The sequence below is a fragment of the Macrosteles quadrilineatus genome, unplaced genomic scaffold (genome assembly GCF_028750875.1).
Source record: "Macrosteles quadrilineatus isolate MER2022 unplaced genomic scaffold, UCM_ALF_1.0 Scaffold_1__1_contigs__length_201487025, whole genome shotgun sequence".
In the NCBI taxonomy this organism is placed as follows: Eukaryota; Metazoa; Arthropoda; class Insecta; order Hemiptera; family Cicadellidae; genus Macrosteles; species Macrosteles quadrilineatus.
In genome coordinates, this window is record NW_026542594.1 from 185,970,465 (window position 1) to 186,258,822 (window position 288,358).

The 288,358-nt window shown below is 36.3% G+C and overlaps 12 protein-coding genes and 1 non-coding gene across 16 annotated transcripts; 9 read left to right on the top strand and 4 right to left on the bottom strand.

The window, feature by feature from the left end:
* Nucleotides 1-1,296: 1,296 nt before the first annotated feature.
* Nucleotides 1,297-3,958, bottom strand: LOC128991745 (BRISC and BRCA1-A complex member 1-like). Its single transcript, XM_054414911.1, has one exon. It carries the CDS (start codon nucleotides 3,820-3,822, stop codon nucleotides 2,929-2,931), a length of 894 nt encoding a protein of 297 aa, XP_054270886.1. The 5' UTR covers nucleotides 3,823-3,958; the 3' UTR covers nucleotides 1,297-2,928.
* Nucleotides 3,959-4,226: 268 nt separating this feature from the next.
* Nucleotides 4,227-27,682, top strand: LOC128991731 (target of rapamycin complex subunit lst8). 3 transcript variants are annotated; one of them, XM_054414881.1, is made up of 10 exons: nucleotides 4,308-4,508; nucleotides 12,175-12,192; nucleotides 14,410-14,533; nucleotides 16,313-16,364; nucleotides 19,173-19,335; nucleotides 24,849-24,999; nucleotides 25,429-25,628; nucleotides 26,420-26,562; nucleotides 26,847-26,888; nucleotides 27,461-27,682. In XM_054414881.1, the coding sequence occupies exons 3-10, from the start codon at nucleotides 14,411-14,413 to the stop codon at nucleotides 27,556-27,558; spliced, it is 972 nt and encodes a 323-aa protein (XP_054270856.1). In that variant the 5' UTR covers nucleotides 4,308-4,508; nucleotides 12,175-12,192; nucleotide 14,410; the 3' UTR covers nucleotides 27,559-27,682. The 3 variants fall into 3 exon arrangements, with proteins under 3 accessions (XP_054270871.1, XP_054270856.1, XP_054270864.1); XM_054414896.1 differs by lacking the exons at nucleotides 4,308-4,508; nucleotides 12,175-12,192 and adding an exon at nucleotides 4,227-4,288; XM_054414889.1 differs by lacking the exon at nucleotides 12,175-12,192 and having other exon boundaries at nucleotides 4,312-4,335.
* A 2,553-nt stretch (nucleotides 27,683-30,235) lies between these two features.
* Nucleotides 30,236-39,013, bottom strand: LOC129003276 (ras-related protein Rab-34-like). Its single transcript, XM_054431568.1, has 7 exons — nucleotides 38,929-39,013; nucleotides 37,237-37,469; nucleotides 36,214-36,315; nucleotides 35,476-35,540; nucleotides 34,304-34,434; nucleotides 32,833-33,031; nucleotides 30,236-30,455 (listed from the first exon to the last, which is right to left on the bottom strand). The coding sequence occupies exons 2-7, from the start codon at nucleotides 37,452-37,454 to the stop codon at nucleotides 30,385-30,387; spliced, it is 786 nt and encodes a 261-aa protein (XP_054287543.1). The 5' UTR covers nucleotides 37,455-37,469; nucleotides 38,929-39,013; the 3' UTR covers nucleotides 30,236-30,384.
* Nucleotides 39,014-42,009: 2,996 nt separating this feature from the next.
* On the bottom strand, nucleotides 42,010-47,272 carry LOC128983331 (intraflagellar transport protein 20 homolog). 2 transcript variants are annotated; one of them, XM_054402581.1, is made up of 4 exons: nucleotides 47,187-47,272; nucleotides 46,108-46,295; nucleotides 45,118-45,272; nucleotides 42,010-42,171 (listed from the first exon to the last, which is right to left on the bottom strand). In XM_054402581.1, exons 2-4 carry the CDS (start codon nucleotides 46,229-46,231, stop codon nucleotides 42,058-42,060), a joined length of 393 nt encoding a protein of 130 aa, XP_054258556.1. In that variant the 5' UTR covers nucleotides 46,232-46,295; nucleotides 47,187-47,272; the 3' UTR covers nucleotides 42,010-42,057. The 2 variants fall into 2 exon arrangements, with proteins under 2 accessions (XP_054258556.1, XP_054258555.1); XM_054402580.1 differs by lacking the exon at nucleotides 47,187-47,272 and adding an exon at nucleotides 46,944-47,180.
* A 926-nt stretch (nucleotides 47,273-48,198) lies between these two features.
* On the top strand, nucleotides 48,199-61,081 carry LOC128991750 (uncharacterized). The gene is made up of 5 exons (XM_054414924.1): nucleotides 48,199-48,952; nucleotides 51,029-51,140; nucleotides 51,966-52,104; nucleotides 54,890-55,091; nucleotides 56,622-61,081. Exons 1-5 carry the CDS (start codon nucleotides 48,467-48,469, stop codon nucleotides 56,763-56,765), a joined length of 1,083 nt encoding a protein of 360 aa, XP_054270899.1. The 5' UTR covers nucleotides 48,199-48,466; the 3' UTR covers nucleotides 56,766-61,081.
* A 746-nt stretch (nucleotides 61,082-61,827) lies between these two features.
* LOC129003284 (uncharacterized) lies at nucleotides 61,828-63,926 on the top strand. The gene is made up of 4 exons (XM_054431575.1): nucleotides 61,828-61,977; nucleotides 62,398-62,577; nucleotides 63,281-63,341; nucleotides 63,825-63,926. Exons 1-4 carry the CDS (start codon nucleotides 61,838-61,840, stop codon nucleotides 63,924-63,926), a joined length of 483 nt encoding a protein of 160 aa, XP_054287550.1. The 5' UTR covers nucleotides 61,828-61,837.
* Nucleotides 63,927-67,537: 3,611 nt separating this feature from the next.
* LOC128991757 (adenosine receptor A2b) lies at nucleotides 67,538-151,769 on the top strand. Its single transcript, XM_054414934.1, has 7 exons — nucleotides 67,538-68,062; nucleotides 146,316-146,527; nucleotides 146,932-147,123; nucleotides 148,031-148,137; nucleotides 148,307-148,451; nucleotides 149,730-149,883; nucleotides 151,307-151,769. The coding sequence occupies exons 1-7, from the start codon at nucleotides 67,660-67,662 to the stop codon at nucleotides 151,525-151,527; spliced, it is 1,434 nt and encodes a 477-aa protein (XP_054270909.1). The 5' UTR covers nucleotides 67,538-67,659; the 3' UTR covers nucleotides 151,528-151,769.
* On the top strand, nucleotides 140,013-141,046 carry LOC128991766 (ubiquitin-conjugating enzyme E2 Z-like). Its single transcript, XM_054414947.1, has one exon. The coding sequence runs from the start codon at nucleotides 140,138-140,140 to the stop codon at nucleotides 140,954-140,956; it is 819 nt and encodes a 272-aa protein (XP_054270922.1). The 5' UTR covers nucleotides 140,013-140,137; the 3' UTR covers nucleotides 140,957-141,046.
* A 13,024-nt stretch (nucleotides 151,770-164,793) lies between the features above and the next one.
* Nucleotides 164,794-167,066, top strand: LOC129003298 (uncharacterized). Its single transcript, XM_054431592.1, has 3 exons — nucleotides 164,794-164,899; nucleotides 166,063-166,283; nucleotides 166,713-167,066. The coding sequence occupies exons 1-3, from the start codon at nucleotides 164,794-164,796 to the stop codon at nucleotides 167,001-167,003; spliced, it is 618 nt and encodes a 205-aa protein (XP_054287567.1). The 3' UTR covers nucleotides 167,004-167,066.
* Nucleotides 167,067-169,804: 2,738 nt separating this feature from the next.
* On the top strand, nucleotides 169,805-172,357 carry LOC129003304 (uncharacterized). Its single transcript, XM_054431599.1, has one exon. It carries the CDS (start codon nucleotides 169,805-169,807, stop codon nucleotides 172,355-172,357), a length of 2,553 nt encoding a protein of 850 aa, XP_054287574.1.
* Nucleotides 172,358-173,183: 826 nt separating this feature from the next.
* LOC129003313 (uncharacterized) lies at nucleotides 173,184-200,509 on the top strand. Its single transcript, XM_054431609.1, has 21 exons — nucleotides 173,184-173,256; nucleotides 174,048-174,107; nucleotides 174,560-174,640; nucleotides 176,352-176,474; nucleotides 177,881-178,182; nucleotides 179,918-180,128; nucleotides 180,690-180,874; nucleotides 181,595-181,730; nucleotides 182,144-182,236; nucleotides 182,858-182,974; nucleotides 183,356-183,496; nucleotides 183,857-183,988; nucleotides 184,969-185,093; nucleotides 186,291-186,486; nucleotides 197,313-197,380; nucleotides 197,990-198,203; nucleotides 198,641-198,759; nucleotides 199,811-199,924; nucleotides 199,980-200,093; nucleotides 200,149-200,262; nucleotides 200,318-200,509. Exons 1-21 carry the CDS (start codon nucleotides 173,184-173,186, stop codon nucleotides 200,507-200,509), a joined length of 2,910 nt encoding a protein of 969 aa, XP_054287584.1.
* Nucleotides 200,510-219,473: 18,964 nt separating this feature from the next.
* Nucleotides 219,474-230,177, bottom strand: LOC129003321 (cytochrome P450 4c3). The gene is made up of 12 exons (XM_054431616.1): nucleotides 229,982-230,177; nucleotides 229,245-229,360; nucleotides 228,631-228,721; nucleotides 227,197-227,382; nucleotides 226,957-227,026; nucleotides 226,649-226,775; nucleotides 225,110-225,188; nucleotides 224,536-224,645; nucleotides 224,336-224,404; nucleotides 222,932-223,100; nucleotides 222,039-222,218; nucleotides 219,474-219,814 (listed from the first exon to the last, which is right to left on the bottom strand). Exons 1-12 carry the CDS (start codon nucleotides 230,175-230,177, stop codon nucleotides 219,654-219,656), a joined length of 1,554 nt encoding a protein of 517 aa, XP_054287591.1. The 3' UTR covers nucleotides 219,474-219,653.
* A 17,136-nt stretch (nucleotides 230,178-247,313) lies between these two features.
* Nucleotides 247,314-247,385, top strand: Trnaa-ugc (transfer RNA alanine (anticodon UGC)). Its single transcript has one exon. It is a non-coding gene; the product is annotated as a tRNA-Ala (tRNA).
* The last annotated feature ends 40,973 nt before the right edge of the window (nucleotides 247,386-288,358 follow it).

Here is a 288,358-nt window from a genome sequence, read left to right on the forward strand (position 1 = left end):
CAGACTGAAATAACAGATCATAGACAGTACAACAGAGTTATTTAATCTTTTATTTGTAAAATATTTCTGTTTGATATATCTAAAATAAATCGCACCAAGGTTAGTTTTTCATTATTACGAGTACATTCTACATTTTTCAAGACAGTAGACTACCTCTTATCCGGACACCTTTTAACTGGACATCGGATTAACCGGACTACACTCGGCGGAAATGACATCTGTTTAACCAGACAATTTTTATCAGCACATTGGACATTGGTTTAACCGGACTAGATCGGCAGGAAGTGGGCAGTACTGAAACAACTGTTCTCGTGGGAAAGATTTGAGACCAGTGATCACGTGTCTAAATACAATGCTCTCCTAAATTTAAGTTGAATATCACAGGAAACAGTCCATTTTAATGAGTTTTTCTGGGGACGTCGGTTTAACCGGAAAACCCGTTATCCAGACTGGCCTCGGTCCCGAGGAGTCTGGATAAGAGGGAGTCTACTGTAATGGGTTAGCTTATATACAGATTCTAACTAGTCTGCTGGTTAGTGTTTGTTGGAACAAAAGAAGGGAATGAAAATTGTTAAGGCAGTACCGGTATTGTTCTTAATTGCAATATTTTATCTTATCTAACTCCTTATTCATCATGTTCTTCTTCATTTTTTTCTGGTGTCTCTTTTGAGGATTCTATTCAGATGCCCAATTCAAATTTAGCTGCTCTCAATTTGGAAAAGAGTCTAACAACTTGTGGACCCACACTTGGGAATTTATCTTATAAATTGTCTCATCGTTTTACCATGTTCATTTATCTAACAAAAAAGTTGCTGTGAAGTATGCTTGGTTCTTTTTAAAACAATTGGATCTGAGGTTTTCATTTGTCAAACACAAATATTAAACTTTGATACATTTGACAGTATTTGTTACACGTATCTAGGGATTTTACGTGTGTCTGTTGCATAATCTAGAACTACTAATCTGGCTGAACACAACTAAAACAATGGTATGAGATGAGGTATTCTCTTTGGTTTATGATGAGTAAACGTTGTGTTACAGGAAGAGTTTATTTTATAGGATCCAAATATTTGTTAGGAACATTGATATTAGGGTACCGTACCAATACAATAAGTAGGCCTAGGCCTATATGTAGTTGCCGAGGCACCTTTTGTAAACAATTAGCTAATTTACTGTGTATAGTGGGTAACAGTACTTTTTTTTCAAAAGTGACAGCCTAAATACAGTAATTATCAAATTTTATTTTTGATATAAAAAACAGATGAAGGTATTAGGTTGAAAAAGACTAGAATAGTCTATATGCAAATGTTTATTAATATACAAGAAATAAATTTTGCAAATACATATACATACAGTCTACTTACAAACCCAAATCGGATTTTAAAATTAATATTTGTGTAGGCGTTGTTGCAAATAAAACCAATAGCCTTTCAATAGGCACACATGTTGGTATATTTTAATAGTTACCATTACAAGGTTTTCTTAGAAAATACAATAATAGATATACCGTAACAAACATTTTCAAATCCCATAGCAGTTTCTATTTAGTTAGTGGGCCTATTTAGGTTATATTGAGGGCTTGCATAAACAGATCCAGAAGCTATTAATCAAACTCCAGTAGTAATAATAAGTTTATAGTTGCCAAGGATTTAAAATTTCAGAACTTTATCATAAAGACTCGTTTAGCGTAAGTGTCGAGTGTAGATTATTATAAAAATAAGACAAATACCTAACATATTGAACATACCATACAAAACAAATTGTAGCTACACTGGAGCATTACTTATACCCAATCAAATAAAGAGTTAGAGAAGTTCATGTAGGTCTAATGCAATCAAAATAAGCACTAACTTAGGCTACATGAAGCAAACACTTTGAATATGTCCTAGCGTTTTAAGAATGCATTGGTGGGCTGCACTTTACTTTAGGTCCTACACTCATTCGAGTTAAAATATCGATCGATATATCGATTAATCGATCGTTTTATTCAATATATCGTTTGGTTAGTTAACCAAACGATAGGATCGAATGAAACAATCCAATATTCAATATTTTATTCGAATGAGTGTAGGACCTAAAGGAAAGTGCAGCTATAATAAGTAGTAATAATAAGTTTATAGTTGCCAAGGATTTAAAATTTCAGAACTTTATCATAAAGACTCGTTTAGCGTAAGTGTCGAGTGTAGATTATTATAAAAATAAGACAAATACCTAACATATTGAACATACCATACAAAACAAATTGTAGCTACACTGGAGCATTACTTATACCCAATCAAATAAAGAGTTAGAGAAGTTCATGTAGGTCTAATGCAATCAAAATAAGCACTAACTTAGGCTACATGAAGCAAACACTTTGAATATGTCCTAGCGTTTTAAGAATGCATTGGTGGGCTGCACTTTACTTTAGGTCCTACACTCATTCGAGTTAAAATATCGATCGATATATCGATTAATCGATCGTTTTATTCAATATATCGTTTGGTTAGTTAACCAAACGATAGGATCGAATGAAACAATCCAATATTCAATATTTTATTCGAATGAGTGTAGGACCTAAAGGAAAGTGCAGCCCATTGGTGTATCAAACTGGGTCTCAGTCCCAAGATTTAAGGTTAGGGGCCTAAGTGACTACCTTCTAAAAAATAAATAAATTATGGACCTTGGTTTCCATGAGCTTGAACTGTTGTCTAAAATATTATTTAACTGCATCCAAAATATTAAACATTAAAGGACATGAACATCACACAAGTTAATTAACGTGATTATCCATGAACCTTGGTTTGTAAATTAACTACAGGCATCCCTGAGATAAGAAGGAAATATTACACCCTAAGTAGTATTACATCTTAATGTGTTTGGTTAGGGTACATATGGACTGATGAAAATTTATATTGCAGACGTAGCGAAGTTCCAATAGGTAAAGGATCAAAAGTTCCACGCAGTGTCAAGGACACGTTGATATGGATGAGCCAATAGTTTCATTGTGTTGTTAAAAACTTTAGTTACGTCTCTTGAACTCTCCAACAAATATGAAGTTGGAGACACAATTTTTCCAAGTTCTTTATATATTCTGTCGACCACATTAAAGTCTGACTGTTTTTCATGCAGATAAAACACATCAAGGAAGAAGAAAGGAGATAACAGCAACTTTGAATATGAAGGGTCATTGGTGTTTACTTGTGGTGCTCTATACGAATTACTGTAAACAAAGATTACTCTTACAATGTGGTTTGGGGGGATCAGAGTCACATTATTAGAACTTTCGGGAATGTCAAACAACTTTGGAAGATCACTGAAAATGGGCGAGATATCAAGAATATTGTTAGTTTCTTCATTGGAAATATATCTGTACTCTCTTAGTGATTTTGATAGAATACCTATGTTGGAAGTGAGAGGAGAGAGGCGATTGAGTTTTCCAGACTCCAGCGATACAATTGAAAATTCTGTATCTTTGGCTATTGCAAGTTTGTTTACCATAAACATCCTCAAAGCTTCGTTTCTGATTGAAAGAGGATGAGGTTCTTTTGTGTTCTTATCTAAGTCAGAGAATGTGTATCCCAAACCTTTGTCTTGTGAGTTTTCAATGCATAAAATGATATTTTCCTTTACTGCAACTTTGGGTAATCTGAAAATAGGGAAGTTTACTTTCCATGGACTATTTGTTTCTTCATCCTCACTCTTATTGCTGACAACAGGGGAATTTCCAACGGAACTTGACAATCCTTCTCTAACCTGGCCGTTGTTAGGAATAGTCTGCCTAGGCCTATTAAGAATAGTATCAAACATGTCTGGAGAATTCGCATCATCACTTGAATCCATCCTTTGATAGATTTGATTATTCACACCAGCAATAATCTATTTCTTTACCATCTGCTTGAACTAAAAATTTTGAGTGAACCTAACCTGTTAAACATCAAACAACTTAAACATTTGCACTTGCACAGACATACATAAACATAACTCCTGGATTGAAACTGAAAAGAAAACTGAAACGAAACTGACAATGACAATGACAATAGTGACAATCGAAGTTTGTTTTTGACTATATTTTGACAACTTAACTGGAACTGACTGACTGAGTGAGTACTCGTACTGAATGAATACAGTCTCAATGGTACTGAGTAGAACTAAAGATTGGAGTCAGTCCGTGGACTGGACACTCGCGCCTTGGGACACTCTAACCAACTCTATATAGTAAGAGTAAAGTTGCATGCTGTAAAATTGGCCTAGCAAAAGAGATAAGTCCGGATAAGTCATAATAAGAAAATAACAACTTTATTTTTAGGTAAAAAAAAGTAAAAGTTCGTTGTTTTGTTTGGGTGTGTTGGTTAAGTAAGTTGTTTGTTGTACTGTTTTTGTACTGGTACTCGACACTCACGTCACTGTAGCATAAAATATATAAACACCATATTATATAGTAATATAATACCATATATTTATATTACTTCATCTGTTTGGAGTTGAGTGGTTGAGTGAGGCTGAGGCTAGAAGGCTAGGCCTAGGCCTATTTTTTGATCAGCGTGAAACTGGCAATAGGACAGCAATAACCCATTCCACTTCTCCTACCGCCCCTCCGACGAATATACGTCACAGTAAAACGTCACAACAATGATGGCGTCACAGTAGGATTCGTCACAAAGCAGCTGACATAACCTCCAAAATATCAAGTGGCGGGAATTTTTTTTTTGCGAAACACGGCCAAGATGGCGTTTGGCGGTACACGCACAGCGTTGATTATGAAGGTTAAGTAATATATATGTATAAAACTGTACAATACGTTGAATGTTAAACTAGTATTTCATTATTTGGAGAATAAAGAACAATATTAAACACGTTTGAGGTTATTTTAAGTAGTAACCACCTTCAATTTTTTCCAAATGATAAAATTATTAGCTGACTACCATAAAAACCTATTGCTGGCATCTCCCCTTAAGTTTTTCTCTCGTTTTTCTTTTGATATATGTTAAACACATGGTTATGAACAAAAAATTACCTCTTCTAGGTTAGCCCACTCTTTAATAGTGCAGCTATGTATCCTGGAATGCACTTCGTGTGACCTCGGTTGGACGCCGATGCTATTACAAAAATGTATGTTCTAAATGTCTATTTACATTATTTATCTGGTATTGAACAATACTGGGCACTTTTAAGCTTATTAATGTAGAAATCACCTTGATATTAATACAAACTAATAAACTACCTAAAATTACTAACTAAATATAGTAAAAAACCTATTGCTGGCATCTCCTCTTAAATTTTTTTCTCGTTTTTCTTTTGATATGTGTTAAACACATTGTTATGAACATAAAATGACGTAGTATAGGTTAGCCCACTTTTTAGTAGTGTAGCTATGCAGCCTGGAATGGACCTCATAATAGAATAATAAATTACCATAAATTTCTATTGCTGGCCTATCCCTTTGGTACGATTTTCTTTATTCTTTCAAAATATGTTTATTACATCATTACGAACTAGAAAACACGTCGCCTAGGTTAGCCCACTCCTTTACAGTTGAGATAGGTAACTTTGAATTAAACTGGTGTGACCTCGGTTCCATAAGAACCTAATTTACTAAAACTCAACTTTTTTCGTTTATACATGTTAGTTACACCTTAATAAACAATACCTAACGCTATTTCGATAAAAAATATTACTATTTATCAATTTAATGCATTATTTAAAATCTGCCTCAATATAACAATAAATTACCATAAATTTCTATTGCTGGCCTATCCCTTTGGCACGATTTTCTTTATTCTTTCAAAATATGTTTATTACATCATTACGAACTAGAAAACACGTCGCTTATGTTAGCCCACTCCTTTATAGTTGAGATAGGCCATTTTGATTGTAGCTGGTGTGACCTCGGTTCCATAAGAACCTAATGTACTGAAAACCAACTTTTTCGTTTATACATGATAGTTACACCTAAATAAACAATCCCTAACACCATTTCAATAAAAAATATTATTATTTATCAATTTAATGCATTATTAAAAATCTGCCTCAATAGAACAATAAATTACCATAAATTTCTATTGCTGGCCTATCCCTTTGGCACGATTTTCTTTATTCTTTCAAAATATGTTTATTACATCATTACGAACTAGAAAACACGTCGCCTAGGTTCGTACACTCATTTATAGTTGAGATAGGTAACTTTGAATTAAACTGGTGTGACCTCGGTTCCATATGAGCCTAACTTACTAAAAATCAACTTTTTTCGTTTATACATGTTAGTTACACCTTAATAAACAATACCTAACACCATTTCGATAAAAAATATTATTATTTATCAATTTAATGCATTATTTAAAATCTGTCTCAATAGAACAATAAATTACCATAAATTTCTATTGCTGGCCTATCCCTTTGGCACGATTTTCTTTATTCTTTCAAAATATGTTTATTACATCATTACGAACTAGAAAACACGTCGCCTAGGTTAGCCCACTCCTTTATAGCTGAGATAGGCCATTTTGATTGTAGCTGGTGTGACCTCGGTTCCATAAGAACCTAATTTACTAAAACTCAACTTTTTCCGTTTATACATGTTAAATACACCTTAATAAACAATCCCTAACACCATTTCGATAAAAAATATTATTATTTATCAATTTAATGCATTATTTAAAATCTGCCTCAATAGAACAATAAATTACCATAAATTTCTATTGCTGGCCTATCCCTTTGGCACGATTTTCTTTATTCTTTCAAAATATGTTTATTACATCATTACGAACTAGAAAACATGTCGCTTATGTTAGCCCACTCCTTTATAGTTGAGATAGGCCATTTTGATTGTAGCTGGTGTGACCTCGGTTCCATAAGAACCTAATTTACTAAAACTCAACTTTTTCCGTTTATACATGTTAGTTACACCTTAATGAACAATACCTAACACCATTTCGATAAAAAATATTATTATTTATCAATTTAATGCATTATTTAAAATCTGCCTCAATAGAACAATAAATTACCATAAATTTCTATTGCTGGCCTATCCCTTTGGCACGATTTTCTTTATTCTTTCAAAATATGTTTATTACATCATTACGAACTAGAAAACACGTCGCTTATGTTAGCCCACTCCTTTATAGTTGAGATAGACCATTTTGATTGTAGCTGGTGTGACCTCGGTTCCATAAGAACCTAATTTACTAAAACTCAACTTTTTCCGTTTATACATGTTAGTTACACCATAATGAACAATACCTAACACCATTTCGATAAAAAATATTATTATTTATCAATTTAATGCATTATTTAAAATCTGCCTCAATAGAACAATAAATTACCATAAATTTCTATTGCTGGCCTATCCCTTTGGCACGATTTTCTTTATTCTTTCAAAATATGTTTATTACATCATTACGAACTAGAAAACACGTCGCCTAGGTTAGCCCACTCCTTTATAGTTGAGATAGGCCATTTTGATTGTAGCTGGTGTGACCTCGGTTCCATAAGAACCTAATTTACTAAAACTCAACCTTTTCCGTTTATGAACATAAACTCTATGAACATAAAATGACGTAGCCTAGGTTAGCCCACTCTTTAGTAGTGTTGCTATGTAGCCTGGAATTGACCTCATGTGACCTCGGTTGCACGACGACGCTATTACACAACTTAAATGTTTTATATGTCTTTTTACATTATTTAGCTGGTATTGAACAATAGTAGGCACCTTTTAGCTTATTGAAGAAGAAACTACCTCGATTTTAATCCAAAATTAAAAAATTACCTAAAACTACTAACTGGCTACCACAAAAACCTATTGCTGGCATCTCCTGTTAACTTTTTTTCTAATTTTTCTTTTGATATGTGTTAAACACATGGTTATGAAGAAAAAATGACGTAGTATAGGTTAGCTCACTCTTTAGTAGTGTAGCCAAACAGCCTGGAATGGACCTCATGTGACCTCGGTTGCACGACGATGCTATTACTCAAATTCTTGTTTTATATGTCTATTTACATTATTTAGAGGGTAATGAACAATACTAAGCAGTTTTTAGCTAATTAAAGTGGTAACCACCCTGATTTTAACCTAAATTGAAAACTAACTAAAATTACTAACTGATTACCATAAAAACCTATTGCTGGCATCTCCTCTTAAATTTTTTTCTTGTTTTTCTTTTGATATGTGTTAAACACATTGTTATGAACATAAAATGACGTGTTATAGGTTAGCCCACTTTTTAGTAGTGTTGCTATGCAGCCTGGAATGGACCTCATGTGACCTCGGTTGCACGACGACGCTATGACACAAATTAATGTTTTATATGTCTATTTTCATTATTTAGAGGGTAATGATTAATACTTAGCAGTTTTAGCTAATTAAAGTAGTAACAACCTTGATTTTTACCTTAATTGAAAAATTGCTTAAAATACTAACTGACTACCATAAAAACCTATTGCTGGCATCTCCTCTTAAATTTTTTTCTCGTTTTTCTTTTGATATGTGTTAAACACATTGTTATGAACAAAAAATGACGTAGTATAGGTTAGCCCACTTTTTAGTAGTGTTGCTATGCAGCCTGGAATGGACCTCATGAGACCTCGGATGCACGACGACGCTATTACACAAATTAATGTTTTATATATATATATTATTTACATTATTTAGATGGTATTGATCAATACAAGGCACTTTTAAGGTTATTAAAGTAGAAACCACCTTGATTGTAATCCAAATGAAAAAATACCTAAAATTAATAACTTGCTGGCATTTCCCCTTAATTTTTTCTTCAGTTATTTTTATATGCGTTAAACACATGGTTATGAACAAAAAAATGCCTATTCTAGGGTAGCCCACTCTTTAATAGTGTAGCTATGTATCCTGGAAGAACCTCATGTGACCTTGTTAGTAAAATTACCTAAAATTACTAACTGACTACTATAAAAACCTATTGGGTACCGGTACCTAAAATCTAGTTAAACCAAACCAACCAAAGTATGTAACTTAACAACTAGTTTCAAACCACACCAAAGTATCTTAATATCTATAGTTCAAACTAAACCAAATTAACTTAACAACTAGTTTCAAACCACACCAAAGTAACTTAAAATCTAGTTCAAACCAAACCAAATTAACTTAACAACTAGTCTCAAACCACACCAAAGTAACTTAAAATCTATGTAAAACCAAACCAAATTAACTTAACAACTAGTCTCAAACCACACCAAAGTAACTAACATGTATAAACGGAAAAAGTTGAGTTTTAGTAAATTAGGTTCTTATGGAACCGAGGTCACACCAGCTACAATCAAAATGGTCTATCTCAACTATAAAGGAGTGGGCTAACATAAGCGACGTGTTTTCTAGTTCGTAATGATGTAATAAACATATTTTGAAAGAATAAAGAAAATCGTGCCAAAGGGATAGGCCAGCAATAGAAATTTATGGTAATTTATTGTTCTATTGAGGCAGATTTTAAATAATGCATTAAATTGATAAATAATAATATTTTTTATCGAAATGGTGTTAGGTATTGTTCATTAAGGTGTAACTAACATGTATAAACGGAAAAAGTTGAGTTTTAGTAAATTAGGTTCTTATGGAACCGAGGTCACACCAGCTACAATCAAAATGGCCTATCTCAACTATAAAGGAGTGGGCTAACATAAGCGACATGTTTTCTAGTTCGTAATGATGTAATAAACATATTTTGAAAGAATAAAGAAAATCGTGCCAAAGGGATAGGCCAGCAATAGAAATTTATGGTAATTTATTGTTCTATTGAGGCAGATTTTAAATAATGCATTAAATTGATAAATAATAATATTTTTTATCGAAATGGTGTTAGGGATTGTTTATTAAGGTGTATTTAACATGTATAAACGGAAAAAGTTGAGTTTTAGTAAATTAGGTTCTTATGGAACCGAGGTCACACCAGCTACAATCAAAATGGCCTATCTCAGCTATAAAGGAGTGGGCTAACCTAGGCGACGTGTTTTCTAGTTCGTAATGATGTAATAAACATATTTTGAAAGAAAATCGTGCCAAAGGGATAGGCCAGCAATAGAAATTTATGGTAATTTATTGTTCTATTGAGACAGATTTTAAATAATGCATTAAATTGATAAATAATAATATTTTTTATCGAAATGGTGTTAGGTATTGTTTATTAAGGTGTAACTAACATGTATAAACGAAAAAAGTTGATTTTTAGTAAGTTAGGCTCATATGGAACCGAGGTCACACCAGTTTAATTCAAAGTTACCTATCTCAACTATAAATGAGTGTACGAACCTAGGCGACGTGTTTTCTAGTTCGTAATGATGTAATAAACATATTTTGAAAGAATAAAGAAAATCGTGCCAAAGGGATAGGCCAGCAATAGAAATTTATGGTAATTTATTGTTCTATTGAGGCAGATTTTTAATAATGCATTAAATTGATAAATAATAATATTTTTTATTGAAATGGTGTTAGGGATTGTTTATTTAGGTGTAACTATCATGTATAAACGAAAAAGTTGGTTTTCAGTACATTAGGTTCTTATGGAACCGAGGTCACACCAGCTACAATCAAAATGGCCTATCTCAACTATAAAGGAGTGGGCTAACATAAGCGACGTGTTTTCTAGTTCGTAATGATGTAATAAACATATTTTGAAAGAATAAAGAAAATCGTGCCAAAGGGATAGGCCAGCAATAGAAATTTATGGTAATTTATTGTTATATTGAGGCAGATTTTAAATAATGCATTAAATTGATAAATAGTAATATTTTTTATCGAAATAGCGTTAGGTATTGTTTATTAAGGTGTAACTAACATGTATAAACGAAAAAAGTTGAGTTTTAGTAAATTAGGTTCTTATGGAACCGAGGTCACACCAGTTTAATTCAAAGTTACCTATCTCAACTGTAAAGGAGTGGGCTAACCTAGGCGACGTGTTTTCTAGTTCGTAATGATGTAATAAACATATTTTGAAAGAATAAAGAAAATCGTACCAAAGGGATAGGCCAGCAATAGAAATTTATGGTAATTTATTATTCTATTATGAGGTCCATTCCAGGCTGCATAGCTACACTACTAAAAAGTGGGCTAACCTATACTACGTCATTTTATGTTCATAACAATGTGTTTAACACATATCAAAAGAAAAACGAGAAAAAAATTTAAGAGGAGATGCCAGCAATAGGTTTTTTACTATATTTAGTTAGTAATTTTAGGTAGTTTATTAGTTTGTATTAATATCAAGGTGATTTCTACATTAATAAGCTTAAAAGTGCCCAGTATTGTTCAATACCAGATAAATAATGTAAATAGACATTTAGAACATACATTTTTGTAATAGCATCGGCGTGCAACCGAGGTCACACGAAGTGCATTCCAGGATACATAGCTGCACTATTAAAGAGTGGGCTAACCTAGAAGAGGTAATTTTTTGTTCATAACCATGTGTTTAACGCGTATCAAAAGAAAAACTGAAGAAAAATTTAAGGGGAATTGCCAGCAATAGGTTTTTATGGTAGTCAAATAGTAATTTTAGATTTGGATTCAAATCGATGCGGTAACTACTTAATTAGCTAAAAAGTGCTTGGTGTTGTGCAATATGCTCTACATAATGTAAATAGACATATAAAACATGAATTTTAGTAATAGCGTCGTCGTGCAATCAAGGTCATATGAAGTGCATTCCAGGCTGAATAGCTACACTAGTAAAGAGTGGGCTAACCTTGAATACGTCATTTTTTGTTCATAACCATGTGTTTAACATATATCAAAAGAAAAACGAGAGAAAAACTTAAGGGGAGATGCCAGCAATAGGTTTTTATGGTAGTCAGCTAATAATTTTATCATTTGGAAAAAATTGGAGGTGGTTACTACTTAAAATAACCTCAAACGTGTTTAATATTGTTCTTTATTCTCTAAATAATGAAATAGTAGTTTAATTTCATTCAACGTATTGTACAGTTTTATACATATATATTACTTAACCTTCATAATCAACGCTGTGCGTGTACCGCCAAACGCCATCTTGGCCGTGTTTCGCAAAAAACAATTGCCACCACTTGATATTTTGGAGGTTATGTCAGCTGCTTTGTGACGAATCCTACTGTGACGCCATCATTGTTGTGACGTTTTACTGTGACGTATATTCGTCGGAGGGGCGGTAGGAGAAGTGGAATGGGTTATTGCTGTTCTATTGCCAGTTTCACGCTGATTATTTTTTGCCTATCTACGTAAGTTACATGATCAGATCAGTGTCATTCTCATTAAGTTTTATTGTATTATTGCCTCTACAATTATTGTTATTGTTTGAATAAGAACATTCCGGTTAGGCCTAAGTAAATCCGATTTAAAGTAATTATGGTATTTATTGCGACGAAGGTGACCATGGGAACTAGTGATGCGTGATTGCGAGATGTTTGAACAATCGAAACTTCCTTCTCGAGATGTTCCGCTTATCGATTGTTTCGATTGCTTAGCGAGAGGTTTGTACAATCGAGATGTTTCTCTCGATTGTTGCATTCGTTAAGCCTAAACGTCTGTTCGCACCTGTCTATATATTTCATGTGAGGGGTTACGAGGATATTTGTTCTTTTTCTAGATTCTTAGCTTCTTATAGAATAGCAGACTCATGGCAACAGAAATATAAAATTATTATAAAGTAATGGGTACCGTAATGGTAAATAATACCGTTAACAAACCATTTATGAGAACCTTCTGTCTCGTTGTAAACATTTAGATTTAAATACAAACATTTTGTTTGTAAAATACCTCGGCTTGTCAATCAATAGTTTTTATTGAGTGGTATTAAGTCACTATTCCGTAGATAAAGTAAGTAATATATCCATAAACCTTCCTTGGTTTTGAAGTAAGATATACCTCTTATTTATTGGGGGTAAATCCCCGGCAGATACAATAGAAATTAGATGATAATAAATTACGATGCCGCACACTTAACAAAACAATCGCCTAATCGAATCGCCATGAACATCTCATTAAAAAGACTCTCGGGAAGAACTTCTAGACTCTCGGTTCTCTAGACGAGACGAATGCGAGTACGAGAGAAGAGAAGCCGTGCTGAAACGAAACAATCGTCACGAACATCTCGTTAAAACCTCTCGTCTCTCGATTCTCTAGACGAGACGAATGCGACTGCGAGAAGCGAGAGCGAGATACGAGAGAAGAGAAGCCGTGCTGAAACGAAACAATTGTTCCGAACGTCTCGATAAAACCTCTCATTAAGAACCTCTCGCTAAGCAAAAATACAATCGAAACGTCTCGAGAGGTTCAAACAATCGAAACGTTTCGATTGTAACATCTCGCAATCGCGCATCACTAATGGGAACCTACCAAGATTTATATATCACTAGAAACTAGATTTTTAGCTGAAAATAATGGTGCAAAAATTTTCCGCGCTCTCAAATATTAACGGAGCTACGGCTGTTTTAAGTTTTATTTAGCGGTAGGCCTAGGCCTACTTTGTTTTTTTTTTTTTGACATTACCTATTTATAAGGCTATATGAAATGTTCTCTCCAGATACTTGATAAGTTATACGTTAATTGTAAGTTATTAAAGTAGAAGACTCACTTTTTACCAGGAAAAAACAGTGCAAAAATGTCTCCGAGGCCACGAATATTAACTAAGGTAACTTATAAGATAATTTGTCGTTTTGATTTCCTTTATCTACCTTCTATTTTAGTCTGCTACTGCTTGCCGCATTACGGAATTACGGAACGGACAAACTGTTAAGTTACTTGTACAACTATACCTACTGAACCTGAAATGAAAATGAAATTATGAAATTGAAGAGAAGAGAATAAAAATAAGTCAATCAAGTCATTTAAATTACATGTGCTTCAAACATCTAAGAAACAACACGGCACTAAATAACTTATTTCAGAATGATTTTATTTAGGCATTTGTGGAAGGCAAGTCGGGCTTATGCGGATTTGTGACTGTATTAAGTGTTTCTAAGTTAGGTTAGATTAGGAAGGTAAAGTGTAGGTGAACTGAGTTGATAATTTAAACTTTCAGCATTTTTGAAATCGTTATTTCATTGTGTTTAACACACTATTTTAATTGCACAACAACTGCCTGTGTGTAATATAAATTATCAACTCAGTTCACTACTGTATGAGGCTCACTATATTACCAAGGCTCTATATTGGGCCCTACCCTGTTTATACTGTATATAAATGACTTACCTTGTAATATTAATGACTTATCTGTAAAAAGCTTTCTTTTTGCTGATGACTTGGCCTTGAGTGTACGGGGTAACTCTTTGAATGACGTTACAGATACATTGGATACAAAATCTGCTGTTATTAATGACTGGTGTAATGCATAAATGTATTTCCAACTCTTTTCTTTGGTTACAAATATTTATATAGTTTGAAATAGGCTTCATTGTTTTTATGTTAGCTTGAACTTAAAAATTTATATGTTCCAGAATGTCGGAGAATTCAAGCAAAAATGGACAGATGATTTTGGCAACAGGAGGTTATGACCATACAATTAAACTGTGGCAGGCCCACTCTGGAATGTGCAGTAGAACTTTGCAGCATGCTGATTCTGTATCCTTGATAGTCGTATGAATCTGCAAAACCATATCTTAAGTCTACGATAAAAATATGCGTATCTTATATGTGTTAGTTAATATTAATATATTTCATCCTATTATGACACTACAACACACTAAGTTAGGGCCTGCTAATTTTCAACTGATAATCATGCAAAGCACTGTAATGTAATTTTTTTTAACCAAATACTGTGCGACTTGCAAAACACTAGTGAAAACCGTGACGTGAGACTGAAAATTCCTGAATCAATGAAGGTTTAATTTAATAAATATTGATTAGAACCCATTGACCTTGTTCAACTCTTGTTTTTTTTTCTTTCAAGTTTCTCTGTTGTAAGTAACGTTCTACAATATCTTCATGGAGGCACGTCAAATTACAATCCAAATAGCATTCCGGAACTTCAGAAAAAAGCCATCCGCATCATTTAAAAAACTAAAATCAAAAGAATCTGCTAAAAACTTTAGACTTTAAAGAAATAGTAATTATGACTGTTTTTAGCATAGCCGTTTATTAAATAAAATCATGAAATATTGCCAAAATTGAACTCTTTATAAGTTTTGACCAGAAAAGGTAGTGAATTGGCGGTTAAAAGACATTAGTAATCGGTTTAGGAGAAAATCCCATCTTAAGTGGTGTCAAATATTTCAATAGCTTACCCTGACAATAATATTAAATATAGGCCCTTTGAACTAATTTTTACTAATATAAATGAAATTATTTCTCACTAACAGATATTTTTATAATTTAGATTATTTTTTCAACTTAGGCTACTGAAATTAGGTCAAAATCAAATCGTTTATTTCCAAAATTTAAACAATACAATACAGATTTAAATTATAAAGAAATATATTTTTCCGCATAGGCATAAGCCCGTGTGCGGAAAAAGAGTTCTAAATCTGCTATCTGGTATATTGTGGATAAACAATAATTTTACTTGTCTAATTAAAACATTGACTACATTTCTTAAAAATAATTGTATATTAAATAAAAACATAATTTAAAAGTTAATACGTACAAAATTAGGACACAATAACACAAAATTAATTTAGAGTAGAATTTCCTAATGTAGGCCTAACCAAAGATTAAAATAAGCAACTGGAAGATGTACCTACAATGAAAGGGTCTCAGCAGATTACTAACATGTTTACGTTTTATTTTTCTTTCTAATGAGCCTAATTATATGGGGATTTTACCAGCGCCTCCGTAGCCGTCCGGCCAATGCTGGCAAGCCAAGTACTCACCTTTCTTTTGTACACCGGGACACTGCTCTCCTCGTACTGCAGGATTTGTAACGGAAGATTGCAATATAAGATATGGGCGATAAAAAATGGGTTACTTTTTAGCGAGGTTATATTTTAGCTAGGAAATTGGTAACCAAAGTTGATTCTATGTCTTGTAGAATAGTTATGCTGCAAATTGGTAAAAATTATGTTTTTGTTTGACCTAATAAAGACTAAAAAGAGTTTTTACAAATAACTGTCGTATATCATGAACACGAAAATCTGAGTACAGATCCTCTGTTGGATATCTCGATCGTTTGCTTAGGACGGTTTTGATTAATGACCTCTGCGCAAAAGCGGTGTTTGATGATAAAAATATTATCCTTAAAGTAGGTTTAGATTTAATATAGCATGGTTGTTTTAGTCTTAATCTAACATAACCAATAACTTACACCATTCTGTACATAATGTGCAATATGGATTAAGTTATTTTGATTGATTGAACATAAGTTAATACAACTGCTTACAGGATATATTCCTTAAATAGTTTTAGCAAGTGAATGCTTTGGAAATAACACCAGATAAACAGTTGTTGGCTGCAGCAGGTAGGCCTACATACATACATACATTCATGATACATGAACTCTCCGTCCGTAGTCCTTTGCCTTAAGGAATTGGACAGGTCAGAGTTAGTACAAAGAATAACCAGACTTAAATACTAGTTTTTGTCACCGTTAAGGTAACTGTCTATGTCATGAAAACTTAACTCCACTAGATATTTTTTCATTTCTAATTTGAATTTTGTTAAACTCTGAATTTCAAGTAATTTTTTCAACAGGGCCTGGTACAATTTCATTCCCATGTAATCTGGGTTTTGTTCAAATGTTGTGATTTTATGTTGGACTGCATGTGTGTCCTTTGTTCGGGTGTTGTAAGTGTGATTTGTAAAAGTTGGTTTAATGTTCTGTGATTTTATATAGCAAACTGATTCAAAGATGAAAAGTGAAGGGACTGGGTCAAAGCCAAGTTCTTTAAAAACATTTTTGCAGCTGGTCCGAGGCGGCATACCCAAGATTGCTCTAACTGCCTTGTTCTGCCAAACAATATTCTTATTCACAGCCCCCAAAGGATGATTGAATACAAAATGTGTTGTTCTATTAGGCTAAAATACACAAGTTTAGAGAGAGAGCCAGGTTTCCGAAGGTCCTTATTCTTTGAAGAACAAAGACCCCTCGAGCCAATGCCCCCTCCAGTTTTTTATTTGTGCATCCCAGCTCAATTTATCATCCAATCTCACTCCCAAAAAGTCGGCAGTTTTTAAAATTTGGATTTGATCCTCACTAATTAATAGGTTCGGAGTCCTATTATTTTTAAATTTTGTCTTTGCAGTTTGGATACACATTTATCCTGTTTTTTTTTTGTGAATTTAATTTGAGTTTGATTGAAGAAAAAAAGTCAGCCAGATCATTTGCTCTTTGATTAGATTCTGCCTCCAGGGCCGCGTCGTCAGTCCCCCTTATGAACTATGTCATATCATCCGCAAAGAGGTAGACACTGTCCTGCGGAACAGTATCTGTTATGTTATTGATGTAGACTAAGAAAAGGAGAGGTCCAAGGACAGATCCCTGGGGGCGCCATTGGAGATCAGTTTTTTGTTGAAAAAATTCTTTCAGTTTTTGAGTTTGTGTTTTTTTTAATCTCAGTGACTTGTAATCAGTTGCTCATATGCAAATTTTATATTTTCTGTTGGTAAAATATGATAGGTCTACTAATAGAATTTTTAGATACATACATCCCATCCTTAAGTACAAGTTCTCACCAATTTATAACTAGACCTATTTGGTATTCAAATAGGCCTATAGTGGGGTTGGGTAGCAGGAAAATATTTCAGTTCTGGCGGGGAGGCTGCAATTTTATTTGGTTATAGTATACAAGTTTCCGAACCTATAACCGCCCAGACCCCAATTTTTAAGGACCTCGGTCGTCCGTAATGACGTCCGGTGTAATTAAATTAGAGAGGAAAAAGTCGATAGGTTTGGAATAAAGAGGTTAATTTATTACGAGAAACATGAATGTGTGATGTTATGAGCGGTGATTCGAGACGAATGAATGGAAAATTGACATATGGTAATGTGATGGGAATTACAGATGGACTGTTAAAAACAAAGACATATAAAATTAATACAAAAAACAAAGGCAACTTGACTGAACAGCGGCCGTAAGAGGATGCTGGGTCGCCATGAATTGGCTAGAATGATCGAATGCTTGAACCGATTTTTATGAAATTTGACACACAAGTGCTTGAGTACATTATCTCATCCCAGGTTTTCAATGGTCGAGTTTGATCAAGTCGTTTCAAAATGGCGGCCGTTAAAAGCTAAAATTTTAAAAAAATCTTTCAGTGTTTTGTGTTCTCAACTCCCTCCAGAGATCTGCAGCAACCTATTCACTTTCCTTGCAATCAAAGGTTGCACTACCGTCTCTGCATTTCATGGAATTGGCAAAATACCCCCACCACAGCAAACCTGCAGATTAAGTGAGTTTCCCTGATTTGATTTTCAATAAAATCAATTTCAATGACATTAGGTTTCTTGAGTACCTAGGTTTGCTGCTATAGGGAGATTTATAAAGTGAGTTTTTATTAATATATTAATAGCTTAGTTTAAAATAAATAAATTTGCCAAGTTTCATTAAAATATAATCATAAATAAGCAAACTACATCAGATTGTCTACTCTCTAACATAACTAATAACATGGGCATTTTAAATTTACAATGTTTTGAATTTTCTCCGTAACCAATAACCTTATAAAAACACTTCAATTCACTAAATAAATAAATATATAGATAGAACATAATAACTTGACTAATTTTTGTCAGATTTTTTATCGGACCATGGGAACGGGGTTTAACGGGGGTTTTATGGGGTGAAAATTATTTTTTCTAATTTTTGACCCTCTAAACACAAAATTTCTCAATTGCTCTCCAGACCTTTTTAAAGATCTTAAATAAACAAATAAATATATATATCAAAGTGTTTCTGTACAATTATTGGCTATGGAGAAAATTAAAAACACTAGTTTATTTTAAAATTCCCATGTTATTCTTATGTAGAATATTGTAAAATGTTGTAGTTTGCTTGTTTATGGATATATTTTGATCAAACTTGGTAAATTTATTTATTTTATATTAAGTTACTAATATTTTACTAAAAACACACTTTTTACCCTCCCTGTAGCAGCAAGCCTAGGTACACTCATAAAACCTAATGTTAATTAAATACATTTAATTGAAAATCAATTCAGGAAAATGGAAATTTGCTTAGTCGGCAGGTTTGCTGCGGCGGGGGTATTTTATTTTACAATCAGCTTTGAAGGTAACGTAACTTTTAATCATGACCAACTTTGTTCACAGGCCATCAACACATTCGGATGTACGACCTGAGCTCTTCTAACCCCAACCCTGTTATCAATTATGACGGAGTCTCCAAGAACGTCACCGGGGTTGGTTTCCAAGAGGAGGGGAAGTGGATGTACACAGGAGGGGAGGACTGTAGTGCCAGAATCTGGGATTTAAGGTATAGTGTGATACGAAACAAAATTATATTTTTTCTTATTTATTTTTTGGAGAAATAAGTTGAATAAATGAGGTGCTTGCAAACCATTCAAAACCCAGTGTGGCAATGCTAATAGTTTAATGTTTGGATATTAATTATCTTACTACCGGATGTACATTTCACTAGCCTTCAATCAGTTATTTACGACATTAGTAAGTGAGAGTGCATTAGCCTTTTGAGTTGCAGCGGAGCTTTTTTTTGCAGTGTCTTTGTTATGAGGAAGGTTTGTAAACCATAAAGTCTTATCAGCCCTCTGATCAAGAACCGCTACATTACATTTACATTTATTGGTGTCATGAGAGCCGAAGCCCCCTGACTGCATACCCGGTACCTATCCTTTAGGACATACCCGGGCCCCATGATGTAGGCCGAAGCTTACGCATCAACCTTTAGCACATCATGGGCGGATGACTTAAGGTCATCAGGCTCGCCGGCTGCCGAAGCAGACCCTTCGGAAGGAGGGTTGCCCCTCAATCCTAACCAGGGATTCCGGCTGCTTGTTTAAGCGTCACTCCACCTTTCATTTCATTTCATTTCATTTCATATAACTTTATTCATTAAAGTACAATACATAGATACAGGAATGGCGTCAAGAGTAATTTAATAAAACTAACTAACTAAAATACTAATCATTATCATGCATGGCATAATAACATACCATCAATATTAATAGCTTTTCAGATCAAATAAATTAAAACAAGCAGTGCAATATGAAAGTTTATAGGCCTACATGAAAATATCAAAATTAAAAATATAGATAAAATTATTTTAAAACCAAAAGTTTCAATTGATATGAAACAGAGCAATTAATAACTTAAAGAACTAAAACTCTTCAAAGGAGTACATAGCCTTGTTGATAAGAAACTTTTTCAATTTTGATTTAAATTTATTTTTGGAAGTTTCTAATTTGATTTCTTTAGGAAGTTTATTATAAAATTTGGAACCGGCATATTTAGGTGTCTTCGTAAAAAGTTGCAGAGTATGTGAGCTTGTGGCCAGGTTTTCTCGATTTCTAGTGAAGTAATTGTGATAGTCTCCAATAAGTTGTAATTCATTAAATCTGTCCTTTACTGATAATACTGTTTCATAGACATACATTCCATAAACAGTCATAATATTCTCAGTTTTAAAATATTCTTTGACTGAAGTTCTGCGTTTTAAATTGCACAAAATTCTAATAGCTTTCTTTTGCTTTTTTAGAATTGATTTTAATTTTTTCTTTTTTGCTGCACCATAAAGTGAAACTCCAAATGATATGATTGAATGTATGTACGAAAAATATATAATTTTTAAAGTTTCCTTTTCACATAGGGGTTTTAATCTTGTTAGCGCATAAAGGCCAGATGAAATTTTAGAAAGTAACTGATCAATATGATGATTCCACTTCAAATTTTCATCAATTTCTAATCCCAAGAATTTAATGTGGTCTTTATTTTGAATTATGTTGTTATTAACTACAATTTTTGGCAGATTTTGCGGTTTAGTTTTTCCTGCTTGGAAACACATAAAATTAGTTTTATCTGTGTTCAAACGCAAATTATTCGAATTAAAAAAACTGTTAAGTAATAATATATCAGAATTGGCCTTGGCTTCAAGTTCAGCATAGGTTCCTGCGGCTATTTTTAAATTTGCATCATCAGCATATAGGCAAAGCTTGCTAAAATCACTGAGTTGAGGAAAATTTCTCAAATAACAGATGAATAAAAGAGGGCCTAGGATCGATCCTTGGGGCACCCCATATTTTACTTCCCGAGTACGAGAATTGTAAGAAATTTTATAATTTTTGTTATTACAGTGACTCAGTTCTACGTATTGTTTCCTATCAAAAAGATATGACTTGAACCAGTTCAAAGCAGTACTATTTAGTCCACTACTACTGAGCTTTGAAAGCAACAACTCATGAGAAATTGAATCAAAAGCTTTACTGAGGTCCATGAACAACCCTACCACTTTAGATTTACTCTCTAAGCTATCAACGATGGATTCAATGAAAGCTGTGGCAGCTGTTATGACAGATCTGCCACTTCGGAATCCATGTTGGCAGTCATCAAATGTACCATTATTTTCAAAGAAGCATACCAGTTGGTTATAAACAACCTTTTCATAGATTTTTGAAATTGAAGGCAGCAAAGCAATCGGTCTATAGTTTGATACTGTTTGTCTGTTTCCTTTTTTGAATAGCGGTTTTAATTTTGTTATTTTGAGTTTGTTAGGGAAAATTCCTGATATCAAAGATGAGTTAATGAGATGAGTTATTGGTTTAAGTAGGACTGATTTCGCTTTTTTAAAAAGAACCACAGGAATACCATCGTAGCCAGCACTATAGGAATTTTTTAGACTTTTAATAATTTTATCAATGTCGCTCTCATCAACAAAGCTAAATTTAAAGCTCCTTTTATCTAAAGGAAGTACAGTATGCTGTGTGTCATCAACATTTTTTTGGAATGTATTTATATTATTGAAAGTTTCAGTTTCTTTTACAATATCTGCAAAATAATTTATGAATTGGCCACAGACCAGGGAAGGGTCAGAACATACATCATTATTTACTACTAGGTTTATATTATGATTATTAATAGTTTTGGCTCCTACTTCAGAGTTCACAATCTTCCAAGTTGCCTTATTAACATTGTCAGAACTACCAATTTTTCTTTTATAATACTGTTTTTTTGAAGAAAACAATTTCTTTCCAAACTGCTTATTTGTTTCTCTAGCCTCATGTAACAACTTTTTGCAATTTAACTCTCTAGCCGCTTTGTTAAGATTAATAATATTTTGTCTTTCCAACTTCAGTTCATTAGGAATCCACTTACAGTTAGTATGTTGTCTTGAGAGAGTTGATGGAAAGAATGTATTAAAATAATGCATAAATATTTCATAAAAAACATCATACTTGCATTCCACAGGACATAAATAAAGATTAAGCCATGACTCATGTTGTAAAGCAGATATAAATTGTTCAACGTTTTTATCATTAAAATTTCTTTTATGTTCAAAATAAACAGAAGAATTATTCAGGCTATTTTTCGTATTAGTAAAAACTTCAATTATTTGGCCATCATGGTCCGAAAGTTGTGTATTAATACCCGTAATTTTATAACAGCTGCTATCTAAATTTGTAAAAACATTATCTATTGCAGTTTTAGTTGTATCGGTGATTCTTGTAGGAAAATCAACCAATGACTGGAAGCCATAAGCTGTTACAACATGCAGTAAGTTTTTCCTGCTGGTGTCATTTAAGTTCAGCATATCAATATTAATATCTCCCATAAAAATAACATATTTATATTTAACACTGATTATTTCAAGCATTGTATCGAGTCGTTTGATAAACTCAGATTCATTTTGCTTAATTGGATTCCTGTAGAAACCAATTATAATAAGTTTTTTCCTGGGGATAATTTTATCTACCTCTACTAAACAACACTCAAAAATTTGTTCAGTGACAAGATTTTGGATTTCAGGTATTATAATTTCTTTAAAAGTAAAAAATGGTTTTGCTAAAATAATTACGCCACCACCTCTAGATTTTTTCCGCCCAAAACTGGCAGCAACATTGTAACCATTAATATTTAATCTTTCCAGAGAAGAACTTATCATTTTATGTTCTGTCAAGACAACAATACTAGGTGTTAGTTCAGTTAGAGTTACTTCTAAAGGTTCAATTGATGATTGCAACCCTCTAATGTTTTGATGAAAAATACATAAATTGTTTATTCTAAGGTTATTTTTACAATGGGGGCTGCTTGATCTACTAAAAAATTAATGGTATCGTTTTGGATTGCAGAATCTACCTCTAAATTTAACAATTGTGGTACATAACTAGCTTTATTCACTTCCACACTTGGCCTATCACTTTTGCTCTGCTTTAGCAACTCACAGAAGGTGAAGTTGCCGGGCACTACTTTGATCACATTCTCATTCACAGCTGCCACTGAAGGTCGTGATGGTGGGGTAGGTGTCAGCGTCGAAGGTGTTGGTAGGGCTGCTGAAGGTGTTATTGAGGCAGGCGGTGCTGGACAGGTCGATGACGGGTCTGGGCTCCTACAATCTATTGTTGTATATGGTGTTGGCTGGACAGGTGATCTTATGCAGGCTGCTATCCTATCCTCTAATGATTCAGCACTGACATTCACTTCTTCCTTTTTATTAAAGTTGTTATCAATAAAAGACTGGATTCTGTTGTTAAATTCACTATGTGTTGTTGACCTGGGTTCCACTAGGTCGGGACCTAGAGGTCCATGGTAGAGCGCCCCGACGCATTTAGTGCAAGCAACACTCGGGACCTATCTAATCCCTGACAGGCAGAACCCGCCATCAATAGCCAGGAGGAAGGGGACCATCAGCACGCTGACGGGGGGAACCCCAACCTCCCATTTACACCGCTGCCCGATCGAGGCCTTACCCATTGCTGGGAAACCAGAGATAACCAGAGCGATAGATCCCCAGATACCCCTGGCGGGCTCGGACCCAGCACCCGATCTACTTCGTTTGCCCGTCAGACCCAACATCACTGCCAGGCCATCAGGGTTTCCCAAAAGGAGGCAGGTATAGAAGTGGGACCCACCCGGATGAACCTATCCACCAGAGGTGGCGACACCCTTGACTCAATTGAGGTTCCGGGAAGAACCCCCCACACTCAAGATAACCATACCGTCCGTGCTCAGAGACAGGGATTGGTTTGCATAAGTACCTACAAACCGTTGCCCTCACACTGCGGAAAGTTACGTTGCCCTTGAGTGTCCCCGTGAGCTGCGGGTACTTGCCCGTTTTCACCTCCAGGAAAGGTTACTTCCAAAGTCGAGGATTTGCCCACTGAATGCTGGTCGCACACAACAAGCAGGCCGAAGCCCAAAGAACCACAGACACAGGTAGGTTAGAGATTATGATGTACTTCCATCTCTCCTAGAGCTAAACACCCCTCCATCCTGGATAAAGGAATGTCACTGGGACCCAATGCCCAGTCGTCCATGTCTGCGGCCAACTTGAAAATGCCGATACCAACACGGAGCATTTACCTCCCCTCTGGGGGCTATGTATTTCACCTCCCAGGACGAGGCTACTTCCAAAGTCGAGGATATGCCTCACAAAATGTCAGTCGTACACGACAGGTAGGACTCAGTCACAACCACAAGCTACAGGCAGGTGAAAGATCTATGAACTTAATCAACACTAGCAGAGCTGAACACCCCCACCACCCTGAATGGAGGGAATGTCACTGGGTACTCTCACTTTGGGTAAACCCAAAGAGGCTGGCTTGTCCAGTCGTCCATAGCTTGTGGTCTACCTGAAGTGCCGGTTCCAACACCGGGCAATTACCTCCCCTCTGGGAGAGCTAGGGTCCGCGTGGTCGCCCAGGCCACGAACCCACGCAAGCGTGAGCCCCCTGCGGTTATCAAGAACCGCTGGGTCAAGTCTTGAACCAAAGCCACTGACTGTTTTCTCAGAAATTAACGAAATCTCTTGTGTTCCAGGTCTCGTAACCTGCAGTGCCAGAGGATATTCCAAGTGAGTGCTCCAGTCAACTGTGTCTGTCTACATCCCAACCAAGCGGAGCTGGTAGTGGGAGACCAGAGTGGCGTTATTCATCTCTGGGATCTCAAGACTGACCACAACGAACAGCTCGTAAGTCACTCAACGCCCTTCATCTCTTTACATATACTCGTTGTCAGTAAGGATGGCGTGTAGAGAATGAGGAACGGCCCCTAACACTGACAGTCTCATCACCAAACGCTGGTGGTATTGTTATTTTTAAAATGTATTGTTTCTCTTTTTAATATACATTTTTACAAGACAAGACAATACAAGGTCTACATGATTGACAAATTTGAATTATTTATAAACGTTATCGCATTGAGCATGAATATCGTATTATGTATTTGTATTTTCATTCATGATTTAAAGTAACTTCTCAATCTGTTGGTGGCTCATATCAATTATGACAAATTTGATTAATAAACTGACGACAAATTTTACATGGGGTGAAACTGTAGTTATAATTAAATACTATGCACCCTATTATGTTAAATAACGCCCACCTCTACTATTTGCCAGATCCCAGAAGCTGAGGCGTCCATACAGTCAGTAGCTATAGACCCGGAGGGCTCCTACATGGCTGCTGTCAACAACAAGGGACATTGCTACATCTGGAGTCTGTCTGGTGGAATGGAACAACAGACAAAACTCAACCCTAAACAGAAGATCGAGGCTCACTCCCGCTACGCGCTCAAGTGCAAATTCAGCCCCGACTCCACGTAAGCTATAGGGTGTATTTTTAGTGGCGCTATATTTTAAATGAAACACTGAAAAATAACTTTTATCACCATAGTAATGCATTTACTCATACAATAGTGTTATACCATTAGTTGTTGAACGTTAATTCTGGCATTTTGATACCATGGTGTGCTTGAAGGAAACACAGTCTTAAGTCCAATTTTCAAACTCTATCGAGCGATGATAACAAACTTTTTGTTCCTTAACTAAGCAAAATTAACATAAATTAAGAACTTTGGATTCAGCAAGATAGCCCAAAATATAACACACAGCATATACACCTATGGTTTTGATGATAAAATGTGGTAAATTGGGCACTATTCCTTTTATTTTTGATTTTGATTTTGAATGGTGGTAATTTCTGTCAAACCCATGAAACAGAAAAATCTGACTTTCACTAAATAAATTCCAATGATTTTAATTAAAATTTAGTAGGGCCTATGTTAGAACGTTAATCTAGAACACAATGGCACAACTACTAACTAACCATGTAAAAATTACGGTTCAAAAGTGATTGCAAGTTTTGTGATTCTTCCCAAGACAAAAAAATAATTCTTTATAGTTAGCCTACTCCCCTTCTGTTACCGGTTACAATATTAAACTATTTACTCATGAAAGTTTAAGGTACAGAATCAGAATACTTTATTCTTGACCATAGAGTACAGAATAGGCGTCAAACATTTTAATTTCAAGACGATGTGAGAATGTGTGTGTCAGTTTTCTGATACCATTTATTTAGTAGGAAACAGTTGTTTGTAGAGTGTTTGTCCAGATTGCTGGTGACCACGTCAGCTGACCAGACGGCCAGAGTGTGGAAGACTGCTGACTTCTCTCTGGTACAAGAGCTCAAGACTGAAGCCCAGAGGTGGGTTTGGGACTTGGCCTTCAGTGCTGACTCTCAATACATTCTGACAGGTAAATACACCAATACACCTCTCAACCATCACTAAATAGGTTCCAAAACCTTACCTTACGTTACGTACCTTACGTATTGTGCAACATAATAAGCGACAGTGATTCTACAATTTATGTTCTATTTACTTCTTTGTAGCAGGCATTTAAAAGGTGCAAAATATTTGTGTTTTGAATTTTTTTTAATGCGCATGTGTCTCTCTGGACCATTTAAAGTCCAGACCAAACAAATCTGAACAAAATTGTATTGTAAACTGATGGGTTTCTAACGTCTCGTGTTGTTACAGCATCCTCCGACAACTGTGCCCGACTGTGGAGTGTGGAGAAAGGTACGTTAAGAAGTTCTTGTAACTAAGAGCCAATTACGATAGCTCAATGGCTGAATTATGTAAATCAAAAATAGTTTTTATTTGTTGAACGTGCACTGACATTTTTCACAGTTCAAATAGAAATGGGGAAAATTGGTAATTGTGATTTATGAAAAAAAATTAAACACTGTGGATGAAAGAAATCACCTACAGTTGTTTCCAGTTCGCTTAATTTGGAATTTTAATGGAAAAGAATATGTTAATTTTGTTGTTTTCGCTTAATTTTGACTTGAGCTTTTCTTCAAACAATATTTTCTTGCATACAGGCCAAGTTTTTATATCTTCACATTCTTTATAGCTGTTCACACCATGTTTTTCAAGATGCTTTGCACAAATCATTCCAGTTAACTGTGATTGGTTTGATTGAATGTGTATATTCTGCTACTCATAAATTTTATATGATACAATTTTTGATGTAACAGCATGTGATTTTTTTCAATTTAATTTATATGTTAATAGAACGTAAACATTGGTGAGTAAAATGAATACAAAATTGATTCTTGGCTGACTTCAAACTAATATTTGCTTGGCAGGGACAGTACAGAGAGAGTACACGGGACATCAGAAAGCTGTGATGGCGCTGGCGTTCTGTGACCAACTCGGCTCACCAGAATCACCCTCAGGAGCTTGAATGATTTGTTTCTTATACCCACCTAGTACCACTTAGTCAATATTGTACATACCATGACATGTATATTTGTAAATAATATCAATGACAACAATGTAAATTTCATCACCCTCAATAAAAATACTTTATTCACAAATTATTGTGTACCTATGTATAAAAACGAATGTATTCCATGTGTTGTTCTATAGGCACCACAAACAGTTCGACAACATAAAAAATCTAGACCATCAATAATCTAGAATTTTGTTTACAAAAATTAAAATGTAGAATGCACTGATGCGTTGCCAGCTAAGGAATGTGGGCTTAGAGTAGGTTTACAGGCCTGTAAAGTTGGTAGGAAGGGGAAGTGGCAAGTCTCAAACGGCAAGTTGTTATTGTCTATTTGCGCTCTTGACTGTGGGAGGTAAAACCATAGATAAAACATACTCCCTTAGTAGATTTCTCATCCTTATGGAACAGCTGAAGACAATTTTATTGTTAGTTCTGTACGGTTTATGTAGAGGTCGTGTTTTGTTTACAATTTGTTTCCCGTTATTACAGCCATTTAAAACCTCGTTTAACCAAATAATACGATCTAATCATAAACAATAACTTGTCCCCTAGTTATATAACCAAACAGTAAAGCACAAATCAAGAAATTAACCCTAAAATAATAGAAACAAAGTTTCGTTGACACTAGCGCCCATGTGTCACGTACATGAACTAGACACGAAAAACGTGCTTCAAAATTTACAATGGGATGAGAAGTCTACTTGTGTTGGTTAGTCTATGGTAAAACACTGTGCTGTTCTCTGTGCATATAGAAGCAATGTACAATGCAAGTGAAGGCTAAGTACACATGGACGCATTGGTTGCGACGTGGTTGCAAAAAGTAAACAAGACTTTGTTAAAAGCCCGGGCCGAATATAGTGTGTAAAACTTGTGTACGGTTTTGTATAGTTTTTTAGTGTTCTATTTCTATAACTATGCTACACTTAACTTTTTGATATCTGTGTATTGTTTCAGATTCTTTAAATGCTCACTATACTAAGTAATACAAATCAGTGTTAACTTTAATAATTTTGAATACATGTAAGTGAATTCTCAAGGTTTCTGTTACATTCCTATACTGTTGTAATTTTGTAACCTATATACATGTAGTAGTAGTAGCCTATACAAAAAAAAATCCAAATGAGGTTCGGTACAATCCAAATTATTGATGCTTTGACTATATTGTTATACCTGGAAAGGTTTTTGTCAAGTTTCCAATCATAATGTCTACAAGGGCTCTGCCTCTTTGGCAGTCAAAGTTATTGATGATTTTACACCACTAGTGTCTATAGTTCGGCCGCTTAGAAAGCGACCTTCTCCAGCATTGGTTTAGCATTAGCGCGCAGGTCGCTTTCTAAGCGGCCGAACTATAGTGATGTGACTCTCAGTAATGTTGGAGGTTATCATTCATCCCCACCTTATACTAATTGACACAATCTTTACCATAATAAGCTTATGGGAACTATGTTATCCATAATTTCCATACAAAACTATGAAAATTAAAACATTTACATATTTTGTACCGACTGTCCATTTGCTTGCGTTGTGTTAACTTTTCTTTGGTGATTTCATAGGTCTGCCATTTTTCATCAGAGGTCATACCCCGTTGCAAGCCATAAGCGAAGCGGTCCTATATTTTCAACTCAGTTTTGGGCGTAAGCAGTGTCCTCAACCAATTGTAACAACTAAGTGAATAACTCTTAAATCGTAGCAAAAGAATTCTTGGATAGTGTTCGGTAAGCATATCAGATTTTACTTTGTAATTAAAGTTTTGTCTGTATAGAATCTTATGTTGACTGTGAAAGTGTGTTCATTTTTTTTTCTCAATTCTGTTCCGTAGTATCAGTTGATTTTATTGCTGTTTCTTGTGAATTATGTATAATTTTATTGTTTTGTAGTTTTTTTATGAAATTTTAAGTTGTACCTTAATTTTTGTTTATTTAACTGTACTAAAGTAAACTAACTAGTGTAAACCTTATTATTGTAAAAGTTGACCGCCACTCAAAACATACTTCAACTAGGCTCAATATACTCACATTTTCCTTGAATGGAATGAAAATGTTTATCACAGAAAAAGTTAACTCTTTCTGGTCTCTTGCTCCCATTCTAAGCAGCAATGCAAGTAGCTATCAAGCATAATGGTGTGTAACATTGAGATATATAAAATGAAGGGTGTTGATAAGAGACTTCTATTTTATTACTATATGTGCGTACAGGCCTGCGGTTTGCATGTGTTGCGCTATGGGCTCGAGAGATAATACACCAATCTCCACCTACCTTGTGGGGGATTTTTTTTCTTTTCCTTGCGTCCCTAACAAATCTAAAAACCTCTTGCATCCGGCCCATTTATAGAAGCAGTCCTGAGTTATATGTGAAAGGGAGATGTTTGAAGTAGCTGGGTGGTTATAGTGCATGCATTGCATTCAAAAGGTTGCCCGTTTGATCCTGAGCAAAGGCAGTAGGTTTTTGATTGTTTGAGGGCCTTGATCATTGGGCTAAGGAAACAGCTGGATCTTAGTCATTAACAAAGCTATAAAAACATCTCACTCCTTTCTCTCCACACTTACCTTGCATTCATATTTAGCTCAAAATAAGCAGCTGGGTTTACTGTCGAACAGTACAACACAATAAACCTTTTCAGTAACTTTTATTTATTTTTTCTCATTAAAAACACTATACGTAATATGTAATACATTTACTTTTAAAATTTGTTTATCTTAATTCTAGGCAGAACAGTTTGTACTGAAAGAACATTACACGACTAGACTAGGTGGGCATTGAGACATGAATGTAGCATCATCAGGTGTAGCAGTCAATGCAGGCACTCTTCTTCTTCTTCAGCACTTTATTGGTCAGTTTCCTCGGTCCATCTAAAAGAAATAATACATACTATATAATGCAATTTAATGAGCAGCCTTGTTATCACTAAGGGCTCTTTCACATGAGGCCACTGGTGGCTGCCACTAGTTACCAGCCAGCAACTGCAGTTGAAGGTACAGGCAACTGACAAGCCACCGTAGGACTAGTTGATAAAATCCTGACGAGCAATGAACATCTCACGTTACTGTTCAAATTTTCAGTACTTTTCAATTTCTCATTTTTTTCCAAACAGGGGAAGCCACTCTACTACTAGTACAAGTGCGTTTGTCTCCGTGACTGAAGGCCTTTTTAAAACAATGTTTAAACTGTGGCAGGCAACCATTGGCTGCCACCTGTGGCCTCGTGTAAAAAGGCTCTAAAATGTTTGCATAGAACGAGCTTTTTAATTTACACAGTCTGCATTAAAAAATACCTTGCAGCAGCAAACCTGCAGACTAAGACGATGATACAGATCTCAAAAAGAAAAGAAGATAAAGTTCAGAAAACAACTGTGAAATGTTTTAAGAAATAAATTTTGGAACAGCAGTTGTAGATTTGAAGATGACAGTAATCAAACTAAAGTAAAAGTACCCCGCCACAGCAAACCTTCAGACTAAGCAAATTTCTATTTGTCTGTTAATAACATTAGGTTTAACAAGTACCTAGGTTTGCTGCTCCAAGGAGGCCAATAAAGTGTGTAGTATAAAATAAATAAATTTACCATGATTGATAAAACATAAACAAAAAACTACAATAGTTTACTTATCCTACTAATCCTACTAATATTATAAATGAGAAAGTTTGGATGTATGGATATATGGATGTATGGATGTATGTTTGTGACAAGTGAACGCGAAAAATACTGGTCGGATTGGGCTGAAATTGGGCATGATGATAGCTGACATTCCCGATTAACATATAGGCATATTCTTATTTCAAAAATCCTTTCGGGCTCCGCCCCAGTGGCTCTGGAGTTTCCCATGTTAACCTAATGAGAAATGGAATTATTGAATCTTAACAGCTGTTTCAATTAAACAAGTTGGTCCTGTTCTATGATGTTCAATAGCATTAAAGTTACAAGGATTACCAACAGGGTGCAGCACTATTATTTCTTTTACATTTATGACAACAGCTAATTTGCAACCAAAAGGTAAGTGAGCGTAGCGAACGAACTTCAACCTGGAGGCGAGTTAGCGAAGCGAACAAGCTAAACTAAAGGCAAGTGAGCGCAGCGAACGAGCTAAACTGAAGGCAAGTGAGCGCAGCGAACGAGCTCCAACCTAAAGGTGAGTGAGCGTAGCGAACGAGCTCCAACCTAAAGGTGAGTGAGCGTAGCGAACAAACTTCAACAAGGACGTGATTGAGCCATTCGAACGAGATAATCTTGAAAATTAAGAAGTTAAACGGGGCAAAGCCCGTGGGTTACAGCTAGTTCTCCATAAAAATAATATGAGGATTTACAATTTTTTTTTTACTTTCTCCGTAACCAATAACTATACAAAAAAACTTCAATGTACTAACACTCTATATAAAATGGTCTAGACAGAAATTGGGCAACTAAGAGTCATACATGAAAAAAACCTATTTTCACCCATAAAACCCCGTTCCCAATGGTCCGATCATGATGGTACGCAAACTCATTTGAAGGAAGTTTTATCCTAATTTTTCATTCATGTACTGAAAGCATACGCATACTGAAAGCATATATATATATACTGAAAGCATATATTACAGATAGTACACAACAAAATCATGTACTTGACATGACATAATGAGATGATTGGTAGTGAGTGTGTAGCGGTGTTTTTGTCTAATATATATTTTTTTGTGCCATAGGCCCTCTCTTTCCTCAGTTATCAATACCAAAATAAATTATTAGTTATTCAACCATTGTAGTAATATCATCACTGTATAGTCTTATCAAAGGGTGTAATCTTTGGTCGTATAAATTGTTAGTCTTATATGTAAATTGTATCAGTTGTAAAATAATCCTTATCAAAATTAGCCCGTAAGGGGATAAATCACATGACCGCGCATGCGCAGAAAGTTCTGCCTGGCAGCGACTTGCCTCGGGGCATAATTTTGGAGACCTTCGCATTTTGCCCTGAGGGCGCCCGGGGGCGTCTTTTCGACGTGCCCTGCCTCGCCCGGTCCTGTGTGTGGAGCTCCATAAGCGCCCGTGCAATTCCCGTCGCACAAGACGCCCCGGGGTAAAATGCCCTATCGCGCCCCGCCTTGCCTGTTATATAGATATAAAACAAGATATAACACAAGCGGATATAAATCACAAAACGAGATTTTCCTAAATCAACAAAACTACATGTTCAGTCAAGGTAAGATAGACAATTAATAAACACTATCGAGAATGAAGTAAGGTTAAATACCCACCAATATTGCCAATAGTCATTATGTTGATCTTCCTCTCCTCCTCAATACACAGGATCCTGTGGTAGGCGAGGGCAGCCATTCTGCGGAAAACTTCCTCAATGTTCTCCCCTGTCCGCGCAGAGACTGGCCAAAACTCTGCGCCGAGCTGAGTGGCCGTCTTTATGGCTATCTTCTCCATCTCACACCGGCTTGCCTGCGACTGACAAAAACTTTGAGTAAAACACTATTTGAGAAAATACCTGCAAGAACAAATCTTTCAACAAAGGCAGTGGCGTGAGTACATCGAGAGACACCCCCCCCCCCTCCAAGTACATGTATTCGCCCCCCCCCCCCACCAAAACATCACCACTTGTGTTTTATTCGTTTATCTCAGCAAAAGCCGTGATTGCGGCAAAACTCAGAATCTCTCGCGGACATTTATTTATAATCATGGAAACGTTGTCATTGTTTCTGTGATCGCAGCCAAATCTTTAATATATCCTACGTTCGTGAAGATATGATCATCCTCTCCCGCGGTCATGGAAGTTCGTCATCGTTTTCCGTTATCGTGGCAACATCTTGTAGGCTATATCATCCGCCGTCTTAAAGACATCATCATCGTCTCCCGCGGTCACGGAAACAATGTAAACTTTTTCCACGACGATGCTTTTTCCACGAACTTCGGCGAGCGATGATAGTCGGACCTCGGCACTCCCCCGCACCGTTGTGGTTGCGGGAGTGTTATTTACACCACTGTACAAAGGGACAAAAATGTCGAGACAAATAACAGATTAATTGTAACAGAAGCATGTATGCAGCATGGTAAAGTAAAAAAATCTTATTGACAGTTTACAAAACAGTAAGACTTATTATCAAAGATTATAATAATTACTCTATGGTGCTGAATTATGGACTGAGACAAAGTTTGAGAAGAAACATATAACTTTTGAAAAATGAGTTCAATAATAAAAATACTATATTTGAATTAAAAGAGACACTTAGAGGATTATGTACAGCTGGGAAATCGGAAACTTTGACAAGTTTTAAAAAAAATATGGGGGCAGGAGTTTTAGATCAGGAATCTGAGATGTGCCAATCAAGTAATTTAGTCATCTATTTTACCTGTTAAAGAATATAAATCGTAATATTGAGTGATTAGTTACAAAAGTGTTCGTTACGCTTTTATTTTGTATTTGTTATAAAATGGGAATGGCCATTTGATTTCATGTAGCCTATATAATATTTGAGGTTTTAACTTACAATGGTTAATAGGCTTACACATCACAAAATTATACCCTCTTTGTTTTCACCAAGGTGTATTTTGATAACATAAATATTTATAGACAAATTCTCAATGTCCACACATCATAATATTTAAATAATGAGTAGTTCTACTGTGAGATATCAATGGTAGTGTTATGGAAAACCAAGAATTGATCTTGGCCAGAAACTAAATGTCATACAATTCTAAAGACTTTGACAAACAACTCACCACAAGATCCATCTTATTGCCCAGTAAGAAGACAAGGGGAGCTTGAGGGTTCACTCTCATAGCGTCTCTGAGCCAAGAGGCACAGCTGAACAAAGTCCGCACTGAGGTGAAGTCAAACACCAGCACCAATACTGACAAACACCAACAGACGTATTACAATAAACTGACACTTTTACTCCCTTTCTCACTTGGTAATTTTATTCTGTAAATCATCTTAATAATTTAAAATCCATGTTTTTAGTCCCTAAACCTGTATTGTTAGTAAAAAAATAGGCTTTAACAAAATGTTGCGGTTAATGATAAAGAATAGAGGTCGTTCAGTGGTCGAAAACTTGACCAAAAATATGTCATGTACAGACTTCTATATTTTCACCTCATGGTGAAAATAAAACACGTGATTGGAATTTCTTCAATTTGTTTTGATTTGCTGTTTATTTTTCTTTATTCGTCACCAGCATGGCAACCCAAAAAGCCCATGTTAATTTTTAAAATTTTAAATTCATTTTTTGTGTTCTGCACATCTATAGGAAGATTTCTTTTTAACAGTATGGGTAGATTTTCCCTGTGATGCATACGAGATGAGAAAAAAGGTTTTCAAAAAACATGCTTGCCTATTAAAATAGGATTAGATAAAACCAAATTGTTAATTTAGTTCAAATAACTTTATCATCAGTAAAATCGTCAAATAAATCAGCCTTTTTCATCCATCTTTTCCTGTAGAACCACCCCCTCTGTATATGTTTCCCATTCAGTATCAATTGATTCCTCTTTTCTGATGTCTTTTTGTGGTCTTCAAACTTTACTCGAACCAGATTTTCCCCACTCTTCTTCATTCCTCTTTTTTACATGTCCAAACCTAGTATATTATTACTCTTAGACAAAATATAACTATTAAAAAAAAAAATATCACTGGTAATAATATCCTAAATAAAACCACAAAAATCCAATTTAACTAACAAAATGTGTGCAGTCAACGTGAAGCTGGTCATTCTCAACCAAGTGAAGTGTGCGCAAAAGGTGTAACAAAACAAATCTTGAATTGTATTCCTATTAACTAAAAACTATTGTGCACAAAGTTATTTAATGTGTTGTATTAGGATGCCGAAGAATGTTGAACCCCAAAAATACCAACGCCTGGATTTCCAATTAACTTGCACAGGCAGACGCCTTACTGTGGGCTCCTCTGTAATATGATGACGCGATGCTTCTGAACCTTTCCTGACCAGCCGTATCCCATCTGTTAGGAAACCACACGTATAGGATCAAATAAAAATTACTAATCAGGGAAATAGACACATCAGCAAATCAGCTCAATTTCTCCCACCTAAATTGCAGCACGCCCATGAGCAGTTTATTGATTCTAGATTGGCTTAGTTCTGTCGTTCATGGAAATCAGATGTTGATATTAAAATTTTATCGATAGCAATACACATAAATAATGAACTCTGCTGGAAGCGAGTGAAGAGTAATATAACATTGGCATTGAAATGGGATACTAATGCAAGTAGGCTTGTCATTTTATCAGATATATTTGGAAGCTTGTTTGATGTGTGTTACAAATTTGGCTGCTCTTGAGTGCACAAATTTCAACAGAATTTTTTTTCTCTAGGAAAAATTTTTAATGTGTGATTTACTTGTATACCAGGGTGAGCAACAAATTACAAGTAATTATTTCTACTTGGTAATTAAGTTATCGGTTTCAAAGTAATTGGTAAAAAAAAAAAAACAATAAATAAATAGAAAACATCAAAACAAAACACACTTTAAAATATCAGACAAAAACATAGGCCTATCTTGAAATTGTCTTTTGCTGATTTATTAAGGGAGTATTATGAATTATTGAGTCTTAATTGCACGAACACTTTAAGAAAAGTAAAAAAATAGGCTAGGTAAATTAATACTGTACTAACATTTGCAGACTGAATGGAGTGTTCAAAATGTCAAACCTTTCCACCTCAAAGTCCACTCCAATGGTTGTCTTGTAGTCATTGTCATAAGCATTATGACAGAACCTAAAAATAATTGAAAAGTGGTTACATTTTAATATCACATGCAGAAAGAATGACATCTTCTATATTTAAAGCTAGGATGCATTTCAACTTTTGAGAAAACCATAGGCCGCACACCTATTAATCATACTTGAATGAAAGGTCTTGCTGTGAAACGTCCCCGAAAAATATCAGTTTTTCGATAAGCCCAGCTCCTAAGGGCAGGAGCATTGAATTAAGGGACTGTATTTAATTACATTTAAAACATTGAAGATACGCCAACCGTTCATTTGTTTTTTATTTAGCGTAGTTTGTTTACTTTTCCTTGAGTTAGCCTTTTGATTTTAGGTATCATAGATTAATTTATTGCATCAAGAGTAGAGTATTTTTCCTTGTAACTTGGACATTGATCAAATTGATTTACATAAAGAATAAGTACTTAATCAACAAGCAGTTTGCATTGGACGAGGCAGGGAAGAATCACTAAGTCTTCTCTGTGTTCTCTCCCTGTGGCTCAACAGGGGAAGAACAACTAGTTAGACCTTAATACGAGAGCCTTAGGACTGTACCTATCAATATTAACCACTAAAAGTATGACAAGCAATACTTCACACCAAACTGGGATAGATTCAGGCAAATGATGACGAGAGTCACTTTAAATCTAAATTAGATATATTTCATGTGCATAGATTTAAATTAAGAGCATACGTATCCAAGCATTAACAAGAAAGCTTAAAAACTTTGATATAAATTCTAATTTTTTGTTCCTATAAAATTTTATTCAATAAATTTAATAACGTTTTAGACAAACTAATATAGCCTAGAAAAGGCAAGAAACTTTGCTCAAATAATTGCTTCTAGCCGTCTAGCCTACCCTACGCTAACTTAAGTTACCGTACTTATGTCTGTTATTATTTGATGATTTGCAACGTTTGTTTGACTTACCGATTAATAATGCACGTTTTTCCTACTGCTACATCTCCCAAAAATATTGCCTTAGCTATTCTCATGCATGTGTGAGCTGGCAGAGTCTTTTGACAAAAATCATGTTCCAAGAATGGGGTAGCAAGCACTTTGTAGGGATTTGGCATTTTCAGTATTTGACGATTCTTAGGCGCTTCTTGTTGCATTATTTTGTAGGTTGCTGAACGTGATTCATACATACAGAAGTTCAGGATCTAAAAATTAAAAAAAAATAACTTAGCCTACTTAGGCTATTTTGTTTGTTTTAGTTTAGGCTACCTAGTGTTTTGGATCAATCTCGTAGGCCTATAGGTCAAAATCAGTGTTTCCCTATGCGGGATTTCTATCCCAAAACCGGGATTTTCAGACCATTTGAGCGAGATTAAAACAAATGCGGGATAAAATTGGATTTTTGGCTCTGCTGTCTGTTTTTATTTTTTAAACTTAATTTTAGTGAAAAACTAACACCAGTTTATTAAATTATAATAGCAATGTTACACAACTATTGGTAGGGCCTACATTATACGTCAAATATAACACTGAGGATTAAACAGACAAATTATGCGGGGTAAAAGGAGATTTTTAAAGATTTAAAACTGGATAAATGGGATTTTCTTGACATCGTAAGCGGGATTCTTATTTTGGTCGTATGGATACACTGGTTATAATAGGCTATCTAAATAAGAGTTGCTAACATGCTTTGATGAATGTGTTGCACCTGATCTTTTCATTATGTAAATATTGCCATTCAAGAAAAGTAAAAATTCCTACATTATCGTTTGCGCATGCATGATAGTTAGAATGCAATTTGAATTCGCACTAGCAAGAACATTGATTTTCACTCACACAAATTGGCTACAGCAACGTAAAACTAAATCTATAAGTGTGAGGATAGGCTAAAATTGTAATGAGGGAAGTTAAGACACACGGTGTTCGCTTGACCGCAACCGCAGCTTGGAAACCTTAATTGATGGGAAAACATAGGCCTAGAACATATTTTTTATTTGATGAACAGTTACAGGATTACAATTAATTTTTGGATGTAAGCTATGGCAGTGTGTAACTTATTGTTAGAGCAAAACTTTCATATGCGAATCCAAATATTGTAAGATCAATCGATATAGAAGCTTGGTTTTTAGTCAAGTTTTAGCTATCGATTGAATCGATATTTTTCTGTTTGATAACACAATGGAGTGTGGGATATTGAAGTTTCGTGAAATGATCATTACCGGTAGTGTACGATTACGTTATAACATTGTGCTTAAAAAACCCAAGTTATTTACATGTAAACTTAAAGGCTACGGTGTGCCCTAATTCGTAAGTTAATCTAATGTCATAACTATGAGAGGATTAGTGTAATAGGTAAATTTAAATTATATTACTTAAAGATGTACAATAAGTTATTCTTAAAATATTTCAGGAAAGGCCCAGTTAGGCTGACTTTGGTGAAAAAGTTTGAATAAACATACATCATAGGCTAGGCCGAGCATAACTAGCCAATGTCATGCCTTAATCAGTTAACTTATCAATAAGTTACTATGTTTCCCTTCCCTTAAAATCTTTAAGGGGTGAATTTCATTTCCAAACAAAAATGCCTAGTAAGCCTAGGCTCAGGCCACAAAAGAAAAAACTCACCTTGAAAATAGGGGAAATAACTTTGATAAGAGGGCCTACCTTAACTGACTTTACACACTCAACATGTAAAACAAATCAATTATTTAATAAATAATACATCTGGCTCATGACTTATTCTTAAATGTTTTTGTTTGTTGAGTGTTTGTTGATAATCAATCATCATCTATTGTTATTGTTTTTGTTGCCATGGTTATGACCAATGGTGCCAACCTGTAACAAGAAATGTCAATACCAAAAGTAACAATAATAATGGGGTTTTATAACCATTTTAAAATATAGATTTTTAACAGTCCAGATATTTCAATAAAATGCCTAATTTTTATGAAAACTGTTTTCTGCCTTTTTAGAATACTTCTATTTGATGTCCTTTATGGGCACTTGTAATAAAAGGCTTAGCAATTTGATAAAATAAAAAAAAATTCAGAGCTACATAACGGATTACCATTTACCAAAATTATTAATAAAATACCAATTTTTGTATTATTAGGTACCTTATTATTTTTGCTTGCTTTGCACTAATGCACTGTATGATATATATTAAGCTATTTTATTTTATATTTTATAAGTTACTTTGACGATCCCAATGCTTGTTTTCTTTCCCATGTTAAAAGCAATAAAGACATTTCATAATTATAAATAAATTTGATATTTTTACTTTTTAGCAAATTTTGCATAGGGAATAAGCAATTTATAGTGTTGCCTTGGAATAAGCTACCGTAGGTCTCATAGTAAGACCTGGACCTGGGACCAATTAACTTTTTTGTTTTGATGTGCCCAGAGGCCAAAAAGACCATCGATTCAAAATTCATACATATATTTATTTATATATGTGTCCGTTGATAACTTGAGCAAAAGTCATCTGATTTTGATTAAATTTGGTACATTTATTTGAACGAGTTTAAATTCACCAACCAATGATCGGACCATGAGAACGGTGTTTATTTGGTAAAAATTGGGTTTTCTCAATTTTGACCCTCAAAACATGGTACAAACGTGTTAACTTAAATTGATTCTAAATGAGTTTAAATTCGCAAACCAACATGATCGGACCATGGGAACGGTGTTTTATGGGGTAATAATTAGGTTTTCTCAATTTTGACCCTCAAAACATGGTACAAACATGTAAATTTACAATTATTTGAATGAGTTAAAATTCGCCAACCAAAATGATCGGACCATGGGAACGGTGTTTTATGGGGTAATAATTAGGTTTTCTCAATTTTGACCCTCAAAACATGGTACAAACATGTAAATTTACATTTATTTGAATGAGTTAAAATTCGCCAACCAAAATGATCGGACCATGGGAACAGTGTTTTATGAGGTAAAAAATTTGTTGTTTTCAATTTTTACCCTCAAAACAGCATTTTCCAATTTCTCTCAAAATCATTTTGGAGAGCTTAACAAACAATTTGTATATTATAAGTGATTTTGTGCAATTGGTTATGGGAAAAATTGAAAAAAATTGTAAATTTAAACATCCCTTGTTATTTTTATGGAGAATAAATTAACTTTTGTATTTTTCTTGTTTATGGATATACAATATTGAATGTTTTCGAAGTCTTCCGGTTATAGAAGGATTTGCCATTTGTGATGTCGTTCTTAGCGTGTAATGGTCACAATCTTCGGGGAGGCTCCTAGACCACATTAGTCTACATTAGTCATTAGTCACATTAGTCTTGCACATTAGATGATATTTTACAAGTGAATGATAAAGCCATATCGGTAGCTAATTTTTGGAAAAGCGAAGTCTGATTTCCGGATACGGAAAGTAAGTAATATTGAATGTTGATCAAACTTTAGCAAATTTCTTTATTTTATAATAAGCCATTAATGTTTTATTAAAACACACTTTGTTACACTCCTTGTAGCAGCAAACCTAGTTACTCGTAAAATCTAATGTTATTTAAACAGATTTTAGTGAGAATCAAATCAGGCAAATGAAAATTCGCTAAGTCTGCAGGTTTGCTGCGGCGGGGGTAACCGTTACCTTTTCCTTTAGAGTCGGAAAAAAGGCCAGAGGCAAAGTAAGGTAAACCCAGCTTGGCTTTATATATTTGCCTGACATACCAGAGCATATTTTAAGGGATTTCCACTGGGCGACTGTGGCGCCGGACTTACCAAGGGGTCTGGGTTATGGAATACCCCCCATCACAAAAGGGGGTCCAAGGGTTCCCCCCCCCCCCCGGAAATTTTTGCATGCCAAAATCATAGCTCAATACTCTAATATATTTACATAATGTTATTTTTTTAATTCCAATACGTTTAAAATGTGAATCGTAAAATAAAATAAGCCAGCATTACCCATAGTCACTGGGCGACAAAATCTCAGAGTGTGATTTTTCAGCTAATATAATTGGATTTTTTTAACTTAATGTTATTCCTATTTTTTTCTTACTTACAGTAGTAGGGTTATAACATTGACTATATAACACTTATCACAAGGTATTTCGTACGTCTGGAATAATACTTCTTTGTCTGCTGCATTTCATTAATGCTGCAGATGAGAGATGAGTTTAATCATTATTTTAATCAATGGTTTTGTTTCACACAACCTCGACTACTCATTACCCAAGCCCCATCTCAACATTGTATTTTCCCAGAATTGAATGTGTTCAATACCCACGAGCATGCTGGGAAAAAACTTGTTTACGAGTACACACATATGCAAATGTAAGATCTGGGATTTTTCTAGGATGAATTTTAAATATCATGAATCTTTTTCAGCCCAAAACACAGTTTGGCATTTTAGCATTGACTTTAATAAAGTATATTAATAGTCAATGATGTGTTGGCAATTAGGCAATGGAAACTTATTGTTACAACTCCACTAGCATAATATTGCAATTTGATCGATTGGGTTTTTGTTCAATGTCACAAAGTATTGAATATATCCATTGCTAAAACTTTGATGGTTTTTATCGGTCCATAGCTTGAATGTGGCCTGAGTTCTGCTGACAAAAGGGTGTCAGCTAATAAGTGTGTTCTTTGTCCGCAATAAACCTTTTGAACAACATTAACAAGTGGTCATCTCACTAACGGCAGCTTTTAAAAAAAAACTTCATTGTTACACATATACATGTAAAAAAATAATTACTCTAAGGGAAAAGCATTTCAATGTTTGACCAAAAAAATATTTTATTAATAATAAATTAAATATGTTTTTAGTTAACGGAGAACCATCTGATCGATGACGTCCTGTTGTTCTGCTTCTGTTCTTAGAAGAGCTTGGTGTTGAATACGCAACCGCTCCAGTTCTGTGGACTTCTCAATGATCAGAGCCTGCAGAACAAGTAAAAAAATGATAATCAACTATCTAACAAGACTTTTGGATACTAGTGAGTGCTTCCGTGTTGATCATACTTCCTATTGTACTACTCAAAGTCAATGGTGCTACATGTGTCTGGTCTTAGCTGTACTCACATTAGTGTTTAATTTACATTGCGCTAAGAGAAAAATATTTAACATTTATTCTAAAACATGATATATATATATTTAGTTATTTAGTATTTAAGTTTAAATTAGTTTATTTTTGTATCTATCTATATAATTAATACGCTACATGAAATTTAGTCGGATGAACTCCTCCGCCATTTCTTAACCGATTTTATCCATTGACGTCTCATTGAAAAGAGCGTGTCGCGTAGATTTGCAAACTGGCCTTACATTTTTGAAAAAGTCCCTTGGGCTCTGCCCCAGTGGCTTTGAAAGTTCCCATGTTATCCTTATGAAGAACATAATTTTTTACATTTTGATCAGCTGTATAATTTAATTGCTGTTATTTATTTTTCAATTCAATGAAACACATTGAGTACATTTATTTATTATTTGAGTTTGTGTAAATGATATAACCCCCAAGACGGATCGTGTTAGTATGGTTGTATCTAAAATTTGTGGATTTATCGTTGTTTTGTGTCGCTATGACGGATCGTGTTAGCATAATTGTAACTTAAATTTGTGCATTTGACAATCTCAACTATATTAGGTTACAAATGCACCCTAACACTACCCCAAAACGATTTTTCGTTCTCGATTGGCCCTCTATCAATGACCTGTGTTGCCTGTACAGCGAGGAATTTTGAGAAGACGAAAACCGGCCGGAATGCTTTAGGTTTATCAATAACGAAGATAATCATGGACAACCTTATTTGGCTATAAGTCAGGAAATGTTTGTAGAAAACATTAAAAAGCAATACCAGGTTATGAAATATGATACAATATGTACAGGAAATGTTGATTACTGTTATATACATCGTGAGTATCTCAATGAGCTACACACCGGTAATCTTTTAGTTGATTCTTTTAAACTAATTGTAAATATTACTGTTATTCGTAAATTTTAATTAATTTAATTGTGGAAATTCATTAATCACGAAATCCATTAGTCACTGGTTTGTTACTTGTATTAATTATCTGTGATCATAATATTTTTATCGGAATATTATTTATTTTGCTTTATAGTTACTGTATAGCCTTTTTATACTTTTCTATATAGGATTATTTACTAGGATGTGCAGTAGTTAGGATAGCAAAGAGCTCGCTCTTCATATTAAAAATAAATAAAATTATCATGCTAACAAGGGTGTGAAAATGCTTTATAAGCAAGTTATAGCTACCGGTATTCAAAAATTTCACTTTGACTTTTGGTTAAATGAGGGCTTCTTTTAATTCCACGTACGTACCTTGAGAGGTGCACGCCTGACCAAATAGCCTACATTTGTATTTATACTAAATAGATTTGAGACTAAGTGGTGGAAAAGTTTATATTAGGTATATGCAACCAATCAGCAAAGATTTAATTACAAACACGTAAATAAAGAAATCTTAAATAGTAAAATATAAACATTAATTCAAACAAGCTGTTACCCACGGGCTTCATCCCGTTTTACTTTATTATTAATTTAGTATATCAAAGTGTTTTTTTTTACGGTTATTAATAACGGTGAAAATTCCAAAAAATTGTAATTTTAAAATTCCCATTTTATTCTTATGGAGAATATTATTGTAAAATGTAGTTGGCTTGTTTATGGATATTTTTTGACCAAATTAACTTGGCAAATTTATTTATTTTATACTAAGCTATGAATACTTCACTAAAAAAACACACTTTGTTAGTTTACTTGTAGCAGCAAACCTAGGTACTCGTTAAACCTAAAGTACTTTAAATAGATTTAATTGAAAACCAATTCAGACAAATGGAAATTCGCTTAGTCGGCAGGTTTGCTGCGGCAGGGGTATTTTTTTTTTCTAGAAGTGAGGATCTCAGGTTAAAAACAGTGTTTTGAGCAGTTTTACCCAATAAAAATGCAGTAATAAATGGTTTACCTTATGGTTGCCATATTCTTGAAAAATTGTGAATTTCTGCATTGTGGAAAAATCCACAATTTTTCAAGAACCTGGCAACCATAAGGTAAACCAATTTATTAATTATTCGTTCTTGAAGCTGGAATAATACACAAATTATAAAAATGGAGTCCGAAATCGCCCGTCACTGGAGAACGGCCCGGCCTTCACAAGGCCCGCGCAATGACGTTTATGGGCAACGTGACAAAAATACTCCATTTTTGGTCTCACAAACACTGTTTTTCACACTAAAAATGTTAAATAGCACTTTAAATAATATTTCAAATGATATACCTTCCTCCCTCCCAACCATTGTTTATTTGAATAACAGTGAATCATGGAACTGCTGATGACAATTTGGTATTGGGGAGTCCATCTTTATAAAAAAGGCACATAAACTGAAATAATAAACTATAAAATATTGCTGTATCGTATATAAAGCAAAAACACAAACAAATACGTCAATAAATGTCCAAAGATAATAAATTGTGCAAGTGGGAATTTACCACCGGTCTCAAGAGACCGGCACCGGTTGGCGAGAACGGCACCGGTTGGCGAGAACGGCACCGGTTGGCGAGAACGGCGGGCGAAACACACACAGTATAGGTTATGTGATGCTAGCAACGCACACGCAATAACTCCGGTCCTATCTACCAGGTTGCGCCACACTGAGTGATTAATTTCAGCATTCAGCGTGACCTGGCTGGGCACAGGTGACCGGACAGGCCCGCACTCATTGTGTTAAAAGGTACTAGGGTACTGCACTAATCGTTATGCCGAAGTCAAATTTTGAACCATATTAATGTGCAGTTTTCTACACAGGCTACCTCTGTGGCTTTTGTTCCAACATTTCAACCATCTCATAGATGTTTTGTGTAAACTGACATGATATTGTTGTTCCTGGGCCTCTCGCTGCTTGGCCATGCTCTTGATGAGATTGCGGGTTCCAACAGCTTTCATCTTTTCCTTCTCAACCTCTTGAGCGAGAGAGTCGACCACCGAGATAAAACCCTCCACGATATCCTGGAATCTTGTCATATCTGCGTAAACATAGTACATTTAGCATTTTAGATCATTGTACAGGTTGTATAGGCTTTCAAACAACTTGTAATCGTTGATTATTTATTGTCAACTTGTAAAATATAGAATATTTAAGATTTCCCATCAATAATTAAGTCAATAGTGATTTTCAGAAAATTTAAAAGCAGTTAAGAATGGTATGTTTTAATCTGTGTTGAATATATTTATTTTTTTTTTCTGGTTTTTACACGAATGGCAATTGGTATGTAGCAATAAAAAATGTTATGGGAAATTAGTCCACCTCTTCAAATTGTTTTCATACAAAAGGGGATCAAATGTGTCATTGATCCTTTTGCACCCAAAGCTTAAGGAAACTAGCATATTTTATGATAAATATATACTTTTTAGTCGGTACCTCTGGATTCTACTGTAAAAATTGCAATAATTTTAGCTTCGTCTCTATTACCTATGGGAAATAAATGGATGTTTATATAAACAGCAAATAAATTCATTAAGAAGATTTTTTTTGTAAAACATACTGGTATTTAATAGACTTATTTTTTTAACAATTTTTAGATTGTTTTGATAAAGCTGAATTCAGGTTCCTTTATTTATTTTTGGTCATTATCATTAAAAGTATCAGTTGACCAAAACTTTATTTGAGCAAAAGTTATAAAATTATAACATCATCCAGTCCAACTATTCATATATATTTGAAGTTCAGCTCAAAAGTACTTCAAAATCCCTTAAGGAGCATTTGAATGTAGACTAAGAGTCATCACTGACTTCATTTTAAGCCTAACAATAAATAATACAAGGTTTAGATTTGATTTCATTTAATAAAGTTTTGCACACCTTCAATAAAAATAGAACATTCCTCTCGTAGCTCGCTACTTTTAGCTGCGACCTCTGGGTCTACTATGCTTATCTTGTTGAGCTCGTCAAAGTGGAGCCCGAGTCTTGTTAGTCGGTCGGACATTGAAGTCAAGATGTATTCTATCTACGTTTTGAACTTTCACTAGATCTGCTTCACAACAGGCTCGCTTTAAAACAAAACATAAATTATGAATGTTCATTACAGCATCTGGTGGTCAAAACAAAATTTCCAAGATACACTAGCCTATAACCTACACACACTTGGCTACTAACTACATTCAGACTACTTTTTGGTTAGCCTCAGTTTGGGTATACTACAACTACATATACTATATAATCCAATACAACTTTACAGTTCCGCAGAGAAACTACGATACAATATCGGATGAAAGATATTAGTTTGATATTTCTTCTCAGATTTAACTTTCTTTATAAATATAAACTTTACAAATAATCTGATAGTAAACTTATTATACCTTCCCTGTGTAGCAGCAAACCTAAGAAGGCATACTCGATGAAATAATACTATTTAAATAGGGCATAAATCTTAAATTGTTTACCCCTTCAAGTTAAAAAAAAATTGCTGAGGCGCTGAGCAATTTCTGTAGGGAGGGCGAAGAAGATATTTAGTTAAAATCAAATCAGGTCAATGTAAATTGGATTTTTATTTATTTTTCTATTATACTTAGGCCTACTTTACATTTCAGACAAGCTCACTTATTGTTTCCAATGTTTATTAATTAATATAGGCTACAGTATAATATATAACTTAGTTTAATGCAAAGAAATTAAATAAGTTGCTTGAAAATCCTTACACCATCAGAGCAAATTGAAATCTCACAAAACAGTTTAAACATAAAAATCAGAAACCTAATTAGAAGATATGTAAAATACAAGTAAAAAACAATTGCAAGTAACTGAGCAATGTCAATTCCACCTATAATTAAAAACTTGCACTTCAATGTACATTCTTTCCCACAAAATCCCATTATGTAAATTTGTAATTTGTACTAAAATTTTGCACTTAAATAATGTTTAGTAAGTTTACACAAATTTACCTAATAATAATACCCAAAACAGTTTCAGCACAAAATTACCACATGCATTTGTTTGTTGTCATTTCAGTTGTCTTGGTAACCACAGCGCCACAGCCTAATTAATTATATCGATACAGTTCAAAGTTAGTGGCATAGTTCAGCCATAGATTAAACATACTTGGATAGTCTATGACTGAGCATACTAACACCGTTTTTTGTAAAGTATTTTAAAAAATATAACAATAGAAAGAAATATAGAAGAAAAATATAAAAAAACTTCCTTTTGGAGAAGGCCTTCTTCTCATTGGAGGAATATATGGAAGCTGTGTAGATGTTAGGCTCAGCAGATGAAATTTATTTTAGTAATAATTTTAGTATAATAGAGACCCTATAAAATATTGTAACAATGACAAATCACCTGTCTGAATATGATGTTATGTGATTATTGGAAAATAAATAAATCTCAATCACTGATGGTTGCAAATGCAAAGTAAACATCTGAAATCACTTATTATGAAATCCAGGGTAAGTTAAGCACGTTACGTCAAAATTAGTAATATATGTTGCGTAAATATATGTTTTAAGAGTTATAAGACGTTTCTTTTATTTACTTTCCATAAAATTAGTAATGTCAATTTACCGGTAAAATTGCCAATGGAAAGGATCAATGAGAAAAGAGTAAAATAATATGGTAATCCTTGGACGATTATTCAAAAAGGTAATTACAATTCGTATACAATTTTAATATAACAGTCGACAGCAATAAGGCATATTAAAGGCTTGTGGCTAATAGAGAACATTATTATAAGAGAGAAATTAAGGAAAACGTCCAAGGTCTTTGAGATTTGAGTCACGTTTTGTAGGTTTATGGAATTAATTATTAACAACAGCTCAACAGCTGATTCCCCCACTTCTATTTGTTTTGTAATCACAATTCTGAATATCTTTGTCTTGTCTTTGTCTACTTGTCTTCTTTTCTTCGCTTCCTCAATCGAATCGTCGTCTTATGTTGTGTTGTGTTTGTGTTCTTGTGTTGTGTTGTGCCGTTGTGTTTGGACTTGGAGTTACCTATTGTTTTTGTTTATTGTTGTTGTATTGAATGAAGTTGACAATCATTGTTTTGTTTACTCTTCATTGGTACTTTTAGCTTGTAGTTACCGCTTTACTATCATTTTTATCCTTGGACTTCAGGGAGGAATTATTGTTGTAAAAGGAGGAATTAGGCTGAACGAAAGAAATATCAAGCATTTTTAGTCATCCAGCTCTCTAGGCTACCAGCCTAGGTTTCCAAACATTTGACCATGTCGACTTCTACTGTAGGAGAAGAATCCAAGTGTTTTTGCGTCACCAGGAGATTATTCATCCACATATTGGATGCTGCAACAATAATTTTTATCGTTGGACTTCAGGGAGGGGTACTTAATTACTATCTCATCAGACATTACAAGGATTCAATCGGCCCTTATTTCTACATTTTAGGGGATCTATTTACAATGATTGTATTTGCTGGGACTCTCACAACTAGCTTCACCTACCTAACCAAGAAGCAAGTAATTGATGACAAGTTAAAAAAGAAAGCCAATTTCTTTACACCTGCCCGATTGATTCAGGAAGTAGAAATCAACCTGCCATGGTCCCATAGAATCTTAGGTACTATGCCGTTTAGTTACATTTCATGGTTGGTTTATGTGATTATTATGTTGAGCAAAGTTGTAGTTATCTTTCAATCCCCAGGGCTTGTGAGTCACCTTAGTTTGAAAGATGTTTTTGGACCCAATGTTTTAAAGGTAAGATAGTGTAAAAGATGTTATCAATTGATTAAGATATTTTAGGCTGTAAACTAACTTAACCCTAGGCTAGATCAGTAGGGTAGCAACAAGTTGAAAGAAAAGGATCTGATAAGGTTTGAGTCCTTAAAAAAATGAGAGCCTATATAGCCCATTTCATTTGGTTCGAGAAGACATTTAATTACTGATACTTTCTCAGGTAGGCTATTGGAAACTAGCTTAATCGGATAAACTTATTAGATTCAAAAGCTCTTTTTAACTCCTAAAATAAATTAGGCTATACAAAGTCTGTTTACAAACTAAGTTATTTGCACTCGGACCTTAGAGTTTTTATCACTTGATGCTTAGGCCTACATGGTCTGGATTAAGTTAACCCTCCGAATGTTAAGCGTCGTAAAAGCGACTTATAACACACCCGCCGTGGTGTTATGCGTCGCTTTTGCGACTCACAAACACTGTTCACGGCGACGGCTCTGGGACTGACTGAATCGGATTGAACTGTGGATCGAGTTAGGTAACTTATTGTTTTTTTCTGCAGATTTAGAGCTTTCTCCTGATGTCTGTTTCTAGACGCTTTTCATTTTAGTTCCGAAAATATTGTAGCAGACAGCTGACTTGCGTATTTGTAAACAGCTTGGTTAACCTCGCACCGATGACTGATGTGTTTTATTACGTTTATCATTGTTTTAGTGTTAAAAATCAAAAGTAGTGATATACGTGGTGCATTATACTTAAGAAGATTTAAGTGATTTTGAAGGGCTGGTTGATGATCCTGAAGAAGTAGGTAGTGATATTGATGTAAATTATCAGCCAGATTCCTAGCTATGGTTAAGCTGCATTCTTTGCTAATAAACGCTAGGCCTACCTATGTACCGAAATCTGTTTGCAAACCTACTTCCTTATATTATTATGTTTTTGGAATCCTCATAAAATTCTGAACAAAGTGGCTATTTTAAAATATTTGTAGACCTATAAATTAGAACAATTTATTGAGCGCAAACATAAATTTGTTCATTTATTTCATAATTTTTGAGAAATGTTAACACCACATAAAACCCTGCGATTGCGCAATAAATGGGCGAACGTTAAGACCAAAACTAATGTATAGACACTTGGAGGGTTAAACCAGGTTTCAGTTTATTGAGGTGTAGTAAAAATGGGTAAGGGACTGTATTTGTAGGTATGGCTAGCCTATTAGTTTTAATAAATGTCCCTTAGGCCTAACTTTATAGAGTAGGTAGAGTAGGCCTAGGCCTATAACTATTTTTACCGCAGATCACTTGGTAAGACTTGGACACAGGACCCAATTGTGGAAGTCACTTATTTTTGTTTTTATGTCCCAGACGAAAAACAATATCCATTCATATTTAGGCCTATAACTTATATATTAATTTATATATTCACGTACGGTAGCCTATATAGTTCATACATAATGTGTCAGTTAGCATGATGACCAAAGTAAAAATCATCTTATTTGATACCGTACAATTTTGTACCGGTTGTTACTAAATTTCCATGTCATTCTTAGGAAGATAAGTAAACTTTTGCAGTTTGCTTGTTTTATTTTGATCAAATTTGGCAGATTAACTAATTTAAATGCTAAGCTATTGAAATTTTACCAAAAACACCCTTTATTACCTTTCCTACAGCAGCAATCCAAGTAAGGGCACGGACTTCGGGCCCAAGACAGTGATGTCGTGAGTTCGGAACCTGGTCACTGCCGCAAACATTTTAAGCTATCAGTAGGCCTACAGTTCAACTTCGTACTGTACCGGCTCACGCTCACCCCTTGGTTTGCTGGATACGTTCCACACACGAGTAGTTAGTCAATGTGGATGGGCAAGTGCAAAGTTAAAAAGGTCGCCAACCTATTTTTTTGTTAAGTTAGTCTTCTTATATTATAACCTTTAATGTTGATTAACATACGTAATGAATCTGTCTTGTTTAAGGAAATATTTTAGTGAAAGTCCAATCAGTCAAATGTAAATTCACCTAGGTTAGACTGAAGTGTCTCTGTGACAGGGGTATTTAACAGTAATTGTGTTACGGTACCTATAGTTACTCTTATTGTTATAGCTAACCATCGCACTGGCCAGCCTGGTCTTCCTCTCGCTGGTAGAAGGCCATAACTGGTCCAAGCGTGGCTCTCCTCGATACGCCTTTGTCACCTCTACTTGTGCCAAAAATGGTAAATGAGACAAACATGTTCAAACCATGTTTATATTTTAGACTAATTGCTTCTCTAATAAGCAGTTCAAATAGGCTAGGCCTTCTGTAAGAAGTTGGTATTTGGTGAGAGTTCTAATGGCCAATGTTTTGTACAGTCACTCGCTGTCAGATACCCTCCATTTTGCAACCGAAACATTAGGCCTACCTTTATTACTCCCAATACTACTCTGCGTTATTACTTAACTATAATAATAAAAAAATATAACTAAGACAGATTCATTTAGACAGAACAAATGGACATTAACAACTTAAAGTTAGATACAATTAGTAAAGAAATTTAGGCTACTTAGATACTTTTATTGAACATTGTTTGCTTCTGGTTTAGCCCAAAAGTTGTAACACGCCAACAAATATTTTTGAGTCAGACTTGATTTTATGGTTGTCGGCTTGATTAATGGTTTTTAATTTGAAGCTGCGCGTATTAATTATATCCTAAACATTGCTGAAAGACCTAAGACTTTGTGGGTTTTAAGTTGTCAGGCTAGTTTCAAATTTGAAGGCAAAAGCTTTTCAGTAGTGTTAACCTTATATAGGCCTATTTGATAAAACACAAAACTGTAAAACCAAACTATCAGCCTCCTCAGACACTATATTTCATTCTCTTAAGCAAGGTCCAATAATGAAATTAGCAAAGTCCTTGGATGATTTGCTGAGTTAATACAAAAAAAAAGTTATACGTAGTAATAATAAAAAAACAAGTCCCTTTGTACAAGTCAATGAGAAATTAATCAATTGTCAATATTTTTATTGCTTTACATAATTTGCTGTTGATCTCTTAATGCAGGCATGGAGATATTCGATGGAGTTGCATTTTTGGCTCTACAAATGGAGGAGAAAGTGAACGAATCTGGATTTAAAGACGCAGTTCTGGTGCTCTCAATGTTCACTTTCATTTTACCAACACTCTCATTGTTTAAACTCAGGTAAGTCAGTTCAGTGATTACACCACTTATTATTTCCATTTAGAATGAATTGTTCTATTTATATGGTTGTGATGTAAGAGTCGTGGGTGACAACATATCGATGGTCCCCGTGGTAGTGGGAGCGTTTCACGATTTCGTCCTGTTCGCAGTTGACGACGATGAAGTCCCCGCAAATGCGGGGGATGATCACAATTTTGCGGGGAAGTTCCACTTCAGGGGCAGGGGTCGCTCGGGTTATTTTGGCCCAGGGTTAAAAGTACCCTAAATACGGCACTGTAGGTTTAGCTTAAGATTTTATAATATGAAAAGTCTACTTTTACTATTCAAAGTCAATGACATCGTATATAGTACCTGACACACAAATTTCAGATGTAGACCTATGTCGGAAACGTGTTAAAGCTGCTACGATACAATGGGTAGCCTATTAACAACCCTTCTGTTAATAATCCTACTAGTAATACATGAATTTACTATACAATTAAGTAGGCCTATAGCCATAGCCTAAAGTATTTTATTTTATTTGTTTCAATCAGCTCTGTTGCATGTAGAATTAAAAGAAGTTGAAGCATTTCAAGAAAGCAAATGAGAAGTATAATTGATTACCACTATCCATATTTACTTACTAAATCCTCAACCAAGAACTTTGAAGCCCTTGGTTGGGTATGGTGGGGGGGGGGGGGGGGTTGTGTGTTAAAATGAAACGACAATATTTATAAAACCCCCCATATAGTAGTTTTTTTTTGCAAAATATCAGCTAGTTTATCCAGTGGTTTTTCTTAATGGAAAAACAGACACACATACTATTGAAAATAAAAAATGAAGCACAGATTAATTAATTTAAATCTGGTCCTGCTAATACTCCTGTGTAATCTTGTAGAATAGTAGTTTTCATCACTAGGAGGAGCGATAGTGGTTCTCTTTGGTACGCAATCGTGTTTTACAAGCGAGGCGCAACTGAGCCTGGAAATATGATTAAGTACCAAAAAGACACTTACGCTCCGTGTGGTGAAAGCCATTTGCATCGTCATCAATGTTTACCTATCTGTTGTTTACTAACATAACTTTAAATATTGTTATAATCCATTAATCTCTATGGTGATTGGCAGCGATTTCATAATGTACTAATAAAATTATGAGGTTAGAGAACCAAAAATTTACCATATGTTTTATCTGTTCCCTATTTGAAGCTACCCAAAAACAATGATTTTACAGACGATTTAGAGAATTAAAAACTGCTGCTTTCCAGACAGTATGATGAAAAGACAATTTTAGTATGTTTTGACTTTGTCTACCTCAACAACTTTTCCGTCCCTTTGGCCTTATTAGCTGTTCTTGATTACGGTACTGTTAGTTTTAACAATTGCAATTGAGTTTTGAAATTTTTTTAGAAAACTACCCAAGATGTTCTATTTTGTTATAGGCTAGATCTGTTATTTACTCCCTAGAGTTGTTTAAAAATTGGAAATCCAGTCAAAAATCCCTCCAGTTAATTGAATAGCTTAAAAATACCCTATTAATCCTTTGATAAATGTTTTAACATTTAAAATGAGGAATGACTAAAGCTATTTGTTGCTCAATGCTGGATGTGGACTCGGAGATAATCAGTAAAATGCCTGTGGTTGATCTGCTGTTATCTGTGTTGATAAGGTGTTATTTTGGCTATCTAAGCTATAAACTGCATCATGGATGTCACACATTTAAAATTACATAAACTCACTTGAAAAGGGTTAAGGGTTATTGTTACCTTATTATTACCGGTTCTTCATCTTTTACCCCAAGGGGGATTGATGGCGTCATGAAAAACATGAATACTTGATCATATACATATTTACAAGTTTAACAAACATAGATTTAACACTGAGGCTGTGGACAGGCGTTCTTCAGCCTAGGCCTAATTGAAGGTCATCAAAATACTCCTTCAGCGAGTAGTAGGCTTTTTCTTTAAAGTACTCAGTAAGTATCTTAAGTTATCCCTTTGTCGAGGAGTAGGATGGAGTTTGGCAACTTATATATTGTTAGGGCTCCATTACTTTGAGTCCCTCTGAGTCCTTGACAGTCTAGTTGGTTGTGATGCCTAGTAAGGTGATGATGTGTTGCTGCTCTGGAAGGAAACTCCTCGATATTATCTAATATGTATTTTATTTGTTGTGATTTGGTTCACTGACAGCTTTGATGTTAGAACAGTTTAAACTAATCTAAAAGGAGCTATCCTTGTGTCAGTTGGTTTCAGTGCTTGATACTTGGAAGTTTCCCACTGGAAGCACTAATGTGCCATGGTCGTTTGTTGTTGGCCTAATCATTGAAAAACTCTTCCTCAGAGCCTAAGGCCTTTCGAGAAAGAACTTTATTATTCTGTTTCCAAGGCTTTTTCATATTCAATACTTCCTATTTCTATTGGAATCCTGTTGAATACTTAAGTACATATGAATCTTGGTCCACTTTTCTCAAGGCTGGGAGATATTTGAGGTACATGTAGATCATTTCTCCGGCGAGTGTCGTAGTTGTGCATATTTACTTTCTTGCTGAATTTTTCAGGCTTTCTGTTGACCATTAGTGTTGATTCATGAATAAAAAGGGCTGTTAAAATTAGGATTTTTGATTCCACAACTAGTTCTTCTTGACAGTGGGCTGCATATTTTACATTGCATATTATTCTAATACAACGTTTTGCAGTAGGATTTTTGAAATAAATAAAATGCAGATAATCCCCCAGATGATGTTTAACCTACATCGACATTCCCAAACTACCCCAGATGATTAATAAATGTTTTTTTTTATTCTGCAGCTTACTGGACTTTGCCTCAGAGAAGGCGTGTCTCCAAGTTACAGTCCTTCAGAATGTTCTCCGTCTCACCACAGTAGATCTTCCATTCCTGGCTGTGCGGATGTATCTCTGGATCTACTACCGAGAGAACGCCAGTCTCTTTCTCATGAAGAACATCTTCAATATCATTCTCATCTCTCGAACACTCTGCCCTGATCTCAAGGTAAACCATGTTCAAGGAAATAGGTATTCAAATTAAGAAATGGTACAATACAGTTAGAAACAAAGTTCCTTTTTTTTTTTAAATTAGAGTTGTAAAATGCTTATGAATTGTATGTGAATATTAATTATTTGCGTCAACTTATATTCCTAGTAAGATATTAAGATAAATCCTTGACATTTTATCAGAAGATTATTAAGTTGTGTAGACCTGTAGCAAAAAGTGTGGAGCTGAAAACTGCAAGTATCTTTTTCCAACAATACAATTAGATAATATATGTTTTATCATGAGATAGCTATTTACTTGAAATACCTGTTTGACTTGTCAAAAACGTTAAATTTATATAACAGGTTTTTAAAAGAGGCTAAAATATCATGGACATTTTTGGCATTAGGCCTATGCTCAAAGTGTATAAGCTTATGGCTTAGCCCTGGTATCTAAATGTAAATTACCACACACAGATTCAGATTTTAATTTAGGAGAGATTTAATCTAGGGATGGGTTTATTCCAAAAGTCGATTCTCGATTCCACCGATTCTTGGCTTTGGAATCTAAATCAAGAATCAACCGTTCAAAGTTTAGACAAGAATTGGCCTGTTACCATTTTTTAATTTTTCTCTTTACTTGAACAAACACCCCATTATCACAAATTTCTTGTGGAAAGCCGTAAAGACAGGGGTTAGTGTAGTAAGCTAATCAATCCATTCAGACAATTTGGTAAAACAAATAATTGTTTCAGTACCGGTACTGAGAATTAATACATTTTTGTACCAATACTTCACTAGCAAAAAGTATTAGTTTTAGCACTATAAAAAACTATTTTTTACATAATGGAATCAGAATGGAGAATCAATTTCAAAGGATCGGAATAGAAACTTTATTGAATCGACTCATCATTAATTTAATTAATCTAATCATAATACTTTTTGTTTATGTTGAAATTTATATAAAAAAAAAACATTATTCTATGCTATGGTGAATAATAATTCGATGTTGAGAACTTAAAGTTAGGCTTTACTAAACTCTAACTGTATTGACTGGATGTGTGTTTCAATTGACACGATTTTTAAAATTAAATTTCCCAGTGGCAAGAACGAGAAAATTGATATATTAATGTTACAGTACCTTGTTTTTTTTTCCTTTGTTCAAGAGACAAGTATTTCTGCAAAATAAAGCTACAAAACAAGGTACTGCAACATAAATATATAAATTTTCTAGTTCTTGCCACTAGGAAATTTTATAAAAAAAAAAAATTGTGCCTAACTGTTACTTAATTAAATCAAGTGATATAAAAAAGTTTATGTTTTGAATGTGCAGATTTTGTATATTTTTCTCCTCTCTTTGAGTGAATTTCAGAGTGTGCGCTTTACATGTTGTTTTTAAAAATTAATAGTGTTTTAAGCTGGTTAAATTAAAAGAAATATCATTTATTTCACACTTACATATAACTGAACAGTAGATCTATAAGGATGAACGATCTGTAAAGCAGACAGTTTAATCGGACAACAGTGCTATGCAATTTACTCTTCCCAGGTGCTTGCCGAAGGTCATTTCGGGGACGATCCACAAGCTGGGATTACACATACAGATGGAGAAAACGTCAGTCTGAACTGTGACCGAAAGGACGAACTCGAGGAAGAAGCTTCAGAACGGCGCAAGGCTACTGTGGAAGTTTAAGATTACATCTGACCAGGTTTTTCAACTAGCCAATATCTTGTGTACCTGAGTACTGTGGAAATATTTTCAGAGGTGCATAATGCATTTACTATACATTTTATTGATATTATCTCTACAGCAGTATTCTACAACAGCGAGTTACTATTTTACCGTTTAGTTTTGTTCAACGAAAGGCTCTAGGTCAGCATTTTGATTTGTAGAGCAAAGGATAGCAACTAGCTTACCCTAGGATATGTACACACATAAAATACACAATATTTTAACTCCTGCTAATTCAGGGGGTGACATATTGTGTGTTCTATGTCCTATCTGCAGCTCTTATAAATTAAACTAGCTGCTTTCCCTATATTTTTATTTTGTATTAATATTTAGAAAAGGCATTTTTAGCTTTTTAGTAATACACGAAGGATAAAGGAATGGATACTCAATTAAGAAAATAGTTCCATACAGTCGAAGCACAATATTCAAGTCCATAATACGATTGCTAATTAAGTTGTAGAACTATATCTTATTGGATACAATTGTAATCTGAAGAACCCCCTTTTGGGGAATATTACAAAGTTTGATGATTTGTATAATGATCAACTATTCAGGACTCTTTTCTTAGGCGAGATACATTTTTTGTACCAGTTCCTTTTCACTGAATGTTTTCCCCGAATGCATTTATAGTTACTTTAGTACCTAGTTTATATTTACTCATACTACCTCATCAGGATTTCTGTTTAACCCCAAGGTCCACCATCAAATCATGGTGGTTACTAAGATGGTTTAACCATCAAGTCAACATAGAACATTAATCACCAACAGCAAAGTTAAGTCTTCCTTACTTTTAGTTGCTATTTAAAAATGTCGTTACAGTCCACCATCACAAAAAATAATTTCTAGACAATATATTTTCCTTTAGTTTTATTTATTTTTTATTTTTAGGATATATACAGTAGTGTATGGAATCTTTTAACATAACTTTGTCTTTCTTAGCATGTATCAAGCACAATATTTTATTCTATGATTTAAGTACTTAATAGCTTCCGGTGTAGGGTACTTTTAAAGTCACTAATACCATATTTTTGTATTGAGTATTGAATTGTTTTATGACAGAGGCGTAAACCCTGACTTTTTTAAATGTTGTGTGTCTCTTTATGCTTGTGGAATCCTAGCAATAGGGTATCCAATATCATGACAGTAGACTCTAGCTAACTCGAAATGCTAGTGCCAACAATTTTTCTATGAGCCACGTTTAGTTCAAATTGTTTGAATTAAATAGAGGCCATTCTTGATCAAATTAGATGTACTAAGGTAAGATAAATTAAGTGAAAATGTTAGTAAAGAGTTGTGTGTACAGTCTTTGAAAACTAAACTTTTAGCAATACATGACTCTTGTATTTGCACTCATTATTTTTTTAATACTATATGCACAAGCAGCGTATGAAGTTACCGGTTGATGCTAAACCAGATATGCCTAACTTTTGCATCACAGAGGCCTTGTATTTTGAGAAAACTTGAGATTTAGAGGTAATATTTTACTCAATGAGGTAAAATAGAAATGTAATTTAACTCATCTATCGAACTTATAAAGTTATAAAGGTAAAATTGTGTCTTTTGTCTTAGTAAAATATAACCTAAAATCTTTACTTGCACAGGTTTTTCCACCGTAATTGAAAATATAGTAGCTTTAATATCAATGATTTCTAGTTATAAACTCTTCAGTTAGGGGGGTCAACTTACACTTATTCAAACATAATGTTATACTAGCCTTAACTATTGTCAATTGTTTTTTATATTAGACTTTTAGTCTGCAAAGCTTTAAAATAGGCAGCAGAAAATGCTTTTTGTTCTTTTGACAATCAGGCCTTACTTACAAACAAATATATATAGCATTTGAATAACTAGCTTAAGTTAGGCGTAAGATGAGTTTTGAGTGGCTTAAGATGTAACGACAATTATATAGTGATGGGTCGGTACAAAAATTTATTGATAATTACTGTCACCAATTTCAGAATATCAAAAAATCAATAGCCATTTTCGTACCACTCAAAATAGAAAATAACTTGGGTGTATTTTTCTGAAAGAAGATTGTGCAGTTGTCTAGATGTTTAATTGTTAATCAGTTAGGAACCGTTACTGATACCAACCTTGAAAATGTGATTACTAATTATTAATTATTTATTCACTTTATGTTATAATTAAGTAATCAAAGCTTGCAATGTACGCCATCAATCATTAAATATTACTGAAATATAAATGGTGGGGAGGAGGGGGTAAATGAAACTCAAAAATCTAGGCAATGGCTCTCTTCAAAAATCCCCTCCAGGAGACGCCCCTTGGATTTATATTGACTTTTGACGATTGAATTATTATACCAATACCAATGTTAAATAATTGGTAGCATCGACTCATCTTTACTTACACATGTATTTGTTGTAGGCATAATTTATGTCCTGTGGTTCCTTTGGCATTTACTAAACTATCTCTCTCATTTTATACTAAAAGAAGATGTGATATTTTGTGTCTTAACATGTAGACGTTTCTATTATAGCGATTACGTGTGATCAAACTAACAAGCATTTAATACTTGCCTTAAATTGTTACAAAATTAGTTTTATGAAAATTGGTTTTAAATTTGATTTAAGCCAAAGCACTTAAGTAAGGCAATGGGATGATTTTGTTGAATCATAGTTCAAAAACATTAAGGTACAAACTACAAACAATTTTTTTTATTTTTGTTAATTTTTAAAAAGTACAGTAAAACCTCGATTATTTGGCCTTTGACAAACCGAACCCTCCAGTAAACCAGCTTGATCCCATCAATAACATAAAACTAAATCATACCCTGAAATAAATAATATGTGATTTCATATTAAAGTACAGTAGGGTTCACTCCTACACTAAAACTATTTATTGCTGTTTTTTACATAAAAATCAGCCCATTAAAGTGCCACAGTTGCTGATAACTTTTTGCAGAGAAATGGCTCTATTAAATTCAATGATGGTAACTTTAATTGATTATTTTAAATTCTCTCCATGTTCGCCGGGCCCTAAATCTAGTATACCATGAGTCAGATTTTTGAAGTTCTACTGTATTTTTAAAAGTCTTTTTTTAATATGTCGTTAAAGACTATTTATATCACATTAGGCCCTATACTACTTATAATAACTAACGTTATGATTATATAATTATATAAAAGAAATATATGTAAAGTTATTTAGTTATAATAAGGGGATGGATTTTGATAGTTAGTTTTAATGATGGAATTACAAAGTTTGATTAGATTTTTTCTGGTGACTCTTGGAGAAGTAATTTGCAAAACTCTTTTAGAAATAAGAAAATTGCTTCACATCTGCTTCAAAGAAATACACTACTCTATAAAATCAAATAAGCAAATAAAATCATTAGATTGTATGTTAGATTATGCCATCATTATCTACCTCACGTTCAAATAGTTTGAAAGAAGTGATCAAAATATAGGTAAGTTGTAGCAAATCGTGGATTCTAACGTCTGAAGTATTATTTAAATAATTAAGTATAATTAATGTATTGAGTTTTTGGGTTATACAACTCAAGTTATTGTGTGATTTTACCGTTTTGTATGACTACATTAATATAACATTAACTTTGAGTTAATTTACCTCCATTATGCTGTGAGTAACTTGACAATTTTATTGCTATATTAACCATAGCGTTTATATTTATAATAGCCTACGTTATAGTTATGATGATTTTTTAAAAATCTTACAGATTTGATTTATTTTAATAATATTTTGGTTGTGAATATTGCCAGGCAAATATGTTCTCTAAAACATGTGATATTTAGCTTAACACGTTCGCTGCTGAGCGCTAGATGCCGGGACGGCGCCAGTTGCTGAACTAACGCTCGGCCGCTGCGTGACATTGCCACCGATACACTGAATCACAGTAAAAACAACAGTAGTTATACTGGATGGCAATGTTCTGCAATAAAACTGGCTTTGGATATAGTACTAAGTGATTCTGATAGATAGCAGCACTACCCAGGTTACAGTCAGTAAAGTAGTGTCGCTATCTAGCAGGAAAGAGGTAAAACAAAGCCCTGTTCCAAACGACCCTGGTGGTGATTTGGGAAACTATATTTTTTATTGTCAGAAAAGTACGTCCGTACGAGCTGCAAAGAAATATAGAACGCTTGTGACGTGCTGGCTTATCCATAGCAACGTTAAACAACAATGAACGGTGACGTTCTGGAACGTTCTTAGCTCCTGGCGCCGTGGCCCGGCTGACGTTCCGGAACGTCCGTAGCAGCGAACGTGTTAATGTTGCTTTTGCTAATCATCAAATGTATTTTCTTAAAGCTTTTGTAATTAAACTGAAGAATAAATGTTTAAAAGTCAAAATGTTATTATTTTACTACCCAAATTGTTACTATAAATTCACATTAGATTTAGATTAATCCACAACTTTTTCTGTCATATTTAAATTTTCATAAAACATTTTATGAAAAGTGTTACAGTAGTTTAGTGCGACATCTATCACTTATTTTTCTGTAATTTCAATTCAGTGAAATTACAAAAATGTATGTTTATTGATTTTTGTCAGTTGTGTATTTCCTAATAGTTTTTTTGCTGATGTTATGGTGAACATAATTTATCATAAATTTCTCACATATTTTTTATGAAAGTTGTCCATGTTCTAGTCAATTTTTGTTTTGTGACTTTCTATAGAAATCTTATTTGTGTTATTTTAATAGTTTTTTTTTAACAGAAATCTCTAGTAGACACCCTAGTATTTTTTAGGCTCTCAAGAGTTTGGAGGTTTTTTATAACCTTAAATTCACCTGTCAACATGGGACTTTAAAGCGTGTGAATGGGACAGCCTTGGAGGAACCGGCTCAGAAAAAGAATAAACTTCATTAATAATTAATGCCTCAACACCAGGACTTGTCTAGTGCACTACTCCTTCATTATCCAGGTAATCTAACTGAAATCATGTTTTGGAAACTTTCTTTGAAATTAAAACACAAGTGAAATCACATTGGACCTTACTCACCAATGTAAATCTGATAAGTGGGCCTTTGATAAGATGGAAAAGATTATAAGACATGTGGATAATCCCCATTCTATTGTCAATTAGTGTTTTGTCGTCTACGAATGTTGAGATTTATGATGTCCCAAGTGATGAGAAAACATCACCAAGATGGCTGGGCGATGTACTGGAAGACACGGACATCTCTCTTGCAAGGTGGGTACAGGTCAAATTAATTTGATCACAGAACACATAAATACAACCAGCCTCTCTTCAAGGTTAAATTTTGATCTTAAATATAAGAAAATATAAAATCTCTTGAGTTTTAGCTTTTTTTATTGTAAATATTTAAATTCAGTTTAATGCTCAGCAAAAATGAATAATGCTAACATTGACAAATAATACTGGCAAATCCATTCTCATAGTGTAGTAGTTTCAAGCATAACTTCTAGGTTGTAGCAAATTTCAGTTGCCGTTTTCAGCAGTTTTTTTTTATGGCTTTTATAAACTGTGAAGTGAAGACTTTGTAACGTTACTGATTGCCAACATGTTTTTTGAAGATTTGGGTTAATTTTTAATTTTAAAACAGGCTTGTAGTCCATTCAGTTTCAAATTACAATATAATTATTATTTCAGCTTGCTGTCACTGCCGGTGGACGGAGAGAGGGTAATGTTTGCTCTACAGTTTGTGTTGGGATACCAAGGTCTGTTAGAACGGCTTAGGGATGCGGCTCGAAGCCGAGACCCTCGCACTCTCCAGACCTTCAGACAACTAAAGCAGAGAGGCAAGTCTTTACAGCACAGGGTTTGGAAGATGTAAGCTTAGGAAATTACGTAAAAGCCACCTGTATGAAAATCAGTGTCTTGAGAAAAAATTCTGGTGTGACGGATTCTTTTTGTCTTAGTCTGGGACGTGTCAAAATGGTAAACAATCACTTCAGTACACAATGCAAAGCTTTCATCTGTACATAGCCTAAGAAATGACTCTGCAACTCTTTGTCTGTTGACATTTTATTTTTGTTTCATTTTAAATTAAATTTGAAAATCTAAACATCACTGTAAAAGTTCCTAGCCTAAAAAAAAACAATGTAATTTAATCCAAATAAACAACATAAAAGTATGTGTGTTTAGTAGTATGTGAAGCTGAGGAAGTAGAAGTATGTGTTTATTTATTGCTGTTATTTTATCACTACACAGATCAGAAGGTCTATGGAAAAGTTTCATTTTAGAAAAAAAAATAACATGAATGTATGTAAGGATGTAAAACATCTGCATTCTCAATGCCTTGCCTTGCATCTGTTATACTGTTACAAATGGTAAAATTAGTTTAAATCAAATCAGTTACACAGTAAAGACTTTGAAGAATAATTGATTTAAAACTATTATTTTCCATAACACTACCATGTGAATCTTTGATCATATTTCTTACGCACAAAAGTAGGACATTCACATGAATCCTTTGAAAAGTATTGTGTGTCAACTTGTAGTAGTGACTGTCTAACTTTGTTTTCTTTTTCAGAGTTCCGACCAATCTTCATGGATCAGTTGACAAGTTTAAGCATAAAACAGAAAGAGCTTGGGTGAGTTAAATCGATTTGGGATTCTTAAATAGACACGTTCTACTGGATGGACCATTGTACATTTATATAATAAGTAAGTAGGGTTTTTGGATTAGTATGATGGGTATTATTGAGTTTTGAGTTTGATTATTCATCAAGTTTATTCATATAATACATGGCGATATTGTTTTGCAGATGGAGTAACGAAGACATGGACACACTTCGTACTGCTGTACTTAAAATAAAAAAATTGATGGAAGAATTCAAGAGTGCCATCACGGATCAGTTGTTGTGACAAAACAAAATAATGAATAGAGAAGAAGAGTGAAGTTATGAAAGAATTTCATCAATGTACCAACTTCTTAAATTTGTACTATCAGGAATTTAATGTGTTAAATAGGAGTTTTAATATTTAACTATACACAGATCTTTGACAATATCAATAAGAAGTGGAAACTTTTTTTACAATATTGTGAGTTTCATTTTTGCTTCCTTTCTTGCCAGGGCCGTAGCGTAGGACAAGGGACCGCCTCGGAAGTGCCGACTTTGGGGGCGCCGCAGGTGCCATGGCAGAAACGGTACAGAAATTGGAAAAAGATATGTTAGATGTACATGTACATAGCGTAGAGATGTGCGTGCGGCTCGGTATTCGAGCCAAGCCAAGGCTAACTTTCAAGCTCGAGAGATCAAGCACCTAATAAAAAAATCGACCTCGAGGCGAGCTTTTACGACCGCAATGTTTTAACTATTTGCCGCGATCGCCTAACCTAAGTCCACCCTTAGTAAATCCACCGGCCTTCCCTCATTCCCTACAGTTCAGCCAAAACTTCTGTGTGCGCGAACAAATCGCCACTAGTACATTCGGGTACCAGCTATTGACAGTGCTAAGGGTGAGTGAGTAGCAAGACACAAATATTTTCAGAAATGTACCCCTGCTAACCCCATCGCCAAGAATCTGGTTGCGCGCACAGGTACTTTGGCCGAACTGTACCCAGGGACGCTCCATATAGGCTAGAATAGGACAGAGTAGGAAAAACATATCAGATAAATTAAACTGTGTGCTTTAGTTTATTCGCTCTATAATAATGTCATGTAAGTACTAGAAAATAATGTAAAATTGTATAATAATTGGTAAATAAATACTAGAGGTTTTGTATATGTAACTTTAAAAATGTATTTTTATAATTAGAACAAAACATAAACATGCTCCCTGTAGCAAAACATTGAGAAAGCTACATATTACAGTTGTGTAAAACTACATAACCAACAAAGGGTGTTCAGCCTATCAAAATTGAAAGTTAAAGGTTATATTTAGTGAACAATATTTCTATAGGACTACAATGATGTGTCTAAAATGTCATGAAAGGGTTTGCATTTCATATGTCAGTCTGTTATCAATGATTTATTTTTGACCATCAAGATTGGTGGTTTGACACATTGATTGGTTATTCAACTGAGTCTATTCACCCAATCATGCAGATTCAATAGCAATTCTCTATTATGTTTTTCTCTTGTACCAAATCAATTACTGCCACTAAAGAGAAATGTATGAAATTAATACAGTTATTTGTGAATTTGTAGTTAAAAAGAATGATATTGTTGGATTGAAAATATTTCTAAAGCATCTTAATAATCGTTTATTCAAAGTTTCATAACTAATAGGAATTTCATATGTCAACCCAATTCACACACAGTATAAAAAATTATTTGGCTCAACAAGTCTAGTACTCAGGTTCGCTGCTAGTCAAGTAACATTTTGGTTTTATTGACCTGTCATCTTTTTTCAAACCACTTTTTAAATAGATGAAACAGCTGGCGTTCTTACCTTAGGAAACATCTAACCATTGACATCAGATTTACTAGGTTACTCTACACAGTGTATAATAAAGTTCAATCAACCTTTATTGGCAAAAAAAGTTAAATTTATCATAACCGAAACAACGGACGAAGAGAGAGTTTATGTACAAGATCACGCTCATTTAAATTAGTTATTCGCAACAGGGTTATAATATAGAGAGTACAGGTGAAGACATTAATGATTTGGTTCTTTAAATCTACCTAGTGCAAAAATATTTACACATGTCTTATAGAGACTAAAATCAATTGCATTGCTTACTTTTCTCCCCCTATATAGAATATTATGGTGATAGTATTGTTTTAATCAAAATTTTAGAGTTAGAGTTTTGAGTGGATATATCTGTTTTGGGTCACTTTTCCCCACTATACATAGTATATGAAGAAAGTATTGGTTTCGTCAAAATTTTCATATTTGTTTTGAGTGGATATCTCCGTTTTGGGGCCCCTGAACCCAAAAAAGTGGTTTTGGAAGTGGTGTGTGTGTGTGTGTAGATGTGTACAGATCTACAGACCACACTGTCATTCGATTTTGATTAAATTTGGTACGTAGGTACTAATCCATTATATCTCCAGGGTTTTTTTTCATTTTTTCAAAAGATTTATTTTAATGGTGATTTGTCATTAAAATAACGGAAAAATCATATTTTCTCAAAAACTGCCTGAACAATTTTCATAAAAATTTTAGTATCATAGAGTCCTTCAAATTCTGAACAAAATAGTACAAATTCCATTTCCGTTAAAATTACGATTTTGAAGTCATTGTAACCTATGTTATTTCCCCATAAAAACAAAAAATTGTATTTTAGAAAAAAGGCCAGTTTTGATTAAAATTAGTGAGTTATGGTCCTTAAAATTTTGAACAAAATGGTACAGATCCCATTTCCGTAAAAAGCAAGGTTCAAAAGTTATTGTAACTTGTTTCATTTCCCATAAAAAAACCTATAAAATAACAAAATATTGGATTTTAGAAAAGCCGGGTTTGATTAATTAATGTGTTATGGTCATCCCTATGAATATCATAGTTACCGGCACCCATGCCAAAGGTTGTTTACAAGCTTATACAGTACATTTTATTTTTAAGTATCCATGGTTTATGTCCTCTTGCAATCAATCGGCTGTGTGACAGAATCTAAACTAATCTGAAAGTAAACTAGCAAATCTGTGATAATAATCAAAATAGTTGGACTCTGTGTGCAAATGTAAACAAACAATCTAAAATAGAAACAAATGTAACGGTTGACCATATTGTTGTAAAGTCATTCGATACAACCATTAAATTTAAGGTTGTGCCCTTAGAAGAGGGTTTATTGGAAAACTATTATTCCTAGGTATGTTTCAATCGGCCTTTAAATCGATTATGCGATTGATTGATCTCAGGAATTCCGGGTTTCTCGAAAGTTCAAAATCAAAGCGTTTTAACTATGATATCAGAAGTTTTTAGCATCAAATTTATGAAGAATGAAAAAATATTTACACGGACAGTAGGTAAATTTTTCGGCGATATTGGCTGCACTGGAGCGCTCGATTTGGCGGGAACGAGAACTAACTGTTGCTGTCAGTCAGTAGTTTCTGGCGCGTCGTGTCGTCTGCATCCCGGTTGTGTTAAACAGTGGAAAAGCGCCTCAACCGGGGTAGTGAGTTTTCCGCTATGATTTCAACGTACAAAAGTGGTGTTTATTTTACGTAATGTAAAAATATCAGCGTCAGTGAAAATCTCAAGCCTTTTAAATAACAAGTGAAACGGTAAAATATGAAACGATAGTCAGTGTATGTCTATGTATATGTTTACATATGTGCTCGGAATTACTGTTGAGTAACGAATACGAACAATAAGGTAGTTTTGACGTGCTTTCACAACATGCCTAGTTATCCTATCTTGACTAATTCTCTTTCTTGTAAGTTCGACTTGTAAACGCTATCTAATCAAACAGATTTTCAAAGGTGCATTAGACCGGAAAAACACTTACGTATACTGTATAGTGTAGTGTATACACCACTGTGCTACGGCTACGATATTGTTGACGAGCAGCAAATGATAAATATTTACAATTAACTACATCTTGTACGTGTATCACAACTTGTCTATTTGTCTAACACTTGTTGGGTCGAATTGTTTAAACTATTTCTTACCAAATAGATTGTCATAAGTGTATTTACCTTGTAAAAGTTCAAATACAGTTCAAATAACTGTATGTTTAACCCACTAAAAGTTCGAGATACCCCCAAGTCAAGTATCAATTTTCAATGCGTATCAGTATTTATCGTGACTGAGGCAAAATTTTGAATAACCTTTTGTGTAAGGAATCCATAGACTAAGGGGAATATATTGCCGAGTGAGACATACATTCTGAAACTTTTAATCTAAATTAAAAAGGGTGAATAGGTTTACCCACGTTACACCTTTTATCGCAATAACATGTGAGGTGCTGCAGAGTTCTGTGGACATGACGCGTGTATTGTGTCCGACATGGGGTGATTGACGATGAGTGTCATGTCTAACGTGACATCAGCCGAGGTGGACGTGGACGGGGTGAATCTACCCTACACGGTGTGCGAGGTGGTGGTGGCGGTCGTCGCCGTGGTCGGGAACCTCCTGGTGATCCTGGCGTTTCGCAGGGAACGTCGCCTCCGCCGCAGGACTAACTACTACATCGTCAGCCTCGCCAGTGCCGATCTGCTGGTAGGCTTGCTGGGTATCCCGTGCGCTCTGCTGGCCTCTGTGGGTCTGCCCAAGCACAAGCACGCGTGTCTGTTCACCGTGTCGCTGCTGGTCGTGTTGTGTACGATCTCCATATTTTGTTTGGTCGCCGTCAGCGTGGACCGCTACTGGGCCATTCTGCATCCCATGGGGTACTCGAGGAACGTCCGCACTAAGACTGCGATAGGTGGGTGTCGAGTTCGTGCGTTTCTTGGTGAAGCCTGGGGGGTAGGGGGTTAGAGTGGCTCAAAACCGGTTTTGTAGGGGCTTCAACCCTACCACCAGGCTTCACCAGGAAACTCACGAGCTCTAGCATGTTTTGTATCTTGTGGTTAGGTTAGTTGAATCATTTATTGTCATTAGGCACTGGCAGTAATGCAATAGACGGTTTTACAGACCGCAGTGTATACAGACAAGATTTTTAGGATTAGAAATTGTTCGGAAATAATTATAGGACACGATGGTTTTGAATTTGAAAACCTTCCTGGCCTTAAGGCTATTAACTGAGTACGTAGGTGGTCGGAAGGGGTGCGTTTGAGGGATTGGCTTGGTTCAATTAGATCGGTTCGTCTTTTAAATGTATTTTTTGCATAGATGACCAAAGCCAAAACAACAATAGTCTAAAAACACTAAAAAAATGCAAGCTCTCATTTGGTTAAAACTGTTTAGTTTAGTTAAACGTCCTAACGACCTCTTTTCCTATTGCAACATAAGATGAACTTTGCGTTTGTTTCATATTCTGCAGTCATGGGGTGCGTTGTTAACTGAAGTTTTAAGTTTAAGAAAGTGAGCTCTATGTATTTAATATTTTTGGGGATAACCATAGACAAAGTAATACCATGTCTATTGTCTGTGGTGAGGACTTAGTTCGAACATGACCCAGTAGAGAGCGGCATTATTTAATGGTATTTTCCAACGGTCTTTCAGTGGTCAGTCTGTATGGTCTATTGTCTGTGGTATAACGCAGAACATGCGACAGTATACAGTTTGAAGTTAGTTAAATTACAAGAAACAAATGCCTACACAATACAACGCCAACGCCACAGGTAAACAATCCTGAAAGAAACATGTCTTGAACCAGTCAGGAGATAAAATTTAAGGAGTATGTCAAATGCTGGCTTGCTTGCTATCGATTTTGACCACTTACAGCAGTAATGTGCGTGTAATGGTACACATGGTGAAGGACTATAGTAGCCTCGGGACGCCGCGCCGATTAATGGCCACAAGTATCCGCAATATCCAATCCGAATTGTAGCTATGTATCTATTAAGAGACATCAAAGTAATTGTGGTAGAACTTTCACTTGAGTTTCTGAATTGTTAAAATTCCAAAGCTGACCTATATTTTAGATTCAAGTGAATATCGCGGTGAATAGTTTTTTCGTTTGTTTCTGTTTTTGTGATAAATTGGGTTTATTTGGGGTTTTTGATGTTTTGTTTTGACGCTTTTACAAGGGACTGAAGAAGGATACGGAAGAGGGAGATAATGTAATTTGACTCTGGTAGAACTTGTCTCGACACAGAGAAGTAAAGGTACAGCTAAAAGTGGTTTGGCAACTATGTAAACTGCTGAATGGAAAAATAGCATTGGCTTGGATCAGTGCAAATATACTTCTCATCCTATAAGGCCTATTAAAATAATCTGAAGACCGTTTTGGTGTTTTGATAATATATTGATTACGTTTGAGTGTGCCGGTACGGCTGGTACTGATTAATATAGTTCCCTCTTATTTTTCGATTTGTTCTTAAAACCTTTCTCAGCTGGTTCGTAAGGATGATTTAAATCTACATGGGCGTACTCTGTTTCATTTTCATGTATAGTATGCATTCTATAATATTACGTTCTGGGAATAAGACAAAAAAACATAAATACAGTTGAAAAATTTTTCAAAGTTCCACCGAGATTGGATTGATTAAATTGCATAAATGACTATCAAACAGACAGAAGCATTTCATTTTATGTTTGTACACTATCTGTTACTGTTGGTTATTTCCATCGGTTAACACTAATATGTTACAGGCGAGTGAGAAGCCATTGATTAGATTGTTTGTATTGTTGGTCATTTACGTTTCCTACACTGAAGAACCCTTGTAACTGTTATACACGTTAGTTACGTTTTACAAACCTCAATATCCGTTTTACAAAATGTTATCAAAAAGAGATTCCATTAGTATCTTATATACGCATAAAACTAAATTTGTATCATGGATGTTTGCTCTTATTTATCAAACCATCCGATTGAAACGAAATATTGGAAAATAGTTCTACTATTTTCAAAGCATGCTTGGGAAGTTTTCTGTCTTATCTCCGTTTCGATATCAATCTATGGCTATTAGAGTGGTTTGTATTCATATAGTAGGCCCAACCCCTAGGACGTTTCAAGTAACCGTGTTTGTGTTTTGTGTTAAGCTTATATGAATCACTTATATGGTTTGCCATGTATACAAGAGCACCATTACGTTAGTTTTGTTTTCATTTTATGTTCGTTTACTTAAAACAACCACACACCTAATTAATACAAAGAAAATTGAAAACTTGCGCGATAAGTGATTTCAGCAAGTTTGAAAAAAAACTATAATAGTATAATGTGACTTGCTGTTTTCATTACAGCTTTAAATTGATTTTGCGGTATTTACTTTTTAAAAACGTATTGCACTGCAAATAAATGATCAATCTACGGTCAAAATCCGTTGGTTGCCCGAAACCCCTTTAAGCAAGTTGGGTCAGGTTGTATTATTAGGGTAGCATAGTAATTTCATTCGACGTGTATTAATACTTTCGAGTACGAAGAAGAAAAATAACGTTAAAGAATTAGGTGCAGAATTAAAGAAGTGAGTATCTATGTATTTTCAACTAATTATAATGCTACAATATAATTATTATCAAAATGTAAATATACACAATTTGACCTTACATCGGAGCTACATCACTCACAATACATGTTGAGGTCCCTTATGTCAGTCAGATCGTACCTTGTAGTTGCTCATGTGACTATTAGCATGCAATTGCCCACTCATTTTCCTACAAACATAGATTCAGTTTTCCTCCAAGTTTATCCTGTATCCTGCGTGTTATGTGGTATTATGGTGTTAGCCTGTCTGCAGCTGGGGTGTTGCGAAGGAAGCATTCAGCACGAGTCTATTGTGGCTCAGTTGTAGACCCATTACTTCATTAGGATGATGGCTTGATGATACTGCCAGGACATCAGGACCAGGTACTTTCATGGTCAAGCTCGCCACATTGCGAGATCACAACGAATTGCCTACGTACCACTGAAATATCTCCATAGAAGTTCACGTGAACTCTACTTGGTGATATATAAATTCTTAATGAGAACTCTGGAGAAGTAGGGGCACACTATTATGAAGATGGGGAGAGCTATGGTTGAGACATTCGCATTTTATGGTGGACATTGTGAAGGTATTTCGATCAACGAAGATAGAGGAAAATGTGAAGGTAACGGGAAAAATGCGAAGAAAAAATATAACTGTGCTGGTAGGAAGAAAGTTAAGGAGGTAGAGAAAATATCATGACAGAATGAATAAAATTTTTAATGGTAAGGGAATTTAATGAAGATATAGGTAGCTTGTTGTGACGGTAGGACAAGTTTGGTAAAAGTAGGAATACAATTATTGAGGCAGGGAGAATATTATGAAGTAATGGATACAGTTGTGGTGGTATAGGAGAACGAACTGAATTGTAGGTTGTTGTGAACGTCGGACACGTGTAGTGAAGATGTGGAACGAGGTGTGGATAATAAAATATAATTTTGGAGCTTGGGAGAATTTTGTAGCAGAAATGCGTTGAGGTAGGGAGGAAATTTTGCATGAAAATCAAACTTTGGTTGTACAGAGAGAGCTTGGTTAAGGTAAAGAGAATTATTGCGAAGCTAAGAAGATTTTGTTGTCTCCAGAGGACGTATTTTAATCCTTTTCTTTGGCTGGCAACTTGATAATAGTAAAACAGCGAACATGTGACTTCTGTGGATATCGAATGATGAAATATAAACTTGTTAACTGTTATTTATCTCGAGTTCTTTTACTTAAGCTTCAATGTCGGGTATGAACAAGAAAATATTTCTTTTTACAAATTACTCTTTTATGTCATAACGAGCGTTAGTCTAACAGGTCGTACATTGCTGAGAAATTTACCAATTAAAAGGTTACTCGACACTCGGGTGGGGGGGGGGGGGGTGAAGCGGTTATAAATGTGCTCCAGCGTTGGTTTTACAGCATAAATACAAACAGTTGAAACGCGATCAACACTTTTTCCCCTGAATGTGAATAAATGTTCGAATAAAACTGTGAAATTGTCAAATATACGCGAAACTTGTTGGCAAGTGTCTTGATTTTAGTTGCAAGTAGGCATTTAATCCTAATGTAAGATCTGAAGATTTATTTTATGCGTGTTATATATATGGTTACGTTTTAGCGTGCAGACGTCGATACGGGGTTCTCTTATTTTATGATGCGTTATTTCAGTGGCAAATTTTGCTTTAGTTAGTAAATACATCTTTTTATAGTTAGACTTAGGAAGGGTTTATTAGAGATGTTTGAAAGAAATAACTAACGTCGAAACGCACTCTGTTTAAACTCAATGGAAACATACCTTGAACTTAAAGCTGATCAAGAGGAAAATTCAATTTGATGTAAAATGCGATTTTGTAATGGGACAGACATATTTTAAACTGTCTTCACCAAATCCATAGGATAGTAAACCCTAAAGATACTATGTACAAGCTAAGGTTATAAATTCCCTGTTATCCGTTGACAATCACGTTTTCACATACCGGTTTGTAGAAAAATGCATCACAACAATTTCACTTTGTAAAAAAATATAGATTATGTCACAATAGTGAACATTCTTTACGAAATCTTAAATACTCGTAATTTTGTGAGTTTATTTGACGGTAAATAGGAAGTAAAAATTGGGTGTTGAGAAAGGTAAAACGTTGTCAAAAGTCATACAAATCAAACAATTTGGGAAGTCAGTCAAGTAATAAGAAGCGTTGTGCGTGAAGGGGAGAACAGCTGATTTGGTGCAAGTGAAGTGTGAAGTGTAAAATGAAGAAGTTTGTCTGAGATAGATAAGGCAGGGAAGACGTCTGGACCATCTGTCTTAGGCTGCGTTTACATTGGAGGCACGCTTGGGCAAGTAAAATGGCGGCGCACGCTTGGCCAAGCTTGCCCTTTGAAACAAAATTGTAGCAGATTACTGGAAACCGGTGGCGACTTGACCAGTGGTGGTTACAGTGCTCGCCACTAGCAAGCGCACGCTGGGACAAGCTTGCGCTTCTCAAATCACGAAACAAAAATATTTGTTTCTACAAGCAAGCGTGCCTCAGTTTGTTGTGGTTCACCGACACAGTAGCATCGGTTGTGTCTGTTGGTAAAGTGTTTATAGTTGTTCAGCATGGATACGGAGGTGTTGATTGATGCTGTTCGTGAAAGAAGACCAATTATATAGGATAAATTAGTTTCAGGCTACAACCAGGGTTCCCATCGCCTAATTAATGATTGTAATTAATGTATTTTTCCACCAGATTTTAGTGATTATTTTATTTCTTGAACAGTGGAAAATAACACAGTAATAATTTGTTTTTATTCACAACATAATGTAATAAATGTAATAACACACACCCTTGTTTTAATCATAAAGAAAAATAATTTTAATTACTTTATGACTTGTAATGCAATTATCTGTCAAAATTAAATTGTTTTCTCCTAAACTTAATTGCCTTCATTATGTACTACAATAGACCCTACCAATAAGGTAAATAATTCATTAACAATAATGGTAGCACAAGTGTAAATATATTTGATTAAATTACGCAAGTCGTAGGCTTATTTGAATTGTTAGCAATAACTACTACAATAATACTGTACATAATGAATGCCCTTTCAATTACCTTAACGTAACCATCAGCTTTTCTTCGGGAGAGATACACTTCCTGAAGTTGGAATGCTTTTCAATATTTGGTGTTATTCTCTCTAAAATGTAGTAAAATGTTTCTGGCATCATTCTAAAATATTCATAAAACTTATCTGGCTATTGCAGAAGATCAGCAAAAATCCGGGCATACTCCCTTCCTTCTTCTCGATCCATAAAAAAATCATTTACCCATTCCCCCCTTACTCGTTTAGAGTCTAATAATAATAAAAACTTTTCAACTCCATTCTCTAGCACAATATCCTCATCGTCTAACATGTCAATTTTGACTGTACTGTCCTGCTGAGATTAGTGGCACTTGCGCTTGGTTGCTCGTAGTATAACCACAACTTCGGGCACGGCACGCTTGCGCAAGCGTGTGCTACCATTTTACTTGCCCAAGCGTGCTTCCAATGTAAACGCAGCCTTAAGTTCTCTGTACACTCTGAGTGTAGTATTGTGCGATGCTTTGTGTATTGTATCCCGTTCCAAAGAAAATAACTGTTACATCAGTGAAATTTAATTATAAAAGTTTTTGTTTGAAGAACTTTATTGCAATTGAACTGAAATAGTGGAAGGTGTGTTTAGCATATGGTGCGTAATTAATGTTTTAATATTGAGTTATACATTCCTTCTATCAATTAGTCGCAAAGTTCTACAGTATATAATTATGTTTTCGACCTTTTGTTACCGATTGATGCTGTGTTCTTCAGTTATGCTTGATAAAAAAATATATTCCAAATAATTCTTTGCTGATAACAGTAGCTCAAATCTTCGGTGGCTTGATTGAACCTTTGTGTAAATTTTCTTTCCAACTCTGCCTATAACTAATATGAGAATGGGATGTTTAGTTTTATTATGTACGTGGTCAAAATTAAAATTCAGGCATATAATAAACAAATTATTCAACATATCAAATTATGCACCTGGACCTTTCAGTGAATTCAATTTATACACGAGTATATTGTGGTGAGAATTTTCTTAATTACTTTCCACCGACCCTTCCTCCGACGTAACAACGTAATTAATTTCTTCCATAATAACTAGAGTTCTTGTCTTAAAAAAAGATTAAAATAATTTCGTTATGGTTTTAGCGGGGAGAGATTCTCCCAGGGTGGTTCTCCTCGACATTGAATATTTTCATTTTTTATTTGCTAGATGTGTAGCTTATTGTAAACCCACTAAATCTGACAATAATATGGTAGCTAATCATTGGCGATTGTTGGGATTTGAACACTTGTTTCTAGGACTGCCTCTTGCATGTAACATAGTTTTTGCTATTCTATAACTATTCATCTAAAAACCAATGTGCAAAATATTTTTTGCGTCACAATTGTGGACGTCTGGCTAGCACGCTGGCTAGTCGTAGAAAAACGGGAGAAGGGCTCAAATAAAGGTATAATTTAGTGCCGACGGGAAAAAATTCTCATTTGGTGCTAATTGGAACTATTTTATTGCATGTGTAGTTTTCGCAAACAATATAAGAAACTGTAAGACAATTACAATGCGTTTGTAAGCGATTGGATTTAGAGTTGTTTACGTTTGTCACACACTGCATCATATTCATAAGTCACAGGTGTTCTAACAACACTTTATATTTTTTACTAAACAAAATTTTCAAGAATACAGTATTTGTATGGATTGAGGAGAATTTTACGCGTCTTCATATTCAGCGATTACGACGCGAGCTAGAACCAATACAATCGGCAATCAGTGCTATACAACTTCGGCACACACGATCTATTCATATGGATATCACACGACCTACCGCACGTTATATACTGTCACTATTATTCACCCCTGTCGCTGCAAACCTACACACGAGTCTATAGTTCGTCATTTAGGCCTACAGACAAATAAATAATGTACATTTCAAATTCTAGTTATTTCCAAAATATTCTAGATATGGCTTGAAACGAAGGACAATTTCCAAGCGAGGAAAAAAATTACGCTCGATGGATACTAGGTCTAGATGAGGCTACAGCTTATGAACCGAACCACCCGGTCGCAGCATTATCACATACGTTACCTCCATCGTGTGCTCCCGCTATCTCCGCGTTCCGCCACCTCCGAACCTAAATCTGTCCCGCCACCTCCGAATTCTTCAGTGACCCTTATAATCCCGTCATTGCCTGCGTTGGTAGCTGTTATTGCATCCACGGCTGCGAAGCCCCGTGGATGGAAGATTTATTGAAAATTTAACCCGTGGGTTAGGTTAAGTTAGGTTAGGTTAGGCTAGGATAGGTGAGGTTAGGTTAGGACGGAAAGTCTTAACGCAGGTAGTAACAGAGGATTATAGGGGTCACTCTGAAATTCGGAGGTGGCGGGACACGGAGGTGGCGGGACGCGTAGATAGCGGGAGGTAACCACATCCATTGGTGATTGAGAAGATTTAAACCCAACTCTAAAGACTGGAGTCACGCGGTCCATCACTAGCCGATCCAAGCCTCTCTAGTCTCTATAGTCGATATAATATTCCCAATATGAACTACGGATGATGACTACTAAACACAATGCTGCAATGAACAAGTTTAATGGGATCAAGTCGAAAACTTAGTTTTGTAAGTGTATTACTTTGGTAGCCGGAATTTACCAGCTTTGTGTAATCGATACACTGATGAACTCGGAATGATCACTTGTTGAATCAATACGATTAGTTCAGTTTAATCAAAGATTGTTCAACAGTTTGTACTTGATCTTGTAACGGGTTTTGTTCACTCTTGCCTCAGGCTATTGCTCTTATCTTGCTTTGCTTTGTGTGTTTCTACACTACACATTCCAGGAACGAAAGTTTAACAATGTTCTTAACGACTTGTAATGTGGCTACTAATCTTTTACTAGTACTCGTGCTTTGCAACGAGGTAGTGTAAACAGAGTTAGCTTTAAAGAAGGACAATACAGGGTGTCCGGTCATAAGTGTTAAACAACATTTTGCATCAAACTACATGGCAAAGGAGATAGAATGACGCACATTTGAAGTTTCCAACTTCAACCGTTCGGGAATAACAAATAAATTAAGATTTTTCAATAGTTATTAAAGTTGTTATAAAAAAGGTTATATAACTCTGTTAAAAACGTACTTATCGTTAATTTCAATGTCATTTTCAGAATCCTCACAAAATTTTAAATAGAAATAATACATAATCGTTGGGGTATGGGAAAAAATTCAATCTAAATTTCTTCGTTAAAGAGAATATTTTTAATATCGACGGAAATTTAAATAACATTCAGAGCTTTATTTCTAGGTTGCCGAGTTCCGCTGAGGTTATCGAATATTACAAAAAAATTCCTTATTTAATGGACTTACCATTCCCCAACGATTATGTACTATTTATATCAAAAATTTTGTGAGGATTCTGAAAATGACATTAAAATTAAGTAATATAACTATTTTCATAACGACTACAATCATTTTTGAAAGATCGTAATTTATTTTTTATTCTCTAACGGTTGGGAACATAAAATTAGTGTCATTCTGTCGCCATTGCCATGTAGTTTGATGGAAAATTTTATTTAACACTTATGACCGGACACCTTGTATATTTTCCCCCTAAAAGCCATTAAATAAGTACTAGAACTCATTTTAATGTGTACTTTATATGTGTAGAGTGCGTTTTGGTGTTCGCCATTTATTTCTTAGTATTTAACTTTGAAACTATTTGTAAAATATTCCTTGTCCTCTGGCGTTGCAACCAAAAATTCGCATGAACTGCAACTAGGAGTGAATTAGGCTAAACATTGTAAATGGGCCTATATCTGATACCGTAACATTTAGTTGCTCAGCGTTCTCAACCGTAATTATAATCCATGACATATTGAATTCTCTGACTCTGTCAGTGTTGACCTAGCAACGTATACAAGAGGGTAGCAAGTTGCACCTTGAAGGGGTTGTAGGGTTGTAACCCGGTTTTCGCGGCGCAAGGTTGGCAATGCTGCGTGATAGCGTGGCAGACATCTGATAACAGATCACGACCTTTCCACGAAACTGTTGATTTATCCTGCACCGACATGTTGAACAATGAGTCATCAGTTTCGTAGATTTTTTTTAAATTTCTTAGCTGCCAAATAATTAAATAATTTCTTAGGGGACAGCGACTACGTGTCACCTCGACAACCAGTCACCCCGACCAACCGTCACCTTTTAAGACAGGTTTTGAGGTGACACGTTGTCGCGCATCGTTCCCGACTACCCGTCACCGTTTGAATGAGGTGACAGGTAGTCGGAGTGACAACTAGGCGCAAGCGTGCGAGGTGACAGGTTGTCATGTACGAAGGCGTCTAGTCGTCACCTCCAAAGAGAGGAGGTGACACCTTGTCTGGGTGACACCTAGACGCGAGCGTGAGAGGTGGCGGTTTAGCGTCGATGCAGCCGACAACTTGACACCGCCTCAAACCGTCACTCCGATAGTATCATCACTTTTAACTAAAATTACATATGAACAAACTAGCAGAGTACCCGTCCTTCGTACGGGGCTGGCGTATACGAATACAATGCTTATTGCAGTTATACTCATGCTTTGCGTTTATTATAACAAATCTAAAATAGACATAATGTTCTACCACTGTACCTAAATAATAGAAGAAAGTAAATTTTCAAACATTCGCACAATACCGCAAATTATTAATTTAAAAGAAAAATGCATACGTAAATGTAAACAATACTACTTTGCAATTTTCATTGTGTATCACAGCTTTTTGTTGCTGCTTAATTCAAATTAACTGTTGTCATAAAATAAAAAAATAAATAATAATAGTGCTGCACTCTGTTGGTAAATCTTTTAATTTTTAATGGTATTGAATATCACAGAACCAACCAGTTTAGTTGAAACAGCTAACTAAATTCTGTAATTCATTTTAAATATGAATACTATTCTTTTCTTTAATTATATATTATAAATGTGAAAGTTTAGTTTGTGTGTTTGTTTGTTCGTTTGAATCTCAATCACGCACTAACTACTTGTCGGATCAGGCTGAAATTTGGCAGGATGATAGCTCACATCCTCGATTAACGTATAGACATATTCTTACCTCAAAAATCCTTTCGGGTTCCGCTCCAGCTAACCCGAAATATGTTTTTCATATAAAATATGTTTTATATGTTTTTCAACTTAACATCACTCGTGAAGGAGTTGTATACATCACGCTTGGGATAGGGAAGTTTAACATGGCGGGTTGCGTAATTTTTATTTCAATATGAGTTGCGGTATATAGGGAGATTCAGTATATTGATTGGCTTGAGAGAAGACCATTACCGCAACGATACGGTGAGCAGCCATCGGCTTCGGTGGCGTAGTGGATAGCGTACCGAACTGATAACCTAAAGGTACCAGGTTCGAATCCCAGTCATGGCACTAACTTTTTGTCTAAAATTTTTTCACCATCAGCACGTTTGGTTAGTTTGGTTAGGTTATGATAGTTTAATTTTATAATTAAACATTATAAAAATGAATTAGAGCCATTTAATTATAGTTTTATTTTATAAACATAACTATTTTTTTCGATTAGTAAACCTTCATTGGATTTTTTCATCATCAGCAAGTTTGGTTGGTTTGGTTAGGTTATGATAGTTTAATTTTATAATTAAAAAGTTATAAAAATGAATTTGAGGCATTTATAATTTTATTTTATGAACAGATCTATTTTTTAGATTAGTAAGCCTTCATTATAGCCAGTCAGAAGCCTCCAAATGACTGCATTATGCCCTATATGCCGGAACTCCAATTGAAAAAAAAATTACGCTGGCGGGTTAGGTAAAAAATATACCTCGACGTTCAACGCTAGAAATCAGCTGTGTGCTTGAATTTTATTGTGTTGATTTAAGAATTTTCCTAACCTAGCTTCTGTTTGTAAAATAACCTTACTGTTAGAAGATGAGTGAAATGGATAATACAAAATATTGAACGTAACCCCCTGTATATTTTCGGGTCAGGTAAAATCTTGTACGTTACACGTTACGCAAGAGCGTGTTTACATCACTTAGGTGAATTATGCAACTCGCATTCGCTCGTTGCACAAAATTCACCTGCGTGATGTAAAAACGCTCTTACTACACTTGTAATGTAAATAGCTATAAATGGGTTTCATTACATCACCGAGTGAGTTTTTTTCAACTTTACATCACTCGAGAAGTAACGAAGTTATATACATCACGCTTGGGATAGGGAAGTTTAACATGGCGGGTTAGGTAAAATATATTTCAAGCTTCTATATCAGATTAAGTCAGAGACATTCACCTGCGTGATGTAAAAACGCTCTTACTACACTTGTAATGTAAATAGCTATTGTAATATTCAGTAGAATAAGACGAAGTTAAAAGGTTAGTAAAAGGTTAGTCAGTTTTGTTGGAAGAACAGAAATGCTTCAAGTTCAAATAAGAAATATTTATAACGGTAGGAGGAGACAATTAATAATAAAATATCTTATCTGTATGAGGAGAGTAGAATAGGCCTGCTGTAACAGATACTCATCCAGATACCCATTTACTTGGTAAGATATATGCCAGTTCTGCTATGCAACTTACTTTAGAAGTGAAAAAACATACGAAGCACATAGTGTTGTCTTGGTGGTAAAGTTAACTTGCTTAATGTCAGATCAAATTAATGCATACAAGAAATGTTTTACTTCTGACACTAACAGATCGAGATATTTCAAACATTTACGAAACCATAATAATGCCTTGACTGTGATAAGTTCAAGTTAGATTATACCAAATCTTGGCGGACCTTATGTCTTTATTGTAAACTTTAGAATTACTCACTCTACCTCAATTGAAAAAAAAAAAAAAAAAAAACGCAAATGGGTCGTTTAAGCAACTTTCAATAGTGTTGTTACTTTAGCCTATTCAAAGCAGATTATGGCTGTCCAGTTGGTAACCCAGAGTTTGTGGGTAAAAAATGGAGCACATGAAAGGGTTGATATCACCATCACCCCACTTTTCAGGATTCTCTACGGAGAAAATTCGTTTGATCAAGGGGATGCCTCAATTCAAAGAAATAAAATGGCCCAACTTAAATTACTTAACACAGGTTATCAGTGAGGCATCAGTTTTTTTTTTAATTTTTATTCTCAATGCTGTGATAACTTTGTTGCGACATGTTAACTCGAACTGAAGCAGATCGTTTAGCATTTATTAGAAGTTATCAGTATAAAACTGAGAGCAGAAATAATGTAGGCGAACCTTGACGACGCAAATACAGATATTTATAATTAGTTTCTAACAAGTGTAACTCTAAGATGTAACTAGAATTACTCGAATATGAGCTTAACGCTTTGTTCGGCGCTATGTTTCATACTATGCGGCTCATTGAGCCGCGCGGGTTTTCTAGTATTAAATAAACTAGGTAGCATTCGCAGAGGCATCCACAACATTGAGCGGAGTCATCAGGGTTTATTTTATACTAGGTGAAACCCGTCGAAATCGACGGTTAGGGGCCTCCTCGTTTATATGGTCGTGTAGCTTCATTGGCAACAAATAATGTAAATGAAATAGCAATGTGGCATATCCTAAGCGAAAAACATACTGTAAATTGGCTGTTACGTAAATATTGACATTTACATGCATTGTTAATCAACGTATCTTATAAAGGATTTAAAAGGAATATGACATTTCTGTCATGACAGTAGCTGCTTAAATAGTATTTACTCTTACAGCCAAAATATCGTGTTACTTTCAATAATGTTACCAACCCAGTGAGCCACGGTCCGTAATATAGACCAAACTGCAAATAATTTGTCAAAATAGGTACCATTTTAGGCAAGGTTTGTGTGTTTGGATGTTATTAGACACGTTAAGAGCACACTGAACTTCTTCTGCAGATGAATAACTGTTTGGAGAAATATAAGCCGAATCATAAATGTCACAATGCGAGTTTGAGTTTTAGGCTGCTGCTCAGTGCACTTTAAGAATATATTTTTTAGAGATAAATTAAATTGTTTTTGTTGCTGAGTAGTGCCAGTAAACATGCACAACACTTTTTTCGTTAAGCTAGTAACATTCAAAGGACCTCGAAGAGTTCAAGAAAATAACATTGCAAAAAATACTTCCTTTGGACAATTCAGTAACTCTCAATAAGTGTTTGTTGTTTAAAATACAATTTAAAAATTAACAGTTGTTTCATTAAAAACAAAAATTATTATCCACATGGCCAAAATGTAAACAAATCTGTGGAGGGATCTTTAAAGGCTTCTGGGGCAGAGCCCTAAGGGAATTTACTTCGTTTTTCTTTTGATAACTCATCTACAGACCAAGACCGTTCTTTGGACACCTCTACCAAGTTTCTACGCCCAGTCGATCTCTTAAATTAGCGGAGGAAAAGTTTCTAATTAAATATTTAGATTCCCCCATGTTAATATTATGGGAGAAAACCCAACTTTGATGGAAAATCCAGTCCAAACTAATAAAGATTTCAAACAAATAAAAACACTTTGCAAAACTACAGATCAGGGCCATTCTTTTGACACTTTAGTCATCAAAATCGGTCCAAAAATGAGGGAGGAGTTCTGTTTACAAAAATCGGCTTAGCGTATTATATATGGATGGATGGATTGTGTTGACCTGGTCCATCGAGCTTTATAATTATTCAACCTACCATTTTAAGTAAAGACTTAATTTTCGTAGAGATAAATATGTAGAGGCAGTTGTATGTAATAAGTGGGATTAAAAAGGTGTTGTAATCTAAGAAATATTCAGGTAGACTTGGTCAGACTTAACCCACTGTTGTCAAAACATAGGAATTGTTGTAAGACGAGAGGGACTAGAGGGTGCGCTACCCTTTCCCGGCGGTCATTGCCACTGTTTCTGAGAATTAAAGGGAGGCAGTAGCAATGACCGCTGAGACGCAACCCCTCGGCTTCCCAGAGAAGAACAAGAGCTACTGTATGTTTTGACAACAACGGATTAGGCCTGTCCGGTATCTGCGCGATGATGGACGCAAACATTGTGTGACGTAGCTAGAATTGGAACACCCTGGAGAAAAAATAAAACATGATACACAATTTTTAAAGATGTTTTGTTAACAAGCACAAAAAAACTTCTCAAAATTGTTTTCAATTCACAAAACTTAAATTACATACCAGTAAAATCAGTTCAGATTATATTTTGGCACTTTATTTTGTCATTTTTCGATCTCTGAAGATATTGTGATATGATCTGAGGACTTATATACTATTATGAAATTTATAATTTATTACGAAATAAAAGTTTAATTCATTGTTCAGGACTTAAAAGACTCCATTTAAAACAGATGATTTACACAATTGGCAGTACATGTGGGTGATTGCGCCAGTGAATAACCGTGCGTATGATATAAAAAAATCATATCAGGCTTCCGGTCTTCCTATTCTATGACAAACAATTATAAAAGTAACTTTCGGTCCTTACATGGTATATACTTTGTGGCTGATTAAAATACCCCCTCCACACATTTATTCCTTGGGTTTTTTATATTTTTTTGTTAATAGTTTAATATGAATTAAAACCATATTCCAAATATATTATATGTACTTATCTTTTCTCCAACCTTCAATAATTATATAATCCTGTAGATATATTTTGGTCTAAGACGAACCTTCAGTGCAATATCGGTTTTCATTTAATATTAGTCATTCCAATCGGACGAGTTTCAAGCAAAGGCAAGGTGAACAACCTACATAAAAATTATTTTCCATAAAGTTTGTCTATGATTTAAAATCAATTGCTCCAGTATTGTTTATGTTTTTGACTCAAAATAACCGTTGAATTACAGTTTTTAATTTGATTGTTGAACTATTGATTGTTAGAATCAGCTAAGTTCAAAACTCTACTATATCAAGAAACAATATTAATAAATCAAAAATCATAAATTTGATCATTTCTTGGATATGATAATTATTTCGACACTGCCGAGCAGAATGGGTCTTTTAGTAAATTCATATTTTATTTCCCGTGCGTCGCAGAGAAAATCTACACAAACCTTTTAGAAATATATTTTCCTGTATATGTGCGGAATCCCTATATAAATGAAACAGGCTCAAAAATAAGTACAAAAAATCTGTAAAACAAGTAATACCTCCGCTGCAGCAAGCCTGCAGTCTAAGCGAATTCCCATTTACTTGAACTGATTTTCAATTAGGCCTAAAAATGCATTTTTAGCATTCAGTTTAGCGAGTAACTAAGTTTGCTGCTACAGGGAAACTAATAAAGTGTGTATTTTTAGAAAAATAATAATATCTCAGTATATAATTTAATAAATTTGCCAAGTTTGATCAAAATATTTCCATAAACAAGCAACTACAAAATTTTACAATATTCTTCATAAGAATAACATAGGAAATTTCAGATCATATTTTTATAAATTTTCCCTGTACAATAACTAATAATTGTACAAAAATACTTAGATATACTGAATTTTTTGTGTTTTAAGCTCTCTAAAGAGGTCTAAAGACAATTTGGGAAATTTTGTGTCTTGAGAGACAAAAATGAGGAAACCCAGATTTTTAGCGGAGCGGAGCTCTTATACGTCGAATCTTATAACAGTTAATAGTAAACAGTGATTAACAGTTAAATAACAGTAAAACAGTTAACAGTTATATATATTTTTTTAAGTAACCCGTTTTATTAGCAATATGGATTGGTTTGTTAGTTCGGGGTTTAAAAGAACAGAACGACGTGTTTTAATGCGAACAAATTTGAAGTGTTTACATGGTAAGACATACAGCTTTTTAAATAATAGTATCTTAGTCGGTATTGTGTTTTTTATGCGATAGGCTTACTTGAGAAATATTGAATTTATAATATTAGCATTCATAAAATAATTAAGTACTATGTACCTGTTGCTCGAAATCTAGCAATTGTCAAGTACCGTTGTTATAAAGGCGTTATTTAAAACTGCAGTAACTACAGTCAAAATTTTCGATTTTGATAAGTTAAAAAAACTCAAAGTTTGTATATTTGTATTAACAAGAATACCTTTTACTTAAGTCAGGTAAATGCATCCTTTAACATTTAAAAGTCTATTCTTGAACTTCCCAAGAGTTATGTGTTCAATATGTAAGATACTTTTTTTCAGTGTTGTTTGAAAGCTTATATTTTGGAATATCAGGTTTAATTTTTAATTGAATAATAGTTTTAATCTGTTGAATTACATGGATTATAAAAATTAAATATATTTTTGAATTTAATGATTGTAGTAAGCTAAAGTAAAGGAACTTAATCTTAATTTAGCATGAAACGTATTTTTTTCTGACATATTTTGTAGTTTTTTTTTTTTTATATTTAACTAGTTCATTTTTGTGTTTGAATGCAAGAAACAAATTTCTCTCGTGGCCATAGAAGGCCTAATGGATAATAATTATTAATTCATCCAAATACACTATGAGCTATTTCAATGTATGTTCAATTAATTGGTCAAATGTCTAACGGCGTCTTAAAAATTTAGTCTCAAATGTAACATCTGTTATGATCTGGAACTAAGTTTATATTTGGCACTAACATGACAAATTTTAATCGCAAAAGGTCGTTTTTATTTCCTCAGGCACAATGACTGACTTCTATTTAAGCTGAGAGCATGCAATGTTGGCTTAAACTAAAATTTATGTAACAGTGTCGCTGAACTTTTTATAAAATCTCCTACATTGGAAAATGTCCTAACTGCATTTAGATTGCAAATATTTTTTTTTTCTTCTACTTGTTGCAGTATACAGAACCAACCTAATGTTATTTGGTTCTAACTACCTATATTTTAGTATTATTTTATTAATTTGTTAGATTTTTTAGTTTTATTACCCGGGTGGAGCCTGCGTGTATCATCTAGTTAGTGAAGATTAAACATGCATAATTTATAATGTATTTTATTATTTGTTTATTATTTATTGTAACATATACAATTATTTGTTTTCAAGCATGGTAGCGCCGATAAACCAAGTGGAGAAATCCTATTATGCGTTATAAGAAAACGTTAACAGATGGAGCGGGGTGACAGGTAGTCGGGGTGACACGTTGTCGCGAGTGTACGAGGTGACTGTTTGTCGTAAACGGCAACGACAGATCGTCACCTGGGCCTAGAGTAGGTGACGGGTAGTCGGGGTGACACGTTGACGCAAGCGTGCGAGGTGACAGGCAGTCGTCTCTACACACGACAAACAATCACCTCCAGAGAAGAGGTGACAACTAGACTAGGTGACACCTAGACGGCATCGTTATATTTTTACGAGGTGACACGTTGTCGTCTGTCCAAAATACCGAGGTGATGGGTTGTCGGGGTGACACATAGACGGCGACCCATTTCTTAGTTGCTGATTACTTTCAATTCCTAATCATTTCAATTAAGACCGATCTCACAATTTTGTTACTCTCTAGCTGGTTTGAAACTATTATTCACGTGATGATTATAATTTGATTCAATACTTTTTCTTTATGATGGGTATATTTTTGCGACCTTTAGATTTGTTTTATGATTAAAAAATGTTTTGCAGGTTTATGTTTTAAATTGAAATCTGAGAGAACGACTCATTCTAAAAATGTCTAGCAGAGATTCATGACGTATTTTTTATATGATTTAGAATGATGTCAGAAGAGAATGTGTTTGTTTAGAGAGGATTAATATTTATTATTTAAAATTTAAACCCTTTTATACACTAACTAGCTGTAACCCGCGGGCTTTGCCCCGTTTAACTTCTTAATTTTCAAGATGATCTCGTTCGCATGGCTCAATCACGTCCTGGTTGAAGTTCGTGCGCTACGCTCACTCACCTTTAGGTTGGAGCTCGTTCGCTACGCTCACTCACCTATAGGTTGGAGCTCGTTCGCTGCGCTCACTTGCCTTCAGGTTAGCTCGTTCGCTACGCTCACTTGCCTTCAGGTTAGCTCGTTCACTACGCTAACTCGCCTCCAGGTTGAAGTTCGTTCGCTATGCTCACTCACCTTTTGGTTGCAAATTAGCTGTTGTCATAAATGTAAAAGAAATAATAGTGCTGCACCCTGTTGGTAATCCTTGTATTTTTAATGCTATTGAACATCATAGAACAGAACCAACTTGTTTAATTGAAACAGCTGTTAAGATTCATTTATTCCATTTCTCATAAGGTTAACATGGGAAACTCCAGAGCCACTGGGGCGGAGCCGATTGGACGGATCACAAAATTGATGGTGTATAAACCTATTCAATGAAATTCTACACGTATGTACCAAGTTTCGTGGCAATCGGTTCAGCGGTGTCTGAGTTTATCACTGCCAAATATATATATATATACATACAAACATCCTCTTTTATACTTATAGATATAAATACATTCAAAATACTATACGATGAATATACAAACTTTCAGCTATTCAACGTATTCGCTATTGCACTTAAATTTAGTTTTTTTTTTGTGAATCCGATTTAAAGTTAAACATATCGTACCGATCACACGATCAGAACTAAAATAGGAGAATCACATATATTCTGATAACAATATGATTCTGATTCAACTGATATTGACGGCCTACTGATAAGAATAATTATTTTTATGCACTCCTTTCCTTACGCCATTTCCTACATAAAGTGTGGGTATGACTTGACTTTTAATTGTGAAAGTTTTCACAGATAATTTAATTTAAAGTACACCTAATGTGTACAAATAAGTACTTTAATGAGCCGTATTGACATTTGTTTTTATTACAGCTAAACAAACACATTTTTGAACGTGTTTTTGGACCATTTTTGGCGGTCTTTATATATATATATATACTATTAAGATTTTCTTTGTCAGTATTTCATACTATAACGGTTTCAAAGTTAGTCTACAACAAAATTCATTAATTGACATCATCATACTCAGAAGCTCAATATTCAACTTAGTTATTTATCGTTCTAAAAGTGGCAACAATATAATATGGAAATGGACTGTAGTTCTTTAGATCGTCTAAGTACATCAAAAAAATTCCTAAGGTATACAGTCAAACCTAACCCAGCAAGGCTGGGACCAAAATAAAGCAGTAGTCAGTAGTCCTAAAGTATGGGTCACTGCCCCAAACCAGAGGAATGCTAGATAAGTCTCGCCTAGATAAAGCTTTCACATGCGTTTGTCAAATTTGGGACATTCATCAGTGTGGGTAAAAAGCGTAAACATCGGACCAGAGTACATTGAACCTTCAACAATAAACCCATTATAAGATCAAACCTCAAGCTATTAAAGTATAGCAACTCGCGACAGTACTAGTGGTTGTAACAATTGTGTGAATGTAAAAAAAACCTTCATTCCTCTCCTATGAAAATACCGAGTTTCGCAATAGCGTGAGATGTCGGAAAAGATTATACAAATCTATAGAATTTTTATTTATTTAACTGTGCCTTAAAAGAATTATGTGGTTATATTTTAAAATATTCTTGATAGGTGAGGTGTCAAAAGACACCTTTTAGCATACACTTTAATAATTCACCCCAGGGTGAAGATTGCGTAAACATATAAATCGTCCTTGTATCAAGTTTTTGTACGGTGATTTTCTTGTTTTCTACTCACATTTGATATTGAATTAAGTTATTAAAACACATTACAATAAAAAACAGTAATTTTACAGATTGTCTCTAGCATAGATAAATCATTCTAAATAAATAAACTAAGTCATACATCATCCATGACATTTGAACTAAATAAAGGACTAAGTCATGTCATGATAAATCATAGACAACCATTCTTTGTCATAGATTTGCCATCCTAATAAGTCATTGTTGAATTTTAATGTTGTTCCCAGTTGACGACATTTTTAACATTCGTTAGTGTACAGTACATCCAACATACAGTACATCAGTACATTGTCTAGGTGATAACGGCCAAATTGTTAGGTTGAATTGTTATGTAAAATTTTGTTTTCAAATTGCTATGTAATTAATTGATTGTTGAATAAGACCCCAAAGCAGAACAACGAGCGACGCTGCGACATTGTCGCGGACACGAAACGCCGAGAAACGCGGGCCTGCGGACACATTTACGGAGTCATAACGACGATCGCGCCGTGGCCGCGATTATTGGACCGACGATCGCACCGTGACCGCGAGTCATAACGACGATCGGGCTGTGACCGCGGAGTCATACCGACAGTCACGCCGTGACCGCGGAGTCATAACGACGATCGCGCCGTGACCGCGAAGTCCTACCGACGATCACGCTGTGACCACGAGTCATACCGACGATCACGCCGTGACCGCGAGTCATACCGACGATCGCGCCGTGACCGCGGAGTCATACTGACGATCGCGCCGTTACCGCGGAGTCATACTGACGATCGCGCCGTGACCGCGGAGTCATACTGACGATCACGCCGTGACCGCGGAGTCATACCGACGATCACGCCGTGACCGCGAGTCATACCGACGATCGCGCCGTTACCGCGGAGTCATACTGACGATCATGCCATGATGGCGAGTCATACCGACGATCACGACGTGACCGCGGAGTCCTACCGACGATCGCGCCGTGACCGCGAGTCATACCGACGATCGCGCCGTGACCGCGGAGTCCTACCGACGATCGCGCCGTGACCGCAGAGTCCTACCGACGATCGTGCCGTTACCGCGGAGTCATACTGACGATCATGCCGCGATGGCGGAGTCATGCTGACGATCGAGCCGTGACCGCGAGTCATACCGACGATCGCGCCATGACGCGAGTCATGACGACGATCGCACCGTGACCGTGGAGTCATACCGACGATAACCCCGTGACCGCGGAGTCATACCGACGATCGCGCCGTGACCGCGAGTCATGACGACGATCGCGCCGTGACCGTGAGTTCTACAGACGATCACCCCGTGACCCGCGAGTCACAAGTTTCTATAGGTACCTGTAAATTGTTACCCATTTTTTGGTTTTTATAGATCAGTGCCACAAATGGTAAAAATTGATTTCGTATGTCTTTTTTGGTAACTGCAATACAGTACTTTTTTTATGCACAGAAAAAAATCCTGTCCCATCCCGTCCCGAAAATCGGGAAGGAAATAAAAATCCCGTCCCGTCCCGTCCCGAACTAAAATTTCAATCCCGTCCATCCCTAGTGTGTTTATATAAAGAAACTATAGTACATTTAAAGTTTTACTTCTGAAGACCTAGTTAACACTTGTTAAGGTATGTGTATATATATATATACGTATTTAAAAAAAAGTAAATTTAAATAACCTGATTATGCCTACCCCTTAATAGTTTTTTAGTTTTTTGTTTTAAAAGTAGGCTATACAAGTTATTGAAATTTACTTATTTTATTTAACTATATTACTAGTAGCCCTAAAGAGTGAATATATATATATATATATACCGGTATATAAGTCATTATTTAGCTTTTTAGTTTTAGCGCTTGCGGACACATTTTGAGGTTTTCACAGGCCGTTGCAGACACGTAGGAACCATTCTGCTTTGGGGGAATAAGATATTTAGCGTAGTGACGAAAGTTGTTCTGAAAAGCTGGTGTACAAGAGAAACGCTTAATAAAGACATTTTTATTTATTTACTAGCTGTAACCCGCGGGCTTTGCCCCGTTTAACTTCTTAATTTTCAAGATTATCTCGTTCGCATGGCTCAATCACGTCCTGGTCGAAGTTTGTTCGCTACGCTCACTCACCTTTAGGTTGGAGCTCGTTCGCTGCGCTCACTTGCCTTCAGGTTAGCTCGTTCGCTACGCTAACTCGCCTCCAGGTTGAAGTTCGTTCGCTACGCTCACTCACCTTTTGGTTGCAAATTAGCTGTTGTCATAAATGTAAAAAAAAATAATAGTGCTGCACCCTGTTGGTAATCCTTGTAACTTTAATGCTATTGAACATCATAGAACAGAACCAACTTGTTTAATTGAAACAGCTGTTAAGATTCAATAATTCCATTTCTCATAAGGTTAACATGGGAAACTCCAGAGCCACTGGGGCGGAGCCCGAAAGGATTTTTGAAATAAGAATATGCCTATATGTTAATCGGGAATGTGAGCTATCATCATGCCAAATTTCAGCCCAATCCGACCAGTATTTTTCGAGTTTACTTTTCCCATACACACATACACACATACAGCAACCACCTCTTTTTTATAATAGATTTATTTATACATTTGGTTGCAAAGAGAGTGTTACAATTTTCATCTTTTCACCTCGTTAAAACTATAATAGGGAAACATATTTAGAAGTATGACTTGACGTCTGGAAAGTTTGCTTTCATATTAATTTGATATAATCAATTAGTCGACACAAACATAATCACATACACTCGACTTGACTTGAAACACATGTTACAATAGGAGTCGAAGTCTACCTCAGTGATGTAATGAGTCAGGTCAGTTCAAGGCAGTGTTGTCTGTTGTCTGACACCACCACATTATTGCCTTCTCAGTCCCTGTTGTCCTCTCAACTCAACACAACACGCAATTTTGTCAACTCGGTCATCAACCCCAACATATAAATTACCGAAATTGTTCGAAGATTTAATAATTTTCTAATGTTTTATTAAATAAACACAATAAATGAATTTTTACGTCGGATGCTTCTCGATGAAGCATGAAGCAAGAAATTAATTAACTCCTTAATTTGCTAAAAATGTTTATTATTTTTTGTGCTACGCTCGCGCTCGGGATTTCATTTTACACATTACTTATGCATTATCACTTTGATTGACGGGATTTGAACCCGAGACCTCAGAGACCGAAGCCCCGCTCTTTCTCGCTCCCCGTTGTTTGTTGTGAAATTTACAGTATTTATTTTTACAAAATGGCATGGTCGTAGAAATGTCAAATTTTTTATTTTTTTCAGGCAATTCGAAACCACCACTTCCTACATTGTAGACTGTTGACCTTTGTCAACCGCAGGACGGCCAAAGCTTATCAGTTATCAATGTTATCAACGTCGCCAAGGTCATGTCTTCCGCTAGTTCATTACCACGGTCGTGGTTGGCACTGATTAGCGCTTTGTAGGGAAACGTCACTTTTGCGAATACCTCTCTCGTTAGAGCGCTCGCTACGAGTTATAGCTGCATATTTTAACAGTGTTGACTTAGTGACTCATGGATTCTACGAAGGTTCTATGCCAGTTGAGTTTTTTAAGCTACTAGTTATGGCATTATTGACTTCTATCAGTTTGTTTGTAAACTTAATCCCAAACTCCAGCAAAAATAGTCGCTGAATGATCGGGAGTAGGCTAGAAATGCCGAATGGTAAAGACAACTAACTCAGATAAACTCCGTACTAAGCAAAAATCCTCGAGTTATGACAGGGACGACAATCTTGCAGACATATCTATGAAGAGTTGTCAATCGCGAGTTACTATCGAGTGATTGCAGGGACGGCAAGAAATGCCTGCAATAGAGAGTTACTAAGGTATCGCAGAGGCGGAAAGATACTTACGAGTGTTAAAGTGATCGGTAGTGACCATCAAGGTATCACCAAGACCCCAAGATATACATGAGTGTTAAGCGATCGGGATTGACCATCAAGATAGTATCACCAAGACACCAAGATATACATGAGTGTTAAGTGATCGGGAGTGACCATCAAGATAGTATCACCAAGACACCAAGATATACATGAGTGTTAAGTGATCGGGAGTGACCATCAAGGTATCACCAAGATCCAATGATAAACACGAGTGTTAAAGTGATCGGGTGTGACCATCAAGGTATCACCAAGACCCCAAGATATACATGAGTGTTAAAGTGATCGCGAGTGACCATCAAGGTATCACCAAGACCGCAAGATATACATGAGTGTTAAAGTGTTTGCGAGTGACCATCAAGGTATCACCAAGACCCTAAGATATACATGAGTGTTAAGTGATCGGGAGTGACCATCAAGATAGTATCACCAAGACACCAAGATATACATGAGTGTTAAGTGATCGGGAGTGACCATCAAGATAGTATCACCAAGACACCAAGATATACATGAGTGTTAAAGTGATTGCGAGTGGCCATCAAGGTATCACCAAGTCCCTAAGATATACATGAGTGTTAAAGTGATGGGGAGTGACCATCAAGGTATCACCAAGACACTAAAATATACACGAGTGTTAAAGTGATCGCGAGTGACCATCAAGGTATCACCAAGTCCCTAAGATATACATGAGTGTTAAAGTGATCGGGAGTGACCATCATGGTATCACCAAGACACCAAGATATACATGAGTGTTAAAGTGATTGCGAGTGGCCATCAAGGTATCACCAAGTCCCTAAGATATACATGAGTGTTAAAGTGATCGGGAGTGACCATCAAGGTATCACCAAGACACTAAAATATACACGAGTGTTAAAGTGATTGCGAGTGACCATCAAGGTATCACCAAGTCCCTAAGATATACACGAGTGTTAAAGTGATTGCGAGTGGCCATCAAGGTATCACCAAGTCCCTAAGATATACATGAGTGTTAAAGTGATCGGGAGTGACCATCAAGTTGTCACCAAGACACTAAAATATACACGAGTGTTAAAGTGATCGCGAGTGACCATCAAGGTATCACCAAGTCCCTAAGATATACATGAGTGTTAAAGTGATCGGGAGTGACCATCATGGTATCACCAAGACACCAAGATATACATGAGTGTTAAAGTGATTGCGAGTGGCCATCAAGGTATCACCAAGTCCCTAAGATATACATGAGTGTTAAAGTGATCGGGAGTGACCATCAAGGTATCACCAAGACACTAAAATATACATGAGTGTTAAAGTGATCGGGAGTGACCATCATGGTATCACCAAGACACTAAGATATACATGAGTGTTTAAGTGATCGGGAGTGACCATCATGGTATCACCAAGACACTAAGATATACATGAGTGTTAAAGTGATCGGGAGTGACCATCATGGTATCACCAAGTCCCTAAGATATACATGAGTGTTTAAGTGATCGGGAGTGACCATCAAGGTATCACCAAGACACTAAGATATACATGAGTGTTAAAGTGATCGGGAGTGACCATCATGGTATCACCAAGACACTAAGATATACATGAGTGTTTAAGTGATCGGGAGTGACCATCAAGGTATCACCAAGTCCCTAAGATATACATGAGTGTTAAAGTGATCGGGAGTGACCATCATGGTATCACCAAGACACTAAGATATACACGAGTGTTTAAGTGATCGGGAGTGACCATCAAGGTATCACCAAGACACTAAGATATACATGAGTGTTAAAGTGATCGGGAGTGACCATCATGGTATCACCAAGACACTAAGATATACATGAGTGTTTAAGTGATCGGGAGTGACCATCAAGGTATCACCAAGACACTCAGATATACATGAGTGTTAAAGTGATCGGGAGTGACCATCATGGTATCACCAAGACACTAAGATATACATGAGTGTTTAAGTGATCGGGAGTGACCATCATGGTATCACCAAGACACTAAGATATACATGAGTGTTAAAGTGATCGGGAGTGACCATCATGGTATCACCAAGACACTCAGATATACATGAGTGTTAAAGTGATCGGGAGTGACCATCATGGTATCACCAAGACACTAAGATATACATGAGTGTTTAAGTGATCGGGAGTGACCATCATGGTATCACCAAGACACTAAGATATACATGAGTGTTAAAGTGATCGGGAGTGACCATCAAGGTATCACCAAGTCCCTAAGATATACATGAGTGTTAAAGTGATCGGGAGTGACCATCATGGTACCACCAAGACCCCCTAAACTATAGAATAATATATACTTTCTAAGTGAGTGGATTTTATTGGTCAAACAATCCAATAAAAAACCTAAATACATATTGTAAACACGAAACGTTTAAATGTCGGCCACAAATATACTTTAACTAGCCTTGGTCCATAAAGATGCATATGTATGATGTTGTACTTACAAATTGAAATACATCACCTAACAATATTCAATTGGGCATGTGAGTAAAAATAGGCTCTCTAGTTATTTTAGATGAATGAATGAATATTGTTGTACTACCTTGAATGAATAGAGTCCACAAGTTAAATTTTAAACATATTGTAAAATGTGCCCAGTACTTCCACTTGATTTCTTGCAGTTATTTTTGTGTTGTTCTCATGTAACAATTTGGATTGTTACACTTAGTTCAAGCACGTTTGATCAATAACGATAGGTTGATCATGTAAAACTTAATATTTCCCAATAATCTGCTATCTGTAGTGACGTGATAAGGCGAGAGGTGTCTTGTCTAGACATATTTTAATTAAGATCCGATGTAACAATATTATTTTCTCATCTAATGGGAAATCACAAAAATGTGTAAAAACAAATTCCTATACAATCTTAGTAAAAAATTATTTTCATTAATTTTCTTCGTAAAACCCATAGTTGAAGAATGGTTCCCATGGCTTTCGATCATATTAAAATGGTTATTGTTTGATTCATCGAGTTGAATAATAAATGTTAAATATTTGGTTTTTACCTTTCAATACAGGAAATTGTATCCCGTACAGCAGCGAAGCAGATAGTGCTTGATGAATCGATTCGATCGCGGGAAATGTCAATACTTTTTTTGTGGCTTTGGATGAATGGTCTTGGCTGTAGAATCTACGAGTATACCTAAAATCCACTTAAAATACGCAAAATTGTTTCGCTGTTATTACTATAGTCAAAGATGAGGTCGACTGAATCTACTAGATTTAGATTACTAGAATACTTTTATCTTGTTAAAAAAACAATAATTAAAATAGCTTTATATTTGTATTGATTCGGCTATACGAGTTGAATTGTCTATTTTCTACCTTTCCCACTATAGAGAAGTCCGCGGCACTTGTACATTACCACATAATCTTAACAGTGCGGTGACACGCTACCAAGACATAAGCGACGGCCTCTGTAATAAGCGGCGTTTATACAAATCACCAGTTGAATATTACATTGCCTCGAGTCGTACTTAGCAGTTTATACATAGCTGGTTTACGGATACAATAAGATATCTAAATTGTGTACTATGAACATTTAAAAGACGATTAAATTTGTGTACGAACATGTTACAATGCTGATCGATTTTTACTCACGTTTATCACTAAGCTCCAATCATCGGTAAAATGCTACTGAATTAAGGATTTCCAAATGCATTGTCTGAAGAAAAGGACTTTTATTTACGCCAATTAAATAAATAATAAACCAAAAGATGAAAGACTAAATTACGAATGTAATTGACATGGACTTTTCTGATACTACTTTACAAAAACAATGCTTATTGATATTTTGCTTTTACTCTGGAATACATAATTTCTATTATAAAAATACTAATAACTATTACTTTACATCATTTTAAAGTGCCACAAATAAAGGGGATATTTGAATGAAAGCTTCTTGCCAGTCTTTTAGTAATAAATTACAAAAAGTTTGAACACCGTTTTCCAAAATGTGTTTTGGTTAATTCGTCGCGTACTCGGAAGCCAAAGCCAGGTGAAGGTCAGGTCCATTACAACATCAGCATATAAATTGATCATCATTTTGGTAATCCATGCAAACATCAAGTTTACTAAAACGTGGGATTTGGTCACGGATAAACTGTGTGCAAAATACATGTGGATTAATTCTTAGCTATCGTCATAGGATGTGTTAGTAAAAATAGCCCTAAATCATTCACGTCTCGTTATCAAACCACATCAAAACTACAGGGAAAATATCATAATTACCTTCGCTCTAATGCGTGGATTTTAATGTGCTGTACAAACCAACGTGGACAATTTTATTGTTGGAAAATCAAGATACCGTTTTTTTTATAGATATTTATTAATAATGATATTGTTTATATATTTTGGTGCTTGTATGTAGGCCTACATGACGTAATTACTTCTCTTGGTATAACACCTAAAACGTCCATCCAAATTTTGGAAGATTTTTAAAAATAGTATGACTGGTTGGTATGGAATGGAAGGTACGTTGCCTTATATACACCGACCCAAACAAGGATGAAAGTTCAACATTTCCAAATAAAAAGTTCAAAACGAACAAATAATTCTACTATCTAGGTTGGCGATAATTAATGTTCAATTAGTATCAATATTTGTTTTCGTGTCAAACCGATTTCATTATCATCACACACGTTAACATTTTATTTAGGTTTAATTTATTAAACTACTCTCTTTGATGTTGCCTTAAAGTTTTAATAGATTGTTTTGTTTTTCACACTCTATATTGAGTTTTTGGTTGCCTAATGATTCGAAGGTAGTAGGTTTGGTCCTGTTAGTTTAGTTACTAATGGTTCGTTACTGGTCACAGCTGCCCTTAAACCTTCAGGTGCCAATAAATGATCCCGGTTAATAAATGGGTTTTAGTTATTGTCCAAGTTATTTCTCACAATTATGTTACTCCATTCTACACTCATTATCCACTTTCAGCCTGAAATTCGAAATATTATATCATGTCATGAAATTATAACTAAAATGATGATAAATATTTTGAAAACATACTGAAGAACAAACAAAATACATTTCAATCACTAGTATTTTAAGGACTCTCGCAAACTACTTCAAATACCCCCGCCGCAGCAAACCTGCAGACTAAGCGAATTTCCATTTGCCTGATTGGATTTACACTAAAATGTCTCCTTAAAAATATCACATTTATTCCCTATTTAAATAGAATGAGTTAAAACACATACTTAGGTTTGCTGCAACAGAGAGGGTAAAAGTGTTTTTTATGTCAAATGTTAATAGTTAGTAAGAAATAAAAACATTTTCCAAATTTGGGCAAAATATGTTAATAAACAAGCAAACTACAACAGTTTACTTATTCTCCATAAGAATAAAATAGGAATTTTAAATTTACATTTTTTGGAATTTTCTCCGTAACCATTAGGCGCATTATAACGCTTCAATATACTAAATTATTTGTTTTTTTAAGCTCTACAAAATAATTTGGAAAGAAATTGCAAAATTTTATGTTTTTTGGGTCAAAAATGGGAAAAACCCATTTTTACCCCATAAACGCCCCCATAAGCCCCCGTTCCCATGGTCTGATCATGCTGGTTCGCGAACTCGTTCGAATAAACGTAGGTTTACACGTTTGTACCAAATTTCATCAAAATCGGATCATTTTTGCTCGAGTTATCGCGCTAACGGACATATATACAATACAAATCCAATACTTCATAGTTTTCGCCGCATTCAGTTTAAATTTCCGTACGTAGCAGCTATGATGTAATTAAATGTAGTTTTGATTATACTATAATGCAGTCTTCGGTCTGATATAGATTAGATTTACCGATAAGATAGCTAAGTTAGAACCCGCTGTCCCCTTATGATAAAAGTTGGGCCACAAAACTAGCTGGAGAGGTTATTAAATGCAGCAGATGTGCTCAACTCAAAATCAGATTCCCCTTTCTTATTTTTTATAACTCAGCCAGTTTCATCAATATAACTTTGACTTTTTGTTTACTTACCTGGTTAATGTACCTGTTTTATCGATTTTTTTATGAAGAATATTGTTTTGTTATAGGAGCTCTTTATATCTGTATTCCGATATTAAGTATTGATCTAGAATCGAAAAAGTAGAGAAGTAGATCTAGAATCGGTATACTGCGAAAAGAAAACCTCAGATAACCATTGCAAGATGTTCCATTTATATTACTTTTCTAGCTGATTAAAACCATTTAAAACGGAGTCAGTATTTAGTATAAATCAGATTTGGTAATTTTTATTAAAATTAATATTGATTATAGATAATACTTGGTGGTACGATTGCCTACCATTATTGAGTTCTGGGTATAGGATTGTAAAATTATTGATAAATGGTTTTAACAAGTGTATAGTGTATAGGTACACATTAGGTCCAGAGCATAAAAACCTAAAATCTAACACTGTCGTAATTTTGTGTGAAATAATCACATTTTTTAGCGAGAAAATAATGTTATTAAACAAGTTTTGACAAAATGTCAAACCAACTTAAACATAGTTTTGAAAGTAGCTGTTATTTTAGTGGAAAGCATTCAAACCATGAGGGATTTCGCGACTATTTGGCAAGAAATGTCAAGTGGTACGTTTCAAAATACTTAACACGTTGAACAGAAGTTTTGTTTAAGAACATTAATCATATTTTCAAGATTTGCTTCTAAGGAATTTTGAATTGGATTGAGGATTAAGAATTTAAACTAATAATCCGACGTTTCATTAAACGTGCGAACTGGGCACCAAGGCCGAGGACTAGACATGTTTATTTTCACACGCTTTAATACAATAGAGTTATCCTTGGGCATTAAATACGTTCAAGGGATTTCCTCGTAAGATAACCTAATCTAAATTAACATATGTGGGCGTTTGAAATGGTACGGTGAGAAAATCGTCTAAATTCTAGAATCATATATATATTACTATTTATTTTTTTAAATCTTAAGTACTTGTTTGTAAACCTACCTGTCCGTATACTTACCTTGATCTAATACCTAAACCGTCCTTCCAACCTTTGGAGTTTGTTATAAATGCCCAAATAATAATATATCCAATATAAATAATATTGGAGATGCGTCGGAAGCCTCTCATGTTCCGGAAAACTGACAGTGAGGGGGGGTAAAGGGAATCTCAAAGTGGCCCATGTCAATATAAGGTCTCTAAACACAGCCTTCAATGAGCTGTGCTCAATTGTTGATGACTTTAGTTTTGACATATTAGGGGTTACTGAGACCTGGCTCCACCCAAACACACCCACAGACAGTTATGCTATACCAGGATATTCAATGCTTCGTTGTGATCGAATTGCTAAAAATGGTTACCCAGGAGGTGGTGTAGCATTGTATGTGAAAGACGGCATTGACTTTCAGCTGTACCACTTACCTGATTTCATCGATCCTGGTATTGAGCATCTCTGTGTGGTGGTGAGTTTCAAAGGGAGTAAGTTTGGTATATGTGTGGTTTATCGTCCTTCCTACATAAGGTACACTCGCCTTTCGGATCTGTTTCGCTCCCTTTTTATTGACCTTGCGGTTGAAGTTAAATCAGTCATTTATTTGGGGGATACTAATATTGATATGCTGTCACAAACCTGCGAAACAAATTACTTGCGTAGGCTGATGAAAGAATCTAACACTATACAAATTGTCAACGAGCCTACAAGAGTGACAGAAACCTCGGCAAAATTGATTGATCACATCATAGTTGACAAATCAGCCGAGATTGAAAGAGTTGGAGTCATAGACACCCCCAGCATAGTTGACCACAGAGGAATGAGGATGACTGATCATAAACTAATATATTGTTGTATATCTTGTAAGAAAGACAAAAGGGGGTCGAAGCTAATCACATTTAGAGATTTTTCTAAATTTGATGCAGATACTGCACTACACATAATTGCTGATACTAACTGGAATTGTGTGTACAAGCTAGAGTCTCCTGATGAGATAGAGCAATTTATTACTGATCATATAAAGAAAGTGTTTGATGAGGTTGCTCCTATTGTTTGTAAGAAGGTAACACGGAAAAAAGCTCCCTGGATAAATGAAACAATTAAAGAATTGTCAATTGTTAAAAATAAACACCGTAACAGATATTGGAGGACCAGAGATTCTTCAGACTGGTATGAGTATAAAACCATAAGAAATAGTTTGAATTTCATGATCCAAGAGGCTAAGAAAATATTCTTTTCTAACAAGCTTGCCTCATGTGAAAACCCTGCAGAGTTCTGGAATTGTTTAAAAAATTGTGAGATTGTAAGTAGTAAGAGAAATAGTAGGCTCCCCCCAGATTTAGACATTAATAAGATAAATGAATATTTTGTCAATATGGGATCTTGTAATGATATAGACATTGAATTGCTAAATAAACTTCAACAATATAAAAAACATGGAGATAACGATAAGTTTGAATTTAAAATGATTACAGAAAATGATGTTAAAGAGGCAATGAACTCAATAAAATCAAAAGCTGTAGGTGTTGATAGTATATCGATACAAATGATAAGATCTGTTAGCCCATATGCAATTGGAGCAATAACACATTTGATAAACATGAGTCTGGCCTCAGGTGTTTTCCCTACAAGTTGGAAGATTGCTCATGTGAAACCATTGCCTAAGGTTGCTGCGCCAAAAACCGTCCAGCATTTAAGACCTATCTCCGTGTTACCTGCAATGTCAAAAATAATGGAAAAGATAGTAACTAAACAAATTGCTTCATTTCTAGATGACTTTGATATATTGCCTAAGCTACAGTCAGGGTTTAGAAAAAACCACAGTACCTGCACTGCACTGACTAATATGTTTGCGGATCTATTCGATGCCAAAGATAAAGGCTTATACAGCACATTAGCTATTCTAGATTATTCCCAAGCATTTGACTCTATTGATCATGAATTGTTATTGGCCAAAATGAAGTGCTATGGCTGTAGTGAAAAAGTTGTTTGTTGGTTTCGGTCCTATTTGGAGTCCCGACTGCAGGTTACCAAAATTGGGAGTGAGACATCAGATCCGCTTTGCAAATTGCGCGGTGTTCCTCAAGGTAGTTGTTTAGGACCTGTGCTGTTCAATTTGTACACGTCTGACTTGTCCAGAAGTGTAGAATATTGTACGGCACACTTGTATGCTGATGACTGCCAACTACACTTGTCATACAAGCCAGACAAGACATCAGAAGCAATCCGGCTCATCAATGCTGATTTGCACAGCATTTTTCAATGGTCTGTCATGAATGGCCTTGGATTGAATGTTGACAAGTGTGTAGTCATGCATACTGGACCAAACATTATGATGCAGGAATTGAGTAAATCTGCTATAGAAGTCACCCTTGATGGCATGAGATTGTCTGTTTGCGACACTGTCAACACACTTGTTGTTGTACTTGACAAAGACCTCTCTTTTTCTGACCATGTCACATCTGCAGTTCAACGTGCAGTGGGTAGACTGAGAGGTCTTAGCAGATTTAAAACTCTACTGCCAGAATATGCCAAAATGCAACTCATGCGGTCCTTGGTCCTCCCAGCCTTTACATATTGCTTTCCTGCATATGGAAACAGCATCTCTAAGGAGGATATGGCACGAGTTCAAAGAATTCAAAATTCTGCGGTAAGGTTCATTTTTGGCCTTAACCGCTTTGACCACGTGTCCTCCTTCCGAGATGCTGCAAACCTCATCCCAATGGATGAAATATGCAGGAGGCTGACCTGCTGCCTGGTCCACAAAGTGCTCACGCTGGGAGAGCCTCAGTACCTCAGCGAGAGGCTTAAGTAAAGGGGGGAGATCTGCCTGCGTGGTACTCGTTCCGACCGCAGGCTTCACTTTCCTAAAGTGAGGCTTGAGGTTGGAAGAAAGTCATTTTCTTATTTTGGCCCGCAGTTGTATAATGGCCTCCCTCAGGACATAAAGAGCTCCAAATCGTATGGCTCATTCAGGGCCGCAATGCAGAAAAACAAATGTAAATTGTAAATGTTTTTTCTTTGTAGTTTTTTTTGTATATTAAATTTCTGTATATATTAGGTTAGTTTAGTTTTAGTTTGACTTGAGTAAGTTTGAAAATCATGTATATGAAACTCGCTTGTAAATAAAGGCCTTTTTATTTATTTATTTATTTTAAATGGTATGTCCGGGAAGGCACTACTTTTGGATTATTACACCAATGGATGAAAATCCAACAGTTTAAAATAAAAGGTTCAACATACCAATAATGGGTTCTAGTATTTTGGCTGACCTGGACTTAAAAAGATGATCGCGGAGGTGAGTGAGCGTAGCGAACGAACTTCAACCAGGACGTGATTGAGCCATGCGAACGAGCTCATCTTGAAAATGAACGAGCTTTTGACATTGTACCACATTAGGACAGGACGACGTCTGTCGGGCCAGCTAGTCGACTATAAACCTTTTCGTGCTATGATTAACTTCAACTTAGGATACTACAGTGTTCATACAAATTAGAACCTGAAGGCTGTACAGTATTGTTTGATTTTTCGTTCGGCTACGTTTGATTAATTATGTGTGGTAAATTAATGTGTGTGTGTTACTCTTTGGTAAAACGCCAGAGTTAAGGAATCCGTTTCAAATGAATTAACTGAATAATTATTGCTGTGGTCATTGGAATCCTAATGGTACATGGGCTCCATATCTATGCATCTTGTTGCGACCTCCTTCGTTCTTCCCAGTTGTCTTAGTTCCTTTTGTACTTGGTCCCATCATTTAAGTTTCGGTCTACTAAGGGGTCTTCTAGTTTGTTCTAAGAATTTTCTTTGGTAAAGAGTTGTCTTCTTTTCTTTAACAGAAATATACATGACAAAATATGCCTAAACTTTGTTTTTACCTGATCCATAGAATGAAAAATCCAAGGGCGTGTGTTTAACAACTCATGGCACTACGCACGTCATATTTTGGACAAATTACAGACAGTTTAGGGATTAATGTATTTTGTGGTGATAATTAACCAAATGGCATTGCGAAGAAGACTTACACATTTATTTATTACTTTCGGTCATATTTCCACATATTACACAATTTCCACAATTGTTGTCCATTCTTTACACAATATTTACACCATCTGCCCCTGTAGCAAGCACGTCCAGGCTCTTGACAAATGGAGGTCTGTTTCATTCCCCTTGAAAAATGATAAGTACTTTTTAAACGCCAGACCAAGGAATGTTTTTGCTACAGGTTCTTATTACGTCACCACTTTACTAAGCGTTTCCTCTTTGGTAGTATAATGAGATAGATTCGTTTGAATTGGATTGCTACTGTTTTGCTTTGTGAAAAGTGCGTTAAGTGTTAAATTAAAATTACCTAGGTGGCGTTCGAATCTCAACTAATTGATAATTGATAAATTTGTTATGTTCATACAATGTATCAAACTGGTTGTTGGTAAATGTGTACATAACTATAGAAGTAATTCATCTATATGATACTGAATCAACTCAATAGGAATCGACTTATTTGTTTAGTTCCATTTGGTTAATAAGAGGCTCATTCACATTTTGTTATTTTTGAGTAAAGACTAGTTAAAGGTTCATATAGTGGAAAACAATTAATTTATTATTTTTACTTCAGTTCTACAGTTTAGTGTACCTCAGTACCCGATGACAACGTCTATCTATACTGTACGTTGTTAACATTGATAAAGTAAAATTAAAATAAACGCAGTGTTTCCGAATGGCGGTACTATGCAGAACCTCAATTAACTAATATCTTGATTAAGATTTTTCTTACCGTATATCCTTCTATTACTAAATCTGGAGTGGCTACGTTATCGATGACCACGTAAGTAGCAACGTCGGTTACACCTCATGATTATTTTCGATTATCCGCAATTAAATTCCTAGTAAGATTTTTCCATTTGAATGTCAGGATATGATCTGGTCTGACCAGGTACTTGTGCTGACTACGGGCCAGAAGCACATATTACTGTATATCGTCTCGTTCTACATCACTTGTGCATTAACTTGATGTGCGGGTGGCACGCAACCACACTAGGCCAATGTATGTATTCGCTTTGTTAAAGGACTGTGGAACATTAATATCGGTGATCAAAAATTAACAAGTTTCTTAGGTCGCGGAGTCTGGACTACACAGCTCAAAACGCTATTGCTCCTCTGTTATCAATCCTTTAAACATTTCTTACCATAAAAAATAATGGACATAAAAAAAAAGAATCGTTTTCATCTTACATTTACAACAATCATTGATCCCTACTAGTAGTGTTGTGCTGATATTTGATATTTAGTAGTGTACTCTATTTATAAAAGTACTTATTAGGAAAAATGTGACGCAGGTATTCGCGAAGTTGCTGATAAAGTAGCCGATAACAGTGTCACTAATGCACAGACTAGTGATTTTATCCGCTTAAAATACAGTAGGTGGAATATGATATAGGATTATCGTGCCAAAATGATGTAATAACCTCTTCAAGCCCTTTGACAATTATTTTTTGGTTATCCGTATATTGATAAGTGGATTATTTACACATACGTGTATATACATATGTGTATATTAACTTGAAGCTAATTCCATGGTCATTATTTCCATAATGATCCATTGATTTTGTGTTGATTAAATTAGCTCACAACTCAGTAACACTCACCAAACTAATATTTAACTATTTCATTTATATAGAGTCAAACGATCGTATAGTTAGGCCTACAGTAGAGGGTTGTTTATAATACTATGAGTATCGTCAAGGCACAACTTGAAGTTGAGCTCGTCATAATGGCTAGGACAAGACACATTAAACGTAACCAAAAACACTTATTAAAATATTTATTTGCCTTTAATGTAATATTTACTGTCAGACTAAATACCAGACTTTTCCTGTATTCTTGTGTATGATGTTCTTGTAACGTAAAGATCCATAATCTATCTATCTATTTATATACTTATTTAATACGCAAGCAGGGTTTTTGTGACAATTACTCCTCCGAAACTACTGAACCGATTGACATGTTTTTGGTGTCATTGGAAAGAGCATAACGTGAAGTTGTGCAGGAAACTTTCTTTTTCGGTAAATAATTAGATAATGCGGCCCTAGGGCCCTTTAAAGTTTTGTATTTCTCCATAAGATTAACATGGGAAAGAAAAATTATTATGAAACTCCAGCTGTTGTCAGATATTAAAAGTGAGAAGAAGAACATGATTGTAAACAGTCAATAAGTTTGCTAACTTTAACAGTTTGCTACAAACATTTACTGACTTGGTTGAAATGAAATATTTACCTATTGAATTTGGGTTGGCGTAAATATTACAATGGAAAAAAACTAGAGAGCCTGGATAATTTTATATAGGCCTACTAAAAAGTAAAGTGAATTAACATTGTTCTGTATTTCTTAGTAATCATTGAAAGAGCCGATTTGCAAACTATGGAAACATAGGAAAGTAATAGAACACCACCAAGGAGAAGAAATAGAAATAATGTTTTCTTTAGAAATTATAATAGTTATTATGCACAACCTAATGCGGCTATGATGAGTATGGCTATTTGTAGAAAACACTAAAAAACAAGATCAGCTTTTGTAAAATGATAAGATATTGACAAGAAATGTTGATTATATCGATCTGTTATGTACATCTTGAGTATTTCCATAGTCTTTGAGTTAAAGTCATCAGAAATTATGACTGTTATTCGTTTTAAAATAACGCCTGTAATACTTGTAATACTGTAATACTGCTCGAATTCGAGCAACCGGTACACTAGTAAATATTAAACAATAAACATTGCAACACTGCTTGTCTTAACGAAGAGGATGATTTAGTTTACAGTTTATGTCGTAGTTAGTGTACAAAGACACGGTGATAAGACCGAGTCCCTTCACGTACCTGCGATTTTTTACGTTACGTTTTCTTCACTAACGTTGTGTAATTTTTCAAGTTTATTTTTGTTCAAGTTCTAAATCAATTAAATTGAGTTTAATATTGATTTTTTTAAAGGACTTCTGGGATCCAGGATAATAAATTAATGTGTTAAACAATTAACTATCAACAATGTAAACAGCTGATTGAATATTTTAATGTTTTGAGGACTGTCTAGAACGACTGAACCTATCAGAGTAAATATTGTATTCCTAATATAATTAGTATATTACAAATTGACGAGGTCAAGTCAAGGTCGGAAAATGAGCAAGGTTTGGGAAGCAGATTTATGACTGAGCGATCCATACAAAATACGTACCTAACTACATAATACTTTCAACTGAAATTGGATTACTACTATAATTTAGTTAAGTTTCATTTTCAAACGGTCACTTATTATTACATAAATTTAGTTGTATCTGGTCAGCGTTCGTTTGGAAAAAGAAATGTAGACTATGGTTAGTTTTTATCACAGTTTGGATGGTTGAATGTAGCTTATACCAGGGTGAAGAGTTTTCCAATCAGTCAGTGTTTGGAAAGTTATATACAGAGGCGTTCAACTTAAAAACGATTTAGGGAAGTTGCCTCGACGTAGACGAGGCGTTGTTTTAAGTTTTATAGCTAACTCCAGTTAATGCGAGGATAATGGAAAACACTTAAAACTGGTTTTTAATTTTTTTGATCATGAAATGGTAATCGGCCTATGAGATAAAATCAAAAATTAAATCTATGTACATAAAAAATATTTCACTCGTTCTGTGTGGTTTTCCTTTATGCATTATTTAAACGAGCATCCTACTGAAAATGTAGCAAATATTCCCATTCCTTAAGCTTAAGGGCTTGAACCTGGCCTTCCAAGTTCGATAGGGAGGCTAGAGAAGAATGGGAGGTTGGATGATTAGATTATGGATAAGACTTTAATCAAATTTAAAGTTAAAGCACTTTTAGAATATTTACATCAACTTAGCTTACATATTTTTAACGGTCCTTACTTTGAACTTTATTCTAATGCAGGTAATTGACACAAATCAGATAAAATTTGAACCATACTGGCTAGGCAAAATATTGTTCTATAATAATTTGCATTACTAGATGTTTTTGTAGAACCTTTAACTTGTAAAATTAAAAGCACGGGTAAAGCAGACAGTGTTTCATAATTTTATTCGTCACAAAGACTACAGAAGAAGCCGGAAAGGAGCTGATTGGAATGTTAATTTAATATCGAGCAGCAAAAAATGTCTCGTCGATAGTTAGTTTTCTATTGCTCTAAAACGTTTTGATCTTTTACTTTTGGCGTATTTCTAAAATAAGATTTGTTGAGTATATTAATTCTTTGTTTAATTTTACCTAGTGCTATTCTACATTGTCAAACCCTAAATTTATTTAATCGTAATTTGTACATCGCATATTGTAAATTGGTTCGTGTCTCGATGCTATCCCCATAATTCATCCGTGTGCTCCCAGTATCTCCGCGTTCCGCCACCTCCGAACAAAAATCTGTCCCGCCACCTCCGAATTCTTGAGTGACCCTTATAATCCCGTCACTGCCTGCGTTGTTAGCTGTCATTGCATCCACGGCTACGAAGCCCCGTGGATGGAAGATTCAATGAAAATTTAACCCCGTGGGTTAGGTTAGGTTAGGTCAGGTCAGGTCAGGTCAGGTCAGGTCAGGTTAGGTTAGGTCAGGTCAGGTCAGGTCAGGTCAGGTCAGGTCAGGTCAGGTCAGGTTAGGTTAGGTTAGGTTAGGTTAGGTTAGGTTAGGTTAGGTTAAGTTAGGTTAGGTTAGGTTTGGACGGAAAGTCTTAACGCAGGAAATAACCGAGGATTATAGGGGTCACTCTGAAATTCGGAGGTAGCGGTACACGGAGGTGGCGGGACGCGGAGATAGCGGGAGGTAACCAATTCATCAATACAGTTCATTCTTGTATTGTACCAGCTCAGCCCTAGCTAAGCTTTATTTTATGTTACACATAGTAGCACTTAACTAGTCAACGGTTCCATGGCAAGCCTTCCGAGGGCAAATAGAGGACGGATCTTGAAACAAGAATTTGGATTTCACCGATATCTCGCATCATTACTCAACATATTTAGCGAGTGGACCGGTTGTCTACGATCACTTATACTGGTCATTGGTCAGTGGTTAGTCTGGTAACCGGTTTCATCGTCTGCACATGCGGTGGTGAGTAGCGGGTGTGACCTCGCGAACTTATCATCCTCAAACCCCGACCTCGGCAACAATACACTCAAATCGTCAATGTCACAAGAACCGTGTGCTCCCGCTATCTCCGCGTTCCGCCACCTCCGAACCCAAATCTGTCCCGCCACCTCCGAATTCTTGAGTGATCCTTATAATCCCGTGATCGCCTGCGTTGGTAGCTGTCATTGCATCCACGGCTGCGAAGCCCCGTGGATGGAAGATTTTATGAAAATTTAACCCGTGGGTTAGGTTAGGTTAGGTTAGGTTAGGTTAAGTTAGGTTAGGTTAGGATAGGACGGAAAGTCTTAACGCAGGAAGTAACCGAGGATTATATGGGTCACTCTGAAATTCGGAGGTAGCGGTACACGGAGGTGGCGGGACGCGGAGATAGCGGGAGGTAACCAGTCTGGTAAGGACCTTTTTCATCGTCTGCACATGCGATGGTGAGTAGTGGGTGTGACTTCGCGAACTTCAATCATCCTCAAACCCCGACCTCGGCAACAATACACTCAAATCGTCACTGTCACAAGAAAACCGACATTCTATCTTATATACTTTATGCAATAAGGGTTTTCTCTGTGACGTCCTTTTTTCACCCGTTATATTCAACAGGTTTTTACGATTTAGGTTTTAAAGTTTGATATAGAGAAGCGACGAATGGAACTTGAAAGGTTATTTCATTTAGGGGCTCCCCCAGCTTTTAATTTTTTTATAGTTCACTTTACAGGTATGCTGACCAATTTATTTATAACGTTTTGCTTATCACCAATTCGCTATGTGATAAGTATTAAACTGGTGTTTCAGAGTGCATTTAAAAACCAGAAGTATTCCACCAAACATTAATAAAGAATACTTAATAAAGAATACCTTTCTCTAATTAACTATACAGCCCGATGTGTAACTGACTCACTCACTGGGGATACAAATTCTAGACCACTTCTAGATGAGCTAGAGACTTAAAATCTTCGGAGGTTGTAGGTCTAGTGCCCAAACCCCCGGGAAAATTCCAAAAAGTGACATTTTTAAATTTTAACCCCCCCGTAATCTCGAGTTTTCCCCCCATCTTATTCTTATAGGAAATAACATTGAAAATTGCCGACTTTAGTATGCTCATCTGAACCACTTAGAAACGTGCTAGAGACTTAAAACTTGGTAGTATTGTAGTATGGGATCTTCCATTAACGGTGAAATTCGCAAAAGTCCCATTTTCAAATTTTAACCACCCTAAAAATCCAAAATGGCGGACCTCTAAAAACGACAAAACACGTTTTTTTCAAACGCCTATAGCTCGAAAACGGTACGAGATAGAAAACATTTGAAACAGTTTTTATGAGCGGGAATTACATTTTCTACAAAAACCCTCTTAGGCGTTTTCCGAAAATCACAATCCTTCAGCTTCAAAAAACGCCCTACTTTCAAAATTTAGTAAATCTCTTTCAAATTTTTTCCGGTTTTCGCTATTTTTTCAAACTTATTTTTTTTTGCAAACCTTATTATTGTTTTGTATTCTCTTTACTTTACTTTAAAAGGTACTTTAAAATGTACATTAAAGATGTTATAGAAGTATTCAATATTCTACCAAAAATAAAAAAGGTTGGACTTTTTAGGGCTCTCTCCTAACTGTAGATATCCCACTACTAAAATCTAAATGAAATATTAATGTTCAATTTAAACCGTTTTTTAAACACATATTATTTGTTTCCAAAAAGTAAACACAGAATGTTGACGTCACCAACATGAACATGACCTATTACATTCAACCTACACGTTGAACAGAACTGTCACTCATTTCCACTTCCTATGACCAACACACATCAGTTAATTGGAGATTATAATTAATTCTATTACACTCCCGTGTGGCATGTAACAGGGATGGTGTTCACCTCATGATAAAAGTATATGAAAAAGTGTACTTTGATTAAAAACAACATTTCGTAGACTTTTAGCGAATTTCCCTATAGGGAAGTAGATATTACCGTAGGTCTCATGGTAAGACCTAAGCCTGGGACCGATTTATTTTTTCATTTTGATGTCCCCAGAGGCCAAAAACACCATTCGTTCAAATTTTTATATATCTATATATATATACTAGTGAACCCGTGCGGCTCAACGCGCCGCAAAAATACATACATGAATTTAGAAAACAAATTCATACTGTCATATATTGACTCTGAGTCGAAAATAAAATACAGTAATGAATGAAGCCTTATATATCCTATATAATATATTATTATATATATATTATCCTATATTTATATTATATATCCGCACGATAACTTGAGTAATTAAGGCGGGATAAACTTGAATGAGTTCGCGAACCAGCATGATCGGACTATGGGAACGGGGGTTTATGGGGGGTTTTATGGGGTAAAAATAGGTTTTCCCATTTTTGACCCTAAAAACACAAGATTTCACAATTTATTTTTAAACCATTTTGTAGAGCTAAAAAAAAACCAAATAATTTAGTATATTGGAGCGTTTATTATGCGCCTAATTGTTACGGAGAAAATTCAAAAAAATTGTAATTTTAAAATTCCCATGTTATTCTTATGGACAATAAGTCAACTGTTGTAGTTTGCTTGTTTATGAACATATTTTGATCAAATTTGGAAAATACATTAATTTCTTACTAAACCACAGTACCTTTTAATATTTTACATAAAAAAACTTTTTTACCCTCCCTGTTGCAGCAAACCTAAGTACTCATTACACTAATTCTGTTAAAATAGGGAATAAATGTGATATTTTTAAGGAGACATTTTAGTTTAAATTCAATCAGGCAGATGGAAATTCGCTAAGTCTGCAGGTTTGCTGCGGCGGGGGTATTGTATTTACATATTGTAAACAGTAAAGTTAACTTGTGATTGAAAATCGCAGATCTGTGCTCTAAAACACGTACACTTTTAGTAGACAATATAATGCACAAGTTTATAGGTGGCTTTACCTTCAGTTCACTACCTTAGATTCTTGTTACACTGCTACATTTTCTCGTTCCCTGCAGCTAAAATAACCTTGGTTTCACATTTATTTGTAACATTGTTTGGTGAAAACAATCAATCAGCTGATCTAAAAACTTAAACAACAGCTGTGTTTCAAATTGTATTAACATAGGTAAAATATATTCATAATTTGTTAGACTACGTAAAATTAGTTATATCATAGATTATTGGAGTAGACACTCCTTCTATTTTATGATTTACCAGAAAGTCAAAAAGTTTTAAGTATAATGAAGGTAATCGGTCTTTAAGTTAACAAAAGTGTACATTTTATCACTGAACACTTAAATTTTATTAACACACTTTACTGACAACATAGCGAATTAATACTTTGATACTATAATACTATGATATCACTAATTAATACTGAATACTAAACTACATTGTCCCAGCATTGTGTAAGGATATTTATAGTGAAAAAATGATCAATTTTAATAACTTTATAGATTTAAAACCTCTAAAATCATATAGCTAGTTATGAAGGTCAGCCAATTATCGAGGAAAAGCGGTAAAAATAGTGGAAATGTTTTTATTTTAAAACCTGCCTATCTCAACCCAAAAACCATATCGAGGAAGGTCCACCTACTACTAGTAAGTCCAGTAGTTCGGATGAAAAGGATGTGTCTGTAAATTTCTCAATTCGAATTCCCTTCCTTACACTAAAATCGTTCTGTGCTCTTTCTCCGCACTTTTTAAGTTACGGTGGCGTTTCGAAACCACAACAGTTGGTCTAGAACAATAAGCTGAAACATAAGAACTATAAAAGAAAAAAAATATTACATGTTATAATCACAGGAAATTCTAGCTGATATGTAGCAGCTTTAAGTGGCTAATTTTTACTCTTGCTAACTTAACGTATGTTGAAAAAAGCTACTAATGCTTCAGACATTCCTTATTAAAACATTAATTACTTTTCTAGTACAGCGCTTTAACCACTTAATGATTTAGGTTTAGTGTATTACAAAAAGAACTAATTTATATCCACGTAACATTTGAGAGCCTGAGGGTTTTCAATCCCATTACATTGCGACTATGCTGAGTGGATTAAAGCGCTGCGATTCGATTTGGTCGACATTTTTGGTTCTGTAAGGATTAAGTGTTTTTTCGTGTCTGATATAAAACGCCATAGTTAGGCGTAGTAAATTAATTTGTTTAATGTTTGGTTAGTAATGAATTCCGACAAATCTGTTATATTTATGAGTTAGGCGTCATCACGCTCGTTTTCCTTTAATTGATTAAAACGGCTTTAGCCAGTAAAATATTCAACGTATACCCTTCCATTATATACTCATCAACTCATCATACATTCATATTCAGATTAAAATAAGTACCTAGGTATGCGTTACTGTCATAAAATAAATACATTAAATGTACAATACCTCTGTGGAATTATATCTTTTCATTGCATCTTTTCTTTGCATTATTGCGACCAAACATTAAAACCAGTGATCTACGCAGCGTTTTGGAATAACGTTTAAACATGAAATTGGTCTATAATGTGAACCGAGATCGAAAAGCAATTTAGTTTGTTTACCTTTCCATGGTGTATTACCCGAATTTAATACGCATCCAACAGAGTGAATTATGTTGGTGTAACTGCACTTTTAACGCGAGAAAAGTTGTAAAGGGAGTTGTAAAGTTAAAGCAAGTGACAATACTATTGCATTAATGGCATACTCGTTGTCTAAGTAAAAGAGAAGGTGGACACGAAATGAGGAGCCAAGATTATTTTGTTTGACATTTTACTACATTTTAGAGTATTTTACATGTGTGCAATAATCATTTCAGGTGCTTTTGCTGTATTTATTTTGCGAATCTTTGAAAATTCAACTATATTCAATGTTGACAACCGTACTGTGTAATGATGGACGCGGACCTAAAATTATTGTAGAAATATTGATTAGGCTGATGGAAATAGTTTCAGCTGTTACAGAACTTCGTTATCAGGACCGTGTTACTTGCTTACCCAGAACCCATTCGTTGTAATTGCTGTTTTAAAGCAGAGGTGACGCGGCGACATAAAAGTGATTTATCTTAAACTTTACCGTCGCTAATATACAAACATGGGGTTTATCATCAGCCGCGGTAAATCAATAGATTATATACGGGTTACTGGCACAGCAGTGACGATAAGGTGAAAACTATTCTGGTATAAACAGTTTTATTCCCCCTGAAATATATCGTTTCGCAGTTGGTGTCATTGAATCCTTTGATTGTAATTACCAACTTTTGAAAAACATACTATGGAATTTTACATTAAAATACTACAGTATATATGGTACAGTATCAATGTGGTTGTTGTAGGCCTACCATTTGTGAGATCCCAGTAGCATTTGAGGTTTATACTGGGGATCGACCGATATACTTACACTATAAGTTTCAGCGGGTTAAATAATCTATTCGTTTATAGTAAGGGGTTTCTCTGTAACTTCTCACCAATATTTACGTTTTAGGTGTCATTATCCAGCGACGGGACGAATGATAACTAAAAAGGCAATTTAATTTGGTGCTTCACCCCTCCCCCTAGCGTTTGATTAATTTCTTGAATTCACATTCAAAGATCCAAAGACGTTAGATTTCTATATACTGTACCCCAATGCAATTACAATAACAGTAGTTAACAGTAATTAATAACAGCTGATCCTTCAGTTGAATGTTTAACATAGGTTTAACCTAAAATGAAATCAAATAACAAACAAGAGACGATTCAGTTTATTTATATGATTAATAAATTAGATGAGAGTAGGGCCTAATTGAAAACATTAACATTCAATTTTGATTTTCTATAGCTTAAGGTTAAATATCCACGGGCCATATTTTTGGGAAATGAACAGACCCATGTGTATGGCCATGATAGCATTGACTATTGGATACTATGATAGTAAATGTTGCCACGTATTTGTTTTTCCTCCTCATGCCTTCTAGGCGTTAAATTACTCTCGTAGCCTTTTTTTTCTTTACTCAGATGGTTCAGTAGTTTTTTCACTTTCACGATAGACCTACATACGTAAACAAACTCTGTTTGATAATACACTATTACATACATCTGAATACAAACTATTTTCAATACTGATTAATTACTCTATTATGATATAAAATTCTTAAAAGTGGATTCAAGTGCTAAACTACTATTACATTATTTGTCTCAAACATTGTAAAGTCTAAAAACATTGGTGAAGGTTTACATGAAAGCGCAAAATTTGAATCACAAACAATAACAAATCCTAAATACGTGAACGTAAATTAATTTCTTGTAATGCGATTAGTGCCTGGTGCCCTGACACAGCATCTGTTACCATCCGTTTATAATAAGGGGCTTTATCAAACTGTGTGTAATGAAATTTATAATTATCGTAACTAATACGATGTAATACGTAACTAATACCGCTAATACCGATTCATCTATTTAAACGTAAATTGTAGACTGAGAAAATAAAAGATTTCAAAAATATACATCTATATTGCATTTTTCGATACAAAAAAATTCTTTGATTATTTCAACATGAAAATGGTTTAATTATTTGATTACGGTTAAAGATCACATTTTACACAACATAACAAATACAATGTTATTGATACCTATTGGATATACTCTTGAACAAATAGGAAATTCAAGTTTAATTAATTGAAAATACACTCATTTTCAATTTAATCATCAGCAAGTTAATGACAGTTCTGAGGAGAATTGAAGTTTACTCCATCTAAATGTATTTCCAATTAAATGTACGTAATAATGGCATTTTAGTATTGTTGTATAACTCGGTTTTATTGCCAATTTCATGTGAACACTTAAGTGCGTTCGTGGACTTTCTTATAACGTTCATTATAACCACTCTGAGCCTCCTTCCTAAATATGTATTGTTATACTTGTTAAATCATGTTTTATGAATGGTGTAATGCTACCGGACATTATCAATGAGCCCAAAAACGTATTTACAAAACCTGTTTGAAAATTCAAATTCGGAAAATTGAAGAGAAATCAATTAAACTCTGCTAACAAAGAAAATCTGTCGCTGACCTTTGGTTACACATATTATATTGAATCTACACTAGACATTTACAAAATATGATTAGTGATCAGTATCAGTTATAATTAAACCAAACATTTATTTCACTGGATGTAAATGTTGAGCGTCAGACTGTTCAGATGTTATGTAAATTGCATCCAATGTTTTGCGGAAATCACTTATAAATTATGCATTATTATATTTAGGATTTGATCTAGTTCATTTGTAACATGTCGAATACTTGTATGTGCAACTACTAAATTACGTTTGAAAATAGCAGCTCAACATATTGCTACAAATTATACATTTATGGCGTTGACAGATTTTAAATAACATTAAAAAAATACGAATTCACCTTTTTTTTTGAAATTTTGGTTTTTAATGGGGATTTTCCCATAAAACCCCATAAAATAACGGAAAAATCGGATTTTCACAAAAATGGCCCGAACGATTTTGATAAAAAAATTTTATGTTATAGTCCTTTATATTCTGAACAAATTGGTTCAAATCCCATTTATCTAAAATTACGGTTCAAACGTTATTGAAAATTATGTTATTTTCCCATAAAAGCCCCATAAAATAACGGAAAAAATGGATTTTCTAAAATGTGGCCTGAACGATTTTAATAAAAATTTAATATGTTATAGTCCTTTAAATTCTGAACAAAATTGTACAAATCCCATTTCCGTATATTTACTTTCACCGCTTACACATGATAAAGGTTGTTGACAAACTTATGGGAGAAGGTATGTCTCAGAATGCTGATACCGTTTATTTGTATATTTACCGTCTTGTGAGTAACAGTATAAGCGTAAATATATGTTTTAAGTGTTATAAGACGTTTCTTTTATTTACTTTCCGTAAATTTAATAACACGTACAATGCTGATCAAGAAGTTATTCCTTAATATCACAGATTATTTTTTACTTTGTATCAGAGGTTCGAATAGTTTGTTTAATCACATAGCTTTTTTATATAGTTTGTTGAGGTATTTTTCAAATGAAGTTATGCCCGGGTGATTAAGTGAGAGTGAAAACCCTCATAGTAGTTATGCCACGCTAGGGTTGTTCATAACAATTAATGTGATGTGAGGTGGAGGTGGCCTTGACCTCAGAGTAGCCTCTACAGCACAGCGAAGGCAGGGTGTGAATTTGAACTAAAACATGCCACTAACGATACCACACAGCTGAAAGAAACCAAATTACTAAACAGAATAACCCACAATAAGAAGTTAATGAAACCAATCGATTAAATGAAATAAAACAGATTCGAAAATGACATAATGAGAATAGAGTTTTAAAATTACATTATGATGTTGGTTCTGAAAAGTTGGTAAACCCTCGAAAGGTAGGCCAGTCAAAAAACTACTTATTGAAAACAACTATTTGCTACATACGCATGCATAAACATGCAACATACACATGTTATGTAACAATAAAAAGATGAGGTACATCATCAAACACAAAGTTAAAACTAAATTAGAAAAAGCTGAAATGAAAATTGGTTAGGACACTACACTTAAAAAAAAAAAAAAAATACTTTGAACTGACCCTATTACAAATTCACAATAAATTAATTTGTAAGAAGTCGATTAATTAAATAGGCACGGATATTAAGTTACATGTTAAACGAAGTCATAATGTAACTTGTGTAATTTAACATCATACGTTTATAAGCTACTAGTTGTACCCGCGGGCTTTGCCCCGTTTTACTTCATAAGTGAGCTCGTTCGCATGGCTCAATCACGTCCTGGTAGGTTGGAGCTCGTTCGCTGCGCTCACTTGCCTTCAAGTTAGCTCGTTCGCTACGCTAACTCGCCTCCAGGTTGAAGTTCGTTCGCTACGCTCACTCACCTTTTGGTTGCAAATTAGTTGTTGTCATAAATTAAAAAAAAAATAATAGTGCTGCACCCTGTTGGTAATCCTTGTAGCTTTAATGCTATTGCACATCATAGAACAGAACCAATTTGTTTAATTGAAACAGCTGTTAAGATTCATTAATTCAATTTAAATATGAATAGTACTCATAAGGTGAACATGGGAAACTCCAGAGCCACTGGGGCGGAACCCGAGAGTCCGATCAGAATAAAAACAGCTTAGTTTTCCTATTTAATGCTTAAAGAATCAGTGTACCAAATTTCAGCCTCCTAGGTAAATGGGAAGTGGGAGAATTAGTGATGAGTGAGTGAGTGAGTGAGTGAGTGAGTCAGTCAGTGAGGGCTTTGCCTTATATATATATAGATATTCAAATATCTGAACTCAGAGACTGGACATTATGAACACCTTGGCAGATGTGGTGTTAATAAATCGTTATGCACACGTGACACCTGTTGCTGGTCGTTTGTCGCAGAGTTTGTATTGTGTCGAGCTCGATATTGGATTCTGCAGAGTAGAGAACAGTGGAGACTTTGTATTAAACTCGAGGAAACGAATACAGTAAATACAGCCAAACTTAAACCTCGTCGATATATGCTGCTGTAAAATTTCTAGTTTTTTGTTCGGTAAAATTTGACACCCCGAAATTCTTTCTTGTAACTTAAATAAAAATCCTAGGTAAGGACCTTGAGATTATTCTTGTTGCATCCGTCACTGTGGATCGTTGCAGTATATAATTTGTAGATAAGTTGATGAATTTCAAAAATAGGGACATTTCTTAAAACAATAACTTTGACAAAAACCATAAAATCCGAACCGAAAGTTGTAATTAAAAATTATGAATGAAAATTGTGGAAATACGTTTCCTTAGATCACATAATCTTTTTTTGGTGGCCAAAAACATATCTGGATGTGAATAAAAAGACCACACTAACTAACAACACACACACCACACTAACTAATAATTACAAAAAATATCTATTTAAACTTTAAAAATAGTTTCAAAACGAGAGATCATCTGTAGTTGAAAACGCTGTATCATTTTCACCCCACGCTGTAAAGTATGATTTCTCCGCCATGCGCAACCGAAAATTCGGGATGCGGAATCGCAAGTCAGTGGAACCGCGCACATGGGAACTCCATTAAACCAGTGTCGTTTTAATTCCGCAGCGGAAAAAATCGCACCGCACGGCGGAGATTCCGCATCCTGTGGAGCCATAGCTTAAATAAAACATGTGATTGGAATTTCTTCCATTGGTTTAAATTTTCTGTTTATATTTTGTCATTATTTCGTCACCAACATAGCAACCCATAAGGCCCATGTTAATTTTTTAACAATTTAAATTCATTTGTTGTGCTTATTTTTATCCTATTTTAATTTATAAAGGGATTCTGCACATCTAAAGGAAAATATCTTTCATTTGGTACCAACCCAAAATTCAGTCCAGTAGTATGGTCAGGCTAGCTATCATAAGTTTTGAAAAAGTTTTCTATACATAAGATGTAATGTTAAATAGTATTTTCGTTGACATAACTTTAATTTTCAGTTGTACCATATTGAAAGGCGTAGTGAGAGAGTCTACAAACACATTCGACATTGGTACTGTAACATGCATACAAATTGATGTGTTCAAAGCAGGACTAAAAGCACTTTGAAGGCTACATGCAGACATTTAGGACAATGAGGCTATAGAAACAGTGTAGGGACAATCTGGGTATTGGATATAGGGTATTGGGTAGGCCTACATTGGACGGATAGTCTTATTCCCCTATATGCTTCTTGTGTTGTAGCTATAGAATAGTACTTAATAATAAAAATTAAATTTAGGCTTACTGACGTAATTAGGCAAAATAAAACCTGAAAAAAATATTGTGATTAATTCACCCACTGAGTAAAATTTTTTTTCAAAGAATTTCGTACATATTCTTTTTTACATCTCAAAAATAAATATTTTTTTGTGGCTGATTTTTCATTGAGACTTGTCCCTATCACATATTGTAGATTTTACAAAGTTAATTTCTTTGTACTATTATTGTAGATTTTTCACCAATTTCGTTTCTGTGGAGTAATATTGTAGATTTTACACCAATGCCCTTAGTAGATACAATGCCGTAAATTTAATGATAACGTTCGAAGGCAAGGACAATACTGTAAATTTTACACCTAGAGGTTCCTAGTGCGGATAATACAGTATCATATTTTACACCATACCCGGAGTAATCCTGTACGGTTTACACTAATATCTCTAGTTAAATGTGATTGTAGATTTTGCATCAAAATCTCTAGTTTGGTCATAGTAGATTTTTTACCGGAGTTTTGTTAGAGCAATTTAAGTAATTTGTACGGAGGTTTAATATTACTTGTACGGAAAAGTTGAGCTTTCTTCGTAAGCAGTGGTTCGATTAAGAAAGTGACTACACGCCGAGATCTACATTTCAGTACTTTGGTATAGTTTGTTTAAGTGATTTCTGTAACAATGAAGAAATAATAAACAAAAGATTTCATAATACGAAAATATATATTAGTGTAATTTAGAAAATTAGAATAATATAAGAATAATTTATTTTGGAAAAATCCCTACACACTAAACAAGCTTACTGTAGATAAATAAAAATTATCATACATTTATCATTAGATAATCTATTATCGTCAATTCGATAAATTTGACGGTTTATTTATGTTTCTCGACCATCAATAGATTTGTACGTGCCATGAGGTTTTTATTAGAGGATATACTCCAATACAGAGAGAACTATCAGTCTCTTGTTAGGTATTTGGATCTAATTTAAAGGCGTAGAAAAAATAAATATGCAAATAAATATATAACAAAATGTCTCGGAATTTCAGTCTTAAACGGATTACTAATCATAATTATTACTTATATTGATTTCTAATAAGCAAACATATTACATTTAAAGATATTTACAACCATAGCAGGATTCATAACTGAAAGTAACATATTGTCAGAAATAGTATTGCTTTGTTCATAAATCTGCCCAAAAGTGGGGTGCCGAGCAGCTGATAACTCGTCACGGCTGCCCTCAGCTGATAAGAACCTCCCTTGTACAAGCTGTTGTTGGATAAAGCTAACTTGGGGTTCTTTTATCAAAGACATATGGTACATGGTGAATTTTCTTTACAAGTTTTTTGTGGATTAGGTATATATATAAAAGTAGGTTCCCTACTATTCTGCGAAACTTAAAATACAGTAAATGATTAACTTTGTGAGTCTACAAAAATACAAATAGGACAAAATATTTGTAGCACTATCAAGGTTTTTTGTTTTAACAAACACTGGTTCCATGAAGATTTTTAACAACCTGGTTGTATAGAATTTCTATAAGATAAATAAGTGGTCACATAACAAAAATCAGAGTGTGCCTACTGTTACGGTATGCAGGCATTTTGCTAATTTTTTAATACGGCTTTTCAGGGTAAATCAAATAATACAAATCCCCAAGTTTTTACATCTAGTTTTGTACTTAACATGTAGGGTACATCAACGCCAGTGTAAATGTTTCCTTTTGTAACTCCGTCCGAACTATCTAATATTATTTTTTGACAAAATTGTAATGTAAAACAAGAAATAAGTTGCGATTCGAATGTATACAAGTACAATTAATTGATTATTAAAGCTGAGGAATTACTGTGTTTCGAACTGAACCCTAAAAATGTGTACTTTTAATTTTTCCAAGTGTCTCAAACAACAGATGTACAAGTCTTATTGCCCCTCAAAAATAAACGAACTTATAAATGTTTCACGCATTTCAATCTCATAAGACCTGGAGCTCATTCTGAACTAATTAATTAAACCAAGTTTGAATCGCTTTAGCAGCTATCAACTTATCAAGTACCAAGACTTTGCCAAACGTCTTTCAAGTTTGAGCAGTTGTGAGTGCGAAACGATAACGCAAAGTTTCAAAAACTGTTGACATAAAGTTAAAATCTAGAGACAAATCTCCACGAAATATTGACATATGCATTTGATTTAAATAGGCTTAGTAAGAAACATATTCTGATTCTTAAAATAAGAAGAAGTATGCCTTTGCATTGTGATAGTTAAAACTTCAGTGATTTAAATATTTAACTGATAGTTATAGTATATTTCATTACTAGGACCGAAAGTGGCATTTTCCGTCGCGCGATCAAGTTTTTGTGTGAAACGAAGCCGAACACAGGGAACCCCAATTTCACGTACGAGGCGAAGCCGAGGACGGGAATAATGAAGCAAGTACCGGATAATAACTTTCCGTACGAGTTATGAACGATTCTTTTCATCACGATGCATAAATACACAAACACAGAATAGCAGACATCAGTAGTATTACAACTAATTTATTTCTCAATTAGTTTGATTAAACATCAAAATGAAATAAAATCTTCTTAGGAGACGTAGTTTTTTTCGATTAAATTTTAGAACATAACAATAACAGAAAATATTCTACAGGAAACTTACGTTTTTTTTCAATAAATTTGGATTAAACAGTAAAATAAAACAATACAACAACTTTTGACAATACATACCGCTGATTCAAATCATTAAACCGTAAAAAAAAACACCAGCGCACGTAGTGAGTAAATAGAGAACTAATTGAGAGCGAGGGAAAATCAGCTGATCGATTTTCCCTCGCCCTAAATTAGAGCTTGGGAAACGGCTACTTTCATTGATGTCAGCTGTTATCGAAAATAGTTACTTTCGTTGCGGAGTGATGAAAAATTCATTTAACAATATGTTGACCTACATATGACATAATACTGGTTGGTAAAGTGATATAAAACAAGAGAAAAATAGCAGAGCAACGAATTTATAATGGAAGACATAAGCCGCAAAAGCTATAAAAAAATATAGCTGTTCAAACTATTTCATTTGTTACTAAGCGTGCTTTTAACTTGATTATAATGTTTCATAGTAATTTTCAAAATCACAGTAATCTACGTCACTTCAGCGCAAAATATGACGTAGTTGCTGGAAGCACTTTAGGAGTTAGAAACCCTCAAACCAGGAACTGCGTTGTGGAAAGTTATGAAATATCAATATCGTATTGAAGTTGTATTGACGACGTCACATCTACGTCATAACATTTTATTTTACATACAGTGTATTTTTCGTTTCCAATCGCTAAAATCTTTCCTTCACCAAAGACATCGACATTTAATTTTGTATAAGTTACCTTCAAAGTGTTTAAGTCTGTATCTTACACTTTGTATGGCAAAAAGTTTAAATGGCTCAGAACAATATCTTGGGTTGGTACATTTTTACACACATTATACTGAATGAAATTTATTTTTGTCATACTAAATCGAACCCCGCTTTTATTCGTGCGATTCTTAGCTGAAACAGTGAATTTATTTAACCCCCAGGACAAAAGTCCAGGACATCGGTTGTGCATTGGGCTGGGCTGTCATGAATATTCGCACGCTGCCATGCCAAAGAAAATAGTTCCGTCTCCCGATTGAGTAATGGTCTTCAGAGTAATTATAATAGCAAAAGATTAAGGGCACTATTTTCGCAAATAGTTTATATAGCTAAAACTGAATGAAATTGACTTTTTTGGAAACATAAAGAAAGGTGTAGTATGATGAAAAAATTATGCTTATAATTTAATTGGGACCAATAGATCTTCTCGATCATCACTGTCAAAAATAGTCACTTTAGATTCTATTAGTACTGAAATATCCCAACTGAGTGGTTTAAATGAGTGGTTTCATTATATGTTATTCGTTCGTTAATTAGTTAAGTATTCTTAAGAACTTTTATACTTCTATAGGTCTGGTAAATTTGTGGGTGATGACGTCGAATAGGGCATCCATAATTTTAGAGTAAATATAACGAGTTTTTTCTCTTTTAATGTAACATATAAAGACGAATAGTATTTTATAAACGATTGTGTTTAGGTGAAATAATTTTAAAATTGAAATATCAACGTATATCTCCATATGGAAAAATAACAAAATGACATAGGTGTGTTGCTAGTCTAGTGGTTAGCGTCTCGGGCTTCGGTGCGGGAGGGGCGGGTTCAATTCCCTACTTATCCGTATTGGATACCGCTTTCCCTAAATGCGTTTTTTGACACTGTACATTGCCTCCCCTGCAAAATCACCACAATCGTCTACATAAAGAAAAAATCTACACAATATTTAAACCGTGTCATGGAAATTTGATTAAGGCTTCGTCTTGAACCAAATGGTGGCATTTCAGTAAACAGAACCTAACCGGTTACAATTTTGAGATTCCGGAAACGTTGTGGCGCAAACTTCCTCGCTGTCAGGAAATTTACTTAAAGTAATTATTGGTTATTGTTAACTGGTGTAAAGATGTTTGCGGATTGCCATAGGAAATTACAAGCAGTGGCTTAATTTCTGTCATATGACGTGATGGCAGTTACCTTTTAATCAAATGCATGAGTTAATCGTTCAAAATACCTGTACTGAAAAAAAACAATTCATTTACTTAATTTCTTGGCATTGACTAAATACCAAGGTGAGGGTAGACAGTATGTCTATTTAGACCAGCTGGTGGCAAGTTCGTTTTTCTGTATTACAACAAATTTTTCACTGTTTTTCGGTTACAATACCAGATGACAAGTAACAGTTTGCAAATAGTTATTTTCATATGGGCTTTGTACCGGTAGCTATCAATTTGATAACAAACGAAGACAAACATACCAACACAATCATTCGTTGCTGAACAAATACGAAAGAGAGGATGTTTAGCTAAGGGAGTATGTTTTATCAATGGTTAAAGCTACTAGATGATTTTATATGGATTAATACTTTGGTTAGCTCAGTTACATTAAAGAGATTTTTTCTATTTAAATAACAAGGGACCCCTTGTAGACGGCAGCAGCTGACGTAAAGGAACAGAAGGTAACGAGTCAAACGATTAATTACTACGACTGATGAGAAATCGTCTCGGATTGTATTTGTACAAACATAAATCATCTGCAATACTCAAGTTCTATGAGGTATAATATTTCAACACACACAAAAGTGTTAAAAGTGTTAGGTAATGTTAATGTTTTTAAATGCAGAAAATGTTGTTCATAGATAAAAATGAAGACCTTCTCAGTAAAAAGAGGATAAATTATTAGGTAGATATTAGAATTTTCCAAATCTATACAAAGTGATTACAAATTGGAAATATGTTTTTGAGACCTATCAAACCTTACTTGCTGTGTATGCTTAATTAATGTACCTAGTTTATTTAAGATATGCATACGGGTATCACCATTGACTATTGGATTTAATAGTCAAAGGTATCACATAATATTCATTGTAAACGTTGTTATAATTAGTACCAGTTTTTTTCAAATCCTCATAAAGTTTTTTTAAATCAGAATTTTGTCTTAAAAGTCTATTGAATTTACTCCAAAGTGATCTAAATTATTTCCTAACATAAAGGAGAATTACGTTACACTAAAATGTATTCACAACACGTCTTGGAATCACTTTGATTCCATTCGGCGAAATGTGTTTACAGCACTGAATGTGTATACTTAGATGGCCAATATCCCCAATTCAAGTATTCTATATGTATTGTAAACTATTATTTACAAAATCTGAACTACGTATACATATAATGTATCATATATTCGCTCGATATAATGCAACCTAAAGTACCTTTTGAGTATTCACTTATAATGCAATTTGTGAAGTATTCATTTAATAATTCATTTGCAATTCCAAACATTTTGTATCCATAAAACATTAAGTAAGTTAATTACTCAAAGTAATTCGTTTTCGCTCGATATAGTGTTACTTGAGACATCGCATTTGGTACATGTAGACTATTATGTACTGAAGGTTTAAATAATTAGGAAGACGACCTCTCGTCTCCTCAGGGGGTCCTCTTTTGCTCTTTGTGCGGTTAAAGAGTTTCCATGCGGTTTATGACAAACCTCAGTCATCTGCCATAAAATGTTCTTCACAAGCCATGAAGCGCTGAGTGTTCAACCGTTTAGACATTACTGCTCATCTTGTAAACGTTCCAAGTTTTTTTTTATTCTTTTACCTCAGTTATTTCCTCAACGTGTTTGTAAATGTATGAGTATGCTACTCATTTGAGCGAATTTCTCCTTTGGGGAATAAGCTATTACCGTAGGTCTCATGGTAAGACATGGACCCGGGACCGATTTACTTTTTCTTTTTGAGGTCCCCAGAGGCAAAAAACGCCACCCGTTCAAATTCATACATATAAGGGAATAATTTAGTGGAATTCCAGCCAGGTAAATGGGAATTCGCTTAGTCTGCAGGTCTGCTGTGGTGGGGGTATTTTAGGATAGCGACGTAAGAAAATTATACATTGTATTTAGTTTAAAGTTCATGCATGAAGGACACACTTTTTACGTAGTCTTGGCTGGATATGTATGAGTTGGGGACTGTAGAACTGCGTTCTGGTCGCCGGCCACCAGCACCACCTTTTATAAAGCTTAATTTATTATCAAGGGTGACTGGGTTCAATTTTTTAGATTGAACTTTCTGATTACCAGGCGAAAACTTTTGAGTTTAGATAATAAATTAATGGATGTACATTTCATATACCAGACGTTAACATATCTTAACCGAGTATCGTAGTGAACCCTAGGCTATCCTGGGGGTCAATGCAAAAATTTTTTTGTTTAAATTTTGTAGAGAGTTTCTTTCTTTTTACAATGATATAATACACTCATAGGTAAAATAAAGGTTAAGACCAATTATTTTGCACTTTTTGTGAGTATGTCCAGGGGTTTTCTAGCTGAAATCAATGTTGATCGTGTACCTTGTCTTACATTTGCGTCGGCGTTTTCCGAAAGTCTATATTTTTATGCTTATGTACCTTTTTCTAAGGAACCGGTTATGATAACAGTTTGAAATTTTTTTGCTTATTTGTTATATCTATATACATAAGTGGAATAAATAATATTGCCAAAATAATGACTCATTAAAGAAATAAAATAAAAAATATAATTATTTAAAAACTTTTTACACATTTTTGAAAAAACGCCGCAAAATATTTAAATATTGTTCAAAAAACACTTTTTTGAGTTTCCAAATAGGTAAGAGGACACATACGTTCCCAGAAAAAAACAGAAGTGGGATATATTTATCGGTCTTTTAGAAAAAGGTACATAAGCTAACATGACGGGAGATAGGGCGCAGTGACGCCCTTAAAACTGTCTCCAACAGATCCACAACGACGACCAATATGTAGTGAAGTTCGTTATTTATGCGTGTATTAACCCTAAAGTATATTAGTGGGAAAGTAACTGGAATGAGGGAGAGATCTTGTTGCGAAAAGTGTCTCCCCTAGGGAGTGAAACACAACCCTTCATACTTCCTCGCGCCTAATGACTTCTGTTTTCATAACCTTAACATGAATTTTATGATACGAATTAATTATTCTTTCTGCAATTCGTTAACTTGAAAGATTCAAGACTCAAGAGATTTTTATTGCCATAAACACAAAACGCATGGACAAGTGTCAATATTATAATACAGCACATAAATTCTTTCTAGATAATGTACGTGTACAAAATGTAAAAATGACTAGAAAAATATTACTTTAAATATCTATGTTCCAACACTAAAAACTAACAGTAACGTCCCCAGCATATACTGTATTGAAAAATCATCAACTTTATAAAGACATTCATCGATGAGTACATTTTTTATTTTGTCTTTAAACTTAGAATGTGGCAATGATTTCAACATTATTGGCAATTGTACAATTTAATAGAACTATAAAACCATTTTTTAGAACTACTATACTTGTATTGTTCAACTCGTAAACAATCTTTAAGCCTAGTATTTCAAGAGTGAAAATCGGCATTAATACTGAAAAGGATTTAGATTTCTATGACAAAACAGAGCAGATGAAATACATAGAGTAAATTGTTAAAACACGGAGTTGTACAAACAAATGTTTACAAGATATAATGATGGGAACATTGCAAATTAATCTAATAGCCCGAAAGGTACGTACTTGTGTTTACATCCATTACTAGCTGTAAACATTTTGAGGCAAAAAGTATTTTCTGTTTCAACTTGTCAAATTAAAATCTAGCAACTTGATTAAATTTTTTTAAATGAGTAGGCCATTTTTTTATGTCATATCTTCTTCGGAGAAACCTAAGACCAACTGACTGTAAGATCTGATTATTGGTCGCTCAAGATTAAGCTTTCACTTTGATCCATTATTGGAAACGTATTAAGCCAACCTGCAGCCGTTTATGAAGTTTCTCTCAATAAACGTTGCCATTTAATATGACACGCTGATCCTTTAGCGAAATGTTTACTTTGTTGTTGTTGAATTATACAGGGCGATTCAAAAAGGACTTTACAACTTTTAAAATTCATATAAATCTTATTAAACAAGGTAAAGAGCTGGTTTTGGTGTTGTTTTAAAGGAAAACACTTCAAGTTTTTTTACCTTAAACTAAAGATGTTCTATGTGACTTCCGTTGGATTTGGGGAATATAATTATTTAGGTATGAAAAAATAGTGAAAACCGTTACAAATTTGAGAGAAATTTACAAAATTTAAGTAGGGAAAGTAGGGCGTTTTTTGACGGTAAAGGAGTGCGATTTTCGAAAAACGCATAATATGAGTCTTGTAGGAAATTTAATTCCGAACTTACGTTTTTTCCTCAAATCTTTTATAGCTCTTACCGTTTTCAAGCTATAGCCGTTTGAAAAAAACGTGTTTTGTCGTTTTCAGAGGTACGCCTTTTGGATGTTTGGGGGGGGGGGGGTTAAAATTTTGAAAATGCGACTTTTTGGAATTTTATGGGTGGTTTGGGACCAAGAACTACAAGTGTGCGAAATTTCAACTCCCTAGCACATCTAGCATGTACTTACTGGTACCTTATAAACTACATTTGGGTTATATTAGGATATTAAACACCGAAATCAGATTAAATTGTACACATTTTAAAGCTAACACTGCAAATTTGACTTTATCATCCCCATCACTAAAGGTCGGTTTATGATACAATTTGGCAGAGACAACACATTTGTATTCATCCAAGCCTGTGGCTGAGTTGTTGTAAACAAAGAGTGTCCTGAAGCTAATTTAACCCCTTCCATCGCCTGTGATGGCTGTGTTGTTTTGTTGTTTTGTTTTAGAGGTAATATTTTGGGCCTCCGAACAAAATTGTCAAGTACGTAACCTTAGCGTCCATAGGAAACTTACATTGCTTCTTTGGACGAGGTAAAAATATCCCTAAACATCACTTTTTTTTAATAGTGCAGTGATTTTTTACCTATCAGTTCATACATTTGTAATGTACACACTATTTTGTTCCATGTCTGTATCATTACTACGTCTAAGTAGATGTTTTTCTACATTTTCCGTTCCTATAATCTGTCAATGTCTGTATGAAGTATACTTTCTCAAATAGTAAGGTATACGGCCAAATTACTCTATGCCAGCGTATGTACACTTTGGCATAGGTTTATAATAATTATATTGTTTATACATACATTGAATGTACTCGTGTACAGTTCAAGTTGAATTCAACCAACAAAAAGAGTGACGAGTTGCGAAACACATTTAAGTGGGCTTCACTGGATTCAGAGTTTAAAGTGATAGATATATTTAGTATTCAAAATAAAATAGTCTAATTCTCGTGTGTAAAACGCAAAATAAAATAACTCATTAATTGCGTTTGCAAATTAATGGATAGTTTTACTATGAAAGACTATCCTCGTCCTGATAAATGAAATGTTCGGATATGATGTGCAGAGTTTGCGTCGTTAAAGCCAATCTTGTCACAGCTTGATGCTATAAAACGTTGGGAAACTCTTTGATTGAGAGTCGTTTGAGTGATGTAGGAGATGAACGTTCTACCAAGAGTGTAACACGTGGCTGAAGATTATATATCGGATATCGAATTACTTTTGTGTGTTTTATCTATTCATTAATTAGTTGTTCATTTAATTACAAACATGGATGTTTACTGCATGCTTTCCAACTAGCCCAGTCAACAAAGCTCAAAATATGTCCCTCAGCAGGAAAAAATGGTGTAGTCCCGGATTTTTGCACAGTTGTAGGGGATACCCTCCTGAACAACATACTAAAAGTCCTGACTGATGGGGTGTGAGCTATGGGGGGGGAGGGGGGTGTAAATGCACAATTTTTTTGCTTTCTGTAAATATCTCGAAAACGGTACCCTCTAGCGGTAAAATGTACTTATACAAAAATAAAGAGCATTAAATTTCCAACAATAATGTTCATTACATCGTGTTCCTAAAATCAACAATTAACGAGATACATGGGTCATAAGAAAAAAAACATTCAGAGTAACTAGTATTATTGTGGTAAAGTGATTGTTTTATACTACATTAAGTTATATAAACTGATAAAAATGTGCTAAATACTCGACTATGCAGTACAGCTGTTGAAAAAATTTAGGGGAGAGGAAGTCGGGCCGGACTACACCATTTTTTCCCGCTCATTAAGCTTCGTTGACTGGACTAAACGGGGTGGGTTTACACATGAGGATGTTTGACTTTCTTAAAATCTGCTACATTTACTCACCTCATTGAATATAGAAATCAAGTTTTATAACTTGGTTTTACAGTATGAGTATCTCAGTACACTGAAGAAATCATTTACTCACCATTAGTTAAACAATAAACTATTGTAAAACTATGTGTGCTCCCGCTATCTCCGCGTTCCGCCACCTCCGAACCCAAATCTGTCCCGCCACCTCCGAATTCTTGAGTGACCCTTATAATCCCGTCACTGCCTGCGTTGGTAGCACGGCTGCGAAGCCCCGTGGATGGGAGATGTAATGAAAATTTAACCCGTGGGTTAGGTTAGGTTGGGTTGGATTAGGTTAGGTTAGGTTAGGTTAGGTTACGTAATGTTAGGTTAGGTTAGGTTAGGACGGAAAGTCTTAACGCAGGTAGTAACCAAGGATTATAGGGGTCACTCTGAAATTCGGAGATGGCGGGACACGGAGGTAATGGGACGCGGAGATAGCGGGAGGTAACCGAACTGATCACAACACAAGACGAGGCTAGAGATGTTTGATCTTTACAATAGGGAGGCAATTAACTAACTACACAGGGTTGGTGATAGTATCACAGAGTTTCTGAGTTCTACTAGTATTACAGCTATAAATGTTGATCAAAATAGTTTTAGATAAGAGCGATGCATGCATGGGTTAAATAATTAACATTTCCTCATTAGAATTTACCAAATATAATTTCTATTAACACCTTAAATTATGAGTTCGTTTGATTAACAGATTCATGAGTGGATTGAGTGGGATTATAATTTAGAAATGAAATAGCCATAAATTATCGAGGAAGTTAAGTATTAAGTAAAACTACTTAATATGTTTTATATGTCAAGTAGTTGACTTACTCAACCTGTTAACCTATGTTATCAACCCCAAATCTATAAAGGAATATATTGAATCTAGCCTTATACATAATGAACAACCAGAAAGGTGAAGCGAAATTTTCTTATTAAAATATAAACCCTAGGTGGTTCGAGGAAGTCTCTGACAAAGTATTGTTGACTGTTTTGAAAAGTTGATCCGAGGTTTCATCTCGTAGCGAGTGTCACGAACTAAACCAATCAAAACTGTTTGCCTCAGCGATTGGATATGCGACAGTGTTGGTCCGGCAGGGAATAAATATAATACAGTGACAACAAATTAGACTATATAAATTATTTGTTAATTTTTAACGGAAGGTAAATAAATATTCGTATAACAATTTTGAAACATGTTTACCCTTATACTTTTAACTCACGAAACGGTAAATACATTTAAAAGATTAGTGGTGGTCAATTTCGAGAGGACCCTTCAATAATCATTAGACCCATCTAATATAAAATATAATAGGGATATAATATTCTAGTTAAGTTCTATTAATGTAATCCTAGCATGCCTCAGTGCTCAAATATCGGCAGTAAACAAAGACTAAACTCTATCACTAGTTTTGACATAAGCTCTTTGGTGTCTGTGCAACTTTGACACGACGCCCAATCTATGGACTAGCTGTGTTTCAAGCAGCAATGTGTGTAAATTAATTCTATCATTTTTCAATTTATGCATTCATAAAAGAACTGCAAAAGACGTAATTGGTTCATAAAATAAACGTCTACGAAACAAATTCTTTAAACGACTTGGTGAATATTCGCGTTACAAAATCAACACTATCTTGACGTATACATTGCATGGAAATAATATTTCTATTTTTAGATTTAAAAGATTTTATCTCGTAACACCTTCTGTGGCTGAATGTACAATGTATGCAAACATACATCACATATGTCAACGACAAATGCAGGAATCACTTCGCTGCGTTGCATTTGTGTATCACCCAACGTTTACCTTGTAAACATTTCAACAGAATGTTTAATGTTGTATGTCACTGTGCTGACATTGATAATATAACATGATGTATAACTAAAATACGTCATTCTTATAAATCCTTACGAGTGAAGACAAAAGTTATTAGCGTATTTATATACTTGTAGAGATTTCAGTTGTATTTTCAAATTACACAAAAATATTTTTTACCGAAAAAAACAATTGTTTTGTAAACTATTCCTTACACTTTCGAGTAACGAACCGTAAAATAATTTCTAGAAAAGATAAAAAATAAAATCAGACTTGCATTTAAACATAAATACATAGCAAAACATGAAACCAGGTTCATGTTTTACAATAAGACAATAATCCCACTTGTACTACTGCATTTGAATTCAATGTGAAACTAACCAAAACCAAACGCATTGTAAAAATCGTGGTTGCAATCAACATTTAAATTAGGTTTTGGATCGGCAACATTGATTGAAATGAACTAAGAAAATTGACTTTAGACCCCTGGCTTTTAAAATTAGGTCAATATAAATTTTTTTGTAATATAGTAACTGAAAAATTGAATAAATAAATAAGGCCTTTAATGTAGTTTTCTTCAATTTTATTGACCGTTTTACAAAACGTTAACAACAATCTATAGAATATTTTTTAAATCTTCAAATTATTTCTGCTGATTCCTCAATTTGTTTCTTCACATAACCTACGACAGTATTGACTGTTAGTGTGCATTATTTTTGTGGTGAACAGTGGTAATAGGGTATAGTGTGGTGAAAAATAGCATTCGTACCACGAACCGTGGTTTTGCAGCTCTCGATCGAACTATTTCGAGCCGGTACCTCATTTTCCTAGGTACGAAATATACTATTTAATATTAGTACAGCACAATCATGTTTCAAAAACCTTACATATCGACCCATACAAACTGTAAAAAAAATATGTGATCAGAATTTCGAACACAAACTTTAAAAAAATCTCAAAACAAGGATTATGTCATAAAATTTCCAACATTGTAACCGTGAAAGTATAAACTGTGCGACAAAGATTGTCAACGACGTCATGTTTTGCGCAAAATATTTCAAGTCAGTTCAAAACGAAGACGTATTTGTTGGTTATGGGTTGACGTTAGTGATGAGGGCGGGGGGGGGGGGAGGGGTGGTAGATGTTTGACATGAGGTAGGAAGTAGTGACGTCATAGTTTGATATGTTACTACGTATGTTGAGTGGTAACGTCGTCATACATCACGAACCTTTGTTTATGCGACACTTGTGTCATTGAATAGGAAAAATATGGACATGAAATGCACATTGTTAAAAGGAGTGGGATTCGAAAGCACAAGTGAAATCTGTACAATTTTGTGATTTTGGTATAATAGTTTATGTGCATAATGCTATTTTCTAGAGTATTGATCTAAGTAAAAATAAAAATATTACATGTAATGGTCCAAAAAAATGAGTATAATTCTATCCGGTTCTTGTACATATGATTGAATTGTAATAAAATTTTAGAATGTTTTATTGATTACTATTGTTTCTTATACGACCGACTTAAAAATGGTTTCTACCAGATATATCTATATATTTGTAAACTATTACTTGAGCTCTGGTGTTTAATCAAAGAGCAAAACACAACTTTTTAAATTTCTTGTGAACACTTTTTATTCAACATCAACGCACACTTACCTCACCAACAATTTTCCCCACTTCAATTACTGTAATACCGTGGTAAATGATATGACCGTGGCTTTGGCAACAAAATTGCAACGAGCTCTAAATTACTGTATAAGATTTTGGTATGATCTTCGACGAGATGATCACGTCACACCGTACTATATAAATTCTTCTCTTTTAAAACTGTCTGACGTTAGAGAAATACGCATTATTAGTATAACTCATTCGGCCATCAATTTCAAAATTCCAAATTATCTCGCGATCAATTTTAGATTTTTAAATGAAAGAGGTGCAATAAATACCCGCTCTGGCTCATCAACGGGAATGTTGCTGGAAGTCAACAGTCCCGGAAGATCAAATAATTTATACCTGTGCCGCTAGGTCAAAAACTACAATGTTTGCAGTGTCTGTAGATCAAAAGTCCCAGTAAGTCAAATAATACAGTCCGAGCTAAAAGCGTGGTCTATGTTAAAGCAAATGACTTATTGGGAATTTGACCTAATGCAACAGCAGTTTTAATATAACAAAATACAAGTTCAGTTTCGCTGAGTCAACAGTGCCGGAAGATCAAAAGCAATAAAAGTGAACGTCGATTCAGTGTAAAGTAGACCTCCTGCAACGGTTACTACACCAACAAAACTCGCTTTTAGTTACTTCGTGTTTTGTCATAATTAGAATAGAGCTAAAATTATCATATTTGGTACATAGCTTATCTATTAATGCTTCTTGCCAACTGTTTGGTCAACACTGTAAGTAGGTATAGTTTATGTAATGAAAAGCCTTTCGTCAAAATGTGTGACATGAAATACACGCAAGGACGATCTGAAAATTTCTGGTTATTATATACGTTTGTAAAAGGAGATCCATTTAATTTTAGAACTATTTTATGAGTTATAATGTAGTCTACACATAAACTGTGTAAATGTATTACGCCTCGGAAGGGTTGAAACCTGTCCAAACTATCATATACATTATTAAAACGTAAATGGGGTTTTTTCACATTCTGAATCAACCAGTCGACGGATTTTCATTATTTTTGTGTTGAAAGAAAGATCATTTTGAGAACTAGGGAATGTCATAGTCATAATTATAATTAAGGGTCCCAGTTATTTAGAAATTAAGTTTTAATTTTTAAAAAGTCTAGCAGCCGACGCTAACCTTCTAAGCTGGCTTTTAGTACAATATAATTTGCTTAACATAACAGCTGTAAACATTCAGCATTTGTAACACAAATTCAGCATTTGGAAACAAATTTAAAGACATATTTAGAATTGCCTTATTTATACTATGTGTAATGCTGGCCATTGATACATTCAATTTAGGTATGAGGATGGCAGATTAATTAAATATGCATAGTAAAATAGTAGGATGTTCAAATTATTTTTTAAAGGAATCTTTGTAATCATCGATTTGTTTTAGTCCCATATAATTTGTTTTAACTAACAGCTGGTTGAATGTAATATTGTTCTATCTTATTAGGTTTTTGGAGAATTTCCCACCGTAGTACTTATGGTAACACCTGGACCCGGGACCGATTAATTTTTCGTTTTGAGGTCCCTAGAGGCCAAAAACACCATCCGTTCAAATTCATATATACAGGGTGATCAGCTCAAGGAGGCCACCATTGGGAAATCGGAAACGGTAAGAATTAGAGAAAACTTTAAATGGGGGACATTCCTTTATTTTTTGTGGCAGTTAAAAATATGATTTTAGTTTTTTTTATCATGTTTTCGGATAGAATATGGAATTTAAAAACTTTTTTAGCCTTGACATTTTTTCGATAAACCTACTCGTTTAGGAGTACAGCCTATGGAAAAATGACTTCCGGTGTACATTTTACATCATGTAGCTCCTAAACGAGTAAGTTTAGAGCAAAATTGCAAAAAGTAAATTAGTCTTAGAATTGCATCTACATTCCTTAAAGACTATAAAATAAGTGTTCCACTTTTCAAGTTTGCCGCCATTTTTTAAATAATATAATTCGTATTTTTAATGAATTTTATGGTCTTTTTGGAATGTGGATGCAATTGTAAGACTTTTTTACTCTTCGCATTTTTGCTATAAACTTACTTGTTTAGGAGCTACATGATGTAAAATCTACACCGGAAGTCATTTTTCCATAGGCTGTAACTCCTAAACGAGTGGGTTTATCGGAAAAATGTCAAGAATAAAAAAGTTTTTAAATTGCCTATTCTATCCGAAAACATGATAAAATATAGGGTGTTCCATAAGAAATTTCAAATTTGGCCGCCTTTTCGGAAAATGGTGGCTGAATTTCAAAAAACTAAAATCATATTTTTAACTGCCACAAAAATAAAGCAATGTCCTCCATTTTAAGTTTTCTCTAATTCTTACCGTTTCTGATATCCCAATGGTGGCCTCCTTGAGTTGATCACCCTGAATAGCCTATATTTATTTATTTATTTATATGTTTTTCCCGGGGGGAACCCCAGGACCCCCTCCTTTTTTGGGGGTATTTCATACCCCCCAGGCCCCCGGTGACCCCCCAAAAAATATGTCTAGGACCGCCCTTGTCTTCTTTACCTATAAAACACATGGGATACAGCCTTTTTTCACTGATCACGTAATGCGTGATTTTCTATAAAGTCTTGGAAAAATAAAAGGTAAAATAGATAGAATACAGGTGTACTGGGTATGTGGTTTACACACAAATATTCATCAAACTGTGTGATAGTTTGTTATAGCAATGAACAATTTGAGAGTATCGTATTGTTTAAGTCGATGGAAAATCTCTGTTGATCCTGTTTTACAAGCAAACCAAAAAGATACAGTAGTCACCACTCTATGCGACATATTCCAGCCAGAAAATTGTAATCGTATGATTCTATAAGCATTGGTAGGATTGCAAAGTACTACACAAACATTATTTCAATGGTAATAACAGTCACAATTTCCGCTGACTTTAAAAGAGTCAACTAAACTATTATACTCCATCGGCACTCCCGTTTTGCTACCACTGTAATGGAGACACAAGTAAATGGAACAACTAATGGAAATTCTCACGATGTACATATAACAAATCGTTCGATATAAGCATTGAGTATGTGGACACGTCAGTACATACGTGTATACCCAATGATATAAGCAACGGTTCTTGCAATTTATTGCTTATTGTTTTTTAGAGTTGTTTTCGGACTTACTCTTTTTTCGGACTTACTCACACTCGTATAAGGTTTTCCACGTTTGTCATTGATAATGTAGCCATGTTGCTTTGAAATGGCGGCCATACAAAAATGTATGCATTTTAAGCCAAGTATGAATGGAGATGAGTGTGGGATGAGTGGAGCGATCTTGTTGTCCTGTTTGTGACTAAGGCCGACATAATCCTTAGACACAGCTGTTAAATAGTGCATACAGTCAATTAATAGCAGCAGAGGTCAAGTTTGGTATAAAATTAAAGGTTTTATTCATAAAAATACATTGCCGCAAACCCAAACTCAAACGATGATGATGATAATAACGTTAATGATGTCGCTAAAACGTATAGTTTGAAATTTAACAGCTGAAAATAAGTGAAATAGAAAAGGTTTTGGTTAAATCCATCAAATTGTAATCGGACACTAGTAATTACTAGTGCACTTGTTGCTACCTCCCCCCTTCGGTTTCATGTATTCCTCTCAATCAGTTCAAACCTAGGAGGATTAAACATTAATGTTAATTAATGTTAAATCCTCCTAGATTCAAACCTGAAACACCCAGATCGAAACTCGCCTGTCGTTATTTTACCATCGCCTTTTTTTAAATATATTTTTCAAAAAAGAAATATTTTTATTGATTTACTTTGGATTTTAAAAATGTTAACGTTTTATTTTGTTAAAGATTTTTGGTGATACGTAAATATTGTGGTGTAGTAAAGTATATTATATTGTAGTTAAGTGTTAAATTTTGAAATTTTAGGGTGAATCGAGATGAATCTTTGTTTATAACATGGGTCTCTCCTACCTTAACATACATACCAAGTTTCATAAACATCGGTTGGAAAAGTGCAAAGATAAATATTTGTATGTAAAAAATACAAAATGGTGGATATCTGGTTAACGAAATGATTTTGGAAAAAATGTTATCCTTGATTTTCTGTTTATTTTGACCCAAGGAATTACTAGGTAAAGTATCTCCCCGCTTATTTTAACACCCTGTTTATGATGTATATAAGTGAAAAATGTAAGCTGGTAATAAAGAAAGATGTTTTATAAATAATATGAATGTACTGGTGATCTGTATATTTATCTTTTTCTTGTCCTTAGAACTATAAATTAAAAGTCCACTCAGCAGTTGCATCGTACGATGTAGTTCTTTCCATGCGTTGCGAAATGCTAAATTTGCCGTCCTCTTCAACCCAAGTTATCTACTGAACCACTGATTGTAAAAAATTCAAAAAAAATATATTTTACGCATCACACTTTTGGCTACAACTTTGCCACAGACAAAAGCTCTCTAACCCAAAAACAAAAAAAAATCTCGCATGCTAACTTTTTCATGTTAGAAATCACGATTTAAAACTATTTCACCATACAAATCAATTTTTATTAATTAGATCGGTAAATAGTTTAAAGTTCCAACAAAATAGTCATCGAGTAGGACTAACCAAGAAGCTCTGTGCCAAATTTCAAAATTTTAGCACAACTTTAAGTACACCAAAACACGAAATTATTGAAGTCATGCGTCGAGAGGACTATCGTTGTTTTTAACAGATTATACTTTTGACCTTCCGGCACTGTTGACTCAGCGAAACTGAACTTATATTTTATCTTATTTCGTTATATTAAAACTGCTGTTGCATTAGGTCAAATTCCCAATAAGTCAATTGCTTTAACATAGACTACGTTTTTAGCCCGGACTGTACTATTTGACTTACTGGGATTTTTGATCTACAGACACTGCAAACATTGTAGTTTTTGACCTAGCGGCACATGTATAAATTATTTGACCTTCCGGGACTGTTGACTTTCTGCAACGCGTCCTCATCAACTCTCCAAATTCCTCACCATAAGACAACAGTTTATAATATATCATTTACGGTAACAGCATGTCGCCTTTGGAACTCACTACCACAGACAATATAATACTTTAATGGTTTATTCCATTGTCTGTGTCACTACCATTCACTATCAGGAGCATAGAATCCCGTTCCCGACTGACGGCGACGCTGAAGGCTTACTATCTCGATCGGATGACCGTGGCTTGGTGGGATGGCGTGCGTTAGGCCTAGGTATGGCAAAGAGTGAATGTGTGTGTGTATGCGTATATTAGGGACAAAGATTTATAACTTTAGTTTTTACTTATTATTTTGTTTATAGTTTTAAAAGTTTTATAAAAATGCATTGTTTAGTTTATATTTAGTACATAAGAGGTTAACTGTAAGAAAGGACCATGTGGTCCTAATGTTTGCCTCAATAAAAAAGTATTTTCATTCATTCATTCACAGCAACACAGCAGAAATTTAATCATTTTTAGCAGATTTTACTATAGGATGATAAGTCTACTGGCACAATCCAAAGTCAATATCCAAGCTATTTGCTCCCTTTTGTGGGTATGGATGGAAGTTTCACATTGTGAGCTTAAGAGGTTTCACGCCCAACTGAGGGTGAAAGACCTTACACAAATAAACATGACGACTTGAGTAGAGTTAGTATGGCACGACACGTGGTTTTCTCAACCCTCTCCACCCTTGACTTACTTCCCTACTCCCTCGATAGGAGTCAAATTTCACTTTTATTGCTACCAATCGTACGCAACAACGTCGCAGGAAATCGTAACATTTATTGGAAATTGATAACTAATCGAGGAGTTGGATTTATACTTTACTTTAATACTTTTAGAAGAAATGGCGACCATACAAAGTAGGTATAAGCCAAGAATGAATGGAGATAAGTGTAGGATGAGTGGCGCGATCTTGTAGTCTCGTTAGTGACTAAGGCCGACATATTCCTTAGACACAGCTGTTAATTATCCCAAACAGCTAATGGCAACTAAGGGACCTATCTAGTTTTAGGGGTGTTATATCTGTAGGGTGTATAACTAAGTTGATAAATTACTTTGGTTTATTTAAACAGTAAAATCTATAAATTCATAAAATATTCTTGGCCGTTTATGAACACTGCTTCATTGATTTGTCATCATTGTGAAGCTGAAGACAATTTTAAGGTGTGTTTTGTACGGAATACGTAGAATAGATTATTGTGTACTGAGTATTTCTTTGTTTTAACTACTGAACCGTCTAAACCATGTTAATATTATTAGTATAGGGTTCGGGGGCGGGGCAGTTACGTCATTTGTTTGTGTTTATGATCCATACAGCTTTCTGTTCTAACATTCCTATTTGGTGATATTACTACGACACACAATTTGTCATAACTAGATAGTTTTATTTTGTTATAACAGTTAGGCACGAGCCTGGGATTGTTTTTCACATTACTTCAGGCTAGACCTAGGGGTTGGGTTGCGGCATTATCACTTATATAAAATAGATGCAATACAGTAACAGCACTAAAGAAATAGTAATAGTAATGCCAGTAACAATACGCGCTCTAATATGCCGGATGGAACTGACCTTAAACTTTTTCCGCCGATCCAAAGGATGATAATAGTTTATTTCATCACTATGGCGTAAATTCTACTCCTTTCGACCCAAGCTCAAGTTTTAAGGTCGTGCAATGGTTGAAAAGGCACTATTTGCTTTTTGTGAAACTTAATCTCGGGTCGAAAGGAATTTCATTGAAAAGTATTAAAGAGTCACTTCACGCCCTAGTGATGAAATACAGTACTAAGTTTTACATATTTCGAAGTATGACTGTGTACAAATGTACATTGCGATACAATTTTCCAAAACATCTGTACATATGTTTTCCAAACAGAAAACATCAACACTAGGTTACTTAATATTCACGCGATTCATTGGCATCCAAAATTTCAGCCAAAACAACAAAAGGTAAACAACCAAAATTTCCCTCTCTTTATTGCCAAATTTAAGTAAAATATTTAACTGCGCGTATGTGAAGTATCTCCTCTAGTGATTTTATTTGGTTTTAAATTATACGTCATAGTGTTCTCTGGAAGTTTGAAGTATGTCAATGTTTTGGGACCCGATACCAGCCTATGTGCAGAGCGCTCCATGCCTTTTGAGGGTCAAATCTGACTTGGTCGCGATCCACAATGATCCTGCACCAGGTATTCACGTTGTGGCTGACGAGCAGGACATCACGTTAGTACACTGTCTGCTCGTAGGACCCGACAAGACACCTTACGAGGGTGGCTTCTTCTACTTCATCGTCAGGTTCCCACCGAACTACCCCATCGCACCTCCTAAGGTCAAGCTGATGACCACTGGCGGTTCAAAGGTCAGATTCAACCCTAACCTCTACAGGGACGGTAAAGTCTGCCTCAGCATCCTCGGCACATGGGAAGGTCCTGGGTGGAGTCCAGCCCAGAGTCTGACCAGCGTCCTCATCTCCATCCAGAGTCTGTTGAACGAGAAGCCTTATCACAACGAGCCCGGATACGAACACGGTCATTCTGATGAAGTTGAACAATACAACCAGCTGATACAACATGAGACTCTGAGAGTAGCAGTTGTGGGGATGTTGGACGACGATTACTCGATTAACCTGCCTCAGCCACTTCGACAAGTCATGGAGAACTACTTTGTCAGTAACTACGAGACTTACACCGCACTGATCGACAGCAGGATTCATCTTAACGGTAAAACATTGAATGATCCCTTTAGGAAAGAGTACCAAAAGCAGGCTGATTACGATAGAATTAAAAAACGGCTTCAATCTATTCATAGCAAGCTGGAGAGTAAGTACGCTGACAAGAAGATGGATTGTGATCTTGACTCAAGTTTTACATGTTCTTCAGAATCCGTTATGTGGTCAGGCAATTAGAAAATAGGGTGTTTTGTATCAAGCAAATGTTTCTTAATATGTAAAATGTCTTAACATAGTCTATTAGGGTGATTAAATTATTGTTACGTATATAGGCAGTTTTACTTTATTTATTCTTCACAGCTATGCAAATACATAAACCCTGTCATAAAGGAAATTGTTAAAAGTTAAAACTATCTTTGAATGGTACTGAGAAATTGTATGTATTGTTCTACAGGATTTCGTGTATACAGTATCGCAAAGGACATCCACAGGATATCCCTATTTACATGAAATGTTTAAGACACCTCTTATATCGTAATTTTATCATAGGGGCCTCTCTGGAACTTAACTAGGCAACTGTAGTTACATATTTTTCTTCATTTTAAACCAATATGACAATAATCAGAATAAGTTATGCTACACAATGTAGGTATAGTGGCAAAAGAAGTCTTATTGTTAATATTATTTTTTATATAGTTTAACTTTTTACCGAAAAAGGAATGTTCTGGGAAGTATGAAGCCCTCCCCAGGGCCCCTGCGTATTCATTACCCCTACTTTCTTTAGTAATTGCATGAGCAGAGTAATTTACAACTGTCAATACAATTACAAATCCGCTCGCTGACTTACAGGCCCAGGCACATTTTGGTGTTTATTTTGTTTGTATATTTACTATCGCAAACCACTGGCAGCTTTGGTTGAAACCATTGGTTTCAGTAGCCTTAAATAAATTTTTTGTCTTACAAGTACCACTTTAAATAAGAGAATAAGATAAATTGATTTTTAATCGATTAGTATTATTTTGTTTTATCTTGATGCTTGGGTAATTTAAATTACTTTTAATGTTGCAGCTCTTTTTTAAAACTTGCTTCTCTATTTATATAAATACCCCCGCCGCAGCAAACCTGCCGTCTAAGCGAATTTCCATTTGGCTGAATTGATTTTCAATTGAGCTATTTAAATAACATTAGGTTTAACAAGTATCTAGGTTTGCTGCTACAAGGAAACTGATCAAGTTTGTGTTTTAAGTAAAATAATTATTGCTTAGTAGAAAATGAATATATTTGCCAAGTTTGAACAAAAGATATCCATAAACAAGCAAACTACAACATTTTACAATATTCTCCATAAGAATAACATGGGAATTTTAAATTTACAATTTTTTAGTTTTCTCCGTAACCAATAACCGTACAAAAACACTTTGATATACTGAATTGTTTGTTTTTTTAAGCTCTTTAAGAAGGTTTAGAGAAAAATTGGGAAATTTTGTGTTTTGAGGGTCAAAAGTGAGAAAAACCAATTTTTACCTCATAAAACCCCCCATAAAACCCTGTTCCCATGGTCCGATCATGCTGGATCGCGAACTCATTCAAGTTTATCCCGCCTTACACCTTCAAACCAAATTTCATCAAAATCGGATAAAAATTACTCAAGTTATCGTGTTCACGGACACATATATATATAAATCTATATATATATATATATATCTATATATATATATATACATATATAAAAATTTGAACGAATGGTGTTTTTGGCCTCTGGGGACATCAAAATGAAAAAGTAAATCGGTCCCGGGCCTAAGTCTTACCATGAGACCTACGGTAATAGCTACTTCCCTATAGGGAAATTCGCTAAAAACTGTAATAAATAAAATATGTAGTTTGTGGGAACCATCTATTGACGTAGTGGCCACAATTGTTGTGAATTCAACGTTAAGTTCCCCCCCTTTCTCCACCTACCCTTAACTTAAATGTATTAAATTGCAAAGTACCCCTTGTGACATATCAAATGAAAGGGTATGAAAAAGGCATGAATGAAGAAAAAGAAACAAGCATGCCAGCTATAGTTCGGCCACTTAGAAAGCGACCTCCTCCAGCATTGGTTTAGCATTAGCGCGCAGCGCAGGTCGTTTTCTAAGCGGCCGAACTATAGTCACACCTTTGAAACATGCTTGTTCAATAAAAAACACGTCAAAATCCGATAAAATTTAGAAGTATGGTGTTTTATTTAAAATCTTTGCTAGCTCTTACAGTTTTCGAGCTAAAGGAGTGAAAGGTGGCGGTGGCTATAGCCGTTATAGAAAACATATTTTTTTAAGCAGTAGAAATTCTAAAATTTTGAGCTGTCATAACTTTTGATAGAATTGACGTAGAGACCTCTAGGCGCCGCGCCATTCTTTTCCTTTTTTCATTCCCTTTAATTTGATATGTCACAAGGGGTACCGTTCTTTGTAATTTAAAAATTTTAAGTTAAGGGTAAGAGGAGATAGGGGGTGAATGGGAACTCAACGTAAAATTCACAACAATTAATTGTGGCCTTTACGTCAATAGATGGTTCCCGAAAACTGCATATTTGATCTATAACCGTATAGTTTTTATATAAATAGAGAAGCAAGTTTTAAAAATAAACACACTGTATATATGCATGTTTTTAAAACACCCTCCCGTATATTTCGGTATCAAACGTGTGTGTTTTATATTTTCAATGCCATCAACCACAGAAATAATTAACAGACACTCTGTAATAATAAAGAAACAGCAGCAGCTATACTTGAGACTACATGACAGCTATTCATGCCTGCTCATGCTGTACAAGCAATGAAGAAAGTCCATCATGCATTGCGATTCTTTTTTTTGTTCAGGTGTTCTGTTTCTTTCGTGTTTCGTATCGTTCGTGTCGTGTGTGTGTGTGTTGCCAAAAAAATACCAAACTTTCTTAGTTTCTTTGTTTCTTAGTTTGTTTTTGTTGTTGTTGTTCTCGGTACTCGGCGTTCGTTTCATAGATCATTTTAGATTCATTTTCCATTTCTGTTCTGTTATCTATCTATGGAAGGAATAAGTAAAATAGAAAAGATGTAAGTAAAATAATTCACTATTTTGCATTTGTATTAGTTTTACCAATTTAGGCCTATCATTGAAGGCTACCGGTATTATGATTATGATTTTTATAGTGATACTATTTACATTATTTAATGGAGCACAATCGACAAAAACCTTTGATAATACCTGTTAGTTAACCTACGCTTGGGCCTAGCTCGATTTTTGATAGCTGACATTAAACTGTCAAATAAGTTACCATAGGCTTTAAAAAGAGGTTATGTGTAGGCTGAGTTAGGCCTGCTTAAACATAGGTGAGGGCACTGTCTTGGTTGTTAAATATTAACGGCTGCACTTTATTTTACGTCCTACATTACTCACATTAGGTAGGCCTACTGCAGTTTGGTTAAGGTTAGGCTTAGTTTCAAAGAACAGTTTCATTTTATAATCAGCTGGCACCGGTAGTGAATGTATGTAGGGTAGATGCAAGGTTATTAAAAGAGAATTTATATTTTTCTTTTAATAACCTTGGGGTAGATGTAAGCTAACTTTGCAATGTAAATCTTCACTTCCAACTCTTACCTTACCTTAAACCTAAGTTAATGCTGTTTGTGATGGGTACACTTCCATATCTGTTGGCACAAACAACCGAATGAGTAATATTGATTATTCGATTGTTTAATTCGATATATCGTTTGGTTAGTTAGGTTAGGTTAACCTTACCTAACTAACCAAACGATATATCGAATAATCGATATATTGATCGATATTTTCATTCGGTTGTTTGTGCCAACAGATAGGCCTATGGAAGTGTACCCTTTGTGATCTCTAACGTAAGATTTTGTGATCTCATTCTGCTTTACTTAACTGACAATTCCAAATGCATGTACTTTGTCAAAAGGAAAATAAATATTCTTAGTCTTATTCTTGTGTCATTCAAACCGAAGTAGGTTTATTCGGTTGTTAGGCCTCTGCAACAATTTGTCTTCATTCTTCTACGTCCTTGTCTCCTGAGGTCTTTTGCTACAACTTGGTCTTTTAATCTTCGTTTAGGCCTTCCATGTGGTCTGGTGCCAAAATAGCCCCCCCTCAAATATATAGCCTGCTACCGTACCAATACTTTGGGTATTTCTGAACTTTGTAGACTTTTCTTCAAAACATTTTAAAATTAATCCTACGATCTTAATAAACAAGAAAACACCTTTCAAGCATTTTTTTAAGGCGCGGAAACCACTGCAAATTACAAAATTATACGGAACTATTTTCTCAAGTCGCGGAGCACATCGCTTGCCGAGGATCGAGGAGCGGAGTGATACAGACCAGTGACTACTTACTCTTGGGCACATATTTGTGTTGCCAGCTGATTAGAAAAGATTTATAATAAGCGATATATTGAACCGCATTGAAATCAATATTTAATCCGATAATACCTCACAGGTTAGGCCTATATATGTTTAATTACATCGACGGTACAGTAAGTTATTATACTTATTATTATTAATACAACGCAGATATTGAACACTGATCTTATTTTAGGCATGTGGGGAAGGTAGGTCGGGGTTTATGAGAATTCGTGGCTCCATTAGGCTAAGTGTTTTGAAGTAAGGTTAGATTAGGAAGGTAAAGTGTAGGTTATAGGTAAATCGGGTTGTTTATTTATGTTACACCATATTGTTTTTCATCTTTTAGAATAGTTGGTTAAACGGGGAAATGATTTCAAAAATGCTTGCCTAGGCCTACCAGCCGCTTTCCTGTTTATGAGGCTCGCTGATATTATGGTTTTAATACCTTCAGTCTCCAATTCAAAATAAAGTTGGTTACTGCGACTTAGGTTTCTGCACAAAGTTGTGTTATCATCAATCGTTCCAGTTGGAAAAGTTAATTCCAATGGACACTATTAGTTAAAACTACATACAGTTCATACACGACACAAACAGGACGTATCAATTTCTTAGGCTCTTAGGCTACATTAACCGATCGGTATTTACAAGGACGAGAACATTTGGTAGGTTTACCGGCCACGTCAGGTGACATCCAAACCACAACTAGCTGGAACGTTATTTGTTTCTAACCAGTTCAGGGGCAATTTTACACCTCGATGTCAAAAGCTTATAATATCTTTAGTTTCCTGAAGGTTAGGTCCCTCTAGGAAGGGTTTTAACTTACACTATAACATCCAATGTACCGGTATCTTCTTCAATAGGCCTACTATATAGGCCTAATAGGTTCTTCTAGGCTATAAACATTAAGTACCTAGATCACTAAAATAAGTGTTCCATGCAGGGGTTTCTTGTTTATCACATCTTATATTACAGTTGGGTTTCTTAATACCGTACCTGGCTGTATTGTATCCTTTCTGAAAGAATTTTTTAGTCTATAGGTTAATTTCATTTGTGTTTTGCTCTGACGGATTGTTAGAAGAACTGTTATTATTTAATAAACATGTTTAGTAAGGTATTAACTATAATGATTTGTTTACTATTAAAATTCTTCTTTAAGATAACTCTTATACATTTTAAAAATGAATTCTTTAGTAAATATTATATGATGGTTGTTGCAGGTATAATCTGTGCCTGCTGGGTTGCTGGCTCGTCCGTCGGGTTCCTGCCTCTGATGGGATGGAACAATGTCCAAGGTGACGTCGCTTCTTGTTTGTTTGAGAGTGTAATGGCACCGAAGTATCTGGTGTTCCTCTACTTTGCGACCATCATCGGGCCAGCGACCATCATGGCGGCCTTCTACGCTCACATTTACACTGTTGTGCTCAAACAGGTATTATACCAATGGGTAAATTAGGTATAGAAATAGATTCAGAGACTCTTTTATTTTTGGCCAGATTTTAACCTGTGCATTAACATTAAAAATGCCTCGCTCTAACCACATCACCAACCGCATCTCTTAACTAATATCCATATCTTATAGCTGGGTAGTTGAAAGGTGTTGCTTGAAAATCTGAAGGTCGCCAGTTCAATCTGAGTAAAGGTGGTTCAAAACTGGGCCCGGCTGTTCTTAATAAATGATACTGACTAATGAAATATCTAACCTTAGTCAGTAAAAAGCTGAACAGATCATACCACTTTATTCTACACTCATCTTGCATTCATATTGAAGATGAAATAAGCTTCCAGGTCGGCTTTGCTGTCTCAAAAAACTGATAATTGCCGAATTTGTCGTAGTTGAAGCAGATGGTGACGGTGAACGGAAGGTCGGGCGGAACTCACGGCTCTATGTTACGAGTGCTCGGCGCAGCTCGTAAGAGGGAAGTCAAAGCAACTCAGAATCTCTCCATCATTGTATTATTCTTCATGGTCTGCTGGATTCCTCTGTACACCATCAATTTCTTCCAGTCGTTCTTCCCACCGTGGAAGGTGAGCAACTAAATGCATTGATGTGTTGATTCATTTTTCATTGTAATTAAATAAATAAACTGGGAATATCCCAAGTAGATAGTGGCTAAGGAGTCAAAATCAAACAAAGTTAGGCCTAATATTAAATCTAGAGCTTGCAGAAAGATAGTAATGAAGAGAGAAGCTATAAATCACTTATGATTTTAGAGCCTACTGAAGTAAGAGTAATTAAACAATTATATATTATATTATACTAGCTGACCCGGCGAACTTCGTATCGCCTAAGTTATAGGTTTCCCCTAAGACAGACCGATGGAAAGAAAGTACCGTTACGTTTAATTTTCAAGATGATCTCGTTCGCATCGCTCAATCACGTCCTGGTTGAAGTTCGTTCGCTACGCTCACTCACCTTTGGGTTGGAGCTCGTTCGCTACGCTCACTCACCTTTAGGTTGGAGCTCGTTCGCTGCGCTCACTTGCCTTCAGGTTAGCTCGTTCGCTACGCTAACTCGCCTCCAGGTTGAAGTTTGTTCGCTACGCTCACTCACCTTTTGGTTGCAAATTAGCTGTTGTCATAAATGTAAAAGAAATAATAGTGCTGCACCCTGTTGGTAATCCTTGTAACTTTAATGCTATTGAACATCATAGAACAGAACCAACTTGTTTAATTGAAACAGCTGTTAAGATTCATTAATTCCATTTCTCATAAGGTTAACATGGGAAACTCCAGAGCCACTGGGGCGGAGCCCTTTTAAGAATTTCGAAACGGGAAATAGTTTACGTCCGATTCGCATACCTACAGAATTTACACACCAAATTTCATAACGATCGGTGAAGTCGTTCCGGAGGAGTTTGTAGACAAACACTGTGACACGAGAATTTTATATATTAGATTATGTACGGTATAATAATACCTTCTTGTGTTTCAGGCTCCGCAAACCTTGACAATGTGCTGCATTATACTGTCCCATCTCAACTCTGCAGGTAATCCCCTGCTGTACGCCTACCACCTGAGGGACTTCCGCAATGCCCTTAGGTTCGTACAAACACTTTTACTGAGTGCCAACATTTGTTAGGCTACTTAACTTATTAGGTATCTTCATTATATAGGGATTTTCTAAAATCCTGAATGCCTAAAAGTTTCTAGGATGATTGATAAACTCCTGTTCAAAGTTAATATTTAACTATTTTGTTATCTCTGCTAGATCTCTGCTGTTTGGTCCTCCGGTGGAGAAGGCGGTCGGAAGATTCAACACGGCTTACCCAGAAACCCCTACAGAACTGAGGGACAGATTGAGGAGAGCTAACAGTGTGACTTCGCTGTACAGGGCTCAACCTACCAACACTGTGGTCAGTTTAGCTACAGTCTCGGTTACATGAAAAATTAACTTAGTCTAAGACCACACTTGGCGACTCGGTTGCGACAAATGATAAAATCGGGTAGTGTTAAATTAAATGAAGATGGCCACAACGAGGGACTTGCAACCAGCAACCACCTGCAACAGGAAAATAAACGTGTCCTGAAATGTTTACAGGTCTGTTCGATGTATCCCTAAAAGATTAAAGGGTTAAAAAAAGAAACCCTTCTTCTGGTTCAAAAGAAACCCAAAACCTCAAAGCTTGTCAAATGTGGCTTGGCTCATTAAAAAATACAACAAACAATTTGAAATTTGAAATTAAATCATCACTAAGCAATGTTGTAAGGATGAGACAATGGCAATGTTTCAAGGGATGGGCTCCAACCTTATGTTTTGTTTTCCTTTTAAGATACACAATAAATAGCAACAGGTCTTACTCACTCAGCGATCCCAACATCTAGAAGATGCTCAAATGTGGCATCTCCTGCGACCTGGTCACAGATGAACTAAGTTGCGGCGACTAGGTCGCTAAGTGTAGCTGTAGCCATTAATACAACCTTAGCCTAAGCTGTTTTTGGAGAAACATGTTCATTATAGTATTGATATGCATTTTGAAATTTTAGACTCTATAGATTATTGAGTAATTTTAAATTTCCTGTATTTATTATTTTTCCACTTATCTTAGAAACCAGATCCATACTATATTAAAACAAGGTTTTGGTAGGGAAAAAGTGAGTAGAATAGGCAACATGTGGCTTAATGTCTGATTTGAGGTGCTAGAAAAAATTACAAAATCATTATTATTAAAATTGATTAGGCCTAATGAGGTCAGTAGTTTAATGAATTATTTTAATCCATATTTTCTAGCCCCTGAGCTGGTTCTATAACTAAATTGATATTTTATCTTCGTCAGCCAGCTCCTGATTAGTTATCAACTTGTTACGGCCGTTTCAGCATCACTGTGCCATCGTCGGAGTGCGGGAATGTACTATCCTCAACAGGCCTGTTATTTAAAACCCCGTTTTGACAAATATGTGTGTGTTTCGTGTAAATATGTTTTTGTGTTTTAACTACGCCTTTTGGCTGAACAGTCCGACGATGGCACAGTGATGCTGAAACGGCCGTAACAAGTTGATAACAAATCAGGAGCTGGCTGACGAAGGTAAAATTTCAATTTAGTTTAATGAAAGTTGGCCTAATGTTATGACCAAGCTATGAGCTATTTACCCACTAAAATATTTTTTGGTGATTCATGTATTCCTCCCTATAGGTGAACAATGTATTAAGAGGTCACCGTCGCAGCATGACTGTGCCATTGTACAACTCTGAGGGAGGGATCTACAAGATAGCTGGAGACACTTATAGGCTGCCTCAGGCATTGCTGGAGTTCAACCTGTCTTGTATAATGGAAAACTCCCACTCAGGTCAGTTTAATGACAGTAGAGTCTTGATTATCCAACCTAAACCGGCTGCGGAAAGATCAAAATATAAAGGTTTGATAACGCGGAACAATGAAAAAACCATTGACAACACGTCAAAAACCATTATATTAAATGTAGTTTCTCCGTTCTCAAACATGTTCAAGTTTACATTTTGTAATTTTTTTATTCAAAACAATCATCATAGATTAAAAGTAAAAAGTAAAAGAATCTACTAAGTAAAAACACCTAATCTATACTATTATAAAAAAGAGGTGGTGTCTGTGTGTGTGTATGGGAAAAGTAAACGCGAAAACTACTGGTCGGATCGGGCTGAAATTTGGCATGATGATAGCTCACATTCCCGATTAACATATAGGCATATTTTTATCCCAAAAATCCTTTCGGGCTCCTCCCCAGTGGCTCTGGAGTTTCCCATGTTAACCTTATGAGAAATGAAATTATTGAATCTTAACAGCTGTTTCAATTAAACAAGTTGGTTCTGTTCTGTGATGTTCAATAGCATTAAAGTTACAAGGATTACCAACAGGGTGCAGCACTAGCACTATTATTTCTTTTACATTTATGACAACAGCAAAAGGTGAGTGAGCGTAGCGAACGAACTTCAACCTGGAGGCGAGTGAGCGTAGCGAACGAGCTAACCTGAAGGCAAGTGAGTGCAGCGAACGAGCTCCAACCTAAAAATGAGTGAGCGTAGCGAACGAACTTCAAAAAGAACCGAAATTTCTTAAACCATGTCCTCACTCATAACTGCTATAAGCATTTGATACTTATATGCCAACCCCGTACGAAGGACGGGTACTCTGCTAGTGTAAGATAAAGCGATGCTTGTCCAAGATAAGGATTTGAGTAGCAGAGAGGTATGCAGGTATCACAAGTTAAACTGTGTAGTATGCAGGGTGCTAAAGCAATCAGATAGTAAAGATTAGTGGAGATGCCAATAGCCTGGTGCTTATCTTCTAATTACAGTGATGGCAAAGGGGTTGTTTTCATGTAAGGGTTTAAGTCATTAAGGTATTGTGTCAATTAGCATGGCGTGTGGAAGGGATGAAGGAAAGACTCCCAACGAAAGTCTCGCAACTAGAAGTTAGTAGTATAACGTTATTCCAACGCAAATCAACTAAAGCGACAGTGTAGGGGGAAAATTATTTGTGCTCATAAGCAACCTGATAATCACTGTAATTGTCATGAAGATTATCCATAAACATAGAAAAAGTCTGCAATTTTACAGTACTCGATCATCTGCACAGAAGGGTCATATAACACTGTTGGGTGGATAACCGAAGGCCGTATAGCTGAAGACAGGAGACTATGGTATTAGATTCAAAGTGTGATTGTGTTTATCCACCGTTGTATTTACTCACACAACTTTTCACACCGAGGATCTAAACCCATTTTCTCTCCCCAGATGAAGCCAGCAAGAGCCTGAGTGTGCTGGGACTCCACGTAACCCAGACAACCCCTGTAGGGTCCGACCCCCTGGACACCTCCATGGGCTACGTGGATGACAAGACTCACGACATCTACAGCCTAGGACTGGTGGAGACCCCGGACACGGACGGGGGAGTTTACAACGTAGCTGACGTAGAGGATCTGGGAGTCGGGAGTGAGGGGACCCAGAAATACTGAATGCTACCTGATTTTCTTGGCAAATAGTATGGAAGTGAACACTTTTTTGCCACCTTAAGTATTAACTTGAGTTTGAGATAAAAGACATGAATTCAATCCAAAGTGTTTTGCGTCTGTGCATTTAATTGTGAAAATTATTAGCTTAATTACTGTAGTAGACAGTGATGCATCAAGGACAGCTGGGTCCAGTTTCAAATCAATAAAATACTCAAATACACCTCTTGCAGGTTTACACGTTTGTAATAAATTTCATTAAATCGGATCATTTTTGCTCGAGTTATCGCGCTAAAGAGACACATATATATTTAAATTTGAAAGAATAGTGTTTATGCGCTCTGGGGACCTCAAAACGAAAAAGTAAATCGGTCCCGGGCCCAGGGATTAACACAAGACCTTCAAAAATAGATTATTCCAAAAATAGTGAAGGGAATGAAAGAGTGCAAAGTACGACATTATAGCTCAAGAACTGTAGATGGCCACATGAAGCTTAAGCTGAGTGCAGCCATAGATTTCGAGAGCTGCAATGTTAGTTTGTGCTCGTAATACACACAAGATTTTACCGTTTACAGGTGTGGCAATGTGATCATTTCCATGCAGTGTTAGGAAAAGGTTCTTTTTGTTCATTTATGGTCACAGTTCATGATATAATTTAGAATAGTTTTAATATACAACTCACACAATGATATACTTTGAAATAGCAAAGCCAATACTTTTCAACACATAGTATCGTAACACATATGGAATACTAATGCAACAAATGGATGGATGATGATATGGTCCTTAGTATATAGACATGAATATGGAGTTCTGATGTTAAATTATTCATACCAACCTATTATGCACTAAAAACACTTTGGATAGAGTTGCATGCTTTTTATATTTGTAAATTTCAGATTTAAAAGAACGAAAGGAACAGCATAAGTTAGAATAAACAGTATTGAGAAACGTACTGAACTATTATTGCATTGGGAGGACTGTGAAAGATGAAATATTTCTGTGATGAAATAAAAATGTGATGGTAATGGTATTTTACCTATTTTAGTCATTTAGATACCCAATTAAAATAGTTAATGTAGGCCTACTGCTGATTCAAATCACTGCTGTGTTATATAAGAATGAGAAGTGTAAAGTTTGTTAAACCCCAACATGTTTTCCTATTTTTCAATTTTCAGTAAATAAATAAAACCTAAAAACTCTATTTAAAATTAAAACATTATCCTACTTTGAGGCATGATCAGTGGTGTAGTGAGGCAAGACTCTACACACATATTTCGTGAACATATTCCGAGGTCACAGCGTGTTTGTTTTCTGTGGTCATGGTAAAATTGTAAACGTCTCGTGCGGTCACGGCAAAATTGTAAATATCTTCTACAATCGCAGTAAAATCATGAACACTTCTGATGTTTGTCAGTGTCGATACGATTGTGAGCTTCCTACACTGAAACATTTACAACTACAGTAGACTCCCTCTTATCCGGACTCCTCGGGACCGAGGCTAGTCTGGATAACGGGTTTTCCGGTTAAACCGACGTCCCCAAAAACTCGTTAAAACGGACTGTTTACTGTGATATTCGACTTAAATTTAGGAGAGCGTTGTGAAGACACGTGATCACTGGTCTCAAATCTTTCCCACGAGAACAGACGTTTCAGTACTGCCCCATTTCTTGCCAATCTAGTCCGGTTAAACCAATGTGCTGATAAAAATTGTCCGGTTAAAGAGATGTCATTGCCGCCGAGTGTAGTCCGGTTAAACCGATGTCCGGTTAAAAGGTGTCCGGATAAGAGGGACTCTACTGTACATCACTGGGCATGATTTTTTAGACGCAAGATAAATGAATCTACAGATCTGAAAACATTATAAATATTAAAAGTCATGTTCCATTATGTACTATTAAAAGTTCACTGTGGATGATTCTGATTTTTATTTGAATGAACATTATTGAAAATGGCCCCAATAGTTCTCTGAACTTATGGTTCTATTAGTATCATGGGTTTTAAACTGGGTAGTAACTATTTTAGCTAGTTAATTATTTTTACACCCAAAATATCTTTAAAAATCATAGTACAGTTCCTTGGTACTCATGTTCTACTGCTCGAATGTCTATTAAGAAAATTCATTAAGTCATTCAAAGTAAAGATAATTAGGTACTTTTATTTAGTTTCTACAGCTCCAGCGTCTTATCTATAAAATTCAATGGGTTGTTGAAATAAAATATTATTTTTTTTATAAGATTGAAAGCTCATACATTCCATCAAGCCTTTGTCCTAAATATCACACAAATACATGAAGAACGTTCCTTAGTATCGTTATATTATTATTGTCCAAAAAAACGAACAAAAATACGAACATTTTTATTTTTATAAATGTTTAATGTAGGATTTTAGATTTTTTAAATCTAATTTTTGTGAAAAGTAACTTTTAATCCAGGCTGTGATTTTTATTGTTGACATTTAGTTTGTATAGGTAGATGTATTATTTTACTATACTATCTTACACTAATATACTTTTTTACTATGATAAAACAATAGTGTGTTTTTTCACTAACTGTTTTCCTATGCAGTATTTAAGATATGTTTTTTGTTAATGTATCTCAATACTATTAATTTAATGTGTTGTTGTTTCCTGTTTATTACAAAACAGTATTATTTTATTAATATTCATTTTCAAACTCATCATCAAGCTCAGAACTCAAGGACAAAATGTGTGACTACAACTATCCTGGCTCAACTAAGAGCTTTTAAATGAATTCCTTACTTTGCTATTAGTTAATTAAATTTGTTTAATAATTTCAGATGAAATATGAGCTGCATCTTAGGATTCATGCCAAAATGGTGCATTTTAAATGTTGAGAAGTTGAAAGTTTGAATGTCAAACTGTTACATTAGTGATATAAAACTGTTCCAGAAAACAACCCATTAGTTTATGGCACTATATTGTAATAAATAATAACAAACTATTTTATATGGTTTTATAGAATATATAAATTACACTCATGAATGAACCGATATTTTGTTCCCATATCAATGTGTTCATTTGGTGTATATAATAGCTGTTTATAATAGTAAATGTTATTTATTTTTTTATGTATTTGTAAAAATACGATACTGCTTCATGATAAATGTACATTCCAAATGTAAATACAGTGATTGTAAATATAATCTCTGTATATATCAACTCTTGCTTTCTTACCAGTATGTCCTGTTCTTCTCATGATATTGTAATGTAATTTAATCTCCCTTTTAACCCTTTCAGGCAGAGTTACGAGTGTAGCTCGTCTTAGCATTTTGGGACGAGGTAACCTTACTGCTAAATCACTGGGACTTTTAAGCAGTTCGTCGAATCTGACCTTTGAACACTAGTGTCACATTCAGGCTTTAGTCCACTCGTCCCAGCCGGCCAACAGTGGCATGGTGGCTTAGTTTAATGTCGTTAACATTATGGCGAGTGCAGCTCTGTGGTCTTACTACATCCGCTGGTTTTATTCACGTATGTGTGCAATCCATATTAAGCTTACTAAAGTGTGGCTTAGCTGGTGGGAGGGCTCATCTTAAATAAGTATTGTCTGATTTGTGTGTAAGCTTCTTTTTACAATGTAGTATATAGGTGGTTTTCTTTTTTTACCTTTTGATTAAATATGGACAATGTACTGTGTTGAAATACATGCTGTAAAATGATAAAAATGACGTAAAAATGATATTGATATAAACAAATTTAAAAAATTAATGCGTCAAGATTTAGACACTTGGTACCAACATAGACAACTTTATTAGTAATTTTTTCAAGGAATACATTAATGTTAAAATACAGTACATGTAATAAAATGCTCGTTTGCTTCACAATCTTATATATTTAAAAAATTAGCTTTTCTTGTTTATAATTGGTTTTCCTTTATAATATTAGGAACAAAATGACTACACACAGTGGTTTATAAAGTCCAAAGTGGAAGTGATGTTTATTTACAACAAACTAATAAACATAGCAATCACATGGCATATAATTAACACATGACAGCTGCTTCTAACTTAGTACCAAGAAGGCAATGAGGAACAAGATTATAAATAAATTCCAACACCCCTCCTTAATCTTGATCCTTCATTGGGGTAAGACCAAGGTCGGTCATAAAACCATCATGCTTGATTTTGCCAAGTGATTTTGTCAAAATGTCCGCTACCATCTTGGAAGTTGGAACATAATTCAGCACAACTAGTTTTCTCTTGATTATGTCTCTGACAAATAACTGTTTACGAATTATATGTTTGGTCTTGTCATTCACGGTTCTCTTCTGCAAAATCTTCATTGCTGGCATGTTGTCACAGTGCAAATTTACATGCTCAAGAAATATTCCCAGCTCTTCCAACAAGTGCTTCAGAAACATTGCTTCCTGAACCATTGCTACAAACATACATACAGTCTGTTTCATAAGTCATACATCTCTGCTTCATACTTCCCCAAGACACAGGTCCTTCACTCAATTTAAAAACATATCCCGTACAACTTTTCCCATCAAAGTTGTTTCCATGACTGGCATCAACAAAACCATGTAGAGATTCTTCATCAGCTTGCTCCTCCACAGCATGCTTCCACAAATTCTTATTCGGATCTTCTATTGCCTCTTGATAACTACTTGGCTCTAGATCCTCACAGGTAACCATGTAGGTAACAAAATCAGGAAACATTTTAGGTTTTCTTACTCTTAGAGGGTGCCTACTCCCAACATTAATTTCAACACCTTCCTCATCATTTCCCGAATTCCCTTCAGCGGATCCTCCAGTTCCAACATCGTCATCATCTTGCTCAATGTTGATATTATCAAGAATGAAGCTCTCCTCTTCTGCCTCAGGATTCCTGCAGGGTTCATCGAGTTTGGCGGTCTGGATGCTTACTATGGTCTCGACTGGTTGTATAGTTTCATCACCATTATTTTCTTCACGCCCATTATAAAATAAGTTTTCAAAAAACTTGACATCTCTAGAATAAATCAATCTACGGGGAGACTTAGGATCGACCAATTTGTAACCTTTGACATCCTCACTGTAACCTACAAAAATGTGAGGAACACTCTTATAGTCCAATTTGGTCCTTCTCTCCTTATGCACATGCACATAGCCTATGCAACCAAAAACTCTAAGGTGACTGAGGTCCACTTTCGATCCAGTCCATTTCTCCTGTGGAGTGACTCCGAAAACAGCTTTTGTAGGACTTCGGTTCTTAAGATAAATAGCTGCCTCCACAGCATACTGCCAGTAACCCTTGTTCAAATTTGAGTCACTTAGCATGCTTCTAGCTTTTTCAATAATAGTTCTATTTGCACGCTCTGCTACCCCATTCTGCTCAGGACTATATCGAGTAGTAACCTGGTGCCTTATTCCAAATCTATTACACACTTCTTCTAGTCTCGCATTCATGTACTCCCCGCCTTCATCTGACCTAACAGTTTTTACAGTCTGGTTGGTCTGATTTTCGACTAAAGTCTTAAACTTGAGAAAACAATCAACTACTTCATCCTTTGATTTCAAGAAATAACCAAAGGTCATTCTAGTGAAGTCATCAATAAATATTAGCATGAAGTGATTACCTTGAAGAGACTGAACATTCATAGGCCCACAGACATCCATATGGATTAACTCTAGTTTTGCCTCAGCTCTCTTACTTGGAGTGGTTGGGAAAGATTCTCTGGAGTGTTTCCCCTCTACACAGGGAATGCAAGATTCTGGCCTCTGATTAGGAAAATCGATACCCAAAGCCATCCCCTTTTTCAAAATACCCATGCTAACATGATTCAAGTGACCCAACCTTCTGTGCCATAAATTATGAAGGTCCACACTAACTGACTGGTCAACTTGAGTAGACATAGCCAAATTGTCATAATTTGGATCAATGTTGCATTTACTCTCTGTATCCAACCGATACAGTCCATTTACATTTGTTCCAGTTCCACATATTTCACCTCTTACTGAAAACCCATCTTTTATGTAAATATTACACCCTTTGTCATCAAAAACTAAAACTTGCCCTTTACTAGCTATTTTGCTCACAGATAGCAAATTTGTAGATAAATCTGGTACATACGTCACATTCGATATCACTCTCTCACCAAAGTTTTTAAGGTTCACAGAAACTTTCCCAGAACCCGCAGAGTAAATTTTGGTATTATTAGCGACAGTGACCTCTTTAACTCCCTCATTCGAGTTAAACGTTTGAAAACTTTCTTTACTTTTGGAAAGATTGTCAGAACAACATGAGTCTAAGAACCAGCTTTCAGGTTCTACCTTTACATTCAGATCAGTTATCCAACTTACATTTTTATTTTTGTTTCGACCAACTGACTTACCAATTTTGGAAATTGACCTATTACTAATGTTTGAGCTATTACTAATTTTAGCTTGGTTATTTTCAGGACAATCCCTTATCATATGGCCTGCCTTTCTACATTTGTAACAAGTAGGAATAAAAGGCTTCCTCATCTTTGAGCTCTTATTAGAATTAGCTTGATTAGTATTTGATTTTGATAAAAAAGGCTTCCCAGTACTGCTTTTAAAAGTTGAAAATACTACAGAGGACTCAGTGGTATCCTTTTCAGCCATGCTATTTAATTTTTCTAGTACTTTACTATATTCTACTTTATCTGTACTCTCGACTGCCATCCTAAATGCCCTGTAAGACTCAGGCAAACCTCTTAGAAGTAGACACGCCTTCATTTCATCGTCCACGGGTTTCTCTATGTCAGCAAGTTGAGCATTGAGGTCAAGAAATTTAGAAATATACTCACTCATGCTGTTGCATACTTCCAACTTCAAATCTAAAAGCTGGTCCAGCAGAAATATTCTCCTGTTTGTGCTCTTGACTTCATACTGCTTTGCTAAAATGTCCCATGCTTCCTTCGCTGATATGGCCGTCCTGATATGTAGTTTTGGAGCTGCCTCCAGGTGCATGGCAATCTTGGCGAGTGCCCTCTCATCTTTGTCTGGATCCACAGTTACCGGTGTCGTCTCTGTAGTAGTCCTTCGTGGCTCAATGCAATTCCACAATCCCTCATACTTAAGAGCCATCTTCATATCAAATTTCCAACTTGCATAGTTGGCTGACCCTTTCAACTTAGAAATTCCAGGGGCTGATGTGGAGTATACAATTTTGTCTCCCATCATAGTAATTGTGTTCATCCAATGAAATTTACTATAATATTTCTTAAACACTTCTCTTCAAAAATTAAACTGTTCAAAATAGGCCACAGAGAACATGTTACAGTAAAAGTGAAACTGGGCCCATAACCTCTTGTTTATAATTGGTTTTCCTTTATAATATTAGGAACAAAATGACTACACACAGTGGTTTATAAAGTCCAAAGTGGAAGTGATGTTTATTTACAACAAACTAATAAACATAGCAATCACATGGCATATAATTAACACATGACAGCTGCTTCTAACTTAGTACCAAGAAGGCAATGAGGAACAAGATTATAAATAAATTCCAACAGCTTTTTCTTTTCCCAGTTCGTTTGGCTTTTCTACCCGACCGATTTTCATGATTGAGGTCTCAAATTGAAAGTATGCACGCACAGATTTGCCATCAAACATCAGCATAAATGTATTTATAATCCCACTCGACATATACGTAAACGAAATTTGCCCCCCATGTATTTCTTATGGGAGTTAAATTTGGGTTTTCTTTGCCGAGTTCGTTTGGCTCTTCTACCCGACCGACTTTTATGATTGAGGTCTTGAATTGAAAGTATGCACGCACAGATTTGCCATCAAGCATCGGCATAAATGTATCTATAATCCCACTCGGCATATACGTAAACGAAATTTGCTCCCCATGTATTTCTTATGGGAGTTAAATTTGGGTTTTCTTTGCCGAGTTTGTTTGGCTCTTCTACCCGAGCGATTTTCATGATTAAGGTGTCAAATTGAAGGTATGCACGCACAGATTTGCCATCAAACATCGGCATAATTGTATCTATAATCCCACTCAACATATACGTAAACGAAATTTGCTCCCCATGTATTTCTTATGGAATTTAAATTTGATTTTTCTTTGCCGAGTTTGTTTGGCTCTTCTACATGACTGATTTTCATGATTGAGGTCTCCAATTGAAGGTATGCACGCACAGATTTGCCATCAAGCATCGGCATAAATGTATCTATAATCCCACTCAGCATATACGTAAACGAAATTTGATCTCTATGTATTTCTTATGGGAGTTAAATTTGGTTTCTCTTACCCGACCGAGGGCCGATTTTCATGATTGAGGTCTCAAATTGTAGGTATGCGCGTAAAGATTTCACATCAAGCATCGGCATAATTTGATTCATTTTTTAATTTAAGATTATTTCACCAGTTATAATTATACAATCTAATATATTTCGGTCTATGAACCTTCAGTGAAATACTGGTTTTCTTTTAATCGATTAGGTAGTTATTCAAATTGGGCAAGTTTCAAGCAGACGCAAGGCGAACTACCAACATAAATTTTTTTCATTAGGGTTTTCTATGATTAGTGATTACAAATCAATAGCTCCAGTATTGTTCATGTTTTTATATGTTTTAGACTAAAAATAATCAGTAAATTATAGGCTTTAATTTTAGTTATTAATCGTTTAAATCGGTAAAGCTCAAGATACTGTATCAATAAGTAGGTACTCAATAAAAAATCATAAATTTGATTATTTATCAGATGTTATATTTATTTTAACGCTGCGGAGCAGCATGGGTCCTCTAGTTTTCTATTATCTTAATTTAAAAATTCCATGATCAAGTACACTGGTTGATTTATGAGCCAGTTCCAAAGTTCCTTTTTCAGTTTTTTTTCGTTATATGTATTTATGTGCAGTGGTAGGGAATTTAGAATTTTGCAGCCAATATACGATGGTTTCTTGCTGAATTTTGTGGTGTGATGGATTGAACTCGCAAATCAATAACAAAAAGGAAAATATCAGACGGATGATAGAGCATATATTAACACTAATACCGAAACCCTACTTAGGCTGATGTTAACCGAAACCCCCAGTCTATGAGACCCCATTTGAAAAATAATGGACCCCGCTTAGACACACACAAACCGAAACCCTCGGCCTGTGAGACCCCGCTTTAAAATACACTAACGATGGGCTTCTGAAACGGGCATGTTATGAACAGACAACCTGTCAAGGTCACGGCACCCATGAAAAATGAACAAACAATATATCAATAGGTAGGGGAGGAAAAGGGGGGAAGGTATTGGGGGAATGGAATCTCCCAAGTAAACAGTGTTGCCAACATGCATTTTTGAAAATTCCCGTGGGCCTGTCAGACTGGGGTTTCGGTATTAGTGTTAAACAAAACCCCGTACTTGTGGTAATCAGATGAAAGCAATTTTGGGAATGTTCCTGTCCTGAAAAATTAAATGAAAATAGTGCTATCGGTGATGTATAATTTTTATTTACATAAAGACTTATTAATATTTTTTTCCAATAGCTTTTTCTTAAACTTATTTGTACAACCCACAGTGTATAGCTCTAATGAATAAGGACATGAATAGGCCTCTGTTTTATGGGCTCATGGTCTAACTCTGAAAAATTTAATTTCAGTTGATTTATTAATTTACCTAACCCGCCATGTTAAACATCCCTATTCCCAAGCGTGATGTATACAACTTCTTTACTTCTCGAGTGATGTAAAGTTGAAAAAAACTCACTCGGTGAGGTAATGAAACCCATTTAAATAACATTGATTGCTTAGCTTAAAAAATATACCTCTATGGAGCCAACGACGTTTAATGCTAGAAATCAGCCGTGCGCTTGAATTTTATTGTTATAATTTGATGAATTTTCCTAACCTAGCTTTTGTTTGTTTGAACGTTACTGTTAGAAGATGAGTGAAATGGATAATGAAAAATATTGTTCGTAACCTCCTGTATATTGTCGGGTCAGGTAAAATCTTGTACGTTACACGTTACGCAAGAGCGTGTTTACATCACTTAGGTAAATTATACAACTCGTTTCCGCTCGTTGCAAAACATTCACCTGCGTGTTGTAATAACGCTCTTACTACACTTGTAAGGTAAATAGCTATTGCACATTTAATGTAAACAAAGACGTAAACCATTACCTAATTATACCATACACTGATTAATTGTAGGTTTCATAACATAACCAAAGAGTAATGTACCCACTGTGAAATTTACCCTAAGATAAGAGAAAAACATCAGTACATTCAAACGTAATCAGATATGAAATAAATTTCAAAACATGCTTGAACTTTAACTTTATGAAAAGTCTGCTTTCAGGATCCTAATTTGGGAAAACTCAGTTAATTATTTTTAAGTAACCATTAGGGATGGTCAAGTCTCGAAATTTCGGGAAATTTTAAATCTCGTTACACGAGACGAGATTTCTTTTTGGCCGAGATTTTTATCGAGACGAGAATTAAAAAAAAAAAAAAAAAAAAAATTAAAAACGCCTGCAGAAAGTCAATGCAATACCCGCAATACAGGAGTGTGTTGTAGTTGCGTTTCCTTTGCGAAGGCGTTCTTATTTAATTAATGATATAAATGTAAATATTACTTTAATTATTTTAATAATATTACTTTAATAACATTTGAGAAGTTTTGTTAAGTGTAAGCAGTGTGAGGAATGTTTTATTACTATAAAAAGTCAAAACAAGTAACTATTTTATAAAAATTAATATTGCTTTTATTTTATGATTTATTTCATTTTAGGATAAGTTGAACTCTATCCTAACTGATATCACTATGTTTCCTAATCGTAGGCATTTTTAATAAGTTAGGCGTGATTAATAAAAAAATGTTATGCTGATGTTTTTTAATAAAAGATTGTAAATATTCTTGCCTATTATCATTATTTTTGTATTTAAACAGTCATCTAACAATGTTACAAAATCAGGTAAAAATTTTGAACGTGCATTTCCCGTTGTGTATGAGAAGGGAAATCCCGTCTCGATCTCGTCTCGAAATTTTATGAGAAATAAAAAATCTCGTCTCGTCTCGTCTCGAACTAAAATTTCAATCTCGTCTATCCCTAGTAACCATTAAGCTCAATCATCCTTTATTGTTATCTTTACAAAACAATTTAACTATTTAATAGTCAGTTAATGCAGTGGGTGACATTTATTGGCAGTTGTAAATTATTGTATGTCAACTTGTGTTATGTAAGACAACATGTTGGACATTGATAGATGTGATAAGATGGGAGTGAAACCTCCGTTATTTTCTGTGTCATCTTTTTATTGGGACTCAGTATGTAGTGGCACATGTTATTGTGTAGACATCAGATAATGTGCGTTACGTTAATGTTGTGTGCTTTTAAAATTAATCAATGATTAGATGGCATGTTTTCAAGTTGGGTGGTTCAATTCCAGTTTGTTGTATTTTTTACTATGTGCTGTTTCAGTGATGGATCTTTACAAGGTATGGAAGTTTTGTTATTTTTATACACGTATTAGTCTTACCCTTTCCTACAAAACTGTAGATTGTTGAAAAATAACATTAACACAACTGAATTGAACCACCGACAGTGTATGCCGCTGTCAATTTCAGCACCGATTTCTGTCAAAAATGTCGAATTTTTAACCAAACCAAACTGCATAGACAACTTGGTGTACATTATAGCATCTTTTAAATCACAACTTTCAGAGTACCAATAAATAAAGGAGGAGAAACATTTTTAACACATTTCCTACCAGCCGTCACACTCCTCTGTATGAATTTTCTCGCGGCATCTGGTAGTGAATGTGTTAAATTTGGTGAACCGCTCATCCGACTTAAATGTTTAAACTGGAAACTTTCAAACATACAGGGTGGAAAAAAAGTCCAAGAAGGACAGTTAGATAAAAAAAAATTAAAATAGAGCTACAAAACTTGGTGTTTAGGAGGTTTTTTTTACCATGAATAGTCAACAAATGTTTATAATATTCTTTGATTTATTGTAGACTTCTTGTGGAAAAATCTTCTTGTTGTAAACTCTAAAGAAACTGTTAACAACAATTTAGTATTGTGAACAAAATTATTGTTTTAACTGTGGTTTTAAATATGTGTTTTAAACTCCAGTGTGGGCACATCTTTACTATACCTTTGTCCACCTAAAACATGGTTAAAATAATACAGTACTGTATTGTATTTTTACACTGTATTCATATGAAGAAAACATTACTTAAACTGTTTATTGGTCATAGTTTGGCCTTAGGTGGCTGTAGGAATCAATTGAAGTACATGTCAAACCTGAGTTGTGTAAGTAGTAGATTTTTATCAATTGATAATGTAAAATCTTAATCTTACCTTAGCAATCCTTATTGTGGTTATCCGATATTAATTTCCGGAGTCTAGGGAGACCAATTACTTATCATTTTAGGATCCACCTGTCGCAACGTCCTCCCTGACTAAAGTGAGGATATCCCACTTTTTGAAAACAATGGTTTTTATACCCCTAATCTTTGTACAATATTCATGTCGACTGTAATTTATATCGTGTTAAATGTCAACATACTTTCTACAAAACCCATCGGGTGGATCCTAAAATTATAAGTATTTGGTCTCCCTAGACTCCGACTGAAGATGGACCTTCGGGTCCGAAATTAATTTTGGATACCCACAATAAGGATTGCTAAGGTAAGATTTTACATTACCAATTGGTCATATATAAGCAATCCCTAAAATGATTGATAGTAGATTTGCTAACGAACAATTTCTCACAGACATCGCAGTGATTAGACCAGCCAACAAGTCCGTGTCCGCAGCCCATGTCAGATCCAGCCGCAGACTGTGTGCTTGTCGCAGATACATATGTAGTTGTTGTCTCAATCTGTCCTTCATTCGTCGCTGGAAAGCACTCGGTAAAACAATCATTTCTCAACAGTTTAATCATGTTTGTGTTACATTTCTGGTCCAATATGTGTGTTGCTTTCTTATGAATTACTCTTTAAATACTTTTTTTAAATACTTTAAACACTCAAATAGTTTACAACACAATCAACATGATATTTGGTTCGCCCCTGCAATGATGCTTCTTCAGAAGAGAGGAGTAAAATGCATTTTTTTCTATAAAATTTTTTTTTTTATGTTTTTTTAATGCAGTTTAACTATGCAGCTAATAACTTTTTTTTATTGTCTAAAACCAATTTGTTTACATACCATAATTAATTGGAATCTCGAAGACTATATCTTTGGTCCAGAACTGATTTGCAACGTTCCAATTTGAAGGAGGGCACTATAGCCACTTGGCTACTCTGACAAATGAAATTACCCCTAAAATCCGTGTTTACTCAGAAATATGTTTGCAGGATGTTTCAATATCCAAAGTCTACCTGGAAACCTCAACATTGTGCTGAGTTTTTCATTCAACCACAAACACATTGCTGTTTTTCCAATTTACTCAGGTGAGTAATTTTGTTCATAATATCGTTCTGTTATCCCACAAAGTCCTCATTCTATTGAACAAATAGAATGCACCCAGTAGGCTGGCCATACTAACCGTTTGTTGTCTTAAACAGCACAGAATTTTTACCACAATTCGTCTTTGCCTTTTGCGTCTTTATTACTAACGCCTCCTTTCTCCACGTAACAGCTAGGCAGCAATCCTGGCAACTACTTTCAACCAACTTGAAATTATTTTAGTTTTAAGGAATCCATTTAAGGAAGACCACTCTGCAGTCATTACCACAACCATTGTGTTTAAAACATGCACATTTTCAGTATCAATGATTATTTTATATACCAATCTGTCTGAGCTCTGTACTATGACCACAGTCAGTGCAGCTGGCCACTTGATTAACCAGAGTAGATTTTTTGACTGCAACGTGTTAATATAGAGGACAGCGTATTCTGTTTTGTGAGTGTATTATGTGTCATTGCCATCTTATTTATGAGTAAATAGGTTAGGTGGGAAGGCTGTTAAAGGGTTTAACAACAAATCTCTGGTAATCCTGAGATTCAAGTTAAGTCAAATAAATCTTTATTCAGACATACATAATGTGTACATGAATGCGTCTTAATCTTAAACTATAACTAATACTAAAACCATTTTCCTGATCCATTTTATTTTTCTTGTCTTACTCTGGTTTTAGACACTAACAAATTGAGATGATTGCTAAATTATCACCGATTTCTATTATAGAGAAGAATTAAAAACTTTTCTATTGAACCCTGTTGTTCAATTTGTAACTGACTAACAGTTCGAACTTTTGTCTACACAGCTTTCACTCGTCCACCAAGGAAATACATTTAAACTTGCTCACTACAATGATATAAATCTTAAGCTGATTTTTATTCTATTTATATTTGTGATTGGTAAACTTTTTGGGTTCCACTCACCTTTTTTGTTTGTTTATCCTAAACTGGTCAAGCAGTAAGCACACATGTAATGATACAAACACACACACATTATTCAAGACACAACACAGTCCTAGATATAAAGTTTAACTATATGCAGGATCCAAAAAAATACACCCCGCTTCTTAAAAAAAAAAACAACATATTTGTCCAATTTGCGAATCAGCCTAACCACAACTAATATGTCAACTCTGATCCATATGTTTTGCAGTGAGCAGGCCAATGTCATTCTGCAAGCGGCTTCACCTGTCTCTGGCAGAGGCTTGTCTGGTGATTTACAACGTGAAGACAGACACTCCTCACGACATCACGGTTTGTCTGTACATGGAGCTGCGTGTCGGAACACGTCCGGTGGCCACTGTACATCTAGACTGTGTGAGGAAGTTACATCGACGTATACATTTCATACCTGTCAAGTCACACACTCGCAAGGTACGTCAATCTTTAGAATACAGTAGACTCTCTCTTATACGGATACCTTCTAACCGGACATCGGATTAACCGGACTACACTCGGCGGAAATGACATCTGTTTAACCGGACAATTTTTATCAGCACATTAGTTTAACCGGACTTGATCGGCAGGAAGTGGGCAGTACTGAAACGACTGTTCTCGTGGGAAAGATTTGAGACCAGTGATCACGTGTCTAAATACAATGCTCTCCTAAATTTAAGTCGAATATCACAGTAAACAGTCCCTTTAAATGAGTTTTTGGGGACGTCTTTTTAACCGGAAAACCCGTTGTCCGTACTGGCCTCGGTCCCGAGGAGTCCGGATAAGAGGAAGTCTACTGTATGTATTTTTGTCTAATATAGTGTGTTTTAAGCTTTAAATAAATTTTGAAATATTTTTATTTTGCAGGGTTCTCTTCTTGATGTACATGTTTTACCCAATGATACAACACTTACAATACTCAGGCAAGAGTTTCATTGGACCCGAAGCCTAAACAGTGACTCTTCAGACTCTGATCAGTCTTTAGAAAACGAATCATCCGAATCTGAATCCCAAGCAAAAGACTCATCTGAATCTGACTCAGAGATGGGGAACGACTGTGCCTGTGAGGAGATTATAAGACCTGCTCATCAGAAAAGAGTCGTTCATTGGCTAAAAAGATTGTTCAGTTGGTGGCAGGACTACCGTCAAGACTTTTAACCAAGTTCCAAAAATATTTTAGCCTACAGAAAATGTTTCATATAATTTTCTCAATATTCAATATCATCCTTTTTATAAAACCTTTTGGGAAATTTACTTTTAGTGTATTTTTTGACCCATTAATTTTTTTTACCCATAATAATCTTGGGAATATCATAATATTTAGTGAATTATTTTTTTAACTATCTCTACCCCATAAAACTTGTTTAAGTGTTTTTTGTGTGTTACTGTTCCATAAAAAAAAACAAGAAAAACGGAGTGTTCTAATTGACCAAAAATTAACACCTCATGGCCTGTTGAAGACTCCATAAATTGAGAGGTGAAACCGGTAGCCAACCCAGAACTACAAGAATCACTCCGGCAGTAAAGGGCATATATAACACTATTATGACAACTTTTCTTTTGGAGCATAATAACATGTAGGTGGAGATAAAAAAGAAAAAATATAATTGATTTATTTTGATTCAATTTATTTCATCGTAAACAAAATAAATTTAAAAACCGTGTTTGTTCAGTAAAAGGCCAGCTGACCATATGAGCATATTAAAATAATCCCCACATGTCAACAACAATACAATAATAAAAATTTGAAAATGTAAACATTCCAAGAAAAACATTCTGGTTCAAAAAGTGCAATTTTTCTCTCTTGTAATATCGTTTCTTTGTGTAACATAATTCATTTCTCTCTCCTTTTATTTTGACTTATTTCATTTACCTTTTCCTTTTGTGTTCATTAAATAAACCCTTTTTAATTTCACTCTAAATTCTGTGTACCTACTGTGAGAACATTTGGACATTAATGAAACATATTATCTTCTCAACTAGAGCCAACATTCGACCAGATCTTCTTTCAAGACCTTAACGTCATGAAGTGGTAACATAACTATAGTTCAGAATTAAAATTATACCAAAAGTCCAATATTTTCTGTTGTCAAAATTAAATTAATAACCCATATACAGTCCACTTTATTATTTCTACAATAACCTTTTGATTACGCTACATCTTTGGTCCGTTCGCGTCGGATTGTTGATTAACCAATTGATTGAACTAATTATGTGGACTTTTGGTGAAGATTAAAGACGAACATTACCTCATAAACTCTCAATATTGTCGTTCCCGCATATTGTGTAGGTACTCTCCCTCTACCTCTATCTCTCTCACTCTCTAGATCACAGTAGCCCAATTCACCTTAGCCTATCTTGGCCTACTCCAATGACTGAAAGACTCTGTGACATTATAGTCATTTTGTAAACATTATACCAATCCTTCAGTGTTTATATTTTTTGTTGATTGGTTCCGAGTTTTAGGCCCACAAACTATTTAAGTTGAACTAGCCTAATTCATTTTTTTATGTAACGAAGTGAAATAACTTTTTGTGTCTTGTGTATTTTGACTGTATTTTTGTTCAATTATGGCCCCTGTGAACCTAGCCCCAATTAAGGTTTGTACTTATAAAAGACTAACCAAACAATTCAAAGTTAGGCTTGGAAAAATTCAAGAAAATATAGATTATATTAATGAAAGTGCTAAAGCAAACAACCTATCCTCTGTGCAAATAAAATCACTTCATAACTATTTAGATGAAATCAGGAAAAAGCGAGACGACTTTGAACTAAATTTCAGGCGCGTTTTAGAACATTGTTCTGACGAAGAAGTCGATGACATTATTCTAAATGATGATGAAAACACTATTGGTGAATTATGTATACATCTTTGTAGTACTATAGAGTCACTAATCCCTATTGACGAACCTCAATCTCCCTCTCAAGAAATGGTGAATGATTCCAACTGTACTACTTTCATGCAACCTGTCCGCCTACCGCAACTTGACTTGAAAACCTTCTCGGGAAACTCAGCCGAGTGGATTAATTTCATCAATCTTTTTGATAGCGCTGTACACCTCAACACATCTCTGTCTCCAGTATCAAAATTTCAATACCTACTAAGCTGTCTAACTGAAGAACCTCTAAATTTAATTAAAAACTTAAACATCAGTGCATCTAACTACCAAATCGCATACAATTTGTTGCGCGATCGATACCACAATCACAGACGCTTAACTGCTTTACATTTAAATGCCATATTGGAGCTTCCCATTGCCACATCTGAAAATACAAAATCAATACGTGAATTTCTAAATCATTTTCTGGAACATACACAATCACTTATTGCTTTAGAAAGTGACATCACTACAAATGACAATCCTTTGCTGTCAGCTCATTTGCTCCGTAGACTTGATAGAAATTTACGGCAAAAACTTGAACATTATCGCTCATTCAAATCATGTGAAACTCATTCGTTACCATCTGTGGACGAAATCATTAAATTTCTCAATGAAGAATGCTCAAACAGTGAAGATGCCAACCTACACTCTTCAACTTTTTGTCACAAGGCTAATTCAAAGCCTGCCCTCACATCTAGTAAAAATTACTCCAAACCAAGCACCCGCTATACTGCACTTGTAAGCTCGGGTGATCACTCCACTTCTGTAAAGACATTTCCATCATGCTTTGCCTGTCAACAAACCGATCACAAAATCTACATGTGTAAGGTTTTTGCTAAGAAATCTCCAAACGAGCGTTACAAACTTGTAAAGGAGCAAAATAAATGTATTTCATGTCTTGGCAATCACACACTCAAAGATTGTCGCTCAACAGGCACATGTCTTAAGTGTAAACAAAAACACCACACCTTGTTACATTTCGAAAATGTTGTAAAGTCGGTGCAGCCTCCTCCTATAGCCAAACCCTCAAAACCTTCAACTGCTACACCTTCTGTAGTCGCTTCTGCTCAACCTGAAATGTCGCTCTCGATTTCTCAGCCTGCAACTACGGTTCTGCTAGGCACCGCTCTCATTAAAATTACCGCTACTAATGGAATCTCTCATGTCTTTCGATGTCTGCTCGACAGTGGAAGTCAACTCAACTTCATGACAGAGAGGGCAGCACAGCTATTAAACGTCTCTCGTCACCGCTCTACTCACACAATCGTGGGAATATCTGCATCGCAATCCTCGACAAAGGGACATGCACTCCTAGAACTATCCACACTAGGCAGTGAAGTAATTGCTTCAAATCAACCTTTCCATATTCTAGATAGAATTTCCGCTCCTTTGCCTCGTACTCAACTCGCTTTTGAAGTTTACGAACTGGTAAAACCTTTTGTCCTCGCAGATCCGACCTTTCATATTCCTCAGAATATTGACATTCTCATAGGAGGTGCTTTGTTTCCAGAACTTCTTACTCATCAATCCTACCCATTGGGCTCAAACCTTCCATTCGTTATTGGAACACGATTGGGATTTGTGTTAATGGGCAATGCACCAACTTTGTCTAATTCTTCTCCCACCTCATGCCATTCGTCTCTACTATCCACTACAGACGAGCTACATAATACTCTACTTCGCTTTTGGCAACAAAAAGAGGTACCGCAGTGCAATCTTATCTCTGAAGATGATCGTCTCGCTGAAGATCACTTCAAATCAACTCACTCCCGCTCTCCAGATGGAACATATGTTGTTCAAATCCCTTTCAAGGACCAACATCAACCTCTGGGCACTTCAAAATCTGCTGCTGAACATAGACTTCAATCAATTGAACGAAAGTTTGAATCCAACTCTAATTTCAAAGAATTGATCCCCTCTCACTCCTGGCGCTACGTTCCCTCAACAGACAACCCCGCTGATTGTGCGTCACGTGGTTTGCTTCCCGCTCAACTCATTGATCATCCTCTATGGTGGAATGGCCCTCCATGGTTAACTCTTTCAGATGATCATTGGCCATCTAATCGCTTCGTTCCCATCAACTTGCAAGACACTCAAGAATGTAAAACAACTCCTCTAAATGTCCAAGTTTCAACCCAACCTCCAGAATGGGATCTTCTCTCCAAGTACTCATCGTGGTCCAAACTACTTAGAGTAACAAGCTATGTCTTGCGGTTTATCCACAATGCACGTACCGGTAGCTCTGACCGAAGACATGGGCATCTCACCGTCTCTGAACTTAAGAACTCAGAGCGTACCATCATCAAGTGTGTACAAGCTACATGTTTTACGAATGAATTGACTCTACTTCACAAAAACAAACCCAGTACCTCTAATCTTCAACGTTTAGACCCTTTTCTGGATGCTTCCGGCATAATTCGTGTGGGAGGCCGGCTTAAGAAGCTATCGCTGAAATTCAACGTCAAACACCCAATAGTACTTCCAAAGAAGCACCATATCGTTGATCTTCTCATAGACTTTGTCCACACTACTCACTTACATTCCGGACCACAACTGACCCAAGCAATCCTTTGCCAAAACTATTGGATTCTTTCGGCTCGTCGAGTCATACGGACACGTATTCATAAATGTGTAAAATGTTTCAAAGTGAAACCAAAGAACATCACTCCAGTCATGGGAGATCTTCCTACCGCAAGAGTAACTCCAGCTCGACCATTCACTACCAGTGGCGTTGACTATTGTGGCCCTTTTGACATGAAAGTTGTCAATCTTCGCGGAATGCGTCATATCAAAACCTACATCTGTGTTTTTGTTTGTTTTGTGACAAAGGCAGTGCACTTAGAAGTTGTAGAAGATTTAACAACTGAGGGATTCATCGCTGCACTCACACGATTCATCTCCCGAAGAGGATTCTGTAAAGATATCTATTCCGACTGTGGCACGAACTTCGTAGGCGCTGATTCTGCACTGCGTCGAACAATCAAAAACACCCTGAGCACCAAAGAATCTGAAGAACACCTGTTGCATTTCACTTCATCCAGGAAAATAAATTTCCACTTCAATCCTCCTGCTTCGCCCCATCAAGGTGGTCTGTGGGAAGCAGCAGTGAAAAGTGTCAAATACCATCTGCGCCGTGTCATGGGTGAACACATTCTTACTCTCCTAGAATTCATGACTCTGACTACACAAATAGAGGCAATCCTCAATTCCCGTCCTTTGACACCATTATCTAACGACCCTAATGACTGTTCAGCACTCACTCCAGGACATTTCCTCATAGGATCTCCGCTGGCATCAATTCCAGAAGAAGACCATGCTGATATTCCACTAACTCGGCTCAAAAGATGGCATCTAGTACAAGCTCTCCACCAAAGGATTTGGAAGCGCTGGCAACTAGAGTACCTTCATACACTCCAGCAACGATCCAAGTGGACTCATAAGACAGAAAACATAAAAGTTGGAGATCTAGTCTTGATCCACTCTTCATCGCCTCCTTTGTCCTGGCCCCTTGCCCGTGTCACACAGTTGCATCCTGGCACAGATGGACAAGTCAGGGTTGTTGATCTGAAGACTCAACACGGTTACCTTACTAGACCAGTTGTTAAAGTGTTCCCTCTCCCTCAAAACTAAGCCATAAAACTTAGAAAGACCTGTAAATAGTTGTAAATAATATCAAAAATATTCTTCAGTGCTCCGTTTTTTACACAATTTGGTGTTCATTGTTATAAAACTATCGTTTTATGGAGGCCGGTATGTTCAGTAAAAGGCCAGCTGACCATATGAGCATATTAAAATAATCCCCACATGTCAACAACAATACAATAATAAAAATTTGAAAATGTAAACATTCCAAGAAAAACATTCTGGTTCAAAAAGTGCAATTTTTCTCTCTTGTAATATCGTTTCTTTGTGTAACATAATTCATTTCTCTCTCCTTTTATTTTGACTTATTTCATTTACCTTTTCCTTTTGTGTTCATTAAATAAACCCTTTTTAATTTCACTCTAAATTCTGTGTACCTACTGTGAGAACATTTGGACATTAATGAAACATATTATCTTCTCAACTAGAGCCAACATTCGACCAGATCTTCTTTCAAGACCTTAACGTCATGAAGTGGTAACATAACTATAGTTCAGAATTAAAAATTATACCAAAAGTCCAATATTTTCTGTTGTCAAAATTAAATTAATAACCCATATACAGTCCACTTTATTATTTCTACAATAACCTTTTGATTACGCTACAGTAATGGGTGACCACTTTTAAACCATAGTACCAAAAATACATTAAGTTCAGAGGGCTTTTTAGAAGAGTAAACAATTTAATGGTGTGGAGAACTTTTTTGTAGATAATTCTGTGTTTTTGGAATCAAAACAAAAAGCACAGAAACCCAAGGCTAAGTGTGAATAAGATAAGCGATTTAAAGTGTCAAGAGGTCAAAGATAGTGTACAGATGGGCAGCTGCTACGAAATGTTGGTTAAACTTGTAGTTTTTGCGGCTACCTGGACTTTGTGTACATCTTCAGGTAAATAATATTATAGTTTTTAACTGATTAAAAAAATATTTTTAAAGTTACATGTAGCCTACTTTCATTTGTGTTAAAAATAAGTTTAAAATATATGTTTTACAAACTACCAGAATATGTCTTTACTTATATATAGGTACATTACATTACAGTAAAACATGCAAGTTCAAAATAACACAGACATATTTACATTTTTACTAACCAAAAGAAAAACTTTCAAGAGTGGGAAATAATGAACCCCAAACAAGCAAATAAACATTAAAATACATATATTGTTCTTGTATTTTTTGTATGGAGATGTTCATAGTTATGTCAAATTTATATGCTCTGCCCAATTTGCTATTTTAAAATTTGTTTAAAAACTAAGTTTTTACTATAACTGTGGAATCTTTCTCTTAGCTGTGTAACTGACATAGTTATTGTACTGATAGAAATACTACAGTTCATTTAACAACATTTGGTAAACAGATTTAAAAGATAAGGCATTTGCCAGGAATTGTTAAGGAAATTGACAGGAAAGCAGGCTTGCCTTTAAATAAGTCCATAAAAACACATAGCCTACAAACAACACAAAAGTAGAAATTTTCTTAAACTACTAACGGAAATCATTTTCTCTAGTGGTTGAAAATTTCAACTTTTGTGTTGTTTATATGTGTTTCTATGGACTTATTTAAAGGTAAGCCTTGCTTTCCTGTCAATTTCCTTAACTGTTTTAATATCCATGGATCCTTCGGTGACTGCACTTTTAAGATTTATACTATTTACTCTAACGTATTTTGTTTTAATTTCAGAGCTGTACGATGTTACAACGATTTATAGAATTGATGAACCAGCTGGTGGAATCGAACATGGTGAGTGATTTTTTTAAGACTCGCTCAATTTTATTTCTTATCACTGTTAGACGTCTTATCAACCCAAGACGTCTCTGAGACACTGTATTTGGTATACCTGAGGACAAGCAATCACCACTTAAGCTCCGAAGATCAATATATCACACCAAGAGTAACACTACCAAATATCTACTTACAGATATCTACTGAACAAAAAGGTCTGAAAGGTTTACACAATATTTGTTGCTACAAGAGAGTGAATAAACTTTTAAAAATTATTTTGTTGCAGTGTTTTGTGGAAAACAAGAGTTTATGGCAACTAATTTGATTTTAATTCAGAATTTACCTTTCATCTAGTATGACTGCTGTATTATTTAACTGTCATGAAATAAAGATAACATCTAATCTTTATATTTTCTTTTCAACATGTTTTGTATTTATAAGTCTTTTATATGTTTACTTTCATGTTCAAGATGAGAGTCCAATGTCGGCCGAGATCCATGCTCGTACAAACGCCCTCGGACTTCCTTTCCTTGTTGCGGGGAATGTCGTTGGTGAGTTTAACGTATAAACTTTCTTTAATAGCCATTCTATAATGCATATTACGTTACTAGTCCTGAAAATAAGTGTTTGCCGGACGAGTGTGGTCGTTCCCGTGCGAGACTAAGTCGAGTACGGGATTATCATACGAGTCCGGTACACACATTTTGGACGAGTGACGTATGAGAGTTTACGCCATACTACTAAATCTGTACAAATCCTTATATATTTCCACCAACTAAAAGACTAAAAATCACTAGTCATAACCTCTAAGAGTGGATATGTTTTTGTTTATAACCATTCATTGCCACCTAAATACAGTACTATAATCAGCTGATTGGTGTCCGGTAAAACTCATTACAGTACAGTAGTACACAATGAAACCCCATTTGATTAAGCTGGCGTTAAACAGCTGTTTTCTGGACTAAATCCTTGCGTGGGAAGTTCGTCAAAATAGTGTAGTGTGGCGTAAAATAGTTTACACTAGGCCTACATGACACTTTTTAAAATATTTTATTTTGTTGTTTTAAGACTACCGGTATTACTGGAATCAATTCATCATTAAATTGATTTGTGTAGGAGTCCTATGTAATGGTTATGTTTTTTTATAATATTGCAATCAATGTAAAGTAAAACATTTAATCTAATGCAATATATTTTACATTGAATAGTCATTGAATAGTCATTTATTCAGTCTTTAAACAATACATTATTGTAATTGACATCGTCATTATTATTGTAAAAGATATAAGATGCAATACTTATAATTATTAAAATTTGACATGAAAATTCCAAAATATAGGCTGCCCTTATTGAACATTTAACAGGTTTAAAATAATTTTTAAAAAATAGGCAAACTTAACAAACTTAAATTATGAATAATAGTGAATAATAGTGGGTCTTTCTTAAAAAGGCTAATGGTTATCACAGGTGTACAATGAACATAGAGGGACAAAATTACTAACATTATCACAGATGGAATATGGTAAAAAAAACATATCAAAATAGTGAACATGAAATATATGAAAATTAATTACAGTAATAAAAATCCTAGCCTAACTTAAAAGCATTTAACATTAGCAAAAAATGAGATCACATTCAAAAAATTCCTCAATTTTGTAAAATGGGTGAGATGAAAGCCACATAGTTAATTTTCTTTTAAAGACACTTAACGGCAAGGACTTGACTTGGGGATGAAGCTTATTAAATAATTTAATACCTAAAACAAAATGACTGTTTGCAGTTTTCTGTAGCCTACAGTGAGGTACATCAACTAGACCCCTATTCCTTGTGTTATAACCATGAATGTCTTGGCGCAAATCATACTCTTTTTCCTTTTTCTTAACATTAATCAGACAATGCAGGATAAAAATATTAATGACAGTTAATATGCCAGTGCCCACAAATAACGGTTTACAATGTGCTCTTCGGCGAGATCTAGTTATGATTCTCACAGCCTTCTTTTGAATTAACAATACATTATTTACATGGGTACTATTTCCCCATAACAAAATACCATAACTTAAAATTGAGTGAAAAAAAGCATAATACACAGACTTTAAATAATTCTGAGGAAGACTAGAGCTAAGACATTTAAGAAGATAAATACACCTAGACAACTTACCACTAATGAAATCAATGTGTTGAGACCAGGTCAAAAAGTTGTCAATCACTAAACCTAAAATTTTTATGTCATTTGGTTCATTGTAATCCTCGACTCTACAGAGCCAGAGGTCGGAGTGGATATTCCCAGATGCGTGGCTCTGAGACTCAGTGATGTCAGATGTGATTGGGAGTTGGACAACTGGGACTGGACTGTCTGGGAACACGCACCGCTTCTTGACACAGGTGATCTCCTTTATCATGTTCAAAATGCGGTTGCCTTGAATACCTAATGCGCTGTGTGGTTAAATTTATTTTCATCCAAACGAGAGGCATATACTTCGCCCCAGATTTGTGGATGTAGTTTTACTAGAACCTAACAGATAGCAGCACTAAACAATACTGCTAGCCGCCCCTCAGTATTGCCAAATGGGGGGAAAAACTAGGGTGAAGAACTTGAATACACAATACAAAAATACCGCAAAGGAGCGATCAAGGTGTCTATGTCAAGCACAATTTTGAGGTTAGGTTCCTTCCACAATGCTAGAGTACATTCATTACCGTTATTCTATTCCATGTTGTTAGATCCAAGCCTAAACCACACTCTACAATACATTTGTAACAATCCCTACCACCGATAAAGTAGTCACATCTGAATTATATAAGGGAATCGAAAACAAATTATACTAAATTTAAATATATAGCCCTGGCACAATAAGCGGCAAGCAAAACAACATCTCACCCCAAAGTTGTTAGTGATAAGAAAATTAAGAAGACCTATACAAATCTCTAGGATGGTACACAATCTGGTGAACTGTCCATAGGGTGATACACAAACATCTTGACACAGGCAACCAAAAATACCCCCGCCGCAGCAAACCTGCAGACTAAGCGAATTTCCATTTGATTGATTGGATTTACACTGAAATGTCTACTTAAAAATATAGCATTTATTCCCGATTTAAATAGAATTAGTTTAACAAGTACTTAGGTTTGCTGCATCAGGGAGGGTAAAACTGTTTTTTTTTTGTAAAATGTTAATAGTTAGTAAGAAATAAAAACATTTTCCAAATTTGATCAAAATATGTTCATAAACAAGCAAACTACAACAGTTTACTCACTCTCCATAAGAATAACATGGGAATTTTAAATTTACAATTTTTTGGAATTTTCTCCGTAACCATTAGGCGCATAATAACGCTTCAATATACTAAATTATTTGTTTTTTTAAGCTCTACAAAATGGTTTGGAAATAAATTGCAAAATTTTATGTTTTTTGGGTCAAAAATGGTAAAAACCTATTTTTACCCCATAAAACCCCCCGTAAACACCCGTTCCCATGGTCCGATCATGCTGGATCGCGAACTCGTTCGAATAAACGTAGGTTTACACAAATTTCATCAAAATCGGATAATTTTTGCTCGAGTTATCGTGCTGACGGACACATATATATATATATATAAATATATAAATGAATTTGAATCGATGGTGTTTTTGGCCTCTAGGGACCTCAAAATGAAAAAAAAATCGGTCCCGCGTCCAGGTCTTACCATGAGTACTACGGTAATAGCTTATTCCCTATATGGGAAATTCGCTAACAGGTGATTTAATATAATCTAAAACTGGCCACAGCTGTAACTTGATGTTTTCAGGAGACTGGTCTGAACTGCAAGTGACAGGCCTGGCATCCAAGTACCTCAGATTTGACGACGCTCTTTTCATCCGCTTCAACGGCCTAGTACACAACCAGTCTTACATCCATGTGGTGTTCACTCCCAGCAGAGCTTACATCCAGAACCAGGAGAAGTTTTACTACCTCCAGCTCTCCAAGCTTCACCAGAGCTTCTTCCACCGCTGCGACAACCGGATATTTGAACGGTTCACTCGCTTCAAGGATCTCGACGAGAACATCATAGCGATCCATTGCCATAAAATTGCAAACGTTACTCTGCAGGTTAGAAAATAAAAAATGCTTTGAAACTCAAATATTAGACTACTTTGAAATTGGTATCACATTTTGATGTTCATTTTTGGCTTGGCAATAGCAAGTTTATGTTATTACGGACGTTTTTTATCACAAGTACAGTAGTATGACAAGTTTCCAAAATGTTTCTGACGGAATCTGATCCTGTCCTCAGATGAGAGTGTTTCATAACATAGTACACAAATGCAGATGGTAAAATGTTGTCTAGCTTTGGCTAGATTTGTACAGTGTGTAAATTAAGTATGGAAACAAATCTGTATTTTTAAAACCGAATAGATAGAAATATTCTATTTGTGGCAATAATAGTTAACAAAGATTCCGCAATTTTTCACATGAAAAATATTTTTTTACCCCCCTAACAGGGTAGGTGGTAGGGGGTGACTTATTTTTTTCAAATAGCAACCCCTATGGAGTGACCCCTCATTTTGAAGGGTTTGTCAAAAGAAACACAATGACGCAAATCCGAGGTGAATATCTCACTCCTAGCTAACATGGCGGATATTCCAAAATGGGCTTTTTTTTTACAAAAATTAAATTTTTCATTACCCACCATTTAGGCTAGGGGTGAAATATCTACCTCGGGTTTGCGTCATTCTTTTTCTTTTAACAAACCCTTCAAAATGAGGGGTCACTCAATAGGGGTTGTTGTTGAAAAAAATAAGTCACTCCCACCCTCTACCCTGTTAAAGGGGTTGAAAAAATATTGTTGATTAAAAAAATTGCGGAACCTATGTCAACAATCAATTCCACAAACAGAATATTTCTATCTATTTCGGTTTTAAAAATACAGATTTCTTTCCATTATTTGTGAAATTGGTGCTTTTCACGTACAATAAATCAAATTTTGGAATATCCGCCATTTGGGCTAGGAGTGAGATATTCACCTCGGATTTGCGTCATTGTGTTTCTTTTGACAAACTCTTCAAAATGAGGGGTCACTCAATAGGGGTTGCTATTTGAAAAAAATAAGTCACCCCCTACCACCTACCCTGTTAGGGGTGTAAAAAATTTTTTTCATGGGAAAAATTGCGGAATCTTTGTTAACTATTATTGCCACAAATAGAATATTTCTATCTATTTCGGTTTTAAAAATACAGATTTGTTTCCATACTTAATTTACACACTGTATAATAATATTATACTAATAACTTGTTTTTGCTTTGATTGTCACGTCATTGTTTTCATTATTAAAATTGCTACTGGAAAAATAATTGGACAACAATTATTTGTGAAGGGGGAGACATACTCATGAAGAAAAAATTTTATTTAGTAGCTACTCTATAGTTAATGTTCGTAATAGTTGACTAAACTATTTAGGCCGTAGGCCACTACTATTAGGCTGAACTATAATAATTCGGCCTAGTGATAGTCCTCGCCACCCTAACTTGCTCCCCCCTCTCCCCCGCTCCCCCGCACTTGATATACGGTGTGCGGCCTTGGGCTGCCTCAAGTTAGGGTGGCGAGGACTATAGTAGCTTCAACCACAATTACTTTGGTTGACCTATATCTTGAATTAATCTTAAATCTTTGTTACAAAAACAAATTTCATTCTTAAACCAAAAACACAAATAATACAAAGAACAAACACCTAAAGAGTGAGTAAGATAAAAAGTCTTGTTTCACTCCAAAATTCAAACAGAAGCCATACTAGTCGTAAGAACAATTGCTTGATTGTCTGTTATGTCTAATGATAGCTTTTTTGTAGATGGAAAAGTGGAGTTTTGGGAAAGTAAATGCAGAGAACTATCTGTTGGTGGAAATCAACAAGAATGGAACTATTCAGTTATGGAACACCAAAGCTAGGACAGTTCCCATGATGATGTGGGTCGACCCACAGCCGATACCCATCAATTTCTTCACCATAAGAACTGATGAGGCTGGCAATGCACAAGTCAGTGCGATAAATTACGGGAAAGGTGTGTAAATTGAATTACTTCAAATAATGGTGTTTTGTTGTAGGCTAAATATTCTTATTTATTGAGATAAACAATCAACCACTACTAGAGTTTCTCAGAATTTGCCTTTTGCTTTAGTGTTTTTGTTTTTGGTCTTGAGAGTTGTATATTTAATTTATATAACATTATAGTTTTGACTACAACCTTGGCAGCAAACCTACTATCTAGTCACAGTACTTGACTATTTACTTAATCACATTTATAGTATATTCAAATAGAATATATTATAGAAACATGTCAAGGTCAGGAGTAAAATAACTTAGGCTTAGTGAATCAGGCTTACTTAGTTTGAATAAATGGCTAAAATATGGTATATGTTTCAACGCCAAACCTCACATACAAATCTTTTATTGAGTTTCAGTAGTATGTTTGTTTAGGTAGTAAACAAAATTAAAACAATATAGGAGGTTCAATACCTGAATGTCAGAAGTGTTTTTGTTTATTTCAATTCCCAAATTTTCCATTTGGGATTAAGAAAATCACGTCAAACGTCAAACACAGTGGATATTTAACATTTTTCAGGACAAGTTTTGAGCATGGCCAAGAATGTAAACATAGCCTCGATCACGAGTCCACCGCTGGGGCTAGCCTCAAACAAGCTCTGTGTGTCTTTGGTGTATCACACACAAAGGTCAACAACACCCACTGTCGTCACAGTAGCCTCTAACACACAGACAGTCAACCTTGGGGAGTTGCGCAATGATCAGGTATACAACACTTCTCATCCCGTTGGAAAATATACAGTTCTATTTTAATAAGTGTTTTTTGTCACACTAAAGCATTGGTGGTCACTAAAGTCATCCTCAACTGGTATATATCATATTAATGAATAATTATAGTGGCGGGCAGGATGTGCATGCACACAAGAACACTTCCCACACCATCATTACTTTTTTGTTTTGCACAATCATCTGAACAATGGAACATAGGATCAATTTGAATTTAATACCTATAACATCTAGTGTTGTGCCATTCTTATCGACACAATCTAAATCTGTTCCATTTTATGAGTTGTTGAAAGCTATAAGTTACCACTTGCTTTGTACAAAACAAAAAATAATAAATATGTTCAAAAGTAAAAGTAGAGTATAGGGAATACAGCTCAAACATTCTGTGAAATTTCAATTTGTTATAACCTGGGACTAGAATATTTCTATGGGGCTGGCAAGGGATGTATTTTTTTATTTTTTATTTTGTATTGTAATATCAAGTTCACTGCCAGACGATGCACCCTTACTGTGAAATAGTTATCCTCATTTTCTATGGTGAGACTTGCTTTGCAGTGGATTTTATCAGAAAACACAGTTGATGTAAAGAAATCAATGGTTTCTAAGCCGCTTAACTATCCAAAATTATCTGACTCATAAAATTGAGCATCAACATTGTTAATCATTCAACACTATTTGATGTTTTATATTTTGTTCTAGGATGGCTGGAAGGTTGATAGATTCAAAGTCACTCTACCAGAATCAATGTTGGAAGAAGAAGTGAAAGTTCATATCAAGTCGATCAAAAATGAGGGTGATCTACATATTCAGAGGATTGCTGGCTGTAACGCTGACGGTAACATTGTTTCTGTTCCCTCCTCACCTACTCACCTGATGTTTATATTTTTTCTGGCTGTATTTTTTGTGCAGTTTTTGCCACCCTTAACTGAGTTAAACAGAGACTTAACCAATGCAAAAATAGAAAATTTCACAATTTAACATATATAATCTTTGTCTTAGGGCCATCAATTAAAGATGGTATGGAACAAAAAGTCAACAATAGTTTGTATCAATACCAGAATCAATTGTTAGTACCTACGTTGCAACATCTATTTGTAACTGTGATAGAACAGTAGTTATGATTTGGAGAACATTGCCTCAATTATGATCAGTCTATTGCGGTTGGACTAACTCTTAACTGATAGTGAACAAATCCCCAGTCAAGTTAGATAACAATATGATGTACCATTTAAGATATTCCTTTCACAGATGACGAGGACATTGCCACAATCTCGGTTCTGGGAGGATTCTCGACTCCAAATGACAGAATGGCTTACAGTGTGGCAGTGAGACCTTCTGCCGGCAAGTAATGTTCCATCAATTTAAAATACAAATATGTAGTCATTTGTAAACAACTGTACTCTTACAATAATTATTTGTTAAAATACAGGGTGTCCACAAAAGATTTGTACCATTACGTACCAAGGTTATGCTGTTACTAATCAACAAAGTATTTCCTTGCATGTGTTGGTTGTGTTAGCTACATTTAAAAGTTTAGTTTTCGTCATTGACGTTGCCGAGTTGCTTCATCTAAATGGATATCATGACATTTTTTTAAATTTAAATTTTTGACTAGTAGATACCTCAGACAAGTAGAACTCAAATTTTGAATGTGGCTGAAATGACCAAAACGGGTAAAACACCCTATGTTGAAAAGTAACAATATGGATTAGGTTTGAAATCGTACCAGTCCTTTGTGGACACGCTATTTACAAAAATTAATTAACATACAAAACTGATTAACTTGTAGTTATCCATTGGCTTGCCTACACATTCATTACATAGTGATGAAATGGACTTTTCCATTTTCATGTTGAATTTGAAGCCACCATCTTTTTATAAAAAATAATCGGAAATAACCACAAACTTTACATAATAGTTTACTATTGGTATCATAATCTTTATAATAATGTAATATTTCAGGATCTTTTCACAACCCCAAGTTTATAACAGTAGGAGACTGTGAGAATGGGGGACTTGTCTACAGTGAAGGGAAATGTGCTTGTCCTGCAGGGTTCACTGGGGATCGTTGCCAAACAGGTGAGGTTTATTTATGTTATAATTTAGACAGATACAGTGGCTGCATTAACAATTTGGGCCCATTGTCCCAAAATCTCGTTTTGTCCTCGATATAAGCCATGTTTCTATAAACAAAATCAAATCATAAGCTTTTTATGATCTTCATAAATTTGATACAAAAACTAAATATGATTTTCTGTCCCATTGTTTTCGCCTAGTGGGTCTGATGATGATTGAAGTGTCCAATCAAAATCAATCACCACTTACTATCTTTTATATATATTTATCATCTTGTGAGTTAACAGTACAAGTCATAGCCTTTATTTTAAATTTAAGTGTTATTAGAAGTACTCTTTTATTTACTTTCTGTAAAAAAATTCTTAATTTTCTGTTATCCCACAGGATGTGGCGCCAACAGGTATGGACTTGACTGTGGAGGCTTATGTTCACTCAGACAGCAGGAATGTCGTGGTCTCACTCTTTGCACCCCTATTGTGGGGTGTTTCTGTGCACCAGGATACAAGGGGTACCACTGTAATCAAAGTAAGGAATCTTTCCTTTCCACTATCATGGTGTCTTTTTCTGTAATCTTATTCTTTCTTCCATGTTTCATGTATTTACTGTGTTTTACTCTGTCTCTCTGCCCAATTAATCCTTTTCTTTTTTGTCGTTTGGGATCTTCTCTTTGTTTTTCTTTCTCTCTGTATTTCTAAATTTTTACTAAGTCTGCTTTAAAGATACGGAAGAATTACAAGTTTCAACCGCCCTTCAAAAATAAAATAATGTTACATTATGTTTGTAATGTTTAAAAACAGGCGTAAAAGAGTATTTTACAAATTTCCCTTCACTTATTTTCAATACTGAACAAAAGTTACATCTAATGTGACAGTGTGTTGTTGACAGCTTGTGAAGGTAGACAGTACGGCGCAGGCTGCACTCAACGGTGCAACAACTGCGCCGGCCGATGTGACCCGTACACCGGCGTCTGCACCACGGTGTGCAAACCTGGCTACTATCCACCTTACTGCAAGACAGGTGTATTATTGATAGTTTGTGTTGTGTTTAACTCGTTCGTTCCGATAATTTTTTCACCGATTTATTAATTTTTGAAAACTTCAACGTTTACCACCGGTGGTACAAGCAGTGATCCCCAAAAATCCTACATGCACCACCAGTGGACACCGTTGCTATGGTGAATGTACGCAACAAAACGGCATTTCGGAGTCTTTGTGAGTGTTTTTACAACGTAATCGTGTTTATAGAAGCCACATGAAAGTCTATGGTAATTTGTACACAAAATTACTTTTGACTGAAATTTTATTTGTGGCCTTGTCGATGGGAACATGTTAAGGGGTCGTCAGAGGGGTAACAGCTTAGTTTCATAATTTAATTAAGAATTGTAAGCTTTAACACATTGTAACTGTTTATTTCATCAATTTGTGAGTCAGCTCAGTCTGTAGTGCCACAGATTTAGAATCCATGGTGGTGATCCCTGATGCCTGCCATTAATATTTATAAGTACTGTTAAACTTTAGTGGGTTCTTCTTCGCTCGCTTTGCTGGATATGTTTCAAGCTTGGGCCTAAGGCCTATGTAAACAGGTAAATGCATAGTTGGAAGAGGACGGGAAACTCCTTAAAAATATATAAATAAATACAGTAATAAAATATAGGGATTCTGCATGAAAGTTAAAATCTGCTTTTTAAAATCTTTAACTCTTTAACTAAAATGTGTGTCTTGAAATTCCCTTAATAAGTAGTCTATGTCATTTTGTTATTACTGTATATTATTTTATTTTGACTCTTTTTGTAACATTTGTTCAAAAGTACTATATTGCAACTGTAAACGTTACTTTAACTACTACAGTAATTTTTAAACTACTATGAATAAAAAAAAAACTCATTCACTTCTAACATAAAAATAAACTTATGAAATTAATTAAGTAGTGTTCATTTTTCCTAAGGATGCACATAATGAATGTACCAAACATCTCTAATATGCTATGTTTGACCACAGTGTATTCGTACACCCAGTTTGCTCCGCAAGTAAATGTTTCCACGTACGGCGAGGCGACAGTGACTCCTGATATTTACAATACTTTGGGTCAGGGAAAACCAGCCTTCTATCAGGTGCAGTACAAGGTAGGTGAAAGTAATTAGTAGAGTATTTAGTTATCTATATCAGTGCTAATTGTCCGTAGCTCACTTCAATTACAACCATTTTGATTTAAAAAACTGGAAACAACTTTAACATGGGGATGGAATATCTAGTTCTTTCAATAGTCAAAGGTTATAATTACAGTTGCTTTTATAAGTCTTGAATACCCTATACCTTCCGCAAAGATTCGTGGCGGCTGAGGGATTAGGACGGTCGGGTGGTGTCCCAGCCCCTAAATAACAGTGAGGCCTCGCTCGACTGCTCTGGGTTTTGACCATGAGTCACCCACTAGGCTCAATGTATAGTTGGTAGATTTTTTTATATCACCAATCACCATAAAGTGTATTAAATAACGCCAGTTTAGTAACCTGCGTCAAATAACAGGAATACTGAGCCCAAACACGAAATAATATTGCGACGATATTAAGTATACATTTGGTTTTATAATAATAGACAGTTTTAGTGTCGTGGTATGCTTAATATCATCGCAATTATTTCGTGTTTGGGCTCAATGTTCTTGTTATTTGATGCAGGTTACAAAAATGACGTTATTTAATACAAATTATGGTGATATACAAACATTTTACCACCAACTATGCATTGAGCACAGTGGGTGACTCATTGTCAAACACCAGAGCAGCCGAGTGAGGGCTAATTTAGGGGCTGGGACACTACCCGACCGTCCTAATCCTTCAGCCGCCAAGAATCTTTGCGGAAGGTATAAAGATCTATGATATACTAATTATTAGAAAAGAAAAAAAGTTAGTTTACATAAACCTGAGCAATGCTGTTTATTCAAATTACACATTAATGTATTTATTATGTTTACAAATCAGAAATCACTGTTGCTAAACAAACAATGTAAATACAGACTTTGCTAGAAACATGATCAGAGATAACCACAACACTTTCCCTCATGTTAAAACCATTTCAATCAGGTTATTTCTATCCCATGTCTTTAGCCAAGGTCTGTGTTGTGGGTTTGTGAAACAGTCAGCCAACTGAAATCCCACTGACATGTGTTTAACAATCAGTTTGAAACTATTTGTCACACAAAGAAATGACACATCCAAATATGTTTCATTATTATATGATTTTCAGGGTTCCCCAGGTTAATAATTAGACCATTACACGACTGCTATCTCCGTTAACTTTTTTAAAATGATATAACTTCAATGCAGGTGTCCCGTGCTCTGCAGTCGATCGTCTACCGTACTCTGCCAATCTCTCAGACAGGTGATAGTGTACAAGATGTGGTCATAACGGGACTTCAACACGGAGTTAGATACGACGTGCGGGTGATTCTGATTGATCAAGATCTGAACAGTTATCAAGGCAATCTCGTACCTTACAACCAATTCCTGACCAGCTGTTATGGTATGTTACATGAAGTTTGTGTTGTCTAAGGTTTTTAAAGTTAAAGATAGTTCTGATAACCTCCCGAAGTGTTGTGTAGTCAAAACGTCCAGCTTAAAAAAGTAAATATTTTAATCAAAATTCTTAAGACTGATTATTCACACGATATCTTGTGGTCCATAATTTTTTGCAGCTCGACTTAGATAGTATTCAATAAGATGCCAACGTTTAGCTGGTGTATTTTTTCAGCCTCTTGAAAAATATTTGTTTTAAAAGATGCCCTTTTAAGAAGAATGTGGTATTTGAAGATTTATTGATAGAAAACACAATATAACAGCAAGGGTTTTGCTCGATTTACGTTTTATTCCAAAACCTACTGTTTGTGATAACAAATCAATCAATCAATCAAATTCTTTATTTCATAAAATGTACAAATTGGTACATGAAATTGTGTCAACATAATGATGATAATGATAATTTATTTGCACATAACATAAAAATTTGTGAAAATCACATGTACAGGTGTGCTTGGTATTGATTTCTTGAAAATTGTCAGTCCTTAATTATTCTAAAACATAAATTATTAGTTCCTAAGATGTTGATCACAGTCTTAAATTTAGTGCTACAATAGAACATATTCAAACATAACAAGGTATAAAATTTGTAAATCTAACGGTAACAAAATGGCAACAAAAAATTAACAGAGAATAAATATATGAACAATAATTTACGATTTTGACACAAACAAATAATTCCCATAAAGTGGTTGAATGTGAAAACATATGAAAGTAGATAATATAAAATAATAAAACTATAATGCTAAATGCTAAATGACTAGAACCAATAGATTATATTTCAGTATTATTCAAGAAATCTTGAACTTTGTAGTAGGCCTTTCCGATCAATAATCTTATAACATTCTCTGAAAAATCTTTCTGATACGCTTCTTTCATGTTGTTTGGTAATTTGTTAAAAAGTTTCATTCGCATGTAATGGATACCTTTTTCTAGAGCAGTGGTAGAGTGGTGTGGATAAACCAGTACATTTTTATTTCTTGTGTTGTAATGGTGTTGGGCTTTCTCAGTTGAGTACCATGTTAGGTTGTTCTTTACATGGTTTAAAATTTCATAAATATAAATACTTAATACTGTAAGGATTTTCAAATTTCTAAATAGGTTTTTACATGTAGAACCTGGCCATGTTAAAGTCATTATTCTCAAGATTTTCTTTTGTGCTGTTAGTACTTCTTTAGAAAATTCGGTATTACCCCATAACACTATACCATATTTTATTAATGAATAAAAATATCCGTAGTAGAGTGTCATTTTAGTTTCAATACTTGTGCAATGAGTTAGACAGCTCATGTTGTGACATATACTATTTAACTTCTTGCATAGCTGTGTCGTATGTTCCCGCCAATTTAAGTTCTAGTCACACACAACACCTAATAACTTTACTGAACTCTGGCATTTCACATCATTACCGCTAATTCTTAGCTTCAACTCTCCTTCCCTACTCTGTAAGTTTCTAAAATGAACTAAACTCGTTAATAAGGAGTTGTCATCAACATATGATTTCTTAACACACATGGTTTATGTTATTGTTTTTTAATGTTTATGTTTATGTTTATATATTTTTCATTCAGTTAAAATGGTTGAATAAAATGGGTTGTACAGTTCCTTGTATCTTGTTATTATATAATTTAAGGACGTGATAACTGGCGACGAGGAAAACCAAAATGGAGTCAACTGACATTACATCACATTTAAACAGTTACAAAAGGATAAGAACGTCAATCAAGGCACAATTGACTAAATTAACAAACAAGCTGAACAATCATGAAATTGATCCTAGGCAAGTTGACGAACGTCTAGAACTTCTGGACTCAACATGGACTAAATTTCTTGAAGTACAAGAGAAAATAGAACTAATAATAAACGACACAGAACTGGATGAAGAAGTAAATTACAAGATGGACATTGAAGTATTCATTAAGTTGAAGATTATGTTGAGGCAGTTGAAACCTATTTCACTTTCGAATACAACTCAAGAAATCAATGGTAATGCAAGCAACTCTACTGGCAATACAGCTTCAACATCCCATATTTCATTTGTACCTTTCAGTGAAGATGAATCTTTTGACAATTTTACAAAAAGACTTGAAGTACTTATGCACCTGAAACACATATCAGACGAAACTACAAAGACATTCACGCTACTTAATGCCCTACCTCCTACGTTACATCAAAAGCTCTACAACATTTGTGCACCTGAAACGCCACTTGAGAAAGATTATGATGACCTTATAGCTTTATTGAAGCAATACTTGGATCCTCAACCAAGTGTTTGGGCACGGCAACATAATTTCATAGTACGAGAGCAAATGATAAATGAATCCGTTACAGATTTTACAGTTGAACTAAAGAAACTTGTTACCCCTTGTGAATTCAAATGTTCTTGTGGAAAATCTACGGCTGAAACTATGCTACGTTTACAGTTCATCAGGGGATTGCGAGACGCTGAGATAAGAACGAAACTACTACAAGTAGAATCAGACAAGACCTTCCAGGAAGTCATAAATACTGCTAAGATAATGGAACTATCTAAAACTGAAAATTCATTGATTACATCTTCACAACATAAAGCCGAAATCAATCAAGTGATCTCAAAGCCTACTAATAAACAATAACATAAACCATGTGTGTTAAGAAATCATATGTTGATGACAACTCCTTATTAATTACACATAAAGGACAATATAAGGTAAATCGACTCATGTTCGGAATCAAGACTGCTCCGGCTCTATGGCAAGGGTTTATGGACAAAATACTTTCTGGAATTGATGGCGTTCAGTGTTTTTTTGACGATATTATTATTCAAGGTTCGACTGAGTCTGAGGCCCTAACAAGGCTAGAAAGTGTTTTGAAAGTCATCAGGAGACACAACCTCAAACTAAATAAAGACAAATGTAAGTTTTTTCAAACACCAAATCACATGGTAATGCAGACTACATGTCTCGTTTTCCTAATGAGCATCCACCGACAAATCAAATCGATCAACACGAAGCCTTTTTCATTAATCAAATTGAATCAATGCCTGTAACACATGAAAATATTGCAAATGAAACATCTAACGACAATGACCTAAAACCTCTTTTGAAAGCACTTCAAGATGGCACGGATTTAGAACATATTGGCTTGAAGAATAATGAGTATTCACTTCATGATGGCTGCATTTTTCGTGGTTCCAGAGTAGTAATTCCTGAAAAACTACAAGGAAAAGTACTCAATGAACTTCATTTAGGACACTTAGGAGTTGTGAAAATGAAAAATCTTGCAAGAAGTTTTTGTTACTGGAAACACATTGACCGTAACATAGAAGATCTAGCAAAGTCTTGTCGTCCATGCTGTTTGAAGCAGAATCTTCCTGAAAAAGTAGATGTCCATCCTTGGCTGGTTCCATCAGGACCTTGGCAACGAATACACATCGACTTCGCAGGTCCAATTTATGGGGAATACCTTTTTGTTATCGTTGACGCCTACTCAAAGTGGGTTGAAGTCATACCAACCAAAACTACAACATCTAATTGGTGCATTCAACAGCTCAGGAAACTCTTCTCTACCTTCGGTTACCCATTCACGTTAGTCTCTGACAATGGCCCTAACTTCACATCATCTATTTTCAACCAATTTCTACAAGCTTGTGGCGTTACACACAAATTCTCTGCCCCCTATCACCCTGCAACCAACGGACAAGCAGAGAGATTTGTTCAGACTGTAAAGAAACAGTTAATAGCAATGGAAAATGATGGAGGAGATTTGCACTTCAAAATAAATCACATCCTAATGTCACTAAGGAATGCCACAAATGCTACAGGGTCCTCGGCATATGAACTTATGTTTGGGAGACGAATAAGGACAAGGCTGGATCTTATGAAGAGACCCCAAGATCACACAGAAATGCCCGACGGATGTACTAAAATCAAAAGAGAGTTTCGGGTGGGGGACAGAGTTCAGGTGCGCAATTTCGGAAAAGACGGAAAGTGGAAATTTGGAAACGTAAGAAGGAGAGAAGGATTGGTGCATTATCAAATCGAGATGGACAATGGGCAAGTTTGGAGAAGGCACATTAACCACATTCGGCCGTGTAAATTTGAGGGGGAGGATTAATAAGGAGTTGTCATCAACATATGATTTCTTAACACACATGGTTTATGTTATTGTTTTTTAATGTTTATGTTTATATATTTTTCATTCAGTTAAAATGGTTGAATAAAATGGGTTGTACAGTTCCTTGTATCTTGTTATTATATAATTTAAGGACGTGATACTCGTGTTTCTAGTATTTAAATGAAGGTCGTTTATAACAAACCAATGTCAAGAGACACCAACCTTATCATTTCCACAGTACCTATGCGACATGATAAACCAGAATTGGATAATAGAATTAGTAACTTTAATGAGCAAATAATTGAAAAAATTAAAAGAGCAAATACCAATGTGAAACTTCTGGAGCTTCATTTATTGCCTCGGGACTTTTACACTAATCACGGCATGCATTTCAATCGGAAAGGCAAAAGGAAAATTGTGGAAGATTTATTGAGGATACTTAGAGACTGCTGTTTTAACCATTCTTCAGTAACCAAGAATAGGATCAACCAACCAACACACGAAGAGCCTGTAATCCTTGTTGAAGCAGATATGAATGTAATTATACACAAGTTCAAAGACCAACCAACCACTGGGTTTGCCCATTGTATCTCTGCGGACTTTCATAGTGATAGACATATGAGTGCAGGAGTGGCATCCTCATTTAAAAAGCATTTCAATAAACCCCTTGCTACAGATTTTGCTGATGAAAAACTAACACACCAAACAATAAACGGCACAATAGTCTACGGACTGGTCACCAAACCTAATTACTTTTCAAAACCAGCACATAAAGACTACGACACTGCTTTTGAGAACCTAACACGGCACATTGAAAGTAGAAAAGAGTTGAAACTACTGATCTGTCCACCTATGGGATGTGTTAGGGATAACATTCCCCTGGATAAGTTCATCTTCAACCTTCACCAACTCCATCGTAGAACTGGGACCAAAATCATGGTGGTTGTAAATGATGAATGCTCGTCTAGAGTTCTCCGTAACGGTGTGACCTACTTGGAATTTGTCAAAAGGTTGAAATCACAGCTTAAAATACAGAACAACTCCTCCGAATCAACAACACATATTCGCAGGAAAGAAGACTCCAACGTAGCTGAGCTTCAGAGCACTTCAACGACAACCTTCGAGGTAGAGCAGACAATCACAGATCAGTCCCCAACAACTCCAAGAGAAGCTAACAACCAGATTGGAAAAGAAAACACCTTGTGTTGTGGGGAGGGTGAAAGGCAATATGGTGTAAATCAAAGTTTGGGTGTAGAAGAAAGTGAAAGTGTAGAGGGGGGTGAAGAAGATGTGCTAGAGGGTGAAATTTCATCTGTAAATATTGGTAGAAAAATAGATAGGCCTAATGTAAATAGTTGTATAAATAATGTTTTTTTAGGGAAACAGAAATACTAAGTGAAGTTTGTACCAAACAGTTAAAAAGTCAGGCTAGCAGTAAATCTAATAGGCCTAATACCATCAATATCTTGCATTTTAATATTCAGGGGTTTTTAAATAATTATGTGGATTTTATTTTATTTCTTGAAAATCAAAAAGAGAAAGTTAATATTATTTCTTTAAATGAACACTGGCTTAATGTCAATAACATAAGTTGTCTTAATCAATTTAACGATTTTAAAATTGCTGATTTTTATGTGAGAGAGGATCAACTAAGAGGTGGATCTTGTATTTTAATTGAAAAAAATGTAAGCTTTAAAATAAGGGAAGATTTAAAATTTTTAAATGAACCTTTTAGTTTTGAAGGGTCTTTTATAGAAGTTAAGGAGTGGAACTCTGTATTTGCCTCCATTTACAGAATACCAGGGGATAACACTGACAAATTATTTTTACATAAATTTGAAATTTTATTAGATAAACTATCTAAAGAAGCAAGGACAAAAAATGTATTCATTTCCTCGGATACAAATATAGATATTCTTAAGGAAAAATCTAGTTCTCAGAATCTTTTAGAAATTTGCACCTGCTTTGGGTTTACTCCTAACGTTTTTATTCCCACTCGAGTTAACAACTTTTCAAGCACATGTATTGATAATATTTTTTCTAATGTTCGAGCTAAAAATGTTAGTAGCATAGTCTTAGACATAGGAGTTTCCGACCATAGTCTCTTGCTTCTATCTTTTAATAAACCTTGTACGTCTTCTCCAGTAAGACAGATAAAACATAAAAAGCTCACCCGAAAGTTTAGCAAGGAAAACCTTAACAAGTTTGAAATGGCACTTAAGTCCGCAAATTGGTATTTCAATGAGAGAGCTAGCCCAGATAAAAATTATGATGATTTTCTCTTGACTTTCTTAAACTCATTTAATGAGGCTTTTCCAAAAACATCTCAATTGGGAGGGACTAAAGACAAAATAAATAAGAATTGGATTACAAAAGGGATAAAAACTTCAGCAGAAAGAAAAAAACATCTTCACCAGGAATCTAAATTTAACAGAAATCCTCAGTTTTTGAACTATTACAAAACTTATAAGAAAGTGTTCAAAAAAGTTGTTGCATTAGCAAAACTAAAATCAAATGATGATTTCATTAAAAAATCTAAAAATAAATCTAAAGCATCATGGGCTGTTGTAAAAAAAGAACTAGGATTAAAAAAGCAATCGTCAGAAACACCTATTGAAGTTACAAACAGTGAAAATGCCAAAATGAGTAATATTGTATCAATTGCAAACAATTTTAATAATTTTTTTGTAAATGCCTCATATCCCTCAAATCAATATTCAAATAAAACCAAAGCCATTAACTTATTTGAGAAGAATAGTAAACACATTTCTCAACTTAATAATGCAAGATTTAACTTTAGGACAGTCTGTGTTGCAGAAGTTAAGAAAGTTTTGAATACCATAAGTAACACAAGATCATCAGGGTGGGATGAAATCCCTCTTTTTGTGATAAAACGTGTTTTTTATGTCTTTGAGGACTTATTCTGCAGAATAGTAAACCAGTCCCTGGAGAAGGGTGTATTTCCAGACAAACTCAAATATGCAGAAGTAAAACCTTTATTTAAGAAAGGTGATGTTAATAATCCCTCTAATTATCGTCCTGTTGCGTTGCTACCATGCTTTTCAAAAATTTTTGAAAAAATTGTCAAAAACCAACTAGTACAATATTTGGAAAACAATAATCTTATCAACCCCTCTCAATTTGGATTCCGGCCTAACCTTAACACTCAAAAAGCAGTAACCGACATGATCAACAATATTGCTGGGGCCTTGGATGGAGCACAGCATACTGTGGGAGTGTTGTGTGACTTGTCCAAGGCCTTTGACTGTGTTGATCATGGAATACTTCTTGAAAAATTAAGTAGACATGGAATAAAAAATATAGCATTACAATGGTTTGCATCTTATCTGAATAACCGTAAACAAAGGATAATAATATACAAATTTCAAAATAATTACATGTCAGATTGGGAGGATGTTCCATTTGGAGTGCCTCAAGGATCAATTCTTGGACCATGTCTATTCATTTTATTTGTAAACGACCTAGGAAGTGTATCAAAAATGCCAATATTTCAGTATGCAGATGATACAGCAATCATTTGCAAAGAGCAAAAAGGTGTCGACATTATTCACACAATCACCAGAGAGCTCCATTCTCTTGAGGACTGGTTTGCTGTCAACGGCCTCTCCATGAATGTATCCAAAACACAGCTGATACAATTCTCTGCCTCCAATATAAAAGATGAGATCACCCTAAATTCAAACTCAAATTTGATAGTTTCTCAAGATTCAGTTGATTATTTAGGAATAAAAATAGACTCACATTTAAATTGGCAAACTCACATTAAAAATTTATCAAAAAGACTTAATTCAGCTGTATTTGTATTACAAGTAATTAGAGATACAACAAATTTTGACACACAAATTGCAGTATATCATGCTTATTTTGCTTCAATTATGAATTACGGACTTATTTTATGGGGATCGTATAGTGAAAGCAAAAAAGTGTTTATTCTTCAAAAAAGGGCGATTAGACATATAGCCAAGGTTCCTCCAGATACACATTGCCAAGAATATTTCAGTCGATTCAAAATTCTCACTTTATACAGCTCTTATATTTATTATATTTCTTTGATGGTCAAGAGTAACTTGGATACACTTATGGAGAGTCAGCCCTCTCACAGACATGATACAAGATACAAAAAAATAATAAAGCCAATGCAACATAGACTAAAATTATTTCATTTATCCCCACAATATATGGGACCCAAAATTTATAATAAGCTGCCTTCAACAATAAAAGAAATTGATTGCATATTGAAATTTAAAAAAAACACTTAAGATATGGCTTCTGGAGAAGGCATTTTTTTCACTGGAAGATTTCCTAACAAATGTATAATTGTTTTTAATATTATGATTGTTGTTTTGTTACAATAGATTTTAGTTTGATGACAAATCACCTGTCAATCATTGATGTAATGTGATGATAATAAATAAAAAAAAAAAAATGCTCTAGATCTTGTATCTTAGCCTCTGCGTTTTCCTTTACATCTAATAAATGCTTTCCTTTTATGAGTGCTATAGTGTCATCAGCAAACATGATTATTTTGGTATTTACATTCTCTGGGAGGTCGTTTGTGTATATAGTAAATAAAACTGGGCCTAAAATTGAGCCATGCGGCACTCCTGTTACAACTGTGTCATACTCAGATTCATATTTATTGTTTTCTATTATTAAGGACTGCATGGTCTACACAGTCAAAAGCCTTTGGTAGATCACAGCAAACTGCAAGAGTCGACTGTGATCCATCCATGGCCTTATATATATTATCTGTTAGCGATATTAGTGCTGAGTTTGTTGAGTGTGACTTCCTAAAACCATGTTCTGTACCATGACTGTTTGTAATTAATCCGTTTGATTCTAAATATTCTTGTAATTGTGTGTTTGTTTACCACCTTTTCAATTATTTTAGAAAACACAGGTAATAGTGAGACAGGGCGATAGTTTTCAATTAAATTTCTATTTCCTTTCTTAAAAATTGGCCTTACGATTGAAGTTTTGAGGTTTGTTGGAAATTCACCAGTTTTTAATGATTGATTTATTATTTTTGTAAGTGGTGCAGCTATGTACTCTTTACAGTCCTTAATTAATCTAACTGGAATTTCATCCCAACCTGTGGATCTCTTGTTCGATATTGGCTTAATAATCTTTAATACATCTATCTCTTTTACTTCTTTAAATGTAAATTCTGTATTCTCTGGGATGGCTACCTTACCACAGCACTCAATTACTCTATGTGGCAAACTTTGAACTTTCAGTTGTTGTTTTATTTTTAGGTAATGGTTGTTAAAGTAAGGAATAACTATGGGGTTGTTGATAGTTTTTCCGTCAATTAATATTTCTTTTTTGTCATTATTATTCTTTTGTATCATTCCCAACTCATTCTTTATTACCCTCCATGATGCTGTACTCTTACATTTAGATCTTTTTATTAAGAGTCTTCCTTAGTGGTAGCCATGTTGGATTTCTTCCCCATAAGAACAATGTTAAACATTACATCATTTGTGGACACGTAACGGCGTTATTTGTTAAGATATAGCTTTGAAATTTATAATTTGTATTTTTAACATAATAGACTCGTGACTGAGGTTTTTGAATTTCGAAAATCCATTTTCATTTCCTTTCAATAATTAGCTTAATTTTAAGCTAATTAATAATCAATTATTCATTATAAAAATTAAAAATTGTGAAATAAAAAACGTCAATCTCTAGAGGACCGCAATTCCTTAAGTTTAACTCCTTATCCATAATTATATGACAATTTGCTGATGAGATATTTGGACCCAAAGTTAACATTGTTCTTATGGGGAAGAAATCCAACATGGCTTCCACTAAGGAAGACTCTTAAGTTATCATTTGCCTTGCATTTAGCTGCCCTTACAACTTTATTCGTTTATACATCTTGTAGTAATTTTGAAACTTGGCATTTTTATTAATCTTTATTTCACTGTGGAGAACTCTTTTTTTCTTACTGGAAATCCTTATACCTTCTGTTATCCATTTTATTACTTTACCATTTTGTTGCCTCAAAGGTTTTAGAGGAAACGACTCATTCATATTTAACATGAACTCCCTTAAAAAGTTATCATAATTTTCATTTGCTGACTTGTTTGATTCTACCTTCCAATCTGTTTGCTTTATTAACTCTTTAAATTCCTGAATAGCATCTTGTGTAAATCTTCTCTTTAAGGTATACTTTTTATTTTCTGCTTTACATTTAAAACTGGGTATTTCATCCCAAATGGCACTATGATCAGAAAGGCCTATGTCCTCTACCAAAATGTTTGTCAAAGTGAGTTTTTTTATTTGTTATAATATTATCGATGCAAGTATTGCTAATGGGTCTAGTCACCTCTTTGATATTTATTTTGAACCCATTGAAGTTTATTACATTATACAATTCCTTAGACTCTGCACTATCTAAAACGTTAACATTACGGTCTGTTGCAAACAAAACATTGACCTTTTTCCTAGATTTAAACTTTCTAAACATGACTGCAGCTTTTTTAGAAAGGTTCCTAGGGTAAACTTATATGGCACACATAAGTTTTCTTATCTAGATCGCTAAAACTAGGGATTTTACAGTTGTCAAAACAGAATATATATAACCATTAATGACCTTCAAATTGATTTCCTTTCTTTAAATTTTTATTTTATATTTTTATGTTTATATTTTAGTACCTGAAGATTATGACTACAAACCAAAGGCTGAAACAACAGCTACTTCTATTACAATGTCTTGGAGGGTGAGTTTATGTTATTCATTAAAAGCTTACAAAATATTTTGGAAAAGAACAAGGGCTATCCATATGATAATAAATTTATCAAGCACTTAACACTTAGAACCAACCAAATATTAATCAACTAATGGTTTATACATTTTTTTTTAGAAACCGACTCGAATAATAGTATATTTGATCACCAGGGCCCAAAGTAAGTTTTGACACAAACACTAGTTAAACCCTAGTGATGAAAAAAAAACTTTAGTACCGCAATGCGTTTATAAAAAAACGGCCGTTTTTTACTTTAATATAAAAAAACAATACTTGTCTTAGCTATGTAATTTTTATAAATGAATAAAAATATCGTACCTTTGGTTTATTGTTGTTATTAAAATATTCTTGATCCTGAAAAAATTATGTTGTTAAAATTACCAGTATCTGGATTTTTTTGTATTTGATTACTTATGTTTCTTATATCTATTAATTTAATTACAAAAAATAATTTGCCGGTGATTTGTCAGTCTTAAAACAAATAGCCTACATTCTATTAATCATTCTATTTCCAGGGAATCTTCCACTGACTAAAAAGTTACAAATTCCTTAACATTGTATAAATTTAATTCCCTGTTTCAGTATGAGCCAGACCACGAGTACAGTTGTCCAGTCGTTAATTACGAGTTGAGCTGGCAGGAGGGTTGGCGCTGGTTGTCTCTCAATGTTACCAACACGACAGCTACGTTAGTTAACAAGCTGCCAGTCACAGCGTACAATCTACGAGTGAGAGCTCTCACTAGCAGCGACTACGCTCCTTACTCTAACACTATTAGTGTCCGCACTGCTAAACAAGGTATTTATCACCTTGGACAGAAATATTAACCCTTTGAGACCAAATGCTGTTTTATCGGATGCAAGAGATAGGCCTAGTTTTACCAAACTTCCACTTTTAACTATAACTTAATAGAATGGTTCAAAGTTGAATGTCTTATGTAATGAAACTATGTATTGAAGTTAAGAACTACTACACCTAAAATCTAGGATTCTTTCTGGGTAATAGTACAGAATGCTCTTAAGTAGATTAAAACACATTTTACATTCTACAAAATAGTATATCACCACCTCAGTGACACTTGAATTTTACATACCTGACATCCAACATCAATGACAAAATTAAAATAGATGAAAGTATTAATTTCAACAAAAATTGCTTTATATGTATTGCCAACGATTGCTAAAACTCTTATTACCTTAGTGCGAAAAATCACCTTTGTCAAAATGGTTTTCCAGCACCTGGTCCCATCTGGAACTTAACGCTGGTCCAATCAACAAGCTCTTCCCTCACGTTGTCTTGGAATCCTCCACTGGACAAGGATCATTACAATATCAGTTACATTGTCACCTACGAGGTATGTATAGTTTTACTCTATATTCAAGAACAAATTAATTATTTTGTAACTTTTAAAAGTATGAAAACTATGTAGATTCCACAAACATTTAGAGCAGCGTGTACTAAATCTTCCTTACACTACTTTTTTACTACATATTTGACTAGATAAAACACCATACCAGTAGTAGCATATCCTGTTTAACAATTAACAATATACCAGATTTGGTATTTATGTTAAAACAGTGTATAATTTCAATTTTCCTTAAAAAAACTGAATAAAATGCTGATTTTCCTGAGTAAAATAACTGAATGCAATTAAACTATGCGACATTGATTCTGCTGGTTGACCATCATGAACATCTTGCACGGTCACGACATAATATAGAACGTCTTCTCCCGGTCTTGGTAAAACCGAGTGCATTTTCCACGGTCATGGCGACATTGTGGTCATCTTCTATGGTCATTGCAAAAACATAGACAGCTAGCTTCCACAATCACGGCAAAATTGAGAATATCTCTCACGGTCACGGCGATATCATCTTTGCGGTGAGATCATTTTGGACTTCCATATTCATGATAAAATCGTCAATTTTTTATCCCGCATATTCACAAATGCTTTCTGAAGTCACGGAAGTTTGCGCTCAACATGAAGTTAGTCTGATAATTAATTTTATCCTGCTCTGATCCCTCTGGTCAACCGTTGGCCCTACCAGAAGGGCAACACTTAGCCACTGCGAATCACAACTGGAAAATGCTGCCGGGAAAAATTAATGATTTTTTCATGGAGGTGTGTGAATTTTGGTAGCTAGTTTACATAATTTACATCTCTCTTGACCAAAATTTTATTCTCGATGTAAAGTGTTAAGTTGATACCAGTGGTGTACAGCTCGTGACACCTAAGCTGTCACTTGGCTTAGCGCGGACAGTGTAGGCGGGAGGAGGGTGGAGGTAGGGAAAAGACCGGACTGCAAAAATTTCCGCTGCCAAGCAACCTCTGGCCCAGTATGTAGTCACGGTATCAGCTGTTGATGCGGCAGCAGGTCCTAATGTGTCTGTTGTTGTATGTGTAGTGCAAGAAGCTGACAGTGTGTGAGAGGGAGAGTACAGAGACAGGAGAGGCTCATGTTGTTCAACCTGTCGTCACCCTGCAAGGTCTACAACCTCTGGCCCAGTATGTAGTCACGGTATCAGCTGTTGATGCGGCAGCAGGTCCTAATGTGTCTGTTGTTGTATGTGTAGTGCAAGAAGCTGACAGTGTGTGAGAGGGAGAGTACAGAGACAGGAGAGGCTCATGTTGTTCAACCTGTCGTCACCCTGCAAGGTCTACAACCTCTGGCCCAGTATGTAGTTACGGTATCAGCTGTTGATGCGGCAGCAGGTCCTAATGTGTCTGTTGTTGTATGTGTAGTGCAAGAAGCTGACAGTGTGTGAGAGGGAGAGTACAGAGACAGGAGAGGCTCATGTTGTTCAACCTGTCGTCACCCTGCAAGGTCTACAACCTCTGGCCCAGTATGTAGTCACGGTATCAGCTGTTGATGCGGCAGCAGGTCCGAATGTGTCTGTTGTTGTATGTGTAGTGCAAGAAGCTGACAGTGTGTGAGAGGGAGAGTACAGAGACAGGAGAGGCTCATGTTGTTCAACCTGTCGTCACCCTACAAGGTCTACAACCTCTGGCCCAGTATGTAGTCACGGTATCAGCTGTTGATGCGGCAGCAGGTCCTAATGTGTCTGTTGTTGTATGTGTAGTGCAAGAAGCTGACAGTGTGTGAGAGGGAGAGTACAGAGACAGGAGAGGCTCATGTTGTTCAACCTGTCGTCACCCTGCAAGGTCTACAACCTCTGGCCCAGTATGTAGTGACGGTATCAGCTGTTGATGCGGCAGCAGGTCCTAATGTGTCTGTTGTTGTATGTGCAGTGCAAGAAGCTGACAGTGTGTGAGAGGGAGAGTACAGAGACAGGAGAGGCTCATGTTGTTCAACCTATCGTCACCCTGCAAGGTCTACAACCTCTGGCCCAGTATGTAGTCACGGTATCAGCTGTTGATGCGGCAGCAGGTCCTAATGTGTCTGTTGTTGTATGTGTAGTGCAAGAAGCTGACAGTGTGTGAGAGGGAGAGTACAGAGACAGGAGAGGCTCATGTTGTTCAACCTGTCGTCACCCTGCAAGGTCTACAACCTCTGGCCCAGTATGTAGTCACGGTATCAGCTGTTGATGCGGCAGCAGGTCCTAATGTGTCTGTTGTTGTATGTGTAGTGCAAGAAGCTGACAGTGTGTGAGAGGGAGAGTACAGAGACAGGAGAGGCTCATGTTGTTCAACCTGTCATCACCCTGCAAGGTCTACAACCTCTGGCCCAGTATGTAGTCACGGTATCAGCTGTTGATGCGGCAGCAGGTCCTAATGTGTCTGTTGTTGTATGTGTAGTGTAAGAAGCTGACAGTGTGTGAGAGGGAGAGTACAGAGACAGGAGAGGCTCATGTTGTTCAACCTGTCGTCACCCTGCAAGGTCTACAACCTCTGGCCCAGTATGTAGTCACGGTATCAGCTGTAGATGCGGCAGCAGGTCCTAATGTGTCTGTTGTTGTATGTGTAGTGCAAGAAGCTGACAGTGTGTGAGAGGGAGAGTACAGAGACAGGAGAGGCTCATGTTGTTCAACCTGTCGTCACCCTGCAAGGTCTACAACCTCTGGCCCAGTATGTAGTCACGGTATCAGCTGTAGATGCGGCAGCAGGTCCTAATGTGTCTGTTGTTGTATGTGTAGTGCAAGAAGCTGACAGTGTGTGAGAGGGAGAGTACAGAGACAGGAGAGGCTCATGTTGTGCAACCTCTCGTCACCCTGCAAGGTCTACAACCTCTGGCCCAGTATGTAGTCACGGTATCAGCTGTTGATGCGGCAGCAGGTCCTAATGTGTCTGTTGTTGTATGTGTAGTGCAAGAAGCTGACAGTGTGTGAGAGGGAGAGTACAGAGACAGGAGAGGCTCATGTTGTGCAACCTCTCGTCACCCTGCAAGGTCTACAACCTCTGGCCCAGTATGTAGTCACGGTATCAGCTGTAGATGCGGCAGCAGGTCCTAATGTGTCTGTTGTTGTATGTGTAGTGCAAGAAGCTGACAGTGTGTGAGAGGGAGAGTACAGAGACAGGAGAGGCTCATGTTGTTCAACCTGTCGTCACCCTGCAAGGTCTACAACCTCTGGCCCAGTATGTAGTCACGGTATCAGCTGTAGATGCGGCAGCAGGTCCTAATGTGTCTGTTGTTGTATGTGTAGTGCAAGAAGCTGACAGTGTGTGAGAGGGAGAGTACAGAGACAGGAGAGGCTCATGTTGTTCAACCTGTCGTCACCCTGCAAGGTCTACAACCTCTGGCCCAGTATGTAGTCACGGTATCAGCTGTAGATGCGGCAGCAGGTCCTAATGTGTCTGTTGTTGTATGTGTAGTGCAAGAAGCTGACAGTGTGTGAGAGGGAGAGTACAGAGACAGGAGAGGCTCATGTTGTGCAACCTCTCGTCACCCTGCAAGGTCTACAACCTCTGGCCCAGTATGTAGTCACGGTATCAGCTGTTGATGCGGCAGCAGGTCCTAATGTGTCTGTTGTTGTATGTGTAGTGCAAGAAGCTGACATTGTGTGAGAGGGAGAGTACAGAGACAGGAGAGGCTCATGTTGTTCAACCTGTCGTCACCCTGCAAGGTCTACAACCTCTGGCCCAGTATGTAGTCACGGTATCAGCTGTAGATGCGGCAGCAGGTCCTAATGTGTCTGTTGTTGTATGTGTAGTGCAAGAAGCTGACAGTGTGTGAGAGGGAGAGTACAGAGACAGGAGAGGCTCATGTTGTTCAACCTGTCGTCACCCTGCAAGGTCTACAACCTCTGGCCCAGTATGTAGTCACGGTATCAGCTGTTGATGCGGCAGCAGGTCCTAATGTGTCTGTTGTTGTATGTGTAGTGCAAGAAGCTGACAGTGTGTGAGAGGGAGAGTACAGAGACAGGAGAGGCTCATGTTGTTCAACCTGTCGTCACCCTGCAAGGTCTACAACCTCTGGCCCAGTATGTAGTCACGGTATCAGCTGTTGATGCGGCAGCAGGTCCTAATGTGTCTGTTGTTGTATGTGTAGTGCAAGAAGCTGACAGTGTGTGAGAGGGAGAGTACAGAGACAGGAGAGGCTCATGTTGTTCAACCTGTCGTCACCCTGCAAGGTCTACAACCTCTGGCCCAGTATGTAGTCACGGTATCAGCTGTTGATGCGGCAGCAGGTCCTAATGTGTCTGTTGTTGTATGTGTAGTGTAAGAAGCTGACAGTGTGTGAGAGGGAGAGTACAGAGACAGGAGAGGCTCATGTTGTTCAACCTGTCGTCACCCTGCAAGGTCTACAACCTCTGGCCCAGTATGTAGTCACGGTATCAGCTGTTGATGCGGCAGCAGGTCCTAATGTGTCTGTTGTTGTATGTGTAGTGCAAGAAGCTGACAGTGTGTGAGAGGGAGAGTACAGAGACAGGAGAGGCTCATGTTGTTCAACCTGTCGTCACCCTGCAAGGTCTACAACCTCTGGCCCAGTATGTAGTCACGGTATCAGCTGTTGATGCGGCAGCAGGTCCTAATGTGTCTGTTGTTCAAGCCACACAACAATCTGGTAAGTTTTACCATTTTAAGTAAGGAGGGTCTTTTGTTGATTTGGTTCTTGTGTTGGTTTTCCTTATAGTTTATAAAGTTCAGTAGTATATTATTTATTTAATTGTATGGCTATTGTTTTTTATGTTTTAAAATGTTTATCTCTTTGCTTCGATTTTTGTCTAAGTTTAATTTTTACACATTTTTTAGGTGTGATGTTTTATTTTTTGCCAATTTTCTAGTCAAATCCTGTAGAGATATGGTTCTCATCTCCGAGCGTGGGAGCGGAAATGCCGAGATTCCTAGAAAGTTTAAACCAAACTGCTCGATAAAGCAAGTTTTGTTAAAACAAACTGTAATATTTTACGATCGAGGGCGGATAATCCGATCATCGGTTAATGCGAGGTTAAGAGGCAGTCTACTGTATTATTTTATTTAATGTGTGTGATTTTTAAGCCCACTATTTTTAAATTAATCTAATCAATTATGTCTGATTGTAGTGCCTTCGGAGGTGGTTTCTGTGAGCCAAAAGCAGCATGAGGCGTCAGATTCATCTATCACAGTGTACTGGGAGCCTGCACAAGTTTGTTCTGGATTCTTTTTGGAATATGCTTTCCAGCTGTACAAGGTACATGGATTTATTCACATACAATACAAGTTTAAGTGTTTTTACTGTTGAATTATGTTCTATACTCTTTATCATCATCATTACTTTAAGAGGGGGATTCACTCGGGATCACACCATTTGTCCGAGTTTTCAACTGTCCGAGTTTGTTAAAAATTACAAAATATTTGAAAAATCAGTTGTCCGAGTTTTGATAAATAACTACATGGAGGATACGCGTCCGGTAACCGGGCGTGGATAAGGCGTACGGCAATGACGTCATGGGGTTGCGGGAACCTGGAACGCCTTTACTACAACAATACCATCACCAACCATCGGTGGTCGTGGTGTAGTGGATAAGATGCTCGGCTGATATGCAAGAGGTCCAGGGTTCGAGTCCCATAGGTGACATTAACTTTTTGTCGAAGATTTTGCATTGAATACCATTTATTCTTAACTGTACATCTTTAATTAGAATTTTTGGCATTTATAATTTTCTAATAGAGAAAGAATTTAACCTTAATTCGATTTTTTCATTATCAGCAAGTTTGGTTGGTTAGGTTAGGTTATGACAGTAATTGCCGGACGTCTAATCCACGTCCGGTTACCGGACGCGTATCCTCTGCGAAATAACTAATAATAATTAGATAAATCAACTGTCCAAGTTTTCATTTGTCCGAGTTTATTAAATTATTTAAAAAAATATCGAAATATCAACTGTCCGAGTAGGGTCTACATCAAATGTGACACTGAGCGCCGAGACCAGCGTGTCTAAGGCGCCTGGTCAGAAGCCGATGTAAACCTCTTCTGCGAAGGAGTCCGGCATTGTGCAAGCCGCGAGAGCCCCTCACGTCGACTTGAGAAAAATTATATTATTTTTTTTTATAGGACTAATTTTACAATTTTTAATTATAAAATTAAACTGTCATTGCCTAACACAACCAACCAAACTTACTGATAATATAAAATACCCCCACCGCAGCAAACCTGCAGACAAAGCGAATTTCAACTGCCATTCACTCCAATGTATTTTTTTTATATTCAGCTTAAAATACACAAGGTGAGTGTTGAATGTAATTTCCGTATTATCCCACTTTTAAAATATCTATTTACTTGACAGGAAGAAGATGTCACTTCCACATTGAGCAGTGGCACTACCAAGGAACCTGTGGCTCATTTTGAAGACCTTGAACCCAAAACAATGTACAGAGTGAAGATATTTATCGTCACTTCCGGCGGATGGAACCCTGAGAAATTCTTGTGGATAAACGCCACTACAAAAGCAGCAGGTGGAATATTATTTTATTTTAATGGATATATGTATACACCTATGTGTTATTTTCGAAATCATTATTGAATTTTATAATCATAAATGCATTTTACCAAGCGCTAGTGTCATTATGACTGCAAGTAAAAAAACAATCAGCAGTAACACTGCACTGGGGCAACGGCTATTTTAATGGCTGGAGTGTGGGACTTTTATCCTAAGTCCTGGGTTCAAATCCTGCCATTGACCTTTGACCTTTAGTTATATAATGATGCTGTAACACACTGTTTTAAAGTCACCTTAACCTGTTAGTCCCGGTCTTGGGAAAACATTAGCCTATCTTGTGAGACTATTAAAGTGCATTAAGTAAAATTACTTAAACAAATATCTTTATTTTGGGAAAACTTTCTCGGGGATGCGCAATACTACACCCCGGAAACACCTCCCCTGGTGAAACGTACGTCACAATATCTGCCAACTTACCTATATGGGAGCAGTGTCCGCGACTGGAATACTACCCCCCTTTGCAAAATGTGATGCTATTAAAGTTAATTTCCTACAAAATAATTATCATTGTAATTTTAGTTCGAGTAATTCCACTTGATAACAGAAAAGTCGTATAGGGAATATCAAACAGTATTTTGAAATGTTACAAGTTTGGTTAGCTAGTTTAGTTTAGAACAGTTTGACAATGAAACTTGAGTGTCTGTGACTAGAAAACTGCCCGCCATCCCCTGAACTCTGACGTCAAAATGACGTAGGAACCTGCTCGGGGGGTGGTTGTCCAGGAGGCAGTCTTCTCGTGACTCATTTTCTCTAATAACAGTTGTTCCACAATTATTTACCACAATTATTATAACTAAAAGGGATGAATGTCAAATACCTTTTTTAGCATATTAATGCCACATTGTAATTGGGTGTAACTGTAAACCTGATTTGTAGCATCGTAAAAAATTAAATAAATAATCAAATTTGTATTAAAACCTAGTTATATGACCAATAAAATAAAATGTAATGACTTTCAGCATTTTAAAATTCCTATTATACTTGCTGCTGTGTACATAGCTTGTATACAGTTTCAGGGCCTGTACAGAATCTGTTAGTGTACAAGACAGGACGTCAAGTGGTGGGGTTACGCTGGGAGCAGCCCGTTCACACTTACGGGGACTTGATAGCGTTCAAAGTGTCTTACGAGTCTCAGGGCAACAAAGGAGGTGCAGTGGTGTTGGAAGAGGAGAAGACAAAGTGTGCTATCTGGCGAGACACGTACTGCTACACTGTCGAGGGGTTGGATCCCGACACAAACTACACGTTTGCTGTAAGTTGAACCGTTCACTTTCAATAGTACAAGTAGACTTTTCATCAATGTAGTATGCTTAACATAAAACAGGTGTTGAACAATTTGTCTTGCTTTTATATTTACAGCCGATGCTTTTGTGTTTCATAATCTTATCACGGTTGGATCCATTTTAGTTGGCTTAGATGGTTTTATAGTCAACTGAAAATTACTCGTACTTTTGCACACGCATACCACTTCGTTTATAATCTAGTACCTATACAAACAAACAAGGAAACAAACATCAAACAAACCTAAAACTAACATTTTAACATTTCAAACTCTATTGATTTAAATTGATCATATTCTGTTCATAACTTCTGTTCATAGTTGAAATTATTCTTTTACTTCTCAACCGTGAAATTTAAACATACTCTTTTTATTACTTCGGTTAATTACTCTTGGGTTTTCAGGTAAGTGCACAAAACTCTGAGATACTTGAGTTTGGTGCCGCAGTGTCGGTTAATGCATCTACCAATGAAAGAGGTAATTTTACTGTACAACATAAAATTGTATTACATTTAAAAATCATAAAAATCATAACACATATAAAATCAAGGAGATAGAAAAAAAAATTTTGAGCAGTGGCAGCTCATGGGAAGACTTTCAGCGAAAAAAATGTAGAAAAATTGTAGAAATGATTAGTATAGCTTTGGTTGAACAGTAAACATTCTACCAGTTAAGTTTCCTCCTGACCAAGAATTTATTTTCCACATGGGATCGAATGTGTTAACCTGAGAGAGTGAACCTGAAAAAAGGCTTTCATAATTTTCTCTCATATTGTTTTCTACTGAGTGTACCATTGCCTGTTGACAAATATGTTTTGTGTGTTATGTGATAAGTCTTGAGCTATTTGCTTTATTATTTAATTTTTTTCACAGTAGTTTTATTCAGTTGTATTTCTCCCTATCAAGTTCCTAAATTTATTTATTTTTCTGTCCGTAACAGCTCCAGAGAAGCCCGCCAGTCTTCAGATTGTAAATGTAACCTCGACCAGCTTTGCCATATTGTGGGGGTTCCCGTTGAAGGCCAATGGACTACTCCGGTCTTTCCTGGTCACCCTAGCAGAGACGGAGCGAGTGGACTACCAGCAATGTTGCAAACAATTCCCCAACATCGAGGTTCCAGTCGATGTAGAACAAGCTTCTTATGAAACTGAGGTGGGCAAAGAATCACACACCATTCCACACTCATCCTTCACTTATATTTGGGTTTAGGTGGTGTGTCCATCTAAATGATTGATAATTGAAAAAAGGTTCTCAAATAAATAGTAGACCATCGATCGCGCCGTGACCACAAAGTAATACCGATGATCATACCGTGACCACGAAGTAATACCGATGATCGTACCGTGACCACGAAGTAATACCGATGATCATACCGTGCCCGCGAGTCATACTGACGATCACGCCATGACCGCGGAGTCGGAGTCATACCGACGATCGCGCCAACAACTGTGAAGTTATACCGAAATCATACCGTGCCCGCGAGTCATAACGACGATCGCGCTGTGACCACGGAGTCATAACGACGATCGCGCAGTGACCACGGAGTCATAACGACGATTCGCAGTGACCGCGGAGTCATACCGACGATCATGCCGTGACCGCTAGTCATATCGATGATCGCACCGTGACCGCGAGTCACAAGTTTCTATACCTGTAAATTGTTACCCATTTTTTTGGTTTTTGTAGATCAGTGCCACAAATTGGCTTTGTTTTTCTTGTTTGGTAACTGCAAAACTCAAGGCTTTTTTTATGTACAGGAAAAAATCCCGTCCCGTCCCGAAAATTGGGAAGGAAATCAAAATCCCGTCCGTCCCTATTTTAAATCATATATTAGAAGAACTTGTATTGCTGTAAATGCCAGTGAGCTGCTTTACTTGCCTATTTCATAATTTTTACTTGCAGAATCATATTGTTAGCACGTTACCTATTTTATGATATTGATTTTACAAATAGGTTTTGAATGTTTTGATGTGAACTCATAAATACATTTGTAAGATCTTGACTGAAACTTTCAATTGGTTTACATTAATAAAATGAGAGGAGAGAATCAGATCTATAAACTACAAGGTATACATAGCTTCAGACCTACAAAAATGCCAAATTTATCAGTCTAAAACAAGTCTAGTTAGTATCAAGTAACAATTTTTCAGAGACTTGTGTTCAGTGGCGTAATTTTACCAAATCCTTAGGGGGGGGGGGGTGGCAAACACCCCAACATGGGTGTATGGGGGGGGTAAGCTTATTATTGACAACAGACAGGAAAATAATAATATGTTGGTAAGTTAGTCATCTAATATTCATCTAATAAATGTGATCAATAGTTCCATGATGTATTAATATTATGTTTGTTATTAGATTCATGACTAATTTCTCTTGTACAATATTTAGACCTATAGCAATGAATACGGTTGTATTCATAGCCTATAGTTTATAACAGTTAATTTGGTTTTTAAATAAAACACAAGTATTTAAGTACTTAAAAGCAAATCAAATTTTATAATCAATAAAATAGTTTGACACAAAAGTACAAAAGGTTCTATTTAACTATATTAAACTGGTGTATAAAATGTTCAAAATACATTACGTAAAATTAAAATTGATACACGTGTATAATTTTAATGCTTGAATAATTCATAAAATAAATGACAAAGCAATGCTTCTAAAAAAATCTGCATGTTTATGTATATATAAACTAGAAGTAAGATACAAGATACAAGAACTTTATTGTTAGTAAAATACATAATATGGTACATTAGTATCTCCTAACTCGTCAATTCATCCTAAACATAAACATAATTTAACACAATTGTACTTCTTCACCTTATAACATATTTTAACATTCTATAATTGGTAAATTAAATTCATCTTCAGTCACTAGCCAAAATTCATCTATTGTGAACAAACAGAGCTTGATTAAAACTTCCTTCAACTTCTTTTTAAATAAATTAAGAGGGAAATTTTGAAATTGATTTGGTAGATGGTTCCAAAGTCTTGGAGCATAAAAAATACTAGCCAATGCTTGTCGCCTTATGTCATGCCTACTGATATGGATGTTACTTTTACCTCTAGTGTCATACGAGTGAATTTGTTCATTTGTTGTTTTAAAGATGTTAGCTTTGAAATATATTACAACTCGGTAAATGATTATGCAAGGAACGGTAAGAATCTCAAGATTTTTGAAAGTTTCCTCACAAGAATCCCCAAAGCTCAGTCCCGCCATACACCTCAAAGTTTTTTTGTTGAATGGCTAGAAATTGATTTATGTTTGTTTTGGTAGTGTATCCCCATATTTCGATACAGTACGTTAAATTGGAATAAAAAAATGAGTAGTAGATTGTTTTCAAAGTTTCAATAGAACATACCTTACCAAATCTTCTTAATATAAAAACTGACCTTGATAATTTTGTACTAAGGTATTTTACATGATCATTCCAGTTCAGTGAACTGTTTACCATGAGACCCAAGAATTTAGTTTGTGGAACAATATCTATGACCTGATCTTCTTCCACTAAAATTTTAGGGTCAAAACTTAACATTCTGGTTGAAAAATTCAAAAAAGCTGTCTTATCTATATTTACTGATAAACGATTTTCATTAAAATATTGGATTATGCCAGTTGTAAATATATTTGTAGAGATTTCCAAAGTATTTAAGTTTGAATGATTCAAAATTAAAGAAGTGTCATCTGCGTATGTTATAATTTTGCCAGTGTGGTAGATCGTACAGAACCAAACAGAAAAAGTAAATGAATAACAAAACTACTAATTTATGTAAACTCAAAATGTGCTATTGAGACACTAAAAAAAATAATATTTTTGTTTCAAATTACTGTAGAAGAATAGGCAGATTTTTGTCTGCCATACTTTTTAGGATTTGACAGGAGAAAATATTTGTTTATTATCTAGCACAGCATACTTTTTTTTCTCTAGCCCAGGAACCAGGGGGGGCGAATGCCCCCCCCCCCTCAAATGACGCCCCTGCTTGTGTTATTTTTGAATGATTTTGGAGTGACTTGTATGGCTATGATGGTAAAACATGTCTCACACTGTTACAATTAACAAAACTTCTCATAATTTGTAATGTCAAAACAACAAATCATAAAACAATTTAACCAATACTGTATTTACATTCAAAGAATTAATTAAATAAGAACACCTTCGCAAAGGAAACGCAGCATCAACGCGTTCCTGTATTGCGGGTATTGCATTGACTTTCTGCAGGCGTTTTTCGTATATGGCTACTGATTCCCCATTCATCGAATCGTTTTTTTACCACCACTGAATCAAATCGCAATCTGATGCATCGAATCGAATCAAATCGGAATTTCGATGCATCACACACCCCTAGATATTTCAAGTATACTTTGTGTTCCACTGTAAATCTGAATGGTCTTTTAATGTGTGTTTAATGCAGGGTTGCAGGTTTTTAAAATTTAACTAATTTTAACTTTATTATTCGTTTTACTTTCGGACTTCATTAGAAGAGAGAAGAAAGAAGACTGGCAGTTAAAGTTAAAATTTTAAAGAACCACAACAGTGCTGCCAACTGTAGTTAAAAATTAAATAAAAATTCCTGTTGATCTGTCCATCTATATACACATACTCATTTATTATATATGTACTAGTGCACCTGTTGCTCGAATTCGAGCAATTGCAAAGTATGACGGGCGTTATATCAAAACGAATAACAGTCATAATTTCCGATTACTTAAAAGAGTCAACTCAAAGATAATGTAATCAATCACTCCACTCCAGTTATCAAAATTGAAAACAAACACTGTTGTGTGTATCATGTGTTTACTATGAACAGCTGTAATTAATACAAATTATTCGTCCGTTTAAGTAAACAAAATCTTTTATCCATAAGAAGTACATTAGGATTTTGTTGGCCTGTGGGGCAAAGCCCGAGGACTTTTATTACAGGAGTTAGCAAAAGGGGACATCTACACAAACAATACTTCATTTTGACACATCGTTTGTAAAAATCCGTCCATTATTAACGGAGGAGTAGTGTTTTGTAGAAATCGCCTTCATGTATTATATATAAGGATATAGTAGGTTGATTAAAAGTTCATTGAAAAAATGTTGAGCTAGCTGAGGAAAGGGGTGGGGGATTATCTGATGTTAAGGTTAGGAGGGTTCCTGGAGTCAGTAATGTATTGGTAGGCTAGTTCCCACCTTCTGAGTAGGAAGCTTTGCATTGGTCTTTGGGGAGGAATTTGATGGTTTTTGTTGCAAAACATTTATCAAAATCTAAGTTATGGTTTGCTGCATGTATTGCGATGGATTTGTATTTATTGGTTAACACTAACAGGATGTTAAGGTACGGACGAGGTTTTTCAACAATGATGAGGTATGTCAAAATTTAATGAAATATTGTAAACCAACTATAACTAAGCAAATATACAACCAAAACTGTTGCTTAAAATTTTATTTCAGAAATCCTGGTAAATAGTTTATTGTCTGTAATCAGAATTAATTATTGAGGTTGCTCAGTAATATTTTTCATACTTGGTTCTAAAACATAGGAAAGCCAAATAAATAAAATACCCTATTAAATAAAACTCAACATTGCTAATAAAAGGAAATATGATGTTTAAAATAAATATACAGATGCCAATATAATTCTATGGAATTAGGGATACAAAAGACAAAATACTAGGTAAAAATCACATAGTTTATTAAGAAGAAATGTAAAGATAACAGGATTTAAAGAATCAATCATTTTAGCCTCTGGATTGCATATTTATAATTAATTGATAATTTAAGGTCTTGCCTTATCAAGTAAATATTTCAAACGAATATTGATTAAAATGTATGCAGTTAGATTCTACCAACAAATTCTTTGAAAGCTCTATGCTACCATAAAATTGTTATGGGTAAACACTTATTGAATCCTATAACTCTATTTTTGGTTGGTTAATGTAAAGATTGTTTCAATGGATTTCTGCTGAAAAAAAATCGAAAATCGAAAAAAAAACTATTACACATTCCCTATTCTTATAAAAACGTTTCAGGGAGCTTTGGCTATCTTCCCGATTATAGAATCCAGAAACTACAAAAGATAAAATTTAACTAAATACTTATACCCTCTAAAATTTCAAAACAATCACAAGTAACTTAATCTTGTTTGTATGTAACTACACTTTATAGTTAGCTGGATACTTCTGGAGTATTCCTTAAATTTTCAAATTCTAGGTTGAAAAACTAAAGAGTGATATATCACTTGTATACTAACTTGTTGTCATGCTTATTTCAGGCTTCTTTTATTATTGTACAACACAACTGTTTCTTCCTGATCCTTACTGATACTTAGTCTTTTCTTCTATTGTTTAAAGATCTATTAACATATCTGTTACTGAAATGGTTCTTCTTCATTTTAAGTTGTTCTAATATGTCCTCCAATGTATCATATCTGTTCCTGGGCAAGACATGGTGGGCTACTGAAGGTGGGTTCAACAAATATGGTGACTGTACAAAGTCCGAGTGATCTTTTGGTACATCTTGAAAACGCTTGCGATTTAAAAAGTCAAACATTTCATCAATTATTTGGGGTATTGAAATTAAAATTAACTCATTGAGGTTTTTGTTAACAATTTCAATAATTTCTTCTGATATATGATGTTGCTTTGTATTTATTTCATTGCCTACTTTACTCAAAAATATCTCAGTTTTGTTAATGAGAGTCTCTAGAAGAGTTAGGAACTTGGCAGATTTTATCACAGGTGACTGTTCAATTTCTTCAAAAACTTTACAGGAACTCCTATGAACCCTCACTGCTGAGTGATTGCATAAACTAAAATTCTTAGAAAATAGAATGATATTAGGTTCTGATGAAAAAGCTCCAAGATGGATGTAGTAATTGTACTTATCTTTTAAATACAAACATCTATTGTGGATGGCCTTGTTGGATGTAAGCAACGAGTTGTTTATTTGAAACACCAAGCACAGCACAACAAAGTAACTCAACATTTTATCAGCACTAGTAACTAGTAAAGCAAGTATATTACCCAAGGTATTTGCTGATTGATTCAGTTTCTGCCTGCATCATCATAATCCAGAGGTATTGAAGGTATTGCTTTGTCAACTTAATTGTCATGTTAATTGCTTGAGTGTTGACAAAATCGATGTTATGCAACCTATTATTGCTTTAGGTTAACATTAAATTGATTGTCTCTGATGTCTGAAATGCCCCTAGTAACCTGCAGACTAAGCGGATTTCTATTTGTCTGGTTGGAATTTTATTTTGACTTAAATATTTATGATGTGTCTATCCATTGGTATATAGTTTTGCTTGTCACTAATTTTATTCCGACAAAAAACCTTTATTGAGTGGGCTATACTCAGAAGGTGGGAACTACCAATACATTACTGACTCCAAAAACCCTCCTAACCTTAACATCAGATAATCCACCCACCCCTTCCCTCAGCTAGCTTCACATTTTTTCACTGAGCTTTTAATCTACCTCTACCATATATATTTGGGTTTTTAGTTCGAGACAAGACGGGATTTTTTATTTCTCATAAAATTTCAAGACGGGATTTTCCTTCTCATACATAACGGGAAATGCACGCTCGACATTTTAACCAGATTTTTAAAATTTTTTTAATACCTACTGATTTATGACAGATGACTGGATATACTTAGTGGTTGTAATAATAATAGACAAGAATATTTAACATCTTTATTAAATACATTAATAAAAAATGTCAGTATAAAAAAAAATTATATTAATTCCTGATTTGTTATGGCTTGTAGATTTTGAGATAGCGAGAAAAAAACAACACCATCTGTGACTCACGGAGCCGGGCTCACTCAAGCTGCGAAACTCTTCGGGCTTCACCTGATTGATAGTGTTTTTGCAGGGAAGGTGTGAGATAAAAATAATGTTCAATCTTTTCCTAGAAAGATGCACGGAGGTACTGTTACTCCTAAAGTTACCGGCTGGCGATATTACGTATTTTCTGTAAAAAAAATGCGCCCGGAGTAAAACTCTGTAGTGTCACCGATGGAGAGTTCATCTTTTAGACAATGGCACACTCTGTAAGAAGCTAATTCAACCGTGTACTTAATTAATATATGGATTATGTCTACTTCAGTATGCAAAGTTACTCCATTACTTGTCCACATTAATTTACAATTCACTGGTTTGTGCAGATAGTTGGTCTCAACCCTGCCTCCACGTACGCTGTGAGTGTGACAGGCAAGACCATCATACTTGGGGCCTCTACAAGTGTAACAGTCCACACAAAACCACCTCCTCTACCCATGGACAATGTACCTGTCACTGTGAGTGTGTCTGGGGTCCAGGTGGAGTGGATACAACAACCACAGCCTGAGACTAATAGTCAACTGTACCTACCATTGGTCAGGTGAGAGTCTGGCAGTTACCCCTCCCACTTGCCCAACCTCTGGTTCAGCTAATATAACACCAAGTCAAAAGATTATTGTCCAAAGTTCAAGGCAAGGCAGGTGACTGATGTAGTGTCGCCGCCATTCCTAGCCCGCTCATACGTGCACACATAATTATGATTAATGATTTTGTGTCGTGTTTAAGTTTTTGTGGAAATTAATCCATCAAGATGACCAACTGATGCAGCTGCACAGCGAAAATGCAAGTAAACCTAGTGTATTTTGAGGAGCTGGCAGTCAAAATGTGTACTACCTGGTACTACTCAAAACTTGGATTGGAGACATGCAATTTGTGCCATTAACACACTCACTACCGGGTGTCTGGAGACTCTACATACAGAACTGTGTGGCGGCCGGTACTGAACCTGTTAATTTGTCATCATGCATCCACGTTAGAGGAATTAGGTCTCTCGGCCAAATCTATTTATTGTACATTAAGGAATCCATAGTAGAAAACAAGTTGTGACTGATTTGGCTGTGGTGAGGTACTCCCTTTGCAGGAGGTTTTGGCTATCTTACGAGTCTGCACCGGATATATTTTTTGTAATCAACAACATATCAATGGCTTTACCTCAGACGCGGCAGGAGATTTGATTGATTAAACAATTTTAAAAACACAGCGAAGTGTACATGACAGTTGCAGAGCTTAAATTTGTGTCATTCGGTTCACAAATGATGCCAGTAAATGGTGATGAGCCTCATTGTATGTCAAGTGAACTATGGATTCATACAAAAAAAACCGGCCCTTACAAAAACCGCCCTTGTGTAGTCCGCACGCGATATCTTTTCACTTGATTTTTGGTGTTCTGTGTGAATTTTGTATCGGCAACGTCGCACCGCCGAGATGAGTGCCCGAGTCATCGTCCTACCGGTCACATGTGCCAGGTATAGGATGGGGTAGTGTTGCCAGGTTGTGCAAGTCCCAAGTGAAAAGATATCGCTCGCGAACTATAGTTACTGATTGTTCCACAAGTCTCACTAGGTTACAATACGAAGTAAAAACAAATCTCTTGATCTACAAAAGCTTTCTATTTTTCAAACTGTCACTTTTATCTTCCAGAGGGTATATGGTGGTGCTTCTGCCAGCAGCCGAGCGAAACATAAAAAACTCGGGAGTTAGAGATCCTCAGTTGTATGACTTGATACGCTCTACACTCAACTCAACCTTCTTTACCGTCTCTGATTATAGAGGGGTGAGTTACGATCGTTTGTAAAATGTAAAAAAAATTAACTATATTATTTGTAACTATCAATTGTGTATTTGAAGAAAAGTTAACAGAGTGTATGTACTTTTGCCTAACCCACACAAAGAAGTAAGAAACAGAGGAAACTTTAAATGGTACACTTAAGTCGTATCTAGTGTAGCTCCAGTTGCTTGTGTCTAGTGCAAATTCTTTTGGTCCTTCCCTTCTGCTCTCCTATCCCCCCCTCACCATCACGTACTATAGCGCTCACGTAGGAAGAGCTTGTGGGCTACAACTGCTTCTTGCAAACTATAGCCGTTCAGGCTCTGCCTTGCTTGGCACTGGTATATTTCCGCCCCACCATTCCAGAGCTAAAAGAGCACGGTTGTTCCGTAAGCATGTTTCCTCTGTATCTTACTTCTCTGTCCCCTTAATATTTTGAATGTCAGAAACAAGTGGATCTCAGTTATTTTCACTAAAGGTTCATCATTATCTTCTTCTGATGTCACTTGTGTGTTGTAGAATTCCTCAGTCAGTGTAGGAGGCGAAGGCTCTTACGAAGGTTTGTGGGGAGGATCGTCATGGAAGCTGGTCGCAGGTCAGAGTTACCAAGTAGCAGCTATACAAGTAGCAAAGTACTTCAAGACATTCTCTGTCGATATCATCCTCTCCAAATCCTTCCAGCTGGAGGACAGCAATTTGATAGACTCTGCCATTGATGATGATTACTAAATATGTCTTTTGCTACAGGTTTTTAATTTTATGAAACTATCGTTAGTATTGTTTTTATCTATCGATTTTTGGTACGGTAAAGTAATTTTACCTATGAGCGTTTTTTTAAACTAGCCATTTCAGTTCTTAGAATTGAAAAGATTCACTTGACAGCATTGTTTACTGACTTAACAGCACTGTTTTTTTTTATTTAACAACTAGGGTGACGGACCAATGAGGATTGAGAAAAAATAAGTAAAATTGTAATGTTTGATACTACAACCAATCAGCTGTTCAGGCCAATTTAATTGTTAATGAGTGGTGCAATTAGTGTTTGGTACAATGATTCGTGCATCACTGTCAGTGGCAATGGGAGGTTATAAACAAAAAAATAACCTATCTTAGAAGTTGTGAGTAGTGATTGTTAGTAATTATATCTCTGTTGTAGGTAAAGCAGTGTACGCAACTCGTGTAAATAGTCTTAACGGCACTCGTCAAGGCTCGTACATTAAATTTATACTTGTATCGTTAACACTATCTTTATGCGATCGTTGCGTAAACTTCTACTATAATTTGTATACTTTTCCCGTAGCACATTGTATAAATAATTATTTTATTTGTGTATTTTTATTCATTACAAATTATTATTACCCTATTGTTATGCACTGTGATATTTCAACTAGTTCCAGCTGTACTAAATCGTTTGTCTTTTAATAAATTACCCTGGCTTTGACCTAGTCAGTAACAAAACTGTCACGTCATTTAACACTCGTCTTTGCCATAAAATACGTACCTTGGTGTGTCGGCTTCATCGTACTATAATTCCAATGTAAGCTCAAATCAGGCTTTCTCTATACGTATTCTAAAGGTTATTGTACATTGTAACAGAATGTTTCATAAACTTAATGTGTCCAGGTTTATGTTATTGATATACAATTATTTTTGTCATATTTAATCAATTTCGATTTACAGAGGAGTCATGCCTCTTGATTTAGCAGTAGGCCTATACTTCATTAGTTGAAATGTTATAGTGTTTGTTACCCAGTTTCTTTAACTTACTATTATTGAGTTACCTTTTTATATTAGGTAGTTGTCTTATCGTTTGATGTTGTTGTTCAGCAGTCACTGATGCACATTTTATCTCGGACATTGACACAGAGTGGCGGATAATATTAAAACTAAATGTCACTATGCACAATGTTTGCGATTCACTAATTGCTCATTAGTAAATCACTGAGTGGTCATCTCAGTAGCGCAGCGTGCGGTGGCGGGAGAGTGTCGGGTGTACTGCCGCGGTTCACTTCCATATCTCTGTTTGAATGGAGCTGTCGGTGGTTGGATTGGGCCTTGGGGATGGGGTTTCCCAAGTATTGCAATGTTGTCAGTCCTATGCCAGGGTTGTCAGATCGTTTGGAGTGGATTTCTATGTTTTTTAATGGGATTGAAACTATGGAATTATTAAAATCTTCTTTTTTGTAAAGTAGGCTGTTGGGTTTAGATTTGTTGTCTTGTTTATTTATTTGGTAGCTTTCCTGTGACTCTTGTTTTTTGATTGGTCTTTTTAAGACTTTAAAGGGATTTGAACTAGAAGTATGTTATTGAGCGAGTGGTGTTTAGCTTGAGATGTTTTGCTACTACTGAGGTAGGATTGTTGTAGGTAGTTGTAGCAAAATATCTCAAGCAAAACTCCTCTGAATAATATGGACCCTGTATCCCTTACAATCTAAACTAAAAAACAATAGCCAAAACACAGGAAAGCTACAAGGAATAAACAAGGAAACGAATCTTGACCTGACAGCCTCAACATAAAAGAAGATTTGAATGGTTCCATAATTTTCAAAACCATAAATAGAATAGAAATCAACTCCAAAAGATCTCACGACCCTGACATTTACCTGGCAACACCGCAATACTTGGGAAAACCCCGTTCCCCAGCTCCAGTTGAACAGTGATGAAACGTGGCCGTCCACCTGACACTTACCCGCCGGCGGAATAACCGCTCAAGTGAATAAAAAACACACGTACAACATTAATAAATAATAGTGCTTAACAAACATAGTACATAGTGACTTTTAGTTTAAATATTATAGACACTCTGAAGAGCATTGATGAGATGAAACGTGCATCAGTGTTTACTTAACTATAACATCAAGAACAATAACAATAGGCAACTACCAAATATATAAAGGTAACCTAATTTTATTATCTTTAGAAACCCCTCAGTAGTACATACTAAACAAAATCAGTTGAGGAAAAATGAATTGTTTTAATGCAATGTCACAGCATTCAGCAACGATAAAAAATGGCTAATCTAATTAAAAATCCCTATAGTTGTAATAGGAATTGATTGAAAACAAGTAAACAAATATTCAACTTTATTATAAAGTAACAAAAACACACTAGTCAACACATATTTACATAAAAATCACATAAATTGTAAATAGGAACTAATAATAGAGAAGACAAAAAGAAATAAATAAGTATACCAGATACAAAGTATCTTTTGCTAAGAAAGAATTGTATAAATAAGGATTATTATGTACAAGGATAGGTTTCAGCTAGCTTATTAGCCTTGATAACAGAAAAATAAATAAGTACAGTAAGTCTGAATTGAGTGACTGAAAAGTATTATAAAAACAACTAATTATTGGACCAGCTGATGTTCATTTGTCCAGCTGAGAGTCTTTAAGTCCAATTTTGCTGACTTCACTCTTGCATTGTTGTGGAACAAAGCTCAAGATATTTTGTATCTAGTATAGAGAGTTTACATGATTAGCAATCACCGTCACTGTCGAGGAAATATCTTCACCTTGAGCCCATCTTTAGGTCGAAGAATCAGCTCCCCCAACAACGTTAGATCCTCCCGTCGGTCGACAGACTCAATTCTGAACTTGCGAAGAAATGTCGACACAACCATCTTCTCCTCTAGCAGCGCAAACTTCTGACCTACAACATCAATTTACAGTTTTTATTAGTTTCATCCCAGTGCCATGGACTTGAATTATCTATATAATTAATACGCTACATGAAACTTTGTCGGTTGAACTCCTCCGCCATTTCTTAACTGATTTTATCCATTGACATATCATTGGAAAGAGCGTGACGCGTAGATTTGCAAACTGGTCTTACATTTTTGATAAAGTCCCTTGGGCTCTGCCCCAGTGGCTTTGAAAGTTCCCATGTCATCCTTATGAAGAACATAATTGTTTACATTTTGATCAGCTGTATAATTTAATTGCTGTTATTTATTTTTCAATTCAATTGAGTACATTTATTTACTATTTGAGTTTGTGTAAACATAACCCCCAAGACCAACCCCCAAACCCCCAAGATAACCCCCAAGATGGATCGTGATAGCATGATTGTATCTTAAATTTGTGTATTTATTGTTGTTTTGTGTAACTATAATTTGTTTATTTGTTGTTTTTTTTTTTAATGCCTCCGACGCGACGACAACGAAACATAGACAGGAGGCGTAATCGTGATAAAGACCGCAGCTACAGAACAGTGGCGCGTAATAGGCTTAACTCATCAAAGTCAGCACCTGACCCTGGACAATCTCAACTATTAGGTTACAAATGCCTAAACCTACAACACTATCCCAAAACGACTTTTTGTTCTCAATTGGCCCTCTATCAATGACCTGTGTTGCATGTACAGCGAGGCATTTTGAGAAGGAGAAAACCGGCCGGAATGCTTTAGGTTTATCAATAACGAAGATAAACATTGTCTGAGTTACACACCGGTAATCTTTGAGTTGACTCCTTTAAACTCATTGTAAATATGACTGTTATTAGTTTTGAAATAACACCTGTAATACTTTGCAATTGCTCGAATTCGAGCAACATGTACACTAGTATTAGATTAACTATCTTTGATCTTGTTGCCTGTGTTCTTGAGTAGTAAGGATGTTTTGTGTCACCCCGTGCATTTCACCAGGTTGTGTGATATCTTCTCCTTAGTTTATCTTATAATTTATATTTAATTTTTGTTATGACTAACACTATAGACTATATTTACAAAAATATTGGTTGTGACTAACACTATAGACTATATTTACAAAAATATTGGTTGTGACTAACACTATAGACTATATTTACAAAAATATTTACACATGTGCGGTTGCTAGTATCACAGTCTGTTTAATCTGACAACGTGGCGATAGACTCACGGCGGAATCACGGGATGTATTTCTTCCTCCGTTTAGTTTCTTGAACAAAGGTTGTTGGAGTTTGGGCTGTTTGACGGTTATGAGTAGTTTGGACTTCGCTGGTTTATGGTTGGGTGAGTGCTTTGATTTCTGTAGTGTTACCGGTTTTTCGCTGTGTTTCCAGTCTTGTTCGTTTAATGTTGTTAATTTGATAAGTAATTGTAGAGCTGGTTTAGTCTTCTTTTTGTTTAGGAGGGTGTTTGATCCAGTTATATTTATATGTTTGTATATTTGGTAGCTTTCTTGTACTTTTTTGGTAATGGTTTTGAGTGGGTTTTGTTCAGAATCGTGAGGAAATCGGGAAAATTTATTGTGTCAGTTAGATTTAGTTTTTGGTGTCTAGCTACCATTGATGTGCGGTTTTTATCAATGTTCTGCTAGTGTAGCTTATGTAGGTATTTATTGTTACATGGTGGTTTACAGGAAATTGTGTACACGTCTCTCCCATATTTAATTAGCCTGTCTTTTGTATGAGGAATTGGGTAATTTAAAATGGGGCTGGTTTTTACTTAATAGGCCAGTGGTATATCTGGTTTTTTGTACCCTTCCAAATTTTTTCAGTTGATTTGTCTGTATAGTTGTTGGATACTTATTTTGGTGGGTTATTGTCTGGTTGTTATTATTGCAGTGCAGTAAGCAGTACTAACAGTACTTACCTCAAGTAGCCCTACTTTACTTTCAAAGTATTTAGCGTATATATTATTTTTGTCCTGGACTGCAACCCATATTAATCCTTTCGTTACAGAAAATATCCTGGACAAAAAGGTCTACAAGTCCTCACCCTTCCGTTATCTTTGCACTGTGTTTATCAACAGCAGTCCTATAGGAGTAAAAGTTTAAAGTATACTTTATGTAACACACTTTTATATGAATACATGTTCTGACACTACGCAAGAAAACTGCTAAAGTCAACGCCGCTACCATTTTACGACTACTAGATAACAACAAACAGCTACTTACCCACGCAGTTACGAGGTCCGGCACTGAAGGGAATGTAAGCGTAAGGGTGTCGTCCTCGACAGTTCTCCACCAGGAAGTTGTCTGGGTTGAACACTTCTGGTTTGGGGAATGCGTCAGGATCTCTATGAAGCATGTAAGTGATGATCATAGCGACAGTCCCGGCAGGAACTGTGTATCCACCTAGGACCGGGTACAATTTTCATACCAAGCAATTTTTGTTTTGTGGCAAGCCTAGCACTTTTCGGACAAAATAAGTAAATAACTAGCATTTTTTGGAAAATTACCAAAAAATTGTAGCATCGAAAGGGTTAACGGTTGTACATAATCTTTTTCGTCTTAGACATTTAATCCATATTAAATTGATGTATAATGTGTTTATCCTGTCCAAACAAATTATTGAAAAGTTTAAAATTGAAATATTTCATGTAAACCCCCGAGAAAGAGAACAACTATAAGTTGTTTTCACCAGTTTAAAAAATTCAATTTATTTTGAATTTAAACAAATTGTTATTCATTGATTTTATTCACCAGGAATTTACAGTCATGTCTTAAAACGCTTGTGGGTTTGGTTATTTATTGGGCTCCTCGTTCCATTCAAATGCGTCTGTTGTTTAAAGTAAATATTACATCATTACATAACACTTAACAACTTTATCCAAGAACAGTTATATGATTTTTTACTAACCCTAAGTTCTGAAAAATGGGACAAAGATAATTAACTAAATTTTAAATAGTCGCTATTTTAATATTTCAACACTTGACGTTGGTGTTTTATTATTATCATAGTACCAGCTATGAGGACTCAACTGGGAGTATTTGAAAAAAATCTTTTCTCAGGATTAAACCAGCGACTTTATGATTGCTAAGTTAACTATGTCTACGACAAAACTTACCAACCACTATGTCCTCATTCAGCTTACGAGCCATGATTGGTACGCTTGGGTAGAGCCTGAGAGCTTCTTTGATACAACACTCCAAGTACTTCATGGAAGTCAAGTCCTTCATAGTCAAAGGTCGATCTTCACCTTGTAAGATAGTCTCTATCTCTTGGACAACCTTTTCCTGGAACAAGCGTATGAATAAATATTTTTTAGATAACTATGGTGTGTTAATGTTAGGCTGCTGAATCACATTAGTAAATAAATGCTGTGCTTTTTAGTCTCCTGGGTTGATTTTATTACTTGTCGCTTCGCTTTGCACATGCTTCCCAATAATAAAGAAACAGCACAATTATCTATTAATTGAGATAGGGACACCACCCAGGCTGTAATTTAACCCAAATATGATCCACTACGGTATTAATTATAGAAACACAACTATAGGGTAGTCTACTTAGTTTCACAAAATTCTCTCTGGTTAAATTTATCAGCTATGTCTAAGAATTGAAACTGAGCAAGCCAGGATTATTGCAGTACTGTAAATGTAAGTCGAGAAGATATTAAAATATTTTGGTTTTCCTTAAGTTCTATTGATTCCAAAACTGATCAATACTTAGGATCTCCACAAAAGTAGTCTATAAGGGTGTCGGCCAGGTTCATGATCTTTGCATAATCAGGCCCCCGGTTTGCATGTGATGCGCTATGGGCCCGATAATTATCCTCTTCTACCTTGTGGGGGAATTTTGTCTCTTCCGTGCGCCCCACATGTGTACTGTCTCAGCCTAATGGGTTCTGCAGTTTTGTGTTCATCCCATAATAATTGAACCAACAAAAAAAATCATCTCAATTTAAAATATTCTATTTTTTTTACATTCTGTTTGGCATTGTTTTATTCTTTAAGCTTGTATGGATTGGTAGCTTTAGCGCAACAATGGAATACTTAAAAACTATTTTCCAAAGTCTTTGAAATGTTGAGTGCGGCCGTTCCCGATCGGGTACGGTGCGTCCGTACCCGATCGGGAACGCTCGGCAATGCCTTTTGTATATCTTAGTTTTTGCTCTAGCGGCGGTTGAAAGCTTACCTATACCACGTTAGTGTGTAGTGTGTGATTTGCATTTTGTTGTGGTGTAGGTTGAATGGGTCCGGCTAAGTTCCAAGCAGTGCTGCTATCTGTGGGTGTTCAGCGAAGCAGGACATCCCCGCACGTTATTTGCTATTTGTCAGATCGAAATTGGAAAGCCAATCACACGCGGTAATCGGGTTTGTTCGACGCTGCAGGCTTCGCCGCACTGGGGATACGCCTGCCATTTGACGTGCCGTATCGAACAATGTGAGAATTAAACAAAAACTAATGTCAACAAAATGTAATATTCACAATTTATCACACACAGAATAAACTATCAGAATAATAAATTTACCTGAATTTCTGGATGCCAGCCGAGGAGAAAGAGCAGCCAGGAGATTCCAGCTGATGTTGTATCGTGGCCCTAAAACAAAAATTTATGTGACAACAATAATAAAAAAATTGGGAAAACTCAGCTTGGCACAGTGAAATTATTTGCACAGTGAATTATTTGTCATGCGAATAAATTCAAAGAGCAATTAAAAATAACCTCACCTCAAACATGAATGTATCCACTTCCTCTCGGATGTCCTCATCTGACAAAACATGTCCCTCGTGTGAAGCTTCTATCAGCAAGTCTAGAAAGGCGAGTCGCTTCTTGCCACCTGAAACATAACCGCTTTGTAGTAGAAACATAGGATTCGGGAATAAAGTTTTGGCGATTGAATTCTTAAAGAAATATATAGTTTTTAAACAGTTTCCTGATCTGTTTTGTACAGATGTTCCTAGCCTGGCTGGAAACCTTTGTTCTTTTGTGTGCAGCTAATGTAGAGGTTGGAGTGTGAGACTTCTGCCCAGGAGGTTCTGGGTTCAAATCCCGCCAATCTCCTGCTTTGGGTTATGTGGTGGAAATGTTGAGACTTGGTAGATTGGGCTTCAGGCACAACCATATACACAACACATAAGGTCTCTCATGCAATAACTGCCTCTGTAAGAAACTCACTAAGATATTTTTTATAATGTTTTCATATAACGGTTAAATATTTCTGTACCTATTTTTTATCCTGGTTTGTCCTTTTTTATTTGAAAAAAGAACCCGCCCTAAAATTGATTAGTTACTTGTATTTACCTAAATCGTCCGTTTCATCTGAGAGTTGAAGTCCTTGTTCCTTTAGTTTTGCAATTTCTGCTTTCCGTTCAGAAATCACCTGTAGACATCAATATTGACTACAAAATAAAGTAAAATCAAATTTTAACTACAGTTTTTTATACAGGGTGTTTTTTTAAAAACTTGCATTTTTATTTATGTAAAAACCGCAATAGATAGAAATATGCAGTTTGCGGGAATCATCTATTGACGTAGGGGGACCAATTGTTTTGAATTCAACGTTACATTCACATTTCCCCCCTTTCCCCCCTGCCCCCAACTTAATTTTTTTAAATAGCAAGGTACCCCTTGTGACATATCAAATAAAAGAGCATGAAAAAAGAAAATGTTTGATGAAAAAAAATTGAAAATCGGTTCATAAATTTGTGAGATATTCCCCCCCTTACCCCCCCCCCCGGAACTTAATTTTTTTTAATAGCAAAGTACCCCTTGTGACATATCAAATGAAAGAGCATAAAAAAAGAAAAATTTTGGTAAAATTTATTTTTCATTTGATATGTCACAAGGGCGGGTACCTTGCTATTAAAAAAACAAGTTATGGGTAGGGGAAAATGGGGGTGATTATCTCACAAATTCATGAGCCGATTTTAAATTTTTTTTCACCAAAAATTTTCTTTTTTCATGCTCTTTCATTTGATATGTCACAAGGGATACTTTGCTATTAAAAAAAAAAATAAGATCCGGGGGGGTGAGGGGGGGAATATCTCACAAATTTATGAACCGATTTTCAATTTTTTTTCATCAAACATTTTCTTTTTTTATGCTCTTTTATTTGATATGTCACAAGGGGTACCTTGCTATTTAAAAAAAATAAGTTGGGGGCAGGGGGGGAAAGGGGGGGAATGTGAATGTAACGTTGAATTCAAAACAATTGGTCCCCCTACGTCAATAGATGATTCCCGCAAACTGCATATTTCTATCTATTGCGGTTTTTACATAAATAAAGATGCAAGTTTTTAAAAAAACACCCTGTAAGAGTGAAAACCACATACTCCCTCTACTACTATTAGTGTATGCTATTTGCTCCTTAACATTTAAGGAGAATGCAGTCATCTTTTTTAACAAACATTCAGGGTCATGTTTCTTACTAGGCACTCAATTTTGAAGGAGCACCAGAATTTTTTAATATGTATAAAAAACATCAATGAAATTAATATAGCGCTCATAAAGTGTAATAAAAAAATGAGCTCAAGTATAAGGTTTATTTTGTTAATTTTAAATCATATAGTAAACAACATTTAAGACAGTTTTATGATGCTACAAAATTTACCCATAAACTCATGGTTGGTTCAACTACTAAATCTAACCAAGATAAGATGCTAAACATTATTCACCTAAACTGAACAATCTGTACCTTCCTTTCAGTCTTTAAACATAAGTTAACATAGCAATATTGCAATTTACCCTGAACCACTAACTTTGAACCTAAATCTGCCTCTAAGACTAGATAAAGGATAGAGGAAAAACTAAAAAAATGAACTTTAAAGTATAATGACATGCCTTGTTAGAGAAGGAATGCAATATATTGATGCATCGTTGATGTGTCGAGTACAACGGCGACCAGCGGAACAACCACTCGGGCTGCAGCCATATCTTGGCCTGCCTCGCCTGAATAATGGAGCCAATCCTGGAAAAACAAAGTACAATTCACTAATTTTGTAGAACTTGCTAAAGTTTGTATAGCCAATAAGTGTGTGTTGTGTGTGTTTTGCGTTTGTTCCTTCTGAAGTGTCAAGAAAATTTTGTGATAAAACATTAATTTAGTTTAAACTAAACAAGAGTTTTATGTTTATTAAATAAATACTTACTCATAAACAGCCCTGACATAATCTGAGTCACTGTTGCTTTGAGCTTCAACTTTTCGCCCCATCGCAGTTTCTAAAAAAAATTAAGAAACATTTATAACGGAAGTTTGGTTTTTCATAGGACAACTGTTAAAAACATCAATTAATGGTTGAAAATTCTCTATTACTTTTTTCACACAGTGATTGAACAATCTTTTAGAACTTATCAGTTATTTATTTATCATATTTCAGTTAATTTCTCACCACAAATGACGTCCAGGGCGCAAAGCGTAACGTAAGGGAAAATGTTGAAAGGTCCCTGACCACACTCCTTCTGAAGCTTCTGTACAAAGATGTCGCTCTGTTCTCGGAAAATGTCTATAAAGTCATCCAAAATGCGGAAGTGGAAAGCTGGAGTGAGAATTTTCCTCCTCTTTTGCCACTTTGGCCCTAAAAGACAGAATCAATGTTAAACTAACACAATTGAAAATAACCTCAATTATATTGCAGTATTGATTGGCTATTACTATTATAAAAATGAGAAGCTTGTTTGTCTGTCCTTTTATCAAGGGCAAAATTCCTGATCCGATTAAAATTAATTCACACACATCTACAGTAGGTAACCTATGTACTACTGTATTAGATTGGTAGGTAAAGGTATATTGTCAATATAGCTTTTTTTCAAACCTCCCACCGTTCAAATCTTTGCGATGGCTTTCGATTAGTATCAGAACTGCCACAGTGTATACATATTATTTACTTTTACATTTGCTCTGTTGAAAATGTGTTGATTAAATTATTTACTTTATTTTACAGAAAAGTAGATTGCAAATTGAACAAAACAAAATTGCACAAAGCAAGAGGTAGGATTTATACTTTATAAATGGGGAGGTGGCATAACTTTTAGCATCTTTGGAAAATCACATAGATTTATTTTCCATTCTCATCTTAGTTTAACACCTTCGCTACCGATCGCCACATATTTGCGACGCTTAAGTCATTGTCACGGCCTGAGGTATACATTAATTTAATATTACACATAGCCTGGGTGTCACTTGGTTAACAGTACACGCAGCTCGCGGGCCAGTGATGCAGCAAAGTAAAAATCAGTTTTGCCAACTATCATATGACGATACTAACATCATATCCACAGACCAAGTGACGCACACATGCAACATACATCCCTTTAGACCGCTGCAGAGTTCAGGGCCTTCAAATAGACTGCTACAAGGATATAAGCTTTTTAATAACATTGGGCACCAATGCAAATATGCAATGTCAGTCTATTTTAATGTGACCAGCTTTTGCATAAATGCGGCAGCCTATGGGTAGAAACCGGCTGTCGCATGTGTGTCCAAATGAACGAAAAATTTAATACTATTGCAGTAGCGAACGTGTTAAACACAGTAAGGAAACTAACTATAGACAAAATAAACATTTTTGCAAACTAAAAAACATTCTTGAATAATGCTACTCTCGCTAACCATTTGATTTTGGATTTATCTGATCACACAACTCTTAAAATTACTTAGGAACGTATTATGAATAATGTATTCTACATTAATTTTCCCCACTCTATTAGGGTGATCTTATTTGTATTTATTTATATCTTAAACTGACATAGACTCGCAAAATTTACCTGTTTATTTATAGGTAAATTTTGTGAGTCTATGTCAGTTAACTATACAAACACATTACCAGAGCTGGTAAGAAGCCCTGTTCCAAGCCAAGGGTGTAGGTAGTCATAGTCATTGCTCTTCTCTATATGCTTGATACTGCCCATGATCTCCTAAAAAATGTTACACCATTTTAAAATCGAAACTGTTACGATAAAGTATAAAATTAAAATCACCATAACCATCAAAGAGAAAATACATTTAAAAAAATCTACACATTCTTGGCTTTACCAACATCAAACATATAAACAAATGCTATTATAAGTTTACTATAAGGCGAGAAGTCTTGTTGCATTGAATACTCTGTTAGGTTATACTGGGTACAACAATGGCCAACGGTTTGTTACAATAATTTGTATGAAATGTTGAATATTGTAACTCATTTTAACATCAATTTTTGTGCAGTAACTTTTTACTCTCATAGTATAACTATAATATTATTTTCTTGCAGTAATCTCAGGAAAACAATCGTACGTTTTTGATCAAGTTACTATTCCAATCATAGTTTGTGAATTGTGAATGTTTTATTAATGGCTTAGCTTACAGTACCATACTGATATGTATTATTTTATGAAAGCAATCTCTACTTTTCTCCACAACTAATTAATTTTTAATGATTTTAAGTTTCAAACCTACCTCAAGAGCTGTAGCTTTGCTGATAAATATGTAAGGCTTGTTCCAATACCATCCTTTGCAGCAGCCCAGACTTTTACCCCAAAGCTTTCTTGCACCAGATAATCTTTCAAATATCTCTGAAAATTATAGAGAAAATGTTTAAACATGAAAATGTGCATAGTTAATGTAATGAGGAATACAGTAACCCCTAAAAAATTGGCTTTGTTAAACTAGATTCGTAACATTGTAGGTGTAACTGCTGAAAACTTTTTTGAACACTGAGCTAGAAATACAACTGAAGGTAGCATTGAGACAGCATTGGGCAACTCTGCTAGAAAATCGAGACACAGTAATTTTGTTATGTTGGTACCATTACCAATTAGGGGAATTAGCTCATTGGCTCATGGCTTTATATATATACAATCCCACTAGTCATTCCCTAGTACAAATGGCGGCCAGCGTATCGCAATCCTCTCATACAGTGCACCTGCAGTTGTATCTTTAGCTCTGTGCTAGTGGTCAGGTTTTGGATCAGTCATGTGACAAAAAGGTCCAGAACTGACACAATTAGTCATAATAAACAAATTATTACTTGGTGGATTAGCTTGATTGTCACAATCCTTTAAAAGGTTTTGCCTTAAATCTCTTTGTAGACGTTGCTGGAAATCAATCTACACAAAAATTAGATTGGATTTTAAACTTGAAACAATATGTTCATTCTTTAAAAATGAATATGTTTTGAATGAAGCAGAACCAACCGTCATGATCAACATTGATCTGTAGAGAGTTTCCTACGATGGGTAGACCAGCAGGCCCTGGAATCTTCTCTATCAGCTGCACCATCCTTGCCCGGCGCAGGTAGTAAACTGCCAGGAGCACCAACAGCGCCAGAATACACAAGCTGGTCACTGGACCCTCAACCAGAGTGTGCTGCGCCAGCCGAACCAGGTACATCCTATACGTATGGATGAAGATACAATCACGAGGACATCTCTGATTACAAGCTATTCAAATCAGATGAATTATATCTTCCATCAAATTGCTGTGTATGATTAATTCTTGACCTTTAAAACCCACCCGATTGATAGTATTCATCATTTAGGTACTCATAGTCAGAGAACATATTTGCTCTTAGGCATATATGTTTGCAAGTGACACACTATGGACCCGAGAGATATTTGCGCCCACTCCCCCCCCAAATATTTCTTTTGGTAGATGATACAAAAACTTAATACCTGCAGCTGTTGGTTTCTTGTTATAAAACTCAAGTTTGTGTTGTGTTACGGGTGGATAATTTTTATGCCTAGTATTATATCTATGATTATCGTTCCCCCAGCAGGTGCACCTTGTCTTCAGAAGCCCTCACATGCATAATAGTGTACAATATATTATATGAGCTGTAAACGGTTAGAATTTTTAATTTAGGAAAATAGTTTTTGGCCGATTCTTCATCATCCAGATTTAACATGATTCTTATTGCCCTGTTTTGAAGTATTAGAATACTTTGTAAATTTTGATTACTTGTAGCTCCATATCACCCCCCAAAACATATTAAAATACAATAATTTCACAACCAATGCACACAGGAAACTACAAAATGGAGCCAGCAACAGATAAAATTAAAAACTATACAAATACTTGTTTGAGTTACAACGTACACATGTTGTAGTATGTATATCATTATTAGGTATCCGGCTCAGCTATGAGTTTATAGCTGAGGGGATGAAATTTCTATTTCATCCCCGCAGGGGGCCCACGCTTGCGTGGGTACGTGGCCTAGCGACCACGCGGACCCTAGCTCTTGCCCCCCCAGAGGGGAGGTAATTGCCCGGTGTTGGAACCGGCACTTCAGGTAAGGCCACATTTATGGACGACTGGAAAGCCAGCCCCTATGGGGAGAGTACCCAGTGACATCCCTCCATTCAGGATGGTGGGGTGTTTAGCTCTCAGAGTGGCTCCTCCGGCAGCACCTCTCACCTACCTGTGGCTGTGGTTCTATGGGCTTGCCCTGCCTGTGGTGTACGACTTACACTATGTGAGGCATATCCTCGGCTCTGGAAGCAGCCTCGTCCTGGGAGGTGAAAGACGGGCAAACCGTAGCCCCCGAAGGGGATAGGTAACTGCTAGGTGTCGGAATCGGTACTTCAAGTACGTTATGGACGACTGGACAAGCCAGCCCCTTAGGGGAGAGTACCCAGTGACATTCCTCCATCCAGGTTGGTGGGATGTTCAGCTCTCAGAGAGGTGGAAGTATGCCATCAATCTCTCATCTGCCTGTGCTGTGATTCTTTGGGCTTCGGCCGGCTTGTTGTATGCGACCGACATTATGTGTGGCAAATCCTCGACTTTGGAAGTAGCCTTCCTGGAGGTGAAATTGGGCGAGTACCCGTAAGCTCACGGGGACACTCTAGGGGAACAGAACTTTCCGCAGTGTGAGGGCAACGGCTGGGCGCACTCCATCAGCCAATCCCTGTCTCTGAGCCCGGAAGGTATGGTTATCTAGAGTGAGGGGGGTTCTCCCTGGAACCTCAATCGAGTTAAGGGTGTCGCCACCTTTGGTGGATAGGTTCATCCGGGTGGGTCCCACTCCTAAACCTGCCTCCTTTTGGGAAACTCTGAGGGCCTGGCAGTGATGTTGGGCTTGATGGGCAAACGAAGTAGATTGGGTGCTGGGATCAAGCCCGCTAGGGGTATCTGGGGATCTATTGCCCTGGGTATCCCTGGTTTCCCAGCAATGGGATGGCCTCGATCGGGTAGTGGTGGAAATGGGTGGTTGGTTGGGGATTCCCGCGTCAGTTTGCTGGCGGTCCCCTTCCTCCTGGCTTTGATGGCGGGCTTCGGCCTGTCAGGGATTAGATAGGTCCCGAGTGTTGCTTGCACTGTGATGCGTCCAGGGCATTCCTCTATGGTCCAAGGGCTTCGGCCTTGGTGGAACCCAATTGGGGTGGACATGCGAATAAAGTAGCCGGTATCCCTGGTTAGGATTGAGGAGCAACCCTCTTTCCGATGGGTTATTTGCCGTTTGGCAGCCGGTGAACTTGATGGCCTTAAGCCATCCACCCATGGTGTGCTAAGGGTTGGTGCGTAAGCTCCGGCCTACGCCATGGGTCCCGGGTTAAGGGCAACTAGGTACCGGGTAGTCGTCGGGGAGTTTCGACTCCTTCGACAAAGAATAAAATTATAAAACGAACTCAGTACCAAATGTAATATGTGAGTTGATATGTGCGTGGTACCAGCAACATCTCAAGCGAGCAAAATTTTGACAGATTTCTCAAGGCAAATAAACCTGAGGAAATTTTACGTATGGAGTGACCATAATAAATTTTCATCAAGCAATAAACCCAAAAATGTTGTTATCTTTACCTGAGTAATTTGGATATCATTTACTGACTTAAAGAATTCTGGATTTTTCCTTTCTGTTGTACTTAATGATATAAAACTGGTTTTATTGAAATTGAGAAATAATTTATTGAAGTTTAAGTAGTTTTTTATTGATAACAGATTGTTTTGGGCCGACTCTTGTATTTTATTAAAACATTTACCAGAAACTAACAAATTTGCATCATCATCATAGACACAATTTTGCCATATTATCAGTTAATGCTGTTGGCAGACCAGCAGCTAAAAGAATATAGCAAAGAAATAAAATGGGTCCAAGGATCAAACCTTGAGGTACACCATATGTTATACACATCAAAGACTATTTTACATTTCTTAAGTGGTTGAAATTATTTATATGAGTTATTTCCACATTGTAATCTGTTTTCAAGGTAAGATTGAAACCAATTCAAATCATTCTTAGCAAAGCCAAATATTTTTTTAAATTGAAATTAGTTTTGAATATGACAGACACTATCATATGCTTTACTAATATCCATAAACAACCCAACAGTGCTCTCACCCTTATCAATAGCATTTAATTATAGTTTCTATCAAGTCATTAAGTCATTGTTGCAGTGACAAAAGGTTTACCGGTCTGAATCCTTGTATCATTGTGACATGATGCCGCAACCGTTACAACAGTCGGGAAGTGAAGTAGAAGAAAGTAAAATCATCGACATTATATGTAGCTTAAGGCAAGGTCGGCGAATGACCTTGACGCATCGCGAACAATGTTCCTCTCTATTCCGGTAAACTAGAACATCACGTACATAAAGTAGGAAGTAGGCCTATACTTACAGTAGTAGTAGCTAGTAGCGTCCCTCAATCCGGTTATCTTTATACTGGATATGGCTTACTGAGAGGTCGTTGTTCAACACATTAACATTCATTCAATTAACTACTTTTAATAACATGAATAAAGAATACGAGTACCGGTAGGCCAAAGTTTATCGTTTATCCATTAGCAGGATCTATTATTATTTAATCTATTACACGCCTATTTGATATATCGTACGTTTCCAATTCTTTTGGCAATACTGTTCAAATTTCATTGGACAAAGTTTTCGTGCTATATTGGCTACTACATAAATACAGTATCAGGGTATTTTACAGAAGACTCCCCACAAGATTCCCCCGTTATTTAAATTATATATAAGCCATTGTGATAAAGCTTGGTTTTTAAGGCAATACAATCGTAGTAAGATTATTTTTAGGCAAAAATTTACTCTTTTAACTTTCAAAACAAGTTGAGTGCAAGTTGTGTTACTAGTAGTTGCTTATTATCCAAAGTTGCTTATTTTTTTAGTACCAGTTTACTTACTGCTGTGTGTTTATCAATGCGCTTATCGCTGTTAGCTCATCTCATCAGAGTTAGGCTTCAATTAGGATGTAAAATGTGCTATGTATTGTTAATTTTCACCTACTTATAACGGGATGCAACGACTTCCAGGTCTGAGCTATAAACAATTTGAAAGAAAAAAGAGAATTCCCGTAACATTTTAGGCGTATTGGAATGTTAATATAAATTCAGGGACTTAAATAATTCAAGGCTTTAAAAAAACAAAGTCGACGAAATTAAAAAGTCAATTTAAACTTACTTGTCTGTTGATTACTGCATGTTTGTTTACCAATGAGCGCATCAATGTTTAAGTTTACCTCTTGTCAGGTTAAATAGTTTTCGATTATGCTGGGTTTAAATAAAGCTATATTGTTTATTTTCAACTTCTACAATTTCGCAATGCTGGTTTCTCAGGTAATAAATATTTATGAATGCGGACAGCTTTAAAAGGAAAACATTTGCATAGTTATACAGTGAATAAGTTAATTAACGGTACTTACTTGGTCTCGTGTTCAACGTAGTGAAGCTAGTGATGTTTAGCTGGTGTCAGATCTACTAGTGATGGAAGCGACGTCGAGGGGGAGTAGAAACCGACTGATGTGTTGTTTACGTTATTGTGGGGAAAGCTTCCCTTGTAACACTTATGTAATTTATAAGTACGAGTGTTTACCGAAACAGCTGGTAAAGAAATGTTGGCAAACACGGGAAAGTCGGAGCTAATTATAATTTTGTATGTCTAGTAGCTTCCCACCGATGGCGGTAACATAATTATATCTACTCCATCACTGGTAACTGTGTACATCTAGTTTGATATTTGATTTCGTCCGGGGACTCGCAAGTGGGTTATTATAGTTAACCGTTATTATAGTTACAGTATTATCGTCCCCCCCAGAAATTACGCCTTCCGATCCATTCCCTCCAAAACTACAGCCTCAAAAGAGTTTCCCGCCAAAACTGACGGCTTTTAAAACTTGTCCGCCAAAATATGCAACTACCTGGAAAACGTTAGCCTTCAAAAGAATTCCGCCAAAACTAAGGCCCCGGGTACGATACGAGCGGCGAGCGGCGAGCGGCGAGCGGCATGAGCGGCGCCGCTCTGACATCGGGTCTCATTTAGTTGCGTGTAAATTTGTTGAGGGTGGCCACGATACGTCTGAGCGGCGAGCGGCGGTAAGCGGCACCGCTCAGCGCCGCTCATGGATCCAAGTCAAAACCGATTTTCGCGAAAACGCCGCTCGCCGCTCAGGTGAGTCATGCTTCAGTTTGGCCTAAAATGACAGGGAAACAACAGTAAACATGCGATACGGGTCGATACGTGAGGTGCAGTCCAGGGAATGTTTGTGGAATGACCAGCACGGAAGTTTTAAAACACTCCAGTCACCAGAAAAGTATGGGACAAAGTTAGGGTTAAGTTTTTTTTCTAAAAACAAAGTTTTTCTTTGAATGCAAGCAATTTTCAGATAGCAACAATAGCTGCAATATGTCTTGCAGGTAAGCATAGTTTACTATTTTCGACTATACTGACTCATAAAACTGGGGAAATTTGATGAGCATTATAAATGTGCCGCTTGTATCGTAGCCACCCCCGCCGCTTACGTGCCGCTCAGGTTGCCGCTCGCCGCTTGCCGCTCACCGCTCGCCGCTCGTATCGTACCCGAGGCCTAAAGCTTCCTAAGCGTCTCCCGCAAACAGCTACCTACTCTGGCGTCTCCTGCCAAAACATAACCCTTCCTCAGCGCCTTCCTCCCTCTAAAACTGCAGCCTCCCAAATGATTCCCGCCAAAACTGGCAGCTTTTAAACCTTTCCCGCCAAAATACGCGACAACCGCCAAAACTTAAGTCCCCCCTAAGCGTCTCCCTCGAAAACTGCAGCCCCTAATGAGTTTCCTGCCTAAAAAGGCAGTTCTTAAGAGGCTGCAGTATTGGAGGGAGATGCTTGGGAAGGCTTAAGTATTAGCGGGAGACAACAGAGTCGGCAGCTGTTTGCGAGAGACGCTTAGAAAACCCTTATTTTTGGCGGGAAGGAATTGAAAGCTCTTAGTTTTGGCGGGAAACCCTTAGGAGGCAGCGGTTTTGGAGGGAAACGATAGAGAAGACTTCTGTTTTGGCGGGAGTTACCGGAGAGGCTGTAGTTTTGGCACTAAATGCCAATTTTGGCGGGAATTTATCGGGAGCAGTGAGTTTTGGCGGGAAACTCTTAAGAGGGTGCAGCTTTAGAGGTAGACGCTAGGGAAGGCTTAAGTTTTGGCGGGAGATGCCAGAGTAGGTAGTTGTTTGCGAGAGCTACACCTGTACCCTACCATAGCCTGCTGGCCCTAGCTGTTCCAGACCCTGCCCAACTGGCCCCAGCTGTACCTTACCCTGCCCGGCTAGCCCTAGCAGTACCCTACCCTGCTGGCCCTTGCTGTACCCTACCCTGCTCTGCTGGGGCCAGTAGGCAGGATAGGGTGCAGGGAAGGGTACAGCTAGGGTAGCTGTATCCTAGTTGTACCCTACTCTGCCCTACTAGCCCTAGCTTTACCCTAACCTCCCCGGCTAGCCCTAGCAGTACCCTACCCTGCTGACCTTAGCTGTAACCTACGCTGCTCTGCTGGCCCTAGCTGTACCCTACCCTGCTGGCCCTAGCTGTACCCTACCTTGCCTCCTGGCCCTAGCTGTACCCAACCTTGCCTTGCTAGCCCTAGCAGTACCCTACCCTGCTGGCCCTAGCTAGGGCCAGTGGGGCAGGGTAGGGTACAGCTACCCCAGCTGGGCAGGGTAGGGTACAGCTAGGGCTAGCCGGGCTAGTGCTGGCCCTAGCTGTACCCTACCCTGCTGGCCCTAGCTGTACCCTACCCTGCTGGCCCTAGCTGTACCCTACCCTGCTGGCCCTAGCTGTACCCTACCCTGCTGGCCCTAGCTGTACCCTACCCTGCCCTGCTAGCCCTAGCTGTATTCTACCCTGCTCTGCTGACCCCAACCGTACCCTACCCCAACCAGATGGGGCCAGCAGGTCAGAGTAAGTTACTGCTGGGGCCAGTAGGGCAGGGTTGGATACAGCTAGGGGTATAAGGATGAATAGGGTACAGCTAGGGCTAGCGGGGCAGGGTAGGGTACAGCAAGGGCTAGCAGGGTAGGGTACAGCTAGGCCTAGTAGGCAGGGTAGGGTACAGCTAGGGCTAGCCGGGCAGGGTAGGGTACAGCTAGGGCCAGCAGAGCAGGGTAGGGAAAAGTTAGGGGGTAGGGTACAGCTAGGGCTAGTAGGCAGGGTAGGATAGTGCTAGGGCTGTTCTGCTGCTCTGCTCTGCTCTGCTGGCCCTAGCTGTACCCTACCCTACTCTGCTGGCCCTAGCTGAACCCTACCACCTAGCTGTACCTTACCCTGTTTGGCTAGCCCTATCAGTACCCTACCCTGCTCTGTAGGGTGCAGGGTAGGGTACAGCTAGGGCCGGCAGGGTAGGGTACTGCTAGGGCTAGCCGGGCAGGTTAGGGTATAGCTAGGGCTAGCGGGGCTGGGTTTGGTACTGCTAGGGCCAACAGGGTAGGGTACAGCTAGGGCCAGCAGGGTAGGGTACAGCTAGGGCTAGTAGGCAGGGTAGGTTACAGCTAGGGCCAGCAGGGTAGGGTACAACTAGGCCAGCAGAGCAGGGTAGTGTACAGCTAGGGCTAGCCGGGCAGGGTAGGGTACAGTTTGGGGGTAGGGTACAGCTAGGGCCAGCAGAGCGAGGTAGGGTACAGCGAGGGCCAGCAGGGTAGGGTACAGCGAGGGCCAGCAGAGCAGCGTAGGGTACAACTACGGCCAGCAGAGCAGGGTAGGGTACAGCGAGGGCCAGCAGGGTAGGGTACAGCGAGGGCCAGCAGAGCAGCGTAGGGTACAACTACGGCCAGCAGAGCAGGGTAGTGTACAGCTAGGGCTAGCCGGGCAGGGTAGGGTACAGTTTGGGGGTAGGGTACAGCTACGGCCAGCAGAGCAGCGTAGGGTACAACTACGGCCAGCAGAGCAGGGTAGTGTACAGCTAGGGCTAGCTGGGCAGGGTAGGGTACAGTTTGGGGGTAGGGTACAGCTACGGCCAGCAAAGCGAGGTAGGGTACAGCGAGGGCCAGCAGGGTAGGGTACAGCGAGGGCCAGCAGAGCAGCGTAGGGTACAACTACGGCCAGCAGAGCAGGGTAGGGTACAGCTACGGCCAGCAGAGCAGGGTAGGATACAGCGAGGGCCAGCAGGGTAGGGTACTGCTAGAGCTAGCCGGGAAGGGTACAGCTAGGGCCAGCAGAGCAGGGTAGGGTACAGCGAGGGCCAGCAGAGCAGGGTAGGGTACAGCTACGGCCAGCAGAGCAGGGTAGGGTACAGCTACGGCCAGCAGAGCAGGGTAAGGTACAGCAAGGGCCAGCAGGGTAGGGTACTGCTAGGGCTAGCCGGGCAGGTTAGGGTATAGCTAGGGCTAGCGGGGCTGGGTTTGGTACTGCTAGGGCCAGCAGGGTAGGGTACAGCTACCCTGCCTACTAGCCCAAGCTGTACCCTACCCTGCTGGCCCTAGCTGTACCCTTCCCGGCTAGCTCTAGCAGTACACTCTGCTAGCCCTAGCAGTACCCTACCCAGCTGGCCATAGCTGTGACCTACCCTGCACCCTTCAGAGCAGGGTAGGGTGCTGCTAGGGCCATCAGAGCAGGGTAGGGTACAGCTAGGGCTAGTAGGCAGGGTAGGGTACAGCTAGGGCTAGTAGGCAGGGTAGGGTATAGCTGGGGCTAGTAGGCAGGAAGGTACTGCTAGGGCTAGCCGGGCAGGTTAGGGTACAGCTATGGGGTAGGGTACAGCTAGGGCCAGCAGAGCAGGGTAGGGTACAGCTAGGGCCAGCAGAGCAGGGTAGGGTACAACTAGGGCCAGCAGGGTAGGGCACAGCAAGGCTAGTAGGCAGGGTAGGGTACAGCTGGAGTCAGCAGAGCAGGTTAGGGTACAGCTAGGGCCAGCTGGGTAAGGTACTGCTAGGGCTAGCCGGGCAGGGTAGGGTACTGCTAGGCCTAGCCGGGCAGGGTAGGGTACACCTATGGCTATCCAGGCAGGATAGGGTACTGCTAGGGTTAGCCGGACAGGGTAGGGTACAGCTAGGGATAGTAGGGTGGTTAGGGTGCAGGGTAGGGTACTGCTAGGGCCAGCAGGGTAGGTTACAACTATTGCCAGCAGGGTATCCTGCTGGCCCTAGCTGTACCCTACCCTGCAACCCCTGCAGTACCCTACCCTGTACCCTACCCTGCCCGGCTAGCCCTAGCAGTACCCTACCCTGCTCTCCTGGCCCTAGCTGTACCCTACTCTGCCCGGCTAGCCCTAGCAGTACCCTACCCTGCTCTACTGGCCCTAAATGTACCCTACCCTGCCCGGCTAGCCCTAGCAGTACCCTACCCTGCTCTGCTGGTCCTAAATGTACCCTACCCTGCCCGGCTAGCCCTAGCAGTACCCTACCCTGCTCTGCTGGCCCTAGCAGTACCCTACTCTGCTCTGCTGGCCCTAAATGTACCCTACCCTGCCCGGCTAGCCCTAGCAGTACCCTACCCTGCTCTGCTAGCCCTAGCAGTACCCTACCCTGCTCTGCTGGCCCTAAATGTACCCTACCCTGCCCGGCTAGCCCTAGCAGTACCCTACCCTGCTCTGCTGGCCCTAAATGTACCCTACTCTGCCCGGCTAGCCCTAGCAGTACCTTACCCTGCTCTGCTGGCCCTAGCTGTACCCTACCCTGCTCTGCTGGCCCTAGCTGTACCCTACCCTGCTCTGCTGACCCTAGCTGTACCCTTCTCTGCCCGGCTAGCCCTAGCAGTACCTACCCTGCTCTGCTGACCCTAGCTGTACCCTACCCTGCTCTGCTGACCCTAGCTGTACCCTTCTCTGCCCGGCTAGCCCTAGCTGTACCCTTCTCTGCCCGGCTAGCCCTAGCAGTACCCTACCCTGCTCTGCTGGCCCTAAATGTACCCTACCCTGCCCGGCTAGCCCTAGCAGTACCCTACCCTGCTCTGCTAGCCCTAGCAGTACCCTACACTGCTCTGCTGGCCCTAAATGTACCCTACCCTGCCCGGCTAGCCCTAGCAGTACCCTACCCTGCTCTGCTGGCCCTAAATGTACCCTACTCTGCCCGGCTAGCCCTAGCAGTACCTTACCCTGCTCTGCTGGCCCTAGCTGTACCCTACCCTGCTCTGCTGGCCCTAAATGTACCCTTCTCTGCCCGGCTAGCCCTAGCAGTACCTTACCCTGCTCTGCTGGCCCTAGCTGTACCCTACCCTGCTCTGCTGACCCTAGCTGTACCCTACCCTGCTCTGCTGACCCTAGCTGTACCCTACCCTGCTCTGCTGACCCTAGCTGTACCCTACCCTGCTCTGCTGGCCCTAGCTGTACCCTACCCTGCTCTGCTGGCCCTAGCTGTACCCTACCCTGCTCTGCTGACCCTAGCTGTACCCTACCCTGCTCTGCTGACCCTAGCTGTACCCTACCCTGCTCTGCTGACCCTAGCTGTACCCTACCCTGCTCTGCTGGCCCTAGCTGTACCCTACCCTGCTCTGCTGGCCCTAGCTGTACCCTACCCTGCTCTGCTGACCCTAGCTGTACCCTACCCTGCTCTGCTGACCCTAGCTGTACCCTACCCTGCTCTGCTGACCCTAGCTGTACCCTACCCTGCTCTGCTGGCCCTAGCTGTACCTTACCCTGCTCTGCTGACCCTAGCTGTACCCTACCCTGCTCTGCTGGCCCTAGCTGTACCCTACCCTGCTCTGCTGGCCCTAGCTGTACCCTACCCTGCTCTGCTGACCCTAGCTGTACCCTACCCTGCTCTGCTGACCCTAGCTGTACCTTACCCTGCTCTGCTGACCCTAGCTGTACCCTACCCTGCTCTGCTGACCTTAGCTGTACCTTACCCTGCTCTGCTGACCCTAGCTGTACCCTACCCTGCTCTGCTGGCCCTAGCTGTACCCTACCCTGCTCTGCTGGCCCTAGCTGTACCCTACCCTGCTCTGCTGACCCTAGCTGTACCCTACCCTGCTCTGCTGGCCCTAGCTGTACCCTACCCTGCTCTGCTGACCCTAGCTGTACCCTACCCTGCTCTGCTGGCCCTAGCTGTACCCTACCCTGCTCTGCTGGCCCTAGCAGTACCTTACCCTGCTCTGCTGGCCCTAAATGTACCCTACCCTGCTCTGCTGACCCTAGCAGTACCTTACCCTGCTCTGCTGACCCTAGCTGTACCCTACCCTGCTCTGCTGACCCTAGCTGTACCCTACCCTGCTCTGCTGACCCTAGCTGTACCCTACCCTGCTCTGCTGACCCTAGCTGTACCCTACCCTGCTCTGCTGGCCCTAGCAGTACCTTACCCTGCTCTGCTGACCCTAGCAGTACCTTACCCTGCTCTGCTGGCCCTAGCTGTACCCTACCCTGCTCTGCTGACCCTAGCTGTACCCTACCCTGCTCTGCTGACCCTAGCTGTACCCTACCCTGCTCTGCTGACCCTAGCTGTACCCTACCCTGCTGTGCTGACCCTAGCAGTACCTTACCCTGCTCTGCTGGCCCTAGCTGTACCCTACCCTGCTCTGCTGGCCCTAGCAGTACCTTACCCTGCTCTGCTGGCCCTAGCAGTACCTTACCCTGCTCTGCTGGCCCTAGCTGTACCCTACCCTGCTCTGCTGGCCCTAAATGTACCCTTCTCTGCCCGGCTAGCCCTAGCAGTATCCTACCCTGCTCTGCTGACCCTAGCTGTACCCTACCCTGCTCTGCTGACCCTAGCAGTACCTTACCCTGCTCTGCTGGCCCTAGCTGTACCCTACCCTGCTCTGCTGGCCCTAAATGTACCCTTCTCTGCCCGGCTAGCCCTAGCAGTATCCTACCCTGCTCTGCTGACCCTAGCCGTACCCTACCCTGCTCTGCTGACCCTAGCTGTACCCTACCCTGCTCTGCTGACCCTAGCTGTACCCTACCCTGCTCTGCTGGCCCTAGCTGTACCCTGCTCTGCTGGCCCTAAATGTACCCTTCTCTGCCCGGCTAGCCCTAGCAGTATCCTACCCTGCTCTGCTGACCCTAGCTGTACCCTACCCTGCTCTGCTGACCCTAGCAGTACCCTGCTCTGCTGGCCCTAGCTACCCTGCTCTGCTGACCCTAGCAGTACCTTACCCTGCTCTGCTGGCCCTAGCTGTACCCTGCTCTGCTGGCCCTAGCTACCCTGCTCTGCTGACCCTAGCAGTACCTTACCCTGCTCTGCTGGCCCTAGCTGTACCCTACCCTGCTCTGCTGGCCCTAGCTGTACCTTACCCTGCTCTGCTGACCCTAGCTGTACCCTACCCTGCTCTGCTGACCCTAGCTGTACCCTACCCTGCTCTGCTGACCCTAGCTGTACCCTACCCTGCTCTGCTGACCCTAGCTGTACCTTACCCTGCTCTGCTGACCCTAGCTGTACCCTACCCTGCTCTGCTGACCCTAGCTGTACCCTACCCTGCTCTGCTGACCCTAGCTGTACCCTACCCTGCTCTGCTGACCCTAGCTGTACCTTACCCTGCTCTGCTGACCCTAGCTGTACCCTACCCTGCTCTGCTGACCCTAGCTGTACCTTACCCTTCTCTGCTGACCCTAGCTGTACCTTACCCTGCTCTGTTGACCCTAGCTGTACCCTACCCTGCTCTGCTGACCCTAGCAGTACCTTACCCTGCTCTGCTGACCCTAGCTGTACCCTACCCTGCTCTGCTGGCCCTAGCTGTACCCTGCTCTGCTGGCCCTAGCTACCCTGCTCTGCTGACCCTAGCAGTACCTTACCCTGCTCTGCTGGCCCTAGCTGTACCCTACCCTGCTCTGCTGGCCCTAGCAGTACCTTACCCTGCTCTGCTGGCCCTAGCAGTACCTTACCCTGCTCTGCTGGCCCTAGCTACCCTGCTCTGCTGACCCTAGCAGTACCTTACCCTGCTCTGCTGGCCCTAGCAGTACCTTACCCTGCTCTGCTGGCCCTAGCTACCCTGCTCTGCTGACCCTAGCAGTACCTTACCCTGCTCTGCTGGCCCTAGCAGTACCTTACCCTGCTCTGCTGGCCCTAGCTACCCTGCTCTGCTGACCCTAGCAGTACCTTACCCTGCTCTGCTGGCCCTAGCTGTACCCTGCTCTGCTGGCCCTAAATGTACCCTTCTCTGCCCGGCTAGCCCTAGCAGTATCCTACCCTGCTCTGCTGACCCTAGCTGTACCCTACCCTGCTCTGCTGACCCTAGCTGTACCCTACCCTGCTCTGCTGGCCCTAGCTGTACCCTACCCTGCTCTGCTGGCCCTAAATGTACCCTTCTCTGCTCGGCTAGCCCTAGCAGTATCCTACCCTGCTCTGCTGACCCTAGCTGTACCCTACCCTGCTCTGCTGACCCTAGCAGTACCTTACCCTGCTCTGCTGGCCCTAGCTGTACCCTACCCTGCTCTGCTGGCCCTAAATGTACCCTTCTCTGCCCGGCTAGCCCTAGCAGTATCCTACCCTGCTCTGCTGACCCTAGCTGTACCCTGTCCTGCTCTGCTGACCCTAGCTGTACCCTACCCTGCTCTGCTGACCCTAGCTGTACCCTACCCTGCTCTGCTGGCCCTAGCTGTACCCTGCTCTGCTGGCCCTAAATGTACCCTTCTCTGCCCGGCTAGCCCTAGCAGTACCCTACCCTGCTCTGCTGGCCCTAGCTGTACCCTACCCTGCTCTGCTGGCCCTAAATGTACCCTACTCTGCCTGGCTAGCCCTAGCAGTACCTTACCCTGCTCTGCTGGCCCTAGCTGTACCCTACCCTGCTCTGCTGGCCCTAAATGTACCCTACTCTGCCCGGCTAGCCCTAGCAGTACCCTACCCTGCTCTGCTGGCCCTAGCAGTACCCTACTCTGCCCCCTAGCCCTAGCTGTACCCTACCCTGCTCTGCTAGCCCTAGCAGTACCCTACCCTGCTCTGCTGGCCCTAAATGTACCCTACCCTGCCCGGCTAGCCCTAGCAACACCCTACCCTGCTCTGCTGGCCCTAAATGTACCCTACTCTGCCCGGCTAGCCCTAGCAGTACCCTACACTGCTCTGCTGGCCCTAAATGTACCCTTCTCTGCACGGCTAGCCCTAGCAGTACCTTACCCTGCTCTGCTGGCCCTAGCTGTCCCCTACCCCTCTCTGCTGGCCCTAAATGTACCCTACTCTGCCCGGCTAGCCCTAGCAGTACCCTACCCTGCTCTGCTGGCCCTAGCAGTACCCTACTCTGCTCTGCTGGCCCTAAATGTACCCTTCTCTGCACGGCTAGCCCTAGCAGTACCCTACCCTGCTCTGCTGGCCCTAAATGTACCCTACTCTGCACGGCTAGCCCTAGCAGTACCCTACCCTGCTCTGCTGGCCCTAAATGTACCCTACTCTGCCCGGCTAGCCCTAGCAGTACCCTACCCTGCTCTGCTGGCCCTAAATGTACCCTTCTCTGCACGGCTAGCCCTAGCTGTACCCTACCCTGCTCTGCTGGCCCTAAATGTACCCTTCTCTGCACGGCTAGCCCTAGCAGTACCTTACCCTGCTCTGCTGGCCCTAGCTGTACCCTACCCCTCTCTGCTGGCCCTAGCTGTACCCTACCCTGCTCTGCTGGCCCTAAATGTACCCTACTCTGCCCGGCTAGCCCTAGCAGTACCCTACCCTGCTCTGCTGGCCCTAGCAGTACCCTACCCTGCTCTGCTGGCCCTAGCTGTACCCTACCCTGCTCTGCTGGCCCTAAATGTACCCTACTCTGCCCGGCTAGCCCTAGCAGTACCCTACCCTGCTCTGCTGGCCCTAGCAGTACCCTACTCTGCCCCCTAGCCCTATCTGTACCCTACCCTGCTCTGCTAGCCCTAGCAGTACCCTACCCTGCTCTGCTGGCCCTAAATGTACCCTACTCTGCCCCCTAGCCCTAGGTGTACCCTACCCTGCTCTGCTGGCCCTAAATGTACCCTACTCTGCCCCCTAGCCCTAGCTGTACCCTACCCTGCCCGGCTAGTTCTAGCAGTACCCTACCCTGCTGGCCCTGCTGTAGTACCCTACCCTGCTCTGTTAGCCCTAGCTGTACCCTACCCAGCCCTACTGGCCCTAGCTGTACCCTTCCCTGCCCGGCTAGTTCTAGCAGTACCCTACCCTGCTGGCCCTGCTGTAGTACCCTACCCTGCTCTATTAGCCCTAGCTGTACCCTACCCAGCCCTACTGGCCCTAGCTGTACCCTACCCTGCCCGGCTAGTTCTAGCAGTACCCTACCCTGCTGGCCCTGCTGTAGTACCCTACCCTGCTCTGTTAGCCCTAGCTGTACCCTACCCAGCCCTACTGGCCCTAGCTGTACCCTACCCTGCCCGGCTAGTTCTAGCAGTACCCTACCCTGCTGGCCCTGCTGTAGTACCCTACCCTGCTCTGTTAGCCCTAGCTGTACCCTACCCAGCCCTACTGGCCCTAGCTGTACCCTTCCCTGCCCTTCCCTGCTTAGTAACTTAAGCGCTTAAAAGTTTTTTTTCGCGGGAGGAATTTTACCCCCGCGGTTTTGGAAGTCTAATGAAATTAGACAGAGCATGATTAATTAGATTAGCAATAGAAACCGGAATCTTACCCCCTGTCCATATAACTAGCGTTTAGACAACTGAAGATGTACTGGTCGGATTTTTACTCCCGGAATTTTACCCCCGGATTTTTACACCCGGATTTTCACCCCCCGGAATTTTACCCCCTGGCCGGATCTAGAAGTTATTAAAAATTATTGATTTTCTGTTTTTACTTCATTGCAAACATTTTATTACTAAGTAGCCGCCCATCTTTATTACAAAATAAATCTGTAATCTCAACTAGGTAAACAGAACTCGCTGTTTAATTTTGATGTTAGAATTTGCGTTTTGGGCCGACTGTTGGTTAATAAGTATGTAAAATAAACTGAGTAGCTCATTTAAATGATAATTTGGTAAATATTTCTTCGTAAAGAAAAAATAAGGCATATTTTGACATTGCTACAATACAAACGAAAAACATTGTTTAACCATGGTTGTATAATAAATCGTTAAAGAAATCTTCGAATCAATTAGCATTTAGATGTTTGTTTATATGTCATATGAACCAACAATTGGCTTCAAAGATCGAATCTTGATATTCGAAACTCAAAATTAAAATTAAAAACCTGTCAGATTAGTTAATGTTACATATAAATTACGATATGCTACTTAATAATAAAATGTTTACTATTAAATTAAAACAGAATGGAGACGATTAACCATTCTCACTTATTTATATATCTGGCCAGGGGGTAAAATTCCGGGGGTAAAAATCCGGGGGTATAATCCGGGGTTATATTCCGGGGCTAAAGATCCGGGCCATAGCCTACATTTTGAGCTGACCTCATGAAGGGGGTAAAAGTCCGGGGGTAAAATTCCGGCCCGTACACTCTAGTTTTTATAATTTTATGTGTTCTGATTAAATTCACAACGTGAAAATATACGTTTCATTCCGAGTTTTATCCATCGAACTGATGTCGCGAAACTCAAAAGTTCGCGGCCGGAATCTTATACCCCCTGGTTTGTGACGTCACGTTCGCCCAGGGGGTAAAATTCCAGAGGGATAAAAATCCGCTACCCCGGAAAATTTGCTTAAAGAGGTTCCATACCTAATTGTCGCCCTGTATAATATAGTTTTTTTATATTTTGTTATTCTGTATTACTGTACGCCATTCATGTAGGCTACACTATTGATGTGAATAAAGTACTGTACAATTGAATTGAATAGTGTTATACTGTATAGTAAATGATTGAACTCGTCGCTCTGGTCTAGCCAGCAGACCAGCTGCGTCCCTTGTTACCAACAACACTATGTCAAAACGGCCACAGAAGTAAACATGTTATAAGTTACTGTACAATTGCGACTGTCCCGTCAAACTATAGCATCTACATTTGAGGGAAAGTTGGTGGGAAGCGGAAATAGTGTGATCTTGATGGCCGATTGCAATGCTTACATAATGCATTGTTACCTATCTTGTTTACTAGTGTGAATATTGGGATATTTTGCAAATTATAGATATTGTCAATAATGATATTTAATCTGCATAGCAAGCCCAGTATGCGTACCATGTGATGTAGACACATAAAACTACGTACATGTTTATTTTAATTAGCTACAAAATAATTTAAAGAACCCTATTATTCTCGACCGCTCCTCGCCCCAGTTATAACGCATAATGTAGATTATAAATATATATTTTTCAATTAATGTCCATTTAACATTTACGGTTAATTTCATTCTGGTTTGCATCATTAATTTGAACGCGTGATAAGATGCTTAGGCCACAGAGGCATTATGGCAATTTAGACGTGTAGTAAAAATCATTTATCGATCACATAAACTTAACAGAGTTTAATTGAAATACGGTTTCCAAACTGACAACTCCAACTAGCGGGGATGTAGCTCAGTGGTAGAGCGTTCGCTTTGCATGTGAAAGGCCCCGGGTTCGATCCCCGGCATCTCCAATTACTTTTTGCTGTCCTTACACGTCTATTAAGGCTCTTAAAAACACTCTTTGCTCTGTGATCATAAATTTATGACTTTTTACTTCAAACTAATGTATAATTATTATATTTTTATTAGCACTTTACAAACATTAGTAAACGATCTTCTAGAGAAATTAACTTAAATAACAATATGATATGATTAGATGTGAAAAGTTTTACTCTTAACTAATATTATATATTTTTGAAATACAACCTATTTTTAATGATTACTCTCTTTTCTCAATGTTTAAATATGTGATTAAAACTCATGTCATTCCAAGTCGATTACTTTTGATTAATCACTGCGTGGTGCTGCGCTACCTTGTGGAGTTTACGAGAACTAAACCGGCGCCGTAACAAAGTGCTGCCCCTAGCGGACTTTTACATAACTACACTGGTGTTGTTGCAAAATAGAATATTGTTCAATGTTCATCTCCAGGGCATTGTTGAAAATGTTTTAGTATTAGTACGGTGCAATTAGCAAAATAACGGCCTAATATAGTCCAACATCCAAAGTGAAAGCAAACTTTTGATTCCAAACTGTTCAATATAATCCCCATTATCGATGGTAATAGTAAGGCCCACGGAATACTAGAAAAGACCTATTCGTGGTAAGGCCTACACCAATTTTGAGGGGGGGGGGTTTAATTGGTAGTTCTTATTATAATTTGAAAACTGTGCGGTTCAGTGCAATTTTATTTACAAAAATGTTTTAAAATTTCAAAAGATAACGGTCCTTTTCATAACTTGCTAAAGTCATCGGTTATAGAGTTACAAACGGTTAAAAATAGAGATTTGTTTTTATGTCTTAGGAGAACTTAAAAATGTATGAATTAAAGATCTAAGGATTTACCACCTTTAGATTTGACTTGAGAAATGTTACAGGAGCAGCTTGTTTATTACACTGAAAACATAAATTGTCCACCCTTAATTTCAAAACCTTAAAACACCCCTTGGAAACACTCACAACTCCCTCGTCTATTACTGGCCGCAAATCTGTACCACGAGCGACAGATGGTCCCGACCACGAGCGGACTTTTTAATCAGCTGGTGTAAAAAAACAAAATCCCCCAAGGGACGAGTCGGTGTCATCCCACGGGCGGAATTTGTCACTACCCTTATGCTAATGTGTGTCATCACTGGCTATTTATGAGGGGCAGGTGTTGCCGATCGCCCCATTTTTATTGCATATTGGCTTCAGATTGGGAGCGTAAAAGACGCTATTTCATCGAACTATGAACGCTTTGTAAAATAATGGTAGAATTTGTAAGTGTCTCTGTTTATTTAGTGTTAGTGGTAGCTTTAAACGTGCTAGACAACGGTATTCGGGGTTGAAATATTAAAATTTAATAGGCTACATCATTTAAATTTGTCACAAAACAGTTAAGCGACTAATATTAATGACTATTCACTTTTTCTACAATCGATCCAAACGTAGAATATCAAACTTGCTATTTTGTTGTTCCGCCATTATGTTATGAACAACCAGAATCAAAATGAGACTCGGTTGTATTGTTTACATATGTGAGTGAAAATTTAAAAACGTACGTTTTCATGTCCCTGGCCTTTTACTTCGTAGATACTGGATTTGTAGTTTATTATTATGTGTTTTAATATTTTTTTTGGGACGGGGGCAACATGTTACACACATTTATTTGGTTTTAAATAGGTTCTTGGTATTTTTTTCGTATTTTAAAGTCTCGCAATTCACGACCATGACGTGTCCCTAGGGTACATTTTCCAACTTTCACGCTGTTTTTAGACTAATTATTCATGCCGAAATATATAAAGCCATATTTTTATGTCATCAATGGTTATTAAACTTACAAAAAAGGAGCATATTATAATTTTATTGTCATTGCAGACTGACTACCATGACCTCGATTTGGCGTCACGACCATTTGGGAAACATTTTGAACTTTGGAGCACGACAGTGGCAAGCCTGGCGTCGATGGAGTCAGTTGGTTTTAGAGACTAGTTCGGGGTTGTACGTCAGGATTGTAGTGCCGGTCGTTTTGAGTTGAAAGGAGGAATTACAAGATTAATAAAGGAAAGATTGTGTTTTTTGTAATTTTGGTGTGTCCATGACCGTACGTAGTCATTCGATGAAGTAGACATGGTGTTAATTTTTGTTTATAAGATATTTCAATTGCTAGATTAACCTAGAAGTCCACTTCTAGGTTAATCTCACCTAGAAGTCCAGGTGCAGGGCTACCGCCAGAACAGAGCCAAATAACACGTAATTTCACGACCAAAGTTTCACGACCATCGCGGTTTTTTCACGACCAATCCACCTTTATGGATTATAGTGTGTTTGGTCGTGACAATAACTTTAATATAATTGTAAATTGAACAGTTTAGTTCAATTGAAACACATAGTTTTATTATAACTAACAGTAGCCTATAATTGAAGGATTGTTTAGAAAGATTTAGATTATTCCAGACAACTCACGACCGTACCGCTTGTCCCTGACCATCACGTTTATGATTTCTATCATAAAAATTTCAAAAATTAAAATATCGTCATATTTCAATGTTTTATACACAAAAGAAGCACACCTCTATACAAACATATAACGATTTTTCGGGTCTCAGGTAAGTTTTTTCGGAGTTATACAAACTTAAAAAGATTTTATTGGTTTTTTTATATTTTTTGAGTTTTTTTTATTTTTTTCTTGAAAGACCAAATATACCAAAAGCTCAGTGACCTTTTTATTGTAAAATAGTCATTAAAGTAAATTAGTTTATAGCAAAACATAGTTATAAAAATAATATTAACTATTTTTAATATTCATTTAAAGGTCCGTTATGGTCGTGACAGGATTTTGTGTTTTTCTACTAAAGATGCTCTTTAAAAAGAAAGCTACCAAAGATATTGCGTTACCATGGACATTTTATGAAACTTCAAATGTTAATGAAATAAAAAAATAATAAAAGTTTTGAAAAAAGGGGAGAAAAATTTACAAAGTGCTTTTCCTGAAAACGTACGTTTTTAAATTTTCACTCATGTATTCATTGTAACAGAAGATTAGTACTGTATAATGAAATCTAAGGCTTACATTACGATCCGATTTATTTTTATAGTGGATACCTAGGTTCTACGTCGAAACGATATCGTCAGTCCTTTGTCTCATAGGCTAGCTAAATTTTGTGTTTCCCATCTCTTACTTGAAATATAGTCGATTTGGTATAATTTGTACAAACATATAACACATATAAATACTTACAACATAAATGTTTAAATATGTTCAATGTTTGTACAAATTGTACCAAATGGACTATACCTCAAGTAAGAGATGGCAAACACAAAATTTAGCTAAATAAATAAAAGTAAAAAGTAAAAATTCCCTTTAAGTGTAATAATTATTCTCAATGATGAACAAAGAAATTCTGCTCTATAATTCACAACGATCCTGTTACCAGAAATAGAATTTGAAATCTTTAATACCAAGTCAGTGATATAAACTATAAAACATATTTCAAAGTTGGCAGGACCAACCCCTAGTCCTAACATCTTGTCGAGGGAGGGTGATACGTCAGATTATGGTCCATGATTGGGGGTAAACAGTAGCAGATGTGGGTATTTATATGCCGGTGGTTTACCATCGCCATTAGACATTAACATACAGATCGACTCTTATAATGGCCTTGGAGCAACAAATCGATCAGTTGGGGAGGAGGACATTGTGTACCAGTTCTCGCATAGTAACTTTTGGTATTTTAATTTTGATTGTAATTTTTTTTGTTCTAATACATGACAAGTATGTTCAGTTGAACATACGTGACGTTTAAAAACAAATGTGTTTAGACCGATTCATTTATTTATTTTTGTATTCTAACGGACAGCTCTATCTTATATATTATACAAATTTTGCAAAACTTGTGACAGATAGCCTGACCATACTTAGACCGAATTACACGCGGGTTGTACCAAAAGAAAGGTTATCGGTCCTATGTGCAGGTTTTATTTGTATTTTGAGAATATTTATGTTAATTGGATCAAAACTCGAAATTTAACTTTTCTTATGGAGATTTAACATGGGGCTAATTCTTTTAATAGACAAGCATGTTTATTGAACCATTTTTCTCATCTCCTGTGGCATCGCAGGGAAAATCTGCGCATGCTGTTAGAAATATGTTTGCCTGTAGATGTGCAGAATCCCTGTACAAATTAAAATAGGCTCAAAAATAAGCACAAAAATGAATTTAAAATTAAAAAACAACATGGGCCTTATAGGTTGATATGTTAGTGACGAAATAACAAAAATATAAATAGAAAAAAATTGATGAAATTCCAATCACATGTTTTATTTGCAGCGTGGGGTTAAAAAGAGAAGTTTGCGCAATACATTTTTGGTCGAGTTTTCGACCACGGGGCGAGCTCTAGTTTTGATGTTCAGAAATGTGGACAAGTTTAATACAATGGTTGATAATGAAAAGGTCAAGTTAAATGACAACAACACGATAACTTGGCCATAATATGAAATACATCCAGATATGAATGAAGTATCAGTGTAGAATGGAGTGAGTAACGTGTTTCTTTGTTGCTGACTGAGCAGATGTTTCTTCAGCAAGGATAATCTTACTAATATTATAAATGTGAAAGTTTGTGTGTTTGTTTGTTTGTTTGTTTGAAATTCAATAACGTATTTACTACTGGACGGATTGGGCTGAAATTTGGCATGATGATAGCTCACATTCCCGATTAACATATAGGCATATTCTTACCTCAAAAATCCTTTCGGGCTCCGCCCCAGTCGCTCTGAAGTTCCCCATTAGTTAACCTTATGAGTATTCAAGGGAATTAAAGAATTCAGCTAGCTGTTAGCTTATACGATTTACCAACAGGGTGCAGGGTATATTTTTTTTTATTTATGAAAACAGCAAATTTTAGCTAAGCAGAAAAACTGTGATACGCAATGAGAATTAACTGTCAAAGTAGGATTGTTTACAGTTATGTTTATGTTTTAAATTGTATGAATAATTTTTGTGATATTTTGGAATTTTTTTATAATATTTTTTCTCTATTGTTTAGGTGAAGTGGTAGAACATTATGGCTATTGTGGATGTGTAATACCATAGAATAGTGTAAATTTAAAGAAGCAAGTTTTATCAAACTGTGTTCTCCCACATTGCAAACGCAAAGCTTGAGTACCTATAACTGCAATGAGCATTTTATACTTATGTGCCAACCCCGTACGAAGGACGGGTACTCTGCTAGTGATTTATACAACATAGAGATTGAGGGCAGTTGGGCCCAATTTTGAAGAATCATTAAGCTATTGACCTCTCGTGATCGAACTGGCGACCCCGATATAACCAGGCGAAAACTATAACTCAATAGCTCATTTATTGAACTAAGCATAGACACATTTACATGTATTGCTTACGTCAAAATTGTATGCAATGTCATTTAGCTTACTATAAGAACAACTAAAACACAAACGTTACAAATCAATTCTGTTTCCAGGGATGATTTAGAATCTAGCCTTCAGTCAGGAAGTCGCGGAGAGTAATATTTATTCAATAGAAACGATTTTAACCGCCTTTTGAATTTCAGATGGTCTGACTCTGCCTAATTTTTACTACATTGTAATGGAGATTTTTTGGAAAAAAGGTTGTATGGTGGAGACCCAGGGTGGGGGACTATTATTCAAATTTCTATTGAAACTGTAATGGTTGTGGTCAATGTTGAACTTGTCGATGTTTTATTTTACGAAAGACAAGGTATTATATACTGTTCAATGAAATGGCGACCATACATAGTAGGTATTTCAAGCCAAGTATGAATGGAGATGAGTGTAGGATGAGTGGCGCGATCTTGTAGTCTTGTTAGTGACTAAGGTCGACATTCCTTAGACACAGCTGTTAATTAATAGCCCATACAGCTAATGACAACTAAGGGACCTACAGTTTATAGTGGAATCCGAACCACATTTTTCCTTGGTATATACGAATTGGTCTAATTATCAGGATAGTACTGCGGATAGTCGTAGTACTCACTCGTGCGGACGTTAATCCACACCAGGGAGTATCGCATCCACAGTGCATGCCTATAAATATCCACAATTCGTGACCTCCTAGGAGCTGGATTACAGGAAGACGCCACCCGTGGAAACGTTAAGATGTTGGAAATTCAATAACCTGGTTTGCAAGTTTGTCGTCTACGCAAGAAAATATAGCTCAAATTACCTGCTTCTGCATACGGAATAGAAATAGAGCCCACTTATTCTCACACTATAAACAAGTCCACTGTAAACATAATCTATAAACACTCACACTTAGCTACTCAAGTATATAAATAATTAAACCCAGTCTCTCACAGGTTCTAAATTGTATACACTAGTTTCTAGCCTCGAACACAGGTTGCACATAATCAGCTCGGATTACTATACCATAACATCAGCTCCGAGGCTAGGGATTAGTAGTAGTTTTAGTTTCGAAATAATTTAATTATTGTTTTTGGATGATTAATTATCAATGGTCAATTCTGCATTTAGTTGGAGTTTCGTTAATTTCGCTAATACCGTTACACTGAGGATTACTTGTGTTTTATTCCGTTACCCATTTTTAGAATGCAGCTGATATTGACATTTTAAAACATATTTATTGATCGATTAAATATTATTTAGAAACTTTACCTACTGTATTCAATCTCTGAGTTTCTATTTTGGGTAATCGGCTGGCTAAGTGTTACAGAAATGTACATCAATAAAACCACATTAATCATACTTCCTTTAAAAATTTTTTTGTTATGAACCAGCAATCGTTATAAAGAAAATTTTCAAGATTTTCAAGTGTTTTCCTATTTATTCAGAGTATAGTTTTTGTTGTCGACTGTACCTTGTTATTTTAAGATATTTTAAAATATTTAAACTAAATATATGTATGTATTCGTAAGCTACAGCATGTACTTAGGTATTATTTCCAAATTGATTTAATAAATTTTCAAATCAACCAAAGAGTTGGGAGAATAATAGTGGGACGTCTAGTTGCATTGTTTTCATTGGATATACTTGATTACTAAATGTTATTGTATTTTTTATTTTACGTCGTTTTGGTGGTTTTCTCACAGTTCTTCACACTTCAACCTTATGCTGAAATAGCTTGGCAAATATACTAAGCAGTATTTTTATAGATACACCATAATGATTTTACAAGTTTCAAATCTCGACCTGAACTATAAAACAAAGAAACTCCATAAACCCAGCTTACAACACTCAATTCGACAACTCACCTCAACCTTGTAAAACTTAACCAACTAACTAACCAAAGAAGAAAATTGGACCTTAACTTCATTGGCAAGTCGGAGAGGAACCTGCGGATTTGAATTTGCATCAGAAACAGCTTCGCTAACAAACTTATTAAACTTGTTAACGAAGACCCGCTTATGAATGTATGTAAGACGATGTCTAGGGGGTGGGGGGGGGAGGTGCTTCTAAAGTCCAGCAATCCCCTCTTAGTGCCCCAATGATTAATTACCGTTTGATGAATATGTATGAAATTTGTGTTTGGTACAACAATAGTGGGAGGGGTGGCGTTACATTAGTGTCTGTGTATCCCCCCTACAATGATGACGGTATGAGTTTAAACTTTGTAGTTTACCCGGGTGGGTATTTGTGCACAATTTTGGTGTTTACGGACGTTTTTAGTTACACGTTTCAATTCTTCCTAAAATGTAATTATAGCATGCTTCGTTCACAATATTTAGGCGGTTTTAGGGGAAGAAATCTATCCCCCCCACTTTACCCTTACCTTTAAAATATTTTTTAGTTCAACAGCTGAACAACTTAGTTAAATACACTACATTTGAATACATTAAATACAACAGACATAACTACGGTGGAGGAACTTCCCCTCAAACCACATAATTGTGGACGAAGTATAGTATTAGTTTAGTAGTTGTTTACTCAATTTTAGATAACATGTTGAAAATGGCTATCACAAAATTGAAAGAATTTGGACTTAGATACTCTGCAGGATTATGCGTAATTTATACAGTACATGGTGAGTTACTATCACAGTTATTAGAACAGAAGCGGTGTGGAGCATAAACACAAAAAATGACGTCACTGGCCGGAAAGTAAACACGTTTGTTTTATTATTTTTTAATTGAACTGTTAAAAATTGGTTAAACCAATTATTATGTTAAAGTTAAATATAGAATCAGGGAAGTGCCGTCAATTGCTTATGTTTATATTTTATGATCCATCTTGGAGCTTCTGTTGCAATATCCGTGATATTGAGTTTGGTTTAATTCAAGGTTACACTTTCTTACATTGGGGTAATTATAGCATGCTTCGTTCACAATATTTAGGCGGTTTTAGGGGAAGAAATCTATCCCCCCCACTTTACCCTTACCTTTAAAATATTTTTTAGTTCAACAGCTGAACAACTTAGTTAAATACACTACATTTGAATACATTAAATACAACAGACATAACTACGGCGGAGGAACTTCCCCTCAAACCACATAATTGTGGACGAAGTATAGTATTAGTTTAGTAGTTGTTTACTCAATTTTAGATAACATGTTGAAAATGGCTATCACAAAATTGAAAGAATTTGGACTTAGATACTCTGCAGGATTATGCGTAATTTATACAGTACATGGTGAGTTACTATCACAGTTATTAGAACAGAAGCGGTGTGGAGCATAAACATAAAAAATGACGTCACTGGCCGGAAAGTAAACAAGTTTGTTTTATTATTTTTTAATTGAACTGTTAAAAATTGGTTAAACCAATTATTATGTTAAAGTTAAATATAGAATCAGGGAAGTGCCGTCAATTGCTTATGTTTATATTTTATGATCCATCTTGGAGCTTCTGTTGCAATATCCGTGATATTGAGTTTGGTTTAATTCAAGGTTACACTTTCTTACATTGGGGTCAGCTTTGGATAACAATATACTTTAATGGCATTTAGTATTCAAAAGCGTTATACCTTAATGTGCTCTATATTGGTGGACCTACACCAATTAGGTGGGTTCTGGCATTAAGGTGATTGGCGTGTTTTTGGATCTTCAGGATAGAAGAAACTATCTCTTAACTACAAGTTCAACACCACAACTTAACTTGAAATTGATAACCAGCTTTCCATTTTCACTGATGCCTATTTTATTTTGCCTGATCTTTGAGATGTTAGTAGAGCAAAATTCGCCTTAATGGAAATAATACTAGACTAGAGACCGTATTTTCTGAATTAGAAAGAATAAATGCTCGATAATATGTAAGGTTTAATCAGGTTTCATTTGACAAGTCACCATTGTACAAAGAAGTGCTTGGTTCAAATAACCCCCTTGTGTTTATAAACACAACTAGTTGTAGAAGCGTCCATAAACAACGCAAGAAACACAACGCTCCAATACATCAGAGTGGATATCACCCCAAGAACAACTCCAACTATCTCCTTCTCTGTCGCACACCACTGGCTAAATTTCCCTCTCCCTCTAAGCCCTGACTCACCCCTCCCCTCTTCATTCCTATGTATTACTTTTCCCGCCGATTTTCCACCAATTAAACCTCGGCGGCGGGACGAATGCCGCCAAATAAGACTCCAACAGCTGATTTGGAAAGCGAGTTAATGCGCATTTGAAATGAATTGGTCATTGTTGATAAGGGAAAATCATGGAATACAATATAACTAGTTTCCCGTCAAATCTCTTGCTTAAGCCCAAACTTTTAACATTGCATTTCGTCTTGATCAGGCTTTGGCCGCCAGCTACCAAAATATCCCTGCATAGTTGGACCCACAACATAACGTGGGATTCGATCCGACCATAATAACGGATCCAACATGTCATGCCTCCAACCGAAGGTCATGCTTCAGATGTAGAGAACACTTTTTGGCTGTCTTCTAAATATTTCTTGTCGCTTAAATATTTCTTGTTTCTTATCTGAATACAAAGATACGTTTGTAAACTTCTGCCTATCCTCTAGTAAGACGTAATAATTACTTTAACTTTTTTAATACAGTATAACTTCTTTAACTCTCCTAAAATAAGAGATAAACGTTTACATCAGCACACCCAAACGCGACCGACATAACTACATACAAAAATTAGGATGAAAAATCAATGTTTTTACGTTCATCCTAACAATGATTCGCAAAGTACAGATAATTCTATCAGCCATGTAATAAGACATACATATCGAATGGTCTTATCAAAATGTTAAAAATGTGGGCTTCCGTAAACTTGTTGTGGATATACATGGAAACCTTTTTTGTTGTAACGAAACCACCATTACTGGAAAAAAAATTCTTGGGAAATTTTAATGAGGCTCTAGGTAGATATTTGAAGATATCTGGAAGGTATAGTTATCGTGCAGTATTCTTGTGCAGGATCTTTGAACCAATAGTTTCACTTGTTAGAATTACAAACAGCCAGTAGATTTTTGACTCGCGATGAATGATCGCCTGTGTAGGGCGTGTTTGTTTAGTATGAAATATTAAAGCGCGCGTCCATTAGGCCGGCCGTAGCCAATAGATAGCACAATATGATGCGCCCACAATGGCGGCATTAGCATCACAATGCCTGCGGACAGAGGCTTTACTCTGTTTATATTGCTATTGTATGCCTTCCCATTGTCCGCTAGGTAATTATGCCCTCCCTCACGCCTTGCCTTGATTTATACGATTTCAAATGAAACAGGGCATTGTGGTCTCCCGGCTCCTGGTTTTTCACACTTGGCGTTGGATTTGTGATAGGTATGCGTGTGTTTGTAGTATTTGTTTACTCGATTACTTGAATATTGTAAAACTAGGTTTTGGGGCGTATTTTTTCAAGTGGAAAATAAGTTTATGTTTATCATTGAATTAACCGTGAACCAAACTAGCCACTTTAAAATACATGTATACACACAGTGACTTAAAAAACCCTTGCATATTTTCCACAGTTTATCTTGAGTAATAGTTTCATGGTCTTTCATAAGAAACATTTGGTATACTTATAAATTGAAAGCAAACATAATTACATTAAATATGAGAATATTTGTTGAATTCCTATACAGAAGTTCCTCTGAAAGATATGTTTTTATTGTAGGGCAATATTAAACAATTTATATACATACTGAGTCCCAGTTGTTGGCAATTGTAATAGAGTGCATTTCCCTACCGGCATGTACTTTAGGAATCAAATATTTATTCTACCTTCACTATTAAAGGCTCAAACTAAACTGATGGGTAATTTACACTGATATAGATGTACAGTAATGGTATAGAAGCACGTTATATTAATCTACACTTATATAAGGGCAAAAATTGTTTATTATTCCTTTATTTTTTTAATAAAAAATACTATTTACCTACTCACAGCCACGCAATGGATTTCGCAAGAAATATTGTTTCTAATCTCTTCATACTTCGTATGATAGCACTTAATTTCGAATAGATATGTTTTGGTAGAACTATTTTCTGCTTGCCATATAAAGTATGCAACTTTTCGATTGTGGAATGGATTAGTTTTGATTTGATTTTAGATACATACCAAGTGTAATTGATTTGGAAGGGACATCCGACGTACGGAAACTTCAAAACAGAAACATCCCAGGAGATGTCGCGTATATGAAATTAGTGATACGACACGTGATCTGTCTGTGTGTGTGTGTGTGTGTGTGTGTGTGTGTGTGTGTGTGGGGTGACAACACGCGCGTGTAACTGGTCACGTGACAGACACGCGGCGATGTGTCATCACTGGTCCAGCCTCCAGCCTCCAGTGACAGTCTCCGCCATGTACAGTTCTCCTTGAAGAAATCACCACACAATGTAGAACACACACTACAGTGTGAAATGAAAACGAGGTCTACATATACAGTTCTCCAAGAAATCACCATCTAATGTGATCAAGGCTACAACTTAAGACAACTTAGATGGTCTGATACTTTTCTGAATTTATAGTCTAACTGTTTTCCTTTTAGTACAGGGTTATTACAAATGATGTTCATGATTTCATACATACATGAAATATAGTTTTATTTTTTATACAAGGAAATAAAATGGTTACAACTTTTGAAAAACCCAAAAAGTTTTAACACAGATACACAGAACTGTAAATGCTCGATACGGGAACCCCTTGTGGTACGATAGATGCCAATAATGTAGTCAAGCTCTTGATAGACTTTGAAAGGTGTGTCTAGGTTTATTGTTTCGATAGCATTGGTAATCCGTTGCTGGATCTCAAGTATGCTTGATAATGGTGGTGTGTACGCCTTATCTTTGATGTATCCCCACAAGAAAAAAATCAGGGGTGATGTCCGGAGGGGCTTACCCCAACTCCGCGCGGTGGTCAGAAATCTGTCAAAACCGACTGCCCAACTCCGCGCAGTGGTCACTTCGGGTCCCTCGCGGCACATGCCCAACTCCGCGCAGTGGTCAATTTTGGCTCTCACAGCCCTGACGGATGAGAGTTTGTGCTCTAAGTTTGAAATTATGATATATTTTCATCATTTATAAGAAACGAAAAGTAAAAAGTATATGCCTACCCAAAACAGGAGACGAAGCTTAAAAACCACTAATATAAGAAGTTTTAAAAAGCCCGTGAGAAAGAGTGACTGTAAATTTATATGTTCCAAAGTCTACAATACTCAATCATTCTTTTTAGCACTGGGTTTATGAGCTTGCTGATAAACTTGAGTACCAAATTCAAAAATGTTAGTCTTGTAAACAACCACAGATTGCTTCAACAAATTGGCTGTAATCTCTGTTTCATAAAACAGTTAGCTATACACCTCAAATTGGGGGGAAAATTGGCTGAAATTGGTTTACGAGCATATTTCTTTTACATCTTATTAAAATTGGCGAATTTTACGTCTATGAAGAGGGTTTTCATTGAATCTAGACCCAGACCAAGGTTTTAGCGAATTTCCCATATATAGGGAATAAGCTATTACCGTAGGTCTCATGGTAAGACCTGGACTCACTGATTAAATTTTTCGTTTTTATTTCCCAAAGGCCGAAAACACCATCCGTTCAAATTCATATATATATATACCGGTGGTTCAATCGTGCTGGTTTGTGAACTCGTTCGAATAAACGGTTTACACGTTCACGCCAAATTTAATCAAAATCAGATCATTTTGCTCGAGTTATCGTGCTAACAGACTTACATATATACACATAAAATATAATATATATTTAGTAGTAAGTCTGTTAGCACGATAACTCGAGCAAAATGATCTGATTTTGATTAAATTTGGCGTGAACGTGTAAACCGTTTATTCGAACGAGTTCACAAACCAGCACGATTGAACCATGTGAACTGGGGCTTATGTATATATTATGAAAGTATAACGTTTTTAAATTTCTTTTGAAACCACTTTGTAAAGCTTAAAAACAAATAATTCAGTATATCGAAGCGTAAAAGCGCCAGAATAGTTACAGAAAAAATGCCAAAGAATTCTTATTTTTAAATTCTTATGTTACTCTTATGGAGAATGAGTAAACTGTTGTAAAATCCTGTAAAAGGAACATATTTTGATTAAATTGTCAAATGAATTCATTTAACACGTAACTATTGACATTTCACACTTTTTACCCTGTCTCAAACACTTTTTGATGGGTCTGTAATTGACGGGTAACCTTAATATTACAAGTGACCACCGCGCGGAGTTGGAATTGGCCCTAAAAGTGACCACCGCGCGGAGTTGGGCTGAACCCTTCGGGGGCCATAAAACTTTTCCTCGGATTAAATTTGACCACTGCGCGGAGTTGGGCAATCCCCGTCCGGAGATCTTGTAGGCCAGTTCAGGGGTGTGTCATTATTCGGACCACCGGGCTCGTTCCATATCTCAGGCAGTACATTGTTAAGTTCAGCCCTACTACAGTACAAGTAACATTCAAATGCATCGTTGCACACTAATAACAGATTGGTTAATGTAATATTCCAATTGGCAAAAGGCTTTCCTGCCTTCACATTCAGCCATTACACAACACTTACAACAATTGACTTGACAAACATGTGATATGCACCCAAACCAATGTAAATGAAACTTTATGAGTTTTTCTTTCCAATGGTACCAACTAAAATAGTCTTGAAACAAATTAACCCAGTAATATTTATAATCAAAATCAGGAACATCATTTGTAATAACCCTGTAGTAGTAAACGACTATGGACAACTTCCAACATCAGTGGGTTTAGTATAGTTTTTATCAAATAGTCTGAATACATCTTTACAACCCGCTTTCTGACATTCTGGTAATTTGGTGACATTACCAGTCATTTATTTCGTTACATTGACCTCCATCCAGACCGTCATCTTTCGCAGTCTATATTCACCAACCATGATTTATATTAATTACCCACCCTAGACAAGTCGCCCTCTGTTTTATCCCATAAATCATGTCCCATCTCCCAAAAATAGGTAATCTGGACATAAACCGTAATACGTAGAGCAGTAACATCATGCATTGACCAAAGTCAAAGTTAATGTATAGTTATCAACAAAAGTGTTGCAAGCACGGTACATCTGGCAAGAAATTATTTTTCTACCACTTGAGATAATTTGCAAACTTAAAAATTTCACCAATCTTCTTTGAGGTTGGTTTCAGAAGGTGCACTTCAAGTTCTATAGTACAGAACCTACTACTCTCTCCGGTCCTACTTACGTCATCATAATTGTTGGCAGTGCTAGACCAATGGTCGGGCCATTTATTAGCTCATCCACTAGATGTCCAACAGATAAACTCATAGGAGTTAACCCCACAAAGAAGTAGTGAGCTTGATCCAGCATCGCCAAACTTAAGTATCGATTTTAAATAATGGGAGAAGTTTTAAACCCCCCTGATTGCACCAATTAAGCACGAAATATACTTTCGTCCATCCATTAAAATAACGAAATTTTAATTCAATTAATGTAATACTTTTCTCTAATATTCATAGAATGTAACAGACATATTCCATTACAGAACGAAAAGAGCATCGCTTAAAACAGCGAGAAGTGAAGTTAGAGCGAATGAAAAACTGACTGTGAATATTTAAATGACGTGGAAATTGTGTGGGAAAGAACAAAGTGGAATATTTCATGGTTTCCACTGGTTTAAAAGGTGCGGAGCAGCACCACTGTCCAATCAAAATATTGCCCGTTGTGAAAACATCGGAACACCTGAATGTGCTCAAGAATATAACCAGGGGGCGTTGTTTGGTGAAATTACAACCAATACAACCGTTTATTATTTCGAGAGTTGACATATTCATGTTGTTGTACAAGAATGGCAATTCATTTATCGTGTTACTTATTCAAGAAGCTTTTAATTAGGAAGTATCGTTTATTATTGGTTAATTCAGCATTGCCTCCAGGATTGATTTAAGACAATATAAAATAGGTTACGTACCTTACGTCGTCAATCCTAGGAGGTAAGGTACATAACCTATTTTATATTTTTAATTGGTTGCCAAATGACAAATGGTTTAAAGTTACAGAGTCAACACGAGTTGGATCACTATAATCGTTAGGCTACACAGTATTTTTACTAGATGCAATGATTTTGGCAATCTAAAGAGATGCAGAATTAAAATTTACTTTTATTGATACCTGTAAAAGTGAATGGGAAAGAATGATAATTGAATGTACTGGACTTTGGACAGCACAGATTCTTCACTGAAGCTAGAAATGTTTATGGCAATCCTACATTCAAATGGAATCAAAACTTTCAAGGTTGTTTCGGCAAAATTTTTAAACTTACATTGTTCACGAATCCCAAAACCTTAAAATAATCCCATGTCTGCCTGTGATTAATCAGTTGCTTAGAACTTAGAACTTTGCTACTTTTACATAGATTTTTTCCTTGATATTGTACTTTTACTATTTAAAGCGAATAATTGACTCACAGTGTATAGAAATCACTCCTTCACTACTATCAATCTTAGTCGTGTGCTTTGAAAATCAGCTATCTATTTTGAAACTTTAGTCACCATTGAGGGTCAAATTTGTTTATTGACTTTGGATTAAGTAAAGTTCTTATTTTGTTAAAAAATTAGAATTATGTTTGAATGAGTGCTTGAGATCTTGCGATGATAGGGATGATGGAGACTGAAAGTTATTTTTTACAGTTTTATAGTTTGGTTTGACTTAAATATTAGGGATAAAGCCGTAGATTTGGGACAGATCTTCACACCTGGGGTTTTAAACTTAAGCGTTAATAAACAATTACAAAATAAAAAGAATACACACCATATTTTACGCAACCGGGCATAAAGGTGAGCGACCTTTAAGAGATTATGTTTAATGTGTGGCAAAACATCAAAACAACAACTCTTTTATCGAAGTGTCAGCCTCCTGAATCAGATGCTGAAGACTATGTTTAGGTTTGTGCCGTCCCGTTTTAGTAAAGGACTTTGCTTCTTGCTCACGCTAGTTTGACCACGAAAATAAGAGAAAAACAATAGCGAACTCACACGTCATCAACTTAACATAAATTAAAAACTAGTGTAACATAAACCATTATGATAAGTCCTTTACTGTTCAAAGTCGAAGGTGCATCTTTATCATTGACTCAACTTGTCCTTAATATTTACAAAAACTCTCGAAGAACAAAGTCCCATCACAGGGTGATTGTTGACTCAAAGTCGATGTTTTCAGCTTCGCCATACACCCGTCACCTGACGTTACAGCGCTGATTAGCCTAATTCATTTTGAAAACTCTGCCATGGGGATTAAGCTCCGGCTGATACGTTAAACCCTCTCCGTGCGAGTGGATTCGATTTTTGAATTATTCTTTCTGTTTACAACTACAGCTTTACGTATTCCCTTTAACAGCTGGCTTTAAAAAATGCATAGTCCGATGAGTGGCTTCGCCTCACTATTTTTGTCATTTACAGGTTTTTGGATCTTCGAAACTCGATTTTAGGCTTCAAGTGGCTTTGTGGACTGGGCAAGTGGTTTAAAAGTGAGAATTGACTTTGCCACTACTTGGACGATATAAGCTCATAGAGGGAGTGAAAATGACAGGTAGGAGCAGGTATAGGGTATTTCATGGTGCAACCGTAGATTACACGTACCGTACAGTAATACCTCTTTTAGATATATCGGATCAGCTGAAGTTATTTTTATTTTTTTCGGTTGTGTCCGGTTTCCGTAGAGAGTATGAAAGAGTATACAGCTATATCGACGAGGATGTAAGTAACAAGGTTTAAACACAAAGTATATTTTAAAGAAAATGCTGGAGCTACATTCAACAAAACTCCCAAATAAACTTCTTGTAAAATCCAGTGAATCTTCTTCAGGACACTATTATTGGTTGATCGAATTATTATCAGTAAGTTCCATACATTAGATGAATCACGTAAAGTGTTAAAACCCCACGGAAAGTCATAATCAGACCAACATCCACATTTCTTTCAGGTTATTTGAAATACAGCACCAATTTTGAAGGAGGTAAAACTGTACGATTCCTCCTCGAGTTGAAAGATAGCCGCGATGTTTAGTGAAATATAAGAAAACTTAACCTTAAGAAAACATTGGCTATTTTTATCTCATTGATTTTAAATTCATTTTCAACCATTAAATACAAGGTTGAACATGACAAGCATTTGGTATTAACAAAATATAGATATGCTAAAAAATGGTTTTAATGCTAAATACTAGCTACAAAATGCCTCGTGCCTACAAGAGGTACGAATATAAGATAATTGCTGTATTGTATGAGTCAGCTACGAAAGATTAAATCAAACAAGGCAAGATGGTGTTTTAAATGGTAAAGTACATCCACAAAATTCTCATACAGAGAATAGAAGGACATCTTGCAAAAACATAGATGACATTTTGATTGCTGAAACACCAGCTACAAAGCTTTATGCAAACAAGAGATGAGTATCTAGCAAGATCGTGGTTGGTATTTTAGCTCATAAACACTAGCTACAAAGAGAGACAAGATTGGTATCTAGCAAGATCATAGATGTCGTTTTGATTGCTGAAACACCAGCTACAAAGCTTTATGCAAACAAGAGATGAGTATCTAGCAAGATCGTGGTTGGTATTTTAGCTCCTAAACACTAGCTACACAGAGAGACAAGATTGGTATCTAGCAAGATCATAGATGGTGTTTTGATTGCTGAAGCACCGGCTACAAAGCTTTGTGCAAACAAGAGATGACAAGAGATGCTAGCAAGATCGTGGTTGGTATTTTAGCTCCTAAACACTAGCTACAAAGAGAGACAAGATTGGTATCTAGCAAGATCATAGATGGTGTTTTGATTGCTGAAGCACCACCTACGAAGCTGTATGCAAACAAGAGATGACAAGAGATGCTAGCAAGATCGTGGTTGGTATTTTAGCTCCTAAACACTAGCTACAAAGAGAGACAAGATTGGTATCTAGCAAGATCATAGATGGTGTTTTGATTGCTGAAGCACCAGCTACAAAGAGACAAGATTGGTATCTAGCAAGATCATATATGGTGTTTTGATTGCTGAAGCACCAGCTACAAAGCTTTATGCAAACAAGAGATGAGTATCTAGCAAGACCGTGGTTGGTATTTTAGCTCCTAAACACTAGCTACAAAGAGAGACAAGATTGGTATCTAGCAAGATCATAGATGGTGTTTTGGTTGCTGAAGCACCAGCTACAAAGATACAAGATTGGTATCTAGCAAGATCATATATGGTGTTTTGATTGCTGAAGCACCGGCTACAAAGAGACAAGATTTGTATCTAGAAAGATCATAGATGGTGTTTTGATTGCTGAAGCACCGGCTACAAAGAGACAAGATTGGTATCTAGCAAGATCATAGATGGTGTTTTGATTGCTGAAGCACCGGCTACAAAGAGACAAGATTGGTATCTAGCGAGATCATAGATGGTGTTTTGATTGCTGAAGCACCGGCTACAAACCTTTATGCAAACAAGAGATGAGTATCTAGCAAGACCGTGGTTGGTATTTTAGCTCCTAAACACTAGCTACAAAGAGAGACAAGATTGGTATCTAGCAAGATCATAGATGGTGTTTTGATTGCTGAAGCACCAGCTACAAAGCTTTATGCAAACAAGAGATGAGTATCTAGCAAGACCGTGGTTGGTATTTTAGCTCCTAAACACTAGCTACAAAGAGAGACAAGATTGGTATCTAGCAAGATCATAGATGGTGTTTTGATTGCTGAAGCACCAGCTACAAAGAGACAAGATTGGTATCTAGCAAGATCATATATGGTGTTTTGATTGCTGAAGCACCGGCTACAAAGAGACAAGATTTGTATCTAGAAAGATCATAGATGGTGTTTTGATTGCTGAAGCACCGGCTACAAAGAGACAAGATTGGTATCTAGCGAGATCATAGATGGTGTTTTGATTGCTGAAGCACCGGCTACAAAGAGAGACAAGATTGGTATCTAGCTAGATCATAGATGGTGTTTTGATTGCTGAAGCACCGGCTACAAAGAGAGACAAGATTGGTATCTAGCAAGATCATAGATGGTGTTTTGATTACTGAAGCACCGGCTACAAAGAGACAAGATTGGTATCTAGCGAGATCAAAGATGGTTTTTTGATTGCTGAAGCACCGGCTACAAAGAGACAAGATTGGTATCTAGCAAGATCATAGATGGTGTTTTGATTGCTGAAGCACCGGCTACAAAGAGACAAGATTGGTATCTAGCGAGATCATAGATGGTGTTTTGATTGCTGAAGCACCGGCTACAAACCTTTATGCAAACAAGAGATGAGTATCTAGCAAGATCGTGGTTGGTATTTTAGCTCCTAAACACTAGCTACAAAGAGAGACAAGATTGGTATCTAGCAAGATCATAGATGGTGTTTTGATTGCTGAAGCACCAGCTACAAAGCTTTATGCAAACAAGAGATGAGTATCTAGCAAGACCGTGGTTGGTATTTTAGCTCCTAAACACTAGCTACAAAGAGAGACAAGATTGGTATCTAGCAAGATCATAGATGGTGTTTTGATTGCTGAAGCACCAGCCACAAAGAGACAAGATTGGTATCTAGCAAGATCATATATGGTGTTTTGATTGCTGAAGCACCGGCTACAAAGAGACAAGATTTGTATCTAGAAAGATCATAGATGGTGTTTTGATTGCTGAAGCACCGGCTACAAAGAGACAAGATTGGTATCTAGCGAGATCATAGATGGTGTTTTGATTGCTGAAGCACCGGCTACAAAGAGAGACAAGATTGGTATCTAGCTAGATCATAGATGGTGTTTTGATTGCTGAAGCACCGGCTACAAAGAGAGACAAGATTGGTATCTAGCAAGATCATAGATGGTGTTTTGATTACTGAAGCACCGGCTACAAAGAGACAAGATTGGTATCTAGCGAGATCAAAGATGGTTTTTTGATTGCTGAAGCACCGGCTACAAAGAGCAAACCAACGATTGGTATCTAGCAAGATCATAGATGGTGTTTTGATTGCTGAAGCACCGGCTACAGCTCTATGTTTATCCGCGACCCCCATTGTGTCGTAATCCCATAATGCCGTGCGAGTGTGAAGGGAGGGTGGCACGCGGCCTAGGTCAATATTGCAGCACATGTAATGTTAGCGGCGGTAAAATATAATCGAATTATGCAGAAGCATATTGTACTCACCCCGCACTTGGATCAACATGCAGCAGTCCCACGGTGCGGTCGCGGCTCTTCCGGGAGTAGCAGCATATTGTTACGTGTGCTGAGTTTGATCTTTTTGAATATTAATTGACTATTATTTTGACCGTGTTAAAGTCAGAGCAATCTAATCGTGAGTTAATAAAAATTATAAAATCAATCCTTCCTCTGTTCTGTAGAGGTTTCCACCAATATTTTATTTATAGTTAATCCAACATTTATATTTTATAATACGTTGTATTAATAGTCAAAGGTTATACTGAATCAGCTGTTTCCATTTCTGTATTTCAGTAATGTTTTTTTTTTTTTTTAAACTCTACTACTGTATTTACGGACAGTTAAGTTTTAAACAACAGTTGTTACCCACGAGCTTCGCCACGTTTGACTTTATAAGTATTGATAAAACTATTGATTGGTCAAGTTAAGCGGAAATAGACAAAACAGAATACAGTATTACAAACAAATAATTACACTTTTAATCTATCTATATATATAAAAGGCAAAGCCCTCACTGACTGACTGACTCACTCACTCACTCATCACTAATTCTCCCACTTCCCATTTACCTAAGAGGCTGAAATTTGGTACACTGATTCTTTAGGCATTAAATAGGAAAACTAAGTGGTTTTTATTCTGATCGGACTCTCGGGCTCCGCCCCAGTGGCTCTGGAGTTTCCCAGGTTAACCTTATGAGTACTCATATTTAAATGGAATTAATGAATCTTAACAGCTGTTTCAATTAAACAAGTTGGTTCTGTTCTATGATGTGCAATAGCATTAAGTTACAAGGATTACCAACAGGGTGCAGCACTATTTTTTTTTTACTTATGACAACAGCTTAATTTGCAACCAAAAGGTGAGTGAGCGTAGCGAACTAACTTTAACCTGGAGGTGAGTTAGCGTAGCGAACGAGCTAACCTGAAGGCAAGTGAGCGCAGCGAACGAGCTCCAACCTAAAGGTGAGTGAGCGTAGCGAACGAACTTCAACCAGGACGTGATTGAGCCATGCGAACGAGCTCACTTATGAAGTCAAACGGGGCAAAGCCCGCGGGTACAGCTAGTAAGGTAATAAAATTGAAAGAATAACAAACAAATAAGTACAGATGGTGTATTTTTAACATTAGGTATATGGAAAGTTCCCTTAGAAAGGAATTATGACCTTAAAGGGCAATTTATGATATAATGGATAGTTTTGCGCAAGGTTTCTCGTCATGACGAAATTTTAAGTATATGGTTTATAGAGGGTGTGACTTGTATTTTTCTCAAAGGTTCATGGGTACTTTGGGTTTTACGGATAACCTCACCTGAGTTTAACGAAGTAATGAATTAAAAGAAAAACAATCCACAAAAAATAACAAAACTATTTTTTTTTACATTAGGTACCTAGGAAAGTCCCTTCTACTAATGATGGGACGAAAAATAATTGATTCTCTCAAGGTTTCACAAAAAAATGACACAATTATAACATCATAACAGTATGATATGATATCATAAAAGTTGGAAGGACCGAATAATTAATAAGCATTTAAGATTAAAATTTCTCAATATCAGACTAAGATATGACAAAAATAAATATATAAAAAATGTTACCTTTCTACAATTTTAGGTTATATAGAGTATGACTTGGCAACAAAATCAAAATTTAAGTAGCCTAATTGAATTGTTCATCAAAATAAATTGAAATTTCCCTAACAGTGTAATTTGAAATGCATCGAGAGAGTTTCCCTCCAGCAATGCACGAGGAAGGATGTGGCCCCAATAGAATCATGCGCGGCTTAGCTCTCGCTCATTTGCCTAAAACAAGGCAATCACTCAGAGACCCCCGGGGGGGGGGAGGGGGGGGGTGTAATGATGATCATATGGCGGGGCTCACACCTTCACGGCTCATTGAGAGAGTTAGGGGCCTCGCCACCCTGGGCGTTCCACAACAAACAGTACGATAGTTGCCATAGTTTTAGAGGGAAACATATTTTGGGAAAATAAACTATACGTTAACTTTGGTTAAAGAATACTTTACTTTTTAATACTTTTCAATGAAATTGCGACCATTCAAAGTAGGTATTTTAAGCCAAGTATGAATGGAGATGAGTGTAGGATGAGTGGCGCGATCTTGTAGTCTTGTTAGTGACTAAGTCCGACATTCCTTAGACACAGCTGTTAATTAATAGCCCATGCAGCTAATGGCAACTAAGGGACCTACAGTTTATAATGGAATCCGAACCACATTTTTGCCTAGGTATATACGAATTGGTCTAATTATCAGGATAGTACTGCGGATAGTCGAAGTACTCACTTGTGCGGACGTTAATCCACACCAGGAAGTACCGCGTCCACAGTGAATGCCTCTAAATATCCACAATTTGTGACCTCCTAGTAGTTGGATTACATGACGACGCCTAAAACACGCACACGTACACGAACATAAAAACTAACACTAAGGGTAATACTGCAAAGGATGATGACTCCTATGTGAGTAAACCCGGTTGCAATTTATTACATATAGGATCGCGTACGATTTATAATATTTAAATGCGATCAGGAGCCTAAGATTCAATACAGTTTAATGAAGTTAGACCCTAGCTGGAGCTAGTTTTATTTTACTCAAAGAGGACACATGGTTGCCGTTCATAATGTGTTACAGTTATCCAAGTTTATGGAGTAACAGAAATGACAGGTAATATACTTGTTCAATATTGTAAAAAACCTTGCCAGAACTTAAAAATACATAATAAAAAACCTAAACTATTACAATTCTGTGTAAAATATTTCGATTTGTAAATTTGTAAAAAATAATTTTGTAAAAACAAGAACATCACAACATCACACCTCAAAAATACGATCATAAAACAACGAAACTAAGGATTATAATTAATCCAAACACATACACTGTAAAAGACAAACAGACGAAATTGAATTCTCACGAGTTTATTCAAAGTAAGATCTGAAACCACGCATAGCGCACGCCACTTGTAGATCTGCCAATATGGTCTCACGCTCTTGGAGGGATTTCAACTGATAAAAAGCAAACAGAAAACAAGGGAGGTTCGGACTGGTGCGTGTTATTCTTTTTAAAGCGACCCTCGCAACAATAGAAAGGGTTACCACATCGACTGACGCCCGGACAGATCTTTTATAATTGGAAAAGAATCCTGTTGTTTCTCTGTAGGGTTGGTACCCATGGGGGTGCGTTACCACCACGCCGACACTAAATACGAGTAATAAAGTCCTGTGTGTGTAATGTGTGAAGAAGAACTCCACATGTAATATACTTAAACCATTGATTATTCAAACTGTAAAGTTGTATATTGTAATAATTTAATGTAATAAGTTATTAATATTGAGTGGACGGCAAGTTTTTAACAAGTTTTTAGCTGTACTAGTAATGGAAGAGAAAGAGAAAGATCACAAATTTCTAAATATAGGTCTTCTTATCTAATTTTGTTCTGTTTAATAAGTCGAACTTCACTTTAAGATTACCTCCAAAGCCACCGGATCATAAAATCATCCACGAATAATAGAACAGAAACAGTATGGATGCAAAACATAAACAAATGACGTTACTGGCCCGAAAGAAAACATGTTTGAATTGTTATTTAAATGGAACTATAAGGTCCAAACTAAAAAAAGGTTAAAGTTGTCAGTATGAGGTTCGGGCTAGTGACGTAATTTGTTAAGGTCTCTGTTCCGTTTCTAATATCCGTGAAAATGTCACAGAACTAAAAATCATTAGAAGGGTTTATTAAAGATGCTACACGATCTTACAACTATACCAGTCCCTATCTTGCATTAATTGTCAGTGTTTAGTGTACAGTATTATATAGTACTAGGTGAAACCCGTCGAAATCGACGGTTACTTTCTAGGCTTACGATAATTAATCTAACTGCGATAAATTGAGTGAAATTGTACATATTTTGAGCATTTAGCATTGTTTGAATATTAATGAGTGTAAAAACAATAATGCCATTAATTGCGTTAGTTAGTAAATATTTTTGATCATTCCACGAATAAAATATTTCCCATACTGTACGTCATCGGAGTTGTGAGTATGCTATCTGGTATCTCTTCCTTTGGAAAAACCTTTAAATACCTAGTACAGTATTGAAATCGTTTTGGTGGATCTTTTGTAGTTAAACACTCCCGTGATTTCATCAGTGTTATGCAAATTAATCTATGATTTTATTTGAAAAAAAAAATCTGTTTGTTGGGAAGACACGTTCTAACTTCAAAGGGAGGTACATCCGTTACAGTGTAAGTTTGATTTTTCCTTCGTCACGTCGCGTAAGTTCATATCGTCATTCTGTGCCAATGAATAACCCTCTAGCACAGTTTTAAGAAATTGGTTGTGGGGTTACTGTTAAAGCTGGCATTCCTTGACATGGGGGATGTCAGTAAGTTGTCTCAGCCTTATCAGTTACATCAAGTTGTCAATATAATCTCTCTACGGAATGTTAGGTGTAGTTGAATATACTTTAAGTGAAGTTGGCTTTTATTATTAAACTGTTAGGGGCCTCCTCATTCATATGCTAAAAATAATGTAAATTGGCTGTTACGTAAATATTGATGTTTACATGCATTGTTAATCAACGTATCTTATAAATGATGATGTGATCTAGTTTAAAAGGATGATCTTTCAGTCATGACAATAGCTGCTTAGATAGTATTTACTCATTGGGCCATTTTTACAGCCAAAATGTCGTGTTATTTTCAATAATGTTACCAACCCAGTGGGCCATGGTCCGTAATATAGGCCACTGTGAAAAAATATAAGGAAAATAAGGTGTTAAAAAGGCAGACACCAACTCGTAAAATAGATTTAAGATGATCAATAAGAAATAATTGTAAGAGTAATTGTGATAAAAGGATTTTCCACTGATTTCGTAAAATAACTTTATATTGCAAAACATGACATGATACATCAATTTTAAAATAAGAAAATAACATTGCAAATACTTCTTTTGGACAATTCAGTAACTCCCAATAAATGTGTGTTGTTTAAAATACAATTTTAAAATTACCAGCTGTTTTATTATAAAGTATTATCCACCTGACCAAAATGTAAACAAATCTGTGGAGGGATCTTTAAAGGCTTCTGGGGCAGAGCCCTAGGCTAATTTACTTCGTTTTTCTTTTGATAACTCATCTACAGACCAAAGCCCTTTCTTTGGACACCTCTACCAAGTTTCTACGCCCAGCCGTTCTCTCAAATTAGAGGAGGCAAAGTTTCCAATTAAATATTTTGATTCCCCCATGTTAATCTTATGGGAGAAAACCTAACTTTGATGGAAGATCCTGCCCAAACTAATAAAGATATCAAAAAACGAAAAACACTTTGCAAAACTACAGATCAGGGCAATTCTTTTGACAACTTAATCATCAAAATCGGTCCAAAAATGAGGGAGGAGTTCTGTTCACAAAAATCGGCTTAGCGTATTATATATATAGATAGATGTTAAATATATAGTATGCAAATGTAGTTTATGTTTACTTCTAAGGGGTTCACAGAATATAATTAAAACTTTTAAAAAGGGTATTGACTATGCCACGCAATTGTATCAATATTGAAACCCTAATACTATATCTAACTAAAGCCAACCCGGGTTCTATAACACTAGCGCACCAGATGCTCGAATTAGAGCAATTGCGTATTACAGGCGTTATTTCTAAACGAATAACAGTCATAATTTCCGATGACTTAAAAGAGTCAACTCAAAGATAGTGTAATCAATCACTCCACTACAGATATCAAAACTGAAAACGAACTCACTCTGAAAACGTACGCTCTTGTGTGTATCATGTGTATACTATGAACAGCTCTAATTAATATAAATTATTCGTCTGTTTGGGTAAAAAAATCTTTTCTTCATAAGAAATACTGTACTTGATTGATGGTCTCTGTGGCGCAAAGCCAGAGGACTTTTATTACAGGAATTAGTGAAAAGGGGCGTCTACACAAAAATAAATTAAATTTAGACACATCGTTTGTAAAAATCCGTCCATTATTAACGGAGGAGTAGTGTTTCGTAGAAATCGCCTTCACGTATTATATATAAGGATATTTGTATCTTTTCGATTTTAATAAATTTTATATGAGTAATTAGTAGAGTAAGTGGTGCACTTTTCCTATTCTAATGAAATAGAATACGGCTTCTGACACATTAAATAGCATTGTACAATTCGACAATAACTAAAACTATTTAAGTCTTCAACTAAAAATAAAAACATTGACGGAAATTTTTAACTCAAATGATCCGAATCGTGGGTAGTTACGATTGTGTTTAAGCCATCGATTTTATTTCAAGGGCCATTACAGATTCTCGGAATGTCCCAAAAGTGATGTGGATCGAGGGGTGAATTTCTAATTCCCAACCACGACTGAAGGTAAGGGGGGTTTGGGGGGTTGGTGGGGGTTGGGTCATTTTAATTACGATTCGCCCCAAGGTAATCCCCATCTCCAGACTTGAATATTATTCCGATTGTATAATTTATTTTTCCCATTTCCCCTTTCCTGAGAAGTAAATACAACAAGTTGAATATGTCAATATTCAAAAGAAAAATTCGCAGCACTACGATGAAAACTGTTGTTTTCAAATAAATGCGTTTGGGGGGGGGGGCTCGAGTAGATCTTTTAATCCAAAGTCAAAGATACCAGCTGTACACTTTTCTAATTTGTAAATTTAGATTAAAACTCGACGCTGTAAATAAAACACGTGATTGGAATTTCTTAAATTCGTTTTGATTTTCTGTTTATATTTTGTTGTTATTTCGTCTCCAACATGGCAACCAATAAGGCCCATATTAGTTTTATTCAAATTTTTAATTCATTTGTTGTGCTTATTTTTGAGCCTGTTTTAATTTATAAAGGGATTCTGCACATCTACAGGAAAATATCTTTCATTTGGTACCAACCGCGTGTAATAGTAGTATGGTCAGGTTAGCTGTCATAAGTTTTGAAAAAGTTTTTTAAGGATATAAGATTTTTCACTTTTACCCTTTTAAACCTGTTAACCTAATGTTTTTAGCATACTTAAAAATCACTATAATGTTTCTTTTGGGTTTAAAATTGTTGCATTATGTTTTTGGGTCACAGATACAAAGCTCGAAAATGTCTGTCTATTATCAATGAAACTATAAAATTAAAAAAAAATCCATTGTAAAATACACTTAATATTACAATACGGTACTACATCAAATTTAGATCAAATGACTCCACAGATAGTGTTTTAATTGAATTGCATAATTAATTAAACAAATTACTGCAAAATATGTAGGTAAGCTGCATTTATATAACTTTATGAGCAATTAATGCAAAATCTGCAATTATGTGTTAGTTAACAACAAAAGAATTGAATAAATATTACAAAAACACAATAAGGTAACGTCACTCTAATGATCGTATGCTTGTAAGAGTTACCGTATCACAATCTCGACTGTTTAATCTGAGGATTTGTTCTAACTGATTTGACCAATGAAGATTAAAACGTTATTCGAAATATCGCTTGACTTTGCTCGTTTGGACCTAATATTTCTCCAGAGCTGTAGTTATTGAAAACTTATAAAATTATATTTAATAATGGAGAAATAGATTTGAGATTTTTTTATATAGAGGGCCAGGCTTTAAGTAACCATGGGATTGCAGCGCAGCTAGAACAGCTTATTCTGCACCAAACTATTTGAGAAAGATTTGAGATTACCTGAAAATGAGCTGAATTATAAAATCCCCCCGCCGCAGCAAACCTGCAGACTAAGCGTATTATTTTACATTTAAGTTTGTTTGAGGTATATTCGTAGTGAAATATACTACAGCGGAAACTATTTAAGTGAACAAATAAAACAACTGTTCAAACAAACATTTTTTAAAATCATTATTACGTGCGTTGTGGGACTGAAGAAGATCTTGATGGCCATAGAAAAAATAAATATGACATTTTCAAGGATATATTTAAGTGAAAATCCATTAATACAAATGGATATTCGCTTATGCAGGTTTGCTACGGCGTGGGTATTTTTGCTTACACATGTAAACAATCAGTAAAAGTTTCGTTTTTTTAATTACTTAGCTCAAAAAATACAAAACAACACCGTAAAGAAAAATGTGGTTTATTGTAGATTTTCTATGGATTCTGATCCCTGTTCGTGTGTAGGCATTGATGACGACACTATCTGTGCATTGGCGCGGAGATGACGTAGGGAGGGAGGTTGTAGCTGGTAAGGGTAGATAGACATACCCTAGGGATACAGCTTACCCCTTCATCCCTAACACTAGATGTACCAGCAAACTCAGAGTCGGCCAGTGTGAACTCAGTGACTTGGATATTGAAGAATGCGTCCTAAGATTATTCCGCTTTCTATTGTCAATGACACCCATAACTTCAATGTAAAGCATAATTGGGAAAAATCTACGTTTGACAAAAGAGATTAGGTTGAAATTTTAAATTTAGTAGACTATAACTAAAGATGGTGAGGAATAAAGAAAACGTAATTTTACAGAAACTCACCCTGGCTGCTCAATTAAACTTAGATATTTTTATTATAAAACTGGCTAATACTTGGAAACGGGGCTTACAAAAATTTCAATTGTTATATGGCGTATGGCATATCATTAAACTTAAAATGGGGTTTTTTCAACAAATTTCTAAGTCAGAGAAGTATTTTACAAGGTTCATTCCGGTATTACAATACTAAGATTAAAATTGATAAAAAAAATATTGGAACATGTTCTCTTCTGATTCTATGTTTGTCAAGTCATTATTACGAGTGCTAAAAATATTGACTATATCTTAACTAAACCTGTGTTTCCATGTGCAAATGATAAAAATCAACCATATCAGAACACATTTGTATTTAGGTTCTTTATAGTGTGATGCGACAATAAGCTTCAGGATGATGAACTTACCGAATTATCTATATACTAGCAGAGTCCTTCGTACGGGGTTGGCGTATAAGTATAAAATGCTTATTGCAGTTATACCCGATCTTTGCGTTTGCGATGTGAGAAAACACGGTTTGAGAAAATTTGCTTCCTCAAATTTACGGTATGCGATAGTATTACACATCTACCATAGCCATTATGTTATACTACTTCACCTACACAATAGAGAAAGATAGATTATTAAAAATTCACAAAATATCATAAATTATTCATGAAATTAAAAACATAAACATAACTGTAAACAATTCCTACTTTGACAGTTCTCATTGTGTATCACAGTTTTTTGTTGCTCCTTAGTTCAAATTAGCTGTTTTCATAAATAATGAAAAAAATAATAGTGCTGCACCCAGTTGGTAAATATTATAAATTTTTAATGCTTTTGCATATCATAGAAGCAACTCTTTTAGTTGAAACAGCTGGCTAAATTCTTTGATTCCCTTTAAATATGAATACTCGTAAGGTTAACATGGGGAACTGCAGAGCCACTGGGGCGGAGCCCAAAAGGACATACATCCATACATCCAAACTTTCTCATTTATAATATTAGTAGGATTATCGAAATCAGCTGTATTGTAATGCACTTTTCAAGCAATAATATTACTTTAATTCACAGATTAATCCTGTTCAATAAATCAAATCGCCACAACTGGCGAACATACGAACAGGTGTCAAGGAAGGGGTTGGCGAAGGCGACAACAATGATTTGCGGAAGTTCCGGGGACAGATGGACCGGTACAGTCCCGAACTCGATGCGATTTTAATCGCCTCTGGACCAGACTGTACACAACCCTATCACCCTATCAGTCAATCTGACAAATTGGGCCCCAAACATTGCCATTTAATCAATCGATAAGGGGTGGTCTTCCGTCACTCTGGACGTTTAAATAATTTATGATTCATTCTAATTTTAAACGTTGAAACATTGTGGGATTTTGCCCTGATGTTATATCGAAATCTGGATTCAAAAAATGATTTAAGGTTGATTTTATCATTGTTGATTTTTATTAATTATTTTTAGTAAGTTATGCTATTTATTTTCAAGTATTAGGTACATCTCTCATATGATACGTTAATACTTCATACTTTGTAAACTATGTATTTAGAATGGTGATGGGGGGTTTTAATTAAATATATAGTCCAACTTATTTATCATATTTTTACATCAGCTCCTCAGGTACAGTGGGACCTCAATAAGACCCTCGATAACAAGTGTCATTTTCAATTACCTACAATTTTATATCATCCTTGATAATATGAAAATCTTAATCCGTTTACCTTGATAACAAGTCTTATTTGAAAATCTTCATGAAAAGAGACTTGATGTCAAGGTTCTAATCCACTGTATATTAAATATTTATTAAAAAATGGCATTATTATAGACTATCATGATTTGTTTATTGTTACTAATATTTTGGGACCTGAGTAATAATATTTTGAATTATTTATTTATGACACTTGATAATACAAAATGATTAGAAGTATTAAATTGATATTCTGTTAAATTAGTTATATTATTTTCTTTAAGTAGTCCGACGTACAAGACCATTTATGCAAAGCGGGTTCATATACGTTTAAAGTTATATGTTAGCAATTTTTAATAAAAAAATCAATTGATAAAATGGAAGAATTACTTATTCATCTCTCCAGTGCCACCTGTATTTCAGCTTGTTTTGTTCTTCTTATCTGATACTTCTTTGAGTTGTAGCTTGTCAATATATGCATCAAATATAATATTTGACTGGAAGGAAGTCTGATCATTTAAAATGTTGAATGAGTCGAGTTTTTTAGCTTTGTAGATGGTGAATTCTTGTTTAACAACAAGCTTAAAACTTTTTGGTAATACTTAAACTATTTCCATGTTCTTATCAATAGATGTGTAGTTGTGTGATTCTGGTATTAAATGTTTGGCATAACTGGATAGCTGATGTTGTGATCTTTTAGGAATATGTTCTTTAAATCTTTGTTTGAAAGATCTTCCAGTTTGGCCGATGTAGTACTTTGGACAGTCGTCACAGTTAATTCTATAAATGCCTGATTTTTCATAGTTGTTAGTGGAAACAGGCTTGGCGTGGAAAAACTTTTGGAGTGTATTGTTTACGGAATGTGCGTTATTTACAATGACCTGACGATGTTCTAAGGAACGAAACAAGTTGTCATACTAGCAAATGTGGTTGGATAAGGTAATTCTTCCATTTTATCAATTATATATTCCAACCAAGGGTCATGATGAATAACAAAAAAATCAAACACAATAAATATACACAAAAATAACTACATTAGGTAATCGACTTCATAATGTGGCTCATATATGAATAAATTATACTGGCCATAGTATTTAAGCCTGCCCAATTGTATTTTCGTTAGATAACATCTCGATATAAATTTACTACTAAGCTTATTATTTACCACATAATTATGGTGTTTCTCTTTTTAAAAAGAAATTTCAATATAGGTATGTTATACGTTGAATTCAATTATGTTGATTCATACTATCGTTACAACATTTCATTGTTTATTAACTTAGCAGTTGATGGTTTAATTGGTTCATAAAGTTTTGTATGCAAAAAGGGGTTAGTGAGATGCACTTACGATTTTATTTTTTTGACATTTTGTTTAGATTAAGCTAATTACTTTGGGGATTCATTTTTGGTAGGAGAGATCCGAGTTAAATAATCAGTATTTGATCGGAACTTGTAACTATTTTTACTTATATCGAGTTACTTTCAGTGTAATCTTTGCTCAATAGTAGCAACTGATGTTTTTTTTTCCTTTTGTACTGTATTTTGTAATTTGCAAGTATACTGTGGGTGGTTGGCTTATTATGAACACATGTTACAACTTACAAGTATTTTGTTTACTTTTTCTTTATTATTTTGTTCAACCAACATGGTTACTTATCAACCCATTAGGCCAATGTTAAAAAGTACTGACTTTTAATATCATTTTTTTACGTAATTAGATTATTGTCAGCAGTTTTAATTGCATTATACACGTGTTTACGCCAGAAATTAATGGTTTATAACTTTTGAAGGAAATCTTCGAAGCAGTTTTTAATATATTTGTGCAATCAAGCATAGTTTTTTTTATAGTAGCCAAATTTTATGGTTTTGTAAATATTGTATATAGTTTCATTATATTATAAATTATGACGCAATCTTTCAGACGAGATCTGTCAAAGATGCAGGATTAAAGTATCAAGTAAGTAAGTATACAAGCAAACATTGCTCAAATATAGGATATGATAAGTATGGAGTATTCAAAGTCATGTAAAATGATTAATATTTATTTTACTGTTACAGAAAGAAATGTGGTGTGGGTTATGTTATAACCATCAGTACTTAACCAGCTGATTCACTGCACATTGATGGTGGTCAATTATTACTTATTGCAGGTATTCGCAGGTATTACCCTGCAGTGTATAGACGACTGCTTTTCATCAGGCTGCGTTTCTTCTCTTCTTTGCCTTCGCCAGCACAACTAGTTTCACGAAGACTCGAAGCAGTCTGTTTATACTCTCTTGGAATGACATTGATTGAATTAATGTCGTCTTATTATAAAGTAACTGTAATATATTTATATAAGTAATATAACGGGTTTTACTATTTAATAATTTACAAGGCTATGTTGGCAATATCTAAATGTGTACGTTGAACAGTAACCGTTTGTATTTCCCACTACCAGTTAATATATATATTGCATGTTATCTCAAATCATTAGTATTGTTGTTCATTTAATTATTTATATTGTTGTTCATTTCTTAATTTATTATTGTTACCACATTTCATTGTCTATTATTGTTATCATTTTAGTTTTTATTATTGTTAATCTAGTCATAAGCACAAACATTCACTGTTGAAGCTGTCAAACACCCTCTTTGTAAATTGGTGTATTGCCGTTGGTAAAAAATAATAATAATAATAATAATAATAATAATAATATTTGAATAAACGAATGCTATTGGACGATCGGGTCACGCCACTTCCCCAACCCATGAGTCCATGTTAACTGACACCTCCACACCAGTTTTACAGTTTTAAACCGTAGTGCTTATTAACTTCCCGATTCCCGTAGTGTAAGACGTCAGGGTGACGTAGTGACTTAGTATCAGTGTATAAGGATAGCACCGTGTCAACCAGCGACCACAGAATTAAATTTTTATTTTAATTCTGTGGTCGCTGGTGTCAACGAAGGTACGTCAGGGTGACGACACTTCAATTACATTTTCCTATCCATCATATGAGTGGCAGGGTTTTTGAGGGGGAATAACATCTGTGATCTGATCACTTATGTTTTGTTTTAGTAACATTTGACCTGTACTTTAATCAATGCAAAATTCAAATTCATTCTGATTATTATTCCAGAACCAGTATTTCGTGTTGACAATCTTCCTAATTCTTTAAAGTATATGTTGTAACCTAATAATGTAGAAGTCTAGAAGTCACTTAATTTAGGGAAAAAATGGCTATTGTTTGCATTAGGATAAGTATATATGATGATTAGTGTTAGTCCTGAATCCCAAAATAGATAATTATCTTATTGAAAAAGATACCATTATGTGTGTGCTGGACAAGAAAGCAGGATGATTGTATGGTATGAAGTGAAGTGATCTGTGTGGCTTAGTTGAAATAACTAAAATTAGCTGTTTCTATATTGCAATATTATTTCCTTGTTTTACACATGCATCAATCATAATATGAGATTTACATGAATCATATTATTATATTATATAATCGTTGTTTATGAAGAGTTTACATGACAGTTGGTGTGTGGCAACGTCGCCACATCCTGCAATCACAGTACTCTAATAACAAACGAAACATCTTAATATAAACATTTGAGCGGAAGCTCCATTATGAACTAAAGAAATATAAAAATGTCACCTTGTATTAGAAGAAGAGAATGCCTTTACATTTTCCATGACAACTTAAAACAACCTTTTTTTGTTGGTGGTAATTTGCATGTCATAACCTACATTTACAAGATATGCAATTTTCATCTAGGAAATTTATCTAAGATATGGACTAAACTAAAGTGGTAAAAATGTACTATTGTAGTTCTGAATTTATAAACCCAATTTTACATCGTTTCCAAATCCTTCAACAGTTTGCAAGTTAAATAAAATTATACATATTTGTTTATAACAAAACCCACAACGCCTGAAACCCAACCAGAATACAAATTTTCAAATTACATTTGCGTTGAAAGCATAGCATAGTGAGCACGGATATTCCTAAGAATATTAATTAATAACCACTTAACCTAGAAGGGAAATCTGGACGCGGAGCAAATTATGTAATTGAGTGAAGTGCATGATGGGGGCACCGCCATTGTAGGCGCGCGCCTGTCTCCTATTGGTCGGGGAGGCGAGGGGCGGGGCGTAGTGTCTTCCATCTTCCTCTAAGACATCACACTTCCTCTAAACGCCGATTACTGTAGACGTCCGACAAACCTTCGTAGGCTCCTAGTGAAGAATATTGTCGGGCGTTCGACTGCATGCTTGTAGCATTATGTCGGACTGTGGAATTCCGGAGAGTGTTTGTTTGTCATTCATGAATAGGAAAAAAGATTCAATAAAACTTTATTGGTTCAGATCATAGATTACTCCAGAGAAAATATAATTGAGTTCTTCATTAAAATTCACAACCCTTACAGAACTGGGGGATGTTTTAGCGGGGTTTCTTAAGACGTTTGTGAAGAGACGGGTTTTGTTTTTTATTATTAATTCTTGTTACAAAATTAAAACTAATCAAACTAAATGTTACAATAGATTTTTAAAATAATGCTAGTCACCTCCTCATCTGGTATCTTAACAAAAAAGAAAAGTTGGATCCACTTCACAAGAGAGATATAATTACTCGACTCGACACCAGACACGTCAAATCTGATCTGAGATTGTGAAATAGAATGAAATAAGAAGTTGAGTTGCACTATTCAAAGTCGATGGTACCATATACAACCCCCTCCCTTTTCGTATAGGCCTAATTCACACCGTTAAAAATAATATAATACACACTATTATCAAACTTGTGTACGGTGTAGGCCTACAATAAATGAACATAAACACGTTAAAAAAAGTTCTGTCTCCACTTGTGACAATAGACTGTCCATCGATAAACAATGGAGGAAAATAGAATACATTTAGTAAACTTTGTTACAACAACTTTTGTTCTGAGTTTCATTTACTCAAATGCGTGCATGGAGTCCACACGACACGAATGAAAATCGTAAATTTCAAACTTTATTGGGAAATTGTGTGCCTACTAATGTGGCAATGTGGTTTACTTATTTAACTTCTTTTCCATAACAAATTCTGCGAGGCTTAATTTATTAAAGATCCCATGCACTTTTAGAGTATTTACATTAATTGTAGCCTAACCTTTAGTTTTAAGTTTTAATATGTTCGTATTAGTCACATTTGGATTTTTTAAGATAACTATTCTTTTAAATAATTTATATAGTTAACAGCTCAATAAACTCAACCTATAACCAAACTTAAATCTTGTTTCATTACATAACAACTTAAATTAAAACAAAAATGTATATAGGAAATATAAATGTACACAACTTTTCTAAACGTAAAATATTCCTTGTAACATTTTCATTTATTGTACCTGAAGCAGTAGTCCTAAAACGAATAGATTGTCTTATTGAATGTTAAAAGGTTAAAAACTGCAATAGGGACTTGAGTAAAAAATGAAATTTCAATTGATAGAATTGACTAGTCTGATTTAAAGTTCTTATTTTCTTTGTTCTTTGGTCTAATTTAAGAATAATTTAAACAGGCTTAAGGATTTTTAAATTTAAAAAAATACTACAACTATTGGAATTAGGATTAGACGCCGTGTAACACTAAAGAATAAAATCACCTACAAGACAACAATTGATTGTCTTTATTAGTAGAGGTTGACCAATCATAAGAATATTAGAAGATGAAGAGGTTTTAACATGTTTAAACTTTAATTATAGTGCAAGTTTGTTTAAAACCTTGTAAAAGTTTCAATTTCAAACCCATGCTGACCAGTACAGTAAACTTTTTTTATACTTAACATATTTATTTTAAAACGTTTGCACACATTTTTCTTGCATTCTCAGTACAAACATGCAGTTTCCAGATATATATAGTCGCATTATAACGATGGAAATGAGGGTGTTATAAGTCGATTAAATTATTAATCATGCCTTGATGTGGACCGCTTATACTGTACTGTGTACCACACAGTGTTGTTTATACGTGTCAGACGAGTGCGAGTGTAGAAGCAGCGGTATTGAGTGTTTAATCTAGGAGATAGGCCCGGTTTTAATTGCTGTAAAAGCAAACAAACAAATCATAAAGTGTCTGATACGGACCCTGCCTTTACACATCTCATCACAAGACACGGCTACATCACATCCCAACAATCACATACGGCGACTAGGCTTCATAGCATATCATCACATCCCAACAATCAAATACGGCTACATCACATCCCAACAATCACATACGGCGACTAGGCTTCATAGCATATCATCACATCCCAACAATCAAATACGGCTACATCACATCCCAACAATCACATACGGCGACTAGGCTTCATAGCATATCATCACATCCCAACTATCAAATATGGCTACATCACACCCCAACAATCACATACGGCGACTAGGCTTCATAGCATATCATCACATCCCAACAATCAAATACGGCTACATCACATCCCAACAATCACATACGGCGACTAGGCTTCATAGCATATCATCACATCCCAACAATCAAATATGGCTACATCACATCCCAACAATCATATACGACGACTATACTTCATAGCATATCATCACATCCCAACAATCAAATACGGCTACATCACATCCCAACAATCACATACGGCGACTAGGCTTCATAGCATATCATCACATCCCAACTATCAAATATGGCTACATCACACCCCAACAATCACATACGGCGACTAGGCTTCATAGCATATCATCACATCCCAACAATCAAATACGGCTACATCACATCCCAACAATCACATACGGCGACTAGGCTTCATAGCATATCATCACATCCCAACTATCAAATATGGCTACATCACATCCCAACAATCATATACGACGACTATACTTCATAGCATATCATCACATCCCAACAATCAAATACGGCTACATCACATCCCAACAATCACATACGGCGACTAGACTTCATAGCATATCATCACATTCCAACAATCAAATACGGCTACATCACATCCCAACAATCACATACGGCGACTAGACTTCATAGCATATAATCACATCCCAACAATCAAATACGGCTACATCACATCCCAACAATCACATACGGCGACTAGGCTTCATAGCATATCATCACATCCAAACAATCAAATACGGCTACATCACATCCCAACAATCAAATACGGCTACATCACATCCCAACAATCAAATACGGCTACATCACATCCCAACAATCACATACGGCGACTAGACTTTATAGCATATCATCACATCACATCACAACCCATCATAACCACACAAGACGACTATCACTCCTTTACCAGTGCTCCTGATATTAGACTATTATTTTTTTAACAAATAAAATCATATTTTTACAAAGTTCATTTTGAGTCCACTTTTCTATACAATAAATACATTAGTTTTATTTGAAACCCATAGTAAAAGGCCGTAAAAACTGCGGGTATAGTATGTGATTGGTGTGATTTAGATTTTATAATTGCATTAACTCTGTTATGATAAAAAAATTTTCATAAAGTGAACTACAAAAACAGAACTCTTATAAAAAGTATGAATTTTACAAAATTAGAAAATACATACACTATGTAATGTGGAGTAACATTTTAAAAACAAAAAATATTGTCTTAGGTTTTCAAGCAGACTATTGGCTATCTATATATTAATAACAAAGCATGTTTCTTTAAAACCTTTTTTCTCAGCTCGTGTGCATCGTAGGGAAAATCTATGCATACTGTTAGAAATATATTTTCCTGTAGATGTGCAGAACCCCTTTTAAAATTAAAATAGGCTAAAAATAAGCACAAAAAATGAATTTGAAATTAAAAAATTAACATGGGCTTTATGGGTTGCCATGCTGGTGACGAAATAACAACGAAATATAAACAGAAAATCTAAACAAATGTAAGAAATTCCATTCATATGTTTTATTTACAGTGTGGGGTGAAAATTAGAAAAGTCTGTACACTAGATATTTTTGTTCGAATTTTCGACAACTGGACGACCTCTAGTATTATTTAATGTAATAAACACCGTGCTTGTTTAATTTTGTATCGTATTAAACATATTAAATGTATTGTTAGGTTGATTATTGAATAAATTGATAGTATTCTAACAGGATTTGAACCTAATTGAAGTTGTGATCTTTAAGTAATATTCGGGAAACTAACAATCGTCGTGTACTTGACGATTTATCCAATTTATGAAACAACAGAGAGAGCTTGTCTCATAAACAGCTGACCAATGATCACCTGATGATAGTCAGCTGATTAGAACAGGTGAGGATGGTGAGTGGGGGGGGGGGGGAATGGTAACTTGTACAATAAGCTGATAATCCGTCATCACTATCACCATATTTTGATGGCTCACTTCTGATCCCACTTTCATCCCAGTTCTGCTGCTCTTTAATTTTTAATAAAATTGGAAAAGTATGAAGTAATTCCATTATTATCGCAATCATATGTTCAAGTAATTATAAACACGAATAAAGAAGTATTAATTAGACTTAACTATTTAAATTGTTTAACTTTTTTACCCTTTATTTATTTTATGAGCATTATTATAGTTTTTAATTGTATAAAGGCATATGTTTATTGCCAATGAATTAATAGGTTTATTTTGAAAGGCAAGAGTCTAACTAAAATACGTAAACGAATTTTTTGTCTTGACTAAAATTGTAAAACAATTTTGTTTATGAACTATAAAGTAATATTGGTTTAACCCATTTCGTTTTTTTTTAATAAGAGATAATTTTACCATAAATGTTCAGTACTACTTGTTACATTTGCCAGTTTCGAAATAAGTATGGCTTATGTAATGGTAGGGTTTTATTTGTGTTTATTGTTTTTTTCTTTCTTTTATACGTGTCAAATCATCACTTATTTTTATATTACCACCAAATTTATTTAAACAATTTATTTTTAAAATGCCTCTTCACTGTATGTTTTCTAAAGTGAAGCCGGTGAAACTTAAAAGCTATTAAATTATCTCAAATATCTCATTTTAAATTGTATACAACTATGGATCTCAATATGAATCCATCTGAAATCTAGTTTATGGACGCTTGCATTGTAAAGTTCTAAAACCTAAATTACATCTGCACCATTTAAACTTTGATTATTTAACACCTATATTTTAGCACCACAAATTTCTCCACCGAAAACAAATACAGAACAAAAACGTCAACAGTGTACACCTTATTATTTCGATACCACCGAGGAATTTCATCATAACAAAGCTTGTATACTTTTAATTATTGAGTGAAAAACTTAAACGCCTAATACACCTGCACCATCTCCTGAACGTGAAAACCGGTTACTAATTGACTAGTATTGTATAAAAAATCACACAAAACACCACCAACTCCGGCCCTTAAACAAACACTGTGCAAAGAAACAAAAAAGCACGGCCAATGTAAAAATGAGGCGCACCTTTGTTTTGAATATGTTAAGACGGAGGTCGGGGTGTGTGGGGCGCCTGCGCTGGTGCGAGGGGAGGGACGGTCGATAGGAGCCACCAGGGGGCGCCGACGCGAGGGAGGGGCGCCCCACACGTTTTGATTTATCGGCTGGGTGATTTATTTTGGCGGCGCGCGGTCTAGTCTGTTCTTGGATCTAAGCACTCCGGTTTTTATTGTCTCCGGTTCCTCGGCTGATTTACTCAGCCGAGGCTTTTCCGGTTAAATTAAACTGCAATCTCAACTGACTACGTTGGAGGACGCTAGGACAACGCGAGTACGGAACTTATTGCGCTTCCATACTGCAAAGCAAAAAATAGGAATAAAGAGAAAGTAATATGCGAAGAAAATGTATAAGTTGTAACAAAATTCTATTCGGCTAAGTTGCTAGGAACAGGGAAGCTATTGTATTCCTCCAGAAGGTTCGTAAGACAATCATAACAAGAGGTGTTTAAGACAATGTAGACAGACGACTAAGGAGAGCGATTATGAAACCAAGCAAACTAATTTGCTAGGAAGCTAAATGATTTGTATACGATTAACTGTGCAACTATTATAAGAAGAAAACACGTGAAAATCTAATTTTAAAAAGAGGCGATATGAGACATGGCGGTGAAAAATACCAAGGGCATGCCAAAGGTTTAACGGATATGCAGAAAAGGAATAAAATGATACTATAGTGAGTGGCTAGGGAGAAAGGAAGATTGGGATTGAAGGAAATGTAGACCAGAGAATTATAGCAGGTCCTATAGTGAAGACATATATTATTAATAGGACACAGAGAAGAACACG

Coding starts and splice junctions, on each gene's coding strand:
- LOC129003321 (XM_054431616.1), bottom strand. CDS start 230,177: ATGTACCTGGTTCGGCTGGCGCAGCACACTCTGGTTGAGGGTCCAGTG. Junction 227,383..228,630: donor AGGGCTTCTTACCAGCTCTG/GTAATGTGTTTG, acceptor TCTGTCTTTTAG/GGCCAAAGTGGCAAAAGAGG. Junction 219,815..222,038: donor CGGACCTCGTAACTGCGTGG/GTAAGTAGCTGT, acceptor TTGATGTTGTAG/GTCAGAAGTTTGCGCTGCTA.
- LOC128991731 (XM_054414896.1), top strand. CDS start 14,411: ATGTCGGAGAATTCAAGCAAAAATGGACAGATGATTTTGGCAACAGGA. Junction 16,365..19,172: donor ACAGTTGTTGGCTGCAGCAG/GTAGGCCTACAT, acceptor CTTTGTTCACAG/GCCATCAACACATTCGGATG. Junction 25,000..25,428: donor CTGACCACAACGAACAGCTC/GTAAGTCACTCA, acceptor ACTATTTGCCAG/ATCCCAGAAGCTGAGGCGTC.
- LOC129003284 (XM_054431575.1), top strand. CDS start 61,838: ATGTGGATAATCCCCATTCTATTGTCAATTAGTGTTTTGTCGTCTACG. Junction 61,978..62,397: donor ACGGACATCTCTCTTGCAAG/GTGGGTACAGGT, acceptor TTATTATTTCAG/CTTGCTGTCACTGCCGGTGG. Junction 63,342..63,824: donor ATAAAACAGAAAGAGCTTGG/GTGAGTTAAATC, acceptor CTTTCTTGCCAG/GGCCGTAGCGTAGGACAAGG.
- LOC129003276 (XM_054431568.1), bottom strand. CDS start 37,454: ATGTATGAATCACGTTCAGCAACCTACAAAATAATGCAACAAGAAGCG. Junction 34,435..35,475: donor ATATTACAGAGGAGCCCACA/GTAAGGCGTCTG, acceptor GGTGTTTGTCAG/TATTGGTGCTGGTGTTTGAC. Junction 30,456..32,832: donor AATGACTATTGGCAATATTG/GTGGGTATTTAA, acceptor TATTTCTTTTAG/ATGGACCGAGGAAACTGACC.
- LOC129003298 (XM_054431592.1), top strand. CDS start 164,794: ATGTTTGCAGGATGTTTCAATATCCAAAGTCTACCTGGAAACCTCAAC. Junction 164,900..166,062: donor TGTTTTTCCAATTTACTCAG/GTGAGTAATTTT, acceptor TATGTTTTGCAG/TGAGCAGGCCAATGTCATTC. Junction 166,284..166,712: donor TCAAGTCACACACTCGCAAG/GTACGTCAATCT, acceptor TTTATTTTGCAG/GGTTCTCTTCTTGATGTACA.
- LOC128991766 (XM_054414947.1), top strand. CDS start 140,138: ATGTCAATGTTTTGGGACCCGATACCAGCCTATGTGCAGAGCGCTCCA.
- LOC128991745 (XM_054414911.1), bottom strand. CDS start 3,822: ATGGATTCAAGTGATGATGCGAATTCTCCAGACATGTTTGATACTATT.
- LOC128991750 (XM_054414924.1), top strand. CDS start 48,467: ATGTCGACTTCTACTGTAGGAGAAGAATCCAAGTGTTTTTGCGTCACC. Junction 48,953..51,028: donor TTGGACCCAATGTTTTAAAG/GTAAGATAGTGT, acceptor TTATTGTTATAG/CTAACCATCGCACTGGCCAG. Junction 52,105..54,889: donor CTCTCATTGTTTAAACTCAG/GTAAGTCAGTTC, acceptor TTTATTCTGCAG/CTTACTGGACTTTGCCTCAG.
- LOC128991757 (XM_054414934.1), top strand. CDS start 67,660: ATGAGTGTCATGTCTAACGTGACATCAGCCGAGGTGGACGTGGACGGG. Junction 68,063..146,315: donor CCGCACTAAGACTGCGATAG/GTGGGTGTCGAG, acceptor TGGTTGTTGCAG/GTATAATCTGTGCCTGCTGG. Junction 147,124..148,030: donor CGTTCTTCCCACCGTGGAAG/GTGAGCAACTAA, acceptor CTTGTGTTTCAG/GCTCCGCAAACCTTGACAAT.
- LOC129003304 (XM_054431599.1), top strand. CDS start 169,805: ATGTCGCTCTCGATTTCTCAGCCTGCAACTACGGTTCTGCTAGGCACC.
- LOC128983331 (XM_054402581.1), bottom strand. CDS start 46,231: ATGTCCGACCGACTAACAAGACTCGGGCTCCACTTTGACGAGCTCAAC. Junction 45,273..46,107: donor ATGTTCTATTTTTATTGAAG/GTGTGCAAAACT, acceptor ATGTTTACGCAG/ATATGACAAGATTCCAGGAT. Junction 42,172..45,117: donor CCCAGGAACAACAATATCAT/GTCAGTTTACAC, acceptor CTTGTTCTGCAG/GCTCTGATCATTGAGAAGTC.
- LOC129003313 (XM_054431609.1), top strand. CDS start 173,184: ATGGGCAGCTGCTACGAAATGTTGGTTAAACTTGTAGTTTTTGCGGCT. Junction 176,475..177,880: donor CGCACCGCTTCTTGACACAG/GTGATCTCCTTT, acceptor TGATGTTTTCAG/GAGACTGGTCTGAACTGCAA. Junction 200,094..200,148: donor TGGCCCAGTATGTAGTTACG/GTATCAGCTGTT, acceptor TTGTATGTGTAG/TGCAAGAAGCTGACAGTGTG.